The 274,788-nt window shown below is 46.0% G+C and overlaps 9 protein-coding genes across 14 annotated transcripts in view; 6 read left to right on the top strand and 3 right to left on the bottom strand.

Moving 5' to 3' along the window:
* Positions 1–27,959: 27,959 nt before the first annotated feature.
* On the top strand, positions 27,960–57,111 carry LOC136747521 (mucin-2). The gene is made up of 47 exons (XM_066700401.1): positions 27,960–28,096; positions 28,406–28,667; positions 28,966–29,080; positions 29,183–29,273; positions 29,625–29,734; positions 30,124–30,340; positions 30,668–30,793; positions 31,157–31,274; positions 31,752–31,890; positions 32,970–33,083; positions 35,962–36,031; positions 36,175–36,312; positions 36,722–36,886; positions 37,046–37,140; positions 37,233–37,359; positions 38,146–38,401; positions 38,619–38,671; positions 38,758–38,858; positions 39,554–39,705; positions 39,952–40,090; positions 40,491–40,601; positions 40,880–41,059; positions 41,394–41,633; positions 42,143–42,299; positions 42,897–43,025; positions 43,312–43,453; positions 46,533–46,576; positions 46,662–46,928; positions 47,275–47,307; positions 47,890–50,345; positions 50,775–50,949; positions 51,206–51,456; positions 51,980–52,163; positions 52,497–52,704; positions 52,846–53,024; positions 53,273–53,342; positions 53,613–53,719; positions 53,875–53,906; positions 54,037–54,214; positions 54,552–54,656; positions 54,829–54,869; positions 55,016–55,138; positions 55,223–55,321; positions 55,415–55,543; positions 55,990–56,029; positions 56,249–56,372; positions 56,692–57,111. The coding sequence occupies exons 1-47, from the start codon at positions 28,021–28,023 to the stop codon at positions 56,933–56,935; spliced, it is 8,712 nt and encodes a 2,903-aa protein (XP_066556498.1). The 5' UTR covers positions 27,960–28,020; the 3' UTR covers positions 56,936–57,111.
* Positions 57,112–74,625: 17,514 nt separating this feature from the next.
* LOC136747524 (mucin-2) lies at positions 74,626–102,949 on the top strand. The gene is made up of 47 exons (XM_066700405.1): positions 74,626–74,743; positions 75,181–75,442; positions 76,056–76,170; positions 76,289–76,379; positions 76,734–76,843; positions 77,228–77,444; positions 77,772–77,897; positions 78,261–78,378; positions 79,076–79,214; positions 79,343–79,456; positions 82,037–82,106; positions 82,250–82,387; positions 82,797–82,961; positions 83,120–83,214; positions 83,307–83,433; positions 84,270–84,525; positions 84,765–84,817; positions 84,904–85,004; positions 85,760–85,917; positions 86,151–86,289; positions 86,696–86,806; positions 87,082–87,261; positions 87,609–87,848; positions 88,383–88,539; positions 89,071–89,202; positions 89,489–89,630; positions 89,952–89,995; positions 90,081–90,392; positions 90,739–90,771; positions 91,354–95,183; positions 95,511–95,685; positions 95,924–96,174; positions 96,697–96,880; positions 97,578–97,785; positions 97,927–98,105; positions 98,354–98,423; positions 98,693–98,799; positions 98,955–98,986; positions 99,099–99,276; positions 99,615–99,719; positions 99,907–99,947; positions 100,084–100,206; positions 100,323–100,421; positions 100,515–100,643; positions 101,086–101,125; positions 101,340–101,463; positions 101,998–102,949. The coding sequence occupies exons 1-47, from the start codon at positions 74,668–74,670 to the stop codon at positions 102,239–102,241; spliced, it is 10,140 nt and encodes a 3,379-aa protein (XP_066556502.1). The 5' UTR covers positions 74,626–74,667; the 3' UTR covers positions 102,242–102,949.
* Positions 102,950–111,320: 8,371 nt separating this feature from the next.
* Positions 111,321–128,290, bottom strand: LOC136747523 (AP-2 complex subunit alpha-2). 2 transcript variants are annotated; one of them, XM_066700403.1, is made up of 23 exons: positions 128,139–128,290; positions 124,580–124,648; positions 122,486–122,628; positions 121,929–122,122; positions 121,671–121,800; positions 121,082–121,183; positions 120,782–120,890; positions 120,379–120,529; positions 120,023–120,191; positions 119,573–119,710; positions 119,187–119,369; positions 118,655–118,752; positions 118,111–118,342; positions 117,535–117,711; positions 116,314–116,477; positions 115,825–115,902; positions 115,285–115,367; positions 114,887–114,975; positions 114,616–114,740; positions 114,186–114,302; positions 113,928–113,997; positions 113,569–113,703; positions 111,321–113,250 (listed from the first exon to the last, which is right to left on the bottom strand). In XM_066700403.1, the coding sequence occupies exons 1-23, from the start codon at positions 128,203–128,205 to the stop codon at positions 113,173–113,175; spliced, it is 2,901 nt and encodes a 966-aa protein (XP_066556500.1). In that variant the 5' UTR covers positions 128,206–128,290; the 3' UTR covers positions 111,321–113,172. The 2 variants fall into 2 exon arrangements, with proteins under 2 accessions (XP_066556500.1, XP_066556501.1); XM_066700404.1 differs by lacking the exon at positions 115,825–115,902.
* Positions 128,291–150,782: 22,492 nt separating this feature from the next.
* Positions 150,783–156,771, top strand: LOC136748924 (mucin-2-like). Its single transcript, XM_066702934.1, has 16 exons — positions 150,783–150,846; positions 150,986–151,123; positions 151,420–151,584; positions 152,099–152,193; positions 152,295–152,421; positions 152,514–152,769; positions 153,033–153,085; positions 153,305–153,405; positions 154,200–154,351; positions 154,617–154,755; positions 155,099–155,209; positions 155,314–155,493; positions 155,732–155,971; positions 156,256–156,412; positions 156,534–156,662; positions 156,755–156,771. Exons 1-16 carry the CDS (start codon positions 150,783–150,785, stop codon positions 156,769–156,771), a joined length of 2,124 nt encoding a protein of 707 aa, XP_066559031.1.
* Positions 156,772–159,185: 2,414 nt separating this feature from the next.
* Positions 159,186–179,606, top strand: LOC136747520 (mucin-2-like). The gene is made up of 19 exons (XM_066700400.1): positions 159,186–161,465; positions 161,718–161,968; positions 162,207–162,381; positions 162,866–163,104; positions 163,543–163,726; positions 164,000–170,720; positions 171,225–171,403; positions 171,592–171,661; positions 173,343–173,458; positions 173,671–173,702; positions 173,932–174,109; positions 174,530–174,634; positions 174,959–174,999; positions 175,110–175,232; positions 175,587–176,810; positions 177,039–177,167; positions 177,561–177,600; positions 178,724–178,847; positions 178,957–179,606. The coding sequence occupies exons 1-19, from the start codon at positions 159,368–159,370 to the stop codon at positions 179,168–179,170; spliced, it is 12,243 nt and encodes a 4,080-aa protein (XP_066556497.1). The 5' UTR covers positions 159,186–159,367; the 3' UTR covers positions 179,171–179,606.
* Positions 179,607–212,388: 32,782 nt separating this feature from the next.
* Positions 212,389–221,653, bottom strand: LOC136748923 (uncharacterized). Its single transcript, XM_066702933.1, has 6 exons — positions 221,616–221,653; positions 216,298–216,368; positions 214,776–214,936; positions 214,318–214,409; positions 213,622–213,718; positions 212,389–212,577 (listed from the first exon to the last, which is right to left on the bottom strand). Exons 1-6 carry the CDS (start codon positions 221,651–221,653, stop codon positions 212,389–212,391), a joined length of 648 nt encoding a protein of 215 aa, XP_066559030.1.
* A 3,029-nt stretch (positions 221,654–224,682) lies between these two features.
* Positions 224,683–240,928, top strand: LOC136747522 (mucin-5AC-like). The gene is made up of 27 exons (XM_066700402.1): positions 224,683–224,911; positions 229,509–229,623; positions 229,922–230,012; positions 230,125–230,234; positions 230,529–230,745; positions 230,900–231,025; positions 231,177–231,294; positions 231,404–231,542; positions 231,746–231,856; positions 232,203–232,272; positions 232,688–232,825; positions 233,117–233,281; positions 233,604–233,698; positions 233,800–233,926; positions 234,019–234,274; positions 234,411–234,463; positions 234,709–234,809; positions 235,008–235,159; positions 235,425–235,563; positions 235,908–236,018; positions 236,125–236,304; positions 236,969–237,208; positions 237,490–237,646; positions 239,629–239,757; positions 239,897–240,047; positions 240,224–240,267; positions 240,561–240,928. Exons 1-27 carry the CDS (start codon positions 224,688–224,690, stop codon positions 240,800–240,802), a joined length of 3,801 nt encoding a protein of 1,266 aa, XP_066556499.1. The 5' UTR covers positions 224,683–224,687; the 3' UTR covers positions 240,803–240,928.
* A 94-nt stretch (positions 240,929–241,022) lies between these two features.
* LOC136748922 (mucin-2-like) lies at positions 241,023–264,118 on the top strand. The gene is made up of 22 exons (XM_066702932.1): positions 241,023–241,047; positions 241,200–242,974; positions 245,318–246,037; positions 246,437–251,996; positions 252,330–252,577; positions 253,015–253,189; positions 253,554–253,792; positions 253,999–254,182; positions 254,593–254,881; positions 255,091–255,269; positions 255,372–255,441; positions 255,707–255,825; positions 256,250–256,281; positions 256,733–256,910; positions 257,331–257,435; positions 257,755–257,795; positions 257,912–258,034; positions 258,412–258,753; positions 258,891–259,019; positions 259,370–259,409; positions 260,147–260,270; positions 263,273–264,118. The coding sequence occupies exons 1-22, from the start codon at positions 241,023–241,025 to the stop codon at positions 263,538–263,540; spliced, it is 10,965 nt and encodes a 3,654-aa protein (XP_066559029.1). The 3' UTR covers positions 263,541–264,118.
* A 9,149-nt stretch (positions 264,119–273,267) lies between these two features.
* The window catches only part of LOC136747517 (V-set domain-containing T-cell activation inhibitor 1), a 38,985-nt gene continuing 37,464 nt past the window's right edge, over positions 273,268–274,788 (bottom strand). For all 5 annotated transcript variants that reach the window (XM_066700384.1, XM_066700386.1, XM_066700387.1 and 2 more), the window contains one exon: positions 273,268–274,728. In XM_066700384.1, the coding sequence (XP_066556481.1) occupies positions 274,644–274,728 (85 nt within the window). In that variant the 3' untranslated portion in view covers positions 273,268–274,643. The remainder of the gene's footprint in view (positions 274,729–274,788) is intronic.

Raw genomic sequence — 274,788 nt, 5'->3', positions numbered from 1 at the left:
AAGTTAATAAAGCTCGGCCAACCGAATGCCAACATGCATCTCAACAATGGTAAATTGCAGTCCTGTGGTTGGGGAGAATGACCCTGCACTAACCAATAGCCTTGTTTCAGCTGCCAGGTTACAACACCCCTTCCAACTTGCCGCTCGGTCATGACCCTCGTTTCTCCTTGAACACAAACCATTTATTACGCAACAGTAAATGTTATGCTCTTCACTCCAGATAAACGACAACGCTGAATCTCTTCCCTTACAACATACCTTGGGGAACTAAACTCCTGGTCTCCGAGCAATCTAACACCCCATTCACACAAGAACTGCAAGATAATAAAAAAAAATGAAAATATTAGAGTTTCAGTAGTGAAATGTGACTTCATAAAATAAATATAATCACACTTATAAAAATAGTAAATAAATAAATTGCAGGATCACAGCGCTGGTCACATACTGAACTATGAAAGGTATTTGTCCAGCAGTTTTACCTGGGGAAAAGCACCAACAGATGTTTGCCCTTTCAACATGGTATTCCTGTGGTGTTACCAAAGTTGTAAACTGAGTTCCCATGGCGTTCAACCGGATTTCACTTTGCTTCTTCACACTGGACCCTGGGCAACTGAAGACATGCTAAACCCAAAGGACAGCACTGTAACCGTAAGAGGGCACTGTAACACTGTAACCCATAGGAGGGCATTCTAACACTAAAAACACACAACCACCAGTGCACCACTTTCACAGTAAACTGGCTGAGCAGCCTCTGCAGCTTTAGGCTGAGGTATCCAGCTGCCAGACAGACCCTGCTGCTGTCCACTCACCAATTGGCCCCATCGAGGAACATCCTGGTGCCCGCAGGGATGAGCTGGCTGCCATCCAAGCAGGGGCAGTTGGCCTCGGGCACACAGTGGCCATGCTCGTCCAGGTACAGCTGGGCTGGGCAGGTGCAGCCCTCCAGGGGCAGGGGGCTGGGTGAGCAGCTGTCCTCCAGACTCAGGTACAGGCAGGTGCGGCCGCATAGGGAGGCATCATACACAAACCTCTGGCCAGGCGCACAGCTGAGCTCTGGAGGGAAATGAGGCACAGTCAGGGAACTGAGAACTCAATGAGGTCAATCACAGCAGGAGGCAGATTGACCCTTGAGACCAGGAACTGTCCACCACTAACACTGTCCACTCTCTTTCTTGTTTCTCCAACCCATAGCTCTACACACACACTTTCACATACACTGCCTAACTCACCCATTGTCACACTGTCACACACTCTGACACATACACTGCCACACACACGTCTCCCCACACTCCCTCACTCACTGCCTGTGTGACTCACCACAGTGCTGGGTGCTGTTCCACCAGCCGTCCACCTCGATGCCCTTGCGGGAGCAAGCCCTGGCATAGGCCCTGAGCACGGCGCACAGATAGCTCACAGTGTGCGGGTAATTGCAGATCTCAAACATGCACCTCTGTAAAACAGTAGAGCAAAGCAGGAGGTGGGAGAATCCAGCACATTTTCTTTCTTGATTTAAATTTCTAGGTTTCTTTATTTTGTAGATTTGTATGTTTTTTTATTTTTATTACAGCTCAGATACAGACAGAGTTATTATATATATTTTCCCCTCACCTTGAAATACTCATGGGGGTCCACCTCAGCGTGGCACTTGCCAAACACTCCATCTCTGTCCAGCAGAACCCTGCAGTGTTCCTTCGCATATTCAGCTGTGGTGAGAGAATCAAAAACCCAGCCCAGCCCAAACACAGCAGCTCAGTCAGTGTTGGGTCACAGGCCGTCTCCACTCAAAACCATGGCAACCATCAGGTGTTTTATTTCTTCACTTCCTGCCATTTCTTATGGAAACGCTCACCTGCAGTTGTACAGCTTGCGTTTGTCTTGGTATTAATTGTGTGACCTCAGTTTAATTCGTTCTGGAAGTTATTATTATGTCTTTGATACATCAGGCACAGAGGTCCAATAACACTGCCCGTGGCCCCTTGAGGCCAAAGCAACATGCTTGTGCCTGAATTGTTTAAACTCTTTATCCTGTGAAATGTGCATGAAATGTGAATTGGAATTTGTAATATGTTATGCCTTGTACTGCACTGTATTTTTGCACTTTGTATTGCGCTTAGATTTTGTAAGTCGCCCTGGATAAGAGCATCTGCCAATAAATAAATAATAATAATAATGAATGCCATTCCAACAGCCATATAAAAGATCAGCAAAATACAATATGCTATAATAGTCAGTGTACAGACTCTGCTCTGCTCTCCACAGAGCCAGCAGATGTCGCAGGGCCTTACGGACCCAGGGGGACCTGGAGGAGACACTTACCGCTCAGGATGTTGGCACTGCACGGGTCCAGGTCTGCGTTGCTGGCGGGGGGGCAGTCCATGTCAAGGCTCCAGGAGTCGACGAAGCGTGAGGCTGTGCCCTCCCGGATGCCCATGCTGTTCTTGAAGTCATCTCTGGAGTTGTCGTTGAAGTTACCACAGAGCCCTGGGGGAAGACACAGAACAGGGCAGTTGTTGTTATGCAAGTTAACTATATATAGGGTGCCACCTAGTGGCACAACATGTTATGTTTGTTAGCTACAGATTTTAGTTAGCTACAGGAACTGTACGTTGACCCGGTCATTGTTCCGTTGTTGTTAGGAAGTGCAGCTCTAATAGAATTTTTTACTTTAACAGTAGCCATGTTCTTTGTCTGCATTGCATATATCTGAAACAGTTGTCCCTGAAGTTCCTCTGGCATGTTGAATAGCCTCCTTGACTCAGCGTCTAATGCCCTTGCCTCTCACTACACAGTGGGCCTTCAGGCAGCAGACCAGCTGCAGGCCTCTGTCACACCATTCCCTTTTCAGAACAGTCAGCTGACCACACTGGTGTTTAGAGCTTCACATTCTGCTGCCGGACAAACACCAAAGCTGCAGCTGAAACCCCTGTGGCCACATGGGCTGTCTCTGCCATTATATTACTATGAATGTTACATCCTGGGGTGCACAGCAGTGTGAGCGGGAGACTGCCTGACCTTTTGTGAGTCCGGCCAGCATCTCTTGGGCCCGCAGGTACACACTGAAGATGGGCTTGACCTGGACCTGTATGGTCAGCCAGGGCTTCATGTCTACCTGCAGGAAGCTGGACGACTGATTGAAGATGACAAAGTTTTCTGGGGGGGGAACAAAACAAAGATTAAATAAATAAATTTGCATTTCCTGCAGCAGTATTTGACATTAAACAGAGAGAGAGAGAGAGAGAGAGAGAGAATCACATTTTCCCAAATAGATATTTATTTGTGTGCACCATACATCCCCACTTCTGACTCTCCATATTACAATGAGGAATATCTCCCACACCTCCAGACAGAAATCTACCATTACCAGGCCCTGGGAAGTATAGTGTTTTGTGGGGACTTCAATGCCAGGACAGGGTCAGAGCCTGACTGCAACATTTCACAAGGCAACAGCCATATATTCAGCCAGGCCCCTCTGTGCCTCACACCCACATTCCTACACAGAAACAACTCTGACCGTGCAATTAACAACAATGGAAGAAAACTAGTGCATCTCTGTCGGGCCCTGGATACATACATCCTTAATGGCAGCATCAGAGGGGACTCTTTAGGTAGATTCACCTACTGCTCAGCTCTGGGATCCAGTGTAGTGGACTATGGCATCACAGACATGGATCCCTCCTTAATAAACGCATTCACTGTCAGACCACAAACCCCCCTGTCAGAGCGCAGCCAAATCACTGTGTTCATAAAGAGAACACAGCAGGGTAACACACAGAGTCACAGACACAGCCCTTTGAGCTGTACAACCTCACCCATTCCTACAGATGGGCTCCAAACAGCACAGAAGCATACAGAGAAGCAATTGGCACTAATGAAATACAATCACTGATCTACACATTTACACAAACACAATATCAGCACACAAAAACAACTCGGGCTGTAAATGATTTAAATCATATTTAAAAAGCAGCAGAAAAATCCAAAATTAAAAACAGTAAATCATAAAAATTATACAAATTATAAATTCAAAGAGAAATGGTTTGATGAAGAATATACATCCACAAAGAAAAAACCAAGACTGCTATCAAATCAAAAACGTAAATATTCAGACAGCCCCGATTTATGCCAGAAATACTGTGAAACACTCAGACAATACAAACACACTCTCAGACACAAGCACACATCAATAAACAACTCAGTGAAATTCAATAAATCAGAATTTTTGGGAAACCTGGAACAACCTAAATTTAACAAATAAAGAAGAATTGGCTATACAGAATGGAAACACCTGTAAAAATCATTTTGAAAACCTTACAAAGAAGTAGAAAACTAAAAAAACTCAGATTTCCATCTGTGAAAAATTAATACAATTAGAATCATGTATTAAAGACAATCAGAAACCCATAGACAACCCGATCACAGCAGAGGAGCTGAGTGACAAATGCAAGACAAAGCAAGCCAGTGGGCCAGACAGCATCAATGCAGAGAAGCTGCAGGAGGCGCTGCTTAAACTGTTCAATCTCGTACTGAGAGCCGGGTACCAAGACCGGGTACCAAGACCTGGAACCAAGGGATTATAACACCCATATATAAGAATGGAGACAAATTGGACCCCAACAACTAACTGTGAGCAGTAATCTGGGGACTGTTTTCTGCAGTATCCTCAATGCCCGGATACTGGCCTTCATTACCAAACACAGTGTCCTGAGTAAGAGTCAGAATGGCTTCCTCCCAAAACACTGCACCCTACATTTACACACTACACACTCTAATTTGTCCACCAAACAAATAAGGGAAAAATATTTGCATGCTTTATAGAATAAAAGGAATTTGATTCAATTTGACACAAATTACTATTTCTCAAACTTCTCCAAAGTGGTGCAGGGGGTAAAGTATATGACATCAAATCAATGTATACAGAAAATAAATTTGGAGTAAAGATTGGCAATAAAAGAACAAGATTTTTCCTACAAGGGCGGGGAATGAGGCAGGGCTGCAGTCTGAGCCCAACACTGTTCAGCATCTACATCAATGAGCTGCCACATTGTTGGAGCAGTCTGATGCCCCCGGCCCCACCCTACATGACACTGAAGTTATATTCCTGCTCAACGCAGGTGACCTGGTGCTGCTGTCGCCCACAGAGCAGGGGCTGCAGCAGAGCCTGTCAGTGCTAGAGCAGTACTGTCAGACCTGGGCCCTGGCAGTAAACATGAATAAACCCTGAGTCATGACATTTAAAAAGAAAGCCAGATCTCAGGGACACAGGTACCGCTTCACTCTGGGCAGCACCACCATAGAGCACAGCACCAGCGACACACCTGCGGCTGACCATCAGCGCCTCAGGGAGCTTTAAGCAGGCAGTGAATGCACTAAAGGAGAAGCATGCTGGTTTTTTTTAATGCCATTAAGAGGAGGCTCTATAATTTTCATCCTCCTTGGCTAAAAATCCTCCAAAGTCTAATTCAATGAATAGCCTTATACAGCAGTGAAGTGTGGGGACCAATCATCAACCAGGAGTTCACAACATGGGATAAACACCCCACAGAAACCCTGCATGCAGAGTTCTGTTAAAATATATTGAAAGTAAAGAAAAATACACCAAACAATGCATGCAGGGCTGAATTAGGCCTTTATCCACTGATTATTAATATTAAAAAAGAGAACTGAAATATTGGATTCACCTAAAACAGAGCAACTCTAATTCAATCCATTTCAAAGTCTTGCAATACCAGGAGCTCAGCCCAGAGAAGAGTCCCCTCAACCAGCCGGTCCTGAGGCTCTCTGAGTAGAGCAGATTAGACAGCTCTGCACAAACAATGCAAATTCATCTGAACCAAATTATACCTCAGACACTCTTATCGGGTCCATTGGGAAACCAACACAAACACAAAACAAACTCGAGTGCTATCGGACCCTCAATCAAAACTACAGCCTGGTAGAACACCTGGTGACTGTCAGAAACACAAAGCAAAGGCAGATCCTGACCAAATACCATCTCAGTGACCACATCCTGGCCAGAGAGAACAGGCTCTGTGGTCACTGTGAGACAGGAGAGGTCGAGACAGAGATGCACGTTCTCCTGACCTGTGAAAAATACTCGCAAACACGGGACAATTTTATTAATAAAATCACTCTCTCCATCCCACAATTCCCACAAATGACAAACACAGAAAAGCCATCAGGGAGAGGGACACACAGCTCCCCTGGCTGCCCAATATGTGTCCAGCTGTCACAGCCTGAGGGACAGTGTACAGTATATAGAGACCATGCCTGCTAATGGGAGGGAAGGAGGGAGGGAGGGGAACCTGTTCCATTTGTATTTGTGTTGTATGAGGGTGGGGGGTATATATATATATGTGTGTGTATTTTCTGTATTGTTTAAATATTGTTTGTTATATTATTTATAATGCTTTGGCAATACTAAGGTATAACTGTCATGCCAATAAAGCAAATTGAATTGAATTCCGAGAGAGAGAGAGACAGAGAGAGAGAGGAGGAGTGTGATGTCATGCCATTTGGAGAGCTACCTGTTCTGAAGGGCAGATGCTTGATCTTTTGATTGTCCACGAGAACCTCAACACTGTCGATTCTGAAGTTGGTCTGCAATGACACACGGGGTTGTGTTATGGCTTGATGAACAATGTGTGTTATATTTGTTGAACTGTTCATTTTCACATTACCCCAAAATGTAGTGCATGGAAGTCTACAAAGTAGAGGAATGTTCTACCAAAATACACAGCTACAGCATTATATACAGACGGGTGACAAATTAAAGAAAAAACAATATAAAGTGGGTAGGGGTCCAGCAGTCAGGCCTGTCCCATTCTGTTGGTGTCCCACACATGCACTCGCCCACTTGTCCAGAACACGAGCCAGTTGAGAGTCTGTGTGACTGAAGCTCCTGCCATTCGTGCCCCAATAATGACCCCTCTTTCAAAGTCACTTAGATCCTTTCCTCTTGCCATCTTGATCCAAAATCGAGGTCAGCTGGGCCTGCTCAGCATTTGTATACATGCCACAGAGAATGATAGGATGTTAATTGCTTAATTGTACACATGTTCCTCCACTCATTTATTCAGGATTTTCAATTTGTCACTCGTCTGTATATATACACAATACATTTTAAAAACTATTCCTATAAAAATATCCTTCAAAAACCAGTTAAAAGTGTAACAGACTTACTTTCCGAAGCCCACATTTTAATTCAGGGAATCTAATATTTAAAAACAGCACAGATCATTGCAGAGAACACAGCCTCCCCACTCTGCCCTGCAGAAATTAAGTGTGCCTTTCCCATTACATGTTCCCTCCAAGTATTATTATTAATAATAATATTCTCTTAGCAAACATCCGTACCCAGGGAGACAAGAAAACACTTCACAAAAGCATGACATGTTTATGGTACAATACCAAGTGAGCAGGGCTGTTGCAGGGGAGAGCTGTGTGATGCAGGTGTATGTGTGTGCGGTCGGGGGGGGGGGGTGCAGTACCTGTGTGGAGCTGAAGGAGATGGCTGTCAGACATGCCTGGCTCTCACTGACTCCACATTTGCCAAAGTGTCCGATGACCATCCCACTGCTGGGCATCAGGATGCTCTGGGAACAGTACACAGGACACAGCACATCCATTAGTACTGCCTGTTACTGCACACTCCTCTCCTGTAACTGAGCCACCTGGTCACTAACTATGCCCTGATGCCTGGGTCCCACCTTGCATTGTGATATTCAGACCTCTGTGAAAATTCCCAGCAGCTGACTTGACACAGCTCAGCACAACACACAACAAACAACACACAACGCAAGGTTAGCACAGGGTAGAGGAACTTACTGTGAGCAGCACGTAGGAGCAGAGCCCGCTGAAGCGATACTTGTGGGAGTCGAAGCTGGTGATGTGAGACCCTCCTTCCACCGCACACGTCTGCGGGCAGAACCGCTCCCTGCACTCCCAGCGGCTGTCCTTGCACAGGCTGCGCTCAGAGAGGGGAGGGGGGAGAGTCAGGCATGGCAGGCGCTTGCAGAGATGGGAGAGAGAGACTAAGAGCACAGAGGAGAGGAGGTCAGGGGCAGCTGATGGAAACACATCAAAGATCACTGACAGGGAAGGGACTGGGGGCGGGAGGTTGCAGACACATGAGGAAGGGATGCACTGAAGGACCCGGCTCCAGGCAGCATGTAGCAACTATGTCAAAGTCTTGCTGCGGGCAATCACCCACCATGTCTCACAGGGAGTCTCCCGTCTCTCCCCAGCCTGGTATATCTGCGTGTTATGGACACATGGGCACTGCGACAGGGCCACGCACAGCTGCTTCTGGGAGATGTTGTCCAGCACAGTTCCTGCCAGGATCAAACAAGCAGGGAAGGGACAGCATTGAGGCTTTGGCTCCCCGGGGGCACAACCTTGCCCCCCATTCACAGATCCTATAGAGACTATAACATTAAATCCCTCACACAATACTACACAAGGACTTCCTGACGTTCATGTGCTACTGTAACCTCAGAGATATACACTCCTATAACTCATCCTGCAGTAGTTTGCTTTTCTCTGCTCTGTGCCCAGTGGTTTATTCTGAAGTTTTTTTGGTATGAATAGCACAAGCTTGTGCTGTTTGTTTCAATCTTTGAAGTGCTCTGTGGTAGCTTTGCAAAGGGCACTATACCAGTTGATTGATTGGTTGATTGAGTCTGCAGCTGTGATCAGGTCACTGAGAGAGCACTATTGATGTAACAGCCTAGCACAAGTGAGGAGGAGTCCCCTGTCCACTGATCCTGTATTCAGCCCCTCCCCCACTGACCCCTGATGTCATCCCAGGCAGGCTGGTGAGGGAGGTACCATTCAGACAGAAGCACCCAGGGGTGAACGAGGCAGGGCATCTGAACTGCGGGTTGGTGCAGGTCTGTTGGCAGAGGGAGCCCGTCTCCATGTAGACCTGGTTCCCAGAGCAGCTCCCCAGGGCTGAGAGGGACCAACAAAAACAATGAGCCGTCTGTCAGGCCTAAGCCCCCAGCCCCAGAGCACCTGAGCCCCTAGACCCCAAGCCCTCAAGCCCCCCAAGCCCCAAGTCTCAGAGTCCCCAAGCATGAGTAAGTGAGTGAGTCTTTGTGTACATGTGCCAATGTGTACAGTTAGGTGCACAAATATTTGGACAGTGACACAATTGTCATCATTTTGGCCCTGTACACTACCACAATGGATCTGAAAGAAGCATCAGCAGGGAAGAAACCCAGAATCTGGTGATGTCTATGGGTTCCAGACTTCAGGCAGTCATTGACTGCAAAGGATTTGCAACCAAGTATTGAAACTGTTAGTTTGTCCAAATACTTTTGAGCCCCTAAAATTGGGGGGACCACATATAAAAATGGGTGTAATTCCTACAGCGTTCACCCAATTTGGATGCAACTACCCTCAAATTAAATATGAAAGTCTACACTTAAAGAACATCTTGACTGTTTCCTTTCAAATCCATTGTGGTGGCAATCAGAGCCAAAATGATGACAATTGTGTCACTGTCCAAATATTTATGGACCTAACTGTATGTGAGTGTATGAATGTGTCTGTGTGTGTGAGTGAGTGAGTGTGATCTAAATGTATGCGTGTCTGTGTGTGCGTGTGTGTGATGACTCACAGCACATGCTGCTGGTCCTCCAGCTGCTGACGGTGTGGGGCGCGCGGTGGGTGCACACCCTGGCATACTCGGTCAGGGTGCCACAGCTGGACTGGGCCTGGCCCTTCCGCACCCCCATGCACAGGTCCTGCTGGCAGCGGATCACGTAGCGCCACTTGTCCAGCGGGCACCGGGACGCCACTCTGTCCAGCAGCTGTTTGCACAAGTTGGCCTGGGAGAGCAGAGACCAGGGACAGGACCTTCCTGAGGCTGTACAGACTGCCATGGCAGCGGTGACTGTCTGTGCATTCTGACATAAATCTGTGAAAGCGCCCCGTGACAATTTGTTGTGAAGGCACTACACTGATGAAGACTGATTGATTAGATGGTTGATTGATTGACAGCTTTTTCTTTTCATGTGATGTCACTCATTACAGTACTGCCACCGGGGACTACTGGCACAGTTCTGGGCAGCCCAGGGTGGGACAGTTTCAGAGTCCATCCCGAACATGTTCAAAGTTAGTGCTGTACAATGAGTACAGGTATGTAACACTCAGAACATAAAATCAATAATAATAATAATGTGGTTAGTTTGTGTATCATCATTTTTTTTTTTTCCTCACAGGGGGGTGCGGTGGGGGGGCATAAATGCATTAGTTTTCGCGGAGCTGGAATAATGAGTTGCTGTGATCATGAAGGGGGAAATTAACAAGAAAATAAAAAAGTGCAGAATCTCCGCAGTAAACCATTTGTACAGGTGTCTGGCCTGGGATGTAAGGACACAGACTGTAGTAGCGCCCAGACAGTGTCATGACAAACGCCCTCGCTGAACCCACACACACCTGGATGAGGGAGTACTCACGTATTCCATACAGATGATTCCCGAGACACAGCTGGACTCTAATGGTGGACACTCTTCCTCAGGGTCGTCGTGCTGTTGCTTGTTGGCATACTGGAATGGTATCACTGGGACAGGAAAGGGAGGAACTTACACACTGGATGGTATCACTGGGACAGGAAGCAGAAGCACACACCAGAATGTTTAAATTAATCTTCCTCCATATTCACTTTTATCCTGTTTTAACCTGCCACTAATAGGAGAAGTGGTGAAATGAGGAAGTGCACTCACGGTTTCCACTGAACTCAGATGTCAGCGGATCGCCATTGAAGTCTCCACACAGGCCACACATTTTGTTGCGAAACTCAATGTCAACTTCCACCTGATAGATTTACAGAACAGTTAAATATTATCAGGGCCTGAGATAACATTTAGGTAAGTAGATAAATACAAAAAAAAAAATGAAATTACTAAATAAGTAATGGGACAATGTATGATCTCATGCCTGTTGAATAACATTAATCCAAACTACGTGAAAATGGAAAAACCTATACAAAACATTTCCCTGTGTAGTCAGCGAGTGGCAGGTTGGTCTAGATGTCATGTGATGTGGGCTGAGATGTGTTTCTCTGGAGATGTGGGGGTGGGAATCAGAAACGGAGACAGACTCCCACGAGCTGAGCTTGAGTCTCCTAATCAGTAACCGTGGCCGACTTCTCTGCAGACTCACCAACAGGTAGTCTCCATAGTTCCACATGACTGTCAGCTTCATCGGCATCACCTCCAGCCGCACCAGGTCCCCAAAGCTCTTGATCAGGATCCCTCCTGAGAAGTACGGCAGGTGAATATCTCTACAGGAGACCAATCAATCAGTCGTTTTTTTATTTAGCAAAGCTTTACAAAGCCTCTCATAGTAAAACAGACAGCACAATAATAATAATAATAATAATAATAATAATAATAATAATAATAATAATAAGCTGTGACCAGGGAGAGTGAAGAACTAAAAAACTAAGGAGAAGAGGAGTGATTGAGCAGTGTGTCAGGGGTGGGGAGCTCAGCCAGCAGAGCGAGGGGGTGGGGGGGAGAGCAGTCACACTCACCTCGAATTGAAGGTGACGGTTTTCCTCCAGACCTTGATGACGGAGGAGGCCAGCTGTATGACAACGCGCTCGATGGCCCCCTTGGCGTCCCGGCGCAGCTGGATGTGGAAGGAGGATTCATCAGAGAGGCAGTCGCTGGCGAAGACGTAGTTGCAGGAGCCGGCGAAGTCGTACATGAAGTTGTCGAAGGTGAGGAAGTGGCCATAACCCCAGGTGCTGCACACCGCAGCTGCACACAGCAACATGGTGAGGAGAAAAAACGCCATACACACACATGAAAACGCAAACACATACACAGGAACACAACAGCAGTGTGTGAGGTTCATCACGTTTCATTATGGAATGGGATAGCTCTCTCCTGCTGGCTGACAGAAAGCTTTTTACTGTCAGAAGTTGTTATATATCTTATGAATCTAGCTGGTAATTTCCTAGTTGTTCATACCTGCGGCAGTGAAGTCACCTGGTGCCCTGGCATCGAGGTTAATCTGGTAGTGGCTGATGGAGGAATTTCCTGTGGGAAATGAGTAACAAAGTAATGGACCCCGTTCACATTTATTAGGCCGGCCCCTCAAATTTAGTCCGTTTTTTCTCAGACACCCTGTTCACAATGGCGGGTTTAGGAGCCTCAGTGCGTTACATATGCGGGCGAAAAGGGGCCTAAACGAAATGCATGCCGGGAATAAACACATCTGCTCAAACAGACCAGTGACGCAGGACATTAGGTCTGATTACAGGTGTGTGCGATGTGTTTATAATCACAACTTATTAACATCGATTGGCTATTGTTCGGTTCTATATTTTATTTGAAAGTAATCTTAACCCTTTGCAGCCGAAGCTTTCTGAAATAATTAAAAATGCGCTGGTTCAATGAGAATCTAATTCATATATTTCCCTTTTCAAATGTCTATCTTCGGTTCTGCAAGTGTAAAAGTGCTGTTACAATTCACCCAAAGCGAAGCACCTTTATTAGCACATCTGCATTAAATCACAAGAACTCCTATGCATTAGTATGCAATCGTCTGCACGGAAAGCAGCCTCTGTGACGCGTCTGTAGTGATAATATCCTTCAGACAGCAGCGCTGCGCACTTTTCATCTTCATCCTCATTGTAACAGCGCTTTCATTTCTGCATCGTCCCAGTTGTCTCCTCTAACGCCGGCATTTGTGATTGTACTGCTCAGCTCAATATAACTGCATTTCGGATTGCATAGTAAATAACTGGTCTCGTATTAAAATGCACTGATTTTAAAGGAAACGTGCTTCGGTTAATTTTATATCGTTTTAATGCAACATTTGGATAATTAATACAGTTATGGTCCCGTTCACAATTTCACAAGGCAATTTCCACGTGTAAAATGCATACTGTTAAATTTCAGACTTCAATCATACTTAGTACAAGAACAAACAATAGCAAGTTTACCAGCTATATATATATATATAAGATGTGAGCTAGCGAAATGTAACAGTACATTTAAGGCTATAGATCGATATGACATTCAAACAATACAGAGACAATACTGTGTCCTGCAGCGGTGCAGCTGTGTCGGTGCCTGTGTTTATTGTGTGTTTACTCTGTGTTTACTCTGTGTTTATTGTGTGTTTATTGTGTGTTTATTGTATGTTTACTCTGTGTTTACTCTGTTTATTGTGTTTTTAAAATGTGTTTATTGTGTTTTCTTTGTTTATTGTGTGTTTACTCTGTGTTTATTCTGTGTTTACTCTGTGTTTATTGTGTGTTTACGCTGTGTTTATTCTGTGTTTATTGTGTGTTTATTCTGTGTTTATTGTGTGTTTATTGTGTGTTTATTGTGTGTTTACGCTGTGTTTATTCTGTGTTTATTGTGTGTTTACTCTGTATTTACGCTGTGTTTATTCTGTGTTTATTGTGTGTTTACTCTGTGTTTACGCTGTGTTTATTCTGTGTTTATTGTGTGTTTACTCTGTGTTTACTCCGCGTCTCTCAGACACGCGTCTCTGGGGGCGGGGCTTGAGTTGCGTCACACGCTGACGCTTTCCACCGGCCCAGGCCCGGCGCGTCACAGTCACATTTAGGCCGCATTAGGGCCGGGTCGAAGGACTGTCACAGCCTCCAGCACCCATAGCTTAACTGCCAAACGACATGTTAATTTTAGAAGAAAATAAAAAGAAACAACAAAAACTGATAATGAGCAACCGAGATGCGTGCCTCAGCCCGGGACTCCACAGCTAAAATCTGAGTGCCTCAGTCATGACCTCATGAGCCTACAAAAATGAGCTGAGGAAGCCAAACACCGGGAGAAGTGTGTGGGGACTATTAACTTTTGTGGGACTCATAAGTCGCACTGTGGGGATAGCCAGGGCTTGTCTTGGAAGAAACTGATATTTGGTGGAGATTCGTACGCAGGTAGCTCATTGTGCTGCACACCACTCAATATGCCACATACTTTTTGAGAGTCAATTTTATTCACAATATTTTTTTATTATTATTTTCATTTGTATTACTAATATGATTATCATGCCATCCACTCCAGCAGCCATTTCACACACTGTGTTGGCCTTAAATACTTCTTGACGAATCAGAAGGCGAATTTCCTCGTCCTTTGACAAACTGACAGTGTTTGGATTTGGAGAACATCTGACATGTGGTAACAGGGTCACAAGCTCCCTGTGTGCTGAGAGCTGCTTCACCACCTTCTTGAAGGCCAGGCCCCACGCTTTGTGTGTTGTGTGTCTGTCTGTCTCTTTCTTTTTAAATCCCACTATTTATTTTAAGCTTTACTTACTTTTCAAGGGCAACTCAGCAGGGTAAGAAGAATCTTGCTCTGGGGTTGGGAGTTCCTTGGCTGGAGTAAGTAAGAGACACAGGGGAGTTATGAATCAGATAGTGAACACAGGCCAGGCCCTGGTTCTGTAGGCCTGCCCCGTCATATCACCAGAACCCAACTCAGCGGCTTCTTGCTTACCAGTTCTTTTAAGCTCCTGGTCTCACCACTAAAAACATTCTGATGATTAACTACGCTGATTGTCAAGCCATTTCATAAACTTGCTTGTTTTATTCATGGTTTAATTTATCCATTTTGATTTACTGTTGCATTGTTATTTATCACACATTAGATGATTTATCCATTTAATTTAAGGTTATGTGAATAGTGGGAGCTAGCTCATCTTCCCACCATATTGGCATTCTGTGTTGTTCTCTTCCTGTGTCTCAAAGCTCCTCCTACCTTGAGTGGGCACTGCAGGAGGAATCTCGTCATCTTGCTTTGGAGTTAGGGCCTCTGGAGCTAAAATATATTGACACGAAAGCATACAAATTCACAGCTCAGCTCTTAAAATTTAAAAGCCCAGGAATCATACAGTAATATTTTCTCCTGGTGGATGTTCACGTTATATATTACAGCTCCCTCACTATCCTTCTGCTTACTTCTTGGTATTCATTTGGAAGTCACAAGGCTCTGTTTTACAGTTTAAAGGAACTTTTTGTTTTGTTTTGTTACCTTGCATCAATAATCTAATCTGCTGATATATCTAAGGGTTTAAACAGCCCTGACTTCCAACCCCCACAGTCCCAGAGCTCACACACTACGAGCCCTGTTCCCTTCCCAGGCAGACGGAGGGCAATGGCAGCAGCACACGCCTGCAGTGATTCTTATCCTTGCGGTGCGTAGTCCCAGTGAGGCAAGGTGCGCTCACTCCCAGTCAAGATTGGATCAGTTTCTCTTCACACACAAATAAGTTGGGTATGTGAGTCAGTAAGTAAGGGAGTAACTACTGTGTGACACTCACAGGGGCTGGGCAGCAAACTCCTGACAGCTTCTGCATCTTCATTCAGCCCTTCTCTCAGCCACTGTGGGAACAGTGATGCCAGGACTGCTGGGGCAAAGAATCGAACCCACACCAGAGAGAATTAACACAGGAAAACAAAACACATTGACCAACACACACACACACGTATATTCCTTAACAAATTAATAGGTGTGTGCAACCCCCCCCCCCACACCCAACAATAAACCCTGAAGGCAGGTGCTGTGTCACTGCAGCCTGCTGTTGTGTGAAAATTATTACAATGATGGGAGTCACTCACACATTTTCACAGAGGCTGTAAATTTGACCATCGTAGCCCCAATCTGAATGCCACCCACTGGAATACACAACGACAACAACATCACACAATTAGTGCAGCTCAGGAGAAGGCAGGCTGTAGAAGAGACATCCCCAGCACTAGCTGCAGCCCTGACACTCATTCCTGTGTCACGTTCTCACACACTCACATTCACACACGCACACACACACACACACACACTCACACACACGCACATTCACTCACATTTTGTGTGAAGATCATCCAGCTTCAGAGTTTCATTATTGCCATCTGTCGCTGAAAAGGCGAAATGTCAACATTAGTGACAGTATCTCACAGACACAACTTCATAGAGAAAAGCCGACCAGAAACATGCATCCAATCTATCTGCTTTTTCAATTATAAAATCATCTGCAAACTGAGGTGCCAATTAATTCAGCTAATTTCTGATGCTGTTTTACCATTTTGAACATCCAATGAAGACCTTTTTAACAAAAACATGGTATTTTTTACTTTTATACTTTTTTATCATACATCATGTGATATTTAATCTTATTCTTACACACAAAGTGCAGAGTGCAGCTGCAGCACAGCAGCAGCAAAACCCCCATCATGCCTGCGGGTACCGTTGCCACATGAGCCTCAGAGTCGCTCTGGTCCGAAGTGGGCGCTGGTGGGATAGGGAGTCAGCCTGGCAGATGCACTGAAACCCTCTATATAGTTGGCGGCTCCCTCCCCTCCCTGAGTCTGCCTTTGGCTATGACCCATCAGCACTGACCCCGCAGCCTCCCCCGGCCCACTCGCCCTGGGAAAGAGCAGCGAAGAGACTCTGAACAAACTGAAACATACCTGAGGTTGAGAAGCGGAAAGAGAAAACAGGATCTGGGAGTCTGGAACAATGGGCTCCCTGCCTCCAGGAGCCCACGGTGTCTCCCACAGCCACATCAGTTCCGTGTTTAATTAGCAGGAGCCATGATTCGTGGGTGCGTCATTTCTAGGTATCAGGAGCAGGCTCCTAATGTCGGGTTGCCCTGGCCAGGCTGCCTTTCACACCGGCGCAGTTTACCCTACCAGATGGGTGAAGAGCTCATCCCATTTTACTGCAGCCATACCCCACCGCTCATCCCGTCTTACTGCAGCCCTTGCCTATGTCTGCTTCATAATACAACTGAACTCCAACCCTAGACACAGCTTGCTTTAGTAAGTATAACATGTTTAAAGGCACAGAGTAGAGTTAGGCTTTGTGTTGGGCTTCGGCCAGGGCACCATCACCTAGTAAACTGACACTTTAATAAGTTTAATGTGTGTGGTTTACAGTTTTTTACAATCACTTTGGCACTATTTTCAGAACCTTGATGACATTTTTCAAAACTCTAGACACAAAACTTACAACCAATGATCAAAATGAACATTTTTCACTGGCAGTTGGAAAGCCTTCTTCAACTTCACTTCACTCTGCATCTTTCAATTTTCTTACAGCAGAATGATATTGATTTTTATTAAGAATTATAATTATTATTACTAGCTATTTCTTGATCCGTAGTATTTGTTTATTGCAGTTTTATAGTCTTATATAGGCTTACCTCCTGCCTGACTCTTTGATCTTTGTCTTCAGATTCTATCTTTAAATTTCATTTGTCTTTTTATTCATTTTTTTCTTGTAAAATGTTCATTTGAAAATGTATCAACTTCAGACAGCAGCAGCAGCAGGGAGACCAAATACCCAGAGGAGCTGCTCTGCACAGGCAAAGAAACACCACAAAGACAAAGTGCTGCAGGAATCCCCCGAGACTCTGATTGCAGACTACTCCACAGTGGGCACCAGCAGGGTGAAGTGCACCTACTTTAACATCTGAAAGAGGGGCATCAGCAAAGGCCGACAGCTGAGCGTGTTTGAGGACAGTGATACAGACAGCACCATGCACACTGTCAATGTGTACAAGAATGGCACTATAATGGTGCAGGGCAGTGAGAGCAGCCTCAACCTGTTTGAGGAGAACTTCCCAGCACTGAGAGAGCAAGCAGACCGAGAGAAGACAGAAACAGAGCTGGAAAACATGCAGCCTCTCCACCCGGCACCCCTACCCCCAGCACAGCCCCGCAGCCTGCCCTCCAACCCCCAGTGCAGTCCTGGCACCAGCTCCCCAAAACAGAGCAGCAACATCAGAGCCCTGAAGGAGTGCCTGTCCATGCTGGAGCTACAGTTCACAGAGTTCATGGAGCGCACAGAGCACACACTGGCCACCCTGGACCAGCCCAGCCCAGCGGACCAGCTCAGGGACCAGGTGCACAGGCTGAAGAACGAGCACAGAGCCGAGGTCCAGTGCGGCCGTGAGAGAGCTGGAGGAGGAAAACCAGACCATGAAAACAGAGCTTCAGAGACTGAAAGAGGAGCTGAGCAAGACAGTGCAGCACAGCCATCTGAGGAGCCTACAGAGAGAGCTGCAGGACCTGAGAAGGCAGCCAGCCCTGCACCACTGCAGCGAGAGACCAACAGAGCACCCACTTGCCCTGCACTGCCACTAATGACAGCCCCCTGAACACACACAATGCCCAAAACACACAGCCAGACACGCACTCAGCCCCAGACACACAGCCAGACACACGCACAGCCTCAGACACACAGCCAGACACATGCACAGCCCCAGACACAAGCACAGCCCCAGACATACAGGCAGACACACACACAGCCCCAGACACACAGGAAAAAAAACAGGGTCATCCCGAATTGCTCATCCTGATAGACTCTAACGGGAGGTACCTAGATGAGAGGCGACGTGAAGATAAGATGCCTAACAACTTAGAGTGCCTACACACCCTGTACCAGAACAGACAGAGGAGCCCCAAGTGCATCCTGATTCACACTGGCACCAACAACCTGCGCTCAGACAGAGGGGATGTGGCAAAATCCCTTCAGCAGGTAGCAGAAACAGCAGCCAGAGAATTCCCCTGTGCCAAAATAATCATGTCCTCCCTGCTGCCCTGAACAGATGTGCCCTACCATACAGTGAGGGAAAAACGTATTTGATCCCCTGCTGATTTTGTACGTTTGCCCACTGACAAAGAAATGATCACTCTATAATTTTAATGGTAGGTGTATTTTAACAGTGAGAGACAGAATAACAACAAAAAAGTCCAGAAAAACTCATTTCAAAAAAGTTATAGATTGATTTGCATGTTAATGAGGGAAATAAGTATTTGATCCCCTATAAATCAGCAAAATTTCTGGCTCCCAGGTGTCTTCTATACAGGTAACGAGCTGAGATTAGGAGCACTCTCTTAAAGGGAGTGCTCCTAATCTCAGCTCGTTACCTGTATAAAAGACACCTGTCCACAGAAGAAATCAATCAATCAGATTACAAACTCTCCACCATGGCCAAGACCAAAGAGCTGTCCAAGGATGTCAGGGACAAGATTGTAGACCAAGCAGCTTGGTGATAAGTTGACAACAGCTGGTGCGATTATTCGCAAATGGAAGAAACACAAAATAACTGTCAGTCTCCCTCGGTCTGGGGCTCCATACATGATCATGAGAACGGTGAGGAGTCAGCCCAGAACTACACAGGAGGATCTTGTTAATGATCTCAAGGCAGCTGGGACCATAGTCAGGATTAATGTCAGGTATCTATATTTATATTCCTTTTCTATGCACCGCCAGTTGAGCTGAAGGTTCGAGTTGCCAAACGTCAGCCTTGAAATCTTAATGACTTGGAGAGGATCTGCAAAGAGGAGTGGGACAAAATCCCTCCTGAGATGTGCAAACCTGGTGGCCAACTACAAGAAACGTCTGACCTCTGTGATTGTCAACAAGGGTTTTGCCACCAAGTACTAAGTCGAAGGGGTCAAATACTTATTTCCCTCATTAACATGCAAATCAATCTACTAAACTTCTTTGAAATACGTTTTTCTGGATTGTTTTGTTGTTATTCTGTCTCTCACTGTTAAAATACACCTACCATTAAAATTATAGACTGATCATTTCTTTGTCAGTGGGCAAACGTACAAAATCAGCAGGGGATCAAATACTTTTTTCCCCTCACTGTAGCTGGGTTACAAGTGTGATCAGTTTGGAGTTCTGTACTAAGAGTTTTGAAAAATTACCACTTACTTGTGAAAATAGTACCGGAGACTGTGAATCGGATGTGTTTGAGAATGAAAAGCACTAGCAGCTGAGAGAATAAGCTTTCAATCAGTGTGCGCAATGTAGGAACACAGTGTCACTTCTATGCACAGGAGCTGCAGGTAACAAATAATGCCTACGAGGGTGTAGTAATACAGTATATAATGTACATTATTTTTCAGTTTTTTGGTAACCTAACTTTTTTTTTTTTTTTTTTTTTAAACCCTCTGGCAATTTACCACTTAACTTTGTACCATTTCAGGTTATTCACTGGACTTGAACTGCTTACATTTCAATGAAAACTGGAAACATTGGGGTGTTCTACAACTTTTGACCGGTTGTGTATGTGTGCGTGTATAACACTCTATTGTAATTGAAACACTGAAGTCCACTCTTTCATCATTATCTGTTCTCTCTGCTTCCTCGTTCGTCTTGCAGGCTGCCACCTAGTGGAGAGAACCTGAACATACGCAAAACACCAACATTAGACTTGGCTGCATCCCAAATCGCACACTTGTTCCCTACACCCTTTGATAAGTGTACACTTCGCATGACAAGCAGTTGTACAATATATAATAATACCGTTTGTTCGCTTATATCACCTAGTTTTATACTACTTGATAGGTGTCGAAACGTTTTTTCAATGTACTTTCTAATCATATATTTAAATCATAATTATAGAATAATTTGATATTATCTATGTATAATAATTTATTTCAATATCTACAACTTTCCAGGTATCTATATTTATATTCCTTTTCTATGCACCGCCAGTTGACGCGTCTCCGCCTTTAACGCAAAGAGTTCTGGGACTTCAGCGCTAAAACACTTCCGCATAGTGTGCTCTTCTGTACCGTGATGGCAGCTCCATTCTTATCAGTGACTCGATCCATGTGATCGATCAGTTCGGTGAATCGATGCATTTGAATCAGTTCAGTTCGGTGAATCGATGCATTTGATTCAGTTCAGTTCGGTGAATCGATGCATTTCGTTGATGTCGTTCACTGATTCAGTGACTGAACCCATGCAGCCCGAATCAGGACGGGTTAGACAGACTTGAACCGGCAAGAACCAGTCGTTCATCGCACACCACAAGAGCCAGGAAAAGTCTATATTTGACTGGTTCAATTCAGTACAGTTGTGACAAATATATATTTAAAGTCCTGTAGATAACAATTAGAAGCATCAACACGATTAATCTAATTAAATGTAATATATTGATTTAATAATACTGTAGCGATCATGGCAGGTGTCTGCAGGGCAGTCGGGCATGGGGGGTGCACAGCTGTGTATCGTGGGTGGGCGGGTCAGTGGGAGTCACCTGACGGGGGTCGTAGGAGGAACTGAGCCAGAGAAGCTGAGCTGAGATTGAGTGACTGCGTTGGAGGGAGAGTGGAGGTACCTCCCTGTGCGTTCAGTAAAGCTTGTTTTTGTTTGAAATCTTTTAGTTTATTTTCCCCTTTATTTCACTCCTGACCTCGAAACCTGAGGTCGCTACAATATCCTTAAATAAATGTCTTACACATAGGTGTATCTCAATTATTATTCATATTAATAATAGGTATTATTATTTTAGGCCATTTTGTTGATTTAAGATGAATTGCAAGTATTACTAATAATTTGTGCAAAATGTTTTTTGTGTATAAAACATTACAAAAACAGACCTCATAGTGATTTATTGTATTTTTTATTTGTTTGGCAGACGTACTCAATGAATACGGACTGTAATACACACACATTATGTACAGTATGTATGTATGTATGTATATGTATGTATGTGCAATGTAATATTGCATAAACGTCTAATCTCATTTTCTGACAGTAGTCTATACTCGGTCTGGATGATGTAACTGATGCCATTTTGGCTCATCCAGAGTTATTTCTTATGCACTAAGCAAGAGGGAATTTGGAACCAACATGGCGCACACGGTCTTCAGTCTCTAGCACTGAACGCGTTGTTAGAATCCGCCAGCCTGAGAGTCAGTGGGTCAGTGAGCTGTCCGGCACTGTCCACATGAATCAACAGAACCGAGTCAATGCGTCTCTGATCCGGGTCCCATCAGTCACCAAAATGATTTGTTCAAAAAGAACAACGAATAGTTCGCGAACTGCACATCACATGTACACTCTGCCGAAGAGAGCATTGAAGCACAAACAGCTCGATTAGGCTTCTTCGCTCGCTCCCTACGATTCCCAAACTGGGGTAAAGATTTATTTATTTTTTTATTGCAGTTTTTAATACGTTTTTACCGTCAGCAACCCCCCCGTCCCCCCGCCCCCGCTCCACCACCATCCTTTGGTGGGTGGGGGTCCTCAACCAAAATCTGTGCTGCAAAGGGGTCCCTGTTTCAAAAAAGTTTGGGAATTGGGACGCAGCCTTGATCTCCACCGTGAAAATAAATGCATTCACACATTGTTTATTCTCCCCTCCAGACCTCTCCGCCCACCATAATGCATCACTGTTTTTTTTTTATACAAACTGCATTGAAGACATTTCAGTAAAGAAAAACATGCTGTAGTAGAATGTAGGAGCTATTCTGTATCGACATCTCCTGTGTTCTGAATGATGGGATAATGTTAAACAGCTGTGCATATAATGCGCTGATGTGACACAGCCTTCCAGGAGCTTGTGAGGTAAGTAATGGAGGCAGTTTATCCCAGGAGCTCAAGTAAGGGTCTGTGCTGCTGCTGCCCACAGTCCCGCCACCTGGAGTGCTGGACCTCTCTTTACAGGAACACAAACCCTGCTAATCCCCCAACTGATAGCAAATTGGAAAAGCGTTAAAAAGATAATCACCCCCCAGAGGAAGACTGCATCTCTAGAGCAGATCAATGCTGTATTCTGTGGGTTTTCTTCACCTTTCAAATGATTTCTGTCGTGAGAGGAAGACAAGAGTAGCGGTTACAGGTGACCATCCACACACACTGTGAGAGGCTTGTTTGCATGTGATGGATGTTTGTTAACTAACATGTATTATTCAGGTACAGTGGGCATGCTGTACGCCAACAATAAAATGTGTGCTTTCCTATTTTTATAAATGCTATAAGTGATATTTATTATACTCCAGTTTCCTCTTTCGGGGAATACAAATCCTGTTTCTTGCTCTGGCAATCATATTCATTGTTTATGTTTGGATTATAGGCCTTGATGCAACTGTGTGATAAAGCAACTCATCCTATCTGATCATTGGCAGGTTGCGTTGGCAGCCCAGCCCAGCAATTCACCTGTGACGCAAAAACCTCCTTTTGCCAACAAAGCAACAGTTGTGAAGTGGGCCGGGGAGTGAGGTGTCTCCCTGTCCCCTGGTACTGCTGGGACCCAGCTGCCTCGGGGGCGGACAAAAACATAAAAATACAAAGAGACAGCTGGGGCCGCAGATGGAGGGCAGAGGTTACCTGAGTTCAGGTGCGGCCAGGGTAGGTGCCCAGCTTGTGTACCAGAACAGGGAGTGAGAGGTCTCAAGTGGGGGAGGGGATGGCTGGGGGACAGAAAGCTCTTCAGTCAGCTCTGACCCAGGCAGAAGACCAGGGTGCAGGCTCCTGGCCCCAGGGGAACATCCTCCCTCTCTACAGGGCTAATTTCCCTCTGACAGGGTTCCCCCTCGGACCCCTCCGACCCTAGACGAGCTGGCACCGGCCTGTTTCTGGAGAGGGTCACACTACCACAGGTTTTAAAGCTCTCCCTGAATCCATTTTGACACATTTTTGCCCAATACTTGATTTGGTTAAATCACTGATCAGTTTGGATTAATCACAAACCCAGCCAATGCTGTGGCTCTGTGGAGTCTATAAACTGGGCTATGAGTGCTGTTGCTTTTCCTCCTCAGCCAAGAGGGTCTCGCACTGCTGTGACAAAGGGACCCCTTTTAAAAACCATGAGAAGGAAGCAGAAGGCTGTGGACATGGCGAACACGGGCAAGAACAGGACACCTGACTTCCAGGAGCAGGAAACTCCTCGACCTGGGAACGAATTCCTGCTGGCTGACAGCCTGTTGATACAGGACAGACAGTCTTATCACAAACCATCTTTTCTATACAAACACAAAGACCAATGCAGCAGGTACTGAGTGAGCATTAGAGGGTGTGTGAAAGTAATCCGATGCATCTGGACATGCACAAACGCAGGACAGTTCTGGACGCACACGCACGGAGGACGGTTCTGGACACTCACACACTCACTCACGTAGTGGCGTGCAGATCTGCAGATATGCCTTTTGGTTTCAAACAGATTCACTTCTGAATCGTACTGCATGGCTGTCTATCTAATCCATTTGAACTGTATAACAGAGCTCTCAGCTCTCAGTCAGGAGGCTGCTTCAGTACCACTTTCCACCTTAACCACATGGGCCTTCAGGCACATGGGTCATGAGACACATGAACCCTCAGACACATGGGTCCTCAGGCACACTGAGTGCAACAGGCCACTGAACTCTCCTGTTGACAGAATCTGCATCCCCCCCCGACACACCACAACCCGACACAAACCAGCTCCTCTTTCCAGTCCATAGCACCCCACCTTCGGGAGTGGGTCTGGGTTAACTGGATCCCATAACACTGCTGAGTGGAGGGTAGGACTGTGTGCTGGAAAGCTAGCAAGCATTTCCAACAATATTCCCTTAAGCAATGTTGCAAAGAATAAATAGCGATAAAAAAAGAAAACACATCAGTAATTATGACATTATAAAATAAATCATACATGGATGGCTCACCACAGTGTACACAGCAAGGCAAGACTTCAGGATGTGAATTACCCAGCTGGGTTAATGATAAATGTAGGAACAGCAGCAGGCAGATTAGCCTGGGAGGATCAGTGTCTTAGGCGATGTTTATATTTTTATTATGAGAATCATTTAAACTAGGGACCAGGGGGGCAGGGAGCTCTGACAATTTGAGATGTACCACGAAGGAAAGCAAACCAAGGGAAACTGCTAGTAGGAAAGTCCTGAAATGTTTGTACCTCAATGCCAGGAGTATAAGGAACAAGATGTTAGACCTAGAACCCACAGTGCTGGCGTGTGACTATGATGTTGTAGGAGTGACAGAAACATGGCTTACAGAAAACGATGGGGATGAATACAAGTTGAAAGGATACACACAGTTTAGGAGACACAGGCAAAATCATAGAGGTGGTGGGGTAGCATTACATGTCAGAAAGGACATTGAGGCAGAAGAACTCAAATTAGATCCCAGTAACAGAACAGAATCTTTGTGGGTCAAACTTTTGAATAAAAGATGCAGAGGATTAGTGGTAGGAGTGTGTTACAGGCCACCAAACTCAGATATTCAGCAACATGTTGCATTGTACAGTGTAATCAGGACTGCATGTAGCAAGGAAGTGGCTGTTATAATGGGGGACTTAAATTTCCCAAACATAGACTGGGAAAGACCAGTGGGGACTACAGAAGCAGAAATAGAAATGGTTGAGATGGTAAATGACTGCTTTCTAACTCAATTTGTCAGGGAACCAACCAGAGAGAGCGCATGTATAGACTTGATCTTTTCAAATGACCAAGATGGAGTCAGGGGGACAGTAGTTAGAGAACCAATGGCAAACTGTGATCACAATATGGTTAGCTTTGAGGCATTCTTTCAAAAAACAAGGTCCAAGTCTAAAACAATGGTCTACAATTTCAGAAAAGCAAATCTTGAAGGTATGAGGCGGCACTTAGAAGAGGTAGACTGGAGCACACTGGATACAGAGTCAGTTGAAAATGGATGGGTATATTTTAAGAATATACTACTTGAGGCTCAGGAGAAATTTGTACCAAAACTTAGCAAATTAAGAACCAAAAAACACTGGGCAGAATGGTTTAATAGAAGTATGCAAAAAAATATCAAGAGAAAGAAAATGTTGTATAGCGCATACAAAAGGGATGGTGACGAAACAAAATACATTGAATATGTTGAGCTGCAAAGAGATCTTAAGAAAGGGATCAGGAAAGCAAAGAGGGAAATAGAAAGAAACATAGCTCTTGGAGCTAAAACTAATGCAAAGAGCTTTTTTCAATATTACAACAGCAAGCGGTCAATAAAGGAGGAAGTGAAACAGATAAAGGGCAAAAATTGAGGTATCTTGGAAAACGAACAAGATGTGGCAAATGTTCTAAATGAGTATTTCACAGAGGTTTTTACAAAAGAAAAAACAGATGACATGCCACAGGTTAACAATCAGTCCAGTCAAACCCTAAGAGAGATCAGGATAAATGAGGAGGAGGTACTAAAAGGACTAGCAGAATTAAAAACAAACAAATCACCTGGGCCAGATGGGATATTTCCAACAGTACTTAAAGAAATGAGGGAAATTATTTATAGGCCGCTAAATCAATTATTCCAAATGACACTTAGAACAGGGGATGTGCCAACTGACTGGAAGATGGCAAATGTCATACCAATCCACAAGAAAGGGGACAAAACTGAGCCAGGAAATTACAGACCAATCAGTCTCACCTGCATCACTTGTAAAATGTTGGAAAAAATGATTAGACAGAGAATAGAGGAGCATCTTAATGAAAACCATATTCTTGGAGATAGTCAACATGGGTTTAGACGAGGCAGATCATGTCTTACTAATTTATTGGAGTTTTTTGAACATGCAACTGCAGCTGTAAATCAGGTGAAAGCATATGATATGATATACTTAGATTTCCAAAAAGCTTTTAATAAGGTTCCACACCAAAGACTGATCCTCGAATTGTAAGCTGTAGGCATTTAGGCTAATGTAAGTAGATGGATTATGAACTGATTGATGTGTAGGAAACAGAGGGTGTCGATTAGAGGAGTTGCTTCTAGCTGGAGTGAGGTTGTTAGTGGAGTTCCACAGGGATCAGTACTAGGGCCTGTGCTTTTTCTAATCTATATTAATCATCTGGACTCTGGGATAGTTAGCAAACTTGTCACATTTGCAGATGATACTAAAATAGGTGGCTCAGCAGATACAATCTTGGCAGCACAGGCTATTCAGAGGGACTTAGATAATATTCAGTTGTGGGCCGACACCTGGCAAATGAAATTCAATGTGGACAAGTGCAAGTTAATACATGCAGGTAACAAAAATGTCCACTATAATTACACTATGGGAGGTACAGATCTAGATGAAGTAACGCATGAGAAAGACCTAGGAGTCTATGTGGACTCCTCACTTTCTCCATCCAAGCAATGTGGGGAAGCAATAAAAAAGGCAAACAGGATGTTAGGGTATATTGTCAAAAGTGTCGAATTGAGAACAAGGGCAGTGATGTTCAGACTGTACAATGCACTAGTTAGAGCTCATCTGGATACTGTGGACAGTTCTGGACTCCACACTTCAAGAAGGATATCGCTGCTCTAGAGGCAGTTCAGAGGAGAGCAACCAGACTTATTCCAGGTCTGAAGGGAATGTCCTACTGAGAGACTGAGGAACTGAACCTTTTCACCCTGGAACAGAGGAGACTACGTGGGGACTTGATTCAAGTCTTCAAAATCATGAAAGACATCGACCACATCAAACCAGAGGAGCTTTTCCAGATCAGCTGGGACACACGCACCCAGGGACACAAATGGAAATTGGGCTTCAAGGCATTCAAGACAGAAAACAGGAGACACTTCTTCACACAGAGAGGCGTCACAATCTGGAACAAACTCCCCAGTGATGTGGTTTAAGCTGAAAATTTGGGAACATTTAAAAATAGACTGGATATTATCCTTGGATCACTCCAAATTAACATGATGGGGAGAATGTCCTCCTCTCATTTGTAAACTTTCTTATGTTCTTATGTTCTAAATCATGAGGCATTCCGGATCACATAGTCAAGGGGATAAGACCAAATGAGAGGCTGACACTAGTGAATAAAATGTTTGGAATGTTTTGCATTTCTTTATCAATATTAATATTTGTTTAATGTTAGTTGATCTGTTCAGTTATATACTATAGCACATACTATAGAATCACATTTAACCCCAATTACCAAAAAAGGAGTTTCATCACACTTCTACAAACTGAATTGGGCTGGAGATGAAACAACGTGTAATCGTAACACATGAAACCAGTCACAGCACGAACCCGGGTCACTTTCACATTTCCACGAGTTGCATTGCACTGGAGCTATGCCAAATCTGATATGAAATCTGATCAAAAGATAGCGGGATGTTTGCTGTTACTCAATAAAGGGGCTACCTTGAAGTGTGTGTGCTGGAGGACCCACCCAACTATTAAGCTGTTAAACAGGACTGGGCTAGCCTATATAAAGAGGTTGAGTACGCAGGCTGGCCACGATCGCTGGAAGAGACCCAACAGTGACCTGTGCAGCTCCCTCACCTGAGTAAGATGGGGAGGAACGCAGTGCAGATCTTCATTTTGTGTGTTGCTATCACCTGCACTCTGGGAACCCAATTGAAAAAAGGTGAAATATTTATTTAGTTGTTACTATCTCAGTATTTCAGAATCTATCTCCAAACTCTTGAGGAACTCTTGCACCTCTCCATGAGTTTTGGTTACTTGCAAGAAGCTCAGTAAAGCTTTGTCTTCAGATTAAAAAAACTCCAGTTGAAAAGCCACTGTAAATAGAGATGCGTTTGGTTGGTTTTGACAGTAATAAACGTTATCACTCGACAATCTTGGTGCTGGTTGAGATTGTCCTTACATTTCCATCTCCTCTTTACCTTTGCGACTTCCAATAATAGTTCTTAATTATCTTCTGCGCTACTGACAGGGCGCCCTGTCAACCACGTCCAGAAAATATGCAGCACCTGGGGTAACAAGCACTTCAAGACTTTCGATGGCGACGTGTTCCAGTTCCCGGGAATGTGTGACTACAACCTGGCCTCTGACTGCCACGAGTCCTACCTGGAGTTCTCGGTGCACTTACGTCGTGTGGAGATTGGTGGCCACCCCACCATCAACGAAGTGGTGATCAGAATCAAGGACGTGGACATCATGCTCAGCAAAACCCATGTGACGGTGAACGATGTTGCGTGAGTAGTAATCCATCAGTATGAATGGTTGAAACTTGGCCAGAGTTTTCCCCTTTACAGTAGCAATCCAATGTATCTTTGACTGGTGCTTGCGAAATCTAATATGCTAGAATATGTATTTGTGTGTGTTGGGGGGGAGTGGATTTCCACTTTAATTTGTTCTATGGAGCCACCTGAACCACACCCAGATCGCCAAGCCTGCTGAATGTAAACGGGTCTCTAGTTCTACACAGCACTGTCTCTTGTCCAGTCTACACACGGACAGGGGAAACTAACTGGGTGTGATTCTAACTCTCAGTGTCCAGGCGCCTTACTATGGATCGGGGGTGCAGCTGGAGAGGAATGTGGACTACACCAAGCTCTATGCTAAACTGGGGCTAGCGCTCACATGGAACGGAGACGATGCCATCATGGTAAGGAAACCATTCTCTGAAGTGATGGAATTAATATCAATTACTGTTGACCATCAGGATGTGAAGCCTGCTGAACTCTAACTGGGCCCATCTCTCTCCCAGCTGGAACTGGACTCCAAATACATGAACCGCACTTGTGGTCTGTGTGGAGATTACAATGGCATCCCAGTCTACAATGAGTTCATTTCTGATGGTGAGTTTGTCTGCTTTTAGTTTAACAGTATTGCCTTTTTAGATGCATTTAAAGAAATAACCTTAGAAAAACAAATCAGTCTTGCCTTACAGCTGATAAATGAGTCGCATGCTGTTACTGTGAGACCTGGTGTAAAATGTAGAACTGTTCATCAATACTAGACTAACAAAGGGTGAAGTGGGATTTGACATTCATTCATTTTCCTACTACAATTAATTCAGAATACCTAGATTTGATGCAGGAGCTTCTCCCCTTGTGATTGTCAAATTACTTAAACATGCAAACCCCTCCTACAGTGTAATCCTAATCAACATGCACCAACCCTCCTCCCTCTGCCCCTTTCCTTATCAGGTGACACCCTAAACCCCATTCAGTTTGGCAACCTGCAGAAGATCCAACTGCCCAATGACATCTGTGAGGACCCCTATGAGCAGGAGCCCAGCGCTGACTGTGCCCAGCATGTGAGTGCTCTGTGCAAAGCTCTGCTGGCTCCTCTGCAGCAGCGTTTCACAGCCCTGTAAAATCAAGGGGCCCACAAACCACTCCTGCCCACCCACCTGCACACCCACCTCTCCCCATCTATAAACTTGCACATCAAACTCCACTTTCAGTGGGAAATCTCAGCTTGCCTTTATGCGCACACTCAGTGGATTCTGGTAGAAACATTATTGATAAAATAAAGGAATAAACATAGAATGTTGCTTTTCTTGTGGGTGACTCTCTCATGTCCGAGAAGTGTGGCCACCTGAACCTGCCTGATGGCCCAACAACGTGCCCGCCAATGGTACATGCCGTTGTACAGAGCACGTCTCTGTCTGTAGCCTCTCACTCTGTGTGTCTCTCCCCTCAGCAAGAGGCCTGTGAGCAGCTGCTGATGGCTCCTGCCTGGAGTGAGTGCACTGCCCTGTTGGACCCCCAGCCCTATGTGCAGGCCTGCATGCAGGACATGTGCAGCTGTGGAAAGACTCTGGATGACTTCTGTGTGTGCAGCACGCTGTCTGAGTTCTCCCGCCAGTGCTCCCATGCCGGCGGCACGCCGCCCAACTGGCGAAGCAGCACCTTCTGCGGTGAGACAAGCCTCCTGTCTGGGGTGGGGGGGTTGAGTCCTGTTAGGGAGGGTCTGGAAGTGTCTGTTCCCAACTGCCTGCTGATATACTTTCATATTTCACTTTAATCTTTGTTTTTCCTGAATCTCTCCCTCTTGCTCAGTCTATAGCTAGTGTCTATTCAAACAGATGTTAAACAGATCTACGACACAATTATGTCCATAATTGAAAGCCACAGTTTGCTGAAATCTCACTGCTATCACAGGCCTTTAGTCTGTCCTTTCTATTTGTTGATGAGCTGACCTGCACTGTGTTGTATGGATCCATGACTGTCTGTTTAATCTGCAGCCAAGCACTGCCCCTTCAACATGGAGTACAAGGAGAGCGGCTCGCCCTGCATGGACACCTGCTCCAACATGGTCACCAGCACACTCTGCGAGGACCACCACATGGACGGCTGCTTCTGCCCCCAAGGTCGGTGCTCCCATCCCTGTCTGCGGCAGACCCTGATTTTGTAATGTGTAATACAATCTTTATTTCATAAGCATGTCAGGATGTGCATGTGCATCCCAAAGCACTTCACAATTCAAACAGACCGCTGCACGTCCGTATTAAAGACCCTGCGGTGGGATCTGTTCCACACCACTGTAAACCGTGAGCAGAAGGCTCATCGGTCGGTCAGATTGTGTCTCTGGTGAACGGAAACCTGCAGTCTGAATATTCAATGTAATTTGACGTGTAGCATCATATTCGTAGCCCTGTCACAGGGTGTGGTCTCACTGAGGAGGGCTGCAGGCGAGACTGTGGCTCAGGTTGCTTGTGCTGGCTGTGTTGCAGGGACGGTGTTTGATGACATCGGGCAGACGGGCTGTATTCCAGTGCAGCAGTGCCAGTGCACCAGACACGGCAAACACTACAGCCCGGGGGAGGCAGTGTCACAGGACTGTGAGGAATGGTAAAGTACCCTCTTTTGACTGCGCATTGCCCGCTATTGCTGTGTAATGGCTCTGGTCAATTGAAGTTTAATGTTATATAGCACCTTTCATGTCAAGATATCCCAAAAGCACTTTCTAGCTTTTTAAAGGTAATCAGCATTAAAATGCATTCCATATGAATCTCAAACCATATAATAGCAGAGAGGGAGCAGTCTATAGGAGGGAGCTGGACACGTGCAGAAAGGGAACAGATCAGTAGGTGCAGGACTTCAGACTGCAGGAGATGGATCTTGCTGTAAAAGAGCAAATACCCCATTGGAAAAACTAGTATATGTGTGTGTGTGTGTGTGTGTGTGTGTGTGTGTGTCCTTGTGTGATCCTGAGCGCTGCTGTGCTGTTGCAGTGTGTGTGTCCCTGTGTGTTTGCGTGTGTGTGTGTGTCCCTGTGTGTGTGTGTGTGTGTACTGTGTGATGCTGAGTGCTGCTGTGCTGTTGCAGTGTGTGCCACTCAGGGAAATGGACCTGCACGAGCCTGCCTTGCCCTGGGAGCTGCTCTGTGGAGGGGGGGTCTCTCGTCTCCACCTACGATGGCAAAGACTTCACCTTCCATGGAGACTGTTACTACATCATCTCCAAGGTAGCCAGCAGTCATTGGCCCGTTAAACCAGATTTAGAATTTAGAATATCAATCCATTTCAATCAATATTTATTTATATAGCACCCTTCGCAGGTAGGCACAGAGCGCTTTACAGACTGGGAAACATACAACAAAGTACAGCAAAATAAACTTCATGAATACAATAAAGTAAAATAAATAAATATAGACCTATAAACAGTTTACATTATCTAAAATAAACTAAGTGAACATTTAAATAAATAAAACATTTAGGCACGGAGGAGAGATTAGTCCTAATGGTTGCCTCCCCTCCAGGCAGTGTATTTTAGGGACCACTAAGTAACCGGCTTCCTGGGATCTCAATGGCTCAATTTAGTGCTTTAAATGTTAGTAAGAGCACTTTAAAGTCTATCCTGTAATGCACGGGCAGCCAGTGAAGAGAAGCCAATACTGGAGTGATGTGTTCATGTTTTTTTGTTTTTGTAAGAATTCTTGCAGCAGCATTTTGGACTGAAGTGCAGAAATAGCTCTGTTTGTGATGCCTGACAGAATGGCATTACAGTAATCCAATCTAGATGTCACAAATGCGTGTATCAGTTTCTCAGTGTCTTGTAACGAGAGGAATTGTCTCAGTCTAGCAATGTTTCTAAGCTGGAGGAATGAAGATCTCGACACATTCTGGATATGTAGTTCAAAGGATAGATTTAGATCACAGATGACACCCAGGTTTGGTGCCATCTCCTTAGGGGAGAAATTAAAGTTGTCATTATTCAGATTCCTCAGTGCATGATGAACAGTTAGATTTCTTGTCATCCATATTTTAATCTCGGACAGACTTAACTTTTATTAGATTGTTAAAGCGAGGGCCCCGAGAGGAAGCAATATATCCAAGCCTATGAAAAATTACTGTTTTAATAGGATAATTATTAATTTTGTTAGTATAAGATTTAATTTCAGGACTATGTACTTTATTGGATGTCCCCAGGCAGGGATAGAATATAAGTTTTATGATACATTTGTTTTAATCCTAAACTGCATTTCTTTGACTGTCCTTCTGAATGTGCTACAGAAGGCAATTCACTTTCTTCTTGTGTCCTCAGGACTGTGTGGGAAACAAGTTCTCTGTTTATGGTGAGCTGGTTCCCTGTGGCTCCCAGGAATACGACACCTGTCTGAAGAGTGTGGTTGTGCAGCTGAACAATGACCACAACAATGTGAGTACAGTGCTGTGGAGTTTGTGTGTGTGTGTATGTGCACACTGATTGCCGAGTGTCACTCTTCTACATTACTGTAAATGTTGGTACTTTGGACTTGGTCTGTGAGTGGATAATGAGATTCAGATTCATGAAGGCACAGCTGCAATTCTGAGTATCGTCCACAATATGTCACCCCCTCAGTGATGCTATTGCTTCTACAGTAGAGAGATTCTTGAGTCCTGTCCCATCACTTGACAGACATTACAGTTTCAATCCCATCCCATCTTCTCCTGTCAGAATTTTTTGCATCCTGTCCCGTGCCAAATATATATATATATATATAAATATTATTCCCGTCCCATCGTGTCCTATATAAACAAAATGTTATGGTTCTAAAAACCTATATAGTGGATTTCAATACCAGCTGTACATATTAATTCCATTACAGAAAATTAAAAGCTACGTTTAGCTATATGTAATCAATCACTTACTCATGTTACAATACACAAAGAAATGACATGTTGTAGCTCCTCATTGATGGAGCTCTTGACATCTTTATACTCTTGATCTGCATGTCCAGAGACTGTCCTGGAGCCACTATACATCACTGATGGGAATATTATTTGTCTGATTATAGCTGGACGAGGTAGTAGAGCATTTATGCCTCTTCAATCAATCAAACAATAACTTTTTATTTGTATAGCACCCTTTGCAGGGAAGCCACGGAACGCTTTACAGGTAAACATACAACAAATGTACAGCAAAAGAAAATCATAAATAAATAAATAAATAAATACAATAAAAATGGACCTTTAACAGTTAAAATTAACTAAAATAAAGTAAACCAATATGAAATAAATCATACAGCATGGAGGGGACAAAATCAAAAACTCCTGTGGATGGCATGTATGAGAAAATAAATCCCTGGGGGTCCACGGCTTAAGGCCCAGGCCTAATGGTTGCCTCCCCTCCAGGTAATATAGTTGTTACAGCAGCAAGGAGATCAGAAAGCTCACGGTGCTGCTGACTGTGGTCTTCCCTCTGGAGGAGGACTCTCGCCAGCCCTTGGGGGTCAGGGGCATCAACAGTCCTTGGGTGGCGATGTCTCGTCAGACCTTGGGGTGTGGGTGCCCTGCTAGCCCTCCATGGCGGGGTGCCTCTGGGGTGGGTTGTGCCTCATCGGACCCCCAGAGGGGGCTATTGCTGGAAGACAAAAATAAATTGTGCTCAGATACTGGTCATGCAATGCAGAACATCTCCAAAAACAATTGTGCATTGCATGTCCATGGCACACCGGCGCCACTATGGGATAGAAAAACAGAGACTCAAAAGATGAGTCTTCGGCCATGATTTAAAGGCTCAGACAGAGGGGGCATCTTTTACATTGGCTGGAAGATTGTTCCACAGTTTCGGGGCCCTATAACTGAATGCTCTACCACCTGCGGATTTCTTGTGTATTTATGGACCACTAAGTAACCGGCTTCCTGGGATCTCAATGGCCGACCTGGAGTGTATTCGACAAGGACATATTTTAAGTCGGGAGGTGCCAGTCCCTAGTGCTTTAATTGCTAATAAGAGAACTTTGAATTTTATGCTGTAGTGCACTGGGAGCCAGTGAAGAGAAGCCAATACTGGAGTGATGTGTTCATGTTTTTTTGTTTTAGTTAGGATTCTTGCAGCAGCATTTTGGACTGAAGTGCAGAAATAGCTCTGTTTGTGCTGCCTGACAGAATGGCATTGCAGTAATCCAATCTAGATGTAACAAATGCGTGTATCAATTTCTCAGTGTCATGTAATGAGAGGAATTGTCTTAGTGAAGTAATGTGTCTGAACTGGAGGAAGGAAGATCTCAACACATCCTGAATGTGTGATTCACAGATGACACCCAGGTTTGGTGAATGATATCACCTAAAGGGAGCATGTACAATGAAAAAAGTATAGATCCGAGGACTGAGCCCTGTGGGACTCCGTACTTAACATCAGTTAAATTGGAGTGGTTTTCATTAATCTGTAATCTGTTTGACAGATATGATTTAAACCAGGATAGAACATTGTGAGACAGGCCAACAAGGTTTTCTAAATGGTGGTCAATTGTGTCAAAAGCCGCACGTAAGTCTAGTAAAATAATAACAGTGTTGTGCCTACGTTGGAGGACAGAAACACGTCATTTAATACTTTTAACAGGGCCATTTCTGTACTGTTAAAGCCATCCATCCCTTTATCAGTTTTACATTTTAAAAGCACAGTTTTGCAAATCTTGCATCCAATGTACTCTGACTGCTTTGCATCCACAAATATCCACATAAATGACTCAAACACTATTTCCCCTGTATTGCTTTATATATCACCTGGTCACTTTTAAGAAATGCAAGCTTTTATAACACATCTATTACCTACACCATTCTTTTCTTTATCTAACTGTTAATTGGTTTAAAACTATGAGATCAAATATTGATTGTCTAGAAGACAAACAGTGTGACCTACAGTATCAGTGTTCAGTCTGTGGGGTTTAATAACTTTTAAGAGCAAAAAAACAAAAAAAACAATCATACTTCCTGTCTGCTGGGAATAGTTCTGTTCCTGTCCATTACCGGAAGCTTATATCCCATTCTTGCTCATCCCAACAGCTTAATTATTTTAATTTTCCAGTCCCACCTGGTCCCGTGAGCTTCACTCCTGTATCATCCCAAACCGCAAAATGTACCAATTTTTCCCATACCATGGGAATCCCATCTTCATGTCACTCTCTATTCTACAGCACATGATAAGGGACCAAAATCCTCTACACTGCAAGAGGCTACAGCACCATCTGCCTTTCTTACCATCAAGTTGATCGATTCTTGTCTTTGACTTGCAGCAAGACCAGAATTTAACGGACGTCTTGTTTTCCCTCTAGGCTTGGGTATTCAAAGCTGATGGGAAAGTTTACCACAACCAGGTCCCAGTCAGCCTTCCATACAGCGCAGGTAGGACAGCTGGTGTTTGCTATAGTGTTTCACAGGACCAGAGCGTCCCTGTGTGCGGTGCTGAGTGCAGGCCTAACTGCATCTCCTTGTTGGGAGACAAGCTGGCTGGGATTTACGTGCTGCTGTTTCTTCTCGCCCTTCAGGGACCCTGCACATCTTCAGGCCGTCCTCCTTCCATGTCATCCTGCAGACCAGCGTGGGGCTGCAGCTGCAGGTCCAGGTGGTCCCCATCATGCAGCTCTACGTGTCCCTGGAGCAGTCCTACAAGAGCAGCACCTGCGGTACGTCAGGCCTGCATGGCCTTTCCCATGGGAGGCTGTGATTAAGGAATGGCAGCTGTGCTAGTGCAGTGACCAGTCTTACCATGGTGACATTAGTCTTATTGGTGTTACTATGCAAGTGATATTTACTGGTATAATTCCTTATGCCTTTAAATGTGTCTAAGCTTCACCTTGCTGTAATATAACCTCACAATCCCATGACAGATTTAGCAGCAGGTGCCACGTGAGGTTTGAACACAGTTGTAACTCAGGTGCTGCAGTTCTGACCAGGACTTCATTGGCCTCGCAGGGTGGGACCCTGTCCAGTTAACAAGCACCCAGTCTTCTGGGCCGCTTTCGTATTTCCGTTGCTACCCATGACTTGGTAGACGTCTCAGACCCCCCCTGTAATGTCTTGTTCTCATCGCAGGTCTGTGTGGTGACTTCAATGACAACCAGAGTGATGACTTCAAGACCCTGCACGGGGTGGTGGAGGGCACTGCTGCCCCTTTCGCCAACTCCTGGAAGGCCCAGTCCAGCTGTGCAGACACTGCTGACCGGCTGAATGACCCCTGTGCCCTCAGTGTGGAGAGAGGTGAGCGACTGGGCAGGGCACTGTGGCATGATGTACAGAGGGGGAGGGGCAGGGTGTGGCTTTACTGCAGTACTGCCTGTATCTACAGTGATTATAATTAATGTGGGGAAAACCTCTTGGCAGAGCAGTAGGTGAATTATTTTTTTTTGGTCCTCACAGAGAAATTTGCTGACTACTGGTGTGCCAAGCTGACTAGCAAGGACAGCGAGTTTGCCAAATGTCATCAAGTGGTCGACCCCAATGACTACTTCAAGGTAAGGGTCGGGTCTGGGAAAACTCCCAGTCTTCCTGTGCACAAGAGCGCTGCTGTGCCAGTTTATCTCACTGCCTCTACTTGCAATTGCAGAAATGCAAATACTCTGGCTGCAACAGCGAGAGGAGCGAGGACTCCCTGTGCGCTGCATTCTCCGCCTACGTGCGCGCTTGCTCCATCAAGGGTGTGACTCTGCAGAAGTGGTGGAGCCCTGTGTGTGGTGAGTGGACAGGCTGGGGTGGGTAGGTGCTGAACATGGGGATAAGCACATGCATAACCAAGGTCTGAGGCAATGGTGGCTGGTGACATGAAAAACACACAGATGGCATAGCTTTATAACAAATTATTTTGAAATAAAACCTTTATTAAAGACATTAAAAAGTAATATTGAGGGCAAGGCCAGTTCGTCTAGAGAGTAGCAGTGTGCAGGATTGGCTCATACATGCCTTTGCAACTGTTGCATCCAATGTACTCTGACTGCTTTGCATCCACAAATATCCACGTAAATGACTCAAACACTGTTTCCCCTGTATTGCAAGCTTTTATAACACATCTATTACCTCCACCATTCTTTTCTATATCTGTACATCCTTGTTCATTCTGGATATTTTGATTCGATGGAGAATGTGTCAGTTCATTCTGTGACAGATCTGATAGGTCAACGTGTGATTTGTATTATGGAAATACAGCTCAGAGGAGGAATGGATATGCTCACCCTGTGGTTCTCTGGTTCTACTCTAAAGGACACCATTGAGGGAACTGTAGATCTATTAGACGTTTTGGAGCATTCTTAACAGACCAGTTCGAAGCCTTTTACATGGGGAGACCTGTAACTAAAGCCTAAAAACAGATGCTCCATTGACTAGAGTTACATCCCTGAAACTAGAACAGGACTGGGTTATGGGGTTTGTTATTGGTGCACAGAACGGTTTCCAGAAAAGTTGATGTAACATTTGAATCTGCCCGAGTGGCTGCACTGATGACCGATCTGTTCCCTGTCTGCCAGATAAGTACACACTGAGCTGCCCTGTGTCCCAGATCTTCACCTATGGGCGCCACAGCTGCCAGCAGAGCTGTCGCTCCCTTGGCTCGAAGCCCCAGAGCTGCTCTCTCGACTTGCTGCCTGTGGACGGCTGCTCCTGCCCCGAAGGCCTGTACCAGGACGACAGTGGCACCTGCCTGCCCATGGCCAGGTGCCCGTGCTACCATGACGGAGACCCAGTCAAGCCTGGGAAACACATCAGTATCCAGGATGAGCACTGGTAGGTCCACCAGCTGTCCTTACTGCACAGGGCAGGAGTATAGCAGCTGGACTTATTATGTGTTGCTGGAAGAAGGCCTAAAACTTCAGATTCACTTCAGCAATTTCACATTGTATACAACATATACAATGTTAATATCTATTTATTACTGCTTACTGGTTTGGCATCTTCCAATTCAAAAGTCACACAACCCATTCAGTTTTTCTGCTTCCTGCAGCGTTTGTACCAATGGAACATTCCACTGCCGGTCCAAAACAGCGACATCCGCATGTGAGTTTATTGCTATCACCACATATCAATTCCTTTGTCTTTCCTTCCCTTGCCTGGCCCTGACCTCACTGTGCTTTGTATTGTAGCCTGCCAGTCTCCCAAAACCTTCTTCAGCTGTGCCACAGCCGAGCCTGGCAGCAAGGGCATGGAGTGTGAGAAGACCTGCCGAAACCTGGCTGGCAGCTGTGTAAGTGCCTCAAATTGCAGAGGTCGGCCACCTGGGTCTGGAGTGCCACAGGCTGTTCTGGATTTTATCCCCAAGTCCTTTAATAAATTGACTGAGTCAGTGATTACATTTAATTGGACCCAAATCACAATTTGTACCATGCATATTAAAAAAACATTGAAATGACTACCAAACCTCCAGTACTGTGGATCTCCAGGACCAAGGTTGCCTAGACCCAACTGTCAACAAATTCAGGATCAAAGATATTTTCAGTGATTACCTAGTAAATGCTTTGCTGATGCACCCAGTTTGGTAGGTTAGATTGGTCCAGTTAATGCAGGTGCTTAATATTTCCAGTTTTCTTCATTTGTATGTCTAGCTGATTTGCTCATGAGTCGTCTCCAGAACTAACTAAACCACCAGTGTTTAGTAAGTAAAGAGGGTTAGTTTGTTTTACATGTTTGACACAAAGATAAGATTTCAGAGCTCATGGTGGTCTGAGCCCTGTTTTTTCATTCAGACATGGGCCTGTTTTAACAATGCTTGTTTAAACTACTTGGCTTTGAAGGAATTCATTTGAAGGAAAGCAAGCGCCTCTGCACATTTTGTTTGTGCAAAGACCATTTACATCCAAGGCCTGTAGAGGGCGCTCTACCCTGGGAGCACTGTGAAGAATCCTTGTCCTTCATCCTGCGCTTTGTGCTCTTGCCCTGCAGTACTCTGTCGGGTGTGTGTCAGGGTGCAAGTGTCCCAATGGGCTGGTCGAAGATGGGAGAGGGCACTGTGTCCACGAAGACCACTGTCCCTGTGTTCACAATGGAGTCTACTTTGCAGCAGGGTCTCGCATAAAGGACAAGTGCAACCTGTGGTAGGTCCTGGAGTTCAAAGCATTTCAAAGGAGTTGTGACCATTTTCACTGTCAGACCTCCTTTTGTTCCTTCTGTCAAAGATTTAGATATGTGTGTATAATTCTCTATATATTAATGGTTTTTAAAGGTTATTGTTACTTTACCGTCCGTTCATTTAACAATGGAAATGCACATTAATATACATAGAGAAAGGTTAAAAGTGTCAGTCTTTGCTCTTTCACTTGTTTGTCATCATGCTTCTCTAGCACCTGCAAGAGGGGCTCATGGGAGTGCACAAAAAAGCAGTGCCCAGGAACCTGTACCATCTATGGTAGTGGCAACTACATCACCTTCGATGAGCGCAGGTTCAGCTTTGATGGGAATTGTGGATATGTGGTAACACAGGTACGTGGATTAGTCACATGCTGACTGCATCTTCAGCATAATCAAACTGGAGTGTGAAATGTCCAGTTGTGCCGGCTGATCATGGCACATGGCTGTCGAAGTAGTCTGGGGACTCTTCCCTGTTTGCGGTTTGGTGGGAGCTTCTTTTAAGTAGTCACATTTAAATGATGTCTCTTCAAATGCTGTCTGAACAAATTGTAAGTAGACCTGTTGTACTGAAATGATCTGCTGATGGGAAGCTGAATTAGATTTTCCTTTATTCTACCTAGCACCCAGATTTCAGCAAATCTGTGAGAAGACCAGTAGATGCTTAAACCACAAGAGCAACCATTAAGAAACTGAATCCCTAGACATGATCATTTGAGAGGAGAGTAACTGCAGTGCATGCTTGTTTTTAAAGGACTTCTGTGGAAACAACACTGGCAGCGGCACCTTCAGCGTGGTCACGGAGAACATTCCCTGCGGGACATTGGGCACGACCTGTTCCAAATCTGTCCGCGTGTACATGGGGGTAAGAAGTAGAGGTTGCCAAAGCCACACTAATTGCAATCAGTTTAACCAACATGGCTTTCACCAGAGCAATTGGATATGTGTTGCTAGTGTCGCAAGCGATGGCATCAGAGCTAGGAGATAGTAGGCCATAGTTAAGCTTTTCATTTAACAAGTGCAGGTCTAAGCGATTTTTGTTAATATTGAGAAGTATTTTCTCAAAGTATAAACCTTACAACCCCCACCTCTCCATACAATGTGAATGTGGGGGGGCACTAACTGTGGTGTGTCCTTTTCCAGAGGATTGAGCTGAAGCTGTCCGATGGCAAGCATGAGGTGGTACAGCATCCTGCTGGGGCGCAGGTGAAATACACAGTCCGGACTGTCGGCATGTACCTGGTCGTGGAGTCCAGCATTGGACTGGTGGTGCTCTGGGACAAGAAGACCACCATCTACATAATTCTCAATCCAGCCTACGAGGTGCGTCCATTCCGTGTCAAAGCACACTGGTCTCTAACTCTGGCTGCTCAGTGTTTGAACTGCAGTGCCCCACTCTAGCTCTACAGACTGCCATGACATCCAGGCAAGCGGTCCAATGTTCGGACTGAGGGTGTGGATATGGGATGCCATGGGGTATCTTCCACTGCAATGAAATCTCAAGACTGTAATTCTTTCCCATGTTTTTTAAAGTAAGCATTCAATTATATTTCTTACAATGCTCCCCTAACCAGACCAGGCTTGGCTGTTCCAGCAGGGTGCGCTCCGGGCTCTCCCTGGCTCTCATGCTGTGAGTCTGTGTGTCCATCTCCTGTAGGGAAGGGTGTGCGGCCTGTGTGGGAATTACGACCACAACGCAAAGAACGACTTCACCACCCAGGGCCAGATCCAGGTGGCCAACCCACTGGAGTTTGGGAACAGCTGGAAGGTGTCGAGCTCCTGTCCCAATCAGATCATCGACCCCAATCCCTGCTTCCTGAGGCCTTTCCGCCATGCCTGGGCCAAGCTGAAGTGCAGTATCATCAAGGGTGACACCTTCAAGCACTGCCACCATGTGGTACGTCTGAGTGGTATACCTCTACTGTAGTCTGCTCTTACACTGACTTCGAGAGGACTGGGACCATTAACCCATAGTGTCTCTCCTTAGTGTCACTTAGTGATATTTGAATTATTATTAATTCTTAGCAAATACTCAGGGGGACAATTGTTATATATCACATTATTTTTAACATATGATGACCCATTTATACAGCTGTTTTTTACTGGAGCAATCTCGGTACAGTACCTTTTTGAAGGGTACAAGAGCATTGTCCTTTATCTGGGATTGAACTCGGGAGTGGAGAACCCTAACCACTACTCCACATTTACCCTTCAAGGGGTAATGGATTAGCTCTTATACGGTGTCAATAGAGAGGTAAACTGAATCAATAAACCTTTTCCTTGTTGCTTATAATTGTTTTTGGAAGTGGGGTCTCAACCTTCTTATTTGGATGCTCTGTAGTCGCCCTGTATCTGAATGGTCAGTCTGAGGCCATTTTTGTTCCCTCCCTGCCTTTGTGTGTGCAGGTGGACCACAATCCGTACTACGACGCCTGTGTGCACGACTCATGCGCATGTGACAGCGGGGGAGACTGCGAGTGTTTCTGTACGGCCGTGGCCTCCTACGCAGCCGCCTGTAATGCACATAGCGTCTGTGTGGCCTGGAGGACGCCCGAGATCTGCCGTGAGTCGAGCTACGCAGAGTTTTGAAGATGCGGAAGTCTAATGGAGTTCTCTGTACTTGTGTCAGTGGTCCAGATGGGTTTTAATAACCTGTAGTATCCCAAAATGGGTTTGGAACTTGGGGCTGGTATAGGTTTTTACTGGGGATAGCTGGTCAAAGGTTCCTCTAGAGGCTGAGGCTTTCACAGCCCACTGTTTAAAGGCATGCAGATTCATTATACAAGGTTAAATACTGTTTATTTAAATTAATCATGAGCCTGATGTACAGGGTCTCCAGCCCTGGGGTGGTACAGCCCAGCTGCTCTCAATTACACTAGTCCTACTCTGAATGTGACCTTTAGCCCCCATGTGGGGTTTCCTGTAAAACCTGATGAATGGGAGGGCGTCTCCAGGACCAGTGCTGGGCACACTACACTACAGCCACTCATTCCATTTCACAGCATTGGCTTTAAAAGGGCGAAGTGTAAAAACTGGCAGCTTTTCTTTTTTTCAGGTCCTCAATTACGTAGGAAATTATAACAAATATTTTTTTGGGTTGAACTTTGCAGTTTCTTGTAACTTTTATTGCCCTTCATCTGGGCTGGGTTCTCTCCTGCAGCCATGTTCTGTGACTTCTACAACCCCCCTGAGGAATGCGAGTGGCACTACAGCCCCTGCCAGCACCCCTGCTACAAGACCTGTGAGAACCCAGAGGGCATCTGCAACAGCACACTGCCAGACCTGGAAGGTGAGAGGGGACACGACTGAGATCCTGCCAAAGGGCACTATGCAGACGGGAATTCATAAATCCCCCAAAACCTACTTTTCTCCCTGCACAAATGAACTAAAGGAAAACACTTGTGTGTATATCCTTCCTTGTCACAGTTTGTACATCATTGTTGGTAAAGTATCCTGACACATGCACAGGATCAGTGAATTCATACTTCAGATCATACCCTTCATTCAATGGTAAAAGTTGATAACAAATCACTGAGTTTTAGATACTGTAAAATTATATATGTTTTGACTTGCAGGCTGCTACCCCAAATGTCCTCCAAACAAACCCATATTCAATGAGCACGACAACACCTGTGTGGCAGAATGTCCATGTGTCATGAACGGGACTGTCTATCCACCTGGAGGGAATGTGTCCACAGACCAGCCCTGCACCACATGGTAAGCCATTCTCAAAGTGTAACGAGCCTTGGGGGAATCCTTCTCAAAGCTTCCCCTCTGAGTGGACAAGTAGATTAGAGATACACAGAGAGAGAAATCAGCCTCCTTAGTGGTTAACGTAATGCTGGAAACAGATTTTAGAAAACCCTTTCAGATTATAAAAACTGTGTGTGTGTGTATATGTGCGTGTGTGTGTATGTACAGTGAGGGAAAAAAGTATTTGATCCCCTGCTGATTTTTTACGTTTGCCCACTGATAAAGAAATGATCAGTCTATAATTTTAATGGTAGGTGTATTTTAACAGTGAGAGACAGAATAAGAACAAAAAAATCCAGAAAAACTCATTTCAAAAAAGTTATAAATTGATTTGCATGTTAATGAGGGAAATAAGTATTTGACCCCTTCGACTTAGTACTTGGTGGCAAAACCCTTGTTGGCAATCACAGAGGTCAGACATTTCTTGTAGTTGGCCACCAGGTTTGCATACATCTCAGGAGGGATTTTGTCCCACTCCTATTTGCAGATCCTCTCCAAGTCATTAAGGTCTCGAGGCTGACGTTGGGCAACTCGAACCTTCAGCTCCCTCCACAGATTTTCTATGGGATTAAGGTCTGGAGACTGGCTAGGCCACTCCAGGACCTTAATTTGCTTCTTCTTGAGCCACTCCTTTGTTGCCTTGGCTGTGTGTTTTGGGTCATTGACATGCTGGAATACCCATCCACGACCCATTTTCAATGCCCTGGCTGAGGGAAGGAGGTTCTCACTCAAGATTTGACGGTACATGGCCCCGTCCATCGTACCTTTGATGCGGTGCAGTTGTCCTGTCCCCTTAGCAGAAAAACACCCCCAAAGCATAATGTTTCCACCTCCATGTTTGACGGTGGGGATGGTATTCTTGGGGTCATTCCTCCTCCTCCAAACACGGCGAGTTGAGTTGATGCCAAAGAGCTCGATTTTGGTCTCATCTGATCACAACACTTTCACCCAGTTCTCCTCTGAATCATTCAGATGTTCATTGGCAAACTTCAGACGGGCCTGTACATGTGCTTTCTTGAGCAGGGGGACCTTGCGGGTGCTGCAGGATTTCATTCCTTCACGGCGTAGTGTGTTACCAATTGTTTTCTTGGTGACTATGGTCCCAGCTGCCTTGAGATCATTAATAAGATCCTCCTGTGTAGTTCTGGGCTGATTCCTCACCGTTCTCATGATCATTGAAACTCCACGAGGTGAGATCTTGCATGGAGCCCCAGACCGAGGGAGACAGTTATTTTGTGTTTCTTCCATTTGCGAATAATTGCACCAACTGTTGTCACCTTCTCACCAAGCTGCTTGCCGATGGTCTTGTAGCCCATTCCAGCCTTGTGTAGGTCTACAATCTTGTCCCTGACATCCTTCGACAGCTCTTTGGTCTTGGCCATGGTGGAGAGTTTGGAATCTGATTGATTGATTGCTTCTGTGGACAGGTGTCTTTTATACAGGTAACGAGCTGAGATTAGGAGCACTCCCTTTAAGAGAGTGCTCCTAATCTCAGCTCGTTACCTGTATAAAAGACACCTGGGAGCCAGAAATCTTGCTGATTGATAGGGGATCAAATACTTATTTCCCTCATTAACATGCAAATCAGTTTATAACTTTTTTGAAATACGTTTTTCTGGATTGTTTTGTTGTTATTCTGTCTCTGTCTTGTTAAAATACACCTACCATTAAAATTATAGACTGATCATTTCTTTGTCAGTGGGCAAACGTACAAAATCAGCAGGGAATCAAACACTTTTTTCCCTCACTGTATGTGTATATATACACTCACCTAAAGGATTATTAGGAACACCTGTTCAATTTCTCATTAATGCAATTATCTAACCAACCAATCACATGGCAGTTGCTTCAATGCATTTAGGGGTGTGGTCCTGGTAAAGACAATCTCCTGAACTCCAAACTGAATGTCTGAATGGGAAAGAAAGGTGATTTAAGCAATTCTGAGCGTGGCATGGTTGTTGGTGCCAGACGGGCCGGTCTGAGTATTTCACAATCTGCTCAGTTACTGGGATTTTCACGCACAACCATTTCTAGGGTTTACAAAGAATGGTGTGAAAAGGGAAAAACATCCAGTATGCGGCAGTCCTGTGGGCGAAAATGCCTTGTTGATGCTAGAGGTCAGAGGAGAATGGGCCGACTGATTCAAGCTGATAGAAGAGCAACTTTGACTGAAATAACCACTCGTTACAACAGAGGTATGCAGCAAAGCATTTGTGAAGCCACAACACGTACAACCTTGAGATGGATGGGCTACAACAGGAGAAGACCCCACCGGGTACCACTCATCTCCACTACAAATAGGAAAAAGAGGCTACAATTTGCACAAGCTCACCAAAATTGGACAGTTGAAGACTGGAAAAATGTTGCCTGGTCTGATGAGTCTCGATTTCTGTTGAGACATTCAGATAGTAGAGTCAGAATTTGGCGTAAACAGAATGAGAACATGGATCCATCATGCCTTGTTACCACTGTGCAGGATGGTGGTGGTGGTGTAATGGTGTGGGGGATGTTTTCTTGGCACACTTTAGGCCCCTTAGTGCCAATTGGGCATCGTTTAAATGCCACAGCCTACCTGAGCATTGTTTCTGACCATGTCCATCCCTTTATGACCACCATGTACCCATCCTCTGATGGCTACTTCCAGCAGGATAATGCACCATGTCACAAAGGTCGAATCATTTCAAATTGGTTTCTTGAACATGACAATGAGTTCACTGTACTAAACTGGCCCCCACAGTCACCAGATCTCAACCCAATAGAGCATCTTTGGGATGTGGTGGAACGGGAGCTTCGTGCCCTGGATGTGCATCCCACAAATCTCCATCAACTGCAAGATGCTATCCTATCAATATGGGCCAACATTTCTAAAGAATGCTTTCAGCACCTTGTTGAATCAATGCCACGTAGAATTAAGGCAGTTCTGAAGGCGAAAGGGGGTCAAACACAGTATTAGTATGGTGTTCCTAATAATCCTTTAGGTGAGTGTATATATATATATATATATATATATATATATATAATTGTAAACTTTTTCTCCCTCCAGTATCTGCGTTTCACCTGGAACTGTGGAATGTAAACCAAAACCTGGTGAGTATCTTTTCATTTTAAATACCAATATCTCCATAAATGAATATAACCCACATCTGTGAACATGGGGACTTGTTTCTTGCAGGCTGTTCCTGTGTCTACGAAGGAATGGAATATGATGAGAATGAAACGGTGTACAATAGCACTGAGGACTGTTACTATGGCATCTGTAGAAATGGGACTGTGATCCATTACAGTTACACCTGTATAAACACACCCACAACCACAGCCACTACCACCACCTTTACCACCACAACAACCACCCCGACAACAACCACCCCCACAACCACCACCCCAACAACTACCCCGACAACCACCACCCCGACAACCACAGCCTCTACCACCACAACAGGTATTTATTTGTAAACAGATTTTTGTATAGGACGAATGCCTCAATCAAAGGTAGAAGGAAAATTGGATACAAGTACTGCAGTGCTGTCTTTCCATACAACCATTTCATTCTATTTTTTTAACCTCATTGCAAACCAGGAAGTATTGGCACTACTTTTCAGTGCTGTAAACTGAAATTGTTGTTTTATTCCTATTCCTATCAAAATGCATAGCCCTGGTAAGCAGTGAGGGTAATTTTTGTAAGTGGGGAATTCTCTGCAGGAGGGAACTACAGAACCAGGACAGATAAAATGTTGATCTGTGTGTTTAGAGACATCTCTGTAACTTATTTTTCTCCTACCCCCCAGTTACACCAACAACAACTACAGTGTCCTCTACAAGTAAGCATATTTCAGCTCTCCAATCCTAAACTCTTGCATGAATGTCATTCCATGTAGAATGTGGGAAGCAACTCTTTGGAGCATTTTGTACTATACAGTTCTTATGCTGTGCTTGAAGTTATTGATTTTTTAAACCTCAGAAAATTGAATTCAACTATGCTTATCATACTTTAGCATATTACAAACAATATGACCCCTCTACCACCATCTCCAACCCGGCCTGCGAAGGGGATGACTATCGGGTCACAAGCTGCTGAACCCAATCGCTAATAAAACTGCACAGGCAGGTACTGGGGTGGTGCTGCCTTGAGGAAAATGTAGCGTGATTGACAAAACACCACAATCACTACTGAATATCATTGGATGCGTTTGTTTAGTACTCGAGTTTAAGGCTCATTCTGTTTGCTGTGTGAATAAAAGGCTCAATCCCTGGGAGGAGTGCTGCTGGGTTCCCTCCCCAGAGGATTGAAGCCCCAGTTTAATAACCACACGCAGGAGAGTAAATCTGAGGCTGCTGAGGAGGTGGTGCCTATTGCATCTCTATTACTGATTTGATGTTTTTACTTTTGACTTCTCTTCCAGCTTGTGCCCCGATCTGCACCTGGACAGACTGGATTGATGTTTCCTATCCACAGTTTGGTCCTAACGGTGGTGACTGGGAAACCTATGAGAATATTACAGCAGCTGGAATTAACATCTGCAAACAGCCAGAGGACATCGAATGCAGGGCTGAAAAATACCCCAACCATAATCTGGGCCAGTTGGGTCAGACGGTGGTGTGTGATGTGTCCACTGGGCTGATCTGCAAGAACAAAGACAATATGAATGCTGTTCCACCCAAATGCTATAACTATCAGATCAAAGTCCTGTGCTGCAACTGCCTCGACACCCCGACAACCACCCCAATAACAACCACCCCCACAACAACCACCCCGACAACCACCACCCCGACAACCACCACCCCAACAACAACCACAACCCCGACAACCACCCCCACAACCACCACCCCAACAACTACCCCGACAACCACCACCCCCACAACCACCACCCCCACAACAACCACAACCCCGACAACCACCCCCACAACCACCACCCCAACAACTACCCCGACAACCACCACCCCGACAACCACTACCCCCACGACAACAACACCGACAACCACCACCCCAACAACTACCCCGACAACCACTACCCCCGCAACCACTACCCCGACAAGAACCTCCCCCACAACCACCACCCCGACAACCACCACCCCGACAACCACAACCCCGACAACAACCACCCCGACAACCACCACTCCCACAACCACAACCCCCACAACAACCACAACCCCGACAACCACCCCCACAACCACCACCCCAACAACTACCCCGACAACCACCACCCCGTCAACCACTACCCCCACAACCACAACACCGACAACCACCACCCCAACAACTACCCCGACAACCACTACCCCCGCAACCACTACCCCGACAACAACCTCCCCCACAACCACTACCCCCACAACAACCACCCCGACAACAACCACCCCTACAACCACCACCCCGACAACCACCACCCCCACAACAACCACCCCCACAACCACTACCCCCACAACAACCACCACCCCCACAACAACCACCCCCACAACCACCACCACCCCCACAACAACCACTCCCACAACCACCACCCCCACAACAACCACCCCCACAACAACCACCACCCCGACAACCACCACCCCCACAACAACCACCCCCACAACCACCACCACCCCCACAACAACCACTCCCACAACAACCACCCCCACAACAACCACCACCCCGACAACCACCACCCCCACAACAACCACCCCCACAACAACCACCACCCCGACAACCACCACCCCCACAACCACCACCCCAACAACCACTACCCCCACAACAACCACCCCCACAACCACTACCCCCACAACAACCACCACCCCGACAACCACCACCCCCACAACCACCACCCCCACAACAACCACCCCCACAACAACCACCCCCACAACCACCACCCCCAAAACAACCACTCCCACAACCACCACCCCCACAACAACCACCCCCACAACCACTACCCCCACAACAACCACCCCCACAACCACCACCACCCCCACAACAACCACTCCCACAACCACCACCTCCACAACAACCACCCCCACAACCACCACCCCCACAACAACCACCCCCACAACAACCACCACCCCGACAACCACCACCCCCACAACCACTACCCCAACAACCACTACCCCCACAACAACCACCCCCACAACCACTACCCCCACAACAACCACCACCCCGACAACCACCACCCCCACAACAACCACCCCCACAACAACCACCCCCACAACCACCACCACCCCGACAACCACCACCCCCAAAACAACCACTCCCACAACCACCACCCCCACAACAACCACCCCCACAACCACTACCCCCACAACAACCACCACCCCAACAACCACCACCCCCACAACCACCACCCCCACAACCACCACCCCCACAACCACTACCCCCACAACAACTACCCTGACAACCACCACCCCCACAACCACTACCCCCACAACAACCATCACCCCGACAACAACCACCACCCCGACAACCACCACTCCCACAACCACCACCCCGACAACAACCACCCCCACAACAACTACCCCAACAACCACCATCCCGACAACCACTGCCCCCACGACAACCACCACCCCGACAACAACCACCACCCCGACAACAACCACCCCCACAACCACCACCCCGACAACCACTACCCCCACAACAACCACCCCGACAACAACCACCCTCACAACAACCACCCCTACAACTACCACCCCCACAACAACCACCCCGACAACCACCACCCCAACAACCACTACCCCCACAACAACCACCCCCACAACCACCACCCCGACAACCACTACCCCCACAACCACCACCCCCACAACCACTACCCCGACAACAACTACCCCGACAACCACTACCCCAACTACAACCACCACCACAACCACCACTCCAACACCTGGCTGCCCAGAATGGGACGTAGGGGTGAGTTTGTTTTGCAATTTGGAATGAGAGCTGTATGATTATCACATTTATAAAAAATATATATTTATTGTTAATTATTGAAAATGGTAGGTCCCTCCCCCCCACTCCAAACTCTGATATTTTCCACTTGTTGGGAGTGACTTGTCCAAAGCAGACTCTCTGGATGAGATGATCGCCTGCCTGTTTCTTTCTGTCACTAATCACTTAAGTTAAGTTTAGTTTCCACATTAAAGAGCACAATCTAGGGAGGGCGATGAACTTTGTGATTGAATGTCATGTTTTGGGAAAGGGAGCAGAGTGTTCAAGCCCTGTGTAGACTTCTGAGGCCACATAGCACATCTGGGCTCTGGAAAGGCCATTTAATGGCAAAGTAGGCTAACCAGCTTAGTCTTCAAGCCTTGTGATTTTTTTTTCTACCTTTTCATCTAGCAAAACGAAACTTTCTTCATTTGTAACTGCACGATGGCTAGATGTATCAATGACACTGTGATCGAAATAATCCCTTACGAATGCCCACCTCTGAAGAATATCACCTGTGCCAGTGGAAGACCTCCAGTTCTGGTGCTCGATGAGAACATGTGTTGCTACCATTACGAGTGTGACTGTGAGTATCCCGCCGCACCTGTATGAGAAGAACTGGCCACTTCTCAAGCTTGTATTTCTACAGTGACGTTGTCCACTGAGGGTTGAGTGCTCTCAAACTGCTGCAAATGTAACTTCAGCTGATGGTAAAGTGTCAGGTTTATCCAGGATTTGTTACAGATTTTAGTGTGATTGTAAGGTGGACAAACTGATTAAATGCTGGAACTGCAGCCATGCTGGAACTGCACTGGTAAATCTAATTGGTTTTCTGTTTACAGGCTACTGCAATGGCTGGGGAGACCCCCACTATGTCACATTCGATGGACTCTATTACAGCTTTCAGGGGAACTGCACCTATACTTTGGTCAAGGAGATCATACCCAAATATGACAACTTTGGGGTTTATATTGACAATGTCCATTGTGACCCCAGAGACCAAGTGTCCTGCCCACGCTCTCTCATGGTCTCTTTTGAGACTCTATTCATCAACCTGAGGAATAAAGATGTCACTGGCGCTGTAGACATGGAGGTCAGTCCTTGTGGTGTGACAACAAAACACGTCCAGCCCTTGTTCTTCCTTCAGCAGCACGGCTAGGCCCACAGGAGCCCCTAGTGAAGGACTTTGTCATTCCAGTTGAAATTTGCAAAGCTTTTCCAGTGCGTCCTCCTCCTCTTCCATTTAAACCACTTCTGTACACAGTAAAATGAATTGGGAGTATTATAGTACAATACAAAACAGTAGGCATTGACGGATTAACTTTAAACTCCTGAAGGGCACTGAGTCAACCATGTGGATTAGAAATTAGATGTCTAATAGGCATCTAAACCATAATCTATGTTTCACATACAAACTTTTCATGTTGTCATGGGAATCAAGTGATTTAGTTTAGTGCCAGACACAACCTGCTGGGATTGACAACTGGAAAGATAACTTAATTCTTCTGAATAAAACTATTCTTCTGGGATCCATGAGCCTACTTGATGAAGTGTAAGCATGTGCGTCTCCCTGGCACAGCCTGCTCAATAGTATTGCTGTGTATTTTGTTTTGAAGGTGCTGGTGAACAGGCAGGTGGTGTCGCTGCCCTTCTCCAGGTATGGAGTGAAGGTCTACAATTCTGGCATTAACCTGGTGCTGGAGATCCCCGATATCGATGTTGTGGTGACATTCAGCGGAATCGCATTTGGTATTAAATTGCCTCACAAGATCTTTGGCAACAACACAGAGGGACAGTGTGGTAAGTCAATGGGATTGCCACCTACTGTGTAACTGGGGGGTATTCCAATTCCATAAAATCCTGTGATCCCTCTATAGAACATGTTCTATGAGTTTGGTTTTTGAAAGCATTACAATAAATTCTTAAATAAGTGTAAACATGTAATATGTGGCAGTTGACCATAGCTGCTATTATTATGCCTTTTAAGAACTTGGCCAGATGTGGGCCTCCTATGAGCCTTTTGTATAACCTGCAGGCAGTAGTATTCCACCAGCCTCAAACTGGTCTCCCCAGTGAAAGACTAGCTTGTGTACTGCAAGGGAAGAAGTAAAGGGTGACGTGGTCTTCCCACAGGAACATGCAACAACAACCAGGCAGACGACTGTATGCTGCCCGGAGGCCAGCTGGTCAACGACTGTGCTGCCATGGGTGAGCACTGGCAGGTCAAGGACCCAACCAAGCCTCACTGCTCTGTCCCACCCACCGTGCCAACCAGCAGCCCACCCAACCCTACACCCAAACCCTGCCACTCAGACTCGGTGTGTGAAATCATCAAGAGCAAGTAAGCGGCTTCCTGACAGTCCTCATTTGAGACCTTTTCTCCTTTCTCTTCAGATTGCATGTTGAACGGTCAGGGGTTTTAAAGCCCCATCATTGTAGAGACTGTGCTTGATGCTAACTGATGGCCTTTCTGAATCCACAGCGTGTTTGCACCCTGCCACAAGTATATCCCTCCAGAGCCCTTCTATCAGGGCTGTGTGTTTGACAGCTGCCATGTGGAAAACCCGGGCATCGAGTGCAGCAGCTTGCAGAACTATGCCGAGATGTGTGCACAGGAGAAGATCTGCCTGAACTGGAGGCCGTCAACAGCTGGAAAATGCCGTAAGTGTTTCCTGGGAAATTCACTTTCAAGCCTTTAATTTTGCTTCTTTGCTCAGTAATGAGACATTCCAAGTTTTTAACAAAGCAAGATTCAGTTTTTGTAACTTGTACACAATCATAACCTCCCTCAAATCGAGCAATGCACATTCATTGGTTCATTGAAATGGTTCATTGGAATGTACACTAGCCACAGTATTTTGTCCAGAGCCACATTTCTTGGCTGATTGGTATTCAACTTTCTTTTCCAGCTGTTAACTGTCCCAGTGACAAAGTCTACAATGCATGTAGTCCTGCAGAACAGCCTACTTGTGAAGACAAGTAAGTTTTCAATGTGCCACACAAGGAAATGAGGTTTCTGCCCATGCAGTCCTAATCTGCTGATTAGTAAACTATTATACATTTTACAAATGAGTATGAATATTAAGAGCTTAACTGAGCAAATTCTTCATTCAGTAAAATTGGTAAACTGCCTTAATTAAAACTTTTTTTAAACATACTTCTAAGCACTAATGCATCTTAATCATTCTGTAGTTTGAGGAAGGTGGTGACTTGTGGTAAAACAGTGGAATTAATACATCTTGTGCTCAGTCCATCAGATGCCAATCATACCAAACCGGTCCTGACAGAAGGCTGCTTTTGTCCTGAAGGGACCATCCTGTTCAACAAGAAATCTGGAATCTGCGTGGAAATGTGTGGTAAGTGTTTTAATTCTGCTCACTGTGGAGAACAAGAGGCTCTGTGGCCCACATGGAAATTGTTGTACAATGTAAACTGGCATAGTAGAGACTGTGATGTGTTGTACTGGAAGCTCCCCTGTCCTGCTGACTTGACCTGTCCTTTGTTTGCACAGGATGCCTGGACCCAGAGGGCACTCCTCGAGAGGTGAGTTGCCCTTTAACTACAGGGCTGTTGATGCTGCTGCGAACCAAGCATCTGCTGGTCCCATCGCTGGCTTTCCCTACAGGCCCTGTGAGTCTCTCTAATCCTCCTCTGCCTTGTTTTGTCGCCATAGTTTGGGGAGACTTTCGAGTACAAATGCCAGAACTGCATCTGTGACATTAACACCAAAGGCGTGAGATGCGAGCCGAAGGGTTGCCCGCCGGCCAATACCCTGAACTGCACAGGCCCAGGCTTCATCATCACCAACGAGACCAGCTCTGCTGACCCCTGCTGCACCCAGCTCGTCTGCAGTGAGTGCCTTCCTTTACTCCTCTGGGCCACACCGCAATACTGCTGCATCAGGGTAGCCCACTGGAATCCTTAGGAGCCTTGTTTCCACGACTGTACAGGAGTTAGCAATGTACTAGTCTCCCACTTTATTTTTAATAGTGCATTTATTTAAATCTCAAGATGGGAAATCTCCAGAGATTAAGTACATTTCTGGGCCAGGGGTTAATGGTAAACAGACCACCCTACCTATCCAGGTCCCTCTTGAAGAGTATATTTTACTTATTTGAACACAACTGGATCTAAAAAAAACAGATGTATATATCCTCAACACTCACCCCTTATTGTCTTTCTCTCCAGGATGCAATACCAGCATGTGTCCTGTAGTCGACACTGTCTGTCCCGCGGGATTCAAGCCGATGTTTGAAGTCCCGGATGGAATGTGCTGCCCTGAATACAAATGCGGTAAAGCTTTCTGCAGGAGCTCTCTGCAGTACATCAATATTAGTAGACTTTTCATCCTTGGAAGCCTGGTTGTAATTTTACAAATGAGCAATGGGGATTTCATACAAATACTGGAACTGCATGATGTGCAGTTTGTTCTCACTTGTAATTTAATGTTTCTCTTCCTTTCCAGTGCCAAAGGGAGTTTGTGTGTACAACAATACAGAATACCAGGTAACTTATAAGGCGGGAATTCCTCTTCCAATTAATGTCTTTTTAATCTAGTGAATTGAGAGTATATTTATATGACAAAAGCTTTTTTTTTTTCTTTTCCTCAATGAGATTCTCATTCATGTTTTCTGATCTGTGCTCTTGTCCAGCCGGGGACCAGCCTTCCAGTGATCAACTGCCAGCGCTGCTTATGTACGAAGGACATGGATCCCACACAGGGTCTTAATGTGATCGAATGCGTCCCACTGACCTGCAACAAGACCTGTGAACAGGTGAGGCTCATGTCAAGCCTTAAACATGTAAACCCAGATGACAAGGTAGCACTGCTAACTGGCACGGCTGTGTTCTCTCTTCAGGGATTCAAGTACAAGGAGCCGAGCTCGGGCGAGTGCTGTGGGAAGTGTGTCCAGACACACTGTGTCATTCAAGTCCAAGGCATCATTCACCTGCTGAAGGTTTGTTGATGTCTAAACTCACCAACACTTTGGCGACCGCTGTGAGGCTCTTCTGATTCTGATAGCTGGCGTGTTTTTGCCTTTCTTTCCCAGCCTGGCGATAAATGGTCTCCCCCTGATGACAAATGCATCATACACAGCTGTGTCAAGATCAGTGGCACCTTCATCTCCACCCAAGCCAAAATCCAGTGTCCTCCTTTCCATGAGAGCAACTGTCAACCGGTGAGTGAGCAGAGAGCTCGGGCAGAAACTCTTTAAAAACCTGAGGCCAAATTCATTGCACTTGCAGGGACTCATTATCTTTTGTGACCACAAGTGGGGATGCATTTATTTTATAAAATAAACTAATACACATCGGGGGGGCTGTTTTTCCTCTATTAAAAAGCAGTGGTAAATGTTCTAGCAGTTCTAGGAGTACGTTCCAGGGTCTCAAGTCTGCTAAAGTCATAAGTTGCAGATTGGTTTTCTCAGTAGACAGTTTTTATTTAACTTTCTATTCTCTTGCCAGTTTATGTTTATGCACACAATGGATTTGCCTAATTGAACTTCTCTTCTGGAAATCGCATCACCCTGTAAGAGATAAAGCTGATGAACCAACTGGGTGGAACAGGGCTGTTTGAAGCTTGAAAGCTAGTCCTGCACGTATTAAATGTCTTTCTCTGTTACAGGGGACGATTGTGACGGCGCCAGATGGTTGCTGTAAGACATGTGAGTGTCCTGAAGCCTCCTACATTCAGTTCAAACTGTTAGTTGAGTTTCAAATAGTGGAGCTCACGGCCAGTGCCAGTGTTTGTGCTTTCTGCCTCACTTTACAACGGCCTATATAAAAAGTAATCTGCAAAACTACCCACCAATGAGTGTTACTACTTGGTGCTACTCACCTACTTTGTACTCCACACCATTGTAAACTGCTCTTTCTCCTTCCAGGTGTAGAGAAGGAGAAGGCCTGCAAGCTGTCCACCCTGAAGAGCCACATCACACACATGGGCTGCCAGTCTGAGGATGAGATAGAGCTGAATCAATGTGAGGGAGCCTGCAACACCAAGTCCATGTGAGTTCCTCAGTACTTTTCCATTGATTTTAATCTTACTCATTTCAATCTGTGCCCGTTCAATAAAAACAATTTTTCAATCAATCCAAACCTGCTATCTGTAATGCCCCAGTATGCATGTCTTTGCAGGATGCGTTCTTGGTACCACTACCAGTCCATCACGTAAATGAGCTGTATGTCATTCTTTCAGTTTATTCTTTCAGGAACAGGAGTGGAGGGAGGACATGGGAGCAATGTTATCCTGTGTAATCTCAATTATACAAGCACAGTGTAGGAAGGGAGGAAAGAGCTTGTGTGACTCTCTCTCCTTTCTCGACAGATACTCTGCGGAAGCTGCCAGCATGCAGCACAAGTGCACATGCTGTCAGGAAGCCAAAACCATTGAGAAGACCATCACCCTGGTTTGCCCTGATGGCTCCACCAAACCGTACAGCTACATCCATGTGGAGGAGTGTGACTGCCGCACCACCAACTGCGAGGAGCCTGTCGCCGCTGTGCTGCCCCTTTCAAAACGTAACCGACGGTCCGGGCCGAATGCTGGACTGCACATCTCCAGGCGCTGAACTGCCACCCCTCCTCTTGCACCACACTGCTGCGCTTTAACATAATTGCCTTTTTACTCAGATTTTTCTATAGGGATGGGGAGTTTTTACTGTAGCTTTAAGATGAATAACATTTCATGGAGAAGAATAGATAAAATACTGCTTTGCTCAAGCAAATAAAAAATGAAAAATAAAAACTTGTCTTGCAATTTATTTCAAAGATGTAACTGAGTGTAAGAGGTATGGAAAAACTTAATGGAAGGGTCAGCTATACAAACACCATCAACAACGTTTACAAGAACTACATCATTGAGACTGAGGGAACTGAGCCTTTTCACCCTGCAACAGAGGAGACTGTGGGGACTTGATTCAAATCTTCAAAATCATGAAAGGCATCGACCACATCAAACCAGAGGAGTTTTTCCAGATCAGCAGGGACACACGCACCCGGGGACACAAATGGAAATTGGGCTTCAAGGCATTCAAGACGGAAAACAGGAGACACTTCTTCACACAGAGAGGCGTCACAATCTGAACAAAGCTCATCATAGCCTACTCGCACAAATGTATTATTATCCGTGAAGAAATCAGACAATTTAACTCACTTTGCTTTTGTTACGAGCCCAGGTTGCAGTCTGCCATCAGACACACGGGCACTCAGACACACTGAGATCAACAGGCCACTAAGATTCCTGTTGCCAGAATCTGACCTCCCCCCCCCCAAACAAACACCTCTTCCACATAATATAGCAACCAGCTCCTCTTTCTGGTTGATAGCACCCCACCTTCAGGCGTGGGTCTGGGTTAACTGGTTCATATAAAGCTGCTGAGTGGAGGGCAGGACTGTGTGCTAGAACGCTAGCAAGCATTTCCAACAATATTCCCTTAAGCAATGTTGCAAAGAATAAATAGCGATAAAAAAAGAAAACACATCAGTAATTATGACATTATAAAATAAATCATACATGGATGGCTCACCACAGTGTACACAGCAAGGCAAGACTTCAGGATGTGAATTGCCCAGCTGGGTTAATGATAAACCTGTAGGAACAGCAGCTGGCAGACTGGCCTGGTAGGCGTTTTTTTGGATTAGTAGGTGATGTTTTCATGTGGCTCTCTGGTGGAGAGCCTGTTCTGACCAACTCAAACAACCCCACGCAAGACCCCCCAAGCCTTTCTCCATTCCTGCACTGGTCTTGAACATCGCTGTGGTTGCGGCTAAGCGTCAGCAGACATCGCACTCCTGTCTGGGTCTGGGGAGGCGATCTTGGGCCCTGTGAACTGAAGCTCTCCCGTGTGTTCCTTTGGACCGGGGGGCCCTGTCCTTCTGTTCCAATAGCTCACTGACACCTTACGTATCATTATTACTATTATTATTATAAGCTTCCAGACACACGCCCAGTCAATTCAGTTCAGCTGCTGAGTTGGTGAAAGTAAACAGGTTGTAGAAGGGTGATTTTGTCTAGGACTAGCAGGAATTCTGTTGCAGGAGGAGCCAGGTGGGGCCAGTTAGGTGTGAATTGGGGGTAGGTAGACAAAAGCTACTTAAAGCAGCTGTTGAGAAAGAGCTGCACTGTTTCTCGGTGACAAAAGTTAGGCAGTTGACTAGGCAACAGGAACCAAGAGATGTTAAAAAAAAAAAAAACAACAACTAACATTTAGAAGCATGTGGCCACTACAGTGTCAGGTTTGCAGAATGATTGCCTTCCTGGATGAACTCATCCAAGAAGGCTTCATTTGTGAACGTTGTCGGCACGTTGAAATCCTAGAGATCAAGGTTCTTAATCTTGAGGCTCAGCTTGTCGATCTGCGCTGTATTACGGATATAGAAGAATTGGTCAATCAGCCCATGAGAGATATGGTGTGCAGCCAAAAACTATGAGAGTTGAGACCTTAGAGCAGGACAGTGTAGAGAACTGCTGGGTTACAGTAGGTTGTAACCGCAGAAAAGGGTGTGCACAACCCCTAGAGACACCCAAGAGATAGAATTGCCCAACAGGTTCCAACTGCTGGACAACGAGTTGGACAGTGACAGCTCTGAGGGTGATGGGAGGGCAGTTGAGCACCAGAGCACCATGGTGCCCACTCCCCCCCAGAAGAGGGAGGTAGTTATAGTAGGAGACTCAATTCTTGAGGCGTAGATCACACAGTGTGTTCTAGTGACAAGAAGACCCGCATGGTATCTTGCCTGCCTGTTGCTCCAGTTGCAGATCTCCCTAAACTAATAGACGGGCTACTGGCCAAAGCCGGGGGGAATCCACTGGTAATGGTCTAATTGGAACCAATGACATAGGAAAAGGTAGGACAGAGGTTCTGCAAGACAAATTTAAAGAGTTAGGAACAAAACTAAAGAGCAGAACCTCCACGGCAGTTTTCTCTAAAATACTTCCGGTACCACGTGCCAGGCCAGGGAGACAGGCTGAGATTATAAAGTTTAACACGTGGTTGAAAGCTTGTTGTAGGGAAGAGGGGTTTAGGTTTATGGAGCATTGGTCTTTCTTCTGGGATAGATGGGACCTGTACAAACTGGATGGTCTACATCTAAACAGAAGGGGGGCTAATGCATTGGGAGAGCGTATGTGCACTGAAATTGAGAATAATTTAAACTAGGAACCAGGGGGGCAGGGAGCTCTGACAATGGGAGATGTTCCTCTAAGGAAAGAAAACAAAAGGAAACTGCTAGTAGTAAAGTCCTGAAATGTTTGTACCTCAATGCCAGGAATATAAGGAACAAGATGTTAGACTTGGAAGCCACAGTGCTGGCGTGTGACTATGATGTTGTAGGAGTGACAGAAATATGGCTTACAGAAAATGATGGGGATGAATACAAGTTGGAAGGATACGCACAGTTTAGGAGAGACAGGCAAAATCGAAGAGGGGGTGGGGTAGCAATATATGTGAAAAATGACATTGAGGCAGAAGAACTCGTATTAGATCCCAGTAACAGAACAGAATCATTGTGGGTGAAACTTTTGAACAAGAGATCCGGAGGATTAGTGGTAGGAGTGTGTTACAGACCACCCAACTCAGATATTCAGAAAGATGCTGCATTGTACTGTGTAATCAGGACTGCATGTAGCCAAACATAGGACCAAACATAGACTGGGAAAGCCCAGTTGGGACGACAGAAGAAGAAATAGAAATGGTTGAGATGGTAAATGACTGCTTTCTAACTCAATTTGTCAGGGAACCAACCAGGGAGAGTGCATGCATTGACTTGATATTTTCAAATGACCAAGATAGAGTCAGGGGGACAGTAGTTACAGAGCCAATGGCAAACTGTGATCACAATATGGTTAGCTTTGAGGCATTCTCTCAAAAAACAAGGCCCAAGTCTAAAACAATGGTCTACAATTTTAGAAAAGCAAACCTTGAAGGAATGAGGTGGCACTTAGAAGAGTTAGACTGGAGCACATTGGATACAGAGTCAGTTGAAAATGGATGGGTATATTTTAAGAATATACTACTTAAGGCTCAGGAGAAATGTGTACCAAAACTTAGCAAATTGAGGACCAAAAAACATTGGCCAAAATGGTTTAATAGAGGTATGCAAAAAAATATTGAGAGAAAGAAAGCCGCTTCCTGTCGTTGCCAGAGAGTTTGAGTCATCAGTCTGATGCATTTCGCTCTGGGTTCTGCTTGCTTGCAGGCGTGGAAGTGTGAGGTCTTGGGAGTTGCCCTGTTCTTTTATTCTTTATCTGTGATGTATTTCTAGTTGATGATTTTATGGCTTTACTCAGGAATATCTGGCCTGTCAACTTCAAAATGTATTTGTCATACAAACTTGTTTAATTTCACAAGGTTAAAACTCACAAAGTCTTCCCTGAACATTTGTGAACCCTTCCCCTTTGTGAGAGCCTTGCTGGGGGTAAGGGATTGTGTGTCGAAGGGGGTTGTACTCCAGTCCTGGGGTGGGGGGGTGCTGCATTATAACTTGTGGGATTTGTTCCAACAGGATATGTCAGTGACTCAGTTAATTAATGATGTTTTCCCAGACAGATTTTCACATATATATATGATGGATTAAGATATGTTGATATACTCTAGACATTGTACCCACAACACAACTCATTCTGGAGTCTAGAGAGAAAGTGTTTAATTTATCCCTTAAGAAAAAACAGATGACATGCCACAGGTTGACAATCAGTCCAGTCAAACCCTAAGAGAGATCAGGATAAATGAGGAGGAAATACTAAAGGGACTAGTAGAATTAAAAACCAACAAATCACCAGGGCCAGATGGGATATTTCCAACAGTACTTAAAGAAATGAGGGAAATTATTTATAGGCCGCTAACTCAATTATTCCAAATGACACTTAGAACAGGGGATGTGCCAACTGACTGGAAGACAGCAAGTGTCATCCCAATCCACAAGAAAGGGGACAAAACTGAGCCAGGAAATTACAGACCAATCAGTCTCACCTGCATCACCTGTAAATGTTGGAAAAAATGATTAGACAGAAAATAGAGGAGCATCTTAATGAAAACCATAGTCTTGGAGATATTCATATCATGTTTTACTAATTTATTGGAGTTTTTTGAACATGCAACTGCAGCTGTAAATCATGTGAAAGCATATGATGTGATATATTTAGATTTTCAAAAAGCTTTTGATAAGGTTACACACCAAAGACTGATCCTCAAATTGGAAGCTGTAGGCATTCAGGGTAATGTAAGTAGATGGATTATGAACTGGCTGATGTATAGGAAACAGAGGGTGTCAATTAGAGGAGTCGCTTCTAACTGGAGTGAGGTTGTTAGTGGAGTTCCACAGGAATCAGTACTAGGGCCTGTGCTTTTTCAAATCTATATTAATGATCTGGACTCTGGGATAGTTAGCAAACTTGTCACATTTGCAGATGATACTAAAATAGATGGCTCAGCAGATACAATCTCGGCAGCACAGGCTATTCAAAGGGACTTAGATAATATTCAGTTGAGGGCTGACACCTGGCAAATGAAATTCATGTGGACAAGTGCAAGGTATTACATGCAGGTAACAAAAATGTCCACTATAATTACACTATGGGAGGTACAGAACCAGACGAAGTAACGCATGAGAAAGACCTAGGAGTCTATGTGGACTCCTCACTTTCTCCATCCAAACAATGTGGGGAAGCAATAAAAAGGCAAACAGAATGCTAGGGTATATTGTCAAAAGTGTAGAATTGAGAACAAGGGCAGTGATGTTCAGACTGTACAATGCACTAGTTAGAGCTCATCTGGATACTGTGGACAGTTCTGGACTCCACACTTCAAGAAAGATATCGCTGCTCTAGAGGCAGTTCAGAGGAGAGCAACCAGACTTATTCCAGGTCTGAAGGGAATGTCCTACTGAGAGACTGAGGAACTGAACCTTTTCACCCTGAAACAGAGGAGACTACGTGGGGACTTGATTCAAGTCTTCAAAATCATGAAAGACATCGACCACATCAAACCAGAGGAACTTTTCCAGATCAGCAGGGACTCACGCACCTGGGGACACAAATGGAAATTGGGCTTCAAGGCATTCAAGACAGAAAACAGGAGACACTTCTTCACACAGAGCGTCATCACAATCTGGAACAAACTCCCCAGCGATGTGGTTGAAGCTGAAAATTTGGGAACATTTAAAGTCAGACTGGATATGATCCTTGGATCACTCTGTTATTAATGGACACCAAACGAGCACAATGGGTCGAATGGCCCAATTAATTGTGTAATTATACCAATTAATCTGAACAGCAATGACAATACTCGTTTCTGTCTCAGAGGGTTGTCACTAACAGCTTGATGCATATTGCCTACAGTTATTATCTTAGCACTAGAATATTTGCTAATATTTTATATTTTAAATACCCAGACTCTGTTTTAAAGGCAGGATCGCAAAAATAATTATAATCCAATTAACCTCTAACTGCCATCACATTGAGCTCATAGGAAACAGAAATATTTCATAAAGTACAGTGTTTATTTATTCTTATGCATCAGTCAAGACATTGCCACCGACACATTGACCTAATCTAATCAATTTGCAGTCCTACAATTAATAATGTATTTTAGATTAGGAAATATCCCATGAAATATTAGTTTTGCAGTATATGGAACAGACGTTTGTTTCTTTATCATATATTTCAACCATCAATGCTTTTATTTTTTACAATAGCTTATTGCTCACACAGACATTGTGATTTTATTATTTTCAAGAAATGCACAGGCAATAATAACTAGGAAACATATAACCTACTGCAATAAGCCAAAGAATATATCTAGAAACCTTCTGTACAGAAGATAAGTGCAAGCTGCATATACTGTATGTGGTTCTGTGATTTATACAGGTGTATAAAGCATTTATTTAGTCTGGTATTGAAATCCACCAGACTTTTTTTTACAGAAGAAAACATTTAAAGTATGACCAAATGAGTTAGCTGTGCCCAAATCGTAACTGCATGCAGGCATGGGAACACTTTGGCTTCCCTAACATAACAACCTGTTGTGCGCTTGTGATTGTAAAGCCCATTAAATAGGATTCTGATGTATTTATTATATGATTTATTATATGATTTATAAAAAACTTAACAAAATTGTGTTTTGGAAGCTGACAAAACACTATTTTGTTTCAAAACTTTATTGTAAATGATCTTATGAAGATTTATTGATCATTCATAAACTGAATTTTGAATGGTTAATGTTTTATGAACTGTTTTGTATACTATTTACAATTTCTACACATCATATATTCATATATAATCATTATTTAGATTCTAGAATCGCACCTGATATAGCTCTCATCTGCCTATCCTCTGATGGACTCAGCAAGTTTCTAATTTCCTTTGGAATTCAATATTGATCACGTTCCAAACCCAGGTCTCTGGTTCAATGCTTTGGTTGCATTGTTACCTATTTGATCATGAATGCTAATTATTTTGTATTAGGTGTAGGGCTGGTGACAGGTTGGCTGGTGATAACCTTGCATGGTGTGGAAAGGCAGTCTGTGGCAAATGTGCTGTAGTGTTTAAAAGCGTGTACTCTTCAAATGATTGTAGACAGCTGTAATATACAGACAGAAAAAGCACTTGCACATTGTATAAGACGTTACATTTTTGTTTTATGCATTTTTTATGACTGGTTACTTATATTTTATAACTGTCTGCTAAGATATCAAATGTACATAATGATTCCTACACTTGTGTACACAGTTTATTGCATTGATAATTTTTTTTTTCACATTTATGTATTTCTGCTCATTTTGAAAAAATAAGAAAAATACTTAAATTTCCTATGTAAATGCAGTGTTTCTGTCATGAAAATGTAATGTGTGATGTTGAAAAGTAAGGGAAATGAGGTTTTATACAACTGTTTGTTTTTCATTTTCATAACACAGCTGCTTTATAGAGGAGCCTTACAATTCACAGGTGAGATGGTTGTATGTAGTCTGAAAACTCTACAGTTCTAGTGTTAAAGACATTGTGATATAAAGGTTACTGATTAATTATTTTAATGAATGTGATGTTTAAAAAATAGAACAAATAATTACCTTCAATTACAAGGAAATCTGTGTGTTCTTCCTGAGAACCGCATCCTTGTAGCTTCCGACTGAGAGTTTAATTGCACCACTGATTCAGATCTACAGATGTATTGTTTAGGTATGGACTGAAAAACCAGCAGTAAAAGCATGTAATACCAGCAGTAAAAGACACACATTAAATATTTAGATTTCTTTTTGCTGATGTCGTCGAGTGTGTGTAGATCATAATCTGCCATGCCAATTATTAGCTGCTATTCAACATCTTATAATGCTATTTAATTATACTATAAGAAGACTGCATTATATGTTATAGCTCTACCTATAAGGTAACCTTATAAGTACCATTTATAAATCAATTTTACTGATGTATCTCTGAATTGTGATATGTTTTGGCTCTAAGTCTATTCTGTGACATATTATATCATTGTGTTCTATTCGTATGTTTCTCATTATATTGTCAGGTATTCTGAAGCATTGCTCAATTCTCCTCTTTTGTAGCCATCTAATTAATTTTAAGGTCATGTTGGTGGTTACTTTATTTTCAATATTTTGTATATAGTATATCATTGTGATATACTGTTATGTCAATTGCCTGAAAAACTGAAAAGACGTGCTGAGCAGAGTGTTTTAGTCAGATGTGTGACAAGATTTAGAGTACTTCCAACTGGACAAGTCCATTTAAATTTCATACTGGTATTCTGACTGAAAAGGCAATTTCAATTTTAAACACACACACACACACACTTATATATATATATATATATACACTCACCTAAAGGATTATTAGGAACACCTGTTCAATTTCTCATTTATGCAATTATCTAACCAACCAATCACATGGCAGTTGCTTCAATGCATTTAGGGGTGTGGTCCTGGTCAAGACAATCTCCTGAACTCCAAACTGAATGTCTCAATGGGAAAGAAAGGTGATTTAAGCAATTTTGAGCATGGCATGGTTGTTGGTGCCACACGGGCCGGTCTGAGTATTTCACAATCTGCTCAGTTACTGGGATTTTCACGCACAACCATTTCTAGGGTTTACAAAGAATGGTGTGAAAAGGGAAAAACATCCAGTATGCGGCAGTCCTGTGGGCGAAAATGCCTTGTTGATGCTCGAGGTCAGAGGAGAACGGGCCGACTGATTCAAGCTGATAGAAGAGCAACTTTGACTGAAATAACCACTCGTTACAACCGAGGTATGCAGCAAAGCATTTGTGAAGCCACAACACGTACAACCTTGAGGCGGATGGGCTACAACAGCAGAAGACCCCACCGGGTACCACTCATCTCCACTACAAATAGGAAAAAGAGGCTACAATTTGCACAAGCTCACCAAAAGTGGACAGTTGAAGACTGGAAAAATGTTGCCTGGTCTGATGAGTCTCGATTTCTGTTGAGACATTCAGATGGTAGAGTCAGAATTTGGCGTAAACAGAATGAGAACATGGATCCATCATGCCTTGTTACCACTGTGCAGGCTGGTGGTGGTGGTGCAATGGTGTGGGGGATGTTTTCTTGGCACACTTTAGGCCCCTTAGTGCCAGTTGGGCATCGTTGAAATGCCACGGCCTACCTGAGCATTGTTTCTGACCATGTCCATCCCTTTATGACCACCATGTACCCATCCTCTGATGGCTACTTCCAGCAGGATAATGCACCATGTCACAAAGGTGGAATCATTTCAAATTGGTTTCTTGAACATGACAATGAGTTCACTGTACTAAACTGGCCCCCACAGTCACCAGATCTCAACCCAATAGAGCATCTTTGGGATGTGGTGGAACGGGAGCTTCGTGCCCTGGATGTGCATCCCACAAATCTCCATCAACTGCAAGATGCTATCCTATCAATATGGGCCAACATTTCTAAAGAATGCTTTCAGCACCTTGTTGAATCAATGCCACGTAGAATTAAGGCAGTTCTGAAGGCGAAAGGGGGTCAAACACAGTATTAGTATGGCGTTCCTAATAATCCTTTAGGTGAGTGTATATATACACTCACCTAAAGGATTATTAGGAACACCTGTTCAATTTCTCATTAATGCAATTATCTAACCAACCAATCACATGGCAGTTGCTTCAATGCATTTAGGGGTGTGGTCCTGGTCAAGACAATCTCCTGAACTCCAAACTGAATGTCTGAATGGGAAAGAAAGGTGATTTAAGCAATTTTGAGCGTGGCATGGTTGTTGGTGCCAGACGAGCCGGTCTGAGTATTTCACAATCTGCTCAGTTACTGGGATTTTCACGCACAACCATTTCTAGGGTTTACAAAGAATGGTGTGAAAAGGGAAAAACATCCAGTATGCGGCAGTCCTGTGGGCGAAAATGCCTTGTTGATGCTCGAGGTCAGAGGAGAATGGGCCGACTGATTCAAGCTGATAGAAGAGCAACTTTGACTGAAATAACCACTCGTTACAACCGAGGTATGCAGCAAAGCATTTGTGAAGCCACAACACGTACAACCTTGAGGCGGATGGGCTACAACAGCAGAAGACCCCACCGGGTACCACTCATCTCCACTAAAAATAGGAATAAGAGGCTACAATTTGCACAAGCTCACCAAAATTGGACAGTTGAAGACTGGAAAAATGTTGCCTGGTCTGATGAGTCTCGATTTCTGTTGAGACATTCAGATGGTAGAGTCAGAATTTGGCGTAAACAGAATGAGAACATGGATCCATCATGCCTTGTTACCACTGTGCAGGCTGGTGGTGGAGGTGTAATGGTGTGGGGGATGTTTTCTTGGCACACTTTAGGCCCCTTAGTGCCAATTGGGCATCGTTTAAATGCCACGGCCTACCTGAGCATTGTTTCTGACCATGTCCATCCCTTTATGACCACCATGTACCCATCCTCTGATGGCTACTTCCAGCAGGATAATGCACCATGTCACAAAGGTCGAATCATTTCAAATTGGTTTCTTGAACATGACAATGAGTTCACTGTACTAAACTGGCCCCCACAGTCACCAGATCTCAACCCAATAGAGCATCTTTGGGATGTGGTGGAACGGGAGCTTCGTGCCCTGGATGTGCTTCCCACAAATCTCCATCAACTGCAAGATGCTATCCTATCAATATGGGCCAACATTTCTAAAGAATGCTTTCAGCACCTTGTTGAATCAATGCCACGTAGAATTAAGGCACTTCTGAAGGCGAAAGGGGGTCAAACACAGTATTAGTATGGTGTTCCTAATAATCCTTTAGGTGAGTGTATATATATATATATATGTGTGTGTGTGTGTGTGTGTGTGTGTGTGTGTGTCTTCCCTCTGAATCTGTATAATATTTAGCATATTTAGCAAACAATTGCCTTTAAAACAGGTTTTCACAAACACCCCCATAAGAAATTAAAGAGTTGGACCTCGGAGATTACTAAGAAAGGCAAAGGACTGTAGCTGGTGTGATTACAAGCTGAGAAATGTAAGTGGAGCATTTAATTTTAACTGATAATGTTCAACAGAATTGTGATTTTAATATGCATATACTTATAATACATGTAACATGAATTTAAAAGTTTGTGGGTAAATGACTGCTATTTAATATTCCCCTAATTGTTTTGCTTCTTGTGTTAGTTTTGTTGTGTTAGCTTACATAGATTAAAACAGGTGATGGCAAGTGTACATCTTGCTATTCATTTTGATAGTTTGTATTTAATAGTTCAAATTAATTGTGCAGAGGAAATTGATTTTGCTATGAGTTCCCAGAATAAGCACAAATACATAGAAATTATATATATATTTAATGTTAAACACATTAGCTGGTTGTGTAATTTCTACAGAGATGCACTTCTGTGAACATATTGCAGCTGTGGTGTCAGTGCGCATGTGCGGTGGCGCTGTCGCTTTAAGAGGAGAGTTCAGGGAATTTCCCTACGTTACGCGGCATTGGAAATGTAGATCAATGACGTTCGTCATATTTGATGGATAAACATATTCTAATACACGAGATACTGAGCGCAGTCATAGCCTTCAGCTGTTTGGTGATTTCATGGCGACGTGCATTCACATTCAGAGCCAACGCTCCCTGCCTAGAGTAACTTTCAACTGGGTAGCCTCCACTGCTCTCACACTGTATACAGTCAATTCCCAGTCTTTGGACCCCACCCCTGGCCACGTGGAGGATGCTCTTAGTCTTAGACAGCAATGAGGAGACTGTGAATCACTCGTGCCGTCGCACTGCCGCTTGGGACAGCAGCACCTGCTGAGGGGAATCTCATTCTTTGATTTATTTTTTCAATAGCTGTGTTGAAATGGTGGACGTGTTAAAGGCCAGCAATGTCCTGGTAAAAAGGTAGAAGAGCACTGAGCCTTACCACAATCCCCCAAAGAAGCAACTCCTGCACAGAGGGTTCCTCTGAGACTCCAGAAGGGCCGCAGTGCTGGACCTGCTCAGGGTTTGTAAGCTAGTCTGGAAGTCGGGACAAATTATTGAAAATGCAAAAAACATGCCTCTGTCATGAAAGTCTTGAGAATTTAACTAGTAGTACGGGAAAATTAAAAAAATAAGTTTATATTTTTTTAATTTTAATTTACTTTTTAATCAAAAATAATCTCAAAAGTGGGTCAGCTCAAGCAGCAACTGTAACCTTCATACTGAATGCGGAGCGCAGGCTACTCCCTACAGAAAAGTAGAATTGGTGGTGCATTTTGGGCATGGTAGTTTTCTGTATGAAGTCTGCTTAGAAGTTATAGGCATGTAGCCGGAGTTATCGATAAAAAGAGGTCAGATTAAAGAGTTGAAAAGACTACGACTGCTGTGGGTCACTGTAGGATTTAATAAAAGGCTGTTTTGGAATTGTTGTAGGACATTAAGAAGTAGTCCATCTAAATCAAATAAGATAGTAAGTGACTGGGTTTTATTTATTGATTCGAATATGTACTGTATCTGTTATTTATGATTTATTTATAGCTCTATTGTGGTTTTATTTATGTAATTTGTAAGTGAATGTGTAGTGTATCTGCTTTTTATTATAGCGCTATTTGTTTTTAGCACAGCTTCTGATATATTGTAGGCCTTAATTAATGACTATAAGACAAGTAGTGATTTCTAACAAAACTTGTTGATCAGAATTTATTGTTGGTGAATTTTTGTCTGTGATGAATTGTGGGTGATGCATTGTCGTTGTTGATGAGAAGCACAAGATGAAAAGTGTGTGATAAATTAATGTGATACAGAAGAGCACTGTTACGTTACAGCTGTAGGAAACATGAACTTGATATTATTATTTTTTTTTGTCATTTAGCTGACGCTCTTATCCAGGGCAACTTACATTTGTACCCATTTATACAGCTGGGCATTTTACTGGAGCCATCTAAGTGAAGTACCTTGCTCAAGGGTACAACAGCACTGCCCCACCCAGGACTTGCAACCTTCCAGTCATGAGTCCAGAGCCCTAACCACTACTCTACAGTGCTACAAAACATAAGCCAAGTAATCAGGATCGAAACATCCTGATTCAAAATTATAATAATACAATTGTAACCCCCGCATCACAGATACCTCACACCTGATGTAATTAAAAGGGTGAAATCTGCATCAAAGCTGTTTATAGACGATTTGACTGACAGTTCAAACCTTAAAGAAGTCTCTGAAGAGAACATTGGGTTTGTTGCAGACCAATTGCTCAAGGACTTAAGTTCAAGAAGAACATTCCCCCCCAAAAAAGTGTCTTTACAGTGTCGGCAAAGTGCTGGGCAGCAGCTGCTTGAGTCAAATTATTTTGTAAATAGTGTAAATTATTATTTTATGTTTTTGACCCAATTATTTATTCACCAATTTTTCCTGTTTTCTCCTCAATTTGTAAATAAATGTTTCATCAAACTTTTTGGTTAGTATTTTATTTTCTATTACTATTATTATTGAAGACATTTAGAAGACAACATTATCGGAGGTGATCCACAAGGTATACCAAAACATAAAATACAATGTACTATAAAAACAACACTACAGTGTAACAACCTCATCAGTCACATGCAACAGTGTACTTTAAAAAACAGCTGTGCTAAATTATTAAACAAATATATTAATATATACAGTACCGTTCAAAAGATTTAGAACACCCCCATTTTTCCAGTTTTTATAGAAATGTAAGCAGTTCAAGTCCAGTGAATAACCTGAAATGGTACAAAGGTATTGGTAAACTGCCAGTGGTTAAACAAATAAGTTTAGGTTACCAAACACTAAAAAAAAATGTAGTAATTGTTAGAAAGCTCAGAGACCAAGCTTAAACTTTTATATTAAGATATTAAGTGTCTATAATCTGCTTTCATTGTGTATTATTAAATTACATAGTTATGTCTACAGTGATATATTGGGGGGCTTTGGGGGCCAATTAATATTGATGGTGGGCCAGATTTGGCTCGCCGGCCTCCAGTTGGGGAACCCTGTTTTAAGGGTACCAGGGGGGTTAGTCAGCTTAAGGGGTTAAAATTTTGTTAAACAAAATTATTTCAATTGTTTATTTGTCCTATGCTTTCATTTCAGAGTACATTGAGACATTAAACTGCGTACATTTCAATAAAAACTGGAAAAATTAAGGTGTTCTAAAACTTTTGACAGGTAGTGTGTGTGTGTACATACACTCACCTAAAGGATTATTAGGAACACCATACTAATACTGTGTTTGACCCCCTTTCGCCTTCAGAACTGCCTTAATTCTATGTGGCATTGATTCAACAAGGTGCTGAAAGCATTCTTTAGAAATGTTGGCCCATATTGATAGGATAGCATCTTGCAGTTGATGGAGATTTGTGGGATGCACATCCAGGGCACGAAGCTCCCGTTCCACCACATCCCAAAGATGCTCTATTGGGTTGAGATCTGGTGACTGTGGGGGCCAGTTTAGTACAGTGAACTCATTGTCATGTTCAAGAAACCAATTTGAAATGATTCGACCTTTGTGACATGGTGCATTATCCTGCTGGAAGTAGCCATCAGAGGATGCGTACATGGTGGTCATAAAGGGATGGACATGGTCAGAAACAATGCTCAGGTAGGCCGTGGCATTTAAACGATGCCCAATTGGCACTAAGGGGCCTAAAGTGTGCCAAGAAAACATCCCCCACACCATTACACCACCACCACCAGCCTGCACAGTGGTAACAAGGCATGATGGATCCATGTTCTCATTCTGTTTACGCCGAATTCTGACTCTACCATCTGAATGTCTCAACAGAAATCGAGACTCATCAGACCAGGCAACATTTTTCCAGTCTTCAACTGTCCACTTTTGGTGAGCTTGTGCAAATTGTAGCCTCTTTTTCCTATTTGTAGTGGAGATGAGTGGTACCTGGTGGGGTCTTCTGCTGTTGTAGCCCATCCGCCTCAAGGTTGTACGTGTTGTGGCTTCACAAATGCTTTGCTGCATACCTCGGTTGTAACGAGTGGTTATTTCAGTCAAAGTTGCTCTTCTATCAGCTTGAATCAGTCGGCCCGTTCTCCTCTGACCTCTAGCATCAACAAGGCATTTTCGCCCACAGGACTGCCGCATACTGGATGTTTTTCCCTTTTCACACCATTCTTTGTAAACCCTAGAAATGGTTGTGCGTGAAAATCCCAGTAACTGAGCAGATTGTGAAATACTCAGACCGGCCCGTCTGGCACCAACAACCATGCCACGTTCAAATTTGCTTAAATCACCTTTCTTTCCCATTCAGACATTCAGTTTGGAGTTCAGGAGATTGTCTTGACCAGGACCACACCCCTAAATGCATTGAAGCAACTGCCATGTGATTGGTTGGTTAGATAATTAGCATTAATGAGAAATTGAACAGGTGTTCCTAATAATACTTTAGGTGAGTGTATATATATATATATATATATATATATATATATATATATATATATATATATATATATATATATATTAATGATCTGGACACTGGAATAGTATGAACACTTTTAAAATGTACAGATGATACTAAAATAGGTGGCTCAGCAGATACAATCTCAGCTACACAAGTTATTCAAAGGGACTTAGATAATATTCAGTTGTGGGCCGACACCTGGCAAATGAAATTCAATGTGGACAAGTGCAAGGTATTACATGCAGGTAACAAAAATGTCCACTATAATTACACTATGGAAGGAATATAACTGGATAAAGTAACACATGAGAAAGACCTAGGAGTCTACATGGACTCCTCACTTTCTCTATCCAAACAATGTGGGGAAGCCATAAAAAAGTCAAACACAATGCTAGGGCATATTTTCAAAAGTGTAGAATTTAAAACAAGGGCAGTGATGTTCAGACTGTACAATGCACTTGTTAGAGCTCATCTGGACACTGTGGACAGTTCTGGGCTCCACACTTCAAGAAAGATATCGCTGCTCTAGAGGCAGTTCAGAGGAGAGCAACCAGACTTATTCCAGGTCTGAAGGGAATGTCCTACTGAGAGACTGAGGAACTGAACCTTTTCACCCTGGAACAGAGGAGACTACGTGGGGACTTGATTCAAGTCTTCAAAATCATGAAAGGCATCGACCAAATCAAACCAGAGGAGCTTTTCCACATCAGCAGGGACACACGCACCCGGGGACACAAATGGAAATTGGGCTTCAAGGCATTCAAGATGGAAAACAGGAGACATTTCTTCACACAGAGAGTTTTCATAATCTGGAACAAACTCCCCAGCGATTGAAGGTTGAAGCGGAACATTTGGGAACATTCAAAAACAGACTGGATAGGATCCTTGGATCACTTCATTTTTAATGGACACCAAACGAGCATAATGGGTTGAATGGCCTCCTCTTGTTTGTAAAATTTCTTATGTTCTGATGTTCAATGAGTTTTGAAGCATTTGGTTGAATCTGAGAAGATAATAAAGCCCTAAACCCTTCAGAATTCATCCTGCTGCTTTTGTCAGCAGTCACATCATCAATAAATACAAGGGAACCAGTTCCCTTGGCAGCCATACATGCCCATGCCATAACATGCTTCACAGATGAGGTGGTCTGCTTCGGATCATGAGCAGTTCCTTCCCTTTTCCACAGATCAACTTGTACCAGAATGATGGGGTTTCGTCTGTCCGTAGGATGTTGTTCCAGAACTGAACAGGGTTCTTTAGATGTTTTTTGGCAAACTCTAATCTGGTATTCCTGTTTCCTGTTCCTGATCTGGCCAACTGTTGAGAGGGGGGTTTTCTTCACCAGGGAATCAATTAACCAGTCATGCACCACAGTTGTTTTCCGTTGTTTTCCGGGCCTTTTGGTGTTCCTGAGCTCACCAGTGCTTTCTTTATTTTTAAGAATGTACCAAATAGTTGATTTGGCAATACCTAATGTTTTTGCTATCTCTCTGATTGGTTTGTTTTGATTTCCAAGTCAAAACTGAAGGCAAAACGCCCCAAGAACAAGCAGGAACTAAAGACAGCTGCAGTGCAGGCCTGGCAGAGCATCACCAGGGAAGAAACCCAGCATTTGGTGATGTCTATAGGTTCCAGACTTCAGGCAGTCATTGACTACAAAGGATTTGCAACCAAGTATTGAAACTCACAATTTAATTCATGATTATGTTAGTTTGTCCAAATACTTTTGAGCCCCTAAAATTGGGGGACCACATTTACAAATGGATGAAATTCCTACACCGTTCACCCAATTTGGATGTAACTGCCCTCAAATTAAAGATGAAAGTCTACACTTAAAGCACATTGTTTCCTTTCAAATCCATTGTGGTGGCATACAGAGCTAAAATGATGACAATTGTGTCACTGTCCAAATATTTATGGACATAACTGTATGTGTACATATGTACTGTACAGAGTACTCAGCATACATAGGCGTGTTCATGTACGTACAGTACATATGGTTTCCAATTAATTGCTACCATTTACATCCTTAGTGTTTTCCTGAAATGACACATTTTAATGACCAGTTAAGACAGTAAAATGACTATAGCTCTGGAAAAGGCAGCGTAGGTTGTGTGCTCTGGGGTGTTAATCATATCAGAGCTGCAGCCTGGAGTCACTAATTTACAGTCTGCTCTGGTCACAGCACAAACTCGGGACACTGCGACAATTTCGTGAGTTGTGTTGCACTGGATCTGCTCCAAATCTCATAGATATTGAGTTGTTTGCTTTTACTCAATAAAGGGGCTGCCTGGTGTGTGTGCTGGAGGACCCACCCAGCTATTAAGCTGTGAAATGGGATTGGGCTAGCCTATATAAAGAGGTTGAGTATGCAGGCTGACCACAATCGGTGGAAGAGACAGAACAGTGACCTGTGTAGCTCCCTCACCTGAGTAAGATGGGGAGGAACGCAGTGCATATCTTCATTTTGTGTGTTGCCATCACATGCACTCTGGGAATGCAATTGAAAAAAGGTGAAATATTTATTTAGTTGTTACTATCTCAATATTTCAGAATCTATCTCCAACCTCTCAAGGGACCACTGCACTGGAGTACAGGTTACACAGTAAACACAGTAAAGATTTGAATTCAGATTTCAAACATGCCAGTTGCAAAGCCACAGTAAATAGAGAAGCGTTTTTATTTTTTCATATGAATTTCATTTTGTTTTTTTCCATTTCAGTTTTAGACGCTTTGTTGTTGCTGTTCTTGTCTGTTTTTTCCAAATTATCCTCTGCCTTATGTCTCCCCAGTCATGCTTGAGTATAGTCTACTAAAATCGACAGCAGCGGTTATAAATGCTATCATTCAGTCATCTTGGTGCTTCTTGAGATCGCCCTTCCATTTCCATGTCCTCTTTACCTTTGCAACCTCAATACTAATCCCTAATTACCTTCTGTGCTGCTGACAGGTCGCCCTGTCAACCACGTCCAGAACATATGCAGCACCTGGGGTAACAATCACTTCAAAACATTCGATGGCAACGTGTTCCAGTTCCCGGGAATGTGTGACTACAACCTGGCCTCCGACTGCCACGAGTCCTACCTGGAGTTCTCCGTGCATTTCCGGCGTGTAGAGATTGGTGGCCACCCCACCATCAACGAAATGGTGATCAGAATCAAGGACGTGGACATCATGCTCAGCAAAACCCATGTGACAGTGAACGATGTCGTGTGAGTAGTAATCCATCAATGTGTATGGTTGATGCCTTTGGCTGGCTCAGTAATAGTGATTTTTCATTACACCAGCAATCTGAGTAAAGTACTACAGAGTTCTAATTGCGACCTCACAGAGCTGCGTTCCTTGTGTGTAAAAGCAGCCTTGTGTATATGACCAATACTCTGTAGTCCTATTAGTTTGTAAAGGAATGTTTGTCAGTTTCATTGTCTATGTCTAGAGTCCTGTGCCGGGGAATGTGTGGATTTCCAGCAGGAAAGTGAGGAATGCACAAGGCTGCAGCAACCAGGCTGTGGTCAAGGTGCCAGGAGAAAGAGCTAACAGACCACAAAATTACCAAAATAACAAAACATCTGTGACAAGAGCTTGTGCTGTCTAGCTGATACCACTTACTGTCTGTTAGGAGCTTCTAAAATACTAGAATTTGTATTTGTGTGTGTGGGGGGGGAGTGGATTTCCACTTTAGTTTGTTCTATGGAGCCACCTGAACCACACCCAGATTGCAGAACCTGCTGAAAGTAAATGGGTCTCTAGTTCTACACAGCACTGTCTCTTGTCCAGTCTACACACGGACAGGGGAAACTAACTGCGTGTGATTCTAACTATCAGTGTCCAGACGCCTTACTATGGCTCAGGGGTGCAGCTGGAGAGGAATGTGGACTACACCAAGCTCTACGCTAAACTGGGGCTCGCGCTCGCATGGAATGGAGACGATTCAATCATGGTAAGGAAGCCATTCCCTGTACTGCTCTACTTAATATCAATTACTTCTGACCATCAGGATATGAAGGCTGCCGAGCTCTAAATAATTGGGCTAATCTAATCTCTAATCTATCTCCCAGCTGGAACTAGACCCAAAATACATGAACCGCACTTGTGGTCTGTGTGGAGATTATAATGGCATCCCAGTCTACGATGAGTTCCTTTCTGATGGTGAGTTTGTCTGCTTTTAGTTTAACAGTATTACCTTTTTAGATGCATTTAAATAAATAACCTTAGAAAAACAAATCAGTCATGCATGTCTTGTTTTACATCTGATAAATGAGTCGCATGCTGTTACTGTGAGACCTAGTGTAAAATGTAGAACTGTTCATCAATACTTGACTAACAAAGGGTGATGTGTGATTTGATATTCATTCATTTTCCCTCTACAATTTATTCAGAATTCCTAGATTTGATGCAGGAGCTTCTCCCCTTGTGATTGTCAAATTACATGCAAACCCCTCCTAGAGTATAATCCTAATCAGCATGCACCAACCCTCCTCCCTCTGCCCCTTTCCTTGTCAGGTGACACCCTGAACCCCATTCAGTTTGGCAACCTGCAGAAGATCCACCTGCCCAATGACATCTGTGAGGACCCCTATGAGCAGGAGCCCAGCGCTGACTGTGCCCAGCATGTGAGTGCTCTGTGCAAAGCTCTGCTGGCTCCTCTGCAGCAGCGTTTCACAGCCCTGTAAAATCAAGGGGCCCACAAACCACTCCTGCCCACCCACCTGCACACCCACCTCTCCCCATCTATAAACTTGCACATCAAACTCCACTTTCAGTGGGAAATCTCAGCTTGCCTTTATGCGCACACTCAGTGGATTCTGGTAGAAACATTATTGATAAAATAAAGGAATAAACATAGAATATTACTTTTCTTGTGTGTGATTCTCGTGTCCGAGAAGTGTGGCCATCTGAGCCTGCCTGGCCCAGTAACGTGCCCGCCAATGGTACATGCCGTTGTACAGAGCACGTCTGTGTCTGTAGCCTCTCACTCTGTGTGTCTCTCCCCTCAGCAAGAGGCCTGTGAGCAGCTGCTGATGGCTCCTGCCTGGAGTGAGTGCACTGCCCTGTTGGACCCCCAGCCCTATGTGCAGGCCTGCATGCAGGACGTGTGCAGCTGTGGAAAGACTCTGGATGACTTCTGTGTGTGCAGCACGCTGTCTGAGTTCTCCCGCCAGTGCTCCCATGCCGGCGGCAAGCCGCCCAACTGGCGAACCAGCACCTTCTGCGGTGAGAGGAGCCTCATGTCTGGGGTGGGGGGGTTGAGTCCTGTTAGGGAGGGTCTGGAAGTGTCTGTTCCCAACTGCCTGCTGATATACTTTCATATTTCACTTTAATCTTTGTTTTTCCTGAATCTCTCCCTCTTGCTCAGTCTATAGCTAGTGTCTATTCAAACAGATGTTAAACAGATCTACGACACAATTATGTCCATAATTGAAAGCCACAGCTTGCTGAAATCTCACTGCTATCACAGGCCTTTAGTCTGTCCTTTCTATTTGTTGATGAGCTGACCTGCACTGTGTTGTATGGATCCATGACTGTCTGTTTAATCTGCAGCCAAGCACTGCCCCTTCAACATGGAGTACAAGGAGAGCGGCTCGCCCTGCATGGACACCTGCTCCAACATGGTCACCAGCACACTCTGCGAGGACCACCACACGGACGGCTGCTTCTGCCCCCAAGGTCGGTGCTCCCATCCCTGTCTGCGGCAGACCCTGATTTTGTAATGTGTAATACAATCTTTATTTCATAAGCATGTCAGGATGTGCATGTGCATCCCAAAGCACTTCACAATTCAAACAGACCGCTGCACGTCCGTATTAAAGACCCTGCGGTGGGATCTGTTCCACACCACTGTAAACCGTGAGCAGAAGGCTCATCGGTCGGTCAGATTGTGTCTCTGGTGAACGGAAACCTGCAGTCTGAATATTCAATGTAATTTGACGTGTAGCATCATATTCGTAGCCCTGTCACAGGGTGTGGTCTCACTGAGGAGGGCTGCAGGCGAGACTGTGGCTCAGGTTGCTTGTGCTGGCTGTGTTGCAGGGACGGTGTTTGATGACATCGGGCAGACGGGCTGTATTCCAGTGCAGCAGTGCCAGTGCACCAGACACGGCAAACACTACAGCCCGGGGGAGGCAGTGTCACAGGACTGTGAGGAATGGTACAGTACCCTCTTTTGTACCTGCATTGCCCGCTATTGCTGTGCAATGGCTCTGGTCAATTGAAGTTTAATGTTATATAACGTCAAGACATCCCAAAAGCACCTTAAAAAAAAAAAGAGACTAATCAACATTAAAAACCTAAAGTAATAGACAGGGAGCAGTGATAGGAGGGAGCTGAGTGTGTGAAGCTGCACAGTGTACAGAGAGAGCAGTGCAGTGGGTGCAGGACTGCATATTGCAGGAGATGGATCTTGCTGTAGAAGAGCATGTGTGTGCGTCTGTGCATGTATGTGTGTGTCCCTGTGTGTGTGTGTGTGTGTGTGTGTGTGTGTGTGTGTGTGTGTGTCCTTGTGTGATGCTGAGCACTGCTGTGCTGTTGCAGTGTGTGTGTCCTTATGTGTGTGTGTGTACTTGTGTGATGCTGAGTGCTGTTGTGCTGTTGTAGTGTAGTGTGTGTGTGTGTGTGTGTGTGTGTGTGTGTGTGTGTGTTTGTGTCCCTGTGTGTATGTGTGTGTGTATGTCCTGTGTGATGCTGAGTGCTGCTGTGCTGTTGCAGTGTTGTGTGTGTGTGTGTGTGTGTGTGTGTATTTCCTTGTGTAACGCTGAGCACTGCTGTGCTGTTGCACTGTGTGTGTCCCTGTGTGTTTGCGTGTGTGTATGTCCTGTGTGATGCTGAGCGCTGCTGTTCTGTTGCAGTGTGTGCCACTCAGGGAAATGGACCTGCACGAGCCTGCCTTGCCCTGGGAGCTGCTCTGTGGAGGGGGGGTCTCTCGTCTCCACCTACGATGGCAAAGACTTCACCTTCCATGGAGACTGCTACTACATCATCTCCAAGGTAGCCAGCTATAAACCAGATTTAGAAAAAGCTTTATGATACATTTGTTTTAATCCAAAACTGTATTTCTTTGACTGTCCTTCTGAATATGCTACAGAAGGCAATTCACTTTCTTCTTGTGTCCTCAGGACTGTGTGGGAAACAAGTTCTCTGTTTATGGTGAGCTGGTTCCCTGTGGCTCCCAGGAATACGACACCTGTCTGAAGAGTGTGGTTGTGCAGCTGAACAATGACCACAACAATGTGAGTACAGTGCTGTGGAGTTTGTGTGGTGTGTGCACTGTACTTTTTCTGCACTGTAATTTGTCTTCAATACCTTTCTGTCTTACCAAGTGCCACTCTACATTACTGTAAATGTTGGTACTTTGGCCTTGGTTTGTGAGAGTGTATAATAAGATTCAAATTCATGAAGGCACAGCTGCACTTCTGAGTATCGTCCACAAGATGTCACCCCCTCAATGATGCTATTGCTTCTACAGTCGAGAGATTCTTGAGTCCTGTCCCATCACATGACAGACATTACAGTTTCAATCCCATCATGTCCTGTCAGAATTGTTCCCATCCCATATTTAGGATATACATTTATTTAAATCCTGTCCCATCCTGTCCTGTAAAAATACAATCCTGTACCATTACAGTTCTAAAACAAATAAAAAACTAAATATCTATATATGAATATGTGAGTTTCAAAAATTGCTGTTGCTATAATATTGTTAATAAACCTTAAATACGGGGTTCCTTATCCCAGGGAGTTTACATTAAACAGATAATCCAGTCAGGGAAGGATAGACACCAGCTCCTGTCTAAAAACAGTCCACATTCACCAATGTCACAAAAAAATATGTATTGGAGAAAAAGTGAGCATCATGATCAAAAGGATGGGCGAATCTCTTAAATACATCTGATATAAATTAATTATTAGCAACATCCTTCTATATTCAATTAACAACTATGCTTCTTCACAATTGTTTCAACAAAGTGTGAATATTCCATTATTAGTAAGACAACATTTACATATAATTAATTATCAATCCATTATTCAATTACAATAATTTAAAAGATTAAATCGTTACTCTTTCAATCAATTGTTAGACAACTGACAATTAATTCAAACATTAGTAAACACACATTTTTAAATTAAAGGACAAAAACTAAGATCCTTATTAAGTCCCAGTGGTTCTAATGTCTGTAATGCCAATATCCAGTATGCCTCTCTCCTCAGTAACAAATTGACCAGATTCCCTCCTCTTTCAGGTATATTAATCATCTCCAAACCCACAAAACAAAGGGAGTGTGGTGAAGATCCATGCCCAGCCTTCATATAATGTTTGGCTATAGAGTACTCTACATGTTTATTTCTAATCGCTGCTTTGTTTTCAACGATCTGAATCTTAAGTGGTCTTTAAGTCTGTCCCACATAGACTAATCCACAGGGACATGTCAACATATAGATAACTCCAGCAGTATTGCAATTAATAAAACCATTTATCTTAATTTTTCTACCAGAGCGAGGATGAGAGATATATTTCATATTTTGGGTATTGGAGCAATGTATACAATGACCACATTTAAAGTTACCACTTGGGGGTTTTGGCAACCAGGTACTTCCCAAGTCTGGTTTTGGACTTAGTGAATATATCAATTTGTCCTTGATGTTTTTTTAATGTTTAAAAGTGATACATGGCACATCCTCTACTATTTCATTCAATGAGGAATCACTTTTCAAAATATGCCAAAGTTTATAAAGTATTCTTCTGATATCGTTAGACAAATATTTCAATTCAGTTGAAAAATATATTTTGTTTTCATTCTTGTTCTTACCCGTTTTCTTTTTGAGGAGCAAGTCGCATTCTGTATTTATGGCTTTTTCTCTTGCATTTGTTAATATTTCATTATTATATCCCCTATTTCTAAATTTACAATACATTTCCTTGGATTTCTTTTCAAAATTATCCATCTATCTATCTTCACTATATATAGTGAATTTCAAGACCAGCTGTACATATTAATTCTTCTCTTAGCATTAACCTCTTACTCCATTACGGAAAATTAAAAGCTACGTTTAGCTATATTTCCAAAATGTAATCGAGCACTTGTCCATGCTACAAAACAAATTACATTGTGTATCTCCTCATTGATGGAGCTCTTGACATCTTTATACTCTTGATTAGTTCCCTGTATCAGTTTTACATTTAAGCACAGTTTTGCAACTGTTGCATCCAACGTACTCTGACTGCTTTGCATCCACAAATATCCACTTAAATGATTGTAAAGCAATACATTTCCCCTGTATTGTATGTGACCCGATCACTTTTTTTCTAGAGTAGTACACTAACTGTCACTGTGACAGTTATATTTGTATTTATTTTTCATTGGTTAAGTGAATTGGTTTAAAACTATGAGATCAGATATTGATTGGCTGGAAAGACAACAGTGTGACTTACATTGTCAGTGTTCAGTATGTAGTGATTAATAACTTAAAATATAAAAAATCACTAGTCCTGTCTGCTGGGAACAGTCCTGTTCCTGCCCAATAACTGAAGCATAAATCCCCTTTCTTGCACGTCCGCTTCATTTTTTACATTTCCCAGTCCTGCCTGTGAGCTTCAATCTTGTACCATCCTATCCCGCAAACTTTAAACTTTTTCTCGCATCCCACAGAAATCCCATGTCACTCTGTATTCTACAGCACATGATAAAGGACCAAGATCTTCTACAATGCGAGAGGCTGCAGCACCATCTGCCTTTCTTACCATCGAATCGATCGATTCTTGTCTTTGACTGTGAGACCAATATTTAACTGACATCTTGTTCTCCCTCTAGGCTTGGGTGTTCAAAGCTGATGGGAAAGTTTACCACAACCAGGTCCCAGTCAGCCTTCCATACAGCGCAGGTAGGACAGCTGGTGTTTGCTATAGTGTTTCACAGGACCAGAGCGTCCCTGTGTGCGGTGCTGAGTGCAGGCCTAACTGCATCTCCTTGTTGGGAGACAAGCTGGCTGGGATTTACGTGCTGCTGTTTCTTCTCGCCCTTCAGGGACCCTGCACATCTTCAGGCCGTCCTCCTTCCATGTCATCCTGCAGACCAGCGTGGGGCTGCAGCTGCAGGTCCAGGTGGTCCCCATCATGCAGCTCTACATATCCCTGGAGCAGTCCTACAAGAGCAGCACCTGCGGTACGTCAGGCCTGCGTGGCCTTTCCCATGGGAGGCTGTGATTAAGGAATGGCAGCTGTGCTAGTGCAGTGACCAGTCTTACCATGGTGACATTAGTCTTATTGGTGTCACTATGCAAGTGATATTTACTGGTATAATTCCTTATGCCTTTAAATGTATCTAAGCTTCACCTTGCTGTAATATAACCTCACAATCCCATGACAGATTTAGCAGCAGGTGCCACGTGAGGTTTGAACACAGTTGTAACTCAGGTGCTGCAGTTCTGACCAGGACTTCATTGGCCTCGCAGGGTGGGGCCCTGTCCAGTTAACAAGCACCCAGTCTTCTGGGCCGCTTTCGTATTTCCGTTGCTACCCATGACTTGGTAGACGTCTCAGACCCCCCCTGTAACGTCTTGTTCTCATCGCAGGTCTGTGTGGTGACTTCAATGACAACCAGAGTGATGACTTCAAGACCCTGCACGGGGTGGTGGAGGGCACTGCTGCCCCCTTCGCCAACTCCTGGAAGGCCCAGTCCAGCTGTGCAGACACTGCTGACCGGCTGGATGACCCCTGTGCCCTCAGTGTGGAGAGAGGTGAGGGACTGGGCAGGGCGCTGTGGCATGATGTGCAGAGGGGGAAGGGCAGGGTGTGGCTTCACTGCAGTACTGCCTGTATCTACAGTGATTATAATTAATATGGGGGAAACCTCTTGGCAGAGCAGAAGGTGAATTCTTTTTTTTGGTCCTCACAGAGAAATTTGCTGACTACTGGTGTGCCAAGCTGACTAGCAAGGACAGCGAGTTTGCCAAATGTCACCAAGTGGTTGACCCCAATGACTACTTCAAGGTAAGGGTCGGGTCTGGGAAAACTCCCAGTCTTCCTGCGCACAAGAGCACTGCTGTGCCAGTTTATCTCACTGCCTCTACTTGCAATTGCAGAAATGCAAATACTCTGGCTGCAACAGCGAGAGGAGTGAGGACTCCCTGTGTGCTGCATTCTCTGCATACGTGCGCGCTTGCTCCATCAAGGGTGTGACTCTGCAGAAGTGGTGGAGCCCTGTGTGTGGTGAGTGGACAGGCTGGGGTGGGGGGGTGTCTGAGTGCTGAACATGGGGGGATAAGCACATGCATAACCAAGGTCTGAGGCAATGGTGGCTGGTGACATGAAAAAACATAAATATGGCATAACTTGTTTGAAAAGACAAATTATTTTGAAATAAAACCTTTATTAAAGACATTAATAAGTAATATTGAGGGCAAGGCCAGTTAGTCTAGAGAGTAGCAATGTGCAGGATTGGCTCATACATGCCTTTGCAACTGTTGCATCCAATGTACTCTGACTGCTTTGCATCCACAAATATCCACGTAAATGACTCAAACACTATTTCCCCTGTATTGCTTTATATATCACCCGATCACTTTTAAGAAACGCAAGCTTTTATAACACATCTATTACCTCCACCATTCTTTTCTTTATCTGTACATCCTTGTTCATTCTGGATATTTTGATTCGATGGAGAATGTGTCAGTTCATTCTGTGACAGATCTGATAGGTCAACGTGTGATTTGTATTATGGAAATACAGCTCAGAGGAGGAATGGATATTCTCACCCTGTGGTTCTCTGGTTCTATTCTAAAGGACACCGTTGAGGGAACTGTAGATCTATTAGAAGTTTTGGAGCATTTTTAACAGACCAGTTCGAGGCCTTTTACATGGGGAGACCTGTGACTAAAGCCTAAAAACAGACACTCCATTGACTGGAGTTACGTCCCTGAAACTAGAACAGGACTGGATTATGTGGTTTGTTATTGGTGCATAGAACGGTTTCCACAAAAGTTGATGCAACATTTGAATCCGCCTGATTGGCTGCACTGACGACCGATCTGTTCCCTGTCTGCCAGATAAGTACACACTGAGCTGCCCTGTGTCCCAGATCTTCACCTATGGGCGCCACAGCTGCCAGCAGAGCTGTCGCTCCCTTGGCTCGAAGCCCCAGAGCTGCTCTCTCGACTTGCTGCCTGTGGACGGCTGCTCCTGCCCCGAAGGCCTGTACCAGGACGACAGTGGCACCTGCCTGCCCATGGCCAGGTGCCCGTGCTACCATGACGGAGACCCAGTCAAGCCTGGGAACCACATCAGTATCCGGGATGAGCACTGGTAGGTCCACCAGCTGTCCTTACTGCACAGGGAAGGAGTCGGACTGCACTATAGCAGCTGGCCTTATTATGTGTTGCTGGAAGAAGGCCTAAAACTTCAGATTCACTTCAGCGATGTGTAGTGTCACATTGTATACAAAGTATAAACAATTTTAATGTCTATTAACTACTTCTTACTGGTTTGGCATCTTCCAATTCAAAAGCCACACAACCCAGTAAGTCTGTTTTTGCTTCCCACAGCATTTGCACCAATGGAACGTTCCACTGCCGGTCCAAAACAGCGAAATCCGCAAGTGAGTTTATTGCACTCACTGCTTATCAGTTCCTGTGTCTTTCCTTCCCTTGCCTGGCACTGACCTCACTGTGCTTTGTATTGTAGCCTGTCAGTCTCCCAAGACCTTCTTCAGCTGTGCCACAGCTGAGCCTGGCAGCAAGGGCATGGAGTGTGCGAAGACCTGCCGAAACCTGGCTGGCAGCTGTGTAAGTCAGGCTTCAATGCAGAGCTGCAGAGAGAGGGCCCTCTGTGCCTCTTGTAAAGGTCGGCCACCTGGGTCTGGAGTGCCACAGACTTCTGGATTTTGTTTTCCCCAAGTCCTTTAATAAATTGACTGAGTCAGTGATTACATTTAATTGAACACAAATGACAATTTGTACCATGTATATAACAATTGATTTAAATGACTACCAAACCTCCAGCACTGTGGATCTTCAGGACCAGGGTGGCCTAGACCCAACTGTCAACAAAACCAGGATCAAAATGGTGTCAGATTTCTTCAGTGATTACCTGGTAAATGCTTTGCTGATGCACCCAGTTTGGTAGGTTTAATTGGTGCAGTTAATGCAGGTGCTTAATCTTCCCAGTTTTCTTAATTTGTATATCTAGCTGACTTGCTCATGAGTCATCTCCAGAACTAACTAAACCACCAGTGTTTAGTAACTGCAGTCTTTCAATAGAGAGTAAAGAGGGTTAGTTTGTTTTACATGTCTGACACAAAGATAACGTTTCAGAGCTCATGGTGGTCTGAGCCCTGGTTTTTAATTCAGACATAGGCCTGTTTAAAAACTGCCTGTTTAAACCACTTGCCTTTCAAATAATTAATTGAAAGCTTTTGCCCCTGCATATCTTGTTTGTGTAAAGACCATTTACATCCAAGGCCTGTAGAGGGCGCTCTGCCCTGGGAGCACTGTAAAGAATCCTTATCCTTCATCCTGCGCTTTGTGCTCTTGCTCTGCAGTTGTTGAAAGCTAACGGGTGTGTGTCAGGGTGCAAGTGTCCCGACGGGCTGGTCGAAGATGGGAGAGGGCACTGTGTTCACGAAGACCACTGTCCCTGTGTTCACAATGGAGTCTACTTTGCAGCAGGGTCTCGCATAAAGGACAAGTGCAACCTGTGGTAGGTCCTGGAGTTCAAAGCATTTCAAAGCAGTTGTGACCATTTTCACTTTCAGACCTGCTTTTGTTCCTTCTGTATGTGTGTTTAATTATATATATTTCAATGCTTTTAAAATGTTATTGCTACTTTACTGTCCCTTCATTTAACAATGGAAATGCACATTAATAGACATAGAGAAATGTTAAAAGTGTCAGTCTTTGCTCTTTCACTTGTTTGTCGTCATGCTTCTCTAGCACCTGCAAGAGGGGCTCATGGGAGTGCACAAAAAAGCAGTGCCCAGGAACCTGTACCATCTATGGTAGTGGCAACTACATCACCTTCGACGAGCGCAGGTTCAGCTTTGATGGGAATTGTGGATATGTGGTAACACAGGTACGTGGATTACAGTCACATGCTGACTGCATCTTCAGCCTAATCATACTGGAGTGTGAAATGTCCAGTTGTGCCGGCTGATCTTGGCACATGGCTGTTGATGTAGTCTGGGGACTCTTCCCTGTTTGTGGTTTGGTGGGAGCTTCTTTTAAGTAGTCAGGGCACTTTTAAATGATGTCTCTTCAAATGCTGTCTGAACAAACTGTAAGTAGACCTGTTGTACTGAAATGATCTGCTGATGGGAAGCTGAATTAGATTATCCTTTATTCTACCTAGCACCCAGGTATAGCAAATCTGTGAGAAGACCAGTAGATGCTTAAACCACAAGAGCAACCATTAAGAAACTGAATCCCTAGACATGATAATTTGAGAGGAGAGTAACTGCAGTGCATGCTTGTTTTTAAAGGACTTCTGTGGAAACAACACTGGCAGTGGCACCTTCAGCGTGGTCACGGAGAACATTCCCTGCGGGACATTGGGCACGACCTGTTCTAAATCTGTCCGTGTGTACATGGGGGTAAGAAGTACAGGTCGCCAAAGCCACACTAATTGCAATCCGTTTGACCGACATGGCTTTCACCAGAGCAATTGGATACATGTTGCTAGTGTCGCAAACGATGGCATCAGAGCTAGGCGATAGTAGGCCATAGTTAAGCTTTTCATTTAACAAGTGCAGATCCAAGTGATTTTTTTTTTGTTTAAGTACTTTCCCAACATGTTAACCTTTCAACCCCCACCTCTCCATACAATGTGAATGTGGGGGGGCACTAACTGTGGTGTGTCCTTTTCCAGAGGACTGAGCTGAAGCTGTCCGATGGCAAGTATGAGGTGGTACAGCGTCCCGCCGGGGCGCAGGTGAAATACACAGTCCGGACTGTCGGCATGTACCTGGTCGTGGAGTCCAGCATTGGGCTCGTGGTGCTCTGGGACAAGAAGACCACCATCTACATAATTCTCAATCCAGCCTACGAGGTGCGTCCATTCCGTGTCAAAGCACACTGGTCATAGAACTCTGGCTGCTCAGTGTTGAACTGCAGTGCCCCACTCTAGCTCTACAGGCTGCCATGACATCCAGGCAAGCGGGCCAATGTTCGGACTGAGGGTGTGGATATGAGATGCCATGGGGTATCTTCCACTGCAATGAAATCTCAAGTCTGTAATTCTTTCCCATGTTTTTTAAAGTAAACGTTCAATTATATTTCTTACAATGGTCCCCTAACCAGACCAGGCTTGGCTGTTCCAGCAGCCCAGTCCAGCGGGGTGCGCTCCGGGCTCTCCCTGGCTCTCATGCTGTGAGTCTGTGTGTCCATCTCCTGTAGGGAAGGGTGTGCGGCCTGTGTGGGAATTACGACCACAACGCAAAGAACGACTTCACCACCCAGGGCCAGATCCAGGTGGCCAACCCACTGGAGTTTGGGAACAGCTGGAAGGTGTCGAGCTCCTGTCCCGACCAGACCACTGACCCCAACCCCTGCTTCCTGAGGCCTTTCCGCCATGCCTGGGCCAAGCTGAAGTGCAGCATCATCAAGGGTGACACCTTCAAGCACTGCCACCATGTGGTGCGTCTGAGTGGTAAACCTCTACTGTAGTGTGGAGGACAAACTCATCTGCTCTTACACTGACTTCAGGAGGACTGGGACCATTAACCCATAGTATCTCATCTTAATATCACTTTAGCATAATTTACTATTATTTTAATTATTATTAATTCTTAGCAAATACTCAGGGGGACAATTGTTATATATCACATTATTTTTAACATACAATGACCCATTTATACAGCTGTTTTTTTTACTGGAGTACCAGTACAGTACCTTGCCAAAGGCTACAGCAGTGTTGTTTTCATCTGGGATTGAACTCAGGAGTGGAGAACCCTAACCACTACTCCATATATACCCTTCAAGGGGTAATGGATTAGCTGTTATACGGTGTCAATAGAGGGGTAACCTGAATCAATATAATTTTCCTTTTTGCTTATAATTGTTTTTGGAGGCGGGGCCTCAACCTTCTTATTTGGATGCTCCGTAGTCGCCCTGTATCTGAATGGTCAGTCTGAGGCCGGTTTATTTCCTTTCCTGCCTTTGTGTGTGCAGGTGGACCACAATCCGTACTACGACGCCTGTGTGCATGACTCATGCGCCTGTGACAGCGGGGGAGACTGCGAGTGTTTCTGTACGGCCGTGGCCTCCTACGCAGCCGCCTGTAATGCACGCGGTGTCTGTGTCGCCTGGAGGACGCCCGAGATCTGCCGTGAGTTGAGCTACGCAGAGTTTTGAAGAGGCGGAAGTCTAATGGAGTTCTCTGTACTTGCGTCAGTGGCCCAGATGGGTTTTAATAACCTGTAGTATCCCAAAATGGGTTTGGAACTTGGGGCTGGTATAGGTTTTTACTGGGGATAGCTGGTCAAAGGTTCCTCTAGAGGCTGAGGCTTTCACAGCCCACTGTTTAAAGGCATGCAGATTCATTATACAAGGCTAAATACTGTTTATTTAAATTAATCATGAGCCTGATGTACAGGGTCTCCAACCCTGGGGGGGGTACAGCCCAGCTGCCCTCTATTACACTATTCCTACTCTGAATGTGACTTTTAGCCCCCATTTGGGGACTCCTATAAAACCTGCTGAATGGGAGGGCGTCTCAAGGACCAGTGCGGGGTACACTACACTACAGCCACTCATTCCATTTCACAGCATTGGCTTCAAAAGGGCGAAGTGTAAAAAGTGCAGTTTCTTGTAACTTGTATTGTATTGCCCTTCATCTGGGCTGGGTTCTCTCCTGCAGCCATGTTCTGTGACTTCTACAACACTCACAAAATCAATTGCACGTGGCACTACAGCCCCTGCCAGCACCCCTGCTACAAGACCTGCGAGAACCCAGAGGGCATCTGCAACAGCACACTGCCAGACCTGGAAGGTGAGAGGGGACACGACTGAGATCCTGCCAAAGGGCACTATGCAGACGGGAATTCATAAATCCCCCAAAACCTACTTTTCTCCCTGCACAAATGAACTAAAGGAAAACACTTGTGTGTATATCCTTCCTTGTCACAGTTTGTACATCATTGTTGGTAAAGTATCCTGACACATGCACAGGATCAGTGAATTCATACTTCAGATCATACCCTTCATTCAATGGTAAAAGTTGATAACAAATCACTGAGTTTTAGATACTGTAAAATTATATATGTTTTGACTTGCAGGCTGCTACCCCAAATGTCCTCCAAACAAACCCATATTCAATGAGCACGACAACACCTGTGTGGCAGAATGTCCATGTGTCATGAACGGGACTGTCTATCCACCTGGAGGGAATGTGTCCACAGACCAGCCCTGCACCACATGGTAAGCCATTCTCAAAGTGTAACGAGCCTTGGGGGAATCCTTCTCAAAGCTTCCCCTCTGAGTGGACAAGTAGATTAGAGATACACGGAGGGAGAAATCAGCCTCCTTAGTGGTTAACGTAATGCTGGAAACTTCCTGATTTTAGAAAACCCTTTCAGATTATGAAAACTGTGTGTGTGACAAGGCAACCCAGATTGGAAACAGCGCAACTAGACAATTATTCTTTAGCGCCTGTATATACTCTTTCTATATATATATATATATATATATATATATATATATATATATATATATATAATTGTAAACTTATTCTGCCTCCAGTATCTGCGTGTCACCTGGAACTGTGGAATGTAAACCAAAACCTGGTGAGTATCTTTTCATTTTAAATACCAGTATCTCCATAAATGAATATAACCCACATCTGTGAACATGGGGACTTGTTTCTTGCAGGCTGTTCCTGTGTCTACGAAGGAATGGAATATGATGAGAATGAAACGGTGTACAATAGCACTGAGGACTGTTACTATGGCATCTGTAGAAATGGGACTGTGATCCATTACAGTTACACCTGTATAAACACACCCACAACCACAACCACTACCACCACCAGTACCACCACAACAACCACCCCGACAACAACCACCCCCACAACCACCACCTCCACAACCACCACCCCAACAACTACCCCGACAACCACTACCCCCACAACCACCACCCCGACAACCACCACCCCGACAACCACAGCCTCTACCACCACAACAGGTATTTATTTGTAAACAGATTTTTGTATAGGACGAATGCCTCAATCAAAGGTAGAAGGAAAATTGGATACAAGTACTGCAGTGCTGTCTTTCCATACAACCATTTCATTCTATTTTTTTAACCTCATTGCAAACCAGGAAGTATTGGCACTACTTTTCAGTGCTGTAAACTGAAATTGTTGTTTTATTCCTATTCCTATCAAAATGCATAGCCCTGGTAAGCAGTGAGGGTAATTTTTGTAAGTGGGGAATTCTCTGCAGGAGGGAACTACAGAACCAGGACAGATAAAATGTTGATCTGTGTGTTTAGAGACATCTCTGTAACTTATTTTTCTCCTACCCCCCAGTTACACCAACAACAACTACAGTGTCCTCTACAAGTAAGCATATTTCAGCTCTCCAATCCTAAACTCTTGCATGAATGTCATTCCATGTAGAATGTGGGAAGCAACTCTTTGGAGCATTTTGTACTATACAGTTCTTATGCTGTGCTTGAAGTTATTGATTTTTTAAACCTCAGAAAATTGAATTCAACTATGCTTATCATACTTTAGCATATTACAAACAATATGACCCCTCTACCACCATCTCCAACCCGGCCTGCGAAGGGGATGACTATCGGGTCACAAGCTGCTGAACCCAATCGCTAATAAAACTGCACAGGCAGGTACTGGGGTGGTGCTGCCTTGAGGAAAATGTAGCGTGATTGACAAAACACCACAATCACTACTGAATATCATTGGATGCGTTTGTTTAGTACTCGAGTTTAAGGCTCATTCTGTTTGCTGTGTGAATAAAAGGCTCAATCCCTGGGAGGAGTGCTGCTGGGTTCCCTCCCCAGAGGATTGAAGCCCCAGTTTAATAACCACACGCAGGAGAGTAAATCTGAGGCTGCTGAGGAGGTGGTGCCTATTGCATCTCTATTACTGATTTGATGTTTTTACTTTTGACTTCTCTTCCAGCTTGTGCCCCGATCTGCACCTGGACAGACTGGATTGATGTTTCCTATCCACAGTTTGGTCCTAACGGTGGTGACTGGGAAACCTATGAGAATATTACAGCAGCTGGAATTAACATCTGCAAACAGCCAGAGGACATCGAATGCAGGGCTGAAAAATACCCCAACCATAATCTGGGCCAGTTGGGTCAGACGGTGGTGTGTGATGTGTCCACTGGGCTGATCTGCAAGAACAAAGACAATATGAATGCTGTTCCACCCAAATGCTATAACTATCAGATCAAAGTCCTGTGCTGCAACTGCCTCGACACCCCGACAACCACCCCAATAACAACCACCCCCACAACAACCACCCCGACAACCACCACCCCAACAACCACCACCCCAACAACAACCACAACCCCGACAACCACCCCGACAACCACCACCCCAACAACCACCCCCACAACCACCACCCCAACAACTACCCCGACAACCACCACCCCCACAACAACCACAACCCCGACAACCACCACGCCGACAACCACAACCCCGACAACAACCACCCCGACAACCACCACCCCGACAACCACCCCAACAACTACCCCGACAACCACCACCCCCATAACAACCACAACCACAGCCACCACCTCCCCAACTCCAGGGCCTTCTACAACCACTATCACCACAACACCAGAGCCTACAACAACCACCACCAATAAAACTCCAGAGCCTACTACAACCACTACCCCCCCAACTCCAGGGCCTACTACAACCACTATCACCACAACTCCAGAGCCTACTACAAACAACACAACCCCTACTACAACCACTAATCCTCCAACTCCAGAAATAGAAACGACTACTACAACCACAACCACTGCTATGACAACCACAACCCACCAAGGGTCTTCTCCAGGGTCATCTCCAACCACTACCCCCACAACACCAGAGCCTACTACAACAACTAATCCTCCAACTCCAGAGATAGAAACGACTTCTACAACCACAACCCCTCCTACTACAACCACACACACCCCTAAAACAACCAGTCTCCCTCCACCTACAACCTCTACCCCCTTCAGTGTTATAACAGGTTCCACAAAACCACCTACATCTGGATTTCCTTCGACACCACTTGTGTTGAATACAACAACACCCACACCCATTACGACACCAACAACAACAACCACCACACCAACCACCACCACAACTCCAGAGCCTATTATGACCACTACCCCCCATACTACAACTACCACAACTCCAGAGCCTGCTACAACCACCACAACTCCAGAGCCTGCTACAACCACCACAACTCCAGAGCCTACTACAACCACCACCACCACAACTCCAGAGCCTACTACAACCACCACCACCACAACTCCAGAGCCTACTACAACCACCACCACCCCTACTACAACCACCACCACCACAACTCCGGAGCCTACCACTACCCCCCCTTCTACAACTACCACAACTCCAGAGCCTGCTACAACCACCACAACTCCAGAGCCTGCTACAACCACCACAACTCCAGAGCCTACTACAACCACCACCACCACAACTCCAGAGCCTACTACAACCACCACCACCACAACTCCAGAGCCTACTACAACCACCACAACTCCAGAGCCTACTACAACCACCACCACCACAACTCCAGAGCCTACTACAACCACCACTACCACAACTCCGGAGCCTACCACTACCCCCCCTACTACAACTACCATAACTCCAGAGCCTGCTACATCCACCACAACTCCAGAGCCTACTACAACCACCACCACCACAACTCCAGAGCCTACTACAATCACTACCCCCCATACTACAACTACCACAACTCCAGAGCCTGCTACAACCACCACAACTCCAGAGCCTGCTACAACCACCACAACTCCAGAGCCTACTACAACCACCACCACCACAACTCCAGAGCCTACTACAACCACCACCACCACAACTCCAGAGCCTACTACAACCACCACAACTCCAGAGCCTACTACAACCACCACCACCACAACTCCAGAGCCTACTACAACCACCACTACCACAACTCCGGAGCCTACCACTACCCCCCCTACTACAACTACCATAACTCCAGAGCCTGCTACATCCACCACAACTCCAGAGCCTACTACAACCACCACCACCACAACTCCAGAGCCTACTACAATCACTACCCCCCATACTACAACTACCACAACTCCAGAGCCTGCTACAACCACCACAACTCCAGAGCCTACTACAATCACTACCCCCCATACTACAACTACCACAACTCCAGAGCCAGCTACAACCGCCACAACTCCAGAGCCTATTACGACCACTACCCCCCCTACTACAACCACCACCACCACAACTCCAGAGCCTACTACAACCACTACCCCCCTTCCTACAACCACCACAACTGCAGAGCCTACTACGACCACTACCCCCCCTACTACAACCACCACCACAACTCCAGAGCCTACTACAACCACTACCCCCCCTACTACAACCACCACCACAACTCCAGAGCCTACTACAACCACTACCCCCCTTCCTACAACCACCACAACTACAGAGCCTACTACGACCACCACCCCCCCTACTACAACCACCACCACAACTCCAGAGCCTACTACAACCACTACCCCTCATACTACAACTACCACCACCACCACAACTCCAGAGCCTACTACAACCACTACCTTCCTTCCTACAACCACCACAACACCCGAGCCTACTACAACCACTATCACCACAACTCCAGAGCCTACTACAATCACCACCACCACAACTCCAGAGCCTACTACAACCACTACCCCCCTTCCTACAACCACCACAACTCCAGAGCCTACTACGACCACTACCCCTCATACTACAACTACCACCACCACCACAACTCCAGAGCCTACTACAACCACTACCTTCCTTCCTACAACCACCACAACACCCGAGCCTACTACAACCACTATCACCACAACTCCAGAGCCTACTACAATCACCACCACCACAACTCCAGAGCCTACTACAACCACTACCCCCCTTCCTACAACCACCACAACTCCAGAGCCTACTACGACCACTACCCCCGCTACTACAACCACCACCACAACTCCAGAGCCTACTACGACCACTACCCCCCCTACTACCACCACCACCACAACTCCAGGGCCTACTACAACCACTACCTTCCTTCCTACAACCACCACAACACCCGAGCCTACTACAACCACTATCACCACAACTCCAGAGTCTACTACAACCACCACCAATAAAACTCCAGAGCCTACTACGACCACTACCCCCCCTACTACAACCACCACCACAACTCCAGAGCCTACTACAACCACTACCCCTCATACTACAACTACCACCACCACCACAACTCCAGAGCCTACTACAACCACTACCTTCCTTCCTACAACCACCACAACACCCGAGCCTACTACAACCACTATCACCACAACTCCAGAGCCTACTACAATCACCACCACCACAACTCCAGAGCCTACTAAAACCACTACCCCCCTTCCTACAACCACCACAACTCCAGAGCCTACTACGACCACTACCCCCCCTACTACAACCACCACCACAACTCCAGAGCCTACTACAACCACTACCCCTCATACTACAACTACCACCACCACCACAACTCCAGAGCCTACTACAACCACTACCTTCCTTCCTACAACCACCACAACACCCGAGCCTACTACAACCACTATCACCACAACTCCAGAGTCTACTACAACCACCACCAATAAAACTCCAGAGCCTACTACAACCACTACCCCCCCTACTACAACCAGTACTCCTCTTCCACCCTCTACTCCTCCAAAACCTGGCTGCCCAGAATGGGATAAAAAAGTGAGTAATCTTTTTAAATAAAGCTGTGGTTGGGATTTGGGAGTGACTTCCAGAGCTTGTCCAAAGCAGACTCTCTGGGTGAGATGATTGCTTGCCTGTTTCTTACTCTGTCACTGATCACGTTTAATTTCCACATGGCAGAGTCTAATCTAGGGAAGCCAATGCACCTTGTGACCAAATGTCATGTTTTGGGAAAGGGAGCAATGTGTTTAATCCCTCTGAGGCCACATGGCACATCTGGGATCTTTAAAGGCCTCTTAATGGCAGAATAGACTAACCAGCTTAGTCTTCAAGCCTTGTGATTTTTTTTTCTACCTCTTCATCTAGCAAAACGAAACTTTCTTCATTTGTAACTGCACAATGGCTAGATGTATCAATGACACTGTGATTGAAATAATCCCCTACGAATGCCCACCTCTGAAGAATATCACCTGCGCCAGTGGAAGACCTCCAGTTCTGGTGTATGATGAGAAAATGTGTTGCAAGCATTACGAGTGTGACTGTGAGTATCCCGCCACACCTGTATGAGAAGAACTGTCCGCTTCTCAAGCTGGTATTTCTACAGTGACGTTGCCCACTGAGGGTTGAGTGCTTTCAATCTGCTGCAAATGTAACTTCAGCTGATGGTAAAGTCTCAGGTTTATCCAGGATTTGTAACAGATTTTAGTGTGATTGTAATGTGACAAACTGATGAAATGCTGGAACTGCACTGCCAAATCTAATAGGTTTTCTGTTTACAGGCTACTGCAATGGCTGGGGAGACCCCCACTACGTCACATTCGATGGACTCTATTACAGCTTTCAGGGGAATTGCACCTATACTTTGGTCAAGGAGATCGTACCCAAATATGAAAACTTTGGGGTTTATATTGACAATGTCCATTGTGATCCCAGAGACCAAGTGTCCTGCCCACGCTCTCTCATGGTCTCCTTTGAGACTCTATTCATCAACCTGAGGAATAAAGACGTCTCTGGCGCTGTGGACATGGAGGTCAGTCCTTGTGGTGTGACAATGAAACATGTCCAGACCTTGTTCTTCCTTCAGCAGCACGGCTAGGCCCACAGGAACCCCTAGTGAAGGGCTTTTCAGTCCAGTTGAAATTTGCAAAGCTTTTCCAGTGCATCAGCCTCCTCTTCCATTTAAACCACTTCTGTACACAGTAAAATGAATAGGGAGTATTATAGTACAATACAAAAGAGTAGGCATTGACGGATTAACTTTAAACTCCTGAAGGGCACTGAGTCAACCATGTGGATTAGAAAATAGATGTCTAATAGGCATCTAAACCATAATCTATGTTTCACATTGTAACTTTTGTTGTTGTCATGGGAATCAAGTGATTTAGTTTAGTGCCAGACACAACCTGCTGGGATTGACAACTGGAAAGATAACTTGATTCTTCTGAATAAAACTATTCTTCTGGGATCCATGAGCCTACTTGATGAAGTGTAAGCATGTGTGTCTCCCTGGCACAGCCTGCTCAATAGTATTGCTGTGTATTTTGTTTTGAAGGTGCTGGTGAACAGGCATGTGGTGTCGCTGCCCTTCTCCAGGTATGGAGTGAAGGTCTACAACTCTGGCATTAACCTGGTGCTGGAGATCCCCGATATCGATGTTGTGGTGACATTCAGCGGAATCGCCTTTGGTATTAAATTGCCTCACAAGATCTTTGGCAACAACACAGAGGGACAGTGTGGTAAGTCAATGGGATTGCCACCTACTGTGTAACTGGGGGGTATTCCAATTCCATAAAATCCTGTGACCCCTCTATAGAACATGTTCTATGAGTTTGGTTTTTAAAAGCATTACAAACAATTCTTCAAGATTTAATCACAATCAGAAGTGTAAAGATGACATATGTGGCCATAGCTGCCCTCTAAAGGTGGGGGTATCATCATTTTCAGAATTCACTTTTAAAGAACTGCTGGTAGGTCAAAATGGTGTAGTGTTCTGTAGTGTTATCCTGCTATCCTGTATCTGATGTCAGGGACTGTGGCGTGAATTGTCCTCCACTTCAACACTGTTTCACAAAACATCCGACCCAGTAACATCGCTTTCATCTGACATTGAACGCCACTGTTTTTTTTTTATCAGTGAATATCCTGGTGTGACGTCACGCACTCTCACTCTTCAGGGTATAGGAATTTTTTTAAGTTTTTTTTTTAATGGTCTAACAAAACAATTTTTTTTTTTTTTTACATCTTATAAGCAACAGACATAAAAAATAAATGATACCACACGTTTAAGAACATGGCCAGATGTGGGCCTCCTATGAGCCTTATGTATAACCAGCAGGCAGTAGTATTCCACCAGCCTCAAACTAGTCTACCCAGTGAAAGACTAGCTTGTGTACTGCAAGGGAAGAAGTAAAGGGTGACGTGGTCTTCCCACAGGAACGTGCAACAACAACCAGGCAGACGACTGTATGCTGCCCGGAGGCCAGCTGGTCAATGACTGTGCTGCCATGGGTGAGCACTGGCAGGTCAAGGACCCAACCAAGCCTCACTGCTCTGTCCCACCCACCGTGCCAACCAGCAGCCCACCCAACCCTACGCCCAAACCCTGCCACTCAGACTCTGTGTGCGAAATCATCAAGAGCGAGTAAGCAGCTTCCTGACAGTCCTCATTGGAGACCTTTTCTCCTTTCTCTTCAGATTGCAGGTTGAATGGTCAGGGGTTTTAAAGCCCCATCATTGTAGAGACTGTGCTTGATGCTAACTGATTATCTTTCTGAATCCACAGCGTGTTTGCACCCTGCCACAAGTATATCCCTCCAGAGCCCTTCTACCAGGGCTGTGTGTTTGACAGCTGCCATTTGGAAAACCCGGACATCGAGTGCAGCAGCTTGCAGAACTATGCCGAGATGTGTGCACAGGAGAAGATCTGCCTGAACTGGAGGCCGTCAACAGCTGGAAAATGCCGTAAGTGTTTCCTGGGAAATTCACTTTCAAGCCTTTAATTTTGCTTCTTTGCTCAGTAATGAGACATTCCAGGTTTTTAACAAAGCAAGATTCAGTTTTTGTAACTTGTATACAATCATAACCTCCCTCAAATCGAGCAATGCACATTCATTGGTTCATTGAAATGGTTCATTGGAATGTACACTAGCCACAGTATTTTGTCCAGAGCCACATTTCTTGGCTGATTGGTATTCAACTTTCTTTTCCAGCTGCTAACTGTCCCAGTGACAAAGTCTACAATGCATGTAGTCCTGCAGAACAGCCTACTTGTGAAGACAAGTAAGTTTTCAATGTGCCGCACAAGGAAATGAGGTTTCTGCCCATGCAGTCATAATCTGCTGATTAGTAAACTATTATACATTTTACAAATGAGTATGAATATTAAGAGCTTAACTAAGCAAATTCTTCATTCAGTAAAATTGGTAAACTGCCTTAACTAAAACTTTTTTAAATGTACTTCTAAGCACTAATGCATCTTAATCATTCTGCAGTTTGAAGAAGGTGGTGACTTGTGGTAAAACAGTGGAATTAATACATTTTGTGCTCAGTCCTTCAGATGCCAATCATACCAAACCGGTCCTGACAGAAGGCTGCTTTTGTCCTGAAGGGACCATCCTGTTCAACAAGAAATCTGGAATCTGCGTGGAAATGTGTGGTAAGTGTTTTAATTCTGCTCACTGTGGAGAACAAGAGGCTCTGTGGCCCACATGGAAATTGTTGTACAATGTAAACTGCCACAGTAGAGACTGTGATGTGTTGTACTGGAAGCTCCCCTGTCCTGCTGACTTGACCTGTCCTTTGTTTGCACAGGATGCCTGGACCCAGAGGGCACTCCTCGAGAGGTGAGTTGCCCTTTAACTACAGGGCTATTGATGCTGCTGCGAACCAAGCCTCTGCTGGTCCCATCGCTGGCTCTCTAATCCTCCTCTGCCTTGTGTTTTGTGTTTGCCCTAGTTTGGAGAGACTTTCGAGTACAAATGCCAGAACTGCATCTGTGACATTAACACCAAAGGCGTGAGATGCGAGCCGAAGGGTTGCCCGCCGGCCAATACCCTGAACTGCACAGGCCCGGGCTTCATCATCACCAACGAGACCAGCTCTGCTGACCACTGCTGCACCCAGCTCGTCTGCAGTGAGTGCCTTCCTTTACTTCTGTGGGCCACACTGCAATATTGCTGCATCAGGGTAGCCCACTGGAATCCTTAGGAGCCTTGTTTCCATGACTGTACAGGAGTTAGCAATGTACTAGTCTCCCACTTTATTTTTAATAGTGCATTTATTTAAATCTCAAGATACGAAATCTCCAGAGATTAAGTACATTTCTGGGCCAGGGGTTAATGGTAAACAGACCACCCTACCTATCCAGGTCCCTCTTGAAGAGAATATTTTACTTATTTGAACACAACTGGATCTAAAGGGAAGCAGATGTATATATCCTCAATACTCACCCCTTATTGTCTTGCTCTCCAGGATGCAATACCAGCATGTGTCCTGTAGTCGACACTGTCTGCCCCGCGGGATTCAAGCCGATGTTTGAAGTCCCGGATGGAAAGTGCTGCCCTGAATACAAATGCGGTAAAGCTTTCTGCAGGAGCTCTCTGCAGTACATCAATATTGGTAGACTTCCCTGTGCTTCCAATTTCATCCTTGGAAGCCTGGTTGTAATTTTACAAATGAGCAATGGGGATTTCATACAAATACTGGAACTGCATGATGTGCAGTTTGTTCTCGCTTGCAATTTAATTTTTCTCTTCCTTTCCAGTGCCAAAGGGAGTTTGTGTGTACAACAATACAGAATACCAGGTAACTTATGAGGCGGGAATTCCTTTGCCAATTAATTGCTTTATAATCTGTGATTAAATATTTAAACAACAAAAGCTTAATTTTTTTCCCTCAATGAGATTCTCATTCATGTGTTCTGATCTGTGCTCTTGTCCAGCCGGGGACCAGCCTTCCAGTGATCAACTGCCAGCGCTGTTTATGTACCAAGGACATGGATCCCGCAAAGGGCCTCAATGTGATCAAATGCGTCCCGCTGACCTGCAACAAGACCTGTGAACAGGTGAGACTTTCTACAGTTTAATTCCTGAAGGGGTGCAACTCGTGTGAAGCCTTGAGCGTGTAAACCCAGATGACAAGGTAGCACTGCTAACTGGCACGGCTGTGTTCTCTCTTCAGGGATTCAAGTACAAGGAGCCGAGCTCAGGCGAGTGCTGTGGGAAGTGTGTACAGACCCACTGTGTCATTCAAGTCCAAGGCATCATTCACCTGCTGAAGGTTTGTTGATGTCTAAACCCGCCGGCACTTTGATGGCCACTGTGAGGCACTTCTGATTCTGATAGCCGGCGTGTTTTTGCCTTTCTTTCCCAGCCTGATGATAAATGGTCTCCCCCTGATGACAAATGCATCATACACAGCTGTGTCAAGATCAGCGGCACCTTCATCTCCACCCAAGCCAAAATCCAGTGTCCTCCTTTCCATGAGAGCAACTGTCAACCAGTGAGTGAGCAGAGAGCTCGGGCAGAAACTCTTTAAAAACCTGAGGCCAAATTCATTGCACTTGCAGGGACTCATTATGTTTTGTGACCACAAGTGGGGATGCATTTATTTTATAAAATAAACTAATACAAATCGGGGGGGCTGTTTTTCCTCTATTAAAAAGTAGTGGTAAATGTTCTAGCAGTTCTAGGAGTACGTTCCAGGGTCTCAAGTCTGCTAAAGTCATAAGTTGCAGATTGGTTTTCTCAGTAGACAGTTTTTATTTAACTTTCTATTCTCTTGCCAGTTTATGTTTATGCACACAATGGATTTGCCTAATTGAACTTCTCTTCTGGAAATCGCATCACCCTGTAAGAGATAAAATGAACCAACTGGGTGGAACAGGGCTGTTTGAAGCTTGAAAGCTGGTCCTGCACGTATTAAATGTCTTTCTCTGTTACAGGGGACGATTGTGACGGCGCCAGATGGTTGCTGTAAGACATGTGAGTGTCCTGAAGCCTCCTACATTCAGTTCAAACTGTTAGTTGAGTTTCAAATAGTGGAGCTCATGTCTGCTGTATGGCCAGTGCCAGTGTTTATGCTTTCTGCCTCACTTTACAATGGCCTATATAAAAAGTAATCTGCAAAACTACCCACCAATGAGGGTTACTACTTACGTACTCTGTGCTCCACACCATTGTAAACTGCTCTTTCCAGGTGTAGAGAAGGAGAAGGCCTGCAAGCTGTCCACCCTGAAGAGCCACATCACACACATGGGCTGCATTTCTGAGGATGAGATAGAGCTGAATCAATGTGATGGAGCCTGCAACACCAAATCCATGTGAGTTCCTCAGTACTTTTCCATTGATTTTAATCTCACACACTTCAATCTATGCCCGTTCAATAAACTAATTTTTCAACCAACCCAAACCTGTGATCTGTAATGCCCAACTTGGGTCAGTATCCATGTCTTTGCAGGATGCATTCTTGGTACCACACGCAGTCCATCACATAAATTATTAATAGCAGAAACCCTTATCCAGGGTGACTTACAATTGTTACAAGATTACATTATCTTTCTTACATTTACCCATATATATAGCTGGGCATTTACTGGAGCACCCTAGGTAAAGTACCTTGCTCAAGGGTACAACAACAGTACCCCCAACCCTCTGCTCCAGAGTCTAGAGCCCTAACCATTACTCCACATTACTGCCCTAAATAAGCTGTACGTCATTCTTTCAGTTTATTCTTTCAGGAACAGGAGTGGAGGGAGGACATGGTACCAAATGTTATCCTGTGTAATGCCAATTATACAAGCACAGTGTAGGAAGGGAGGAAAGAGCTTGTGTGACTCTCTCTCCTTTCTCGACAGATACTCTGCGGAAGCTGCCAGCATGCAGCACAAGTGCACATGCTGTCAGGAAGCCAAAACCATTGAGAAGACCATCACCCTGGTTTGCCCTGATGGCTCCACCAAACCGTATAGCTACATCCATGTGGAGGAGTGCGACTGCCGCACCACCAACTGCGAGGAGCCCGTCGCCGCTGTGCTGCCCCTTTCAATACGTAACCGACGGTCCGGGCCGAATGCTGGAGTGCACATCTCCAGGCACTGAACTGCCACCCCTCCTCTTGCACCACACTGCTGCGCTTTACCATAATTGCCTTTTTACTCTGATTTTTCTTTAAGGATGGGGAGTTTTTACTGTAGATTTAAGATGAATAACAATGAATTATTGTGTGGAGAGGAATGGAAAAAATACTGCTTTGCTCAAGCAAATAGAAAATGAAAAATAAAATCTTGTCTTGTTTTATTTCAAAGGAGTGACTGAGTGTAAGAGGTTTGGAAAGACTTACTGGAAGGGTCAGCTACACAAACACTGTTGAAGCTGTCTCGGAAATAACTGGAAAAGTTGTTGATATAAAGCAAATAGAACTTTAATATAAAACTAGCTTGGAAGCAGCACGTCAGGGAATTCCTTTAGCGAGAACTCAGTTTTTACAAAACCGAGTGCAGCTTTATAGGAAGATGACGTAGAATGTTGTGGCCGTTCATCCAATCAGAAGGTACAAGTCTGAGTCCGTTTACGATCTGTCTTCCCGTGGAGAGGTGATGGATCCAAAAAGCAGATGTCTGGAGATTAAATCCCACGGTCTTCATTTAACAACTGTCAATCAATCATTAACAAAAACAGTTCCTGCCTATCTGGAGAAACGATTAAGTCCAAAAACAGATTTTCAACAAACAGCTGTGGGCTATTTCGGCACTGTGTGATCTTTTATTACTAACAGGAATTTCTAATAAATTAACCTTGTTGACCTTTTGCTTAGCCTGATCAATCTAATCTGCTCAGTCTGTATACACACTATTTCTAATGCTAGAATTAATATAAAACATTATATAATTATCACAAAACACTTTCTTCAACTTTCCCATACAGGGTCTTCAAACACCATCAACTACACTTACAGCAATTACAAAAACGCCATTAACTGCATTATCAAGAATGCAACAACCTACATTAACTACTCAAACACCAACTACTACTACAATTATTAAAATAGTAATTAATTAAGAGCCTACTAATCACAGCATCACAATCATAGCATACTAAAAGAAAAACAGGCACAGGAGCTATCCTCACTATAGCCTGACCAAAATATTAGGCTTGGTTTGGGGGAACTGTACGGAAGAGCCCTGGGGCCAGGTGAAAGAAAAAAAACTAGAATTTAGATTTTTGATGAGTGTCATCATGGCTGCAGTGTATTCTCTCTTCAGGTGTCATGCATCATTGCTGTTCTCCTATAGTTTCCACGGGTGTAGCTGCAGCCTCCGCCATCTTTCAAGGTGTTTTTTTATTTTTTGTTACTGCACCCCAGGTAGAACCAACTAATCAACAATGAATTACATTTTAAGATTTTAGTAGATTTTAATAATAACGTTATCAATTAGTTGTTGCAGCCCTACTGTCACTGAGTACTAATGTATCTGTAAGTGTGTTTTAATGATGAGATGGCTAACGCCAGCTTAGCCAGCTAGTAGGTGATTGAATATCATGCCAAATTAATCGCTGTAACACTGGGTCATAAATGTAATTCACGGGACTTCTCGTTGCCTTCTTGGTTAATTGGGAGAATCCACAACCGAACTACAGTACTGTGCAAAAGTTTTAGGCAGGTGTGAAAAAATGCTGTAAAGTAAGAATGCTTTCAACAATAGACATGTTAATAGATTATATTTATCAATTAACAAAATGCAAAGTGAGTGAACAGAAGAAAAATCTTGTGTGACCACCCTTTGCCTTCAAAACAGCAAAACACCCCAAGAACAAGCAGGAACTAAAGACAGCTGCAGTGCAGGCCTGGCAGAGCATCACCAGGGAAGAAACCCAGCATCTGCTGATGTCTATGGGTTCCAGACTTCAGGCAGTCATTGACTGCAAAGGATTTGCATCCAAGTATTGAAACTCACAATTTAATTCATGATTATGTTAGTTTGTCCAATACTTATCCAGGGCAACTTACAACATAAGTGCAAACAGAGAAGTACAAGGCATCAATTACAAATTCAATTTGGCTAAAATAGCAATTCAAAATACATTTTACAAATTCCAATTTACAATTTACACAACTACGGTAAGTGACTTCCTACATCCTGGACAGTGAAAGCTGTCAAGATGTAGGGTCACAGACAAGGGCTACGGGAAAGGGAGCAAGGAGGAAAACAATCAAGAACGCGAGAAGTATAATAAAACTGTGAAGTGCTATCTAGCAGGGATAGAGGACTAATATTACAAGTACTGTCGGAAAAGATGTGTCTTGAGTAAGGGCCAGAATGAGGTCAAGGACTCTGCTGTTTTGACTTCGGTGGGCAGGTCGTTCCACCATTTACGGGCCAGGGATGAGAAGGAGCGGCTCTGGAGGAAGGAGAGTGGAGAGGAGGCAGAGTTAGTCATCTGACACTGGAGGAGCGCAATGGTCTGGAGGGGATGTATGGAGAGATGAGTGTCTGAAGGTAGCTTGGTGCAGTGTGGTCGAGACAGCGCTAGGTGAGGGTCAAAGTCTTGAACTGAATGCGTGCCGCTATCGGGAGCCAGTGGAGGGAGCGGAGCAGTGGAGTAGCGTGTGCGAATTGTGGCAGAGAGAATACCAGACGAGCCGCAGAGTTCTGGATGAGTTGGAGCGAGTGGGTAGTAGATGCAGGCAGGCTGGCCAGGAGGGAGTTGCAGTAGTCCAGGCGGGAGAGGACCAGTGACTGGATGAGCAGCTGCATCGAATAGTCGGTGAGGAAGGGACGGATCCGGCATATGTTGCTCAGGAAGAATCTGCAGGTGCGCGTCAGCGTGGTGATGTGCTGGGAGTAGGAGAGCGCAGGATCGAGGGTGACTCCTAGATTTTTAGCGGAAGAAGAAGGAGAGAGTGTGGTGGATTCCAAGAAGATCGAGATGGGGAGGTCAGCAGAAGGTGAGGAAGAGTGGGGGAAAAAGAGGAGATCTGATTTGGAGAGGTTGAGCTTGAGGTGGTGTGAGTGCATCCAGGTGGAAATAGCAGACAAGCAGGAAGAGATGCGTGAGGGGATGAGAGGGTCAGAAGAGGGAAAAGACGGGAAGATCTGGGCATCATCAGCGTAGAAGTGGTAGGAGAAGCCATGGGAAGCGATGAGGGGGCCCAGGGAGCGAGTGTAGAGAGAGAACAGGAGTGGGCCCAGGACGGAGCCTTGGGGAACACCTGTGAGGAGAGGTTGGGGGGTGGATGAGGAGCCTCGCCATGTCAATTGGTAGGAGGAGAACCAGGTGAGAGCAGTCCCAGAGATCCCAAGGCAGGAGAGGAGGATGGAGTGATCGACAAGTGTCAAATGTTGCAGAGAGGTCAAGGAGGATGACGACTGAGGAGAGGGAGGCCGCCCAAGCACGGCTGAGGGAGTCAGAGACAGCCAGGAGAGCCGTCTCAGTGGAGTGAGCTGTGCGGAAGCCGGATTGCTGAGGATCAAGGAGTGAGTGTTGGGACAGAAAGTCCAAGAGCTGACGGTGGACCGCCCGTTCGAGAGTCTTGGAGAGGAAGGGAAGTAGGGAGACAGGGCGGTAGTTCTGTGGAGAGGTGGCATCGAGGGTTGGTTTCTTGAGCAGTGGGATGACAGCAGCTTGTTTAAATGCAGAGGGGAAACAGCCAGAGAGGAGTGAGGAGTTGAGGAGGGAGGAGATGAAGGGGAGAAGATCAGGAGCGGTCGCTTGGAAGAGGCGAGAAGGGAGAGGGTCCAGGTCACACGTTGTGGGTTTGTGATGTAGAAAAGGAAGCTTGGTCGGTGGGAGGTTTCGGTGTGATGGGAGATGAGGGTGGAGTATTGAAGAGCCTGCGGATGTCTGCAATCTTGGAGGAGAAGAAGGAGGCGAAATCATCAGCAGTGAGAGATGGGGGAGGAGGAGGGGGAGGGGGGGCAAGGAGGGAGGAGAAGGTGGAGAAGGGTTTGCGGGGGTTGTTGATAGAGGATTCAAAGAGAGATTGGAAGTAAGACTTCTTGGCTGAGGTGAGAGAGGATGAGAATGTGGACAGTAGAGAGCGGTAGAGTTCGAGGGCAGCTGGGAGTTTGGTCCTTTTCCACTTCTGTTCGGCGGCATGCAGACTAGTTCGGGTTGCGCGGAGAACAGCAGAGAGCCAAGGCTGAGGAGGGGACAGACGGGCAGGACGAGACGTTAGAGGACAGAGAGAGTCTAGGGAGGAGGTGAGGGAGGAGAACAAAGAGGAGGTAGCACAGTTGACAGATAGATGGGAAAAATATTCAATGGAAGGCAAGAGAGTGAAGTGGAGTGGAGTGGAGGCAAGGGTGGAGGGGGAGACAGAGCGGAGATTACGGCGGAAGGTGACCGAGGGAGTGGGTGGAGAGGGGAGGAAGGGGAGGGAAAGGGAGAAGGAAATGAAGTGGTGGTCCGAGATATCCATGAGTGTCACGTAGAGTATTGAAGGGGAGCAGCCTCTCGAGAAGATGAGGTTTAGCTGGCAGCCAGCCCTGTGAGTGGGGGGAGACGGGGAGAGAGAGAAGTTAAAGGAGTGAAGGAGAGGAAGAAAGCCAGCACAGTGGGAAGGGTTGGAGAGGTGGATGTTGAAGTCTCCCAGGAGGATGGTAGGTGAGGACAGCAAGGGGAGAGAGGAGAGAAGAAAGTCGAGTTCATCCAGGAAGGAGGTGAGTGGACCAGGTGGACGGTAGAGAACTAGAAGGAAGAGGTGAAAGGGAGAGGTAATTTCCACTGCATGGAATTCAAAGCTGTGGGTTGAGATAGAGGAGAGAGAGGGCGGGACAGAGAAGAGGAGAGAAGGGGAGAGCAGGAGCCCTGTTCATCCTCCACGCCCGGTAAGTTGAGGGGAGTGGGACAGGACAAAGAGAGAGGATAAGGAAGTAGGGGTGGTTGCGTTGTCTGGGGAACTCCAAGTCTCAGTGAGAGCGAGGAAATCCAGAGACTGGTGGGAGCCGAAGGCAGAGCTGAAGTCAGCCTTGTTGGAAGCTAAGTGGCAGTTCCACAGGCCTCCAGAGAGTGGAGTAGAGGAGAGGGAGGAGGAGGGGGGGAGAGGCAGAGAGATGAGGTTGGAGGGATTAGGGAAACAATGGCGCGCAGGTGCACGTCGAGAGGAAGGTTAGAGCAGGACAGGAATTGGAGAGATCGTCATTTAGTGTTAATTTTAAACAATATTTTATTTATAATAAAATATTGCGAAGGCTGTGTGTCCGCCCCATCTCTTAGACAAACTCTGCAGCAGTGCATGCCGGAACTTGAGCTGGTCATGTTACCGATGCATTTGATCCGAATCTGTACCATCTTGCTGAGAGTGTTTACAATGTAAATGTAAATTACATTACATTGTTTGTCCAGGGCGACTTACATTTGAACCCATTTATACAGCTGGACATTTTACTGGAGCAATCTAAGTGAAGTACCTTGCTCAAGGGTACAACAGCACTGCCCCACCTGGGATTTGAATCCACAACAGCATGCGTAAAGGCACCTAAAGTCCAGTAGCCTCTCAAGGACATGAGCTGCCCCACCCTGCTGTAGAGCAATCACAAGGCTAAGCACAGACAGGTAGCATCAGATCCAGTCAGCTTTAATCCTGAAAATACAGAGCAGCCAAAACAGGGGCAGACAGGTGGACATGTTTCTCAGTCTTTTATTAATCAGCTGCTGAAATGATAAGGGTGAGCTATTGATTTTCTTATCTTTGTCAGAAATGAGTCTACTGTCACATGCTTTGAATGCCTTGTAGCTGCTGAAACATGAACTTGAAAAATGAGCTTGGAACAGAAGTATTTACAAGTTGCCACAGACAGACACAGGACGGTACAGGTGAGAGGCAGCCATCTTGTTGTGTTCCTAGTTAAAGACAGTCTTAGCCAGTGGTCTCAAACTCAATTCCTGGAGGGCCGTGTGAATGCCGGTTTTCCATCCAACTGAGTCTTCAATTACTTAATTTGTTCATTTTGCAATGTAACATATTTAAAAAATATATTGTGAGGTATTTTACAGTTGATAGTCTAAAAGTGCATTTGTTTCAAGGTACAGTTGCTTATAAAATATCCCAGGGCCTGGATAGGTGTTTAAATGCATCTAGCTAATTGAACAATTAGACCAATTAAGTCTGTCTGAAAAACAGTATATACATGGCCCTCCAGGGATTGAGTTTGAGACCACTGGACTTAGCATTCCTCATTTTGTTTTAAGTTTGCCTAAATTGAAGTCAATTCAGTTCTGCTGAGTTGGTGAAAGTAAACCGGTTGTAGAAGGGAGATTTTGTCTAGGACTTGCAGGAATTCTGTTGCAGGAGGAGCCAGGTGGGGGCAATTAGGTGTGAATTGGGGGCAGGTAGACAAAAGCTACTTAAAGCAGCTGTTGAGAAAGAGCTGCACTGTTTCTCTGTGACAAAAAGCCAGAGTTGACTAGGGAACAGAAACCAAGAGAATGAAAAACTAACATTTAGAAGCATGTGGCCACTACAATGGCAGGTTTGCAAAATGACTGCTATTTAATCTGTAAACGATGTCAGCATGATGGACACCCGAGTTGGACAGTGACAGCTCAGAGGGTGATGGGAGGGCACTTGAGCACCAGAGCACCATGTCAGGGCTCGCAAAATCGCTAGCCTGACGTCCTGGGGCCATAGTGTTTTCTAGTTGGGCTACCAAAATGCATCACCGGCCTGCCCGACAGGCTGTCTGAAATAGTGTAATCAAATTCCTCCCATGATTCATGTTATTCACCCTCTTGACTTGTTATTTTAAGGAAAAATACGATTGCAGAAGTTTTTGATCATGCAGATTTGTCCGCAGTGAAGTTTAGCTTCAAACCGTGTATCGAATACGCAGTGCAATTTCTCATGAATCTCCATGCTGGAGCTATTGTTTTAAGAGAAATACATTTTCATGTGAATGCTTCACTTTGCGTGTCTGAATGTTTGAATCCATGTGCTAACACAGACACTATCATATATGAACAGCATAAAATAATTAGAGCACCATTTACTTGCCTCACAAAACTCTGGTATTATTATTATTATTATATTGAATTTATTGCCACATTTTAATATGTGAATTATTTAATCAGAAAATGAACACATTTAGCGTTATCAGCCTTTTATTTGTTCTTAATGGATAAAACAACAGAGCTGCGCGCTCAGGTTTATGTCGCAACTCTGAGCGTGGAACGTTCGATCTCAATGGGAGACCAAAACCGAGTGCAGTGTTTAATATCACGGTCTCTTACGATTATAACTCGATATTGAATCAGACGTATATGACCAAACATCAATATACCCAATGTATGTAAAAATACTACTATTTAACAGCTCATGTCAAACATTATCTTGTTCTCCTTTGTTCTTATGACCCTTCTACCAGTAACTTAAACACACCCGTGCTGATGGTCGTGTCTGGCGTTGCGCTACAGGAGCCATTTGTTCCGCCAGGCTCCCCTTCTTTAAGGAAAAGTCTCCATGAAGCACTGTGATTGGACCCATACACTGTCATTCAATTTCAAGTAGAGGGTTTCACCAAAATGGGTGTGTTGGTGCTAGAATAACGGTTCAGTAGAAATGCAAATAAATCACATTCATTCCCTTTACCTCATGTTTTCAAAAGGTAAATCACTCAGCACCAAGCAGACACTTACATGATAGATTACCAGAGATTTTGATTTTGAAATTTTATGAGCCCTGCATGGAGTCCACTCCCCTCTCAGAACAGGGAGGTAGTTACAGTAGGAGACTCAATCCTTAGAGGTGTAGATCACACAGTGTGTTCTAGTGATAAGGACCTGCATGGTATCTTGCCTGCCTGGTGCTCAGGTTGCAGATCTCCCTAAACTAGTAGACGAGCTATTGGCCAAAGCCGGGGGGAATCCACTGGTCATGGTCCACATTGGAACCAATGACATAGGAAAAGGTAGGACAGAGGTTCTGCAAGACAAATTTAACTAGTCTAAAACAATGATCTACAATTTTACAAAAGAAAACCTTGAAGGTATGAGGCAGCACTTAGAAGAGGTAGACCGGAGCACACTGGATACAGAGTCAGTTGAAAATGGATGGTTATATTTTAAAAATATACTACTTGAGGCTCAGGAGAAATTTGAACCAAAACTTAGCAAATTGAGGACCAACAAACATTGGCCAAAATGGTTTAATAGAAGTTTGCAAAAAAATAAAGAGAAAAAAAATGTTGTATAGCACATACAAAAGGGATAGAGAAAAAACAAGGCTGGCCTAATAAGTGTGAATGGGGTCTATGTGGACTCATTCCTCACTCTCCCCATCCAAACAATGTGGGGAAGCAATTAAAAAGGCAAACACAATGCTAGGGTATATTGTCAAAAGTGTAGAATTGAAAACAAGGGCAGTGATGTTCAGACTAGTGCATTGTACAGTTAGAGCTCATCTGGATACTGTGGACAGTTCTGGGCTCCACACTTCAAGAAAGATATCGCTGCTCTAGAGGCAGTTCAGAGGAGAGCAAACAGACTTATTCCAGGTCTGAAGGGAATGTCCTACTGAGAGACTGAGGAACTGAACCTTTTCACCCTGGAACAGAGGAGACTATGTGGGGACTTGATTCAAGTCTTCAAAATCATGAAAGGCATCGACCACATCAAACCAGAGGAGCTTTTCCAGATCAGCAGGGACACACGCACCCGGGTACACAAATGGAAATTGGGCTTCAAGGCACTCAAAATGGAAAACAGATGCTTCTTCACACAGAGAGTAGTCACAATCTGAACAAACCCCCCAGCGATGTGGTTGATGCTGAAAATTTAAGAACATTTAAAAACAGATAGGATCCTTGTATCACTGAGTTATTAATGGACACCAAGAGCACGATGGGGTGAATGGCCTCCTCTCAATTGTACTTTCTGTTCTGTTAAAAACACAATTTGCTCATACATCATCTTTCTGATGTTTACTTTGTTTTAATGCTCACAAAGATGACCACAGTGTACACCCTCAAACTGTGGCAACACAAAGCTCAATGTCTGGTCTGCTGCCTCGTCCCTGTAGAGAACTAGCCGTACTAAAGCTGGCCAGGCACTTGGGGTTACTCCGTTGATAAGGCCGCAGGTTTCATTCCTCCCAGTAACTCACACCGCCTGCAGTATCTACCAGTTTCTCACTGAGAAACAAACCCAAGATCAGCTTTGAAAATGAGACCAGGACACTGAATAGAAGTGATACACGAGTTTAATCGCCAGCACCTGGAGTACGATACAAAGCAGAAAAAATGCATTGAACTTTAATATCAAAAAGAAGAAATATTTATTAATCTGAGCAAAAGGCACCCTTGGGCAAGGCAGTGAGATGGCGGTGGACAACAGTGACACAAGGACTGGGCCGGATCAGCTGGCAGATGCCAACCCCCGTGACGCCCGGCCCTCCATACAGACCCCTCCGGCTTAATTTCATTGGTTCTCTCCTCTCTTTAAATCTTTTGAAGAAAGGACAGAAAAATCACAAAGCTGTGGCTTTATATACAGCCGTTACGAACAAGGAAGGGAGTTTCTCTGTTACTGAGACTAAGCGCTTCCAGTTCGCTTCGGTCACTGCTATTCCGGCTCTGGTTAGAAGTCAAACAGACCCAGTCATCGGTCGGAACCTCGAGGACAAACTGAGGCCTCCTCAGCGCCGCCCTGCCGTGGGCCCTGGGGCTGAAACATTACAATCAGGAAACACTAGGCAATTTATTTCATTTTTTTTTTTTAAACTGCAGTTTGAAGGTCTTTCTGGATCACATTAAACGGGTTGAGGATGAAGACAATCCGCTCGGCTCGGGTAACCGTCTCCTCTGCTTTCTGGGCACTGGCGGCAGTTGCTGTTTCTTCCTCCCTGCGGTCTAAAACTGACCCAAAACAACGGCACAGAGCCTGAATCTCGTACGGCCCCTAGTGGAACAGATTGCTGTGGTAAGACACGAGCGAACAAACGCCTCGGCGGGGCTCCAGGAGCTCTGCAGCACGTCTCGGCACAGTTCACCGAAGAACCCAAACCAGTAACTTCCTCCTGGACTCTTTCCTTCCCTTTCTTCAGCGGCTTGTTTGTTAATCAGTCAAGCACTACGTGACCCAAACAAAAACACATTTTCCCTTCAGTAAGTCGGTATCCGTGTGCGCCCACACACATTCACAACACACACAAGTCACCCACCCGCCTTCACACACCTGACACCACAGACCCACACACACAGACACACGCACACCCTTGCTCCAACCTCGCCTGCTCCACTCCCCTCCCCTGCCCTCCACTGACCGGAGGCTTCGCTCGTCCTAAACGCCAACAGATAGCTAGAGAACAAACTCCTCAGTCCCGAATCTTTCCATTTAACCTATTAAAGTATATATCATAAAAAAACGACGATAAGAAAGTGTAAACGCTCTGTGGGTGCAGTGGTTCGACAGCACAGTGCTCCCGGGCGGGTGGCTGTGTTTCTGGGACCACACCGTCCACACACAGCCAGCCAGCCAAGGCTGGGAACACCACTGCAGACCATGCACACGCAGGTCAAAGGTCAGTGTGTGGAGAAAGCAGTGGGGCAGCTGCTGTGCCACTCGGGGGGGGGGGCAAGCCAGCCTGCTTTAAAGGCACATCAGGTAACTCGTGGTGAGACGAGGGCCCCAAACCCCTCCCCCCACACATACGCACATGCCTATGACACGGGCCGCCCACGCAACACACAAGAAATACGACAAACAACTTGTCTCTAAGTGAAGCGAGCCCCCCCGCTCTGTTAGCGCACTGAACACAGGCCGCGGCACTGCTGAGCGGAGTGTCCACCGCTACCACGCGCACACCGAGCGAACAGCGACGTGTTAGTAAAGCTAAGTGCCAAAGGATGAATTTGTGTGTGTAAAAAAAACAATTTACACTGTACATTGAAGCATTTCAACAGAGAGGAGAGAGCAGGGAAGTGCGCAGACAGGGATCGTAAAGGTTTCAATCACAGGATGACGTTTATTGGCGGGGCGTCGGGGGTCACTGAGGGCCGCGGCGCCGCTCCTGGTCTCCTTGGGTCGGCAGGGAGTTAAAACTGGTCGCACAGCAGCTCACAGAGCCTCTGCGACACGGTGTCCCTGCTGGTTCGTAGTGTGAGACGATACATCTGCAGGAAGGAACCCACACAGCGGTCAGTCGGGGGCCTGGAAGCGGACCCTGCTGCTTCTTATGGTGTGTGATGTGTTGCGTGTGGGGGGGGGGTGGATAGTGTGATGTGTCACGTGTGTGGGTGATGGATAGTGTGTGATCTGTCGTGTGGTGGGGGGTGGATAGTGTGATACATCTGTGTGTTGGGGGGGCGTGTATAGTGTAATGTGTCGTGTGGGGGGGTGTATAGTGTGATGCGTCTGTGTGTCTAGTGAGGTACAGCGTCCGGCCTCTAGGCGCCACAGTGCAGACCGTGTCCTCGGGACGGGCCACTCACCTGGGCCTGGGTGTTGGGCTCCAGCCGCAGCAGGCAGCCCACCTGGGTGCTCTTGGTGTGGAGCACGCCAGCGCCCACGAAGTTGGAGGGGTTGGGATCCACGCGGTCCAACAGTGCCACGCCAAACCCGATTATCTGTCCCGGGAGAAAATACATGAACCAATCGGACGCTCCACCGCAGAGCCATGATACCCAGCAGGGGGGAATTTTTAACATGTGATGTCCAAATCCAGGACAAGGCGATGCACAGTTAGGTCGTCTGGCAATTTGCGACTGACCCCTCCCTATGTCTGTCTATCTTTTTCTGTCTGTCCCTCCCCCCGTCCTTCCCTCAGTCTCTCCCATGAGTGCACTCTTACCTTGGCCTTCGTGACCTCTGTGTCCATGGAATGCTTTGCTTTAAAAATCTTCTGCACCTCCTGCTGTGGCCTGTAAGTGAGGGGGGTGAAATTATCACACTCTTCAGTGAGGCAAACATACAGGCCTTCCTTCTGACCACAGTCACATGTCCTGCTGGACAGGACTCACACTACAGAACAGCCATAACCCTCACACAACAGAGGCAGGCCCACCAGCTGTGAGTGGGGGAGACCCAGCAAGGAGAGGCCATCTCTTACGCGCTGAGCTGCTTCCAGCGCTGGAAGAAGTCCTGTGCGCTCATCTCCGTGGGCTGGAAGAACTTGTTGAGGGTGATGGGCAGCTTGACTGCGATGTTCTGCAGGGTCCCTCCGTACCTGGCAGGAATGACAACCAACAAACTGCGATGAGGAGGGGAGCAACGCGCACAGCCTTCAGCACCGCAGGAGTCACACAGCTCCCGTAAACTTGGTTGTCTGCGCGGGGAAGGCTGGTAAACCCAGAAGACAAAGCTCGTGTCCTGTGTGAGGATGAGGTGCACACTCTCCTCTCACATGACATGAGCAGGAGCTAGCAAGTGATGAAGATCCCAATTACTTAATTGAAGTAACAATCTGCTTAGATCTTTAATAAGCTCTTTAAACAGTCCTATACTGAACTTCACAGCTCTACGGTTCACAATAACCTCACCTGAACTGGATGCTGAGTACTGGGGCCTCCATGAAGTCGGACACGCACTCGATATTGAGGATCTGCTGCACCTGGGCCCCCCCGTCCACAGTGGGGTCCACGGGCTTCGTGTGCACGTTCAGCTGTGAGGGGGGTGGTCAAGGACAATAGACAACGCAACCGAGGAAAACTAATACCTTAAGTTGGACGGGGGGTAAAAAGTCAATCAGAGGCTGGGGGGACATTTGCATGATGGATGAAGGTTCTGAGGGGAGCACCGGGAAAGGATATGAGATGTCAGAGAGTCCGGACACATCACTGAGGAGGAGAAGCTCAGGAACTGCGTGGAGGTTTTGTTTCCATAGAAAATGTACATCCGTCCTGTGGGGTGGGGGGGGGAAGAGAGAGAGAGAGAGAGGGAGAGAGATCAGCAGGACTTCCTCAGTGCAGGTTACTGTCAGACAGTCCAGACAGAGAAGATGAAGAATCAACAGCACTGCAAAAACCTTGTATGCATGGTACAGACAAAAATCATGACTTTTTTTTTTAATCTCCCAAATAACCATATAAAATTATAATCTCCTCCAATACAACATCAGGTCATCATGATCTTCTTTAACAAATGGTTTCCCCGCTAGGACTCTGTGTGCGGCCCGTGCCCCATGACATAGCCTGGCCTGGCCGACTCACCCAGATTCTGCCTGAACTCTGACTTCAGCCCGATCTGCAGCAGCTGGTTCTCAAACAGCACGCCGTTATTTTTGCACACAAACCTGCCGCACAAACACACACACATTAAAACAGATTCACACTTGGACCGACGGAGTCTCAAGTGTGCGGTTCTAGCAGCTCCCTGGCAGTGCGTCCCTCTGCACCCATGTCGGTGTGCCGTGCCCTGACCGTGTCACCCCTCTGTGGCTCCACGCGTGACCTCAGTGTGCGCCTTACACTCCCAACACAGGCTGCACAACCCCAAAGGCTGGCGCTGCTCAGTGGTATACTTTTAGGACTATTCCACCCTCAGGAATCTGAAGACAGCCGTCTAATAAGCATGTCACCCTCGGGGTTGTGAGGTGAGGCGATTGTGGGCTGGAGATGCAGACTACACACCCACAATGCAATGCACCGAAACCCCTGCCGTGCCACTAGATTTCACTACATCATCATCATCACTATCATCCCCGCAGTCCTGTGCATCAACAGCAGGGGGCGTCTCTGGCATTCTCTTACTTGTCCGCCGGCTTGTCAGCTCTGTGCGCAGTGTCGGCCGGGCTGGGGGTCTCGAGAGCAGAGGCGCTCAGGGGGGAGCTGCAGCAATGCACAGTGGTGGGGGGTGGGCGAGGCAGTGGGTGAATGCACAACACTCAGGGACACACAGTCGGAGAGCACAGTATCATTGCAGAGACGGTCATTGCAGCCATAACCTTCAAACTTAAAGCACACTGAGCTGTCCATCCGTCTCTGCCTCTCTGTCCATCAGTCCATCCATCGGTCTCTCTCTCTCTCTCTCTCCCCGCCCATCTTGTCCCTCCCTCCCTCTGTCCATCAGTCCATCCATCTGTGTCCCTTCCTCCCACTCTCCATCCATCCATCGGTCTCTCCCTCTCTCTCCATCATTCTCTCACTGCCTCAATCTCACACTCCCTGCACTGCTCTTACTGTCCACCCCTCTCCCTCTCTCTCCATCAGTCTGACAATCCACCCCCCCCGCCCCCTCACCTAGAGAAGTTCTCGTCGGCGGGAGCCAATGCCGTGGGGCTGCCCGAGTTCTCAGAGAAGACGTCCACCAGCAGGCTGGCCCCTGAGGCAGGGGGGGGTGCAGAGTTCAGCGAGGGGGCACTTCCCAGCCCCAGCAGGTCGGCAGAGGGCGAGGGGGTGGTTGTCTGGGGTGCGGGAGGTGAGGACAGAGTGTCAGTTAGCAGCGAAGTGTGATGCAGTCCAGACATTCTGGCATTCAGGTGAGCGCCGCCAGTCACAGACCTGGACAAGAGCTCATAGGGAGAGCATCAGGGTTTTACCACACAAGCGTGTACACACACACAGAGAGCATCAGGGGTTTTAACATGCACGTGCACACGCAGTCAAACTAAGTTGTGCAGAAGTGTGTACCCACGAGGGCGGTGAAGACTGATTTAAGAAGATTTAAAACAAAAGAAAACCAGAATCTGACACTGTCTGCCTCCAGCCCTACTGATCACCACAACACCATGCAGGTGCAGGCCAGGGAAAAACAGCACAGAAGACAAGCCAATCGGTGAGTCAAGCAATCAGTCAAGGGGGGCCACAGCAGAGACACCGCAAACAGAGAACCTGGAGAGGGGCGACCCCAGGGCCCAGGGGGGGTGGGGGGCTGAGAGGAGGCTGCAGTAGGGAGGAGGCGGGGCGAGGGCGGGGGGGTAGCGTCTGAGCCAGGAGGACCCCGGAGAAGCAGGGCGGGGAGCTCTGAGAGCCAGGCCGAGAGAGAGAGAAGGGCAGGCAGGGAGTGAGGGATGAAGAAAGAGAGCAGTGAGACAGTGTTCCTGAGGGCGCTGGGTGCAGCAGGGGAGGAACCCCAGCGCAGCACCACTCCACTGTGCAGAGTCCCAGCAGGCTGACCCACGAGTGAGACTTCACTACAGAGAGGCTTCTACACGGCAGTGACCGGTCTCACAGGCGTGTACGAATGCTCACAGCAATGCATGTACAAATAACACATTGTTACTGTGTTACCAACACTGGTGCAGCCGAGTGACCGTTCCACCCTGACCCGACCTGAAGCAGGACAGTCTAAACAGATGACAGGATCATGAGACCTGCGTCATCCTTGCAGAGCAGAGCCTTATACTGAACCTCAGTGGGAGCCTCGGACACTGGGATTGCCTGCGTTTCAGTGGGAGCCTAAGGCGGTACTGGTTCTGTGAGAACCCAACCTCAGCGCTGCAATAATGGGCCGGGCGGTACCTTGGCGTTGTTGCTGACGCTGACAGGCTCCATGCCGCCATTGACGTCGGTGCTCCTCTCCTTGCGGCCCTCCTCCATGTCTGGCACCAGCCCCCCCGGCCCCTTCTTCCGCTTCAGCTTGGCCAGGATGGACGACTCCCTCTCTGGGAACGGGGGCATCTCCTCCAGCACTGTGGCCTGGGGCCGGTGGAGGGAGAGATTAACTTTCAGTGAATAAACCTGAATTTGTTTGGGTTTTTTTTGCATTTTTTCCTCACTTTTTAAGGCTCTTCCTCAATCAGAGAACTGGTGGATGGTATGCGTTAGTTCGGGACGCGATGTCACAGCTGAGGATTAAGACTGATGATTCAGCTGTCAGGCTAATTACCATATCTGGCTTCACTGAAGATTTGGATATTTAAGGAAAGCTTTACAGCCCAGAGTAAAGATCCTGAACATTATTAAAGGCCACATTCATATTAACAAGTTGGATGTTCAAGATAAAAAAAAAAAAAAAGAAAGATCAGAAAAAAAATCAGACCCTCCCCTCTGGTCTCCTTCCCTACCCCTCTCCCCCTCGCTCCGCCCCCCGTGTACCAGGATGTCGGTGCTGGCGATGCAGCTCAGGCGCAGGTACTCCACGGCGCGCTGCTGCAGCTCCACGTCGGCGTTCTTCAGCTGGCTGTCGGAGCGGAGCACGCCCTGCACCGTGCCCTTGATCTCGGGGAACAGGTTGATGAACTTGATATAGGTGGAGAGCAGCAGGGCGCGTGTGGGCACCGAGCACAGGTGGAACTTGGAGTGCAGCAGGTCAAACTGCACCAGGGGGCTGGATAGGGAGAGAGAGAGAGAGAGAGAGAGACAGCAGTGTCAGTGTACCAGAGAATGGCACGGGCAAGGAGGAGTACCAGGAGAGAGAAGAGCAAGTGGCCCCACAGCCCTGTCACTGTTCACTGCAGCAGAGCGGGGGTGGGGCTGGAGGAGCGAGAAGCTGTGCGTGTGCATGTGTGTGCGTGCATGTGCAGGACCAGTGATAAGAGCACAATGAAGGCCAGGCAAGCAAACGGGACGATGGGGCGCAGCAGTGAGGTCTCCAAGAACCATGCGGCCAGGCAGCGAGGGGTTGGGCTCTGGCCCGTACCTGGAACGCGGGTCTCCCGCTATCAGGTTCCCAAACTCTCCCAGGATGTACCCCCCCACCTTCACCAGGTTCTCGTGGCAGGCCGGGGCTTGCAGAGCCTGCAGGAGCACAGAGAAGATAAAAACCATCAACAAAAGATGCCGAGATCACCAGGGTGTGCAGACACTGGACTGGTACATACAAACACACACACACACACAGTGTGGGGGCTGGGATCTGATATGGTTCTCTGTGCTGCTCATTGCAGTAGTTAACAAGTCAACAGAAACAGCCAGATCAAAACAAAACAAAAATATATGTAGCAATAACAAAGGGGCGTGGCTACTGCAACTGGATTCTCAAAGCTTCCCGTCAACATTGAACCACCAGAGCAGCTGCTGCGCCGTGTGTTTACAGCACTACCAGCACAGCAGGACTGGTCTGACAGCAGCCAGAGAGTCAGACCTGGCATCCCCACGCCCCCCACAGTCAGACCCAATATCATCTCATGGCCGTCCGCTGGTCAAACCCCTGCTGACCCGTGACCTCTCACCTCGAACACGGTCTTGGCCGCGTAGCCCTGCACGTCATCACGGTTGATGACGATCTGTATGACGCGGTACCACACTTCCTCGCTCACGTAGTCCCCGGCAATGCGGATCAGGTTCAGGATGGTGTCCACGTACCAGGTGTAGTCCACCGCATACTTCTCCGCCAGGATCGCCACCTTCAGCACCTGAGCTCCACGGCCAGGCGGAGACAGACACACATAAAGCACCTGATCTTAGTTCATGTTCAATTAGCACGCTATTACACACTGCATTGTTCTGTTCTTTAATGATCACTTCTATTTTGAGTCAACTCTCAGTCTGGGTGAAGGAGCATCCCTGAGGAAAAGTATCTCCACAGCGGTAGTTGAAGTAGCTGCCATTTACTCACAATCTCCTCTCGGATGGAGTAATCTGCTGTCTCCAGGTAGTTGAGCATCTCGGCTACAATCTGCTGTGCATTGCTGCGGTCACACATGGCATAGAGCAGGTCCACGGCCCTCTGCCTCACACTCACATCCCTCTCCGTCTGTGCTCACACACACACACACACACACATTAGGGCACACTACTATACAAGTGGATTTCTATACACTACAACTACAGTGTTATGATGCAGGGTGTTAGAATACAGTACCACAGGGCTGTGAATTACAGTGCAGAGTGTTACAGCTACAGTGTACTTTGTTTTACACTTATGTCGCCCTGGAAAAGGGCGTCTGCCAAGAAATAAAAATATAAATAATAATACAGTAGAGTAACACAGGGCTGTGAATTACAGTGCAGAGTGTACAGTAGAGTGTAGTCCAGTTCAGTGCGCTTCAGGGCATATTCCCAGTACCTTCAGTGCATTGATGACGGTCTCAATGTGCGTCTTCACGGCCTCGTGGGAGAACTCGGAGCTGGCCAGCGTGCACATGCTCTCCAGCGCCAGGTAGCGCAGGTTGGTCTCACGGTGCTGCAGGAACTGGCCCAGCTGGTTGCAGGCGCGCACCAGCAGGTTGGGCTCACTATCGGAACAAACAGCAGGTCAGGCCAGCTGGGCACTCAGCGGACTGACTGTCCTCAAGCCTTGAGCATCTTGCTGGGGGATTACTTAAACTAACTGGACTGAGGTCTCTGTACTGGACTGGAGACACCTGACCCAAGATCCCTCCCTCTCCCTCCCTCCCTCCCTCAGGAAGTGGCAGCGCTGACCTGTCGTGGTGGATGATGAGGCTGATGGCCTCGAACAGCACGGCATTCTTGGCGTTGGAGTGCTGCACCTTCTTGCTCTTGGGCGGCTCCTGGGCCTTGTTCAGGATCGTCTCCAGACACTCCGTTAGCCGGCCGCGAATCGCAGCGTCCTCTGGAGGAGGGGGAGAGAGAGAGACAGATAGATAGGGAGAGGAGAAAGTAAGCTCATCTCCTTCCTTCAGATTCTAAGAAGCCCCCAGATGTCAGGGACAGTGAGAAACATACATCAAAAGAGGGGGACATGAAAGGTAGAAACTAGGAATGAAAGCTCCAGGAGACAAAGACAACCTAAAACACAGCAAACCTAGGCCTGACGTTGAGGCAGACAGAGCATAGTCACTGCAGTGGCTTGGGGGGCTCTTACCTGGGGGAGGGTAGCACTGCAGCAGCCGTAGCAGTTTGACGGACAGCCAGGGGGCGGGGACGAAGTAGTAAGTGTAGTCCTGTAGGTCAGTGGAGGCCGAGGTGACAATCTGAGGAGACAAACACGGTTACAGCTCTGCGAGACACAGCCACAGCAGGGGCCACGCTGCCTGGGCTCCTGCACAAACCTCTCGCGCTCCCGCACCCCCACTCCTCTCAAAATCCCACCGCACCAGCACAGCTCAACAGTCACTGCACCTGCCCTACCCCTCTCCCACCCCTGGTGCCGTCGGGTCCGTACCCTGCTCAGCCGGGCCACAGCCAGGGACACTGAGGTCTTGAACTCCTCCGGGTTCTTTTGGGCCAGCGTGGTGATCAGGCTGGTGGCAGCCGTCACTACACCCTGCACAGACAGACAGAGAAATGCACAGAACAACAGAACACAGAACAGGGAAACAAGAGAGACAGGCATGAGGGAAATGGACACCTCCCTCCATAACTCCTCTACGGGCTCTGCAGGGGCCATCCCACTGCCTGGACACTGGACCCTAGCTATGGGGAACCGAGGCATTCAGGGTAATGTAAGTAGATTGATTGGTTGATGTATAGGAAACAGAGGGTGTTGATTAGAGGAGTTGCTTCTAACTGGAGTGAGGTTGTTAGTGGAGTTCCACAGGGATCAGTACTAGGGCCTTTGCTTTTTCTAATCTATATTAATGATCTGGACTCTGGGATAGTTAGCAAACTTGTCCAATTTGCAGATGATACTAAAATAGGTGGCTCATCAGATACAATCTGGTCAGCACAGGCTATTCAAAAGGACTTGGATAATATTCAGGTGTTGTCCGACACCTGGCAGATGAAATTCAATGTGGACAAATGCAAGGTACCAGGTGCTGGTCGTTGAGCAGGTGAACCACGCGGGAGGTCCACTCGCCCATGGGCACCAGGTCCGGAGACGTCCTGTTGAGCCTCAACAGACACAGCGCCGCACTCTGCTTCACACTGTCCATCGTGTCCCTGCAAGACAAGCACAGTCTCACACTGTCCCACGCACACTGTCCTTCGTGTGTCCCCGAGACAAGCACACCGTCCATCATGTCTCTCACTATAAATTGTCACTCCCCACCGCCCTCTCTCTCTCTCACCCAGCCACCAGGATGCGGGGGATGTCGGCGGCGAAGGCCTCTGCCATCTCACGGCTGCCCACATTGGCGATGCAGTGCAGAGACAGGTTCATGAAGGTGGGGTTCCGGCTGGACAGGTCGTTCTTGATGGCATTGTTGATGAGACGGATCAGCTCACTGTTGGAGTTCACTAGCACTGAGATGAACAGGTAACCCTAAGGTAGAGAGAGGGGGTGAAAGAGAGAGAGAGACAGAGGGAGAGGAAAGGAAAGAGCAGTAGAAAGAAGAGTCAATATTCCGTGGTAAATTAGGCAGCTGACTTCACAGGTGTGTGTTCACCAGCACTACAATAAACAGGCACCCCTGAGAGAGGCAGGACAAGAGAGGAGGATAAGCAGTCAGGGAGAGAGCAGCAAGCGATTGTTTACGGAGCGTATTGCATTCGTTTCCACTTTCCACTTTGGACAGGACTGACGCACGCAGAAAGAAACGCACGCCAGGGGGAGACCTTGCCGATTGGGGTTATACAGGGACACAGCGAGGCAGACAGGGACACAGACACACAGGCGGGCCCTTACGATCTGCTTCTCTGTGTACTTGTTGGAGCTCAGCAGGTTGACAGCCTCCATGTGGCCAAAGTCGATGTCGTGGCCCAGCAGGAAGATGAACAGCAGCTTGCACACGTACTTCTTTTTACTGTAGCCATCCAAGCCCTTGTCTCCTGCAAAACACACACACACAGACACATTCACGCGATTTAAAATAATCCAGCTGTCACACAGACGAGACAAAACGGAGCTGACTGCCTCCTGTGATGCAACCTAGACCACTCAAGTTTTAATTATTGCATTATTATAATTCATATTTATATCAAATGCCCTTATCCAGGGGCACTTGCTTTCAATAACCGCCCTGCATTATGGAGCTGGCTGTGATGTGCAGCAGGCAGCTGGGTGAACTGGGCTCCAGGTTGCATAATTTAATCTCTGTCCTCCTGAATTGTCTGTCCCAAACACTCTCTGTGTTTTGCTCTGCCAGGTATAACTTGATTCTCCCTCTCCATTTCCCCGTTTGCCCCAGCCTGCAGTGGATTCGATTACCACAGACTGGCACAGGCGAGGCTCCCGCCATCTCCTCTCATGTTCGGGCTCACGTCTAACTGTGCTCTGGGGAGGCAGGCTCTCTCACTCTCCTCTTTCTGGCTGACAACGTACACACCCGAGCACTCGTTTGTGTTTATAGATTTATTTTTCCAGCACACTTCCCCTCTGGGCTGAGGGCAGGTGAAGTGAGGGGGGGAGAGAGAGAGAGAGGGGGAGACGGAGACATAATGCCAGCACAGTTCTTGAGGCCTTCAGACCTAATGGGTATCCCCAGACCTGCACAGAAGTGTGCGATGCTCTATACACATACACTCACACACTCACAAGCACACCATCAGGGATCCACACTCCAGTCAACAGCGCCCCACACAGCCACCCCTCCCAGTCCTGCCAAGACAAGCCCATCCAGACAACCAACAACAGGCCTGCGCTCTCTCAACCAGCTCACCCAGGGAAACCGCCCACCCTCAGAAAACAAAATGAATAAAGCTCCTTGTACTGGGCCGGGTCAACAGTGCTGGGACGATAAACTGCAGAGCTCAGAGAAGCATGTCCCCATCTCTAGACCTCTGTACCCGAGCTGCCCACTGCTTCACACACTGCCCAGTGACAGCCCAGTCTCAATGCTACTAACAGACCAGGAGAGGAGGACTGGCTGCGTGTCACTGATGCAGTATGGCAATATAGTGTCTGTGTAGATCCCCACCACCCTGACGCACAGGGACAAACAGCCTGGTGGCCTGGGGCTGCGCGACTCACCAGGCTTGTGCTGCAGCTGAAAAGCGAACTAGGCCGACCTGTCCCGAGACTGAAAAACAAACTCACTCACTCACTCTTGCATGCACACACACTCCTGTGGAGTGGGGTCTCAAGAGAGAGAGGGATTTTGGGGCTTGCAGGAATGTGGATTAGAGAAGAGATTTAAAAAGAGAGCTGGGGGCTGGCACCACTTTCTGACTGGGTGGTTCTAGAAATCAGACAGAGGAAATGGGGGCTGTGGGACACTCTGACATCTTTCTCCACATGTGTGGCCCTGTATGGTTTGTACAGTTGTAATGTATCAATGTCTTCAAGGCTGACACAATGGGCTTGAAGGTGTGCGATACCCTGCGCTGGCCTGTGCCCAATGTTGTTTACTCAGTTGCAGCCACCTGTCTTCTCACAGAAGTACTGAGAACTCTGGAGATGAAGTGAAGACCGAGAGCGTACACCAAAGGCAGAGAGAGAGTCTCTTTGCTCAAGCAAGCGGTGTTTGTTTCTGTACTCGGGGCTCAAGCAAGAGAGAGACGTGTCTCTGTCCGTCTCTGCACTCGGGGCTCCACAGGAAGTTCCTGGCAGCACACAGAGAGGGAGGGAGGAGAATTCCCTTCTGCTGACAGGCTGTATTCCGCTGCAGCCATTTCCTGACAGAACTGTTGACTTAACATCTTCACTCTTCCCTTTGCATCCTGCCCTGCACAAGGCTGTTTTTGCTCTCACTCTCTGCAACACAGGGCTACAGATTTCCCAAGTCTGACCCACACTGCATATTACAAGCATGCATAATAAAATACCCCCCCGCTGCCTTACCTTTGAATTTGGACCGGATGTTTGCCAGCTCCTTGTTAATCCTCTTGATCTCGGCCTCTTTGCTTTTACCTGAAACAGAGGGATGACAGCGGTGAGCAGAAGGGCGGAGCTGTGGTGTGCTGTCTACACACCTCTAGCCCCAGAGCATGGGGGCAGCCTGTCTCCTTCACCATTCAGGGGCTTCATTCATTTACTTGTCAACATATTTAGTTGTTCCTTTAAAATGCTTAGATTTTTTTAATTTTTAATTGAGCAACAGATTGATAATGTCAAAGGACCTCACATGGACTGTAGTAAAGCAAAGCATGTAAATGAACAGGCAAAATGCAAATTACCAGATCAGTTTCAGTGAAAACAACAACACACAGAGAAGGTAGCGATTTAAACAGCCCCGCAAGAGCAGTAGACCCCTCTCGGGCTGCAGTTGGGCCAGGCCCAACTCTTTCTACAGCACAAGGAGGAGCTGTGTAGCTGTGCTCCACATCCTGGCATCCTGCTCCATATATACATACATCCCTGCCGCTTACAGAAAAAGAGGAAGCCCCCATCTTCCTGCAGCCTAACCTGCCCTGCAGTGCTCCCTATACACTGCACCCCCCCCCCACGGCCATATACTCAAGAGATAGGGAAATACGGTCTATAAACAAACTCATTTGCACTCATTACAGCACTACTGCAGGGTAAAGGTCCCTGCCACACACACAGCCTGCTGTCAATCATTACTGGAGCCTCCGGCACACTGCTGTCACTGACCCAACTCCTGGAAACACAGCATAATTATAATAACGATAATGACACACAAACTCAGACTCAGGTCTGTGACTCGGAGACCAAAAAGTCCTCCTGAGCAGCGCTGCAGCTTCAAACTACACAGGAGAGGGCACGACTCCAGTGCTCGGGCTGCAGCCCAGGATGGGGGGGGGGGGGGTTGGTGACTACACGAGCCACCAGCCTTGGGATGCTTAGGCAAGGACACTGTCACAAATTTGTTCTCAGTGGACGTCTCTGGTTCAGTAAAAGTTAAATTGAAAGAACAATGAAGTAACCCCCCCTGCCCTTCTCCCTGTGGGCGGCTCCTCCTCACACAGCACACTGACACAGGGCTGTCGGTTTTCATCCCCCCGCCTGCACTGCTCACTGATAACGGCACAGTCCACACCCTGCAATCTCCCCCTGCACAGCTGCTCAACCCCCACCCCCACACAGGCCCGAGCTGCAGGGGCAAGGGCAGATGTGAGCAGGCCGAGGAGCGGGGGGAGCGCTGCTCACTTCACAGGGGCTTGGGAACACATGTTCATATGGAAAGATTGAGAGAGAGAGAGAGAGAGAGAGAGACTTTTCTATCCTATTGACTTTATTGATTAAAACAAGCTACAAAACATCAAGGACTCTGAAAGACCAACACACTCATCTCTACACTCTCAGGTGTGGGATTAACACAGCCGAGAGAGAAAGACAGATAGAGATACAGAGACAGAGGCTGCAGCAGAGCTGACCGAGCATATACAGCCTGAAGACGCAAGACAGGAGGACAGACCTGTCCACACAGCTCTGGGCTTCATTGCAGCCCTAATAACAGACGCTGGAGCTTAATATCCAGAGGTATTACAGGTTGCCATAACTGCAGCTGACACACAGGGACCAGAGCCGAGAACGGCTGTGTGTGAAAGCTAAGAGGATGCGGCCAGGACAGCTCTCACTGCACACACACAAACACACGCAGGCAGCCTGAGACCAGATAAACTCTCTCTCAAACAGGGTGAATGGTTTGTATTTGTATTAGTCTCCGTCCCTCTTTGGAGTCTACAGGTGAAATAATCAAGTGCCAGAGCACCTGTGATGCAGTGAGCACCCTGTGCATGACAGCCACGCAGTTCTCTGCACTGCTGATCCCACTCTCTCAGCCAGGGAATGAAGGACAACCCCTTAACGAGCCCCACAGTGGGATTCAGCAGTAATGTGGAGCGGGACACTGTGCAGGTAAAGATTACGACTGGATCCCTCCTACAGATCAGGAAAGTGACCCTGTGTGAAGTCACGTAACCTACACTGAATGAAAACAGGCCGTGAACTCTCAGGATCTCGGGATGTGCACACACACACAAAATGCCTGCTTCACCTAAGCTGGGATCAAAGTGGGCTGACTGGGCTGCTGAAGAAAATGTGAACATGGACTATAACATAAGCCAGATCTGTCCATTTGTTTTGATCGTTTTTTTTTTTTTACAATGCATATTATTTTCTGGACCACCCCAGAGCTCTCTGCAACCCTCTGTCTTCAGGTGTTAACAATGTTACCACCCACAGAGAGAAGGAGTGTGGGTGACGGGATATTACACGCCAGCACTGAGCTGGCTCCAGACAACTGCAGGAGTGTGAATTCTAATGCACCCCTCTCGTTGGTTTAAAAGAAACAAGATAATGATGGTATAACTGACCAATATCTATGTGTTACGTGTGTAACAAGAGGAAACGCAGTGAAACTGAATCTAAAAGGAGATGTTGCAACTATTAAACTACACTGTACTGAATCGCTGATCATAGTGATCTGTGCTAAAGTGCCTCCTACCTAAGCATGTGCTTCAGTGTCACTGGCTGGGGAGGGAGAGACTGACATAAAAATACACAGAAGAGGATTGAGACACTGATGGAAAACAAAGACCATCCTCCTTACATAGCTACATGCAAGTTTATAACTGAAGGACCTGCCACCCGTACATGAACAGATCCACTCTCGTGTCTATATACTAACTCAGACTGACCCAAACTGCCGTGTAGAGACACAGAAGCACCGCGCCTGCACTGCGCTGTAAGCAGGCCCAGCACAAAAACAGAAGTTCAAAGACAGCTCGACCTGCGGGTTCAGCAACACCGGTGCGTGTGTCCGGTATGCGACCGTTAAGATAACGTTTCTGACACGGCTGCCGAGGTCTGTGATGTTCGGGCGACCGAGACTAAACAAGAAGCAGCCCCGACACATCGCTGCTGACGCCCGCGGATGAGCTCTGTGGCTCGGTTATAGTTCAGGCCATCTCGCCCACCTGTAACCCCAACCCGACGGGGAGCGGCGCTTTTGAATGGCCGCTCGGTTGGTCTCTCGGGCGGGTCCAGGTGTCGGTGCCGACTCGGTGCCCCCACAGCTCGCCCTGGAGAGCCCGCACCAACATCTCAACGTCATCACTTTTGAGTCCGAGCGAAACAGTGGCCAACACGACAGTAAATACTGACAGCGGCGCTTCTGCTCGGCTTCAGTGTGGCGAGAGCCGTCCCTCCCCCACCCCCCGCCCAGGACAGCACCGCGACACCCCGCTGCGGACCCCGGGAGACGCGCGCACTCGGGTCAACTTGAAAGACAACAACTTCCCTCTCAGTCGCACTTTCCAGCCGAGGGGTTTGCAGTGCGGGCTGTCGGCGGGGCTTGGGCATGGGGAGGAGTCCTAACTCGAGCTCGGTGCTGCGTGGAGGCCTGTGCCGAGTTCAGCGCTCTGCTCTAACTCCGGCTCCTCTGCTCCGACAAGTGCTCCCCTCTCCATATTCTTCGGTAAAGAGCTGTACTTACAGTTCCGTATGTCGGAGATGAAGACCGCTAGGCCCCGCATCCCGTCGCCTTTCGACACCGCCGGCATCTCGCAGTCTCCGGTCCGCTCGGTCCGCTGGCTGTGCTCGCCGCTCTGACAGGGGCGGGGTGCGCGCTGCGGAGGCGCGGGGGCGCGCGCGGGGAGAGCCGGTGGGGGGGGCACTGTGTGGTTGGTGGGGGGGGCACTGTGTGCATTTAATACAAATGCTGAGTTTCCACAAAGGCGGGAGCGCGCCTGGGCTGTAACGGAAGTGACGCATGTCGGGAGGCGAAGGCGGAAACGAGGCACAAGCGCTACGTGACCCGCACGCCTGCGCTCCACAGCGCCTCTCTGGCTCCAGCACGACGGGCGCCTCGGATAGAGGCTTTGTGTGTGATCTAGCCGTGCTTCTAAATCCAGGCGCCTGTCCTGTGTGTGCTCGAAGCCTGGTTTCTCACATGACGTTTCCAGCTGGGAGGAACTCACCAGTGTCTGTTTACGGGGAATCTCTGGTGCTGCAGAGCCACAGTCCCTCTAACTCTGCAAGTCCCTGAGCCACGACCTCAACCAGCCAGCCTTTCTGGGAACAAGACTTTACTATTAGTCTGTGTGTCAAAACATGCAATCATAATAATGTTAAATAAAATTAATATATATGGGTCTTTTGTAACTTTTATTATTAATATTATCATATATACTAATATACATACTGGCATGAACATAACTGCTACAGCTACTACCCTACTGACACACTATTACTGACGCACACAACTCATAACCTAAATTATACTAATACTGCTTCAGTTTCAATCACTCAAAAGGGAGCAAGGGGGAAAACAATCAATAACATAAGTATTAATAACGCATGATAAAATGCTGTGAAGTGCTATATTTAGCTTCATATTACCATACAAATAATACATATAGTGAGGGAAAAAAGTATTTGATCCCCTGCTGAGTTTTTACGTTTGCCCACTGACAAAGAAATGATCAGTCTATAATTTTAATGGTAGGTGTATTTTAACAGTGAGAGACAGAATAACAACAAAAAAATCCAGAAAAACGCATTTCAAAAAAGTTATAAATTGATTTGCATGTTAATGAGGGAAATAAGTATTTGACCCCTTCGACTTAGTACTTGGTGGCAAAACCCTTGTTGGCAATCACAGAGGTCAGACATTTCTTGTAGTTGGCCACCAGGTTTGCACACATCTCAGGAGGCATTTTGTCCCACTCCTCTTTGCAGATCCTCTCCAAGTCCAAGGTTTCGAGGCTGATGTTTGGCAACTCGAACCTTCAGCTCCCTCCACAGATTTGCTATGGGATTAAGGTCTGGAGACTGGCTAGGCCACTCCAGGACCTTAATGTGCTTCTTCTTGAGCCACTCCTTTGTTGCCTTGACTGTGTGTTTTGGGTCATTGTCATGCTGGAATACCCATCCACGACCCATTTTCAATGCCCTGGCTGAGGGAAGGCTGAGGTTCTCACCCAAGATTTGACGATACATGGCCCCGTCCATCATCCCTTTGATGCGGTGCAGTTGTCCTGTCCCCTTAGCAGAAAAACACCCCCAAAGCATAATGTTTCCACCTCCATGTTTGTCGGTGGGGATGGTGTTCTTGGGGTCATTCCTCCTCCTCCAAACATGGCGAGTTGAGTTGATGCCAAAGAGCTCGATTTTGGTCTCCTCTGACCACAACACCTTCACCCAGTTCTCCTCTGAATCATTCAGATGTTCATTGGCAAACTTCAGACAGGCCTGTACATGTGCTTTCTTGAGCAGGGGGACCTTGCGGGCGCTGCAGGATTTCAGTCCTTCACGGCGTAGTGTGTTACCAATTGTTTTCTTGGTGACTATGGTCCCAGCTGCCTTGAGATCATTAACAAGATCCTCCCATGTAGTTCTGGGCTGATTCCTCACCGTTCTCATGATCATTGAAACTCCACGAGGTGAGATCTTGCATGGAGCCCCAGACCGAGGGAGACAGTTATTTTGTGTTTCTTCCATTTGTGAATAATTGCACCAACTGTTGTCACCTTCTCACCAAGCTGCTTGGCGATGGTCTTGTAGCCCATTCCAGCCTTGTGTAGGTCTACAATCTTGTCCCTGACATTCTTGGACAGCTCTTTGGTCTTGGCCATTGTGGAGAGTTTGGAATCTGATTGATTGATTGCTTCTGTGGACAGGCGTCTTTTATACAGGTAACGAGCTGAGATTAGGAGCACTCCCTTTAAGAGACACCTGGGAGCCAGAAATCTTGCTGATTGACAGGGGATCAAATACTTATTTCCCTCATTAACATGCAAATCAATTTATAACTTTTTTGAAATGCGTTTTTCTGGATTTTTTTGTTGTTATTCTGTCGCTCACTGTTAAAATACACCTACCATTAAAATTATAGACTGATCATTTCTTTGTCAGTGGGCAAACGTACAACATCAGCAGGGGATCAAATACTTTTTTCCCTCACTGTATCCAGTAATATATCATGCAGAAAGGTTTTACAAAGTACTGTCATATGCAGAAGTGTCTTAAGATACTTTTAATTTTAGTTTATTATACACCGATCAGCCATACCATTTGACCACTGACAGGTGAAGTGAATAACACTGATAATCTCGTTATCATGGCACCTGTCAGTGGGTGGGATATATTAGGCAGCAAGTGAACATTTTGTCCTTAAAGTTGATGTATAGAAGCAGGAAAAATGGGCAAGCGTAAGGATCTGAGTGACTTTGACAAGGGCCAAATTGTGATGGCTAGATGACTGGGTCAGAGCATCTCCAAAACTGCAGCTCTTGTGGGGTGGTCCCGGTCTGCAGTGGTCAGTACCTATCAAAATTGGTCCAAGGAGGGAAAAGCGGTGAACCCGCGACAGGGTCATGGGCGGCCAAGGCTCACTGATGCACGTGGGGAGCGAAGGCTGGCCCGTGTGGTCCGATCCAACAGACGAGCTACTGTAGCTCAAACTGCTGAAAAAGTGAATGCTGGTTCTGATAGAAAGGTGTCAGAACACACAGTGCATCACAGTTTGTTGCGTATGGGGCTGCGTAGCCGCAGACCAGTCAGGGTGCCCATGCTGACCCCTGTCCACTGCCGAAAGCGCCTACAATGGGCACATGAGCATCAGAACTGGACCATGGAGCAATGGAAGAAGGTAGCCTGGTCTGATGAATCACGAGTTCAAAGTGTTGACTTGGCCTCCAAATTCCCCAGATCTCAATCCTATCGAGCATCTGTGGGATGTGCAGGACAAATACAGTAAGTCCAATCCATGGAGGCCCCACCTCGCAATTTACGGGACTTAAAGGATCTGCTGCTAACGTCTTGGTGCCAGATACCACAGCACACCTTCAGAGGTCTAGTGGAGTCCATGTCTCAACGGGTCAGGGCTGTTTTGGGACCTACACAATATTAGGCAGGTGGTCATTATGTTATGGCTGATCGGTGTATATTCATATAATATATTTCTGTAGTATGGTATCTGCTGAGGTTTTATTTCCCCACAAAAAATGAATTTTATTGCTTAACTGATCGAGGTGTTGAATGGAATGAGTGAGCTGTGAAACCCGGCCTGGTCGGCACATCACGGACACTGAGGTGAAGCACAGTGGAGCACCTTCTTCACCTCTCTCCATCCCTTTCTCCCCCTTTCTCTCATCTGAAATCAGCATTAATCCACAAGTCTTCTGAGTTACCCCGCCCCCCATCTCTCGCTCTCTCCTGCCTGTGTTAATCCTAAAAGAGAGAGTATAGAGATCAATGTGTTTGTCTTTCAGGGTTATTGTTGTTTCTTATCTTTTATAATCAATAAAGTCAATAGAATTGAAAAATTAAAACTAGAATTAACCAAACTAGAATAATTATATGATAACATCCATGTTGGTCACTGCATGTAAAACCGCACCGTCTCAAGCGTCCACACTTGGATAGAACAAACACATTACTGATTTAGTTTGTTTTCACTTCATTGTTATAAGAAATTCTTCACCTCTTAGATGAGGGGCAAGTTGATCTCAATTCCTTGAGGGGGAAAGTGATGTCTTGCTGATAAAAGTGAGTGTGAGAGGGTGAGAGGGTGTGAGAGTCTGTGCTCTGCGCAGCACATGGCTGACTGGTGTGTTTCTGTCCACCCTGAGGGGATCCCTGGCTGAAATGTATTAGTGCACTTTTGTAATGCTTGTGTAAACTGTACATAAATAATAACAACAACTTCAAAATAAATAAAGTCTCAGTCAGAATTTCTCCACTGTACATACCTTGGGCTGCCCTGTCTCGTGGGAATCTTTCTTCAATCCGTTCCTCCACTGTGCTCTGTTGTGCTGCAGATCAGTGATCGGCACTGTGGTACCATCTCTGCTCTCTGGGCAGCTGTGGGAAATCAAACCTTTACCACAGCCCCCTGTAGTAACAGAGCTGTTATACTGTACCGTTACCACAGTCCCCTATAGTAACTGTACAACTGTACTATACTGAGATTGCAGCCCCCTGTTGTTACCGGGCTGTGCCACCAGGCTGTGCCACCACACTGTGGTCTCTGATGTGTTACATGGTAGCAGCTCCCCTGTGAGAAGGCCTACACAATTAGAACTGATAGCGAGTGATTTTCCACTGGCCGCAGTAAGACATTAAAACCCAAAGTATCCAGAGGAGACAGACGCAGTGCAGTGGCACACATTGATGGATGAGGCCAGGGTTGGAAATTAACGAATTACAACTACTCTCATTCCTGTAATTGAGTAGCATTTATGTGTACTTGTACTTTTTATTTCTCACATTTGGTAATTTTACTTTTACTTAAGTATGTTTTGAGTTAAGTATTGTACTTCACTACTTTTAAAAAGGCATTTGTTACAGAGTACAAATTGTATAGGCTGTCAGGAAAAAAATGTGGATGACAGACAAATAAATGAAGGAGCAATACATTGAAATGTCCAGCATCCTGCCCACAACATTCAACAGGCCAATCACACTGTGATTGTCAGTCAATTAAACATTTGAAGTCAGTCTTCCAGTCCAGCAGCAGCATCTGCCTGCCCTGTGATCGGCTCAGCAAGTTTCTATCTTTCCTTTAGAATTCAATCTCGATCACATTGCAAACCAAGGTCTCTGGATCGATGCTTTGATCAGTCACCTATTCGATGCTAATTATGTTATATTATAGGGCACTGTAGTGTTGAAAAGCGCGTTTACTGCATTGATGTACAGCTGTAATAGAGACGGTGCCATTTCAAATCGCTTTCACGTTGCATAATACTATAGGCCTGTGAGATTCTCAGCAATGAGAGCATGAAGCCAGCGCATCTGAGGCGGCACTTCACCATGGAACCTTGAAGGATAAGCCTGTTGATTTTTATCAAAGGAAATTCAAAAGATCTGAATCAGCGCAAGTCCACAATAAGGAACAGTGCTACTCCAGTTCGAAAGCCCAAGAAGCATCTTACCATGCTAGTTTGTGGATTGCTAAAGCAGGTAAGCCCCACTCAATTGGTGAAGAACTTTGTTTACCATTGGCAAAAGAGCTGAAGTGCATATGTGTGGAGAAAAAGCTGCTAAACAGCTTGACCTGGTGCCTCTTTCAAATGACACAGTCACTCGCAGAATTATTGATATGGCAGATGATATCAGAAGGACGCTGATAGAGCGCAATAAGATGAGAGGATGAGTTTCACTACATGTTTATATTAGATATGAGTTTGAGGGCATGTCCCATGAGGACTTTCTGTTCTGTAAGCCACTACCAACAAGAACTACAGGGGAGTATATTTTTCTGCATCTGAATGAATTTATTGAAGAGAATGGCATTGACTGGAATAAATGTGTCAGAGTTTGTGCAGACGGTGCCAGAGCAATGACAGGCCTACACAGCACTGTAGTTGCACGGATTAGAGAGGTCGCGCTGGATATGAAGTGGACCCACTGCAGCATCCACCGCAGGGCACAGGCAGTCAAGAAAATGCCTGAGGATTTAAAATCTGCACTAGGCTGTGCTGTCAAAGTAGTGAATTTTATCAAAGCCTGACCAATTAATTCTTGTCTGTTCAGTGTGCTTTGTAATGAAATGGGCAGTGAACATGTGCAGCTTTTGCTACATACTGAAGTGAGATGGTTATTGAAGAACCCAGTCTTGATGCACAGATGATAACATGTTTTTATTTTACATGCCAGGCCGGGAAGGCCCTGACATGGAAGCCTCTCTACCTCAGCAGAGACTCTTTGTACAACAGAAGTGAACAGCTTTTATACATTGCATGACATGTGGGTCTGTGGGCAGGGTCAGGGTCAGTCACAGGTTTCCCAGAGTGTTGTCTTAATGTCAGGTTTCTGACCCTTGTAATGTTTGTGGTGGTCTTCCTGAGGAGGGGGGTCATCATGGAAGCAGATGTCTTGTTCTGTTACAGCATACAAACTGCCTGATCTTACAGTTTTCTTTAACAATGGACAATGAGGTAATCAATCACTATAATGTAACATCTTCAGCCTTAAGAGAAGAACAGGAAATCTACAAACGGATACTAAGCAAAATGGCAGAAATCTGTGGGTTGTTCTCTTATCATAGATAAACAGAAGTAGAAGCAGTGAGAGGAGTTAAGAAAGGGTGTATCCTTAACAACTGCTTCGTTGGCCTTTTACTAATAAATCCAATTTGCCAAGTCTACACACGTCATTATTTCTAATATAAAATATTATACAGCTTAGATTAAACATTAATATTGGCTCTTCAGTTACAATACATCCGGAAAGTATTCACAGCGCTTCACTTTTTCCACATTTTGTTATGTTACAGCCTTATTCCAAAATGGATTAAATTCATTATTTTCCTCAAAATTCTACAAACAATACCCCATAATGACAACGTGAAAGAAGTTTGTTTGAAATCTTTGCAAATTTATTAAAAATCCGAAAAAAGCACATGTACATAAGTTTTCACAGCCTTTGCTCAATACTTTGTTGAAGCACCTTTGGCAGCAATTACAGTCTCAAGTCTTTTTGAGTATGATGCTACAAGCTTGGCACACCTATTTTTGGGCAGTTTCTCCCATTCTTCTTTGCAGGACCTCTCAAGCTCCATCAGGTTGGATGGGGAGCGTCGGTGCACAGCCATTTTCAGATCTATCCAGAGATGTTCAATCGGGTTCAAGTATGGGCCACTCAAGGACATTCACAGAGTTGTCCTGTAGCCACCCCTTTGTTATCTTGGCTGTGTGCTTAGGGTCGTTAGACTGGGGCGAAGGTTCATCTTCCAACAGGACGAGGTCCAGAGCGCTCTGGAGCAGGTTTTCATCAAGGATGTCTCTGTACATTGCTGAATTCATCTTTCCCTCGATCCTGACTAGTCTCCCAGTTCCTGCTGCTGAAAAACATCCCCACAGCATGATGCTGCCACCACCACTACTGTAGGGATGGTATTGGCCAGGTGATGAGCGGTGCCTGGTTTCCTCCAGACATGAGTTCAATCTTTGTTTCATCAGACCAAACTCTCATGGGCTGAGAGTCCTTCAGGTGCCTTTTGGCAAACTCCAGACGGGCTGTCATGTGCCTTTTACTGAGGAGTGGCTTCCGTCTGGCCATACCATACAGGCCTGATTGGTGGAGTGCTGCAGAGATGGTTGTTCTTCTGGAAGGTTCTCCTCTCTCCACAGAGACTCTGTCAGAGTGACCATCGGGTTCTTGGTCACCTCCCTGACTAAGGCCCCTTCTCCCCCGATAGCTCAGTTTGGCCGGGCAGCCAGCTCTAGGAAGAGTCCTGGTGGTTCCAAACTTTTTCCATTTATGGATGATGGAGGCCACTGCGCTCATTGGAACCTTCAATGCTGCAGAATTTTTTTGTACCCTTCCCCAGATCTGTGCCTCGATACAATCCTGTCTCGGAGGTCTACAGACAATTCCTTGGACTTCTTGGCTTGGTTTGTGCGCTGACATGCACTGCCAACTGTGGGACCTTATACACTCACCTAAAGGATTATTAGGAACACCATACTAATACTGTGTTTGACCCCCTTTCGCCTTAATTCTACGTGGCATTGATTCAACAAGGTGCTGAAAGCATTCTTTAGAAATGTTGGCCCATATTGATAGGATAGCATCTTGCAGTTGATGGAGATTTGTGGGATGCACATCCAGGGCACGAAGCTCCCGTTCCACCACATCCCAAAGATGCTCTATTGGGTTGAGATCAGGTGACTGTGGGGGCCAGTTTAGTACAGTGAACTCATTGTCATGTTCAAGAAACCAATTTGAAATGATTCGACCTTTGTGACATGGTGCATTATCCTGCTGGAAGTAGCCATCAGAGGATGGGTACATGGTGGTCATAAAGGGATGGACATGGTCAGAAACAATGCTCAGGTAGGCCATGGCATTTAAACGATGCCCAATTGGCACTAAGGGGCATAAAGTGTGCCAAGAAAACATCCCCCACACCATTACACCACCACCACCAGCCTGCACAGTGGTAACAAGGCATGATGGATCCATGTTCTCATTCTGTTTACGCCAAATTCTGAGTCTACCATCTGAATGTCTCAACAGAAATCGAGACTCATCAGACCAGGCAACATTTTTCCAGTCTTCAACTGTCCAATTGTGGTGAGCTTGTGCAAATTGTAGCCTCTTTTTCCTATTTGTAGTGGAGATGAGTGGTACCCGGTGGGGTCTTCTGCTGTTGTAGCCCATCCGCCTCAAGGTTGTACATGTTGTGGCTTCACAAATGCTTTGCTGCATACCTCAGTTGTAATGAGTGGTTATTTCAGTCAAAGTTGCTCTTCTATCAGCTTGAATCAGTCGGCCCATTCTCCTCTGACCTCTAGCATCAACAAGGCATTTTCACCAACACAGGACTGCCGCATACTGGATGTTTTTCCCTTTTCACACCATTCTTTGTAAACCCTAGAAATGGTTGTGCGTGAAAATCCCAGTAACTGAGCAGATTGTGAAATACTCAGACCGGCCCGTCTGGCACCAACAACCATGCCACGCTCAAAATTGCTTAAATCACCTTTCTTTCCCATTCAGACATTCAGTTTGGAGTTCAGGAGATTGTCTTGACCAGGACCACACCCCTAAATGCATTGAAGCAACTGCCATGTGATTGGTTGGTTAGATAATTGCATTAATGAGAAATTGAACAGGTGTTCTTAATAATCCTTTAGGTGAGTGTATAGAGAGGTGTGTGCCTTTCCAAGTCATGTCCAATCAACTGAATTTACCACAGGTGGACTCCAATCCAGTTGTAGAAACATCTCAAGGATGATCAGTGGAAACAGGATGCACCTGAGCTCAATTTTGAGTGTCATGGCAAAGGCTGTGAATACTAATGTACATGTGCTTTTTTTGTTTTTGTTTTTTTAATAAATTTGCAAAGATTTCAAACAAACTTCTTTCACGTTGCCATTATGGGGCATTGTTTGTAGAAATTTGAGGAAAATAATGAATTTAATCCATTTTGGAATAAGGCTGTAACATAACAAAATGTGGAAAAAGTGAAGCGCTGTGAATACTTTCCGGATGCACTGTATCCTCACAACTCGCACCTAACTATCACTGTGGACAAAACACCGTCAGCATCCCCCCCCCCCCCGCTAGCACAACGGACAAAAAACTGTCAGCACCCCTCCCCCACCAGCACCGCGGATAATAAAACATCAGCACCCATCCCCCCAACACCCTTAGCACCGCAGACAAGACACCTGGCCCCCCCAGCTGAAATGGTCTAGAACCACCACTGTGGTTATCAAGGGGCTCTTTGAACTGCACTCCGAGGTACAGATGTTTCTGCATTACCAGAAATCTCCTTTGGTAAGTCTTTGATGATTCAGTATCGCTCTTAAACTTAGCCTATCTGGCTGATATATTCTCACATTTTAATGAGCTGAATATGGGACTGCAGGGGCTCTATTAAACATTTTTTGATGCTGCAGTTCGTGATGTGATTGTTGTGCACCTCTTGTCATTGGAAGAACAGTTATCAGAGTATTTTCCAGTAGAGGCCACACCAAAGTGGATCAGGAACCCCTTTACTGTTGATATCACGGGAATACCCAAGGATCTGTCCTGTACTGAACAGGAGAGTTGCTCGAGTTAACATCTGATGAGACTTTGATGTCAGAATTGAAACAACTGTCACTGTTGAACTTCTGGATCCAAAGACAGAGTGACTACCCAGCCCTCTCATTAGGGTGTAGGGTTTTTGATGTCTTTTGCTACTACCTATATTTACCAGAAAGGTTTCTCTGCTCTCACTGCAATCAAGACAAAGTATCGCAACAAAATGGATGCTGAGCCATTTGAAGCTCACTGCCCTCATCCCTGACATTGCAAGGCTTTCTCTCCTCGGCTAAACAGGCTCACCCCTCTCACTAAAATGGTAAGTGCTCAGTGCTAATTTTGTTATTAGTGCATGTGCATGCGTGGACTCATGTTGGACATTGTGATTTTCTGTGGTTCCTATGAGAAGGTGACTTGTGGGTGATACTTGGATGCTTTGGTTTGATCAGGGGTGGTACTTGGTTCAAAAACTTTGAGAACCACTGCTATAGGCTATGTAATATTTAATTAGAACATGGCAGGCTATTGGACCCATCATGCTCATTTGGTGTCCATTAATAACTAAGTGATCCAAGGATACTATCCATCAAATTTTTGAATGTTCCCAAATTTTCAGCTTCAACCACATCCCTGGTGATTTTGTTCCAAATTGTAACAACTCTGTGTGAAGAAGTGTCTCCTGTTTTCCATCTTGAATGCTTTGAAGTGTGGAGCCCAGAACTGTCCACAGTATCCAGATGAGCTCTAACTAGTGCATTGTACAGTCTGAACATCACTGCCCTTGTTCTCAATTCTACACTTTTGACAATATACCCTAACATCCTGTTTTCCTTTTTTATTGCTTCCCCACATTGTTTGGATGGGGAAAGTCAGGAGTCCACGTATACTCCTAGGTCTTTCTCATGCGTTACTTCTTCTAGTTCTATTCCTCCCATAGTGTAATTATAGTGGACATTTTTGTTACCTGCATGTATTATCTTGCACTTCTCCACATTGAAGTTCATCTGCCAGGTGTCGGCCCACAACTGAATATTATCTAAGTCCCTTTGAATAGCCTGTGCTGCCGAGATTGTATCTGCTGAGCCACCTATTTTAGTATCATCTGCAAATTTGATAGGTTGCTAACTATTCCAGAGTCCAGATCATTAATATAGATTAGAAAAAGCACAGACCCTAGTACTGATCCCTGTGGAACTCCACTAACAACCTCACTCCAGTAAGAAGCGACTCCTCTAATCGATACCCTCTGTTTCCTATACATCAACCAGTTCATAATCCATCTACTTACATTACCCTGAATGCCTACAGCTTCCAATTTGAGGATCAGTCTTTGGTGTGGAACCTTATCAAAAGCTTTTTGAAAATCTAAGTATATCATATCATATGCTTTCACATGATCTACAGCTGCAGTTGCATGTTCAAAAAATTCTAATAAATTAGTAAGACATGATCTGCCTCATCTAAACCCATGTTGACTATCTCCAAGAATATGGTTTTCATTAAGATGCTCCTCTATTTTCTGTCTAATAATTTTTCCAACATTTTACAGGTCCTGGCTCAGTTTTGTCCCCTTTCTTGTGGATTGGTATGACATTTGTTGTCTTCCAGTCAGTTGGCACATCCCCTGTTCTAAGTGTCATTTGGAAAAATTGAATTAGCAGCCTATAAATAATTTCCCTAATTTCTTTAAGTATTGTTGGAAATATCCCATCTGGCCCAGGTGATTTGTTTGTTTTTAATTCTGCTAGTCCCTTTAGTACCTCCTCCTCATTTATCCTGATCTCTCTTAGGGTTTGACTGGACTGATTGTTAACCTGTGGCATGTTATCTGTTTTTTATTTTGTAAAAATCTCTGTGAAAATACTCATTTAGAACATTTGCCACAAATATGGAATATGAAAGTATGCCTCAAAGCTAACCATTTTGTGATCACAGTTTGCCATTGGTTATCTAACTCGTGTCCCTCTGACAATATCTTGGTCATTTGAAAAGATCAAGTCAATGCATGCACTCTCCCTGGTTGGTTCCCTGACAAACTGAGTTAGAAAGCAGTCATTTACCAATCTCAACCATTTATATTTCTGCTTATGTACAGTGAGGGAAAAAAGTATTTGATCCCCTGCTGATTTTGTACGTTTGCCCACTGACAAAGAAATGATCAGTCTATAATTTTAATGGTAGGTGTATTTTAACATTGAGAGACAGAATAACAACAACAAAATCCAGAAAAACGCATTTCAAAAAGTTATACATTGATTTGCATGTTAATGAGTGAAATAAGTATTTGACCCCTTCGACTTAGTACTTGGTGGCAAAACCCTTGTTGGCAATCACAGAGGTCAGACGTTTCTTGTAGTTGGCCACCAGGTTTGCACACATCTCAGGAGGGATTTTGTCCCACTCCTCTTTGAAGATCCTCTCCAAGTCATTAAGGTTTCGAGGCTGGCGTTTGGCAACTCGAACCTTCAGCTCCCTCCACAGATTTGCTATGGGATTAAGGACTGGAGACTGGCTAGGCCACTCCAGGACCATAATGTGCTTCTTCTTGAGCCACTCCTTGTTGCCTTGGCTGTGTGTTTTGGGTCATTGTCATGCTGGAATACCCACCCACGACCCATTTTCAATGCCCTGGCTGAGGGAAGGCTGAGGTTCTCACCCAAGATTTGATGGTACATGGCCGCGTCCATCGTCCCTTTGATGTGGTGCAGTTGTCCTGTCCCCTTAGCAGAAAAACACCCCCAAAGCATAATGTTTCCACCTCCATGTTTGATGGTGGGGATGGTGTTCTTGGGGTCATAGGCAGCATTCCTCCTCCTCCAAACATGGCGAGTTGAGTTGATGCCAAAGAGCTCGATTTTGGTCTCATCTGACCACAACACCTTCACCCAGTTCTCCTCTGAATCATTCAGATGTTCATCGGCAAACTTCAGACGGACCTGTACATGTGCTTTCTTGAGCAGGGGGACCTTGCGGGCGCTGCAGGATTTCAGTCCTTCACGGCGTAGTGTGTTACCAATTGTTTTCTTGGTGACTATGGTCCCAGCTGCCTTGAGATCATTAACAAGATCCTCCCATGTAGTTCTGTGTTGATTCCTCACCGTTCTCATGATCATTGAAACTCCACGAGGTGAGATCTTGCATGGAGCCCCAGACCGAGGGAGACAGTTATTTTGTGTTTCTTCCATTTGCGAATAATCACACCAACTGTTGTCACCTTCTCACCAAGCTGCTTGGCGATGGTCTTGTAGCCCATTCCAGCCTTGTGTAGGTCGACAGTCTTGTCCCTGACATCCTTGGACAGCTCTTTGGTCTCGCCATGGTGGAGAGTTTGGAATCTGATTGATTGATTGCTTCTGTGGACCTGTATAAAAGACACCTGGGTGCCAGAAATCTTGCTGTTTGATAGGAGATCAAATACTTATTTCCCTCATTAACATGCAAATCAATTTATAACTTTTTTGAAATGTGTTTTTCTGGATTTTGTTGTTGTTATTCTGTCTCTCAATGTTAAAATACACCTACCATTAAAATTATAGACTGATCATTTCTTTGTCAGTGGGCAAACGTACAAAATCAGCAGGGGATCAAATACTTTTTCCCTCACTGTAGTCCCAGCTGGGCTTTCCCAGTCTATGTTTGGGAAATTGAAATCCCCCATTATAACAGCACATCCTTGCTACATGCAGTCCTGATTACACTGTACAATGCAACATCTTTCTGAATATCGAGTTGGGTGGTCTGTAACACACTCCTACCACTAATCCTCTGGATCTCTTTTTCAAAAGTTTAACCCACAAAGATTCTCTTTCATTAGAATAATCTAATTTGAGTTCTTCTGCCTCAATGTCATTTTTGACATATAATGCTACCCCACCACCTCTTCGATTTTTGCCTGTCTCTCCTAAACTGTGTGTATCCTTTCAGCTTGTATACATCCCCATCATTTTCTGTAATCCATGTTTCTGTCACTCCTACAACATCATAGTCACATGCCAGCACTGTGGCTTCCAAGTCTAACATCTTGTTCCTTATACTCCTGGCGTTGAGGTACAAACATTTCAGGACTTTCCTACTAGCAGGTTCCCTTGGTTTTCTTTCCTTTGAGGAACATCTGCCATTGTCAGAGCTCCCATTGTATATGTCTGCCCCTTTGTATATGTCTGCTAAGATATGTGCATACCAATTCATAAAATGCATTGTGTAAGGTTGTTTTATTGTTATTTTTCTTGTTTATGTATAAGTGCACGTTTTGATCATGTCTGCCTGTCTTCTGATCGGCTCAGCAAGTCTTTCTAACATTCCTTTGAATTCAATCATGACGGCTCCAGAAAAATTGTTCATGCAAATCTAGAACTACTTAAAGTCCATCCGTGTGAAGAAAATAACAAGTAAAATCGAAAATTGAACCACATTGAAAATTTGTGAAATTGTTAGACTCCTGAGCAAATATTTGAAGAGCTTTGTGGCAAAACATGATGAAAGCCAATTCCACACATAATTCAAGTTATTGCAATGGATATACTCCTAGAGAGTACACTTTTCATGAAGTATACACAGTTTAATCTAAAATGAGTTATATGTCTTGTAATCCCAATGTTAAAAACTGTTTTTTTTTTTTTCCAAAAGGCAACACTTGACATGATTTATATCAAAACATATATATCACTTTTAGCCAATCAGCATAGCACTGATCTCTGAAATGGTGAACATTCACACGATCACAATGAATACAGCAATGTTGACGAAATATCAGATAATATCACAAATTACAAACCCGTACTTAATAGTAATTTGCTCTTTGGAAAGAGATGTTTCTGCAAAATACATGGGACAGACTAAAACGAATGACAAAGCGGAATGCCCATTGACTACAGTGGGGAAAACAGAAGGGCGGTCAATATCTACAAATCCCACACAGGAATCCTAAAATCCTGAATATGCTTTCTTTACAATTATATGAAAGATAAAAGTGGAATGACATGGAATGACAGCTGCTTTCCATGGAATGACAGGCCTGGAATACCAAACATGCATTGAAAGCATAATAGGATTGTTTTCACAAAACAGAAATATTTTGATTTATAAGCAGGTCTCACAAATGAAATACTTTGGTGTTTGTTGAAAGGCAAGCTCCATGATACCACTTTCTGCATTGACAACAAAGAGCCATGCCCTTTCTCATTTGATTGGTTAATTTACTTTCAAAACTAAACAAACCTTATCTACAGCAAAAAAATGCACAATACTACTTTAATATTGAAATGGAATAAAATAGAAATTACTTCATGATTGCCAATTACTGTGAAGAAATTGATTAACAATATAATTGCAAAGCAAATAGAGTTAATCAGTTAATTGTTAATAATGCTCTCCATGTCTTTATTGCTGTTAATTTATTTTTAATATTCTTTATAATATTTCTATGCACTTAGATTTAGACACTTTATTAAGGGTGATTTATAAACTTTTAAATCAGTAGAACCATTAATTTATTGTTACATAGCTCCAAGTACTTTTTAAATGAGCTACTTTTTACTTTTACTTGAGTAGTTTTTTATACCAGTTCTTTTACTTCTACTTGAGTAACATTTCATCAAAGTAACAGTACTTCTACTTGAGTAGGATTTTTAAGTAGTCTTTCCAAGTCTGGATGAGGCCCCTGTGAACATGTGAGAACCAGTTCTCATATTCCTTTATTGTGCTCTTCTGATAAAAAAAATAAATTAACAGAAAAACACATTTTAAAAGTCAATGTGAAATCCCTAAGACTGGGTGCAAACATCCCTGTTTATCAGGCTCTGTCCGCATGCCCTGCCTCCAAGTAATCCTCTTACAGCGCACCTCCAGGAGGAGCAGAGAGATCCTGTATCCCGTGGAGTCACTCAGGAGGGAGTTCAGAGCTGAGCTGTTAAGCCAACAGGCACTGGGCTGGGCTGGGCTGGGGGTCCTCACCTGTCCTGATGCATGTAGCCCCCACAAGCACACTGAGCTCCAGGGAACAGCGATGCTGATCTATCCAGAAGGTCACACAGTGAGGGGCAATCCAGGGGTTTCACATTCAAACTCTATATAGCAGAAACTGCACTCATTTTTCATATGTTCCCACCTGGCTTTCTTCCCTACATAATACATTTCTGTCTGGTGCATTTGTGGCACCCGGTGCCTGGCCCACGATAGGTCAACCCCAGGAGCCACTTTATCGGCCTTGACATGCAGGTGTAGTTGCTCCTAACTGCGGCGTCAGCTGTCATAGAATGTTGCATGGATGACGACAGCTTGTATGGTCTTCTTTGGCTTATCCTACTTAATCAAGGTGCACAATTCAATATGTCCAGAAATGCTAAACGCAAATATCACGTCACCCTAATTGCTGGGTTAAGTCATTTTAGAACAAAAGGAAGGAGGGGGTGAAGACCAAAAAAGAAAGATTAATTTCCGTATTCAAACATGGCTCAGTGAAATCCAGTTTCTGCACAAACGTTGTAATTCTGTTTACCGAGAGGAAGGTAAGCCCTAAAGCCACAGCCCCATTTTCCCACCCCACCTCGCCTCCCCGGGTATAAGAGCCTGAGCCCGAGCCCAGGTGACAGTACCTTGCTGAACGGACCTGTGAGAAACACAGGCAACCATGGGCACGCCTAGAAGGATTCCCACGTGGCTGCTGGTCTGGACTGCGCTCTCAGCTGCCTGCAGCTCTGCACAAGACAGTAAGTGCTCCATGGTCCATATGCAGCCTCACTCTCTCTTCGTTAGTCCCTGATCTCAGGAAACCTTTATGTAAAGATAGTCATATATGAAGGAACTGACCCTGGTGCAGTATATTTGCACTGTGTGCTGTGGGTACCAGTTTGTGTAATCATTACCACATTGGTCCTCTCTTGCTTTCTGTGCTTTCTTACACATCCCCATGGCTTCACTGCAGTACACTTTACTAAGAGGACTGAGTAAACCGGTGAAAGACAAACTGTAATGCAGTCATGACACTTTCCCACCTCCTGTCGTGAGTTTGCCCTGTGGAGGTGAAGGGCTGATTGATTGAACATGAGCTTTGATCCCTGTCTGTGTCTAGGTCTGCCAACCATCCCCTCCATTGTCACTGTGAACCAGGCCTCCCTGCTCCCTCAGCGTACCACCGTCCAGACTGTGTCCTGTGAGTACACTGGGCTCTTACTCTTTCAAATTGTTTCACTTTGTCAGCAGCAAACTGCCAGACAGCGCTACCCGCACAGCCCCAGGCTGGTCGCTCCTGTGCTGCACAGCTCTTCCCACACAGCTGCAGTCAGGTCACTCAGGCCCACAGACAGGGCAGACTGAGTTGCGCTGTCAGGCATTACGCCAAAGACCAAAAGATTAAGGGAGAACACAGCAAGTCAGAGTGACTGAGCCGTGGAGAGTATTTCATGATTTACTCACAGATTTGCATTGTGACAAACCAGAAAATAGGGTAGTGGAAATTGCCAATGTCTAGAGTAAGAATGTGAAATACCAGCCTGCAGGACTGTGGCTCCCCTGGAGCAGAGTATGCTTGCTGTGTGTGGTGTGTGTGTGTGTGTACCAGTCCAGTGTGTCAGTGCAGACCCAGCCCAGGTGTGTGACCTGTGTGTGTGTGTGTGCAGCTCATCCGCGGCGCGTGTGCAGTACCTGGGGGGCGCAGCACTACCGCATGTTTGACGGGGAGCTGTTCCAGTTCCCGGGCTCCTGTAACTACGTGCTGGCCTCTCACTGCCGCGCTGCCTATGAGGACTTCAACATCCAGCTGCGCCGCAGCGCCGCCGCCATCCGCCTCGTCACCGCCAAGCTGGACGGCACCGTGCTGGAGCTGCGCCAGGACGGCGTCCTGGTCAACGGGCAGCTGTGAGTCTCCCAGCACCTCAACACTAGTTGGAGGATGTTTGTGATAGTGCCAGTTAGGAGCACCAGGCTTTTGATGTTTTAGTTTATTAGAATGTCATTGCTGATTTTCAAACCATTTAAACCATTCACATCACATTTTCTCCCTCACTTTCAGCTTTAAATGAAGTTTAACTTCAGCTGTTTGTGGCACTGACTGTACAAGAGGGAAAAGCATGCTGTACATGTACACAATACTGTCTTCCTTAATATCTGTCCCTGCATCTGTCAGTATGACTCTGTACGGTCTGTCTCAAAGTGGTTCTGACCTGTACCCCTGTGTGTGTCAGTGTGGTCCTGACCTGTATCTCTGTGTGTGTCTGTGTGGTTCTGACCTGTATCTCTGTGTGTGTCAGGGTGCTGCTGCCGTTTATCCAGGCTGGGATTCTAGTTGAGAAGAGTGGAGACACCCTGAAGGTCACCGCCAGGTTGGGGCTGGAGCTGCAGTGGAAGGATGACAACTCTCTCTCGGTACGCAGAGTCACATCAGGGTCTTGTCAGAGTCTCGTCTGACCCACACTGCACTGCCAGAGTCCCGTCAGGCCCACACTGCACTGTCAGAGTCCCGTCAGGCACAAACCCAGCTCTCTGCCTCCCCTCTCCTTTACCAGCTCTAACTCCAGCTGCTTTAATCTCAGCCTCTGATTAACGTGAACTTTGTGTTTTAAAATGCAAGTTTGACATTAAGTCACTAGTGAAGGATATGCTAAGGTTTTACCACAAATGCTTTTCCTCAAAAATGTCTTGTTTTTCCCATTCTGAACTGCAGGTGGAGATTGATGACAAGTACATGAACCAGACCTGCGGGCTGTGTGGAGACTTCAACGGAATCCAGGACAACGACAGAGTCACCGACACCGGTGGGTGGACAGAAGCCAAACACAGGCCCATGTGAAGACATACGCTCTGTCTCTCTCTCCGTCTTTCTTCCTTTCTCTCTTTCTGTGTCTCTCTCCCTCACTTCCTCGCCCTCTTTCTCTCTCCGTCTCTCTCTGGTTACCTGCTGTTTCAGTGCAGTGACCTCAGCTCTGTGTGTCCAGGTGTGACAGTCAGCCCCCTGCAGTTCGGTAACCTGCAGAAACTGGACGGGCCAACAGAGCTCTGTGAAGACCCGGCTCCTGTCACCAAGAAGGACGACTGTGCTGAGGCGGTGAGCTGGTCCCTGTGTGTGTGTGTGTGAGTGTGAGTGTGTGAGTGCGTGAGTGTGAGTGTGTGTGTGTATGTGTTAGTCGTTTGGAGACGAGGCTGTGAATATCCTGGATATGGCATTGGATCAGAGCTCCCAGCTCCCCAGCCCAGGCCCGACCCACAGCCTTATTCTTCACAACCTCTTTCATTGCTTTCATCACTAAAATATGCTGTGAATGTTTAAGAGCTAAATAAACAAGACAGACAGATGGTTTAGACACAGCAAATAAACTCCAGAGCTCAAATCAACAACCTCCGGCAAGGAGGGCCTGTCTCAGAGGCTGCCAGGGTAGCAGAGTAGATACTGTGATAAGGGCGTCTGCCAAGAAATAAAAATAATAAAAAATAATAAAAATAATACTGTGGATTGCAGGAGAGCCTGCTGCAATACCCGCCAGTTACACTGTGTCTGTGTGTGTCTCTTGTGTTATTGCAGAGAGCCGTCTGTGAGCAGGTGCTGTCCAGCCCAGCCTTCGTCTCCTGCGCAGGACTGGTGTCTGTGGCTGCGTTAGCGCAGGCCTGCGAGCAGGATGTGTGTGAGTGTGTGCAGGAAAGCCGCGCCCAGTGCCTGTGCAGCACCGTGGCCGAGTACTCCCGGCAGTGCACTCGCGCTGGGGGACGGCCCCAGAACTGGAGGACCCCCGACTTCTGCCGTAAGTCTGCAACATGTCTTCCTGTCCCACTGTCACGCGGCCTCACTGTCTCACATCACACAGAGAAATGACAGCATAACAGCCCCTGGGCTCACCGTCACTCTCTGCACTGGCCTACTGAGCGATGGGGGGGTTGACAGATAGAGCTGACCCTCTCAGTAACTGATGATGGATGGCCACACAACTTCAGGCTGACGCTGCACACAGTCGGAGGGTCGGTCCGGCAGAGGGATGGAGAGCAGAGACCCAGAGGGGTCCTGAGCAGTGCGGTTTAGTGTGTGTCAGTGTTGTTATGTATTTGTTCCTGGTTTGCAGAGAAGACATGCCCGCGCAGCCTGGTGTACAGTGAGTGTGGCAGCCCCTGCATCAACACTTGCTCCAACCCAGTCAGCTCACAGCTGTGCAAAGCTCGCTGCACCGACGGCTGCTTCTGCCCCCCAGGTAGGAGGCTCTTGTGTTCGTTACCACCACAAAACGGCACACCCGCACGGGCCCCACAGGCCCCACGCCTCACTAACCCCCACTGCTCGTCTCCTCTCTGACAGGCACTGTGCTGGACGACATCACGGATAAGGGCTGTGTGCCGCTGCTGAAGTGCCCCTGCTCCCACAACGGCACAGCCTTCTCCCCAGGCCAGTCCCACTCTGGCGAATGCCGCATCTGGTACGGCGCGACACACACACCTCCTCCCTGAGGCACAGCTCACACAGCGCCATGTCTGACCACTGCCCGGGCCCTGACTGTCTGTTCGTCTGTCCGTCTGTCTGTGCAGCACCTGCGCTGGAGGCCAGTGGAGCTGCCAAGAGCTGGACTGCCCGGGGACCTGCTCTGTAGAGGGAGGCTCCCACATCACCTCCTACGATGGGAAACGCTTCCCCTTCCATGGAGACTGCTCATACGTCCTCTCCAAGGTGAGTAGGGGATGTCCTTGCTGCTTTCAAATGCTCACACATGATTAGGGGTGTAAAAATTTCAATTCTAGTTCAAAAATTATTAGGTTTGATTTTGAACTGCGAAATTTTAAAGTAGTTCGCGATTCTGTGATTAAATGACCTCATGTCATTGATTTGTGGCCAGCTGTTACCATATCCACCATATCCATGCAACTGATCGTGTACGGTTCATGTAAAGGAGTTGGCATTACACAAAACTGTTAAAAGCAACTATACCGCTCTATACCTGCAGGCCTTTTATATATTTAACTCTGGAAGAGTCGTTACTTAGTAAGCTACTTTTTGTATGCAGTCATTGACAAAATAGATCCGTGCTAATTTGCTACTCCCCCCGCACCCTCCATGTCTTTGCCTAGTGACTAAATAAGGCACAGGCGCAGTGGGCGCACACATTCACTTTTCTAGAAAATACGATGGCTGCTTCGGGAGCAGGAGGTGAAACTATTGAGCTTAAGATGCCCCCTGCTTCTTTTAAATTAGCAGTATGGCAACATTTTGCATTCCCGATGAGTTATGAGAACAATGTTCGAGACATTGATAAGAACACTACAGTTTGCCGTGTTTGCTACATGCGGGTGTCGTACTCTGCCTCCGGTAACACATCAAACATGGCACGTCATATGCGGAGGCATCACAAAGAAATTGATATAAGTGGAAAGAAAACACTCACTCAACCTACTATCCCAGCTACAAACTACCAATAAACTGTACTCGTGCCAAAGAAATATCAAATGCAATAGCAAAGTTAATGGCAATGGATCTGCAACCTTTTTCGGTGGTGGAAAACACAGGATTTCAGCAATTAATGAGCGTTCTAGAATCTCGCTATCAAGTCCCAAGCAGACCGTATTTTAGTACAAACATGTTGTCCGAGCTGTATGATACTACAAAAGCACACATTGAGATGGACCTGAGCAATGCTGAATTAATTGCCTTGACAACAGCTGGGGACATTGTGACTGCTCAAAGGTCAGCCCTCTCTCCAGAGAATGTGGACATTCACATTTTTTAAAGAAGAATTTGAAAGAGTAGGGTATAGTGCATTTCCAAATATATGCCAAGGTGTAAATAGTTATATTAAAATAGGCAACAAGTGCTGGACATAGTTGCCACCAATTCAAAAAATGTTGCATTGTTATTGTTGTAAGTGTTCTATTTTTGATAGTTGTTAATGTTTTAGTGTTAATTTAAATGTTCTATATTTCTATTTTTATATTTTATTCAAATAAAAGTTGTTTTAATAAAAAGCAAGTGTTTTTTTATTTATAAAACAGGGCCATAGTCTTAACAGCGTTGTAGTCAGCACTGAAAATAAAAATGTAGATAATCGAAAATTATCGAATTGTGACCTATCAAATCGAATCGAGGATTTGGAGAATCGTTACACCCCTACACATGATACATGATACACTTTTTCTGTCTCCAACAAACTGCAGACAGTCTTCCAAAATGTCTGTATCCGTGCCGTCCCATCTGCTCAGTGCCAGTGTAACCTGCTGTCTGCGATTTGCAGGATTGCTATGGCAACCAGTTCACCGTCGCAGCCGAGATCATGAGATGTGGGCTGACAGAGACAGAGACTTGCCTGAAATCCATCACCCTGTCCATCGCCCAGAAAAACACGGTGAGGCCCGAGAGTCAGGCCACCTTCTGTGCGGGGACAGAGACATTACATATCTCACTTATCTCATTATTACAATTGTTAATTGAGGGACTCCATGCTGTGGCGGGTCTGGAGTGTGTGACCCTTGTGTCTGTGCCCCTGCAGGTCATTGCCCTCAGTGCCAGTGGTTCAGTGCAAGTCAATGGCATCGCAGCTCAGCTCCCTCTGAGCACCAGTGAGTTTCACTTCCTCCTTCCCTTGTAAACTTCACGATCACTGTGCTATTACACTTCAGAAGTAAATCTAACGATATGAAGGAGGCCACTCTGCCCCCGTCTGGCCTCCAGTCTCCATTCCCATGGGCCAGTGGGGCCAGTGGGTCAGTGAGCTGTGCAGAGGGGGATCCACAGTGCTGCGCTGCCTGCAGGTTCCCCTTCAGAACAGCGATCTCAGGCCTCCCTCGGTCTGTGTCTGTCAGTGTGCTGATCTGTCTGTCTGTCTGTGCTCCCGTCAGATAACTTCACCATCTTCAGCCCATCCTCCTTCTACACGGTGGTCCACACCTCGTTCGGGCTGCAGCTGCAGGTCCAGCTGTCTCCACTCATGCAGCTGTACGTGACGGCTGACCCCATGTACAAGGGCCACACCTGCGGTGAGTAGCTCCTCTCCTCTGAGACAGGCTGGACAGACACCCCGAGTTCAGGCCTCCGTTGAACACACTGTCCCTTCCTCCTTCTCTTCATCCCATTTCTCCCTTCCTCTTTCTCTCCATTCCCACTTCCTCCTTCTCTTAAATTTCTCCTTCTTTTCTGTTACTTATCCCCATCATGTCCATATCACCACTCCCTCCCCTCCATCCCACCACTGTCCGTCTCTGCCTCTCCCTCCCTCTCCCTCTCTCTTCTCCCCCCTCAGCCCCTAACAGTGTCTCTGTGCCGTGTGTCCCAGGTCTCTGTGGGGATTTCAATGACGTCCAGATTGACGATTTCAAGGCCCAGGGGGGGGTAGTGGAGGGAACAGCCGCAGCCTTCGCCAACACCTGGAAGAGCAGAGCCAGCTGCCCGGATGTGATGGACAGCCTGCAGAACCCCTGCAGCCTCAGTGCGGAGAATGGTGAGAGATCCATCTGCACAACTGGCTCAGTGTTGGGCCAATGTTGGTGTACAGCTGACTGGTACAGCCTGGTTTGTTGATTTTGCAGCTAATATGCCATCTCCCTGAGATCCCACCCAGACAGCTGGGTGTGTGAGGGCAGAGCAGCATGTTTGACAGCGTGGGATGAGTCCCTGTGCAGCCCCAGCCTCACCTCAGCAAGAGGACTAGTCCCAATTAACAATTAACATCAACAGGTCAAAGGTCAAGTCCTCCAGTAGGCGGGTGTGCTGCAATCAGTCACTATTATTACCTGCAGGCTCTGCCTATCAATGCCATGAAACTGGCGATACTGCAAAGATATCTGTGACTGCGTCTTACTGAGCACATGGAGTGTGCAGAGTGGGCCGGGGTCTGTCAGCAGGCCCCGTACTCTGTCTCTCTCTGGCTCAGCAGGGCGTCTGTCAGCCGGCCCGGTGCTCTGTCTGTCTGTGTGCCGATGGCTCTCACTCAGCTTCAATCTCTCCTGTCACAGAGCAATTCGCCAAGCACTGGTGCTCCCTGCTGTCCAGCCCCACAGGGCCCTTCGCTGGCTGCCACGCCACCATCCCGCCTCCGGCCTACGAAGTGGTACTGGAGCGTCTGCCTGTGTCAGCACTTACATTCACTTGTTATTCACTGAGAGACACACATCCCCACTGGCCGCTCACGCCTCTCTGTGCTCTCCCCAGAACTGCCTGTACGACAGCTGCAACTGTGAGAAGAGCGAGGACTGCATGTGCGCTGCCGTCTCCTCCTATGTCCATGCCTGCGCTGCGAAGGGTGTCACACTGGACGGCTGGAGATCCAGTATCTGCAGTAGGTGTCTTCAGGCGTCAGAAGTCTGTGGGGTTTCAGGGACAGTGGACTGAAGGTGTCTGTGCTGAAACCCTGCTTCTCCCACCCATCAGCCAAATACTCCAGCAGCTGCCCAAAGACCCTGGTCTATGGGTACAGCATGACCAGCTGCCAGCGCACCTGCCGCTCCCTCAGCGAGGCGGACCACACCTGCCAGGTCCAGTTCGTGCCTGTGGATGGCTGTGGCTGTGCCGAGGGGACCTACATGGATGAGGAGGGCAAGTGCGTCCTGCCTAGCCAGTGCTCGTGCTACAGTGAGGGGGCGGCGGTGCCAGCCGGGGAGACAGTCACCAGGAACGGGGTGCTGTGGTAGGTCCAGTCCAGGCCCATCTCTCTTACAGCTTAATATTGATACACTATAGATGTGCTGCACAGGGTGGTTGCACAGTCCGTTTTCAGGTCCCTCTGGTCACTGTTGGATGTATGTTTCCTGCTCACATGGAGAGAACAGGGCATGGCTCATTTTCATGGTGACAATGGTCACATCCATGTTTCTGTGCTTACTATGTAAAAAGCTGTTTCTTTTCAGTGTCTGAGTAATACCTGCTCGCTCCATTTGTGTTATTTTTCAGCAAATGCAACAAAGGAAGATTGGCTTGTCTGGGGACCATTTCACAGAAACCAGGTGATACTACAATGTTGTTGTTGTTATTGTTATTATTATTATTATAAAACAAGCTGTTTTACATTTTTAATATACGTGGGTTATAAAGAGGTCTGAAGGTCCAGGGCTGCAACTGACCCAGACTGTAACCCATCTTGGTGCCTCAGCTCCCACTGGAGCTGCTGAGACTAAGGCAAGTACAGTGTGTCACAGCCTCTCACCCTGCGCTCTGTCCTGCAGTGTGTAAGAAGCCCATGTCCTTCCTGGACTGCTCCAAGGTGCAGCCAGGCTCCCCTGGGTCTGAGTGCCAGAAGAGCTGCCAGACTCTAGACACCGACTGTGTGAGTTCACCCTGCCACCCTGTACACACACTGTCCTGCCACCCTGTACACACACTGTCCTGCCACCACGTACACACACTGCACTGTCACCCTGTACACACACTGCACTGCCTGTACACCCACTGTCCTGCCACCACGTACACCCACTGTCCTGCCACCATGTACACACACTGTCCTGCCACCCTGTACACACACTGCACTGCCTGTACATACACTGCCCTGCCACCCTGTATACACACTGCACTGCCTGTACACACACTGTCCTGTCAACCTGTACACCCACTGTCCTGCCACCATGTACACACACTGTCCTGCCACCCTGTACACACACTGCACTGCCTGTACATACACTGCCCTGCCACCCTGTACACACACTGCCCTGCCACCCTGTACACACACTGCACTGCCACCCTGTACACACAGTGTCCTGCCACCATGTACACACACTGCACTGCCTGTACACACACTGCCCTGTCAACCTGTACACACACTGCACTGTCACCCTGTACACACACTGCACTGCCTGTACACACACTGCCCTGTCACCCTGTACACACACTGCACTGTCACCCTGTACACACACTGCACTGCCTGTACATACACTGCCCTGCCACCCTGTACACACACTGCCCTGTCACCCTGTACACACACTGCCCTGTCACCCTGTACACACACTGCCCTGTCACCCTGTACACACACTGCCCTGCCTGTACACGCCTCTCCTCGTGTCTCTGTGTGGTGCCACACCTCCAGCCAGCCAGCCAGTGGGCTAACCCTTTCCTGTGCCCCTACAGTTCAGCAGCCAGTGTGTCTCGGGCTGTGTGTGTCCAGAGGGCCTGGTGTCCAATGGGCGCGGACGCTGTGTCTCCGCCTCCCTGTGTCCCTGCGTCCACAACGGGATGGACTACAAGCCCGGGGATAAGATCCAGGTCGGCTGCAACACCTGGTAGGTTCTTAACCATAAACCTGTGCTGTTGGACAGCTGTGAAGCTGCCTTGTGCTCATGGAGCTGAGCTGTGAGCTGCCAACTGTCCTCTGAGGCCTTTGCAAATGGGGATCAAACAACAAGTCTTCATGGGTATCCAGCCCCTTCTGCCACAAAATGTCTGTGTGACCTAAAACCAGAGCAAGATGCTGCTCTCAAAGCATCTCCAGTCTCCATTGCCATGGCTCTGATCATGGCCAGTTGTGACTCTGCTCTCTCCTTCCAGCACCTGCAGTGACAGGAAGTGGCAGTGCACAGAGACGCAGTGCCAGGGCTCCTGTGCCATCTATGGAGACGGGCACTTCATCAGCTTTGATGGGAAGAGATTCAGCTTCGACGGGGACTGTGAATACACCCTCAGTCAGGTACCCAGCGGACGGGGCGAGGAGATGTGCTCAGCTGCTGCTGACTGGGCCTGTATCTTTGTGAATTAAAACTTCCTTCAATTCCACAGCCGGGTCTCTGAAAGACAGGAATATAATCATATTATATCATTATAATCATTAAATAACTTAACAGATGTCTTTATCCAAGATTACCTGCACGGTACAAACACTAACTTACAAAGGTCTACTTGTAAAAGCCCAGTGGCACAAACACCTTCATATCTGAAGCCTGTTAATGTGTGCAGCTGCCCAGACACTGCCCAGCGAGAGCAGCTGTGTTTCTCACCTCCTCTCCTCTCCTCCCCTGCCTCCCTGTGTGCAGGACTACTGCAGCAGCGACCCGGACAGTGGCTCCTTCAGAGTGATCACTGAGAATATCCCCTGTGGCACCACAGGCACCACCTGCTCCAAGGCCATCAAACTCTTCCTAGGGGTGAGGGAGCCGCATTTGTCAGTTATTGTCACTCTCACAGACTCCCGGGTGTGTGGTCTGCAGGTGCGTTGAGTGACGCTTTGCTTCTCATTCTCTCCCTGCAGCAAACCGAGCTGCGCCTGTCGGAGGGGCGCTACGAGGCGGTGCGCAGGGAGGCGGGTGTGGACGTGCCCTACAGCATCAGACACATGGGCATCTACCTGGTGGTGGAGGCCAGCAATGGCCTGATCCTCATGTGGGACAAGAAGACCAGCCTGTCCATCAAGCTCAGACCCTCCTTCAGGGTAAACAGCCCTGCTGGAGCCCCACACAGGGGGGAATGTCACTGTGGATAGTACAGGGGCAGAGAACTGTCTCTATACCTCAGTACAGCAGTGTGAATAACTGTAAAGATCAGCACAGCAGTGTAAATAACTGTAAAGATCAGTACAGCTACAGGTCTGAGATTAACATCAAGTACTAAGTGAAAGGAAACACTAAGGTAATGTATCTCCCCTTATCTCTCTCCTTTTCTCTCTCCAGGGTAAGGTCTGTGGTCTGTGTGGCAACTACGATGGCAAGGGTAACAATGAGTTCAGCACGCGGAGCCGGGAGGTGGTGGTCAGCACGCAGGAGTTCGGAAACAGCTGGAAAGTGTCCCCCAGTTGCCCGGATGACACGCTGGGGAAAGACCCCTGCAGCTCCAACCCCTACAGGCAGTCCTGGGCCGAGAAGCAGTGCAGCATCATCAAGAGCCCAGTGTTCTCAGCCTGCCACTCCCAGGTACCCAGAGCACAGGCCCTCCAGGTCCCTCGGCCCTCCAGGGCTGAGCAATGGGCTCTGCTGGTCAGCTGACCTGTCTGAACAGTGGATCCAGCTTAGCCAAGATAAGGGTGACAGTAATACACCTGCAGACTGCAGTGCTTGCATGTCTTTTTCTGCAGGTGTGAGGGGTAATGAGGGGGCTCATTAAGACCTGGGCACAGGAGGAGAAGGGAGGCTTGCTGTTGATTGTAGGTGAGCACTGGGGATTTGCTGAGCTGTTCCCTTTTCATCCCTGTGTGCAGGTGGACCCCACTCCATACTACGACGCCTGTGTGCACGACTCATGTGCCTGTGACAGCGGGGGAGACTGCGAGTGTTTCTGTACGGCCGTGGCTGCCTACGCTGCCGCCTGCAACGCAGCGGCCGTCTGTGTGGCCTGGAGAACACCCGAGATCTGCCGTGAGTTCAGAGGCCGGGGAGGGTCTTATCTAAGAATATACATGAACTAAACTATGCAAAGGGATTTGTTTAATACAAAGGTCACATGCTGTAACCCCCCCACCTCCTCCTCCTCCTGCAGCGCTGTTCTGTGATTTCTACAACCCTCCTGGTGAGTGTGAGTGGCACTACCAGCCCTGTGGATCTCCCTGCATGAAGACCTGCCGGAACCCCGCGGGGAAATGCTCCAATCAGATCCCAGGACTGGAAGGTAGGAGTTCGGTTTCAGAACCTCTGTGGGGTGAACATCAAAGGAAGCATCAGCCATTACAGAGCAAGAGCTTAGACCCAATACCCCGTCAGCCTATCACACCCTCTGAGAGCCTCCCCCTTCTCTCTGTGCCTGACAGGCTGCTACCCCAAGTGTCCTCCCAAGAAGCCCTTCTTCGACGAGGACGCCATGCGCTGTGTGGCCAGGAGGCAGTGCGGTTGTTTCGATGCCAACGGGAAACGCTATGGCAATGGAGAGAAGGTGCCATCCACCAAGAACTGCGAGTCCTGGTGAGAGCGGTCACTGCCATAAATTATTTCAACTGGGTATTGTTTTGTTTAGCTCTGTCTGTTACTAAAAGGTGTATAATTCAGATTCAGCTGTTTTCATACATGACATGAAGCGCTGCTTAAAGTTTGATGGAGTAATCAATTGGAGGGATTGAAATTAAGTTTCTCTAATCTCTCCCCTTGCAGCTATTGCTCTATGAAGGGAATAAACTGCACAGCTGATGACAAAGGTAAGACAGCCTCATTACTAGGGATGGCTCGATACCACTTTTTCTTTTCCGATCCGATACCGATACCTCAACCTTTAATATCTGCCGATACCGATACCAATCCAATATTTTTGTTTACTACTAAGCTGTTAATATGCCATATGTATGGATGATGTGAAACAAATTCTCTATTTCCTTAAAGGAAAAAATACAAAGCCCATAACAAGACTTATGCAATAATGCTGCTTCCTTTTATTTAGTGAAACTCTTTTAAATGAAAATATATATATATATATATTTAAGCATTCAAAATTAATACTGAAATATCACTGAAAGTACAACTGTGCAACATTCAAATCACAAGATTTAGTTAACGAAATATATATATTTGTATATAATTCTAGTGTCATACACTGGATTAAAATATGACAATATATATAACTCAAACAAATATATATCCATATATATTTGTTTGTTTGGTCGCGATTGTGCTTGTATGGAATTTGTCGATGCAACTATTATAATCCTAGAACACTTTGATCCGGGTCATTAAAAAGTCAGTAATTAAGACTATGAAAAGTCATTAAAAGTAATTATTTTTCCACATCCTTAACCTGCAGGACCCATGCTCTAATGTGACTGTTATGACCTCTATGTGACTGAGGTTTCTGAGGTCGCTATTATTGAACATGATTATTTTACTCCCGCACCACCGTGCGGCTCCAGCGCAGTGCAGCTCTGTGGAGAACGCGCCTGCGCAGTTCGCACTGCGTTGTAGCCGCACTGCGGTGCTGGAATAAAAGAATCATGTTCAATAATAGCGACAGTTCTGGGTGGTCAAATACACTTTTTATGACTACAAACCGATGGTTCTTTCGGAAAAATGGGATGATGGGTCCAATCGAACGTGCATAAAATGTTATTTTTTAATGATTTTCGTGACTTTTCTGATTTCCCCCATTGACTCTCAGGAAAGCAGCTCAATAGTTAGGACCCCAGTGATGTCACTGTTTATTTCTCAATCTCTGATTTCTGCTACATAGAATGAGCTGGACATGAAAAACTCACTCCACATAATATGTTTCTACTTATAGAATAACCTGACAAAATATGGATTTTCGGTGGAGTTCCCCTTTAAGGCGAAGTTTCAGGCTAGATTTGTCGGTGGACCATATCGGATTACAACATCTATTATTTCCGATATCCGATCCAGTGTTTTTGGTCTGTATCAGACCGATATCGATACGGATTATCGGATTGCCGCATCTCTCATTACCTCCAATAGCTTCTGTACTATATACGTGGACATATATTCATGCACTCATATTTTAAGTATAAGACAGAAAATGTTGCTACATTCTCCTGTCTACTGTGAAGCCACTGTATGCAGCTCCTTCTCATAACATGAAGGCCACCCACAGCTTTGGTTAGAATCTGTAGCTCCTGAGTGTCCTGATTGTCTGTCCGCAGAGTGCTGGTGTGTGTACCAGGGCCAGGAGTACCCAATGAATGCTGTGATCTACAGCACCACAGATGGCATCGGGGGCTGCATCAGTGCCATCTGTGGTGCCAATGGGACCATCCATCGTGAGATCAGCCCCTGCGCCAGCACCACTGCTGCCCCCACCACCACCTTCATATTCAGCACTACAGCCAAGCCCTCCTCTACAACCACCCCCCAAGGTATACTGCCACCCCATAACCAACACCAACATGTAACATGTTCTTTGGCAAGGTCACGTCATTGTCAGCAGGCTGCTCATTACATTACATTACATTACTTGTCATTTAGCAGACGCACCCATTTATACAGCTGGGCATTTTACTAGAGAAATCGAAGTGAAGTACCTTGCTCAAGGATACAACAGCACTGCCCCACCTGGGATTTGAAGCCATAACCTTCCAGTTATGAGTCCAGAGCCCTAGGAATGAAGGAACATGGCAGAAATGTGGATAAAGATAATAAAACTATGATAATTTCTATTTATTTATTTCTCTCTCTTTTCCAAAAATGTCAGCTTTTTCAACTACTTTCGGTCCACCTTCAACACACTGTGAGGTGGAGACTTGTGAGTGGTCAGTCTGGTACGACAGCCATTACCCTGACCTAGGACCTAACCACGGAGACTTTGAGACTTTTGAAGGGCTCAGGAAGGAGGGCTTCCCAGTGTGCAAGGATCCCACAGACCTACAGTGTGAGGCAGCCATGTACCCCGACACACCCCTGGCTGAGTTGGGACAGGTGGTGCAGTGCGACAAGGCCTTTGGGCTCATGTGCCAGAACGAAGATCAGAACCCACCCATCTGCTACAATTATAGAATCAGAGTGCTATGCTGCAGCTCCAAACCCTGTGCAGCAACATCCCCTGGACAAACCACACCCAGTCAGACCACATCCAAGAAGAGCACACCTGAGAATACCTCAGCTGGTAAGACCACGCCTGGACACACCACAACTGGGCAGACATCTCAGGGCCAGACCACACCTGGTAGGACCACACCTGGACAGACTACACCTGGACAAACTACACCTGGACAGACCACATCTGGGAAGACCACACCTGGACAGACCACCCCTGAGCTTACCACATCTGGACGGACATCACCTAGGCAAACCACATCTGGTCAGTCCACATCTGGACAGACCACACCTGGGAAGACCACACCTAGACAGACCACACCTGGTCAGTCCACACCTGTACAGACCACGAAGACTCTGTTCACATCCAGCAGTGTCCCCACCTCCCTGTCCACCAGCTCCCCTACTACCTGCAGGCGCCAGTGCCAGTGGTCCGAGTGGTTCAACACCCACCTGCCCACCTTTGGCTCAGAGGAGGGGGACTTTGAGAGCTTCGGAGACATCAGGCAGAACGGAAGCAAGATCTGCACTGAGCCATCCAAGGTGGAGTGCACGGCGGTCAAGTTCCCCAATAGGACAATAGAGGAGGTGGGACAGGTCGTGAAGTGCAGCGTCACCAGCGGCTTGCTCTGCAGGAACAAGGACCAAACCGGAGCTCTGCAGCTGTGCTACGACTACAAGATCCGGGTGCAGTGCTGCAGCTTGTATGAGTGTGAGACCACAATCTCTCAGCCCTCCTTGAGCACGCCAGTGCATACAACCTCAGCCACAGGGAAAACGACCACTGCAGGTGCAACATCTGGACAATCTACCTCTCCGGGGAAAATTGCCACAGGGAGCACAGAGCAAAGTACTCAGGAACACACCACCCCAAGGGGATCCACAGCGTTTACTGTGACCTCCAGTACAGGAAATACATCCAAGCCAGCACAAACAACATCAGCTACTCTTACGTCTGCTCATGTTTCAGCCCCAGGGACAACAACTTCCCATCCTTTGAGCACGAATGCAGGCCCAACAGAAGCCACGTCTGCCACAACATCCCTGGTCCCCATCACATCCACCCCAGCTGTCAGAACAGGATCCACGATCGCCCCCTCCACCGAGAGGCTTGTATCCACTGAGAAAACCGCAGCACCTACAACACAGGCTAAGTCCACTGAGGAAACCTACACTACAGTGAAGATCACCATACTACAGACTACCTCCAGCTACATTAAGGACCTGACAGAAACGCTGCCAAACCTGACACTGCCCCCAGATTTCACACTGCCAGATGGGGAAACAACTCCAATGAAAACAACACCTAGAGGCACCACACCTGGAGAGACCACACTTAGACACAGCACACCTGGAGAGACCACAACTAGACGTACTACACCTGGAGACACCACACATGGAGAGACCACACTTAGACACAGCACACCTGGAGAGACCACACTTAGACACAGCACACCTGGAGAGACCACAACAAGACATACTACACCTGGAGACACCACACATGGAGAGACCACACTTAGACATACCACACCTGGAGAGACCACACCAGTAGAGACCACACCTAAACGCACCACACCTGGAGAGACCACAGCTAGACACACCACAGCTGGAGAGACCACACCTAGACGTACTACACCTGGAGACACCACAAATGGAGAGACCACACTTAGACACACGACAGCTAGAGAAACCACACCTGCAGAAACCACACCTAAACACACGACACCTGGAGAGACCACAGTTGGACCACTCCCTACAAATGGGTCTTACATGAGCAGCACACAGCTGCCTACCATGGCACACACCACTTCTCCATTTGTCTCTTCAACCACCAGCACGAGACCCACCACAGGGAGACCTACCAGCCCTGGGCAGTCCACAGAGCCAGCCAGCTCTCCCAACACACCATGCATTTGCAATGCCAATGGGCAGAATTTTCCCCCTGGTAAGTCCTCTTCTTCCAATTGATTATTAATGCACAGAGGAAAAAGTCTCAATGCATCACAATGCACCACATAGTATAGCTCCACTGGTGGTAGTCACAGGAGACAGACATCCAGTTCTAAGTCAGTACATCATAAATCTGAAACCAGTCCTCTGGACGTATGAGGAAAGTATCCAATCACAGAGTGGTGGCAACTTTCACATGGCAGAATGCTTGTGAAGCTCATGTCCCTCTCTCTGTATCTTCGTGCAGGTGCTTTGATATACAACACCACAGACAGTGCAGGCTGGTGTTACACTGCTCTCTGCAATGCAACCTGTGGGATTGAGAAGAAGGCATCCGAATGCCACTCCACCCCTACTCCCTCCACCACCACTGCCCCAAGCACCGCTGCAAAAACAACCGCCCCTGGGACAACAGATGCCCCCACAACTACAGTAGCCCCAGAGACCACCAGCCCTGCTCCTGAGAAGGAGTGTGCTGCCCTGACGCCCCCCAGAAAGGTAACACTCCATTGGGAAAGCATAAACCAGCATTTGGATGACACACACACTTGAAAAGCAGCATATTAAATATTGTCTTCTATACAGGTAAAGTGTTCTACTTCCAGCCTGTGCTATAAAGATCATTGACGTGAAGAACAATGTCTCTGCATAGCAATCAGCTATTACAGAACTTTGGTTTCTACCAAATGTGTGCATTTCATGGCCTGGCAAATGAAAGGACCTTTGCCTTTAACAGCTCAATGAGACCTGGAAGCTGGATAGATGCACTGAGGCCACCTGCAAAGGGAACAACCAGATTGAGGTCAATCCCATCCTCTGCAAACCAGCTGAGAAGGTCACCTGTGCCAATGGACGCCCCGCCCGCAAAATATACGATGATAGCGGCTGCTGTTACACCTACACCTGTGAATGTGAGTTAGCAACTGACCTGCACAGCGCCAGTCGAGCTCTGGGGGTACAGCAACAGGTCCTTACAGACTGGGCAGTAGATCTCAGTACTCAGTCCGTAGCACAGCATGCTTCACCAGGAAGGCCATTCCTGTGTTACACATCTGTTACATATCTGTCTGTAAAGGAACAAACTTTACACTCCTATAGCATTTTCCATAAATCATAGTACTCTATAGTACTCTACTCTATATTCCAAAGTACAAAACTTTGGCAATATTGCTGATAGGAGAAGTGCCTATAAAACATTTAAAATGTATATTAAATTGAGTACAACAATAACCAAATTTTATAAGTCAGAGCTTGGCTGAAAAAAATCCCCCCACCAAAACCCACTCTTACTGGAGCTAAAACAGTGCCATGGCCTCTGTAGCGGAATAGGCAACACTGCCCAGATGCTGAGTCTCTAGCTGTGCAGACTGAGCGCTCCTGTCACTTGTGTCATAGGTGTCTGTGCCAGCTGGGGTTACCATCACCACATGACATTCGACGGGACGTACTACCCCTACAGCGGCCAGTGCAACCACGTGCTGGTGCAACAGATCAGCCCCAAGTACGACAACTTCCGCATCTATGTGGACGACAACGACTGCTACGGCCAGCAGAGCGGGCTCTGCTCCCGCACCCTGCGCATCTTCTACAGGGGCAGCGAACTCCGGCTCACCCAGAGGAACAGGAAGAACATGGTGAACAACAATATTAATACAGATATTCATACACCTTTATATAATATAGCGCCCTTTGCAGGGTACCCACAGAGGGCTTTACAAATTGAAAATAAACAATAAACAGACAAAACAAACAAATAAAACAAATCAATCGTTAGGCACGGAGGAGAGAAAAACAAACACTCCTATAGGATAGCATATTGTTATAGGAGAAAATAACTAGACTAGAAATACAAAGATTCAGCCATGAATTAAAGACACAGTATGTCAACTGTTGATGAACATACACACTGCAGTATACTCTCAGGATCTCCTAGCACTGACTAACTGACAGGGATGATGTCTGTGTGCTTTTTTAAACAGTTTTATAGTGCATTTGTATATTGTCAATAAGGTACAACTTGCAAAGTACTTACTCCATCCCACTGCTTCTGCTTCTCACCTGGGTCCCTGCAGGTGTTTTTCGATGGTAGACGAGTCTTCCCCAACCTTTACAAGAGTGGATTCAAGATCTTCTCCACAGGCATCAGCATGCATGTCCAGATCATGGAAATCAAGGTGCACGTGGCATATGCAGGCATGATCTCTGTTGTCACTGTGCCATACAAACTGTTCTCCCACAACACAGAGGGACTCTGCGGTAAGAGCCTCCTCCCAGTTACCTTTGCAACAAGTTCAGTTTAATCATTTAATCATTTAATCTTATATCCCTTTTTATTGTTGTAGCTTTGAAATGTTTAACTCAGTATTCTATGGTATTCATGTCCCTATAAAACTATACATATAGGTAATATCAGAGCAGAAATCTATAGGCATCTTCAAACCTGAGCTACTTATTTTGGTGCACTTCATTGTTACCCTGCAAGTGGGATGTCACGACACTGCTGTGAAATGTTCAATCCTACCTTGGCAGGTACCTGCAGCAACACAAGGGTGGAGGACTGCAGACTGCCTAGCGGAGATACAGCTGCCACCTGCACCAAGATGGCTCCAGACTGGAAGGCTCCTGGGCAGGATAGCCCTGCCTGTATGAGCACAACTCCACTGCCTCCCACCAGTCCTGCGACAAGTACCAAGCACGCTCACCCCACTACATCTGGGCCATCCACCACCCTCTTGTTACCTACCACTCACAAGACGACACTGGTGACATCTTTATCATCCACAACCAGCAAACCCACAGTAACCAAGCCTACCGTTTCTCTAACTATCCCAACACTTCCAACACGTTCAACTGGAAACACAACACCTGTACAAACTACAACACTAGGAAAGACAACATCAGTAATTACAGAGACCATGTCTACAAAAACTACACCTGGACAAACCACAACTGGGGAAATGACAACAGGAAATACATCACCTGGACAGACCACATCGACACCTAAAACAACATCTGTACATACCTCAACTGAAGGGACCACATCTAGCAGGACCACACCTGGGGAAATGACAACAGGAAAAACATCACCTGGACAGACCACATCATCAGATAAAACAACATCTGTACTGACCTCACCTGAAGGGACCACATCCAGAAGGACCACACCTGGGGAAATGACGACAAGAAAGACCTCGTCCGGTCAAACTACACCAGCAGGCCACACAACATCTGTACAGACCTCACCTGAAGGGACCACATCAAGAAAGACCACACCTGGGGAAATGACGACAGGAAAGACATCACCTGGACAGACCACATCAGCAGGCCACACAACATCTGTACAGACCTCACCTGAAGGGACCACATCAAGAAGGACCACACCTGGGGAAATTACAACAGGAAAAACTTCACCTGGTCACACCACATCGACAGCTAAAACAACATCTGTACTGACCTCACCTGAAGGGACCACATCTAGACGCACCACACCTGGGGAAATGACAACAGGAAAGACATCACCTGGAAAGACCACATCATCAGATAAAACTACATCTGTACAGACCTCACCTGAAGGGACAACATCAAGAAAGACCACACCTGGGGAAATGACAACGGGAAAGACCTCGTCTGGTCAAACTACATCATCAGGTCACACAACATCTGTACAGACCTCACCTGAAGGGACCACATCAAGAAAGACCACACCTAGGGAAATGACGACAGGAAAGACATCACCTGGACAGACCACATCAGCAGGCCACCCAACATCTGTACAGACCTCACCTGAAGGGACCACATCAAGAAGGACCACACCTGGGGAAATTACAACAGGAAAAACATCACCTGGACAGACCACATCGACAGCTAAAACAACATCTGTAAAGACCTCACCTGAAGGGACCACATCAAGAAGGACCACACCTGGGGAAAACACAACAGGAAAGACAACACCTGGACAGACCACATCATCAGATAAAACAACATCTGTACAGACCTCACCTGAAGGGACCACATCTAGACGCACCACACCTGGGGAAATGACAACAGGAAAGACATCACCTGGACAGACCACATCACCAGGCCACACAACATCTGTACAGACCTCACCTGAAGGGACCACCTCAAGAAAGACCACAACTGGGGAAATGACAACAGGAAAGACCTCGTCTGGTCAGACCACATCACCAAGCCACACAACATCTGTAAAGACCTCCCCCGAAGGGACCACATCAAGAAAGACCACACCTGGGGAAATGACAACAGGAAAGACATCACCTGGACAGACCACATCATCAGATAAAACTACATCTGTACAGACCTCACCTGAAGGGACAACATCAAGAAAGACCACACCTGGGGAAATGACAACAGGAAAGACCTCGTCTGGTCAAACTACATCAGCAGGTCACACAACATCTGTACAGACCTCACCTGAAGGGACCACATCAAGAAAGACCACACCTAGGGAAATGACAACAGGAAAGACATCACCTGGACAGACCACATCATCGGGTAAAACAACATCTGTACAGACTTCATCTGAAGGGACCACATCGAGAAGGACCACACCTGGGGAAATGACAACAGGAAAAACATCACCTGGACACACCACATCGACAGCTAAAACAACATCTGTACTGACCTCACCTGAAGGGACCACATCTAGACGCACCACACCTGGGGAAAACACAACAGGAAAGACAACACCTGGACAGACCACATCATCAGATAAAACAACACCTGTACAGACCTCACCTGAAGGGACCACATCAAGAAAGACCACACTTGGGGAAATGACAACAGGAAAGACCTCGTCTGGTCAAACTACATCAGCAGGTCACACAACATCTGTACAGACCTCACCTGAAGGGACCACATCAAGAAAGACCACACCTAGGGAAATGACAACAGGAAAGACATCACCTGGACAGACCACATCATCGGGTAAAACAACATCTGTACAGACCTCACCTGAAGGGACCACATCAAGAAAGACCACACCTAGGGAAATGACGACAGGAAAGACATCACCTGGACAGACCACATCAGCAGGCCACCCAACATCTGTACAGACCTCACCTGAAGGGACCACATCAAGAAGGACCACACCTGGGGAAATTACAACAGGAAAAACATCACCTGGACAGACCACATCGACAGCTAAAACAACATCTGTAAAGACCTCACCTGAAGGGACCACATCAAGAAGGACCACACCTGGGGAAAACACAACAGGAAAGACAACACCTGGACAGACCACATCATCAGATAAAACAACATCTGTACAGACCTCACCTGAAGGGACCACATCTAGACGCACCACACCTGGGGAAATGACAACAGGAAAGACATCACCTGGACAGACCACATCACCAGGCCACACAACATCTGTACAGACCTCACCTGAAGGGACCACCTCAAGAAAGACCACAACTGGGGAAATGACAACAGGAAAGACCTCGTATGGTCAGACCACATCACCAAGCCACACAACATCTGTAAAGACCTCCCCCGAAGGGACCACATCAAGAAAGACCACACCTGGGGAAATGACAACAGGAAAGACCTCGTCTGGTCAGACCACATCACCAAGCCACACAACATCTGTAAAGACCTCACCCGACGGGACCACATCAAGAAAGACCACACCTAGGGAAATGACGACAGGAAAGACATCACCTGGACAGACCACATCAGCAGGCCACCCAACATCTGTACAGACCTCACCTGAAGGGACCACATCAAGAAGGACCACACCTGGGGAAATTACAACAGGAAAAACATCACCTGGACAGACCACATCGACAGCTAAAACAACATCTGTAAAGACCTCACCTGAAGGGACCACATCAAGAAGGACCACACCTGGGGAAAACACAACAGGAAAGACAACACCTGGACAGACCACATCATCAGATAAAACAACATCTGTACAGACCTCACCTGAAGGGACCACATCTAGACGCACCACACCTGGGGAAATGACAACAGGAAAGACATCACCTGGACAGACCACATCACCAGGCCACACAACATCTGTACAGACCTCACCTGAAGGGACCACCTCAAGAAAGACCACAACTGGGGAAATGACAACAGGAAAGACCTCGTATGGTCAGACCACATCACCAAGCCACACAACATCTGTAAAGACCTCCCCCGAAGGGACAACATCAAGAAAGACCACTCCTGGGGAAATGACAACAGGAAAGACCTCGTCTGGTCAGACCACATCACCAAGCCACACAACATCTGTAAAGACCTCACCCGACGGGACCACATCAAGAAAGACCACACCTAGGGAAATGACAACAGGAAAGACATCACCTGGACAGACCACATCATCGGGTAAAACAACATCTGTACAGACCTCACCTGAAGGGACCACATCAAGAAAGACCACACCTAGGGAAATGACGACAGGAAAGACATCACCTGGACAGACCACATCAGCAGGCCACCCAACATCTGTACAGACCTCACCTGAAGGGACCACATCAAGAAGGACCACACCTGGGGAAATTACAACAGGAAAGACAACACCTGGACAGACCACATCGACAGCTAAAACAACATCTGTAAAGACCTCACCTGAAGGGACCACATCAAGAAGGACCACACCTGGGGAAAACACAACAGGAAAGACAACACCTGGACAGACCACATCATCAGATAAAACAACATCTGTACAGACCTCACCTGAAGGGACCACATCTAGACGCACCACACCTGGGGAAATGACAACAGGAAAGACATCACCTGGACAGACCACATCACCAGGCCACACAACATCTGTACAGACCTCACCTGAAGGGACCACCTCAAGAAAGACCACAACTGGGGAAATGACAACAGGAAAGACCTCGTATGGTCAGACCACATCACCAAGCCACACAACATCTGTAAAGACCTCCCCCGAAGGGACAACATCAAGAAAGACCACTCCTGGGGAAATGACAACAGGAAAGACCTCGTCTGGTCAGACCACATCACCAAGCCACACAACATCTGTAAAGACCTCACCCGACGGGACCACATCAAGAAAGACCACACCTGGGGAAATGACAACAGGAAAGACATCACCTGGACAGACCACATCATCGGGTAAAACAACATCTGTACAGACTTCATCTGAAGGGACCACATCGAGAAGGACCACACCTGGGGAAATGACAACAGGAAAAACATCACCTGGACACACCACATCGACAGCTAAAACAACATCTGTACTGACCTCACCTGAAGGGACCACATCTAGACGCACCACACCTGGGGAAAACACAACAGGAAAGACCTCGTCTGGTCAAACTACATCAGCAGGTCACACAACATCTGTACAGACCTCACCTGAAGGGATCACATCAAGAAAGACCACACCTAGGGAAATGACAACAGGAAAGACATCACCTGGACAGACCACATCATCAGATAAAACAACATCTGTACATACATCAACTGAAGGGACCACATCGAGAAGGACCACACTTGGGGAAATGACGACAGGAAAGACATCACCTGGACAGACCACATCATCAGATAAAACAACATCTGTACATACCTCAACTGAAGGGACCACATCGAGAAGGACCACACCTGGGGAAATGACGACAGGAAAGACATCACCTGGTCAGACCACATCACCAGGCCACACAACATCTGTACAGACCTCACCTGAAGGGACCACATCAAGAAAGACCACACCTGGGGAAATGACAACAGGAAAGACCTCATCTGGTCAAACTACATCAGCAGGTCACACAACATCTGTACATACCTCAATTGAAGGGACCACATCGAGAAGGACCACACCTGGGGAAATGACAACAGGAAAGACCTCGTATGGTCAGACCACATCACCAAGCCACACAACATCTGTAAAGACCTCCCCCGAAGGGACAACATCAAGAAAGACCACTCCTGGGGAAATGACAACAGGAAAGACCTCGTCTGGTCAGACCACATCACCAAGTCACACAACATCTGTAAAGACCTCACCCGACGGGACCACATCAAGAAAGACCACACCTAGGGAAATGACAACAGGAAAGACATCACCTGGACAGACCACATCTTCAGATAAAACAACATCTGTACATACATCAACTGAAGGGACCACATCGAGAAGGACCACACCTGGGGAAATGACGACAGGAAAGACATCACCTGGTCAGACCACATCACCAGGCCACAAAACATCTGTACAGACCTCACCTGAAGGGACCACATCAAGAAAGACCACACCTGGGGAAATGACAACAGGAAAGACCTCATCTGGTCAAACTACATCAGCAGGTCACACAACATCTGTACATACCTCAATTGAAGGGACCACATCGAGAAGGACCACACCTGGGGAAATGACAACAGGAAAAACATCACCTGGACACACCACATCGACAGCTAAAACAACATCTGTACTGACCTCACCTGAAGGGACCACATCTAGACGCACCACACCTGGGGAAAACACAACAGGAAAGACAACACCTGGACAGACCACATCATCAGATAAAACTACATCTGTACAGACCTCACCTGAAGGGACAACATCAAGAAAGACCACACCTGGGGAAATGACAACAGGAAAGACCTCGTCTGGTCAGACCACATCACCAAGCCACACAACATCTGTACAGACCTCACCTGAAGGGACCACATCAAGAAAGACCACACCTGGGGAAATGACAACAGGAAAGACGTCACCTGGCCGCACAACATCTGTACAGACCTCACCTGAAGGGACCACATCAAGAAAGACTACACCTGGGGAAATGACAACAGGAAAGACATCACCTGGACAGACCACATCAGCAGGTCACGCAACATCTGTACAGACCTCACCTGAAGGGACCACATCAAGAAAGACCACACCTGGGGAAATGACAACAGGAAATACGTCACCTGGCCACACAACATCTTTACAGACCTCACCTGAAGGGACCACATCTAGACAGACCACAGCTGGACAAACCACACCTGGGGAAATAACAACAGGAAAACCATCCACACCTAATGTCACACACACCACCGCCACGCCCACAACAGCCACACCTCCCATCCCCTTGTCTTCTACTGTTACACACACCACAATCCGAGGGACCAGCACCCTTCTTCCAACAACATCAGCTCCCACAATGTCTACAGCTGAACCTCCTGGGTCAACAACCTCGCTGTCTGTTCCACCCACCTCCGTCAAGCCAACCGACACCCCACCCTGCAAGGCCCCTCTGTGTGATCTCATCAACAGCGAGTAAGTCCTGCCTACCTCTTTGTTTTCTGCATCCTCTGATGGGAGGAAAGTATTCTGCATTGGTCCATGGGTGCTCAATATTGTTCAGTTTGCCTTGTCCAGGTGCTCTTTGTCATCTCACAGCTGGCTGCAAGTTTTCAGCTGACATGTGACAACTAATTTATAATGGAGACATGGTGTTGTGATGATTCATTTCTGTTGCACTGGTAGTGATCCTGCCGGGCTGCTCTGTGTAAGGGAGAGCCCAGTACCACTGCATGCATTCTCACTGACCCCTATGGGTAAGGCCCAACCTGGCACTGTATCAGCTACACATAGATAAATGATAAAATAAAACAAAGGTGCTTGCATGAACATACTCTTATAACGTCGTCATAAGAGAAGGTCTATAATCACAATCATAAAAATATGTTTTTCTTTCAAATCAGCCAGCCACATCACCTCCTTTGGGCTTTGCTAGTTTCCATTAATAGAACACTAACAGGCCAATCTCCTGTCTGTTAGACTATTCCAGGCCTGCCACTCACTGGTCCCTCCGGAGCCCTTCTACACATCCTGTGTGCAGGACGCCTGTGAGCTGAGTGAGGTGGACGCCGAGTGCAGTGATCTGCAGAGCTACGCCGGCCTGTGCGCTGAGCAAGGAGTCTGTGTGGACTGGAGGAACCGCACACAGGGGAAATGCTGTGAGTTACATGCTAAACACGTTGGGAAGGAGCAGGCCTGAGTGCATTCCCGCCCATGCTATGGTTATCTTCTCTGCTGTATTTTCTGTCATAAGCACATGAGAACCTGAGGAAGTTATACTTCTCCTTCAGCTGCTGCAATCGACATACAAAACACATATTTACTTTCTCCCCCTGTCTCCCTGCAGTGTTCCCCTGTCCTGGCACTAAGGAGTACAGACCCTGTGGGCCCGAGGTGGAGCTCACCTGCAACCACAGGTACCACCTCTCTCGCTCTGTCCCTGTCTCTGACCCCGTTCACACTTATTAGGCTGGCCCTGGGCCGCCTCAAATTTAGGCTGGCTTTTTTCAGACACCCCGTTCACACTTGCAGTTTTAGGAGGCCTAAGTGCGTCACATATGCGGTTGAAAAGGCTGCCTAAACTAAATGCATGCCGGGAATAAACAAATCAGCTCAAACAAACCAGTGACGCAGGACATTAGGTTTGCTTACAGGTGTATGCGCTGTATTTATAATCACAACTTATTAACATCGATTGGCTATTGTTCGGTTCTATATTTTATTTGAAAGTAATCTTAACCCTTTGCAGCCGAAGCTTTCTAAAATAATTAAAAATGTGCTGATTCAATGGGGAATCTAATTCTTATATTTCCCTTTTCAAATGTCTATCTTCGGTTCTGCAAGTCTAAAAGTGCTGTTACAATTCACCCGAAAGCGAAGCACCTTTATTAGCACATCTGCATTAAATCACAAGAAATCATATGCATTAGTATGCAATCATATGCATCGAAAACAGCCTCTGTGACGCGTCTATAGTTATATCAGACAGCAGCGCTGTGCACTTCCTGCAGTTTGTTTTTTAACTTTTTATCTTCCATCCACATTGTAAACAGCGCTTTCATTTCTGCATTGTCCCAGTTTTTACCTCTAACGCTGGCATTGTGATTGTACTGCTCAGCTCAATATAATCGCATTTCGGATTGGATAGTAAATAGCTGGTCTCGTATTAAAATGCACCGATTTGAATGGAAACCTGCTTGGGTTAAATATAAATAGTTTTACAGCAATATCCTGATAATTAATAAAGTTATGGTCCCATTCACAATTTCACAAGGCAATTTCCATGTGTAAAATGCATACTGTTAAATTTCAGACTTCAATCATACTTCGTACAAGAACAAACAATAACAAGTTATAAATACCAGCTACACACTTTTATTTTAATTGACCGAGTAGTTTGAACTGTTTACATTATAACTCATTACTTAGCCTAGACTTTTATAATATATATAAAGATGTGAGCTAGCAAAATGTAACAGTACATTTAAGGCTATAGATCGATATGACATTCAGACAATACAGAGACAATACTGTGTGTCCTGCAGCGGTGCAGCTGTGTCGGTGCCTGTGTTTATTGTGTGTTTACTCTGTGTTTATTGTGTGTTTTATTCTGTGTTAATTCTGTGTTTATTCCGCGTCTCTCAGACACGCGTCTCTGGGGGCGGGGCTTGAGTTGCGTCACAGGCCTACACTTTCCACCCGGCCCAGGGCCCGTCGCGTTCACATTTACATTTAGGCCGGGTCGAAAAGCAGGACTAGTTTTGACTTGGGCCGGCCTAAATCTGAAGTGTGAACGGGGTCTCTGTTTCTATCTCTTTCTGGCCCATCCGTTCTCTCCCAGAGTTTCAGTCTGTGACAATTCCCTATCATTTTATTCATTTTGGAATTGTCAACACAACACCTCTCCCAATATATGTATTACTTTGATTTACATAATTGATCACGTGTCAGTGAAATACATACCTCCTACAGACAGGAGTACTGGCCACATCTGTCTACCTCTGCTCTCCCTCCCTGTCGATGTTTCTTTTCCGAGTATGACATCAGCAGATCTGACAGCTGTATTTCTCTTCTCCCACCTGTGTTTCCACTGATCAGATATAATGAGGTGTTCAGCAAAGAGAAGGACAGAGGGAATCTGCGGGAGGGCTGCTTCTGTCCCAACGACACCACCCTCTTCAACACCATCTCCGACGTCTGTGTCTCCTCCTGTGGTGAGGGTTCAGCCAGACCCAGCAGACTAGAACACAGGGCTTACTGCTTAACTAGATTACAGAACCACGCTGACTGTATTTCAAGTGTCAGTTTGGGAATGTATTGATCTTAATATTTCTAAGTATGGTTACTCCAGAGGGGTTGATTGTGACTTGCAGTAAGAGATGCAATAGGCTGTGATCATTGTGTTAACACTTGTTTTTGGTTTCAGATTGTACTGGCCCAGATGGCATGCCCAAACAGGTATGTCAAAACCCTCATTCATTTTTAATACCATTCCCCTTAACACACAAAGGTTTTAATTTAGAAAACTAAAACAATAATTATTTCAGATAAAGCCTCCTTGTCTGTTTATTCAGTTTTACATTGACAGAACAGATATAGTCTGATATTTAGAGAAGACCAGACTGCTCTTTTGTGTCTCAGTAATTAGTCTCATTCCCATCTATACCTCCTCCCTCCCCTCACCCAGCTGGGAGAGACCTGGCAGAGTAACTGCCACGACTGTGTGTGTGACAACGCCACCATGAGCGTGCAGTGCCGCCCCCATGCCTGCCCCCTCCCACCCATGCTGCCCTGCAACAAGGAGGGCCAGGTCCTGGTCACCCTGCCCATGGATGGCAACACCTGCTGCAACATCACCAAGTGCGGTGAGAGACCAGACAGGCAGGGGATGCAGTGAGAGTCACAGAGAGAGACAGAGACAGGGGGTGCAGTGAGACAGGCAGGGCAAAATAAGAACAAACACAGAGGAGATGTGCTCCAGTCAGTCCTCCAGATCTGTACAGATTAATTCCTCTAATAAACCTTCATCCAGCATGACCAACTGTGACATGGGTTCAGGGACACAAGGCTGCAGAAATGAGACATTAAACCACAAGAAAGTGCTGCAAACACACAGTGCAAGAGAGCAGCAAATAAGCAAAACTCCACACAGGAATGCTCCTGCTGGCTCTGCCACTACACTTGAATATCTGTTGTTCTCCTCCTGTGGTCGCTTCAGTCAGTGTAACCTTTCAGCAGGGCGGCAGTAAGTTGTTTCAGACACTGAGCTGTGTGTGTCTCTGCAGAGTGTGACCGGAGCCGCTGCACCAGGCCAGAGGAAAGCTGTGAGGCCGGGTTCCAGCCAGTGGCCACGAGCTCAGAGAACAGCTGCTGCCCCATCTACCAGTGTGGTGAGACCTGCCCCCCTGGCCCCAACCTTCTGTCTGTCAGACCTCTGGTTACAACAGTTGAGGTCTGGGGAGGGATGTCCAGTAAATGTTGATAGGCTGACACAGTGAGGAACAGGATCTTAGCATCCAAACACCAGGATGTGCTGCTGGTACCTGCTACAGACAGGGTCTCCTTTGCATCCTGCCAGTACACGTCCACATCCCCACACAGATGCATTCAGCACATTCATAAAATAAACAAACATATAGTTCAACTCAGCATATTCTTACAAGAAGGGTGTTTGTCTCTCAGAGTTTGCTAAAGGTGTCTGTTTCCATCTGCAGTGCCCAAGAAGGTGTGTGTCCTGAACGGCACCGAGTACCAGGTAATGAGCCGATTCTGAGAGGGGGGACTCTGGGGATCCGGGGAACAGCGTTTTTAAACACTGCACAGTGACTTCCATGGAGAAGCTCATCTTTCTCCCTCCTCCTCCAGCCCGGAGTGATCGTGCCCGTGTCCCTGTGTGACGAGTGTAAATGCGGTTTTGAGATGGACCCCAAGATGCAGCTGCACAGGATGGAGTGCAAGACACAGACATGTGACGAGCACTGTCCTGCGGTATGCTTCCCCAGCCTCCCGCACGCTGCTCTGTTTCCCACTGTGCTATATGGTGGAATAGGTTCCTGGTTAATGGACAAGCTGTGTCAACTAGCAACACTTTTGTAAACTTTACTACACATTAGCCAAAGTGAGGTCAGTGAGCCGATGAAGCCATTCATTCATTGTTCTTCCAACCGGAGGGCAGACAGAATCCAGAAAGAGCTTATTTTGGGTGTCAAGGTAAAGCGGGTCTTCAGCACTCAGAACACCCATTCTTCTGTCTGTGCCCAGACCAGTCTCATGGTCACAGATGGAGGCTTTCTTCTGTCACTAACAAATGGAAATCATGTGCTTATTTCTTTTAAAACACAGGGATTCAGATATCGGGAGGTCCCTGGCCAGTGCTGTGGAAAGTGTGCCCAGGTGGCCTGTGTCTTCCCCATGCCAAACACCAAGGACCCCACTGGCAATCCCACTAGCAACAATGGCAACACCACTCCCAGTGGTAACAATGGCAACACCACTCCCAATGGCAACAATAATAACAATGGCAACACCACTCCCACTGGTAACAATGGTAATAATGGTAACAATGGCAACACCACTCCCACTGGCAACAATGGTAACAATGGCAACAATGGTAACAATGGCAACACCACTCCCACTGGCAACAATGGTCACAATGGCAACAATGGTAACAATGGCAACAATGGTAACAATGGCAACACCACTCCCACTGGCAACAATGGTCACAATGGCAACACCACTCCCAATGGCAACAATGGTAATAATGGCAACAATGGTAACAATGGCAACACCACTCCCACTGGCAACAATGGCAACAATGACAACAATGGTAACAATGGCAACACCACTCCCACTGGCAACAATGGTAACAATGGCAACACCACTCCCACTGGCAACAATGGTAACAATGGCAACACCACTCCCACTGGCAACAATGGTAACAATGGCAACACCACTCCCACTGGCAACAATGGTAACAATGGCAACACCACTCCCTCTGGCAACAATGATAACAATGGCAACACCACTCCCAATGGCAACAATGGTAACAATGGCAACACCACTCCCACTGGCAACAATGGTAACAATGGCAACACCACTCCCACTGGCAACAATGGTAACAATGGGAACACCACTCCCACTGGCAACAATGGTCACAATGGCAACACCACTCCCAATGGCAACAATGGTAATAATGGCAACAATGGTAACAATGGCAACACCACTCCCACTGGCAACAATGGCAACAATGACAACAATGGTAACAATGGCAACACCACTCCCACTGGCAACAATGGTAACAATGGCAACACCACTCCCACTGGCAACAATGGTAACAATGGCAACACCACTCCCACTGGCAACAATGGTAACAATGGCAACACCACTCCCACTGGCAACAATGGTAACAATGGCAACACCACTCCCACTGGCAACAATGGTAACAATGGCAACACCACTCCCTCTGGCAACAATGATAACAATGGCAACACCACTCCCAATGGCAACAATGGTAACAATGGCAACACCACTCCCACAGAGAAGGAGACCCCTCTGTATGAGTTGATGGTGAGTGACAGTACTGTGTGTGATGGCTGTGGTCTTGGTGTGTGTGCAGAGTGTATCTGTTGTATCTGCTGTTTTACATCAACTACATTTTGATTAGAGATCCATATACATATTATTATTATTATTATTATTATTATTATTATTATTATTATTATTATTATTATTATTATTAATAATAATAATAATAATAATAATAATAATAATAACTCCCTCCTCTCCCCCCCCCAGCCTGGAGAGAACATCACCTTCCCTGGAGACAACTGCATGCACTACCAGTGCTTCATGATTGACGGGCAGTATGTACCAATCAGCACCAAGAAGGACTGCCTGGAGTTCCGCCCCGAGGCCTGTGTCCCTGTGAGTGTGTGGGCAGGGCGTGGATCACTAGTTTGGTACGATGTGTCACTGACTGGCATCTCTGTGTTTGATCTTGTTAAAATGTAATGATGTCAGAGGGCGGCCATGTATAAAGACAGAGACTCTGTATGACACTGGAGAGCACAGACTCCTAAAGGTCAATAAACACACCAGTAGCTCAATATCCTCACATCATAGCCAGGCAGATGTCCAGTGGGATAAAACAGTTTCAACTCAGGTCCTTTCAGTTTTCCTCTGTAGTGAACCTTGAGTCCAAGACTGTTACACAAGGTGCATTTACACAGGAAAGTCTATATACTCATTACTACAGCATTAGTTCCAAGACTCTGCATGGACCCATTCATGGCTCTGACCTCTGACCTTCTCTTTCAGGGCACCATTCGCTACTCCGACGACGGCTGTTGTCAGATCTGTAAGTACCACAGTGTTCAGAGCGGGTCGTGAACAGGGCACAGTACACATAAGAAACAGTGTACAATCAAGATGAGGCGATTCGACCCATCGTTCTCATTTGGTGTACATTAATAACTAAGTGACCCAAGGATCCTATCCAGTCCAGGGTGAAAAGGTTCAGTTCCCTCAGTCTCTCAGTAGGACATTCCCCTCAGACCTGGAATAAGTCTGGTTGCTCTCCTCTGAACTGCCTCTAGAGCAGCAATATCTTTCTTGTAGTGTGGAGCCCAGAACTGTCCATAGTATCCAGATGAGCTCTAACTAGTGCATTGTACAGTCTGAACATCACTGCCCTTGTTCTCAATTCTACACTTTTGACAATATACCCTAACATTGTGTTTGCCTTCTTTATTGCTTCCCCACATTGTTTGGATGGAGAAAGTGAGAGTAATTCTGGGGTAATTATCTTCTTTGTCACCCCAGTACAAGCTTGTGAATTATTATATACATTTTAAATCAGTGAAGATACACCAATCAGCCATAACATTATGGCCACTGACAGGTGAAGTGAATAACACTGATAATCACATTATCATGGCACCTGTCAGTGGGTGGGATATATTAGGCAGCAAGCGAACATTTTGAGTGAGCAATGGATGAAGGTGGCCTGGTCTGATGAATCACGAGTTCAAATTCCCCAGATCTCAATCAAATCGAGCATCTGTGGGATGTGCTGGACAAACAAGTCCGATCCATGGAGGCCCCACCTCGCAACTTACAGGACTTAAAGGATCTGCTGCTAACGTCTTGGTGCCAGATAGCACAGCACACCTTCAGAGGTCTAGTGGAGTCCATGTAGACTCCTCTGTCTTTTTCAATTGTTACTTCATCTAGTTCTATTCCCAAGATTGCTCCTGGAGGCAAGCTGCTGAACACCAGTTCATTAAACCTGGGAAGTGAACAAAATGGTCTGATTACACTATTTAAAAATAAATAATGATTTTGCAAGCTGGAGCAAAGATGAGTTGCAGGCCTGCGCTTCATGGCTGTGCTCAGACTGACCCACAAGAGCAGCACACAGGTAATATTGTGTCTCCCTGTGCCCAGTGATACAGCTGTGTGTCTCTTGTCTGTCTCCGCAGGCGATGAGAAGCCCAAGGGTTGCCGGGTGCAGAAGAAGCCCACCACCATCAGCCATGAGGGTTGTGTGTCCCTGAGCCCTGTGGAGGTGTCCTCCTGCCAGGGGGCCTGTAGCACCTACACCCTGTGAGCAAAGCCTTGCGAAACTGACACGCACACACACACACACACACAGTCTCACACAGAGACACACACAAACACAGCCCTGACCCTTGACCCATTTGCTGCCCCTCAGGTATTCCTCCGAGGCCAGCTCCATGGAGCACAAGTGCAGCTGCTGCCAGGAGACCCGGACCAGCCAGAGGAACGTCACCCTGCACTGCGCCGACGGCTCCTCCACCCCGTACACCTACACCTACATCGAGGAGTGCGCATGCAAGGACACCCACTGCCAGGGCCAGTACAATGGCCTGCTCCTCAGCCCAGGCCAGAAGGACAAGAAGAAATAGAGAGGGTGGGGCGGAGAGAAAGAGAGAGAGAGAGAGAGAGAAAGAAAGGATAATATGAAGTATGATGGAAAAGGAAGTCTTAGTCTGTCACATATTTAGTAGTGTAATAGAAAAATGGAATACAAAAATGTATATAAATATATATCATGATTTGAAAAACAATCAGAAAAATTGTTCCTAGCTATCTTTTAACTGTCCACAGGAAACAGGCAGCAACTGTATTTTACAAACTGACCACCTACATTAGCTTAAATGACCTGTTATTTATTTAACTTACACCAGTACTGTGAATTTGCTGTGGGAAGTAAAATAAAATAAATGAAATAAGCAAGTCATCTTGTTGCGAAAATTTGAAATGTTCATTACTTGATTCAGTGTGAATATAATTTGATCGCTGCAATCTCTCCAATAAAACTTCAGTAGTTTGCAATTCAAATGTTTTGTCTGTGGACTTTGTTTGTGCTCTCAGCGCTCCGGTGCGAATCCCTGGCCAGCATCCTCTGCAGTAGCACACAAACACAAACTGTGTTACCTAATCACTCTGCGCAGTTACACATGACAATCCTGTGTTTCCGTGTTTCCCTGTGACTAGTGGTGTACGCCATCATGCCCAATCTCCAGCCACACTGCACACCTGTGGGGCCCACGGTACCCAGCACAGTCTCTGCTGATGTCTGGCACTCTGTGTTGGGTAACTGGTTTGCCCTTCTTAAACAAGATAGGTCACATGAGGGATTTCAGTTCCATCATCTGTCACCTGCAGTTTTTGTACAGGAAAATTACAGGAAAAAAACTGAAAATATAGGACAAACATCCCTCCTGCTGTATGTCTTCAGGGCAGGCATGTAAGTTTGCTTATGTAAAAACCATATTTTTCCAGCATTGGGGGTGGGGGGTTGTCCTGTCTTTCTGAAAGCCAAGCTCTGATATTCACTCCAGCCGAGTCCTTATTAGGCACATCACCTCATTCATTTAGTACAACACGGTTCCCTGCTGTATAAAGCAGGCCATCACCTGAAACCAGCACAGCCTGCAGGAGTGTGGCCCCATAGGTGGATTACGGCATCACTGGGTGCTTATACACCGATCAGCCATAACATTATGACCACTGACAGGTGAAGTGAATAACACTGATAATCTCCTTATCATGGCACCTGTCAGTGGGTGGGATATATTAGGCAGCAAGTGAACATTTTGTCCTCAAAGTTGATGTGTTACAAGCAGGAGAAATAGGCAAGCGTAAGGATCTGAGCGACTTTGACAAGGGCCAAATTGTGATGGCTAGACGACTGGGTCAGAGCATCTCCAAAACTACAGCTCTTGTAGGGTGTTTCTGGTCTGCAGTGGTCAGTACCTATCAAAAGTGGTCCAAGGAAGGAAAAGCGGTGAACCGGCAACAGGGTCATGGGCGGCCAAGGCCTACTGATGCACGTGGGGAGCGAAGGCTGGCCTGTGTGGTCCGATCCAACAGACGATCTGCTGCAGCTCAAATTGCTGAAAAAGTGAATGCTGGTTCTGATAGAAAGGTGTCAGAACACACAGTGCATCACAGTTTGTCGTGTATGGGGCTGCGTAGCTGCAGACCAGTCAGGGTGCCCATGCTCACCCCTGTCCACTGCTGAAAGCACCTACAATGGGCACGTGAGCATCAGAACTGGACCACGGAGCAATGGAAGAAGGTGGCCTGGTCTGTTGAGTCACGAGTTCAAGGTGTTGACTTGGCCTCCAAATTCCCCAGATCTCAATCCAATCGAGCATCTGTGGGATGTGCTGGACAAACAAGTCTGATCCATGGAGGCCCCACCTCGCAACTTACAGGACTTAAAGGATCTGCTGCTAACGTCTTGGTGCCAGATACCACAGCACACCTTCAGAGGTCTAGTGGAGTTCATGCCTCGACGGGTCAGGGCTGTTTTGGCAGCAAAAGGGGGACCTACACAATATTAGGCAGGTGGTCATAATGTTATGGCTGATCGGTGTATACAGCGCATGTTGACTTCTCCCTGCAGCAGTAGCACAGTGGCCACTGGGGGGCAGTGTTCTGCAGGGACACACAGTTCTCCACAGTAGAAAGTGACAGGACTGATTCTTGAGTCCTGGCCAGTGGCAGCAGGTGGGTTTATGAACTGGTGGGGTACGAAAAGACCTTTGAACATGTTTAACAATGTATATTTGCATCCCAGGCAATAACTTTCCCGTAAAAAAAGTTAAACAATTTTAAAAGGTAACAGTGAATATCACATTGCTGTACAGTCAATGATACAATTCAGTTTTGGAGTTACTCCCATTTGTGAGCACCAATAATTGTGAGAAAGCATATTGTAGCATTTTTAGGCAGCAGGATTAAGTCAGGTGTATGACAAGAGGGGTTTATTGATTCGGCACTTTCTCCAGGACAGCTCCCCTCCAATCTGGCAAACCCTGCTAAACCCACACTATATATCCCAGACTAAGAGTGACAACAGTGCAGGTCCAACTCCCCCCCCCCCACCCCCCCGGTAGCACACCTATCTCCACCCGTTCACCTTACGTGATCAAGCCCAATTAACCAATTACACAACAATACAAAAGCATGATATTGACTCAATTTAGCAGGGACCCTCCCACAATCACATACACAGTGCCCTAGCACTCCTGTTGTATACGGCATATTCCTACACCAATATGCAAGAGAAACTAGTTCCCAACAGGACTAATCCCTATAACACCACATGTAGTATCAGACGAGGGTGTAACCCCCTGACATGATACAACATTAAAACAATAATATTGAAAAAATAGATAACATGCCACAGGTTAACAATCAGTCCAGTCAAACCCTAAGAGAGATCAGGATAAATGAGGAGGAGGTACTAAAGGGACTAGCAGAATTAAAAACAAACAAATCACCTGGGCCAGATGGTATATTTCCAACAGTACTTAAAGAAATGAGGGAAATGATTTATAGGCCGCTAACTCAAATATTCCAAATGACACTTAGAACAGGGGATGTGCCAACTGACTGGAAGACAGCAAATGTCATCCCAATCCACAAGAAAGGGGACAAAACTGAGCCAGGAAATTACAGACCAATCAGTCTCACCTGCATCACCTGTAAAATGTTGGAAAAAATTATTAGACAGAAAATAGAGGAGCATCTTAATGAAAACCATATTCTTGGAGATAGTCAACATGGGTTTAGACGAGGCAGATCATGTCTTACTAATTTATTGGAGTTTTTTGAACATGCAACTGCAGCTGTAGATCATGTGAATGCATGATATGATATACTTAGATTTCCAAAAATCTTTTGATAAGCAAAGACTGATCCTCAAATTGGAAGCTATTGGCATTCAGGGTAATGTAAGTAGATGGATTATGAACTGGTTGATGTATAGGAAACAGAGGGTGTCGATTAGAGGAGTCGCTTCTAACTGGAGTGAGGTTGTTAGTGGAGTTCCACAGGGATCAGTACTAGGGCCTGTGCTTTTTCTGTCCTTGTAGACAGAGTTTGTGCACAGGGTCTCTCCCCCCCAGAAAAGACAAGGAAAACTAAAAAGAGATTTTCCAATAATCCTTATGGTAATTAAGCCACATTTTCTTTTTGAACCATTCCGTATTAAAATACATTTTTCTATTTTCCCTTTGGGTGATTACAAGATCTGTCCCTTGATAGCGACCTAAACATTGGAGTTCAATATTTTCTTCAAATGACAATGAAGATTTTTTACAGGACTCAAAACTCACAGACAAGCAGGAAATGACAAGATCATGAGCAGTAAGGCAACGGGCCAAAGCTGAAGTGCCCCTTCTGAACTTATTAAAACACATAAAGCGCATGTGCGACCGGACATATTTGCTGTTTTTCTGTACAGTGCACCAGCTAAACTCACGATTGCTCACCTGCATTCAGTGCCTTATGACCTTGATGGCTTGCCATACACGTGACCTTACTTTTTGTTTACTTCCTGTTATTAGCATTCACCTTAGTGAACAATGCGTGAATTGTTATCCACAAAACCTACAATATTATATGGTTTATAAAGTTTGCAATGTACATGCCTGGGGCGTCGTTAGACCCTATTTAGTGGTGTTATTATCGGAGTTGGCGTTGATGTTAGTTAATGGATAGTGAGTAGTTTTTAAGTCGCAATTGTTCATAAAGTAGCATGCTATTTATAGAATCACACAGAATTAGGATGATTTTGAATGTTATGCTTAATTCATTATCATTTTAAAAAGTGAACTGTAGGCAAGGCAAGTTTGAATCTACAAACAAACGGGGGGAAGCAGGACAGGAAAGGTTTCTGCACAGCATACAAATGTGCTTCATTTATCCATCTATTATGATGGCCCTAAAGGGCAAAGTGAAATAAAAAAAAGAGGTGGTGAAAATAAAAAGAGTGCAAAATTTAAAAAGAGGTGGCACAATTTAAAAAAGGTGGCGCAAAATTAGAAGAGGTGTGCATGTTACAAAACATCTGCCAGAAGTAAAAATGTATAACAGAAGTGACGTACAGGACACCATAGATATTATATAACTAGGGGCACTACCTCAAGTTTTGAGTGAGAATTTGTGTGGCCATCTTGGAAATCAATCCAGATAACTGTACAGAGATGTATAAGAACAGCGAAGACACTGATGAGTTTTAGAAATATATTAGTAAATTAATATTTCATGTCTAACCAGCTTCAAAATATGTGGAATTAAATGATGTGGTGGTAAACAAATTGATTCAGTCAGAGTAGAACGAACAATTATAGGGCATACATTTAATATAAGGCTTACATTTGCTACACGTTCCCTGTTATTGAAATGCAATTTAATTATTTTTTTTAAAAGCTGTGAAAAATGGTTTGTTCTACCACTATGCCAGTGGAGATCGCTCTTCTGCAATATATTTCTACAAGATCAAGAATGGGCTACAGGATGAGGACAGCGAAGCAACAAGCAACACTGGATACAGGATAAGAGCAAAGGATAATTTGGGGGATTTGCACACCAAAACACGGATGGACCAACGTTGGACCGATGTCGGGCCATCGTCGTTTTCCTCATCGGGCCAACGTGTGCAAAACGACGTCTTCCAACGTCGGGCCGACCAAAAGCACCACTCCAGCAACAGATTCTACGTGCTCAAAAGAGGGGCACAGCAAGAAAGTAGATGGGTGATAGCCGACAGAAAGCATCACCTCAGTGGCAGATAGGGGTCTCCTGCATGGGGGGTCCATCCTGGCGCAATGCAAGAGGCATCTGAGGATGCAATCCAGCGCGGCGGCGGCATCGGAAGCAGGGGGGTGCAGATGTGCCGACCCAAAGATCCGAGAGAAGTGGGAGCCAGACGCTGCAGAGTGGTGTGCGTGAGCAGGCCCGTGTGTGGAGGGAGAATCGTCCAGCCAAGGTCCACAGGTGGGCTTGAAGGGGCCCACCGGATCTGGAGGTACTACAGGGGCACCCCACCAGCTAGAGGCAGGCCGAAAGAAAGCTTCTAACAGCATCGGAGCCGGGTTTGCTAGCCTCAGCCTGGACATTTGGGCAGGGATTACTGCCCATGGAAGCCTGGATCCTGGGGGGGGGGGCACCGGAGAGGGACATTGACTGGGCCCAGAAGCGGGAGGTAAGTACAGCCACCTTCAGCGGACGCGTCGCTGGACTTTGCCCCGATGTTTGCTGTCCGCTTCTCCGGGCCCCCTGTGCAGTCCCCAGATGGAGAGTCACCAGATCAAGACTTTGATGCGCCTTTCCTCGGGGGGCGAGGAACTGAGGGGGTGGCAGTGTAGCAATCTGGGACTGGCAGGGGGGGGTGCATGTGCATGTATATATGTGTGTTTGGGCATCTGTCTGTGTGTTGTGGGGCGGTTAATACTGTACGTGCATGCTTGGATGTTCGGTGTGTGGTGCGTGTGCATGTCGGTTAGTGTAGCGGGGTTAGTTCCGGGGTTAAGAATTGGCCCCACGCGGGAACATGGGAGGTGCCGTGATTGGAGGAGCCAGTCACGGGGCCAGAGGGCATAAATGGGGGTGCCCGGATCCCGTGCAGAAGAGTTGTTGTAGGAGTCGTGTAGAGTTCAGTGGTAGAGAGTGTTAGAGTGGAGAGGGTAGTGTGTTTGAGGGGTGTTGCTCCAGCCTGAGATTGACTGTGCACAATAAAGTTCCTGTTGTTCGTGTTTAATCCTGCGTCCTCTCCATTATTCCTGCCGTTAGTGGCAAACTCCAACAAGGAAGGCAAAGAAAAAGGACATATCATTACAATATTTTTGTTAAACATTAATGTACACTTCACCAAATGTCTGAATACACTTGACCATCCAGTGTTTAAATCTTTTAGTGAAGAGTAAAATGTTTCTGCTACATATACAAGTAGTAATATGTAGCTGTGATATCATCTTAAAGAGATACCAGACCTTAAAATCAGACATTGGCGAGATTTTTAACTCCAACTTTTGCCAACAAATATGTAGATCATTTCTAATATGACTATTGTCCGCAATTCCGAGTGAAATATAGGCTAAATATTAGGGGTGTATTTTTTTTTTCCAAAATCGAAGATCAGTCAAAACAAGCGTTCGATTTCAAGCCTCAAATTTAAAGACGGGATCACAATTTAGGTCTTCCCAAACCAAAATTCAAATATCAAAACAAAAATTACAGCAGACTGTAAATATCTTGGCGCCTGAGAATTTATCCCGCTTATCTGTTCCGTTACTAAATATTTTAATTAAATATATGGCATTTCAACTCAAAATTCAACAAAATGTGTTATAAATACTGCCGGACCGCAGTCTATACTGAATATATAATGTGACACAGGAAAAGGTGCCCCACAAGACTGTATAATCCAAATGAATGTCACTTCTAGTAACAAAAATGAAGTCTGCTAATCTACACCACCTAGTGTTTGCAGGGCACTAATTATGGGCTCAAATTAGAGCCATAAGTAACCAATTCAAAATAAAAAAAAATATTGTAAACAAAAATAATTCTATCAAAAGCAGTTTGGAGCAGTCGTGTTGTCAGGCCATAAACCACACACGAGTTCCAGACATCTTTGAAAGTTATACAAAGGTTTATTACCCAAGTTAAAATAATGCCATTTGTCAGCTGCACCACTTGGCTAGGAGCTAAAGTATGAAAAGAACTCCCCACCCCAAAAACCCAGACTCCACTATAGCTAGGAGGCAAATTAGCAAATAAAACGCAATAGAATTTATGTAATCCCCACCCCCCCCAATTAAAGTGCTGAAATACAAACAATAGTTAAGCAATTAGGGAGTTCAGCGTCCACCTGTGGCAGGAAACGTCCCACACAATAATCCCACTAAAAACAGAAAAAACAAACTGATTAAATAATTCAAACAAAGCTGCTACTTAAGCCTCTTTATCAAGCCAAGTCTCCTTGCACATGTATATTACTAATAAATATGGGACAATGACAAAGAGAGGAACAATTGCCACCATCATGTGACCACGCCACCCCTATTTTATTCCAGTGAGGAAGGGGTCTCACTATTCCCCCCTCTCCCCACACAGGCTTTAGCAAGATCCCAATGCACACACCACTGAGTCAAGATTCAGAGTTTCACACAAGTTTATTCCAATGGTTGCCAGACGGGGCACGAAGTCCACCGGGCTAGAGGCCCTATTACCAACAATGAAAATAATTAAAACCGCCTTTAATAATAGGCGATTGTGCTCACAATCTTTACAAAGAAAACACAATGTTTAAAAGACAGACACTAAAACTAATCCTAAAAAAACTAAAAAAAACAAAAAACAAATCCCCAATAAAACTATTCTAAAAGCCAAGCCTGTCTTGCTCTGCAGTGCCACCAATCCTGGGAAGGGAGAGAGAGAAACAAGGAAAATAAATTCAGGAGGGACGCATCGTCGAGGCCGGGTAAGTGAAACCACACACATTACAGATGACCCATTCACATACTCTGCTATCCTTTTCCCCAGCGTGTCTCTCTCTCCTCAGGTGCACTACTTTCCACCTCGGGCCCAGCTGACCACCGGGGGAACACACCGTCTCTACCAGCCCTGCGAGATAAGTAGAAATAGTACAGACTCAGTCCAGTATCTATACTCAGATTAACCATTTCTTTTTCTCCTCAGGATGCCACACTTGTGTTAAGAGACAGCCAGGAGCCAGGAAAGGTGCACAGCAATCATCAGTCAAAACTCTCATTCAAGACCAAGGAGAGTTTCCCCATAGGACATCAGAGTACTTATCCTGCCGTGAACAATTCCCCTGTTCTAATCAGCGGCTTCCTCTGTCCCTCAAGGCTGCCGTGCTGCCGTGCTGCCGTGCTGCCGTGCTGCCGTGCTGCCGTGCTGCCGTGCTGCCGTGCAGTCCCAGACGTGCCTCCTTGCTGCTCTCTGCACTCCTCTTTTAAAGCAGGTTTTCCTCATCATGGGTCAGGAGATAGATGAAACAGGTGTGCTAGTTAGAGGAGTGGGGGACACAAAACAATCATACAAATATTAAAAGGTTTAAAAATATAAAAATCAAACAAAGAAAACCTACCCCAGTCATAAGCAGCCTCGACTCTCTACACACAACTTGTGCTCGTTGCAGTCGTTACCTATTCTCTGTGCTCCCTGGGTCTAGAAGAGCTCTCTTCACCCTTCTAAATTAAAATGAACTCATCAGTCCACACCATTTAAAAAGACATAAACAAGACAGCTTTAAAAGTAAAAGAAACCCATAGTTTACTCACCCCAGCTCGCAACTTTGTCTCCAAACTAACACACCACAGGTTTGTCTGCGTGGGGTTCCTTGCCCTTTTATTCAGGGGCTTCCACATCATTAACCCTTTCCCTACTTCACTGCTACACTCATGCCCTCCATTTTTTTAATCATCGCCCCGATGAGTCCCAAATAAAACTCTATACTGAGCACTGTTCCAGGGCTGTTAGGACTTCTGCTAATACGCTTCCTAATTTAAGGAAAACCTGAGCGACATTTGCAGCCTGCAGTTCCAAACTAGAGGTATCAGATTGAGCTGCATTCCCGACCTCCCCCCTGTTTTGTTGGTCAATGGAAAGTTGTACCATTGACTTTGGCATGTTAAAAGGATTTGAATGCTTTCCTGCATTGCTTCTCTGTGAACGTCTCTGCTCCCAAGCTGGACCTTCAGTTCCAAGCAACTCCAACTCCTCTTCCTCAGTACAAGTATCTTCAGGATCCCCATCTACTCCTCCTACAAAGTCCCATTCATAAAGGCAGTCCTCATTAAGTTGGCCTTCAGGTGAAGTCTCATCTGGATGACTTTGGATGGTAGGCCGTCCCGAAACTTGATAAAAATCACCATCATCATCATCACTATCCTCTGCAGAACTCAGGGATGGCATTGACCCTTCTAAACTTGGTAGTTCAGTTTCTCTCCCTTCCCAATTTTGAGCAGTCAGGCCAGCCAAGCGAAGTTCATTTCGTTGTACATTTCTAGGTGGTCTTGAGCCATCAACTAGGGCAATAGTATACACAGGCTTGCCAGGGTCTATGCGCCCAAGGACCCTATAAGGCATTCCTTCCCACACATCGTGAATTTTGTTCCGCCCTCTCAACTTTCGGTTACGCACATACACCAACTGCCTGTCCAATAGTACGCTGTCCTTAGATGCCTCTGGCTGGCGTTTTCTCCTCTGAGCTGTAACATATTCCAGCTGTTGTCTTGCCACCTCATAAGCTGTACGCAGTGTATTTTGAGGTTTCTCCACCCAGTCATTAAGGGGATCCTCTGAACACTGCATTTCCGACCCTCCTAATAAGAGATCTATGGGGAGGGTAGGTGCTCACCCAAACATTAAAAAATAAGGTGCATAACCTGTAGTTGCATTTTCCGTGGTGTTATATGCAAACAGTACCTCTGGCAGACACTCAGTCCATCGTCTTTTTCTCTCTGGTAACAATACGCATGTACAAACCATGTAACGTGCGATTAAATCTTTCACACTGCCCATTCCCTTGAGGGTGGTATGGGGTAGTCCTGCTCTTTTGGATACCATAGAGTTTACACAGAGCCCGGATTAGTTCAGCCTCAAAGCACCAACCTTGATCAGAATTAATACGTCCCGGAACTCCATACTTGAAAATCCATTCCTTGACCAACACCTGGGCCACCGTCACTGCCTTCTGATCTTTGGTTGGGGTAGCCACTGTAAATTTAGAAAACGCGTCAGTCATGACGAGCACATTTTCCTTCCCATCTCTTGCTGGCTCAAGAACAGTGAAGTCCATAGCTACAACCTCCAAGGGCCTAGTTGCCTGTATACTGCCCATTAAGGTTCTAACCTTTGGTTGAACAACCTTTGCTACAGTACAGCGTTCACAGGATTTACACCAATTCTCCACATCCTGGTATATTCCTGGCCAATAACAACGTCGCCTAACAAGTTTAAAGGTCTGCTCAACACCCTGGTGATCATGCCCATCATGCAGTTGTGTCAAAACTTCCCTTTTTAAAACTTCAGGTAAAAGGAGTTGTCTAGTCCAGCCCTCCTGAGCATCAGCTGCTCCTCAACTTTATCCCATTGCCTCAGCAGCTCCACTGTTCCCTTCGATTCAGATCCTCTCTCTTTAGAATCTGGCCCCTTTCCCCTTTTCCAGTAGAAAAGGAACCATCCAAGGGTGGCATCAGTTTCCTGCAACCGTTTCAGATGTTCCATAGAATATTCAGGAAACAAGGAGACACTTTCTGCAGTCACCTCTACAAGTGGAATCTCCTGTTGCAATGTGCTACGGGCAGCTCTGGTCAGAGCCAGAGGTAAGCAAGTGCCATCAACATGGCTCTCCAGGGCTGCCTGGACATTATGCTCACCATCCAATTGTCCTGTTCTGGGTTCCATATTAATATACTGTCTGGACAAAGCATCCGCATTTCCATTCTTTTAAATGAGGCCAACTGTGCTGCCCAATGCTGTTCTATGGCTCCAAGCTTGGCTGTGCGCAGATGACTCAATGGATTATTGTCAGTGACAACAGTAAATTTCCTTCCTAGCAAATAATCACAACACTTTTCAGTCACTGCCCATTTAAGACCCCAAAACTCGAGTTTCATTGCACTATAGTTCTCCATATTCTTCTCTGTGGCTCTTAAACCGTGGCTGGCATAAGCAATGGGTTTTCTTTGACTGCCATGGTCCTGAGAGAGGACAGCTACCAAGCCACAGTGACTAGCATCCATCTCTAGGAAAAAAGGCTTGGTAAAATCAGCATAAGCTAATACAGGGGCAGAAATCAGCTTATTCTTTAACTGTTCAAAAGCACCCTCACACTCCACAGTCCACTGTTGGAGAAAAGGCACCATTACTTTAGGAGACTTTCACTTCTTACCACTCTTTGTTGGCCCTTGGGCCGCTAGATTATGAAGAGGGGCTGCAATTTTTGAAAAACACTCTACAAATCGACGATAATAGCTCGCAAATCCAAGGAATTAGTTGGTCTCCTCCAAGCAGATACTGCTTAGATTTTTTCTGGGTCTGTAGCTACTCCTTGGCTGGAAATCACATGCCCCAAATATTTGATGAAGACTCTATAGGAAGTTGAAGAAAGTGTTTTGTGATAATTATATAATGTTTTATATTAATGCTAGCATTAGAAGTAGTTTGTATACAGACTGAGCAGATTAGATTTAGCAGGACAAGTAAAGGGTCAACAAAGTTGATTTGTTAGAAACTCCTGTCAGTAATGAAAGATTACACAGTGCCAAAATAGCCTACAGATGTCTGCTGTGAATTTGTTTATGACTTAATCGTTTCTCTAGATAGGCAGGAATTGTTTAAGTTAATGAGCGATTGACACTAGGTAAATGACGACCGTGGGATCGCATCTTCCTAGTGCACATCAAAGACAGTCATCTGCTTTGGATCCATCACCTCTTCACGGGAGGACAGATCATAAAACGGACTGGATGAACGGCCATAAGATGTTACGTCACTTTCCTATAAAGCTGCACTCATGTTTGTAAACATTAAGTCCTCACTGAAGGAATTATTCCTGACGTGGCGCTATCGAGCCGGCTTGATTAAAGTTCTATTTGCTTTATCTCCGTGACTTCTCCACTTATTTCCGAGACGGTTCTACATTTGACCTCCTGCTGAAAGAAGCAACATTTGCTCAGTTTAACTTTCAGACCATTGGCCTCCAAGTGAGTTAAAACCAAATCCAGTCTCTGTAATTGCTGATCTATAGTGGATGAAAACACAACTACATCATTGTTAAGGTACAATGCTTCAGTTGAAGCAACCCTTCAGGTCCCAGTGAATCAGGCACCCCAGTTTGCGCTTCCAGTAAGAGATGAGGCTTTTCAACAGGAGACAGGCCCAGGAAGTAAAGTCACTGACACAATGTCTGTTCGTTTATCTTCATTTATTGAACATTTCACACAGCCTTTTATACATCTAAAAGCAATATTTCAAAGGAGGTTCGGGGCCATCCCGAACCTGGATGATATTTTCTTGGCATATGTCCCGGGGCAGTTCCGAGACACGGGAAGCAATAATTCATTAGGTATTCTTTATAATTAGGAAAACACTATTTCATCTAGACACAGCACACACTATACTGATAAGAACATGATATATATATATTTTCAGTTCGTTACATAAGGAATGTCCACGGCAGTAGAAATTATCTCTATCTGTCACACAGATAAGTCTGAGCAGAGAAATCCAAATAAGAACAAGGAAACCCTTATAAGAGCAAGTTTTAACTAGTATCTTACTGGAAAGCAATTTTACACCAACAATCATCTAGGTAAAGTAACAGAGACTGGAAACTCTGATCCGCAAAGATTCTCTCCATTAACCTTTGAAATGTCCCAGGTGCATTGCACAAGCCAAAGGGCATGCGATTAAATTCAAATAACCCAAAGGGTGTACAAAATGCTGTCTTTGACTGGTCTCTATCAGCAACAGCCACTTGGTTATAGCCACTGGCCAAATCCAAAGTAGAAAACCAACAGTCCCTTGCTCACCTTCCTGTGACTCGGTAAAAACAACCTGGGGTGGACCCGTTCTAGAAATCACTTCGGCAGTATGTATTGTGGCCAAACAAACTCGGGGTTTGAGCCAATCATCACTAGTGCCTATATTTATAACAGGAATCAACAACTGTCCCTTCTGCTCCCACACTTAGACACTAGCCACCAAAATATCGCCCGGAAGCTTCCCCTCATCACTTTCTAATGGTTCTATTAGTACTGCATTTACCAAGTTATAGCCCCTACAGAAACCTGTAGCTGGAACCATCTGTATAGTACCCGCTAGAACTTTTACCGGGGCAGATGCCAACACTTTAGCAAACTGAACAGTTCTACCCTCCTGTTCCCTCCCACTGAGCCGATACAGCTCCAAGGCCTGCCTCCAAGTGGTCTCACACTGTTGCACCTCAGATACCTCCAAGTATCTAGGACCATGCTGCTGTATTAACAAGTCATGACATCCCCCAATGATATTCATCCCAACCAGTCCAGGGACAACCCTCTTTCTCTCCCTCATCTTTGGGTCAGCAGAATCTTTAACTACAAGGATTCCTCTCCTCTATAAGGTCTTCCCCATGGTGACTACATCCAATTCTAAATAGCCTACATAAGGGATATCCAACCCATTGGCAGCCTTAAGTACAAGCCAACCACAGTCCCTCAGTAAGCCAACCCCCATTGGTTCAAATTTCTCTTTAAAGAAACTATCAGTAATCATGGTCACCATTGACCCAGTCACTTCCACTCCCCCCATTACAAGACTGATTACAGGACATTGTCCTACAAGCCTCTCATACAAGGCAACAGAGCATTTAAGAGAAGAGCCGGACTTGTCCCCATCTGTTGCTTGGCTCCTCGCAACAGAGGGTTCTAGTTTCCCTGTTCCTCAATCACTTGTGAGCTATTAGACACTTTTGGGGGCAAAGATGGTTGCAAGCCACTGGGCTTGTTGGAAGTCTTAAAAACATTACGACAATAGCGAGCAATATGTCCCGCCTGTTGACACCTAAAACATATGGGCCAACCGTCTACATCATAAGCAGAGAGAGAGGGTAGTCTCTTTACAGAGCTTAATTTCTCATCCTGTAGTAACTGTAACCCAGAAACTATCTGAACCAGATCATTCAGTTGTGTCTGCTGAGCTTTAATTGTCTGAAGCAATTCTAACAACACAGGATCACTTTTATGTCTGGCAGATAGTGCCTCACAGTCTACTTCCTCTTGCACATCCCCATAAGAGCTTGCCCTGGTCCTTAACTAAGCTCCACTCCTACCCCCCTCCTCAGCCCACTGAAAGGCCTCTTCACACAGCTAAAACAAAAATCTATACTGGGGTTCTGCATGATCATTTTCTTTAGTTCCCGACGCAACACACCATCCATCACATTTCCAGCAAACTGACAATGTCAATGTCAATGTCATTGTCTAAGGACAATGTCCATTTCTGAAACCCCTTTAGGCTTACATCGCACCACCTCTTCCAAAAGGGACTTTCACCTTCCCGCTGTCTACGATCGAAAAAATGCTTTTGCAGCTTAGCAAAGGGTTGTTTACCACCAAAAACCTCCTGTAAAATTTCCAATATGCGCTTGGGTTTTTTTCTTTCTGCTATAGGACGATACTGAATTTCCTCCTTTGCCTCCCCTTCCAAATGATCATTAATAAAATCTGCCTCCTCCAGAGGACAGGTGTCGGGACCCCACCACACATTCCACATGATCAACCCACTCAAATACAGAGAGATTACCCCCAGGTTGCCCACTAAATGTTTTACATTTCTTTTCCCTAGGGACATAAATTAGTCTTTCCCCATAACCTCAGTGGCCTGATTGACTAGGTAGTTGAGATGAGGCCAATCCCAACAGCCTATCATTCTCATTCTTCAGGGCATCACAGTCAGCCTTTTCCTTAACAAGCCTCTCTTTTAAAGCTTTTAATTCAAGCTGAAGGTCCTCAACCGACATTCTAAAATCCTTACTAAAACAAAACAAATAAAATCACTCTCCAAGCCTTCAATGACGTCTTGTCTGTGGTCCAGTAGACCGAGTGATCCAACTTCCAATCCTTGTCACGGTTTTAATTTACGGGCCTAAGCACCTAATTCTACAGCTGCACCCAAACAAATAACTACTTCTGGTGTTCCAAATACTAAGATCCTGCTCACTGCGCCACATTATGTTTCACAGGTACAGTAACAGTCCTAATTAAAGAAGACACCAGAGTAGTACACTTTGTTCTCTTATTTAAATCACATAAAAGCAGCAATTTGGAGACAGTTAAGTTCTTTCTTTTCTTGCTTTCAGATCAAGCTGTAAAAGGTTGCTTGGATGCAGCTGTTGCCATTTATCAAAACATTATAAAAAAAGTGAATAAAAATATAAAACAAATACAAAGTGTAAATAGTGAAAATAAAACTAAACTGAACAATCAACCAAAACACAAGTCAGTAAATTAAAACCGTGACACTTAATTCTAAAAGAGAACAAAAAGACAGCATTAACCCAAACCATGAAACAACCAAATCTAAATTCAACAGAAAAAAAAAACTGCTCCACATTTTAAAATACATTCTTAAAACAATCATACAAATATTAAAAGGTTTAAAAATATAAAAATCAAACAAAGAAAGTCATAAGCAACATTACCTCGACTCTCCACACGCAACTTGTGCTCGTTGCAGTCGTTACCTATTCTCTGTGCTCCCTGGGTCTAGAAGAGCTCTCTTCACCCTTCTAAATTAAAATGAACTCATCAGTCCACACCATTTAAAAAGACATAAACAAGACAGCTTTAAAAGTAAAAGAAGCCCGTAGTTTACTCACCCCCAGCTCGCTACTTTGTCTCCAAACTAACACACCACAGGTTTGTCTGCATGGGGTTCCTTGCCCTTTTATTCAGGGGCTTCCACATCATTAACCCTTTCCCATTTACACATGGAAAGGCGTTTTTACACACACTCTCTCTCCCTCTCAGAACAAAGGAGGGCCAGCCCCACATCTGGCGTCAGTGTAGGCTTTCATTTGGTTTTGTCGCCGTGTCCGAAGCTGGGTTTGCAGCAAGAGGGAGCATATTGAGTTTAGTGCGCATTTGACGTCCATGTAGCAACTGGAAGCGGTGTAGCGCGGTAGTTTTGCAGGAATTTGGTGAGAGCAGATTTCCAGGGCAGGGAGTTACACAGAGACAATTGAACATTTTGTTTCAGCACTTCAGTGCTTGATTGCGCCTTTTGCGGCTGGGTGGTAGACTGAGACTCGGTTATGTTTAATGTTTCGTTCGGCTAAGAAAACAGCGGAAGTAAATTCAGGTCCGTTGTCCGTGACCAGTGCCTCAGGGTTCCCCAGTCTACTGAAGACAGTCTAAAGGAACGAAGTGACATCTGTAGTCATAACGTTAGCGGAGAAAGCAACTTCTGACCATTTGCTGTAATAATCGATGAGGGTGATCGTGTAGCGGCAGTCCCATTTGTCTGATTCAAAGGGTCCAACTATGTCCATGTCAAGCTTTTGCCAAGGTCTGTCAGACAGCGGAACAGGCTGAAGCGGAGCAGGATGCGGCACTGTGGTTTTGTCATTGGACTGACAGGGCAGACAGGACTGTATGGCCGCAGTTACCAGCGCATCCATTTTTGGCCATCAGTAAAACTCTCTCAAGTGCTGTTTTGTACGCACGATCCCTTGGTGTGTTTCGTGGGCCAGAGCAACCAGCTTAGAGCGCAGAGAGATGGGCACAATTAGACTTGTGCCTCTGAATACAAAGGAGTCTTTGACTTAAAGTTTGTTTCGCAGGCGATAGTAGGGAGCAAGATCAGAACTCACCGTTTTGACAGTGCCGGGCCAGCCCCGAGTGATCTGATCATGGAGAGAAGACACCTCTTTGCAGGAGGATGAAGTGGTCTCAAAGTCAGCGCTGGACAGTGCAGGGAGAGCTGCCGTGATGTGTGCTACAAGTTCAGGCTCAACATCGAGTGCATGGTCCTCGGGAACAGGCAGAGGAGGATGGGAGAGGCTGTCGGTGGGGTAGTTTTCAGAACATGGGTGATAGACCACATCATCAAAGCATAGGAGTCTGGCAGACCAGCGTGCTATATGCATCCCAGCACTGCCTAAGCCTTTTGTGGTTAGCAGCGTTGTGAGAGCCTGGTGATCCATAGGCAAGGTGAAACGACGGCCCAACAGGTATGTACGTGACCTTTCTACTGCCCATACACAGCCTAGTGCCTCTTTTCCCATTGTAGCGTATTTGCGCTCCACAGCAGTGAGCATTCTGGATGCAAATGCCACTGTGTGTTCTGTGCCAACCTGGTGAAGCTGGGTAAGCACAGCACCTAATCCATGATCAGAAGTGTCTGTAGACACAAGTGTAGGTAGGGCTGGGTCAAAAGGAGTAAGGGCAGCACTACTGACAAGTAGTGCTTTGACTTTCTCAAAGCTTTGCTGTTCCTCAAATGCATGTCTAATGCATGTTCACATTGGCTCTGAATTTCGAGTACCAGGAGAGTAAGCCCAAAAACGAATGCAGGGCAGCAGCATCTGTAGGCGCTGGGGCATTGAGCACAGCGTTAATGTGCTCTTTATCAGGCAGGATGCAATTTGAAGAAACAACATGTCCAAGAAAGCGGAGACTTGAACGACTGAAGCAGCTCTTGTCCTCATTCAGGAGTAGACCTGCCTCTTTTAGGCGGTGGAGGACTGATTTTAAATTGCGGTCATGTTCAGTAACATCAGCACCATAAATGATAATGTCATCCAGGTAATTTTGCACACCTCGTAGTCCGTGTAGGATTGTTGCCATCATGTTCTGAAATGCGGAGGGTGCTTAGGCCAAGCCATGCGGAACACAGCGGTAAGGAAAAAGTCCGTCATGCGTAATAAATGCGGTCAGGTCCCGGCTGTCCTCATGTAAAGGCACTTGATGATGGGCGCTTGCCAGGTCAATGGTGGAGAACAGTTGTGCCCCCTTAAGTGTAGATAGCAGCTCATCCATGTGCGGGAGCAGGTAGCAGTCCATGATGACAGCTTTATTTGGCTCCCCGAGACTACGATCGGAGAGACCCAGACTGAGGTGTCAATGCTCTCGATCACACCAGCGGCCAGTAAGCACCAGTTACTGCACCTGTCACGGACCGTGGCCATCGGCGTAGCTTTTGACGAACAGGGACAACAGTGTCGGTGATTTTAACCCGATGCACAAAGTTTTTAGCGCAGCTGATGAGAGGAGACGAAGCAGACAATTGCATTAGTGGTAACGGGAGTACTTTTGGACATAGGAGGCAGTACAGCATTTCCCGCAACGTGCAGACTTAAATCAGTTACCAGGTCCATATGCAGTAATGGAGGTCCAGTTTCAACAATAAAGAACATTGCAGGAGCAGTGGCAGCACCTCTGGACACATCAGCCGTCAAGCATCCCAACACAGGTATGTGTGACTTGGAGTAGACAGGCAGTGGGTTGTGTTAAGTTAATTTCACAGCAAATTTGGTAGTGTTAAATCAACTCGGAGACTGTTAAATGTAACACTTTTCCGGACTCTATAGGAGTCCACACCGATCAGAGTGAAATTAACACTTTTAATTGTGTTAAGATTTGGACACTTTTCAGTGTAAAAGTTTAACACTTCAAGTGTTAATATTAAACACTGCAAGTGTTAATTTTACAAGGACACCGAGTTTATTAGACACTACTAAATTCAAACAATCTGTGTTCTCAAGTAACACTAATAGTTGTTATATTTCTGTTGCAAAGTTAAGAAATAACACAAAATTGCACCATAATTGTTAATATTTAACACCAAGAGCATTTCTCTTTAAAGTTAGTTTAGCACTTCTTGGGTGTTCAAATTACACCATGAGAGTTTACATATAACACCAAGTTATATTTATGTTGTAGAGTGACCAGGGGCGGTTCTAGAGGCGCGGCCACGGGGGCCCTGGCCCCTGCTGAAATCTGATTGGCCCCTGATTGGCCCCCGTTCCATCAATCGTCGACGAGAAGAGCAACCGGAGAATTCTTCACAACGATCACAGATGCAATTCCACCCCCAAACAATTGGCGGCACTGCGGCAGTAATGTGTCGATGTAACTTGGGAGAAGAAGCAGTGCTTGAAATTAATGCGCGAAATCGATGGGAATCGCCACAAAAAGGAAGAAGAAGAAGTGCTTTGGCTTGAGCGATACCAGAACATTCTTCTCTGACGTTATGCCAGTACGCGGGAGAACAGTTATCCAACTTGAAAACAATTCTTGGTGAGTCACAAATCCTCGTGTTGGTTGCCATTAAAATATGAAAGGATATTTAGCTGCTGCTCTTACTTATTTTAGGTTTGTTAACTAAATTGTGGAAGAAGCACTGTCGAAGTAAACCAATAAAGTTGTAAGCCACTAAACTTGTTAGCAATGTTAACATGTTTTTGCTAAGATCGCGCTAGCAAAGATTCTATAGTTAACTTTATCAAACGTCTGTGGCGCCAACCTTATGGTTTTTGCATGCACTAACCGCCTTGTATGTAATTATACCTTTGTGATAATGTTAATTATCATGTTTGGCAGATATAGTGAGCATGAAAAAAAAGGGACAGACACAGGGAGCCATTCAGAGGTTTTTTACAAAATTAACCAATGATACCACTCAAAGTGAGGGTTTAAGCAAGGAGAGGTCAGAGGACAGAATCAACCAGAAGGCAGCTGAGGACCAGGGTAGCCCAAACCCCTCTTCACCAGGTCAGAGAAAACATGATGTAGGCAAAGCCAGATGATAGACACAATGCAATGTATTAAATGGTATTCATTGAAATTGCAACGAGGAGAAATGTACTGCTTGCTGAGGGTCTGAAAATAATGACGCCAAAATGGATGTTTCTGCTAGCAGCTACTCAGCTAGTACCAGAAAAGTTAGCAATAACTGCTCATATTAACCTAATTTTCAGAAGAATGCATGCTGATGTCTCGCTGATGTCAAGTAACGTATACAGTTCAACTTTAGCTGTCATTGTTACCCTTTCTAGGTTAACATGATTAATGTTGTATGGATTGCATTTTATTATTTTATTTCTTAAACAGAACTAAATTTATAGTTGTCAGATGGAATGTTGAATAGAAGCATGGATTATTTTTGTGACACATATTTCTGTTTTAGCTCTATGTGAAGGCACAGGCTCAGATGATCACAGCCAGAATGAGAGCAAACCTGATGACTTTAACCCACAATCTCCAGATCCACCCAGACCAGAGTCCCCAGATAGTGCTGCTTCCAACGGTAAGCTAATATCTTCTTACTGTGTGCATATTTTAAATAAGATGAGAGAAACATTACAGGCAATGTATGTGGTACTGACTCTGTGGTTATGTTTAATTGTTTTTCATTTGCTTCTTTTAGACATTTCCCGGTGCCTAGCAGAGGGCTCGGTGCAGAGAAGTTGTGCTGCTCCACCTGGACCTGATGGTGTGCCTATATTTTCATCCTGTTGAAGTTCTCAATGGACATTTAACAAACTATGCATTGATTAACAATAATTTACTGTTTATAAGCTACAACATGATTATGAACTTAAAAGGTGGAATTCAGAAAGAAGTTATAAAAAAATATATTTTTTTTTGCTTCTCTCCAGACATTTCCCAGTCCAGAGCAGATGGTCCAGTGCAACCTGTCCTCAAGGTTTTCCCCAAGACACAGCACGGGAACAGGAAGAGAGCATTCATTGAGACCTGGTACAAAGACTTTACGTGGCTGGAGTATTCTGTCTCTAGAGACTGTTTTTTGCTACCCTTGTCGCCACTTTTCGCTCCCAAATGCCCCAATGTCTATATTCAGGTCAGAATCAGGGTTCTCTAATTGGAAAAAAGCACTGTGCAGAAATGGTGGCTTTAGAGATCATTGCAAATCACAACATCACAGAAGTGCTGTGTTTGCTTGGACACAGCACAAATTAGTCATTGAAAAAAAAAAACTCCGTGATCGAATCAATAAACAAAGAAAGGGAAAAAAGAGTTAGAGAGAACCAGATATATATCAAAACCATTGCTCAGGTGCTGCTCTTAACAGCTGTTCAAAACATCTCTCAGCATGGACACAGGGAATCTGAAGGCTCGGATAACCCCGGCAATTTCTTAGCCATCTTGGATGCAATTGCACAGCATGATTGATTAATTCAGAAACGCATGAATGCACATGGGAATGCAAAATACACCAGTAAGAACATTCAAAATGAAATTTTAGAAACGCTTGCAGAGATGTTCAACTTGACATAATCAAGGAAGTTAAACAAAGCGAGGTCTTCAGCATAATCGCAGACGAAACAAAAGACCTGCAAAAGAAAGAGCAGATGTCTTTTGTTGTGAGGTATTATTATAATGGTACCATCAATGAGAGCTTTCTTGACTTTGTGAATGCCGATCAGCTTGATGCAGCAGGTCTAAGTAGACTGATTATAAAATGCTTGGAAAAACATGGGCTGGAGTATCGTAGCAACCTCGTTGGACAGGGCTACGATGGAGCTGCCGTCATGAGTGGCAAGCACTCTGGTGTTTGCAGAAGAATTCAGGAGGTAGCAAAATATGCCTTTTATGTGCATTGTAAGGATCACTGCTTAAATCTTGTGATTGTGGATAGTGTTAAATCGGTGACTGAGGCAGGTTGCTTTTTTTCACTCATGCAGAAATTACATAATTTCCTATCAGGATCTTACGTGCACACAAAATGGCATGACATACAGAAAGAGATGTATGGTGGTCAACCCCGTGAAATGCCTTCATTAAGTGACACCAGGTGGGCTTGCAGATTTTCAGCCTGTCGCAATATGCTTGATAGACTTCCAGCAGTGTACCGTGTTCTTCAGCAAATTGGGCAGGAAAAGGACGGTGATCGGGCAACAGATGCTCGTGGTTTATTAGCTCAACTTGATGTTAGTTTCATTGGTGTTCTAGTGACATTCAACAAAGTCCTGGGACAGTCCAAATTTTTGTCGGACATGTTACAGTCCCCCTCACTGGATCTAGCAGCAGCAGTCACTCTTGTAGAATCATTGCTGGACACATTAGAGCAATACAGGAGTGAGGCCTATTTTGAGGCTATGTGGAAAGAGGTTGAGGAAATGGCTGTAAAATGTGACCTCGGCTTGGAAAAGACTGAGAAGAGGCAGCCAAAGATGAACACACGATTGTGTGATTACATAATAACTGCACCATCTGGTGAGCATAGAGTCAATAAAGATGATGGGGAAAGCTTTAAGAGACATGTGTACTACACGGTGTTTGATTCAATGGCTGGTGAGTTCTCTAGACAGAACTAGACAGTTCTCTAAACCCAACTGCAAAATTATGAAGGGAATTCCAGCACTTCACCCACAAAGTGTTACCTTTTTACAGGAAGAGGCTCTTTTTTCCTTTGCAAAGATTGTTGACTCAAATGTAGTGGACTTGTCAAATGAGATGTATCAGATCAAGAGAGTGCTGGATAGGAAAGAGAAAAGTGGAATGCAGAGATTGACCACGCTCCTTGATTTTGTTGCTTTTCTGGAGCCTTTCAAAGAGGTGTTCCATGAGCTTTTCAGGCTTTGCAAGATTGCTGTAGTAATACCGGTAAGTAGTGCTTCTTGTGAGAGAAGCTTTTCAGCTCTAGCACTTATTAAAAACCACTTGAGGACAACCATGGGTGATGCCCGTTTGAGTCACTTGGGTGTCCTAAGCGTTGAATCCCGACGGGCCAGGTCATTAGATTTGGATGAATTTGTCAGGCGTTTCAGCTCCAAGCATAGCAATCGGAGAATTATTCTTTTTTGAGGTGTGTGTATTTGTGAATGAGCAAGTGAAAAAAATTGAGTGAGAGAAAGATAAAGAGAGAGAGATGTTTAAGCTGGGAGGTGCAAGTTGTTGCTCCTACTACAGTATGTTAATGCTGCTTTGCATGTTCAAAATTGTTTATCTCATCAAAAAAGGGCTTAAATTGCAATTTGTTTTTCTGACAATGTGAAAAAGATGAGAAATAAGAAACAAATGTTTAGGTAAATATTTCCACACTGTGAATTGTATTTGGAAACCGTGTTATGGTAACATACGTACATGTTAAAATACCTCTTTTTCTGTTCTGAATTTGCTGTGCTCTGCTGCACTTTACCTTATTGTGTGATTTATGCATTGTGTCCTTTATGCACAGTATAAATAAATGAAAAAAAATCATTAAGAACTTTACTGGCACATATTTTTTTATTAGAGCATTTGAAAAAGGAATGACTGCCGAAGTGTATTTGCACCATACTGAATAAATTATTTTGTGTGCTTGAATGTCCCCTTTACTTGGCCCCTGAATGTAACATGTGGCCCCTTAATGGCCCCTGTTACAGCAAAATCCTAGAACCGCCACTGAGAGTGACTGACTTTCAATGGTATTACCCCTACTCTAGAGGGTTACATGATTAACACTACTAGAGTTAGAATTCACCTAACATAAAACTACAGCAAATGTTAATAAGAATGTTTACAAAAGAGAGGAGGCCATTCGACCCATCAAGCTCGTTGTGTAAATCATTCAGTCAAGAAATGCAGTACAAAAGTTTGTATTTACATTTCTTCGTTTTCTTTTACAATATTGTAATAAACCATTAACCATGGACATGTGCTTCAAAGTTTCCATAATACTTACTTTAGTGTCTACATTTCACAAAGAAGGCTTGAAAACCCACATGCCCTTGTAATCACATTACATGTAAATCACAGGATGTATTGTATTCAGTAGCAGTGTAATTACATAGTATTATCAATGTGAATGTTTAGATTAAACAGAATGTCATTGTAGGCATGACATGGAACTGATACTAATTTAACAACATATGAGTAATACATTCTTCTGTCTAGAGCTCAGTTAACAATTCATTTTACAGAACAACAAAAAAGTGCTGAACTGAAATAAAATTGAACATCTCGCTGGATTTGTGACTCTTGAAGACTGAAGCTGGTCACTCACCAGCTTTCTAAACAGAAATGTTACAATAAACAAATAAACTTGTAATAATCAGATATTATCATTCTCAATAAATGAAGAGTACATCAGGTATGTCATGGAAACCAAAATCTGATTATTTTATTTATGTCAATTTCAAAACATTGGAGGATGGAAGGGGTTAATACAATGCATCATTTTATCAAGGTCGAGAGAGGTTTAGCTCAGGTTTCAAAATACTGAAGTGCAGTAAAAAAAAAAAAGTAAAGGCTGTCATTAGTACTAAGAACATTTATCAGTGAGGGTTAGCATGGTATCTTAAAAAATCCTGATCACATTGGGAATTCCTATAACAATCAAACTAGCAAAAAGTAAGGCTTTCAACAGCAGCATAAGCACTTTGAAGATCAAAAGGTTTGTAATATCAGAAACTGCCAGCTTTCACAACTTTCTCTCCTCTGCCACCTGAATGTACCTTAAATGCATGATGGTGCTCATAGAAATGTTCTGTTAAAAGCTTGTCCACAAGAAAGTAAACCACATTGTCAACTAAAAGTATTTTAGTGATTTGGCAAAACACCGGCATCTCAAGTTCCATCTCATTGCAAATTACCAAACCTGGTCTGTACGCTGTTCCATCTATCTTTACCCAGTTGGTCACATATATAAGTGTTTGCATGGTAACCTGTAAGGTCCCTGCCAACTCCTCACCATTACATAATTCTTCCAGACATACTCTTTTCAGTGGTCCATACTCTGTGTGTTTCAACGGTGAGGTTTCCCCAAAGAAAACCTATGGACATCTGATGACTCTTTGCAAGGGACTTAGTAATGTTTTTAAAGTTCTTTAGTGTATTCTTAAAGACTGTGTTTCGCCTCAAACCTCATGCTCCACATATGTAGTAAGGGACCTATTTTTTCGTATGCATGCTGGGTAATGGACCATAAAGTGATGTTTTGGTATGAGGTTCTTATGTGGGTACAATTGTTTGAACAATTCATGATGTTCAATTATCAAATACTTCAGATGAACTGTCATGCCTTCAATAAGAAGACGACAAAAACACTAGGTTGATTATATGCAGCAAGAGTAGGAGCAAATTCCAGTTCCCATTTCCCTCAGGCACCAAATAGCAAAGGAAGATTTCGCACGACACAGATAGTCTGAATTTAAATGGCGCCCTAAGCTATTGCCACTGTGTTCCAAATTCACCTTTGTTGGACGATTTTTGCATTCTAAATACCCATAGTCATATGAATAGGTTCTAAAGAGCAGGTCACACTTTGAAATACGGGTATTCAAACAGTAGTTTCATTTCGTACTGAGCAACTCCCTCTAGAATATCATGCATCACATCAAATAAATAATTATTGCATACATGGAAAAACTGCAGACTATTTAGGGATGACTTTCTTTTAACACCATACACAGTGGAGAGCTGTGGGTCTGATTTCAACTCACTACAATGCATTTCGTACACGCCTTGATATAATTCTGGGTTCATCCTCACTGTAAATGTACTGAACATCAGCCTTTTCAATTAAACATAAACAGAAGTAATGACCACTAAAAGACTCTGCGAAACCAAGGATAGAGTGTATTCCCAAGTTGTCACCTGATACTTGACAAATAGTGCCGTAAACTCTGACAGTAGACATAGGCAGTTCAATACCAGCACTCTCAAGCGTCTTGATATCATTTATCAGAGGCTCTAGGATGGGTTCAAAGCCATATTTCTTCAAATCTTAAGTGTGAAATAGTGACACCAAATGGATGTTCATTAAAGTCGAATTGAATTTTGGCGGCAGGTTTCGGAGCACAAAATAAATTGCACCCAACCACCCATTCAGTGGGTTTGCATTTTCAAAATCATCATAAAACAACTGTATCTGTAAAGAGTTTGGTTGTTTCGAAAACAATGCATGACTCTTAAAATAACTCCCATCACAAAAGTCCTCATAGCCATCTGTTCTCTGTCTATTGATAGATTCTCCAAGCAGTGTACACACATCAGAATTACGGCACATAAACTTGAGTGTTTCCAATATAGGGACATACACAAAAGTGTCCTTCACTGGGACTTGTTCGTAGGTGCCCGATTGTTTGTTTCGCCTAATATCATATCTAACCCCAAGTATCATTTCAATTGGATCAACAACACCCCATCTTTCTTTGAAATAATTGGTTCTCTAGTTTCTTTGTTGAAACTCATGAAGGGTTTTTCAAAATTGTCAAAACTTTCTTCAACTGCAGATCTTGCTGGATTATCTTCAGGAATAAAAGAAAATACATTGTTTAGCTTTAAAGTGCACTTCTGAGGTAAGTTCCTCTAAATCTGAAACAATCATTGACACAATATTATTTGCTACACTGCTGCACTGTAATTTTGCCACAACAGAGACACAAATATCCTTGGAATCTTTTCAGAAAGAATGGAATCATTTATTTCAACACAAGCAAGAGTGTCTAGAGGATCAATTCTGGAAGTGCTTGGCTGATCTGCAAAATCAGTTTCAAATTACTGCTGCTCTACGTTTGAATCACCAGCTTCACCCATAACCTCTTCATGACCATTAGTCAAATGTTTCCTAAAACCGGAATAGGTACAAAACTGACACCTACAACCATCCTGTGCACAAACCAACCTGAACTTTTTAGAAGGATAGAAACAATGGTTAATCCTCAAATGAGTTATTAATGATTGGCAGCTTACATGCAAGCTCTGAAAATGTAAACAGCGAAACATATTAGTTTAGCACTTTAGCACGCAGTTCCCTTACTCTTGGTAACTCACTTGTTTGACCAACATCAATGTTGTAGATCATTGTCTGCAAGAAGGTGTAGACATTGACTAGAGCATCATCATAAGACAGGTTGAAAACATAGTGAGCCTTAAAAATACTGTTTTATTGTTTGTAGTATTTTACATTTTTCAAATAAAAACAATTCAAATTTTTAATACTTATGATTAAAAACTTTTTAAAATCAATTCTTAAAATCACTTAAAATTTTTAAAATCTTTGTGATTTAGCAAGAACAAAAAAAACTTAACTTTAAATAAACAAGTGCACAAAACAACAAAACAAATGTGATTAAAGCAAAACTGCTAACCAACATAAAAGTCAAATACATTGAAAATAACTGAAAATGCATTGGACAAAATAAAAAAACAATTAAAAAGGTAAAAATAAAAAACAAACAAAAAAGGTCCAATGCATTTAAAATTAAATCCAAAACGGACAATGTATTTGACAAAAAATAGAACAAAACTAAACCAAAAAAAACCTAAACAATTTGTGTTTTAAAAACAACTAAATCTTTAAAAACAGTTAAAATTCATTTTTAAAAGTCATTTTAAAAACAATCATTCATAAAATGGTTAAAAGATCTTGGACTCGGGCTCCAGCAGGGGGAACTGACCGTCCCCGGAGGTGGGTCCCATCATGGGATCCTGAGCTCCCCCAGATCTTGTATATGCCAGTTCTTATAGGCTTCCTCCTTGCCCCTCTGATGGACCTCCAGATTGACGTAGTCCCTCACGAGCACCATGCCCCTCCGCGCAATGACAATCGGGTCCAGCTCCTGCTTATTGAATAGACAGATATTCCGTCCCTCCCACAGGGCCTGCTTCACTGCGCAGACGACACGCCACCAGCACCTCAGGGTGGAAGATGTTAATCCCCTGGCAGGACCGTATAAGATCTGCTGGGCGGTCGCCCGCGCAGGAACGGCAAACCTGTGGAGGAACGGAGAAAACAGGAGCCAGACCCTGTAGGCGGAGGGGCAATCCCTAAAGATGTGAGCCTCCGTCTCCTTCCCCAGGCAACCCTTATAGGGGCAGGTGTCATAAGGAGCTATGCCCCTTCTGTGCATGAACACTCGGGTGGGGAGACACCGACTCACAGCCATCCAGGAGACATCTTTCTGCGTATTCGTGAGGCAAACGTGCGTAGCGTTAGCCCAGATAAACCGGCAGGTTTCGGGAGGGAAATCTTCTATCCGGCTGGTCTCCTGGGTAGATCTCATCTGGCTACAGATGGTCTTATAATCCCAGGAGGCCAGCACAACTTTATGGAGGCCTACTTCGAGCGCAAAGGCTCGGAGCGCCCTGTAGAACGGCGGGGGATCCCACGAGTGCGGCCTGGTGTTATCCATGGCGCAGAGGCCGAATGGTCTCAGGTTGCTGGCAAAATAAAAGCGGTTCATGAAACTCACTTTCTTGCCAGCAGCCTGGATGTTCTTGACCACATAGGCCAGCCCCTGCGCCTTTATCAGCCGCACAACGTCCGGGACCCCCCTGCCTCCATCCAGGGTACCCTTCACCATCTGCACTCTTTTCAGCCTCTCCATTTTGCTCCCCCAGACAAACCGAAATATAATTCGGGTCACTAGTTTTGCGATGACCTTGTCTGGGGGGAAGATCATTCCTACGTAGAGGAGTATTGGGAAGAGGATGGCCTGTACGACCAGCACCTTACCAGCCTTCGTCAAGGTCCTTGTGCTCCAGCCGTGGATCTTCTTTTGGACCTTAGATATGGCCTCCTCCCAGCTCCGGGTGCCCGTGTTGGTCCTGTCGATCGTGATCCCCAGAACCTTGATAAACTTCACAGGGAACACGGTCGGCGGGCCCCGGCTGACAGGCCATGCCCTGGAGAGGTAGACCTCGCTCTTGGCCTTGTTGACAGCGGCCCCCGTCGCCCTGCAGAAGCCGTCCAGCAGTTCCTCGACCCTGGCCACGGACGGAGCGTCCGTGCAAACCACGGCCACGTCGTCCATGTAGGCCAGGGCCTTCATTTGCTCTCCACCGGAACCCGGGAGATGGAAACCTGTCACCCGGACGTCCCGGCGGATCGCCTGCATGAACGGCTCCAGACAGAGGACATACAGCAGGGCCGACAGGGGACAACCCTGCCAGACCCCCGACCTGACCGGAAATGGTTCAGTCAGGTGGCGGTTCACAAGGACCCTGCTGCTTAGACCGCTGTAAATGATCTTAACCCATTTCCTCAGGCCAAGAGCGAGACCTATCCTCTCCATGACGAGCTGCAGGTATTCGTGGCCCACTCTGTCGAAGGCTTTCTCCTGGTCCAAGCTGATTAGGATCAGGGGAAGCCCTCTCTCGTTCGAGTAGGCCACGACATCCCTGAGCAGCATGGCGTTGTCGGCCGCCGATCTCCCCCGGGCACCACAGACCTGGTCGGGACCCACGACTTGAGGGAGTGGCCGCTGCAGCCGGAGCATCAGTGCTTTGGCCAGTATCTTGTAGTCGGTGCACAGGAGGCTGACCGGCCGCCAGTTCCTCAGATCTTTTTGGTCTCCCTTCTTGTGAAGAAGGGAGAGGATACTCTTCTTCATAGAAGGGGCCAATCTGCCCTCTCTGTACATCGACCCTTAAAAAGCTCATCAAAAGAGCTCAAGGAGCTCATTCCCTGGCAGGGATGAGGTGCTTATCAACAACGATGTAGAAAGTGTCCATCTTCTTCCAAGATCTTCCCACACAGAGGCTGGCGACCCTCTCTCCCACTGAGATGATCTTCAATGCTTGAACAAGACTAAAACATAAAAAATACAATATTATCATCATTATAACATTGGTTTTGACCAAATATACAGCAAAATGCAAATTTGCCAATATTGTCATATTACCTTATGGAAAGACACAAGCTTGTCTACTGCATCATTCGGATATATTTTAACTTTCTTCCTCCCGGGTGAAGATGGGAGAAGATATGGCAGGAGCAGGAGTGAAGCCATATCACTATCCCAGTCTAAGCCCGTGTGCAGTGGCGGTTCTAGGATTTTTCTGTAACAGGGGCCATTAAGGGGCCACATGTTACATTCAGGGGCCAAGTACAGGGTACATTCAAGCACACAAAATAATTTATTCAGTATGGTGCAAATACACTTCGGCAGTCATTCCTTTTTCAAATGCTCTAATAAAAAAATATGTGCCAGTAAAGTTCTTAATGATTTTTTTTCATTTATTTATACTGTGCATAAAGGACACAATGCATAAATCACACAATAAGGTAAAGTGCAGAAAAAGAGGTATTTTAACATGTATGTATGTTACCATAACACGGTTTCCAAATACAATTCACAGTGTGGAAATATTTACCTAAACATTTGTTTCTTATTTCTCATCTTTTTCACATTGTCAGAAAAACAAATTGCAATTTAAGCCCTTTTTTGATGAGATAAACAATTTTGAACATGCAAAGCAGCATTAACATACTGTAGTAGGAGCAACAACTTGCACCTCCCAGCTTAAACATCTCTCTCTCTTTATCTTTCTCTCACTCAATTTTTTTCACTTGCTCATTCACAAATACACACACCTCAAAAAAGAATAATTCTCCGATTGCTATGCTTGGAGCTGAAACGCCTGACAAATTCATCCAAATCTAATGACCTGGCCCGTCGGGATTCAACGCTTAGGACACCCAAGTGACTCAAACGGGCATCACCCATGGTTGTCCTCAAGTGGTTTTTAATAAGTGCTAGAGCTGAAAAGCTTCTCTCACAAGAAGCACTACTTACCGGTATTACTACAGCAATCTTGCAAAGCCTGAAAAGCTCATGGAACACCTCTTTGAAAGGCTCCAGAAAAGCAACAAAATTCATTTTGAATGTTCTTACTGGTGTATTTTGCATTCCCATGTGCATTCATGTGTTTCTCAATTAATGAATCGTGCTGTGCAATTGCATCCAAGATGGCTAAGAAATTGCCGGGGTTATCCGAGCCTTCAGATTCCCTGTGTCCATGCTGAGAGATGTTTTGAACAGCTGTTAAGAGCAGCACCTGAGCAATGGTTTTGATATATATCTGGTTCTCTCTAACTCTTTTTTCCCTTTCTTTGTTTATTGATTCGATCATGGAGTTTTTTTTTTCAATGACTAATTTGTGCTGTGTCCAAGCAAACACAGCACTTCTGTGATGTTGTGATTTGCAATGATCTCTAAAGCCACCATTTCTGCACAGTGCTTTTTTCCAATTAGAGAACCCTGATTCTGACCTGAATATAGACATTGGGGCATTTGGGAGCGAAAAGTGGCGACAAGGGTAGCAAAAAACAGAGTCTCTAGAGACAGAATACTCCAGCCACGTAAAGTCTTTGTACCAGGTCTCAATGAATGCTCTCTTCCTGTTCCCGTGCTGTGTCTTGGGGAAAACCCTGAGGACAGGTTGCACTGGACCATCTGCTCTGGACTGGGAAATGTCTGGAGAGAAGCAAAAAAATATATATTTTTTTATAACTTCTTTCTGAATTCCACCTTTTAAGTTTCATAATCATGTTGTAGCTTATAAACAGTAAATTATTGTTAATCAATGCATAGTTTGTTAAATGTCCATTGAGAACTTCAACAGGATGAAAATATAGGCACACCATCAGGTCCAGGTGGAGCAGCACAACTTCTCTGCACCGAGCCCTCTGCTAGGCACCGGGAAATGTCTACAAGAAGCAAATGAAAAACAATTAAACATAACCACAGAGTCAGTACCACATACATTGCCTGTAATGTTTCTCTCATCTTATTTAAAATATGCACACAGTAAGAAGATATTAGCTCACCGTTGGAAGCAGCACTATCTGGGGACTCTGGTCTGGGTGGATCTGGAGATTGTGGGTTAAAGTCATCAGGTTTGCTCTCATTCTGGCTGTGATCATCTGAGCCTGTGCCTTCACATAGAGCTAAAACAGAAATATGTGTCACAAAAATAATCCATGCTTCTATTCAACATTCCATCTGACAACTATAAATTTAGTTCTGTTTAAGAAATAAAATAATAAAATGCAATCCATACAACATTAATCATGTTAACCTAGAAAGGGTAACAATGACAGCTAAAGTTGAACTGTATACGTTAATTGACATCAGCGAGACATCAGCATGCATTCTTCTGAAAATTAGGTTAATATGAGCAGTTATTGCTAACTTTTCTGGTACTAGCTGAGTAGCTGCTAGCAGAAACATCCATTTTGGCGTCATTATTTTCAGACCCTCAGCAAGCAGTACATTTCTCCTCGTTGCAATTTCAATGAATACCATTTAATACATTGCATTGTGTCTATCATCTGGCTTTGCCTACATCATGTTTTCTCTGACCTGGTGAAGAGGGGTTTGGGCTACCCTGGTCCTCAGCTGCCTTCTGGTTGATTCTGTCCTCTGACCTCTCCTTGCTTAAACCCTCACTTTGAGTGGTATCATTGGTTAATTTTGTAAAAAACCTCTGAATGGCTCCCTGTGTCTGTCCCTTTTTTTTCATGCTCACTATATCTGCCAAACATGATAATTAACATTATCACAAAGGTATAATTACATACAAGGCGGTTAGTGCATGCAAAAACCATAAGGTTGGCGCCACAGACGTTTGATAAAGTTAACTATAGAATCTTTGCTAGCGCGATCTTAGCAAAAACATGTTAACATTGCTAACAAGTTTAGTGGCTTACAACTTTATTGGTTTACTTCGACAGTGCTTCTTCCACAATTTAGTTAACAAACCTAAAATAAGTAAGAGCAGCAGCTAAATATCCTTTCATATTTTAATGGCAACCAACACGAGGATTTGTGACTCACCAAGAATTGTTTTCAAGTTGGATAACTGTTCTCCCGCGTACTGGCATAACGTCAGAGAAGAATGTTCTGGTATCGCTCAAGCCAAAGCACTTCTTCTTCTTCCTTTTTGTGGCGATTCCCATCGATTTCGCGCATTAATTTCAAGCACTGCTTCTTCTCCCAAGTTACATCGACACATTACTGCTGCAGTGCCGCCAACTGTTTGGGGGTGGAATTGCATCTGTGATCGTTGTGAAGAATTCTCCGGTTGCTCTTCTCATCAATGATTGATGGAACGGGGGCCAATCAGGGGCCAATCACATTTCAGCAGGGGCCAGGGCAGCGCTCGGCGCTCAGCATGAAAAAGACGCTCAGCGCCACGTCACGCTGCCGGTGTTTTAAAATGGCAGCGCTGCCATTGCAAACAATTGAGAAAACACGTCAACCTCAGGAAAAAATGCTTTGGTGGACACACGGCCTTAGGATGAAAAAAAAAAAAAGTCAAATCAATGGCATGATCACATTCAAATCAGGTTTTATGTAAGGCATAGTTTGGACCTAGACCCATTTCATAACTTGCTTTGATATCGATTTAATCTTGGTAGACATTCCAAACTAATATTTATTTCTGAGACACTAATTTAGCAGCCTAGCATTCGAGTCTAGAGCTCTTGCAGGCCATTATTCTACTCCACATTATTCTACTCCACAAATATAAAATAAAAAACACTGCAAATACTGTAACTGCACGTTTTAACATTTCTAATATTGCTTACTGTTTTCGTCGTCATTCTCTTGCTGCTCAACTGACTTGAGGAGGCACTGCAGTTCAGCTGATGATGTCAGAGACTTTGCTTCTTTGATAATTTTGGCCTTGAATACTGTGTCCCACTTCTCAAGTAGCTTTGAGGAAGCTTCGGCATTGAACAGCAACAGGAAGTCTTGATAAACCTATTGAAAAATCAAAAGATCAAAAATATTAAAAGACAAAATTAAGAACCAATTATTTAAAACCTTCAAATTACATTAAAAACAAGTAATCTAGTTACTGTCATGGTTCTCTAGCCCTGACCCTCTATCCCCACTAGAGGCCACCATTGTTCCCCTGCCTTGTCACTCTTCCAATTAACATTCCAACACACCCTTGTGCACTCTTGTTTCTTTCCTCTGCTCCCATTGGCCCTGCACCTTCCATTCTGGTTCCCTTCTTAAACCCCTCACTGCCCTCACTCGGGGCGAAGTGTTGTCAGTTCCACCTGCTTCACCTAGCCGTGCTCCTTGTGCTCCTTGCTTTCTCTCTCGCTCCCAGTCCTGTCTCTCGCTCAGCCTTCTTTTTCCTGACCATCGCCCGTGACCTCGACTACGTCTTTGTCTAGCCCTTTTGTCCTGTCAGCCGCCTGTACGAGCACTGCACCTGGGTCCTTAGCTCCCAAGCCCTGCGGTCCTCCTTGAGAGACCGTGACAGTTACCAATCCTTTCACATCCAAAAACCTTGGAAAGGTTTTGGGGATGTCTTCTGATCTCCCTGGGTTGTGTACCAGTTCCTGTCGATGTCTCCATCTTCTGATGCACTTGTGCCTCATCAGAAGTGTGGACCAGAAATGAAATTGCACCCCTGCATGCATCTCCATCAAGCTGCTGGACATGGTCAGTCTTCCTCCAACGGGTTGGTCCGCCACACTCAGGTGATTTGGCTGCCGAAGTGAGACCCTCACTTTGGCTGGGTCTTTTAGGGTTCTTCCTTGACAAAGTTTTCAGGCACCAAGAGATGTATCCCGTCCCCTTGTCCGGATCATAGAAACGCTCCTGTGAAATACATTGAGGGATGTCAATATACAAGTGATATTGAAGGCTGTCAACTTTGTCTACTATCACAGTGATCAGAGTTAACCACATATCTATACCTTTTCATACGTAACCCAGCTTTAATGCATTAACATTGACAGACATAGATTAATTGTTAGACGTCAACTCAAATAGATGAAGCACACTTACATAGACCTTTGTGGAATATGGATGATCTCTCAGACCAGGGAAAAGTATGACAATCCCTAATGCATACCTCTCTCTCTGTGTACGGGTGGGAATCCTCCTGTAACATACGAATATTACTGTAAAAGCACACACATGAATGCTTGGCACTGACCTGTTACAAGACCCGACTAAATTAAATAGATTTAAAAAAGTAACCAAAAAACTAACAAGAGATTACTCTGCAAGCTGCTCTGCTGCTATGAGGTGGTGCTTTATAAGAATTGAATTAATAAATGGTGCCTCGCACTTACATAGTTTGAAGGTTTTAGGTTGGTTTGGTAGGTGCATAAAACCAATAGGGCTAGTACTGAAAAAAGTGTTTTGCACAACAAAAAGAGAATAACTACACTTTGCTGTGCAATTTGTAGATTTAAGAAAAAAAACTGTAGGGATAGAATTCAGACGTTGCCCTTATAATACCTCACTGCAGTTCCTTGAAATTGCATAAGTTAGTTATTCTCTTTTTTCATGTGCAAAACACTCTTTTTTTCCACCACTTTTACTATTAAATTAATAATAAAATGTTAACATTTCTAAAATCTAAATTTACACACACACTTGACAATCCAAACATTTAAGAGCAAGTCCTGAACAAAAATTAAACTGAACAAGTCATTCCTTAATTGACACAAAACCAGCCAAGTTATCTAAACCTACCCATGGATCTCGGTCATATGGTTAACAAGGATATTCTCCTCGTACTGTGCTTCCTCACCACCTGGTTTCCTCTCCAAAGCTTCTCGAACCATCTATAGCAACAAGAACAAAACACACAATCGCATCAATTTGTTTCCAACTTCTTAAAATTGGTTAGAAATGCAAACAGAACAAATTTGAGGTTTTCATATTAATAAATTAAGGGGCTTGTAGCTTTGACTTTGAGGTGACAGTATCAGTTGCTGAGACGGCCTCAATAGGTGGAGGGGAAGCTGTTTGAAGACCAACTCTTCATTACTTAACTTTAATTATCTTTAATTTTGAGGAGAGCCCGCTTTAACAAAAAGCCTACACCTAGTCAACTGCCGGCAAGATTTAAAATGCAGATGGCTGTAATCAAGACTAAGAGGGCACTGAGACTGTACATTGGCAGTTATTTTATCTGTTTTGTTCTGTACCTGTTTTGCATTTTCTGCCTCAGAAGTGCTAGCTCTGGTCATGGCATTAGGGCTGGTGTTCTCTCCCGGAAATGAATGAACCAGTTCTGTTCTTTCTGTCACTTCTAAGTCAGTTGAGGACAGGGACACGGTTTCTGTGGATGAACCTGGGGTTGAGGTACCTGCAGGCACCAAATGTCAAGAAATACACACAAAATATAACACATCTTCAATAAATTCATAAGACAACATTTTAAAAAGTGGTGTGAAATGATATCTAATGAAAATAGGCCTTCTTCTGGACATTGTAGTGCCAAGCACATGTCTGGGTTGCCTTCAATCAACTCCTGCAATATGTCCTCTTCAACAGTAGTATCAGTCTCATCAAAGATTTGAAGTCTGACACTAGACGAAATTCCACATTTATTTTGGACTAGAGAAAAAAAGGTTATTGATAGTTAATTATACTATACATATCATTGTAAAGCTGATTCTTATCAAACTAACATAAATGTAATTAATGTACGACTACTGTTGCGTTTACTGTTTAATTATATATTGTTCTGCTACACTATTCATTACGTTCTCCTGCTGAGTTCTACATTCCACCCAATAGGTGGCAGTATACTTTATACAATTTACATAATCACATACTGTACTCTCTTGTGGAACAGATACAGGAGAGATAACGAAGAAAAGAAAGTGCAGCCATATTGATTTGGTTCTGAGATTAAAGAAAGTGAATTGCAATCTGCTCGCTCTCGTATTTTATTTACACCATCGGTCACTACAACTACATTTACATTTTTTTACTATACATTTCTAATATACATATACCTAAATAGAAGCATCATAGTTCTGTGCAACAAGCTTACCTTCATTCAAAAAGTCTGCAAATGAGAAGCCTGTAGCTTTATGTACTTCTTAACTCCACGGTATTTCACTTTAACAAGCATGTTGATCTCGCCTGTCTTGTAAGGCAACCCATTAACACATTAAGCTCAGTCTGTAATATTACTATATTTTACATCTATAACTCGCTATTAAATGTAATCACATATGAAAGGCTCGGACCACGGTGTTAATCTGCATAATTCATAGATGGCGTCACTTTAAATATATAGTGTACACATTATAAGGTAATCCACAAAATAAAATAAGTTATCTAGAACAGTAATCATGTTTTTATGTATTGTTACAAGCACATGGTTTATGTAGAGGTATTGATTGCACTTGCATGAAACATGTCAACCTTCCAGTAAAAGTCCCTGACTCATAATAAACTGTATGTGCGGTGACGTTTGCATGTTAACTTTAGTTTGTATTGAATTAAATACAATGTCAGAAATAAATCGTAGTAAACCCATTGATGAATACCACAGTGTTCAGAAATATTAAAAAAAAAGACAACTATACTAAAAGTTATAAATACTAAAGACACAGGGACAACATAACCTTAACATTTGGGTTAACTATAATGTGTCCCTTCTACAGTTCAGAGTTTGCTCTTTCAGAAGAACGATAAATAAACGAGCAGTCTAACTGTCACGGTCTCTCAGGGAGGACCGCAGGGCACAGGAGCTAAGGACCCAGGTGCAGCACTCGTAGAGGCGGCTGACAGGACAAAAGGGCTAGACAAGGACGTGGTCGAGGTCACGGGTGATGGTCAAGAACAAGAAGGCTGAGTGGAGCACAAGGAGCACAAGGAGCACAAGGAGCACAAGGAGCACAAGGAGCACAAGGAGCACAAGGAGCACAAGGAGCACAAGGAGCACAAGGAGCACAAGGAGCACAAGGCTTGGCATTGCAGGCTAGGCTTACAACACTTCACCCCAAATGAGGGCAGTGAGGGGTTTAAGAAGGGGAGCAGAGACTGGGAAGGCAGGTACAGGGCCAATGGGAGCAGAGGAAAGGAACAAGAGTGCACAAGGGTGTGGTGGAATGTTAATTGGAAGAGTGACAGATGAAAGCAGTGAAGGGAGAAAGAAAAGGCAAGGGAACAGTAGCGGCCTCTAGTGGGGAAAGAGGGTCAGGGCTAGGGAACCTGATCGTATATTTTTAAAATACATTGTTTAAATTGAATGCGGTACAATGTCTGCAGACCCGACGGTTACAATTGATGGGCTTTTTATGACGGTTTTGAACTAATATTTAAAAACAGACTGGATAGGATGCTTGGATCACTTAGTTATTAATGGACACCAGATGGGCACGGTGGGGCGAATGGCCTCCTCTCGATTGGCCACTGTCTTATGTTCTTATGTAACTAACAGAGTTAAAACCAGTATCCATTGTTATCCTCAGCCTGGCAGTGGCTGCTGAAGACAAAATTAGCTTTTTCATTATTTTTACAATGATAAAAAAATACACCTTGCCATAAGAAAAAAGCAGAATGCGATGTTCAACATTAAACTGTTGATTTGAAAGTGCAAATCTTTGTAATTCATGTAAGTCACATTTTTGTTGTTTTTCTGTGCTTTCTCACTTTCTAAGAGAATTCCAGCTGCATCAGTGTCCTGCTCCTCCGTGATAGCTTGTCATGTATTTCTAGTTATTCTCGTTGTTGTATTCTTCTTTATTCTTCATGGTTAGAAATCAGATGATAAGCTTTCCCATCAATCCACATGTAGTCCTACTGTTTTCCATTGGTCGATGTCATTTTTAACGCGTGTGCAGCTCTGTCCAGCGATGGCGGCTCGGTGTGCACGGTGGGATGGCATGCACACTACTTCACAAGCTTTCTCTTTTCACGACGGTAGACATTGGATGCATCATCGGACCCAGTGTTCAAAGCGCTAATGCAGCCCCGGCCTGGCCGTTGAGCGCCCCGTGGGACAGCACTATTGGAGGAGGAGGAAATAAGTTTCTCCTCAGAAACTGCAACGCACCATTAAGAAACAGTTCAGCCATTGGCCATGGTCAGAGGTTAAACAAAGCAATCATGTCTTTGACTCTGAAACTTAAGCTCGTTTATATCTGTATCTGCATAGACAAAATATAGACATCATTGTAATGTGCACAGATCTAACTCCCCAAAACATTCAACACACAGCAAGAAAGCAAAAGTATATTCTTACCACTAATGAAAGATGGCCTGCCTGGCGTTTCTCCTGCACAGTCGCATACAGACTGTTCAATCCAGATGCTTCTACAATCTTTCCAAACGGCAGCATTATTTTCTCCCGGCTTTTTCTTTAAAATAACTCTAGCCTGTCAGAGGCTCTCTGCGCTATCACTCCGCTTAGTCCCACCTTCGAGCGGAAGTAAATGCACCAATCGAGGCGAGGCTTTTGAAACCAACTCTGATAGGACAGAACTGCTCCGGGGGCAGAGCAGATGCATGATGTTTCTGATTGGTTACTTGCCTTTAGGACATACATGACACACTTATTTTTGACAGGTTTGTAACCTTGTCGTCCTGCGCGGCTGCGCACACCTGCGCACTGCGAGAATGTCTGAGTGCGTGCGTGTCTCCAACATTGATGGGACAGATGAGCTGCTTGTGTTTGTCAATGTCAATGTCCGGTGTGCAGGATGAGAGGGCCACTCGCATATCAGGCACAGAGTTCAGTCGATTTCTGACCTTTGTCTTTATTTTGTGAAAACTAAAAATCCCATATCGCATGTATAAGTCATTTGTGAAAGGCAAAAGCATCCACATGCCAGATTTATTTATCATATGTATATACGTTTATAAATGGAATAGCTATCAATAAACAAGTGATGGAAAATAACGAAGTGATATAGGCCTAGTTCAGTGCCACCTAATTTAATTTCTTGTACCAGTCTGTGGGATCCTCTTAATTGCTCTCTTTTAAGGTGGATTTCACACATATGTTTTTTTTTCTTTTTTTTTTTCATTTTGTTTTGCGGCATTGTCTCCGATTTAGGAGCAAAGCTGCCTCATCCCAGCTAACACACAATGTTGCCACATTATACAACACAGTGTGTTAGCTGGGATGTCTGCCCTAATCAGTTGTGTGTCTAGACTCGGTGACACTGGTGATCGGGACAGCTTGCTGTCGCTGAGTTCAGTTGGGCGCTCACTAAATAGCCATGATTACAGAGTGCTCTGCGGTAAATTGCCTCATGTGGCTACTAGGCTACTACCAGATATTATTATTATATTTTCACAGAAAACTAGAGAGAAAAATTATATTCTACGTTTTGTTTGGCGACCCATTTTTAACCTCCGGCAACGCACCCGTGGGTCTCGACCCAGACTTTGAAAAACACTGCTAAGATGTCTGCATACCAATGTATACACAAGTTTACACAGTTTATTTCGTAAAGATTATAATCGTTTTTTTCATGTTTATGTATATAAGCATGTTTTGATAAATAATTGATAAATCACAGGCGATATAGCTCGTCTGCCTGTCCTCTGATCGTCTCAGAAAGTTTCTAACATTCCTTGGAAAACTCCTGAAAAAAACTGTTCATGCAAATCTAGAACGACTTAAAGTCCATTTGTAACATTCACCCTGCACGACTGTTAAGTAGCCGCACTGTCCTCCAAACGGAGCTATTACTGGCCTATTTTATAAACATCAGCAATGGTGACAAACAGCAAACACAGGGACATCAATTGTGTCAATTCTTAACCATTGCAGTTTATTGTGGGGATTCAGAATGACAAACAGAAATAGGATAGATAGGAAAGAAACCATGAAATAAGTGAAGTATGGAAGATAGGACAAGAAAAACAACAAACACACAATGTAGAAAACAATTAGATGGATGGATTAGAATGGAGATAAATGGGATTGAAATGGATGCAGTCCAAACAGTAACAAATTAAAGGTGAAATGAACTGTGCTGCAAAGTAACAAAATAAATTAGCAATGTCCAAGTGATGATGAAAATGATCCTGGAAAAATGAACCAATGTGAACAGAATGGAGTGAGCTCACCCAGCAGAAGTCCAGAGAAAACAGCAATGAAGGTTGAGGAGATTGGAAAACTTGAGAGCGTTGCAATGGTCTTGGTGAATAATCCAGGAATGATGAGTGAAGATGAATGCAGCAGTAGTGATTGAAGTTCAAAACAAACAGTGTAACACAACACTCAACAGGATCCCACTAGACACAACAATAAACACCTACATAAACAACAGTGCTAATAGAAACAAAAAAACAAAGTGTATAGATATCTGAATGCACTGTTAGGTTTGATGAAAGTAAACACAATAGAAATAGGAAATCTATAGAACGGATTGAAAACAAACAACAATGGAGTCACCCCAGCTATGACTGCCCTTCACCTGGGCCAGATAGTATATTTCCCACAGTACTTAAAGAAATGAGGGAAATTAACTCAAATATTCCAAATGACACTTATAATGTGCCAATTGACTGGAAGATGGCAAATGTCATACCAATCCACAAAAAAGGGGACAAAACTGGTTTAGCCTTTTGCCGGTACTGCAGAGGAGTTCATGAGGAAACCCGCTCCCCTGCTTCGTGTTTCCCAGCCTCTTCCCTCTAGTGCAGCCCCGTGCTGGTCAAGCCGCTCCTGCTGCCCCACTGTCTCGCTCTCTTAGCCCTTTACCCCGGTAGTCCAACGCCAATCCCGAACATACAGCTGTAACAAGGACTTGCAGATAGAGGTGCAATGGTTCATGGACTGGGGCAGGGGAATCATGTCAGTGCTTGTCTCAAAACACATAAAAAAAAAAAAAAAGTGCAAACCATACCAAATGTCAATTGTATCAATTGTATCATGTCGAGAGCACTGTCCGACTTCACCACCCTGATGATTTTCGGGGTCAGGGTCCCCTTACTGGAACACCTTCCCCAGGATCTTTTTACCAGTTAACTAGGCACGGAAATGTATTGTTTTATTTGAAAATAAACACTTAAACAATGTATTTGAAAGAGGCAGATGTTTCCAGTAACAATGATCACAGTCATGTAGATATTATCAATAGAATGAATGCAGTGAAGAGCCCAACAATTACAAGTCTTATACTCAGTCACAGACAAGTGGAGTGCAGGAGAAATCAGGAAAATATATTACTAGCACACTCTAAACTAAAAGTCTCCTTTTGTCTGTTTCTTAAAAATAAATAATAATTTCACTACCACACTACCAGTCAAATATATTCTTTTTCTGTTTAAATATATCCTTAGTTACAGCAGACTGGAGAGGGGAGTTCACCTAGTGAAATGACATTAAGCACAAAAGAAACCATGCAATAAACTAAAGTGAATAAATATAAAACAAATAAAAACATTTTTTATTAAAACAAACAAATAAATGTGTAAACCATACCAATAAAACCCATCACATATGTAAAGAAAGGAAAATGGAAAATACTTTTCAAAGAACACAAATAATAAATTGTAGTAATAAGTGATTAAGGAGCCTAATCCCTCACGTGACACCAACTGCAGATTGCGGAAACGAGACAAGATTCTCCTGGATGGTTCTGCTCAAGTGTCAAGTCATGGAGCCTGAGGACCTGAGGCTCTTCAGCTGTGGGCTGCAGCCCCGAGGCTCCCTGTGCGCATTCACAGACACGGTCATCCTGCAGACAGAATCAGTGCCAGTAATACTGTCAGTCACCACAGACACCAGTGTTCTGGACATGGGTAGCACAGGGGAGTACAAGTACAGGTGACTACAGGTGAGCACAGGGAGCACAGGTGAGTACAGTGGAACACAGGTGAGTACAATGGCACACAGGGGGGCACAGGGGAGTACAGGTGAGTACAGGGGAGTGCAGTTTCCTTCCCCAGTAGTGGAGACTTTTCAGTGCAAGACAGTCCCATTATCCCCTTATCCTATTATCTTCTTTTCCCATTATCCCTTCCAGTCTGTAATTCCTCACCACCAGGCTTGAGCACAATGAACCTCTTACCTGCCAGAGGGACTGTGCTGCAGGATGTGCCGGATCATCTTCCCTGGGAACAGAGGGCAGGCTGGTGTTTGTACAGGCGCTTATCCACGCGTGTCATAGAGAGGAGCAGCTATTTTGTGGACAGTGTGTGTGCTGCCCTGCGCTGCCCTGCCAGCACAGAGCCCATGCAGGAGGAGGAGTTACAGAGATCAGCACTCTGTTGTCTCTTCTTCTGTTACGTCTAGAAAACATCCAAGGTTTCTGCTGCTATAATCCGAGCTCATGCCTCTATTTTTATTTTTCTTCAGTGAAGTGTATCAAGGCATTACCGATTACTCTGCAGACTCAGGGCCGGATGGGCGAACCCCAGCACTGCGAGGTTCAGCATCTGTGCAGACTCTGGAGGCCCGACTCAGAGAGCTCAGAGTCCTGCCGTCCCCGAGGGAGGAGGGAGTCTCTCTGTGTGGTCTGGGGGGTCAACAGTACAGTGCAGTGCCTGTGGTTTGACATCCTGATAAATAGGTGGGGCGGCTCTGTGGAGAAGCACAGACTGGGGAGCAGCTTAGAAACTCACTCAATAAGCTTTTAATGTCATTGGCCAGAAATTAACATTAATCTCAGCCTTTGTTCTCTGAGCAGTTAAGCATATTTATATATTATATGTAAGCACAGACGTCACAACGACATACAGCTGTGGTTGAATATTGTTCATTAAACTGTGGGTCCTACTTCTTAATCAATGATGTGTCTTCATTGAGCAAAGGAGCTGCAGTCTCTGACCCAGTTCAGTCCATGGGCCCTGATCAGGCTGAAATGCTTCTAACACTGATTCCCATGTGTCATGGTGATGGCAGCTGTGCAGGAGGCCCCTCAATATTAAACTCATCAGTGTCATTGCAGGAGCACCCTGATCCACACCAACACCCACACAACCAGGCCGTGATGCCCGTTTCACCGACTCAGAAACAAGAAAAAGAGAAGGATAGGATGAGGAGTGAATCCCGGCTCTGCTGTACAAACAGTGCGTGAGTCTCTGTCCTTGAGTCTGTTTGTCCAGTGAGTCTCTGTCTTTAAGCCTGTTTGTCTAGGAGGCATAATGCTCCTGTTTGTCTTTTCATTGCAAAGCAGAGATGTCCAGCCCCCCACCGCGCCCGCCCGGCCCTCCTCACGGCCCCACCTGCCTGCCTGGCGCTATAAAGAGGCAACCTGGCGCTCAGGTTGGAGAACGATAGTGTCGGAGCAATGGACACCCCGAGGATGGCCGGGATGTGGTGTCTGCTATGGACGCTGTGCGCTGGACTGGCGTCTGCACAGGAAGGTAAGACTGAGAGTTGCCCAGGGCCAGGCCTCCTGCTTCACGCTCTGTGCTGCCCACAGTCCTCTGTGGTGGGATCAGAGTCATTCCTTTCAATGAGGGTCTTTCAGTGAGGGTCTCCTTATTTCTGAACTGTCCTTTCGCCAAGGCTGGTTTTTGTTAGTGTTTTGAGTCACATGACTGAACAGATTAAAGCTTGATCACAGTATACGCAACAATGAGGCGACTTCAGACAAACAGAGCGCATCCTGTGAGACAGTGGCCTCTTCCTTGCCTGCGTCTGTCCTCTGGGTTCAGCTGGACTTCAGGTAGGGAGTCGGTGGCCACGCTGTGTTACAGGTGGAGTTACAGCTGTATCTGCACAGGAACTGACAGCAGAGTCAGGACATGTCAATTGCTTTGATGTCTTTATTATTAATATTATGTATTTCTTGGCAGACGCCCTTACCCAGGGAAACTTACAGAATAAAAGAGCAATATGAAAGTACAATAATACAGTATAGAATTACAGATCAAAACATAATACAATTACATATTCAAAAAAGTGCATAGGAAAAATATGCAGTTAATATAAAAGTCCTGCATCCTAGATTGTTATTGCAATCTTTAGCTTTTCTTTAAGTGGGACATTTTTATTTTATTAATTTCCTTATATTAGTATTTATTTTTTTATATCGTTACTGTTTTTATCTTTTTGTTTATAATGTAATCACTAGTGTGTATTTACTACTTTATATTAGTGGGATATTTATTACCTTTTACCTTTATAATAAAGTTTGTTGGGGATTTATGTATGTAGCTCTTCTCTTTGGGCTTCTTAGACTCAGCACAAGCAGTATGAAGGCTGTGTGTTTATGAAGGGTTTGTAATTCAGGTATTTGGTGAGAACATCTGTTGCCTGGAGTTAAACTTTCCATCCTTAAAGGTGGCCGCCTAGCAGATTCAAACCACAAGCACACTAAAGCCATGAAAACTCAGGCATCTGTTACTGTATTTTCAAATATTATGCACATGGAAAATCTGTTTGTATGATTGGATTTCACCCTTTGTCCATCTCTAAACCTGCCTTTTACTTTTCTAAAATGAACTGGTCACATTTTGACCCATGTCTGCTGAGAACCTCTGAACATTTTACAATTTGTCAGTGTCCCATTCTCCACACCAGTCTGCTGACTCACAGTGTGTCTCTGTGTGTTACAGAGCCAGTCTTGATGGGCAGGAATGTTGCCGTGATCCCCACTGTGGAGGTCCTGCCCACTGTCCTGGGTGAGTGGCAGCTGCAGCCCCTTCCCTGAGGGGTGGGTTGGGATGAGATGCTGGCGTTGCAGAGATGATGTGGTGGATAGTGATGGCTCTGAGGAGCTCAGCTGAGTGTGCTTACAGTGCCCTACAGATGATATGAGCACTGTCCAAGGGAAGCTGTGAAGGGCCTGGGCTGTGGTTTGCGTGGAGGCCGGGGGTCCTCTTGGGATGTTACCCAGGGCAGTGTGGATGACTGAGGGTGTGTCCAGGCCTCTGAGGAGTTGGTATGAAGTCTTGAATGAACTCGATTGGTTTGGACACATTGTTCCACCCCTGAGAAAACCACAGCCTGAGTTCATGTTCAGTCCTCTACAGTTATGCATGGCAAAGTGCAGTCACGTGGTTCTCTGAGTGAGTGAGTGACTCCACTCCACCCCAGGTGTGTGTGTGTGTGTACCAGTCCAGTGTGTCAGTGCAGACCCAGCCCAGGTGTGTGACCTGTGTGTGTGTGTGTTTGTGCAGCTCGTCCGCAGCGCATGTGCAGTACCTGGGGGGCGCAGCACTACCGCATGTTTGACGGGGAGCTGTTCCAGTTACCAGGCTCCTGTAACTACGTGCTGGCCTCCCACTGCCGCGCCGCCTATGAGGACTTCAACATCCAGCTGCGCCGCAGCGCCGCCGTCATCCACCTCGTCACCGCCAAGCTGGACGGCACCGTGCTGAGGCTGCGCCAGGACGGCGTCCTGGTCAACGGGCAGGCGTGAGTCTCCCACACAAACACCGCGCTGCTCTGCACACACTCTGTTACACTCTGTTACACACTTTATTATTATATACTCAGCATAAAAAGAAACATCCCCTGACTTTCAACTGCTTTTATTTTCAGCAAACTTAACATGTGTAAATGTTTGCATGAACATAAAAAGATTAAACAACTAAGACATGAACTGAACAAGTGGTTATGGTCCACATTGGAACCAATTACATAGGAAAAGGTAGGACAGATTTAAAGAGTTAGGAAAGAAACTAAAGAGCAGAACGTCCACGGTAGTTTTCTCTGAAATACTTCCGGTACCACGTGCCAGGCCAGGGAGACAGGCTGAGATTAGAAAGTGTAACGTGGTTGAAATCCTGGTGTAGGGAAGAGGGTTTTAGGTTTATGGAGCATTGCTCTTTCTTCTGGGATAGATGGGACCTGTACAAACATGCATTGGGAGAGCGTATGTGCAGTGAAATTGAGAATCTTTTAAACTAGGGACCAGGGGAGCAGGGAGCTCTGACAATGGGAGATGTTCCTCTAAGGAAAGAAAACCAAGGGAAACTGCTAGTAGGAAAGTCCTGAAATGTTTGTACCTCAATGCCAGGAGTATCAGGAACAAGATGTTAGACCTAGAAGCCACAGTGCTGGTGGGTGACTATGATGTTGTAGGCGTGATGGAAACATGGCTTACAGAAAATGATGGGGATGAATACAAGTTGAAAGGGTACACACAGTTTAGGAGAGACAGGCAAAATCGAAGAGGGGGTGGGGTAGCATTATATGTCAGAAATGACATTGAGGCAGAAGAACTCAAATTAGATCCCAGTAACAGAACAGAATCTTTGTGGGTTCAACTTTTGAACAAGAGATCCGGCGGATTAGTGGTAGGAGTGTGTTACAGACCACCCAACTCAGATACTCAGCAAGATGTTGCATTGTACAGTGTAATCAGGACACTTGCATGTAGCAAGGATGTGGCTATTATAATGGGGGACTTAAATTTCCCAAACATAGACTGGGAAAGCCCAGTGGGGACTACAGAAGCAGAAATAGAAATGGTTGAGATGGTAAATGACTGATTTCTAACTCAATTTGTCAGGGAACCAACCAGGGAGAGTGCATGTATTGACTTGATCTTTTCAAATGACCAAGATAGAGTCAGAGGGACAGTAGTTAGAGAACCAATGGCAAATTGTGATCACAATATGGTTAGCTTTGAGGCATTCTTTCAAAAAACAAGGACCAAGTAAAACAATGCTCTACAATTTTAGAAAAGCAAACCTTGAAGGTATGAAGAGGCACTTAGAAGAGGTAGACTGGAGCACATTGGATACAGAGTCAGTTGAAAATGGATGGGTATATTTTAAGAATATACTACTTGAGGCTCAGGACAAATTTGTACCAAAACTTAGCAAATTGAGGACCAAAAACACTGGCCAAAATGGTTGAATAGAGGTATGCAAAAAAATATCAAGAGAAATAAAATGTTGTATAGCGCATACAAAAGGGATGGAGACTAAACAAAATACATAGAATATGTTGAGCTGCAAGGAGACCTTAAGAAAGGTATCAGTAAAGCAAAGAGGGAAAAAGAAAGAAATGTAGCTCTTGGAGCTAAAACTAATGCAAAGAGCTTTTTTCAGTATTACAACAGCAAGAGGTCAATAAAGGAGGAAGTGAAACAGATAAAGGGCAAAAATGGAAGTATCTTGGAAAACGAACAAAATGTGGCAAATGTTCTAAATGAGTATTTCACAGAGGTTATTACAAAAGAAAAAACTGATGACATCCCACAGGTTAACAATCAGTCCAGTCAAACCCTAAGAGAGATCAGGATAAATGAGGAGGTACTAAAAGGACTAGCAGCATTAAAAACAAACAAATCACCTGGGCTAGATGGGATATTTCCAACAGTACTTATACTTATTATTTATAGGCCGCTAACTCAAGTATTCCAAATGACACGTAGAACAGGGGATGTGCCAAATGACTGGAAGACAGCAAATGTCAAACCAATCCACAAGAAAGGGGACAAAACTGAGCCAGGAAATTACAGACCAATCAGTCTCACCTGCATCACCTGTAAAATGTTGGAAAAAATTATTAGACAGAAAGTAGAGGAGCATCTCAATGAAAACCATATTCTTGGAGATAGTCAACATGGGTTTAGACGAGGCAGATCACGTCTTACTGATTTATTGGAGTTTTTCGAACATGCAACTGCAGCTGTAGATGTGAAAGCATATGATATGATATACTTAGATTTTCAAAAAGCTTTTGATAAGGTTCCACACCAAAGACTGATCCTCAAATTGGGAGCTGTAGGCATTCAGGGTAATGTAAGTAGATGGATTATTAACTGGTTGATGTATAGGAAACAGATGGTGTCGATTAGAGGAGTCGCTTCTAACTGGAGGGAGGTTGTTAGTGGAGTTCCACAGGGATCAGTACTAGGGCCTTTGCTTTTTCTAATCTATATTAGTGATCTGGACTCTGGGATAGTTAGAAAACTTGTCAAATTTGCAGATGATACTAAAATAGGTGGCTCAGCAGATACAATCTCAGCAGCACAGGCTATTCAAAGGGACTTAGATAATATTCAGTTGTGGGCGACACCTGGCAAATGAAATTCAATTTGGACAAGTGCAAGGTATTACATGCAGGTAACAAAAATGTCCACTATAATTACACTATGGGAGGAATAGAACTAGATGAAGTATTGCATGAGAAAGACCTAGGAGTCTATGTGGACTCCTCACTTTCTCCATCCAAACAATGTGGGGAAGCAATAAAAAAGGCACACCGAATGTTATGGTATATTGTCAAAAGTGTAGAATTGAGAACAAGGGCAGTGATGTTCAGACTGTACAATGCACTAGTTAGAGCTCATCTGGATACTGTGGACAGTTCTGGGATCCACACTTCAAGAAAGATATCGCTGCTCTAGAGGCAGTTCAGAGGAGAGCAAGCTGGCTTATTCCAGGTCTGAAGGGAATGTCCTACTGAGAGACTGAGGAACTGAACCTTTTCACCCTGGAACAGAGGAGACTACGTGGGGACTTGATCCAAGTCTTCAAAATCATGAAAGGCATCGACCACATCAAACCAGAGGAGCTTTTCCAGATCAGCAGGGACACACGCACCCGGGACACAAATGGAAATTGGGCTTCAAGGCATTCAAAACAGAAAACAGGAGACACTTCTTCACACAGAGAGGCGTCACAATCTGGAACAAACTCCCCAGCGATGTGGCTGAAGCTGAAAATTTGCGAACATATCAAAATAGACTGGATAGGATCCTAGGATCACTCTGATTATAATGGACACCAAATAAGAATGATGGGTTGAATGGCCTCCTCTTGTTTGTAAACTTTCTTATGTTTTTATGTTCTTATGTTTCACAGACATGTGACTAACAGATATTGAATAATGTGTCCCTGAACAAAGGGGGTCAAAATCAAAAGTAAGTCAGTATCTGGTGTGGCCACCATCTGCATTAAGTACTGCAGCATCTCCTGCTCATGGACTGCACCAGATTTGCCAGTTCTTGTTGTGAGATGTTACCCCACTTTTCCACCAATGCACTTGCAAGTTCCCGGACATTTCTGGGGGGAATGGCCCTAGCCCTCACCCTCCAATCCAACAGGTCCCAGACGTGCTCAATGAGATTGAGATCCGGGCTCTTCGCTGGCCATGGCATAACACTGACATTCCTGTCCTACACGAAGGTGGGTTTGTGCCCATAGGCGACGTTGTTGCCGGTGATGTCTGGTAAGGACCTGCCTTACAACAGGACTACAACCCCTCAGTTCAGCCAGTTGTTGTTGCATCCTGTACCTGTCCCACAGGTGTGATATTCGGATGTACCGATCCTGTGCAGATGTTATTACACGTGGTCTGCCACTGCGAGGACGATCAGCTGTCCTTCCTGTCTCCCTGTAGCGCTGTCTTTGGCGTCTCACAGTACGGACATTGCAATTTATTGCCCTGGCCACATCTGCAGTGCTCATGTCTTCTTGCAGCATGCCTAAGGCACATTCACGCAGATGAGCAGGGACCCTGGGCATCTTTCTTTTGGTGTTTTTCTAGAGTCAGTAGAAAGGTCTCTTTAGTGTCCTAAGTTTTTATAACTGTGACCTTAATTGCTTACCGTCTGTCTTAACGACCGTTCCACAGGTGCATGTTCATTAATTGTTTATGGTTAATAGAACAAGCATGGAAAACATTGTTTAAACCCTTTACAATAAAGATCTGTAAAGTTATTTGGATTTTTACAAAATTATCTTTAAAATACAATATCCTGAAAAAGGGACATTTCTTTTTTGGCTGAGTATATAATACTTTATATTATTTTGAAACACACACACAGATGTATCGTGGAAGACATCAGGGATTTTCCCCATTGTTACAAAATACAGATGCAGATTCTTGTATTGGTGAATATATTAATTAAACAAATATATTTCTTCATGTATATTCCTTATTCAAATGTATGTTTGATCACAATACCTCATGATACAGTGTGTGTCTGTGTGGTTCTGACCTGTACCCCTGTGTGTGTCTGTGTGGTTCTGACCTGTATCTCTGTGTGTGTCAGGGTGCTGCTGCCGTTTATCCAGGCTGGGATTCTAGTTGAGAAGAGTGGAGATACCCTGAAGGTCACCGCCAGGTTGGGGCTGGAGCTGCAGTGGAAGGATGACAACTCTCTCTCGGTACGCAGAGTCACATCAGGGTCTTGTCAGAGTCTCGTCTGACCCACACTGCACTGTCAGAATCCTGTCTGTCCCACGCTGCACTGTCAGAGTCCCGTCAGGCACAAACCCAGCTCTCTGCTTCCCCTCTCCTTTACCAGCTCTGACTCCAGCTGCTTTAATCTCAGCCTCTGATTAACGTGAACTTTGTGTTTTAAAATGCAAGTTTGACATTAAGTCAATAGTGAAGGATATGCTAAGGTTTTACCACAAATGCTTTTTCTCAAAAATGTCTTGTTTTTCCCATTCTGAACTGCAGGTGGAGATTGATGACAAGTACATGAACCAGACCTGCGGGCTGTGTGGAGACTTCAATGGCATCCAGGACAACGACAGAGTCACCGACACCGGTGGGTGGACAGAAGCCAAACACAGGCCCATGTGAAGACACACGCTCTGTCTCTCTGTCTCTCTCTGGTTACCTGCTGTTTCAGCACAGTGACCTCAGCTCTGTGTGTCCAGGTGTGACGGTCAGCCCCCTGCAGTTCGGTAACCTGCAGAAACTGGACGGGCCAACAGAGCTCTGTGAAGACCCGGCTCCTGTCCCCAAGAAGGACGACTGTGCTGAGGCGGTGAGCTGGTCCCTGTGTGTGTGTGTGTGTGTGTGTGTGTTGTTAGGAGATTAGAGGAAGTCAGTCCTGGTGTTTCCGCTACATTGCATGACTTCAATCCTCTCCTGTGGTTCCTGTGTCATTGGAGTGTGTTTGATTCTGGTGGTGGAGAGCCCGAGTCCCTGTAGGGCTGACTGACTGCCCTGCCTCAGACACTGCAGTGTGGCTGCAGGGGAGCCAGCTGACCTACTGAGCTGCCTACCTGTGACAGTGTTTCTGTGTGTGTGCGTCTGTGTGTCTCTTGTGTGTTTGCAGAGAGTTGTCTGTGAGCAGGTGCTGTCCAGCCCAGCCTTCGTCTCCTGCGCAGGACTGGTGTCTGTGGCTGCGTTTGCGCAGGCCTGCGAGCAGGACATGTGTGAGTGTGCGCAGGAGAGCCACGTCCAGTGCCTGTGCAGCACCATGGCCGAGTACTCCCGGCAGTGCGCCCACGCTGGGGGACAGCCCGAGAACTGGAGAACTCCCGACTTCTGCCGTGAGTCTGTCTTCTATTCCAGAGCAAAACACATCTACTGTAACTGTAAAGCCGTTACACAGTCAGTGACAGACCAGCCTCATTCAGTGCCAGATGTCAGCTGTATCTGCAAGCCTGTCCACTCAGCCCCCCCTCGGCTCGACTGTCTCCACAGAGAGGAAGTGTCCTCAGAACCAGCTGTACAAAGAGTGTGGCAGCTCCTGCCCGGCCACCTGCTCCAACCCCAGCGCCGCACACATCTGCACCAAGGAGTGCCGCAGTGGCTGCTTCTGCCCCCCAGGTACACAAACAATCTGTCTCTCACACACATACACTCTCTCTCTCATGCACAACATATTGATACTTAGCGGTGGATCACTTTAAACCTCATCTGCAGCAGATATTATTAGTGCTCAACAGGGACTCACTGCTGCCCGTCTCCTCTCTGACAGGCACTGTGCTGGACGACATCACCGATAAGGGCTGCGTGCCGCTGCTGCAGTGCCCCTGCTCCCACAATGGCATGGCTTTCTCCCCGGGCCAGTCCCACTCCAGCGCCTGCCGCATCTGGTACGGCCCGACACACACCGCGCCTCCCTGCTGCACAGCTCACACAGAGCCATGTCTGACCGCTGCCCAGGACCTGACTGTCTGTCCATCTGTCCGTCTGTCTGTGCAGCACCTGCGCTGGAGGCCAGTGGAGCTGCCAAGAGCTGGACTGCCCGGGGACCTGCTCTGTAGAGGGAGGCTCCCACATCACCTCCTATGATGGGAAACGCTTCCCCTTCCATGGAGACTGCTCCTACGTCCTCTCCAAGGTGATCAGGGACTGTGATGGATCCCTGAGCTTGGTCTCAGATGAAATGCAGTTAGAGTCAAGCTGTTACACAACACTCAGTGTAATGGAGCCTTAAATTGTGACTCCCTCCCTCTCCATCCCTCTCCATCTTTCTCCTTCTCTCTCCCTCCCTCCACTCATTCTGTCTCCATAATTAAACCGTTTCTCTGGGCTGTTTTCCAGGACTGCCATAGCAGCCAGTTCACTGTGGCGGTGGAGATTCTGCGCTGTGGGCTGACGGAGACAGAGACCTGCCTGAAGTCGGTCACCCTGTCCATCAAGGGCAGGAGGACGGTAGGTTGTGTCCATCCTCCTGTGGCCACGGTCAGTAATGCGGAGCGGCCAGTTCATCATACCTAAAAACTAATTGAAAACATATGATTTGCTCATTTTACTGGCAGCAGCGCTGGGGCTCCAGGTTCTCGCAGTGGGGGGCGTGTTCTGGCACAGAGGTCACTGACCTCCTGCAGCGATACTCTGCTCCCTGTTCAGCTCCTGGACAGTGAACTTGCAATGCGATCCATATAATAATGACACTGGCTGCTGCTGCCAAAGACCCAAGTGTGGCCTCCAGGGGCCCAACAAGGAGCGGGCTGGGGGGCCATGGGCTCACGCTCAATTTATTGTCTCCTCTCTGCAGGTGCTGCTGGTGAACTCCTATGGGAATGTGTTCATCAACGGGCTCCTCTCCCAGCTCCCCCTCACTACCGGTAAGAGTCCAACATATAAAACCGTCCTTTAAAAAACTAAAACAAGAGAAAACACCAGATTACTCAAAATAAATAAATATATTGCAAGTCATTCCAGGAGAGACATGAAAGCTTTGTGTAGAAAAGTGTTCTTCACTTTCCAGCTCCAAATGATCTGCTGCTTGGTTTCCACGACTGTTTTAAATGAGAGGGAAGCAGCAAGCAATGAATTAATGCTTTACACACCTGCTTCCATTTACATAGATTTGCATCCTTAGATGTGTACAAAAGCAGTGGAGCCACAGCAGCCACTGGAATGCACTGTACTGTGAAGATGGCTGTGGCTCATTAGCACTGATGTTCCTACTCAGGACATGTGTGAACCTCTCCAGTCTGTCAGTGTGCTGATCTTTCTGTCTGTCTGTGCTCCCCTCAGATAACTTCACCATCTTCAGCCCATCCTCCTTCTACACGGTGGTCCACACCTCGTTCGGGCTGCAGCTGCAGGTCCAGCTGTCTCCACTCATGCAGCTGTACGTGACGGCAGACCCAGTGTACAAGGGCCACACCTGCGGTGAGCAGCTCCTCTCCTCTGATGCAGGCTGAACAGACACCCCGAGTTCAGGCACCCTTTGCCTACTGTTGACAACACTGTCCCTTCCTCCTTCTTTTCATCCCATTTCTCTCTTCTTCTTTCTCTCCATTCCCACTTCCTCCTTCTCTTTAATTTCTCCCTCTTTTCTGTTACTTATCCCCATATCACCACTCCCTCCCCTCCATCCCACAACTGTCCCTCTCTGTCTCTCCCTCCCTCTCTCTTCTCCCCCCTCAGCCCCTGACAGTGTCTCTGTGCCGTGTGTCCCAGGTCTCTGTGGGGATTTCAATGACGTCCAGACTGACGATTTCAAGGCCCAGGGGGGGGTAGTGGAGGGAACGGCTGCAGCCTTCGCCAACACCTGGAAGAGCAGAGCCAGCTGCCCAGATGTGACAGACAGCCTGCAGAACCCCTGCAGTCTCAGTGCGGAGAATGGTGAGAGATCCCTCTGCAGCTCTGCACTGGGGCTCGAACCTCCTGCCTTGTGCCCTTCTGTATGGCAGCCAAGGGCAGCCAAGATTCAACTGCCCTGCTGACGGAGCCATCCGCTGCCAGTGCTGCATCACAAACACTGGCCTCAGTGGTCAGACAGGATAATAAATGAGTCCCTATTGTCTCAGTGGTTAAAATCTACACCAGAGGTTCCTCCAGCACCAAAGCTTTGCTGTGGCTCAGCAGGGCATCTGTCAGCAGGCCCGGTGATCTTTCTCTCCGTGTGCCGATGTCTCTCACTCAGCTTCTCTCTCTCCTGTCACAGAGCAATTTGCCAAGCACTGGTGCTCCCTGCTGTCCAGCCCCACCGGGCCCTTCGCTGGCTGCCACGCCACCATCCCGCCTCCGGCCTACGAAGCGGTATTGGAGCGTCTGCCTGTGGCAGCACATACATTCACTTGTTATTCACTGAGAGACACAAATCCACCCTGGCCGCTCACGCCTCTCTGTGCTCTCCCCAGAACTGCCTGTATGACAGCTGCAACTGTGAAAAGAGCGAGGACTGCATGTGCGCTGTCGTCTCCTCCTATGTCCACGCCTGCGCTGCGAAGGGCATCACACTGGACGGCTGGAGATCCAGTATCTGCAGTAGGTGTCTTCAGCTGTCAGAAGCTTGTGGGGTTTCAGGGACAGTGAACTGAAGGTGTTCGTGCTGAAACCCTGCTTCTCCCACCCCTCAGCCAAATACTCCAGCAGTTGCCCCAAGACCCTGGTCTATGGGTACAGCATGACCACCTGCCAGCGCACCTGCCGATCCCTCAGCGAGCCGGACCACACCTGCCAGGTCCAGTTTGTGCCTGTGGATGGCTGTGGCTGTGCCAAGGGGACATACATGGACGAGGAGGCCAAGTGCGTCCCGCTCAGCCAGTGCCCGTGCTACAGTGAGGGGGTGGTGGTGCCAGCCGGGGAGACGATCACCAGGAACGGCACGCCCTGGTAAGTGTCTGACAGTCATGCTGAGGCAAAGTGTCAGCGACTCTCTGTCCCGTAGGTTTTAATGGATACTACAGATCCTTCATGGACAAAGAGTTGGAAACACTAGAGTTTAATCTATATTTACTACTTGTTTCAGCATGTGCAAAAGAGGAAGTCTGCAGTGTGTTGGGAACGTACCTAGAGAACCAGGTCAGTGTTATGGTTTGTTTCTGTTTTTCACAAACTGACAAGTATCAACTGTATCATGGTCATGTAAAGACTGTTTAGCAAGTAGCACATTTACGTGATAGAATCCCATGAAGGGAGCCTATAAACTTAATAGCACTTAATGTAAACACAGCTCTAAGGTTTTATTCTGGGCGACAGAAAGGTAAACCAGCTGGTAGAAGTGGATAGAAAATGAGGAGCCTCTGACCCTGCCCTCTGTCCTGCAGTGTGTAAGAAGCCCATGTCCTTCCTGGACTGCTCCAAGGTGCAGCCAGGCTCCCCTGGGTCCGAGTGCCAGAAGAGCTGCCAGACTCTAGACACCGACTGTGTGAGTTCACACTGTCACCCTGTACACACACTGCTCTGTCACCATGTACACATACTTCACTGTCACCCTATACACATACTTCACTGTCACCCTGTACACACACTGCCCTGCCTGTACACGCCTCTCCTCGTGTCTCTGTGTGGTGCCACACCTCCAGCCAGCCAGCCAGTGGGCTAACCCTGTCCTGTGCCCCTACAGTTCAGCAGCCAGTGTGTCTCGGGCTGTGTGTGTCCAGAGGGCCTGGTGTCCAATGGGCGCGGACGCTGTGTCTCCGCCTCCCTGTGTCCCTGCGTCCACAACAGGATGGACTACAAGCCCGGGGACAAGATCCAGGTCGGCTGCAACACCTGGTAGGTTCTTAACCATAAACCTGTGCTGTTGGACAGCTGTGAAGCGGCCTTTTCCCCATGCTGCTGAGCTGTGAGCTGCCAACTGTCCTCTGAGGCCTTTGCAAATGGGGATCAAACAACAAGTCTTCATGGGTATCCAGCCCCTTCTGCCACAAAATGTCTGTGTGACCTAAAACCAGAGCAAGGTGCTGTTCTCAGAGCATCTCCAGTCTCCATTGCCATGGCTCTGATCATGGCCAGTTGTGACTCCACTCTCTCCTTCCAGCACCTGCAGTGACAGGAAGTGGCAGTGCACAGAGACGCAGTGCCAGGGCTCCTGTGCCATCTACGGAGACGGGCACTTCATCAGCTTTGATGGGAAGAGGTTCAGCTTCGATGGGGACTGTGAATACACCCTCAGTCAGGTACCCAGCGGATGGGGCGAGGAGATGAGCTCAGCTGCTGCTGACTGGGCCTGTATCTTTGTAAATTAAAACTTCCTTCAATTCCACAGCCGGGTCTCTGAAAGACAGGAATATAATCATATTATATTTTTATAATCATTAAATAACTTAACAGGTGTCTTTATCCAAGATGACCTGCACGGTACAAACACTAACTTACAAAGGTCTTCTTGTAAAAGCCCAGTGGCACAAAAATCTTCATATCTGAAGCCTGCAAGTGTGTGCAGCTGCCCAGACACTGCCCAGCAAGAGGCGGCTGTGTTTCTCACCTCCTCTCCTCTCCTCCCCTGCCTCCCTGTGTGCAGGACTACTGCAGCAGCGACCCGGACAGTGGCTCCTTCAGAGTGATCACTGAGAATATCCCCTGTGGCACCACAGGCACCACCTGCTCCAAGGCCATCAAGCTCTTCCTGGGGGTGAGGAAGCCGTGTTTCTGTCAGTTATTGTCACTCTCACAGACTCCCGGGTGTGTGGTCTGCAGGTGCATTGAGTGACGCTTTGCTTCACATTCTCTCCCTGCAGCAAACTGAGCTGCGCCTGTCGGAGGGGCGCTACGAGGCGGTGCGCAGGGAGGCAGGCGTGGATGTGCCCTACAGCATCAGACACATGGGCATCTACCTGGTGGTGGAGGCCAGCAATGGCCTGATCCTCATGTGGGACAAGAAGACCAGCCTGTCCATCAAGCTCAACCCCTCCTTCAGGGTAAACAGCCCCGCTGGAGCCCCAACACAGGGGGGGGACTGTCACTGTGGATAGTACAGGGGGAGAGAACTGTCTCTATACCTGAGTACAGCAGTGTGAATAACTGTAAAGATCAGCACAGCAGTGTAAATAACTGTAAAAATCAGTACAGCCGTATAAATAACTATAAAGATCTGTACAGCATTATAAATTGTAAAGATGAGTACAGTAGTGTAAATAAGTGTCTGTAAAGTTCAGTACAGCAGTGTAAATAAGTTTCTGTAAAGATCAGTACAGCAGTGTAAAGAACTGTAACGATCAATACAGCAGTGTAAATAACTGTAAAGGTCAGTACAGCAGTGTAAAGAACTGTAAAGATCAGCACAGCAGTGTAAATTGTAAAGATGAGTACGGTAGTGTAAATAAGTGTCTGTAAATATCAGTACAGCAGTGTATATAACTGTAAAGATCAGTACAGCAGTGTAAATAACTCTGTAAAGATCAGTACAGCAGTGTGAAGGACTGGTTCTACAGCTCAGGAAAAGGAGAGAAGACCTCATAATTAATTTAGATATAATTGCTGTTGCTGTTGTATTTAAACATGCAGCTCCAGGTCTGAGATTAACATCAAGTACAGAGTGACAGAAAACAGTAAGGTAATGTATCTCCCCTTTTCTCTCTCCAGGGTAAGGTCTGCGGTCTGTGTGGCAACTACGATGGCAAGGGTAACAATGAGTTCAGCACGCGGAGCCAGAAGGTGGTGGTCAGCGCGCAGGAGTTCGGGAACAGCTGGAAAGTGTCCACCAGCTGCCCAGACGACACGCTGGGGAAAGACCCCTGCAGCTCCAACCCCTACAGGCAGTCTTGGGCCGAGAAGCAGTGCAGCATCATCAAGAGCCCAGTGTTCTCAGCCTGCCACTCCCAGGTACATTGTGCAGCCACAGCCGACCCAAGGCAGGCCTGGAGGGGAGGCAGCCACTAGGCCCTGAAACCTCACAGATTTCTTTCCTGCATAAGCAGTCATTGTCATCCTCTCCTCCTCTGTGTCTGATGGGTCAAACAATTAAATTAAGATTGACTGATTGGGAAACACACAGAGGCCAGGCTGTGGAGATCTGGGGATTTGATCACGGGCTGCCAGAGAGAGGGCATGGCGGCAGGAGGTGCAGGGGAGAGTTAAGTGAGTCTTCTTGCTGTCATGTGCAGGTGGACCCCACTCCATATTATGACGCCTGTGTGCACGACTCATGTGCCTGTGACAGCGGGGGAGACTGCGAGTGTTTCTGTACGGCCGTGGCTGCCTACGCTGCCGCCTGCAACGCAGCGGCCGTCTGTGTGGCCTGGAGAACACCTGAGATCTGCCGTGAGTTCAGAGGCCGAGGAGGGTCTTATCTAAGAATATACATAAACTAAACTATGCAAAGGGATGTAGCGTAAGGTACACTTATAAATTTCAGTTAAAGTAGTGAATTTATAGTATCACCTTATGACGAATCCTGGAATCTTGTAGAGCTCAATTTCTGTAATAATTGGACGCAGACACCAACTCCAAAGATATAAATTGTCAAATGTATTCAAAAACAAAGACTAAATGTAGCACTACACTAATTATACAAAAGGGAAAAACTAATTAAAATTCAACTCTAGATCAACAAATCAAAGACAAATCACTTCCATGACCAAATCAAAGACCATGGGATTGCATATGATATCACACAAATCGTTAAACAAAAAAAGGTTATAAACACATTGACTACAATACTGCTTAGTAAGACGAAGGTGAGTCTCTCATTAGTATTTAGTCGGACATCAAATAACTACGCAGGTTAGTATTTATGTCAGGTAACTTCTCGTTATATATATATCAGTCTCATTTACGTTTAGGTGCCGAGAAAGATCCTATTATTACTTGTTACCACAATTTCCTTTAACTGATTATTATTCAATGATTAAGGATAGGCAGGGCCACCAATAATCTAATGTCTATTAACGTGTGTCAATTTCAGACTAAACAGTTGAACAGGAATGAGAAGATATTTCTCGGCGTTGACAGATTTTATTTCTAAAATTATCAACAAAACAGTTTAATGCAACACACATTTATATTTAAGAAAACTTAATGATATTACACATTCTAGAGTTATGAATCACAGATTAACATTTCTAATTGATTTCTCAAATGTCATGAATGATGAACTCCAAACTGTTAAACTTATCTGAACTTCGTCGCAGAGAGGCCTCTCTGGCTTCAGGCTCAGATAACAGCACACGGCACGAGGTCCGTGTGGTTTGGAACAAAGGCAGTCCGGTTCGGCTTTGTCCAAGATGCACCTGGAAGTTGGGGTTTCGTGAAACAGAGTCTTTTCCAAACAGATTTTCCACTGGTTTGAAGGCTCCAAGGTTGTGCACAAAATCTTCTTTGTAAGCAGGGTTCCACCGTAGTTACTTGAAGACAAAGTCTTTGAGGAAAGCAGGGCCCTGTTCGTTCCAAGGGTCAAGTTTCTTAAGACTCAATAGCTATTTAAATGACTGAACACTTTCGTATACAGTCGTCAATTGTCCAGCTGTAAAAGTCCACTGATCAGGTGGGCACAGGCGGGCAGCGCAGTCTGTAAAGTTCTTTATTTAATAAAGTCCTTTAAAAGAATTCTTCATACGGCTCAATCTCCTTCTCCCAGTTTAACTCTTCTGTTGCCGACAAAGACTTAGTTGGTTTCTGGTTCCAGTTCTGGCAACAGAGCTACAGGTTGAGCTGTGGCAGTGAGTTGCTGGTTCAGGTGAGAGAGAGAGAGAGAGAGAGAGAGAGAGAGAGAGAGAGAGAGAGAGAGAGAGAGAGAGAGAGAGAGAGAGGCCGTGCGCTACCATTTATACGCCTGTCAGATCAATAGGTGATTGGTTCTTGAGTTTGTGAGATTGGATTTCGGTTTCAGCCCCCAGTGTCCTATTGGAGGTGGGGTTGATTTATGACTGATGTCAATCCATGCCATCTTTTGGAAATGCCGGTTGGCCCGGGTTCGTAGCTCTGTGTCGGGATTTCGGCTCTCGTCCATTTCAAAGAGTTTTTATTACCTACAGGCCCCCTTCCCCAGACATCTCACAGCAGGATTCCAAACTATTTGGCCTATTCTCGGTGCCATCCTCCCACGACTGTCACTTTGATGTAAACCAGTCCCACACTTTAAGGAAATCTGATAACTTTGGGGGGGAGAGGTCTTCCTTAGATCAGTGCTTCAGCTCAGAGCTAAAATGCTCTTATCAAAATACACCCAACATAACGCTACAGGGATTTGTTTAATGCAAAGGTCACATGCTGTAACCCCCCCCCACCTCCTCCTCCTCCTGCAGCGCTGTTCTGTGATTTCTACAACCCTCCTGGTGAGTGTGAGTGGCACTACCAGCCCTGCGGATCTCCCTGCATGAAGACCTGCCGGAACCCCGCAGGGAAATGCTCCAATCAGATCCCAGGACTGGAAGGTAGGAGTTCGGTTTCAGAACCTCTGTGGGGTGAACATCAAAGGAAGCATCAGCCATTACAGAGCAAGAGCTTAGACCCAATACCCCGTCAGCCTATCACACCCTCTGAGAGCCTCCCCCTTCTCTCTGTGCCTGACAGGCTGCTACCCCAAGTGTCCTCCCAAGAAGCCCTTCTTCGACGAGGACGCCATGCGCTGTGTGGCCAGGAGGCAGTGCGGCTGCTTCGATGCCAATGGGAAACGCTATGGCAATGGAGAGAAGGTGCCGTCCACCAAGAACTGCGAGTCCTGGTGAGAGCGACAGAGTGTTCAACACTGTGATAAAGCACTGACAAGTGTACGAGCCGAGAAACTCAGGACAGAAAGCGACTGCTGTTAAAAATCAAATCCACTGCTCTTGTCAATAGTAAGTGATTTATTGTAATGTACCAGAAAATTAAATATTTATTGTCTCTGATCCTTCCCAGCCTTTGCTCAATGAAGGGGATTGCCTGTGTCCATGAAGCCAATGGTAAGCTGGTAATTCACATCTTTTATAGACAAATTTGCTCTCACTGTGCAGTTCTTAGGCTGGTCAGACTGTTTTCAATGCAAAACATAATATATTAAAACAATTCTCTGTATGTTATCAAATGCTCTAACATGCAAACATCAAAATGGCTTTAAAGGCCTTTGAAATGGAGCTGGTTGTGTGAAGCCGGTCTAATAAAAGGTGAAAGGTCAGTGGCAGGCGGCACAGGGGGAGTGAGCTGCTGCTCTGGTCCTGCCTGACCTATGCACTGTGCTGTCTCCCGCTACCTGCAGAGTGCCAGTGTGTGTACCAGGGCCAGGAGTACCCAGTGAGTGCCGTGATCTACAGCACCACGGACGGCATCGGGGGCTGCATGTCGGCCATCTGTGGCGCCAATGGCACAATCAACAGAGAGGTGCGCCCCTGTGTCACCACCACCACCGCAGAGCCAACTACCACCTTCCAGTTCAGCACCACCCCTACCCCACCCCCAAGCACCACGGCCAGAACAGGTGAGGCTGACGATTACAAATAATTTGTTCAGGTTAATTTGTCATCCTTTCATGAGTGTCCTCTCACTTTGCTGGTGAAAAAGCCTTCTGTCCGGGCTTCGATTCCAGGGTATGTGTGGCTGGATCACACAGCGTAGAGCAGCTGTTGAAGTTTGTGGCTTTGGTAGGGTTCAGAGCTGCTGCGAGTCACCTGCACTCCCACTTAAATAATAGAATAAATAATAGAAATAGCATCTTGGGGACATGTTACATTTAAGTGTTGGTATCTGTAAGAATCCAGCACCACAGAGGTCCTGCTGAGGCAGCACTCAGACTTATACAGGATCCCGAAAGATCCAGACCTGCAGGTTCCCAGACTAGAACACAAGCTCTTGAAAACAGTGTATAATGCAGCTGATTAATGCTTTCTAATTAAAACAGCAGAGTCCACCACCAGTGCTGCCCAGTCCACCACCCCGTGTGTCGAGGAAACCTGTGAGTGGTCGGTGTGGTATGATGTCTACCAGCCAGACATCGTGCCAGAGGATGGAGACTTTGAGACTTTTGAAGCCATCCGGGCGAAAGGCTTCTCTGTCTGCCAGGCGCCCAGCCAGATCGAATGCCGGGCCAGCCAGTATCCCGACACGCCCCTCGTTGACCTGGCCCAGGTGGTGCAGTGTGACCCCTCAGTGGGGTTGCTGTGCCACAACTCGGAGCAGTTCCCCCCCTTCTGCTATGACTACAAGGTGCGAGTCCTGTGCTGCAGCCATGAACCCTGCCGCCGCACCACCACCTCCGCCCTGGAGATGGGCACCTCCCCACCCTCCACCGTGTCATCCACCACATGGCGCACCACAAAGCCCACCAAGACAACAACAACGACTGGCATCCAGACCACTCCCGCCAGCTCTTCCAAGCACACCACCACCACTACTGGGCATACCAGCCGCAAAACCACACCCAAACAGACCAGCACCGAGACGGCCCCCATTGAGACCACCACTCCTCATGGGACATTGCCCACCAGGACAACCAAGGTTGCCTTCACGTCCAGCAGCGTCCCCACCTCCCTGTCCACCAGCTCTCCCACTACCTGCAGGCGCCAGTGCCAGTGGTCCGAGTGGTTCAACACCCACCTGCCCACCTTCGGCTCAGAGGAGGGGGATTTTGACAGCTTCGGAGACATCAGACAGAGCGGAGGCGAGATCTGCACTGAGCCGTCCAAGGTGGAGTGCACGGCGGTCAAGTTCCCCAATAGGACGATAGAGGAGGTGGGACAGGTCGTGGAGTGCAGCGTCACCAGCGGCTTGCTCTGCAGGAACAAGGACCAAACCAGAGCTCTGCAGCTGTGCTACGACTACAAGATCCGGGTGCAGTGCTGCAGCTTGTATGAGTGTGAGACCACAATCTCTCAGCCCTCCTCGAGCACACCAGTGCCTACAACCTCGGTAACAGGGGGTATAACATCTGGAATAACATCTGGACAATCTACCTCTCCAGGGAAAACTACCACAGGGAGCACAGAGCACACAACTGAGCAAAGTACTCAGGACCACACCACCCCAAGGGGATCCACAACATCAACTGTGACCTCCGGAATGGGAAAGACATCCAAGACAGCAACAACACATGGAACAACAACTCCAACAACAAGAAAGACATCACCCAGACAGACCACATCTCCAGGTCAAACATCTGGCCAGACCACACCTGTGCAGACCAGCACAGCAAAAACTATAACAGGAAAGACATCACTTGGAAAGACCACATCTCCAGACCAATCAACATCTTCCCGTCCTCTGAGCACAATTACAGGGGCAACAGAAGCCACGTCTGCCACAACGTCCCTGGTCCCCACCACATCCACCCCAGCTGTCAGAACAGGATCCACAACCGCCCCCTCCACCGAGAGGCTTGTGTCCACTGAGAACACCGCAGCACCCACAACACCTGCTCAGTCCTCGGACACAACGACACGACCCATCGACAGCACCACCCCCAAGACCACAAGCCCACACGTAACTACCACCCCACAAACATCTACCACCCCACACGTAACTACCACCCCACAGGTAACTACCACCCCACATGAATCGACCACCCCATACACATCAACCACCCCACACACATCAACCACCCCACATGAATCTACCACCCGATACATATCTACCACCCCACACACATCTACCACCCCACACACATCTACCACCCCACACGTAACAACCACCCCACACGTAACAACCAGCCCACATGTATCTACCACCCCACACACATCAACCACCCCACATGAATCTACCACCCCATACATATCTACCACCCCACACACATCTACCACCACACACGTAACAACCAACCCACACGTATCTACCACCCCACATGTATCTACCACCCCACACACATCAACCACCCCACATGAATCTACCACCCCACACACATTTAATACCACACACACATCTGCCACCCCACACACATCTACCACCCCACATGTAACTACAACCCCATACATATCTACTACCCCACACACGTCTACCACCCCACACGTATCTACCACCCCACACATATCTACCACCCAACATGAATCTACCACCCCACACACATCTACCACCACACACGTAACAACCACCCAACATGAATCTACCACCCCACACACATCTACCACCCCACACACAATTACCACCCCTCACACATCTACCACCCCACACACATTTAATACCACACACACATCTACCACCCCACACACATCTACCACCCCACATGTAACTACAACCCCATACATATCAACTACCCCACACACGTCTAACACCCCACACGTATCTACCACCCCACACATATCTACCACCCAACATGAATCTACCACCCCACACACATCTACTACCCCACATGAATCTACCACCCCATACATATCTACCACCCCACACGAATCTACCACCACAGACACATCTACCACCCCACACACATCAACCACCCCACATGAATCTACCACCCCATACACATCTACCATCCCACATGAATCTACCATCCTACATATATCTACCACCCCACACACATCTACTACCCCACATGAATCTACCACCCCACACACATCTACCACCCCACACACATCTTCCACCCCAGACACATCTACCACCCCACACACATCTACCACCTCACAAACATCTTCCACCCCAGACACATCTACCACCCCACACACATCTACCACCCCACACATATCTTCCACCCCAGACACATCTACCACCCCACACACATCTACCACCTCACACACATCTTCCACCCCAGACAAATCTACCACCCCACACACATCTACCACCCCACATGTAACTACAACCCCATACATATCTACTGCCCCACACGTATCTACCACCCCACACGTAACTACAACCCCATACATATCTACTACCCCACACACGTCTACCATCCCACATGAATCTACCACCCGACACACATCTACTACCCCACAAACATCTACCACCCCACACGTAACAACCACCCCACACGTAACAACCACCCCACACGTAACTACCACCCCACACACATCTACCACCCCACACACATCTACCACCCCACATGAATCAACCACCCCACACATATCTAGCACCCCATACATATCTAGCACCCGACACGTATCTACCACCCAACATGAATCTACCACCCCATACATATCTACCACCCCACACACATCTACCACCACACACGTAACAACCACCCAACATGAATCTACCACCCCACACACATCTACCACCCCACACACAACTACCACCCCTCACACATCTACCACCCCACACACATTTAATACCACACACACATCTACCACCCCACACACATCTACCACCCCACATGTAACTACAACCCCATACATATCTACTACCCCACACACGTCTAACACCCCACACGTATCTACCACCCCACACATATCTACCACCCAACATGAATCTACCACCCCACACACATCTACTACCCCACATGAATCTACCACCCCATACATATCTACCACCCCACACACATCTACCACCCCACACGAATCTACCACCACAGACACATCTACCACCCCACACACATCAACCACCCCACATGAATCTACCACCCCATACACATCTACCATCCCACATGTAACTACAACCCCATACATATCTACTGCACCAAACGTATCTACCACCACACACGTAACTACAACCCCATACATATCTACTACCCCACACACGTCTACCACCCCACATGAATCTACCACCCGACACACATCTACTACCCCACAAACATCTACCACCCCACACGTAACAACCACCCCACACGTAACAACCACCCCACACGTAACTACCACCCCACACACATCTACCACCCCACACACATCTACCACCCCACATGAATCAACCACCCCACACATATCTAGCACCCCATACATATCTAGCACCCCACACGTATCTACCACCCAACATGAATCTGCCACCCCACATGAATCTACCACCCCATACGTATCTACCACCCCACACACATCTACCACCCAACACACATCTACTACCCCCCACACATTTAATACCACACACACATCTACCACCCCACACACATCTACCACCCCACATGAATCTACCACCCCATACGTATCTACCACCCCACAAGTAACTACCACCCAACATGAATCTACCACCCCACACACATCTACCACCCCACACACATCTACCACCCAACACACATCTACTACCCCCCACACATTTAATACCACACACACATCTACCACCCCACACACATCTACCACCCCACATGTAACTACAACCCCATACATATCTACTACCCCACACACGTCTACCACCCCACACTTATCTACCACCCCACACATCTCTACCACCCAACATGAATCTACCACCCCACACACATCTACCACCCCACACACATCTACAACCCCACACAAACCTACCACTTCTCATGAATCTACCACCCCTCACACATCTACCACCTCTCATGAATCTACCACCCCACACACATCATCTACTACCCCCCACACATTTAATACAACACACACATCTACCACCCCACACATATCTACTGCCCCACACGTATCTACCACCCCACACGTAACTACAACCCCATACATATCTACTACCCCACACATGTCTACCACCCCACATAAATCTACCACCCGACACACATCTACTACCCCACAAACATCTACCACCCCACACGTAACAACCACCCCACACGTAACTACCACCCCACACACATCTACCTCCCCACACACATCTACCACCCCACATGAATCTACCACCCCACACATATTAAGCACCCCACACGTATCTAGCACCCAACATGAATCTACCACCCCATACACATCTACCACCCCACATGAATCTACCACCCCATTCTTATCTACCACCCCTCAAGTAACTACCACCCAACATGAATCTACCACCCCACACACATCTACCACCCCACACACATCTACTACCCCACACACATCTACCACCCCAAACGTATCTACCATCCCACATGAATCTACCATCCTACACACATCTACCACCCCTCACACATCTACCACCTCTCATAAATCTACCACCCCACACACATCTACTACCCCCCACACATTTAATACCACACACACATCTACCACCCCACACGTAACAACCACCCCACACGTAACTACCACCCCACACGTAACTACCACCCCACACACATCTACCACCCCACACACATCTACCACCCCACATGAATCTACCACCCCACACATATCTAGCACCCCATACATATCTAGCACCCCACACGTATCTACCACCCCACACATATCTACCACCAAACATGAATCTACCACCCCATACACAACTACCACCCCACAAACATCTACCACCCCACACGTAACTACCACCCCACAGGTAACTACCACCCCACATGAATCGACCACCCCATACACATCAACCACCCCACACACATCAACCACCCCACATGAATCTACCACTCCATACATATCTACCACCCCACACACATCTACCTCCCCACACACATCTACCACCCCACACGTAACAAACACCCCACACATAACAACCACCCCACACACATCTACCAGCCCACATGTATCTACCACCCCACACACGTCTACCAACCCACACGTATCTACCACCCCATACACATCAACCACCCCACATGAATCTACCACCCCATACATATCTACCACCCCACACACATCTACCACCCCACACACATCTACCACCCCACACGTAACAAACACCCCACACGTAACAACCACCCCACACACATCTACCAGCCCACATGTATCTACCACCCCACACACGTCTACCAACCCACACGTATCTACCACCCCACATGTATCTACCACCCCACACACATCAACCACCCCACATGAATCTACCACTCCATACATATCTACCACCCCACACACATCTACCACCCCACACACATCTACCACCCCACACGTAACAAACACCCCACACATAACAACCACCCCACACACATCTACCAGCCCACATGTATCTACCACCCCACACACATCTACCAACCCACACGTATCTACCACCCCACATGTATCTACCACCCCACAAGTAACAACCACCCAACATGAATCTACCACCCCATACACATCTACCACCCCACATGAATCTACCACCTCATACGTATCTACCACCCCACAAGTAACTACCACCCAACATGAATCTACCACCCCACACACATCTACCACCCCACACACATCTACCACCCCTCACACATCTACCACCCCACACACATCTACTACCCCCCACACATTTAATACCACACACACCTCTACCACCCCACACACATCTACCACCCCACATGTAACTACAACCCCAAACATATCTACTAACCCACACACGTCTACCACCCCACACGTATCTACCACCCCACAAATATCTAGCACCCAACATGAATCTACCACCCCACACACATCTACTACCCCACATGAATCTACCACCCCATACATATCTACCACCCCACACGAATCTACCACCACAGACACTTCTACCACCCGACACACATCTACTACCCCACAAACATCTACCACCCCACACGTAACAACCACCCCACACGTAACTACCACCCCACACGTAACTACAACCCCACACACATCTACCACCCCACATGAATCTACCACCCCACACATATCTAGCACCCCATACATATCTAGCACCCCACACGTATCTACCACCCCACACATATCTACCACCAAACATGAATCTACCACCCCATACACAACTACCACCCCACAAACATCTACCACCCCACACGTAACTACCACCCCACAGGTAACTACCACCCCACATGAATCGACCACCCCATACACATCAACCACCCCACACACATCAACCACCCCACATGAATCTACCACCCCATACATATCTACCACCCCACACACATCTACCACCCCACACACATCTACTACCCCACACGTAACAAACACCCCACACGTAACAACCACCCCACACACATCTACCAGCCCACATGTATCTACCACCCCACACACGTCTACCAACCCACACGTATCTACCACCCCACATGTATCTACCACCCCACACACATCAACCACCCCACATGAATCTACCACTCCATACATATCTACCACCCCACACACATCTACCACCCCACACACATCTACCACCCCACACGTAACAAACACCCCACACATAACAACCACCCCACACACATCTACCAGCCCACATGTATCTACCACCCCACACACATTTACCAACCCACACGTATCTACCACCCCACATGTATCTACCACCCCACAAGTAACTACCACCCAACATGAATCTACCACCCCACACACATCTACCACCCCACACACATCTACAACCCCACACAAACCTACCACTTCTCATGAATCTACCACCCCTCACACATCTACCACCTCTCATGAATCTTCCACCCCACACACATCTACTACCCCCCACGCATTTAATACCACACACACATCTACCACCCCACATGTAACTACAACCCCATACATATCTACTACCCTACACACGTCTACCACCCCACACGTATCTACCACCCCACACATATCTACCACCCAACATGAATCTACCACCCCACACACATCTACTACCTTACATGAATCTACCACCCCATACATATCTACCACCCCACACACATCTACCACCCCACATGTATCTACCACCCCACAAGTAACTACCACCCAACATGAATCTACCACCCCACACACATCTACCACCCCACACACATCTACAACCCCACACAAACCTACCACTTCTCATGAATCTACCACCCCACACACATCTACTACCCCCCACACATTTAATACAACACACACATCTACCACCCCACACATATCAACTGCCCCACACGTATCTACCACCCCACACGTAACTACAACCCCATACAAATCTACTACCCCACATGAATCTACCACCCGACACACATCTACTACCCCACAAACATCTACCACCCCACACGTAACAACCACCCCACACGTAACTACCACCCCACACACATCTACCACCCCACACACATCTACCACCCCACATGAATCTACCACCCCACACATATCTAGCACCCCATACATATCTAGCACCCCACACGTATCTAGCACCCAACATGAATCTACCACCCCATTCGTATCTACCACCCCTCAAGTAACTACCACCCAACATGAATCTACCACCCCACACACATCTACTACCCCCCACACATTTAATACCACACACACATCTACCACCCCACACGTAACAACCACCCCACACGTAACTACCACCCCACACACATCTACCACCTCACACACATCTACCACCCCACATGAATCTACCACCCCACACATATCCAGCACCCCATACATATCTAGCACCCCACACGTATCTACCACCCAACATGAATCTACCACCCCATACACATCTACCACCCCACATGAATCTACCACCCCATTCTTATCTACCACCCCTCAAGTAACTACCACCCAGCATGAATCTTCCACACCACACACGTCTACCACCCCACACACATCTACCACCCCACACACATCTACCACCCCATACGTATCTACCATCCCACATGAATCTACCATCCTACACATATCTACCACCCCTCACACATCTACTACCCCACATGAATCTACCACCCCATACATATCTACCAACCCACACACATCTACCACCCCACACGAATCTACCACCCCAGACACATCTACCACCCCCCACACATCTACCACCCCACATGAATCTACCACCCCACACATATCTAGCACCCCACAAGTAACTACCACCCAAAATGAATCTACCACCCCATACACATCTACCACCCCACATGAATCTACCACCCCACAAGTAACTACCACCTCTCATGAATCTACCACCCCACACACATCTACCACCCCCCACACATCTACCACCCGACACGAACCTACCACCCCAGACACATCTACCACCCCACACACATCTACTACCCCCCACACATCTACTACCCCACATGAATCTACCACTTCTCATGAATCTACCACCCCCCACACATCTACTACCCCACATGAATCTACCACTTCTCATGTATCTACCACCCTACACACATCTACCACCCCTCACACATATACCACCCTACACACATCTACCACCTCTCATGAATCTACCACCCCACACACATCTACTACCCCCCACACATCTAATACCCCACACACATCTACCACCCCACATGGATCTACCACCTCTCATGAATCTACCACCCCACACATATCTACCACCCCTCACAAATCTACCACCCTACACACATCTACCACCCTACACACATCTACCACCTCTCATGAATCTACCACCCCACACATATCTACCACCCCTCAAACATCTACCACCCCTCACACATCTACTACCCCACACACATCTACCACCCCACACGGATCTACCACCTCATACATATCTACGACCCCACACACATCTACCACCCCACATGAATCTACCACCCCATATGTATCTACTACCCCACACACATCTACCACCCCACACACATTTACCACCCCACACACATCTACTACCATACATGAATCTACCACCCCACACATATCTACCACCCCACATGAATCTACCACCCCACACACATCTACCATCCCACACACATCTACCACCCCACATGATTCTACATCCCCATACATATCTACCACCCCACATGAATCTACCACCCCATACGTATCTACCACCCCACAAGTAACTACCACCTCTCATGAATCTACCACCCCATACACATCTACCACCCCACACACATCTACCACCCGACACGAACCTACCACCCCAGACACATCTACCACCCCACACACATCTACTACCCCACATGAATCTACCACTTCTCATGAATCTACCACCCCACACACATCTACCACCCCTCACACATATACCACCCTACACACATCTACCACCTCTCATGAATCTACCACCCCACACACATTTACTACCCCCCACACATCTAATACCACACACACATCTACCACCCCACACACATCTACCACCCCACACACATCTACCACCCCACATGGATCTACCACCACATACATATCTAGCACCCAACACACATCTACCACCTCTCATGAATCTACCACCCCTCACACATCTACCATCCCACACACATCTACCACCCCTCACACATATACCACCCCACAAGCATCTACCACCCCACATGAATCTACCACCCCTCACACATCTACTACCCCACACACATCTACTACCCCACACACATCTACCACCCCACACGGATCTACCACCTCATACATATCTACGACCCCACACACATCTACCACCCCACACACGTCTACCACCCCACATGAATCTACCACCTCTCATGAATCTACCACCCCACACACATCTACTACCCCACACACATCTACCACCCCACACACATCTACTACCCCACATGAATCTACCACCCCACACATATCTACCACCCCACATGAATCTACCACCCCACACACATCTACCATCCCACACACATCTACCACCCCACATGATTCTACATCTCCATACATATCTACCACCCCATATGTATCTACTACCCCACACACATCTACCACCCCACACACATCAACCACCCCACACCAGACCACATCTCCAGGCCAATCAATATCTGGACGAACCACACCTGCAAGGACTACGACAGGAGAGACTTCACCTGGACAGCCATCGACAGAAGCTCCTGTCACTACAGGGAACACCACTCCTATGGTAACCAGCCCCAGGGAGAGCTCTCCCAGCACACCATGTGTCTGCATCTTTCAAGGGAAGAAGATCAGCCCTGGTAAGGTCATCATCTAGGTAATCTTTTTTTCCACATTTAGTTGTCCATAACTTCCATTCAGATGTGTGACTGTCCGGTATCACAGCCATGTGGTAAAAAACATTCTTATTGTTCTCAACAGCCACCCCTGTAATCACTGTCTAGCTTCAGCAGATCAGTTATAGTTCTGGGTGGTGGTCTTAATCCCACTTTCTTCATGCATATAGGGATATAAGGGACATCCCTTATTAAACACATACAAATAGTAATTTCCTCTGCCAAGATTCTAATCCATTCCTATAGAACATTTCCAGTACATTTTCATGATGAGATCAATCTATTATTATCCCTCAGGCAGCTTCATATACAACACAACGGACAGTGCAGGGTGGTGTTACACTGCCTTCTGTAATGCCACCTGTGGGGTTGATAGACATGTGACAGAATGCCACTCCACCACCACTGCCCCGACAACCCCTGCAAAAACAACCACACCTGGAACGACAGCTGCCCCCTCGACTAGAGGAACCCCAGAGACCACCAGCCCTGGAGTGCCCACCAACCCTGCTCCTGAGTGTGCTGCCCTGACACCTCCCCGAAAGGTAAGGCCTGAACCGGCAGACTGGTGAGGGTCTGGCAACACCGCAAAAATTCACCCAGCCTTTCCAGTAAGGTGCTTGCTGACCTACACAGAGCTCATCATTCTTGATCAGCGGCTCTCCAACCTGGTCTCAGGGGACCTCTGTATCTGCTGGTTTTCATTTCAACCCAGTTTTCAGCCACTTAAGTGAACAGTGAGTGAATTATTTTTACTTGTTAAAAAGCTGAAAACAATTGAAAAAGTGGTCATAAGACAATTAAGGATTCAAGATTGAGCTCAGGTTGGAACGAAGACCAGCAGACACAGGCCCCCCTGGATGGAGAACTTCTGGTCCAGATTAATAGACCCTTCTGTTCATCTTCCCCTTCTGTGTAATCTTGTTTTTTAACGGCAAGATCACTTGACCAATAAACCCAACCCCACTGTGCCCCCCCCCAGCTGAACGAGACGTGGCAGATCGACAGGTGCACCCATGCCACCTGCCAAGGCAACAACCAGATCTCGCTGAAGCCCGTTCAATGCAGCCCAGTGAGAAAACTGACCTGCGCCAGCGGCCGGCCTGCTCTCAAGGTGTACGACCAGGACGGCTGCTGCTTCCAGTATGAGTGCGAGTGTGAGTCTTAGAGGGATAATGAACCATTAAACCCACTAAGAGATACATAAAATGCTGCAGGCAGTTGAGTATGTGGATCTGGATCACCTGTTTTTGGTTTTGTGTTTTCACTCGGTTCAGCAACAATAAGCTCATCTTTCATTAATTCATGACTTATTAATTAAAAACCTGACAGCAAATTATTCATCCAGCTCTTGTCTAAAATCTTTGGGGTCCAAATCCAAAAGTGACAAAGGCTCGATCTTATATTTTAGGAATGTACCTCCAGAGTCCTGGTTTGAAAGCTGCATTAAAACTCTGAGTTTTCTCCAGACGCTGAGTCTTTAGCTGTGTAGACTGAGTGCTCCTGTCCCTTGTGTCGTAGGTGTCTGTGCCAGCTGGGGTTACCAGCACCACATGACGTTCGACGGGACATACTACCCCTACAGCAGCCAGTGCAGTCACGTGCTGGTGCAACAGATCAGCCCCAAGTACGACAACTTCCACATCTACGTGGACGACAATGACTGCTACGGCCAGCAGAGCGGGCTCTGCTCCCGCACCCTGCGCATCTTCTACAGGGGCAGCGAAGTCCGGCTCACCCAGATGAACAGGAAGAATATGGTGACCACCCAATGTTGAAATCTCCCCAAACTTTTCTGGTGTTGCAGATGGTCACAAAAGCTAGAGATACTATGGTGGCTTTCTATAATGTTACCACTTGCTGGAGGTGGCTTCTGAGCCTCCTGTGACTTCCTGTATTTTGTGTGTGCATTTCCTGTCTGTTTCCAGCCCTAACACCTCTTGCTGTGCTCTGTGGGTCCCTGCAGGTGATCTTCAACGGTAAACAAGTCTTCCCCAACCTATACAAAAACGGCTTCAAGATCTTCTCCACAGGCATCAGCATCCAAGTGCAGATCATGGATTTCAATGTGCTAGTGGTGTACGCAGGCATGGTCTCCACAGTCACTGTGTCATCCAGACTGTTCTCCCACAACACGGAGGGACTCTGTGGTAAGAGCCTGCTCTTGCCTTGGGAGCTGATGTCATGTAGAAAGCGTTCTTCCTCTCAGCACCAGAGTCAGAAAACGATACAGCAAAACAAAAAATTGAACTGGCATTCCTTCGCTTTCTAATGCAGCCTCAATGGCACGCATTATTACTTGACTAGTAGTATTTCAGTGGGGTTTGATAATACAGTGAGATCACAGACACAGCTTGAGTCAGGAAAAGTGAGTGACGTTAACAGTTCACACAGAATGGCTTCCCATGGGTTGTGATAAACAAATCCACACAGCTGTGGGGAAAGATGGGGTAGCAGTAAGTGGTAGGCAATACTCTAACTCTGTGTTACACAAGTCCTGTACATATGACCTCACCTTCACTTCCTTCTGAACACCAGTGTGCATTGACTTCCCTGACAGGCACCTGCACTAACAACAGGCAGGAGGACTGCCGGCAGCCCAGTGGCGTCACGGCCGCTTCCTGCCCCGAGATGGTGAAGGAGTGGCTGGTGCCTGGACAGAACAGATCGGCCTGTGACAACACTGCTCCCACCACCAGGGCACCAACAACCACCATGCCAGCTCCCTCACCCATGACTGGCACTCCCAGCACTGCACAGTCCACAGCAACACCAACAACTCCAACGACCGCTGTGTCCAACCCCCGGCCCTCATGCGAGGCCCCCCTGTGCGAGCTCCTCAAGAGCAAGTAAGGGTCTCGTTTTCACCCTCCTGGGACATCCTTTATTCCGCTGAGGTGGAGGGAGCGGGTTCTATCCAGGATCAACAAGAGCACGTCCACTGATCGACCTCAGCTCCTGTTTCTATGTTGTGCCTGTCTTATTCATGAGAGATGGGTGGGAAATAACCTATCTATTTTCTTTAAGTTCACTAACAGGCTGCTCTCCTGTCTGTCAGACTATTCCAGGCCTGCCACTCGCTGGTCCCTCCAGAGCCCTTCTACACGTCCTGTGTGCTGGACACCTGTGAGCTGAGCGAGGTGGATGCCGTGTGCAGTGATCTGCAGAGTTACGCCGGCCTGTGTGCTGCGCAGGGAGTCTGTGTGGACTGGAGGAACAGCACACAGGGGAAATGCTGTGAGTTACACACACTGGGAAGTCAGTGCTGCATCCCTGTATCTCTCTCTGATCCTGCTGCCCCGTCTCCCTCTCTGATCCTGCTGACCTGTCTCCCTGCAGTGTTCCCTTGTCCAGCCTCTAAGGAGTACAGAGCCTGTGCGCCCGAGGTGGAGCTCACCTGCAATCACAGGTACAGAATATCTGCATGACTCCGCCTCTCAGTGTCTCTGGCTGTCTGTCTCTGAGTCCCTATCACTCAAACTCTCTGTCTCCGAGTCCCTGTCACTCAAGCTCTGTTGCTCTGATTCAGATACTTGTGTTTCTCTGGGTTTTCACTCTGTACTGAAGACTGCATACAGATGGGTTCTTCCTCTCTAGGAATATTATAGAAGCAAAATGGCCAATATAAGATGTGATTATCGTTGTTGTTCTCATTATTACTTGTTGTTGTAAAGGCATAATGAGGAATTCAGCGCTGATGATGAGGCCGAGTCCCAGCTGACGGAGGGCTGCTTCTGTCCCAACGGGACCACGCTATTCAACCCCAATATGGACGTCTGTGTTGCCTCCTGTGGTGAGGCTGCCGCCTGCTCACTTTCTTGCACTGCTCTTCTCTCGCTTCATCGGCATGACTTCCTCAACAAATTTCCAAGTTTTTTTAAACTCACGGATACAGAAAAGCTCAGCTTTTCTGAATGACTTTCTCTCAATTATTACATCTCCTTATGCTCCCAGTTCAGTTTCTTACAAAGTATTTGCCAGCTGTACTGATTGTTGTGTTTCTGTGAGCTGTCCCTCAAGTTTATCTATGATGATTAATTGTCTTATGGTTTTCTTCTGCTCTGGGCATTGGCAGGATTGCTTGCAAGTTGTTGTCTCTTCCCATGTCAGTGCAAGCTGGTATCTTATGGTCAACGTTAAGAACCAGTCACCGTCAATAAGGACATGTTCTCAGCTGCATGTCAGGTTCAGTAACGGTCTTGATTGTTTGCTTTCAGCCTGCACCGGCCCAGACGGCATTCCCAAGGAGGTAAAGCAGCTCTTTTCACTAATCGTGTGTCAGGGAATGGAGGGGAATGCATGAGGGTGAAAGGAGGCTCAGACTCATCCCTAAAGGATAACTCCTTTAGTTTGAAATACACTGTTTCAACCAAAACAATTGTCCACTCCACACAAGACTGTTTAATTAGTGCTCACAGCAGTTACATTTCTGTGGCACTGCAGCTCGCAGTGTAAGCAGAGGCATGTGTTTCTGTGCATCCTGACAGATGTGCTGCAGCTGAGACTCCAGGGCAGTTAAACCTGGGTCCTGCATTGGCTTCAGCACTGGCTGATGGATCTACACAGACCTAGGCAAGGAGAGGAACAAGAAAACACTGCAGATGTGCCCCCATGTCCTCCATGTTGTTGTTCTCCATGTTCTCTTGTTGATGTTGAATGATGTGTAAAGCTGTTCTATCTCTGCCCCTCCCCTCACCCAGCTGGGACAGACCTGGCAGAGTAACTGCCACGACTGTGTGTGTGACAACGTCACCATGAGCGTGCAGTGCCGCCCCCATGCCTGCCCCCTCCCACCCATGCTGCCCTGCAACAAGGAGGGCCAGGTCCTGGTCACCATGCCCATGGATGGCAACACCTGCTGCAACATCACCAAGTGCGGTGAGAGACCAGACAGGCAGGGGATGCAGTGAGAGTCACAGAGAGAGACAGAGACAGGGGGTGCAGTGAGACAGGCAGGGCAAAATAAGAACAAACACAGAGGAGATGTGCTCCAGTCAGTCCTCCAGATCTGTACAGATTAATTCCTCTAATAAACCTTCATCCAGCATGACCAACTGTGACATGGGTTCAGGGACACAAGGCTGCAGAAATGAGACATTAAACCACAAGAAAATGCTGCAAACACACAGTGCAAGAGAGCAGCAAAAAAGCAAAACTCCACACAGGAATGCTCCTGCTGGCTCTGCCACTATACTTGAATATCTGTTGTTCTCCTCCTGTGGTCGCTTCAGTCAGTGTAACCTTTCAGCAGGGCGGCAGTAAGTTGTTTCAGACTCTGAGCTGTGTGTGTCTCTGCAGAGTGTGACCGGAGCCGCTGCACCAGGCCAGAGGAAAGCTGTGAGGCCGGGTTCCAACCAGTAGCCATGAGCTCAGAGAACAGCTGCTGCCCCATCTACCAGTGTGGTGAGCCCCGCCCCCCTGGCCCCACCCTTCTGTCTGTCAGACCTCTGGTAACAACAGTTGAGGTCTGGGGAGGGATGTCCAGTAAATGTTGATAGGCTGACACAGTGAGGAACAGGATCTTAGCATCCAAACACCAGGATGTGCTGCTGGTACCTGCTACAGACAGGGTCTCCTTTGCATCCTGCCAGTACACGTCCACATCCCCACACAGATGCATTCAGCACATTCATAAAATAAACATATAGTCCGACTCAGCATATTCTTACAAGAAGGGCGTTTGTCTCTCAGAGTTGTTAAAGGTGTCTGTTTCCATCCGCAGTGCCCAAGAAGGTGTGTGTCCTGAACGGCACCGAGTACCAGGTAATGAGCTGATTCTGAGAGGGGGGACTCTGGGGATCCGGGGGGACTGCATTCTTAAACACTGCACAGTGACTTTCATGCAGAAGCTCATCTCTCTCCCTTTCTCTGCCACCCAGCCCGGAGTGATCGTGCCCGTGTCCCTGTGTGACGAGTGTAAATGCGGCTTTGAGATGGACTCCAAGATACAGCTGCACAGGATGGAGTGCAAGACACAGACGTGTGACGAGCACTGTCCTGCGGTATGCTTCCCCAGCTTCCCGCACGCTGCTCTGTTTCCCACCGTGCTATATGGTAGAATAGGTTCCTGGTTAATGGACAAGCTGTGTCATCTAGCAACACATTTTAAGCTTTACTACAGAGTAACCAAAGTGAAGTCAGTAACCATAAACTGTTCATTGTCACTGAGCCGGTGAAGCCGTTCATTCATTGTTCTTCTAACCGGGGAGCAGACAGAATCCAGAAAGAGCTTATTTTTGGTGTCAAGGTAATGCATGTCTTCAGCACTCAGAACACCCATTCTTCTGTCTGTGCCCAGTCCAGGCTCATGGTCACAGGCAGAGGCTTTCTTCTCTCACTAACACCCAGAAATCATGTGTTTATTTCTTTTAAAACACAGGGATTCAGATACCGGGAGGTCCCTGGCCAATGCTGTGGAAAGTGTGCTCAGGTGGCCTGTGTCTTCCCCATGCCAAACACCAAGGACCCCACTGGCAATCCCACTAGCAACAATGGCAACACCACTCCCAATGGCAACAATGGAAACACCACTCCCAATGGCAATAATGGCAACACCACTCCCAATGGAAACAATGGAAACAATAGTAACAATGGCAACACCACTTCCAATGGCAACAATGGAAACAATGGTAACAATGGCAACACCATTCCCAATGGCAACAGTGGTAACAATGTCAACATCACTCCCACAGAAAAGGAGACCCCTCTGTATGAGCTGATGGTGAGTGACAGTACTGTGTGTGACGGCTGTGGTCTCGGTGTGTTTGCATAGTGTATCTTACTGGATGTTTTACATCAACTACATTTTGATCAGAGATCCACACATAATAATAATAAACTCCCTCCTCTCCCCCCAAGTCTGGAGAGAATGTCACCTTCCCCGGAGACAACTGCATGCACTACCAGTGCTTCATGATTGACGGGCAGTATGTGCCAATCAGCACCAAGAAGGCCTGCCTGGAGTTCCGCCCCGAGGCCTGTGTCCCTGTGAGTGTGTGGGCAGAGCGTGGGTCACTAGTTTGGGATGATGTGTCTTTGACTCACTTCTCTGCGTTTGATGTTGTTGAATTGGAATGATGTTGGAGGGTGGCCATGTATAAAGACAGGGACTCTGTATGACACTGGAGAGCACAGACTCCTAATGGTCAGTAAACACACCAGTAACTCAATATCCTCACACCATGGCCAGGCAGATGTAGTGAACCTTGAGTCCAAGACTGGTACACAAGGTGCATTTACACAGGGAAGTCTATATGCTAATTTCTACAGCATTAGTTGCAGGGGGAAGACTCCGCATGGCCCCATTCTCAGCTCTGACCTCTGACCTTCTCTTTCAGGGCACTATCCGCTACTCCGATGATGGCTGCTGTCAGACCTGTAAGTACCACAGTGTGAACAGGGCACACTACACAGAGAGCTCAAGAGTTCTCCTGGAGGCCATCTGCTGAACCATCATCTCTTTCACACCTGGGAAGCAAAACAAAATGGGTCTGATTATGTAATTTCATAAATAATCATGATTTTTCAAGCTGGAGCAAATATGGGCTGCGGGCCTGAGCTTCACAGCTGTGCTCAGACTGACCCGCAGCAGCAGCACAAGACACACAGGAAATAGAATAGAATAGAATAATACTTTTTTGTAAAATGGTCTAAATGACACAGTTAATATCTTGATATGCGGGATACACAGTTGTTCACGTAAGGACATTTCTCTCACACCACCCCTCGAACCACGACTCTTCCTCTTAGTCCTACATCTTACTTTGGATCGGGTGGTCTTTTTACTTATTTTCAGGCAGGCCTCAGGCAGATTAGTATCCAAAATGTCAGCAGTGTAGATCCAGAGGGACAGCAGGTGCTCTCGTGTATAGGTGAGAGTAGCTTGTTCATCACTCCATCCAAAACATTCCTGGAGCAAAGCCATTACCATGCAAAAAGACATCCATAACTTAATGATCCTTAAATGGAAATTAAGAAGGAGTTACATGCAAATGAACAAACAAACACACGTTCGAGTGAGACACAGGGTCAGCAGCAGTGCCGCACCCCCTCCCAAATACAGTGTCTCCCTGTTTCCAGTGATACAGCTGTGTGTCTCCTGTCCGTTTCCGCAGGTGATGAGAAGCCCGAGAGCTGCCGGGTGCAGAAGAAGCCCACCACCATCAGCCATGAGGGTTGTGTGTCCCTGAGCCCTGTGGAGGTGTCCTCCTGCCTGGGGGCCTGCAGCACCTACACCCTGTGAGCAAAGCCCTGCAACACTGACAAACACATTGTAACAGTTTTCTAGAACACAAAGGCAATCCTTTTTCATGTATATATATAAAATAGTAATAAGGATTATTAAGCCTAGAAAAACAGGGTTAATCAAGATAACTGCCAGATGTAGGGTTACCAAAATCATTTATTATGATTTAACTTTCACAGGGGAATTTAAGTCTGCAATATAATGTATCTAACAGAAAGAGGAACAATGACTATTGTGTATAAATATATCAGGTAAGACAAAACATAAGCAATGTGATAAGTGATAAAGATAATAAAGACAGACACAAAAATAGAGTATGAAATAAACTTTAAAGGAATAAATTATCCTGAAGAAAACAAAAAAGGTCTTCACAAAATAGGATCGGCAGGGGAATCCACACCCCGTGGCAGCGCGAATGCTATTATAGTTGCAAATGCACTCCTATCCCCGCATAATCCAATGGCATGTAATCAAAAATAGTCCACGCAATGTCCCGAATAATCCAATAACGTGTATATGTCAAGCAAGAGAAAAAGGAAGGATCTCACCGGCTTGATGCGCGCTGCGATGAGAGATGTCCTGTGTGGTGAATCCAGGCTTTGAACTATGGAATGCCATTTGAGTCAATATGAAATAAATAAATAAATAAATAAATAAATATGGCTATGAAATAAATAAATAAATAAATAAATAAATGAGGCAATAAATATATAAATATAAAAATAAATATATAAATGAGTCAATATATAAATAAATAGTATTTTTTTAATTATGTTTTTCATAATGCCACATTTCATAATTTCATGGCACTATTTCATAATGACACATTTCAGTATTTCATGGTAGTATTTCATAATGGCACATTCCCATTTGGTATATTCAATATGGATCATCTTAATTGTACAGCAGCAAAACAACAATGTTACATTAGTTTATTGCAGGCACATTATACATTTCCAAAGATTACTTTTAAGAATATACCTTTGAATACTGAAAAAATAAAGTCGGCCTGCACACATCCAAATTTAAACATCAGACACGAGTTTCAAATATCATTAACTTAAAGGCTTTTTAAGTAAAAAATCTTTCTGCCCATTTCCCTGCAGATGATATGTTTTGTATGAAACTGTTATTCACATAAATGTATACTAAATGTATACTAAATGTATACTAAATGTAGCAGTATACGCATGGCTAACACATTGGAAATATGTACCGATGGCTTAGACAAATTGTTTTTAAAATGCATTGACACAACAGATATGGTTTGTAAAAATCGGTATCTCTTTCCATAAAAACTGACATATCTACACATTTGGAGGACATCGCCCTAGTTAACGCTCTCACCAGTATGTAGCCCCGCAACCTCAGCTGGGCGGGAGCTGCGCTGTGAGAGAGAGCAGCCAGTCATTTTATAGTTTATTTTGGTACTTTTATCAATTAAATACATTTACATTTTCAAATGATTTGAAATACAAAAAACAAAAAAGTACATAACTGTGTGAGAGAAAATTCTAAAGCCACTTTCATGTAGCTTATGAACTGAAACACGTTAAGCAATTTTACTCGTAGCCCTTTCATCAATGTTTGACCAGATTTTGATATTGCAGATGTCAGAAAAAAACACCACAGGTGATGTGAATGGTATTGCGAAGTTATATCAAATATAAAGCTTGGGTATGAACTGCTGATATGTTTGAAAATTAAACCAGATTTTGCGAGGTGCTGTGAGGTCCTGCGCACATCGTACTGCGTATTTGACGTGCATTTGATATTGATTATGTTCAGTTAAGTGCCTGCTCTTTTGTACAGGACTGGTAGGTGTGGGTCTTGTCATAAGAAAAGTTAGGATCCAATGGTTAGTAGAGTAAACCACATTAAGCTATTCCCACATTCACCGCATTTAACATTACGCACAATTCACCTTGGTTACAATAGGGATTAATTGTCGAGCCTCCGCTGTCCTCCGTATTGTCCACACAGCAGCGATACAGACTCGATGTGCTGCTGCTTTGGTCTGAATCTGAGAGAAACCACGCCCATTCATTTGAATATACCAAATGGAAATGTGCCATTTTGAAATACTGCCATGAAATACTGAAATGTGTCATTATGAAATAGTGCCATGAAATTCTGAAATGTGCCATTATGAAAAACATAATTAAAAAAATACTATTTATTTATATATTGACTCATTTTTATATTTATTTTTATATTTATTGACTCATTTTTATATTTATTTTTATATTTATTGCCTCATTTATTTATTTATTTATTTATTTATTTCATAGCCTTATTTATTTATTTATTTATTTAATTAATATTGACTCAAACGGCATTCCATATTGAACTGCAATGCGATTCCTTCCTTTAACCGGTTAGAAAGAAACGTAGGAAAATGGTAAAAAAATGATCAATGCAAAAGTCAAATAGCCCTGGATTATAGAGCAAAAATACACTCAAGACTCAGAGAGTAATCATATACCTCTGAGGAACGAATACTACAGAGACATGACAGTGCGACGACGTTAGGTCTGTGAACATAAAACCCAACTCCCATTAATGCTGTCCTGAGCACCCGGAAGAAGGAAGTTAAATACACCCAATTAACATCACTATGGCAACCCAGCCGGGCTTCCTGGTGTAACCTACTCTTAAAGTGCCCACGTCCCAATGCTGCAGTCATGAGGTGTGACAGCTAAGAGCAGTTAGAGTGTGGGTGTAAACGTGCCCTATTAGTGCATTAAACAAAACCTTCCTGTAAGTTATGAACATTTTAACCTGGCCAGGCTACTGCAGCCTTGATGGGTCTGCAGATGAAGAGTTTATTTCTCCACTTTATGTGGGGTGGCCACAACACACACACACACACAGAGACACACACACACATAGACACCTGACTCACACACACACACACACACACACTCACACGCAGTCTCACACAGAGACACACACAAACACAGCCCTGACCCTTGACCCATTTGCTGCCCCTCAGGTACTCCTCTGAGGCCAGCTCCATGGAGCACAAGTGCAGCTGCTGCCAGGAGACCCGGACCAGCCAAAGGAACGTCACCCTGCAGTGCGCCAACGGCTCTTCCGCCCCGTACACCTACATCTACATCGAGGAGTGCGCCTGCAAGGACACCCACTGCCAGGGCCAGTACGATGGCCTGCTCCTTAGCCCAGACCAGGGGGGGCAAAAAAAGGGACCAAGAGCAACAGAGACGACAAGGAAGACTGGAGACCAAGGGAAAGAAGAATAACCGGGGCAATAAGAGTAACAAGGACCAATAAGACAAATACGAATAAAATGAGACAAAGACATGAGAAATAAGTAGCAATATGTAGAAAAAGAATAGAAGGGTAATTAAGACAAGGACAGAGAGACCAGCAGAGACAGAGAGACAAGAACAGAGAGACCAGCAGAGACAGAGAAACAACACTGACCAACACAGAGACAGAGAGACAAAGAAAAGACAGGAAACAATGACAGAAACAGCCTGGAAAGCAATGACAAAAGAGACAGGACAGCTAGGACAGGAGAGGAGAGACATAGGAAGGGACAATAAGAAAGAGACAGAGAGATTGATGAGAACAAGAAGGAAGTGGGAAAAACTAATAATAGAAAGTAGAGATTTAGACAGAAGAAAAATTATATCTAATAGATTTAGCCAACGGTCAGCTTTAATAAAAATGCATTTTGTCAGCACAATGGTGTTGCTGTTATTGAGACTGTACAGCATATTGACAGGTGGATCTGTGAATGTTTCCTGCACATTGAACAGCTATGTTCACACCTGACCTCTGCTAAACTGATAAATAAACTGTAAACCATTGCAAACCACAGGTCCTGTTTTCATTGAGCCAGAGAGTTGTGTTTTGATGTTGTTGTTTGAAGTTAAGATAGTAAAGTTACACCTTCACTGATGTTTTATCCATCTGTTTTTTAAACTGCTGACCCTGCAGGCATAGGGAGCAAGGCAGGAATACACCCAGGACAGGACACAAGGCCATCACTGCACAACACAGAGACATACAGGGCAATTTATCATGGCCAATTCACCTAACCTGCATGTCTTTGGAAGGAAACCAGAGTGCCTGGAGAAAACCCATGCGGACACAGGGAGAACATGCAAACTCCACACAGACAGACACCCCGAGCCAGGACTTGAACCCAGGACCAATGGAGCTGTGAGGCAGCAGCACTAACTACCACACCACCATGCTGTCCCCCGATGTTTCATATTTGGCCCAATAGATTGACGAAGCTGTTCAATTAACAGGTCTGCATTCACCTTTGTTGAGGGAGGGAGAGATGAGGTCACACTTAGTCTGAATTCAGACAAACTAACCATAAAATACATATTAGGATGAAATGCTACTTTGATTTGTATAATTATCCCACAGTCACACATATACTTTGATGTGTATCAGTCTCTGTATGCGTTTATAGATCCACTTATTGCTAGTTTCATTTTAAACTAGTTCAATCTATCAACTGGGTATCTTGAGCCAGCTGAAATGTTATTGTTTGTTTTCATCATCATATGATTGGGTGGGGGTGTGATTCTCAATGGGACTTCTCTATCTCACATTAAAACATGGTTCTTCTGCTGAGGATGATGTAATAATCCTGGGAAGACCCATCCTTATGTGGTTGCTGTGTTGTGGGATTAAGTGTTTTTATGAACTTTTACCAGGCACTATTTTACAGTCTTAAAGGGACGGGTTGTTTTTTGTATTCATATTCTGTGAACCTATATAGTGCCTATAGAAAGTCTACACCCCCTTCACCTTTTATTGCCTTATAGCCTGGAATTAAAATACACATTCCACCCCACAACTTCCAAGTGAACACAATATTGTAGATAATTAATTAAAAATAAAAACTGAAATTGCTTGGTTGGATACATGTCCACTCTCCTTGTAATAGTAAATCCTAAAAAATCTTCAAAATCACATATCAAGTTTAGTAGCCTGCACCTGTGTTAAATTGTAGTGATTCACAAGATTTCAGGATCAATTCAGCAGTTCCTGTAGGTTCCTTGTCACACATTTTAATTCAGTTCATTCCATTTCAAAGCACCAAGGAGCTTTCAAAAGAGCACTTGTCAGGATATAAGGGTAATTCATGGAGCAAAGTACAGAAAAGTCCTTGAGGAAAAATTGCATCCCTCTGCAAAAAAGCTGAAACTGTGACCAACCAAGTTCACTAAGGACCAAAGCACACAGCCAGAACTACACTGGAGCAGATAAGGAAGACAGAGGTAAAGGTCCTCAAGTGGCCCAGTCAGAACCTAGACCTAAATCCAACTGAACATCTGTGTCATGACTTGAAGATTGCTGTCTATCAATGCTCCCTAAGGAACTGAACAGAGCTTGAACAACTTTGTAAAGGATCGTCAAATATTGACACATCTAGGTTGTTTTGTCAATATCATGATGATATCTAGGAATCTAGGAACTATTACAAAATAGAAGTATTTACAAGTTGCCACAGACAGACACAGGAGAGTACAGGTGAGAGGCAGCCATCTTGTTGTTTGACTAGTTTCAGACCAGTCTTAGCATTGCTCATTTTGTTTTAAGTTTGCCTTAATTGAAGTTAGCATTGTCTGTAGTTTGCCTAAATTGAAGTCAATTCAGTTCAGCTGCTGAGTTGGTGAAAGTAAACAGGTTGTAGAAGGGAGATTTTGTCTAGGACTAGCAGGAATTCTGTTGCAGGAGGAGCCAGCTGGGGCCAGTTAGGTGTGAATTGGGGGCAGGTAGACAAAAGGTACTTAAAGCAGCTGTTGAGAAAGAGCTGCGCTGTTTCTCTGTGACAAAAAGTTAAGTAGTTGACTAGGACTTTAAGAGACTTGGGAAAAAAAAAACGAAAAAAAAAAAAAAAACTAACATTTAGAAGCATGTGGCCACTACAGTGTCAGGTTTGCAGAATGATTGTCTTCCTGGATGAACTCATCCAAGAAGGTTTCATTTGTGAACGTTGTCGACAGGTTGAAATCCTGAGATCAAGGTTCGTGATCATGAGGGTCAGCTTGTTGATCTGCGCTGTATTAGTGATATAGAAGAATTGGTCAATCAGCCCATGAGAGAGATAGTGTGCACGCCAAAACCTAGGAGAGTTGAGACCGTAGAGCAGGAAAGTGTACAGAACTGCTGGGTTACAGTAGGTTGTAATCACAGAAAAGGGTGCGCACAACCCCTAGATGCCCCAAGAGCTGGAAATGCCCAACAGGTTCCAACTGCTGGACACCGAGTTGGACAGTGATGGCTCAGAGGGTGATGGGGGGGCAGTTGAGCACCAGAGCACCATGGTGCCCACTCCCCCCCAGAACAGGGAGGTAGTTATAGTAGGAGATTACACAGTGTGTTCTAGTGATAAGGAGACACTCATGGTATCTTGGCTGTCTGGTGCTCAGGTTGCAGATCTCCCTAAACTAGTAGACGGGCTACTGGCCAAAGCCGGGGGGAATCCACTGGTCATGGTCCACATTGGACTAATGCATTGGGAGAGCGTATGTGCAGAGTAATTGAGAATCTTTTAAACTAGGGAACAGGGGGGCAGGTCACTGGGAGATGTTCCACTAAGGAAAGAAAACAAAGGGAAACTGCTAGTAGGAAAGTCCTGAAATGTTTGTACCTCAATGCCAGGAGTATAAGGACAGACACTGCAGATCCCTGCACTCAACATGGACGACTTTGAGATCAATCGACACATCGATATCGACCTCGACGTCCATTGACGTCGACACATTGATATCGACATCCGTCAACAGAGAGAGTGTCTCACTGAGACTCGATCTTCGGATCACGCCTCCTTTATCCTATATCAAATTCGACACTGGGAGAGGAGAGTGTCTTGCCTGAGACTTGATCCATGGATCTCACCTACTCCCCATCAAGCTATTCAGGGAGGGAGAGTGTCTCTCAGGAGACTCGATCTACGGATTGTGCTTCCCTCCCTACCTCACGTCGAAAGCTCCATTCTCGACATCGACACATCAATATCACCCCGGAGGTGGATATGAACCTGCACACAGACCCATGATCTGTTGTGAGGAGCTGGGAGAAGAGGATTTTAGCTCCTTTTTGGGCTGTCATCGTCCCAGCTAGAGAGCAATTGGCTTCACCCCCCCCGCTATGCAGGCACTCCCCGGAGAGACTCTCCCCAAGATGGTGATCGCCAGCGAGCAGGCACTCACATTCTCTAATTCTCCCCCAGACACACTCCGCCATGGCAAATACACTGGTCTCCCCCTAGGAGGAGACAGGGGTTTGCGCCCCCTCGGGCGAGGGAGGAGGAGAATGAGTTCAAACACTGCTGCTTCAAACGTCAAGTGGGAGAGTTTGGACAGTAGCTATGGCCACCCAGCACCAAATGTGATCTGAACGAGAGGAAATTGGTACAGGACTGATGGAAGGCCTCCATCACCTGCCCTTACAGGAGGAGATATCCATCCTCCTCAATGTATCAATTACACCTTGTCAAACTTTCGGGCAAAGGGCAAAGGAAACAGCCAAGAAGACAGCCCTGGTCGCGCCACTGGCCCTACCCTCAGGGCATACAGTGGTTAAAAAAAAAAAAAAAGTTACCAGCATACCAGAGGCCAGACACAGGCCAAGGGTAAAAATAGACTTTTCAGCTTGAAACCTAATGGTAGAGGCTAGCCCTGCAACCCCCCTGGCTAAACTGCAGGGAGAATGTCCCCAGAGACAGAAGACAATGAGCCATGGATACGACCTCCGTTTCCACTCTGGCCCTTCTCAGAGGAGTGCTGACCACTACTGTCGGATGCCCAGAAGGGCAAGAACTCTGGCTCAGGAGATTGCAGTAATGCAAGAGAAATAAGCTGTACAACACAACAGGTGGACTGATGCCCCGTTTCCACTGGCGGACGCCCCCGGGCGGTTTAACGGGTGTTTCCACTGGCTAAGCGTCGGGATGCGTCCAGACACGTCCGTGTTTTGTGGACGGTTAACTTGCTGGTGCTAGACGTGTCCGTAAGCATCCGTCCCGCCCTCTGAGGATATGATTCGCTTTCAGAATTGGAGGTGTGTGCTTGACTTGCAGACACAGGGAAGAGATCAGATACATGATGACTGCACAGTGTATCCTCCAGTCAGTCTGACTGGGCAACTGGTTCATGTCAGGGACACCTACTTCCATGTCCCCATCCTTCCAATGCACAGAATATATCTACGCTTCGCTTTTCAGGACCAAGTGTACAAATTCTGCGTGCTGCAGTTCAGCCTCTCACTGGTGCCCTGCATGGACGCTTGGATTCAGTCCTGGCCCCCTCAGGTCATAGGGGATCAGAACAACCTGGATGACTGGCCAATTGCACAGACTCCAGGATACAGGCGGAGGAACACATGACAGAGGTCATGGTTTTCAGTTCACACGGAGCAGAGCTCTCTCAAATCCACGCATTCGGTGGTGTTCTCGGGAATGCTGTTTGACTCCGTAGCAATACTTGTCCTCCTGTTAGTCACTGAAGTCTTGCCTCATGCAATACAGAAGAGGCTAGACACTCTAGGCTAGACTAATTACTTTCAAAAGTAATGTTGCGACTGTTGGCAGCCGCCTTAAAAATCCTTTCCCTCGGACTCAGGACAATGCGTCCTCTACATCGCTGGGTAAACGCCCACAAGCTACACCCAGCGAGACACAAACACCACCCACTGACAGTGACCTCAGCGTGCTGGCAGGCACTGTCCTGGTGGAGATATCGGAACAATCTGCACCTCTGCTCCCCCCTCGGATGCCCGCACAGACAGGAAGTCATCACCACAGACACCTCCGGAACAGGCTGGGGTGCTATCTGGAAAGGGATGGGAGTCCAAGGAATGTGGAGCGGCCCCTGGTCAGCCGCACACATCAACGTACAGGAGCTGCAAGCGGTGCGACAGGCACTGCACCACTTTCACCATGGTCTGGCAGACAGACACGTCCTGGTTCGGACAGATGTTGCACACCTTAACAATAATGGCGACTTTCAGGCATGCTTGGGTTTTAAAGGGGTTTATTTTCCTTTGCATATAAACACTCTGTCACTCATCTGAAATCACAAACACAGGAGTACATGTAAATCATGTGTCAACTTTTATGCTCTACATTCTACCGGAGTCCCACACAGACAACACATCAGTGGTGGCCTACATCAACCACCCAGGGAGGCCTACACTTCTCCAGACTACATCGTGTGGCGTGCAGACTTCTCCTGTGGGTGCAAGACAATCTCCGCTCCATACGGGCAATACACCTGCCGGGTGTGTCCAATACAGAGGTGGACATTCTCTCCAGGGGAGGTCCGGACAGCTCGGAGTGGAGATTGAATCCTCAGGTGGTGTAACAGATCTGGCAGAGGCTGGGACGAGCTCGGGTCAACCTCTTCGCTACACAGGTGATGACCCACTCTCCTCTGTGGTTCTCCCTTGAGATGGGAGGCGGCCCCCTGGGGGTGGATTCCATTGCTCTTCCATGGCCGCAGGAACTGCTATATGCCTTCCCCCCATTGCCACTTCTTCCACTGACACTGGAGAGGATTCGCCAGGAAGGAGCTCAAGTTCTCTTGATCGCCCCACAGTGGCCGAGACAATTGTGGTTTGCGACGCCGGTGCAGATAATCAGCGCGGACCCATGGCAGCTTACGCTTCGACAGGCTTTGCTGATTCAAGCAGAGGGTCTGCTATGGCACCCCAACCCAGCACAGCTGCAGTTGTGGGTTTGGCCCTGAGAGGCACCGCCTGATGTCTCTGGGGCTGCCTGTTAATATTGTGGAAACGCTGCAGTCGACCAGGGCCCCCTCCACCAGGGCCCAATATACTTACAAGTGGTCAGTCTTCCAGGACTGGTGTATAGAGAAACGTGTGGATCTGGTGTCATGCCCCAGATCGACAATCCTGTGCTTCCTGCAACAGTTGCTTGAAGATGGGAAATCTGCCTCCACGCTGAAAGTTTATCTGGCTGCTATCTCAGCTTGCCATGATAAAATTGACAATGTCTCTCCAGGAGCCCATTTCCTGGCAATCCAGTTTCTGAAGGGTGCGAGACGCCTGAGACCACCAATAAAGGACACAATTCCAGTCTGGGACTTGGAATTACTGCTGAAAGGACTGAGCGGTGCATCTCCATCTTCACAATGGAGCTCCTCTTCCTCTCGCTCAAGGTAGCTTTCCTTGTAGCGATAATGTCAGCAAGGAGAATTAGTGAAATTCACGCCTTGTCTGTGGATAAAGCCTGTCTGATCTTCTCGGGAAGCAACAACAGAGTCACTCTCAGGACAAACCCGGGCTTCCTGCCCAAGGTCGTGTCGGCGTTCCATATAAACCAACCTGTTGTCCTGGAGTCTTTCCATCTCCCTCCACATACATCGGACAAGGACTGCAGACTGTACACACTTTGCCCTGTCCAGGCTTTGAGGTGCTATATGCAGAGGACTGTGCAGAGCCGCAAATCTGACCAGCTGTTTGTCTGCTACGGTTCCACCACCAGAGGGTGGTAAATTACTGCTTTCTAACTCAATTTGTCAGGGAACCAACCAGGGAGAGTGCATGTATTGACTTGATATTTTCAAATGACCAAGATAGAGTCAGAGGGACACTAGTTAGAGAACCAATGGCAAACTGTGATTACAATATGGTTAGCTTTGAGGCATTCTTTCAAAAAACAAGGACCAAGTAAAACAATGGTCTACAATTTTAGAAAAGCAAACCTTGAAGGAATGAGGGGGCACTTAGAAGAGTTAGACTGGAGCACACTAGATACAGAGTCAGTTGAAAATGGATGGTTATATTTTAAGAATATACTACTTGAGGCTCAGGAGCAATTTGTACCAAAACTTAGCAAATTGAGGACCGAAAAACATTGGCCAAAATGGTTTAATAGAGGTATGCAAAAAAAAATCAAGACAAAGAAAATGTTGTATAGCGCATACAAAAGGGATAGAGACAAAACAAGATACATAGAATATGTTGAGCTGCAAAGAGATCTTAAGAAAGGGATCAGGGAAATAGAAAGAAACATAGCTCTTGGAGCTAAAACTAATGCAGCTTTTTTCAATATTACAACAGCAAGAGGTCAATAAAGGAGGAAGTGAAACAGATAAAGGACAAAAATGGAAGTATCTTGGAAAATGAACAAGATGTGGCAAATGTTCTAAATGAGTATTTCACAGAGGTTTTCACAAAAGAAAAGACAGATGACATGCCACAGGTTAACAATCAGTCCAGTCAAACCCTAAGAGAGATCAGGATAAATGAGGAGGAGGTACTAAAGGGACTAGCAGAATTAAAAAACAAACAAATCACCTGGGCCAGATGGGATATTTCCAACAGTACTTAAAGAAATGAGGGAAATTATTTATAGGCCGCTAACTCAAATATTCCAAATGACACTTAGAACAGGGGATGTGCCAACTGACTGGAAGACAGCAAATGTCATACCAATCCACAAGAAAGGGGACAAAACTGAGCCAGGAAATTACAGACCAATCAGTCTCACCTGCATCACCTATAAAATGTTGGAAAAAATGATTAGACAGAAAATAGAGGAGCATCTTAATGAAAACCATATTCTTGGAGATAGTCAACATGGGTTTAGATGAGGCAGATCATGTCTTACTAATCTATTAGAATTTTTTGAACATGCAACTGCAGCTGTAGATCATGTGAAAACATATGATATGATAAACTTAGATTTCCAAAAAGCTTTTGATAAGGTTCCACACCAAAGACTGATCCTCAAATTGGAAGCTGTAGGCATTCAGAGTAATGTAAGTAGATGGATTATGAACTGGTTGATGTACAGGAAACAGAGGGTGTCGATTGACAAAAACATTTCTTATGCTTAATTCTGACAAAACAGAAGTCATAATTTTAGGAGACAAAAATCGAACTGTTCATCATGCACTAACAGAACTGAGTAATGATTGGTCTGTAATTTCCTGGCTCAGTTTTGTCCCCTTTCTTGTGGATTGGTATGACATTTGCTGTCTTCCAGTCAGTTGGCACATCCCCCATCCCTTTTGTATGCGCTATACAACATTTTCTTTCTCTTGATATTTTTTTGCATATTTCTATTAAACCATTTTGGCCAATGTTTTATGGTCCTCAATTTGCTAAGTTTTGATACAAATTGCTCCTGAGCCTCAAGTAGAATATTCCTAAAATAAAACCATCCATTTTCTCAGAATCTGTATCCAATGTGCTCCAGTCTACCTCTTCTAAGTGCCGCCTCATACCTTCAAGGTTTGCTTTTCTAAAATTGTACACCATTGTTTTAGACTTGGTCCTTGTTTTTTTAAAGAATGCCTCGAAGCTAACCATATTGTGATCACAGTTTGCCATCGGTTCTCTAACTGCAATGCAATGCAGTTATGAAACAGGGACCTCAATGGTTCCATTACGGGTCTCAGAGGGAGACTCCGCAGGGCAGAAAATAAAGTAGTGGTAATCTGTATATCTGTAACAGAGGGAACACAGAGCAATGGTGACTGTGCCTTATAACACTCACTCTGGAACTGTTATTTATCCATCATCTGCTCTTCACAGCTTAAGCATTGTCTCTATGTATACTGGCATGCAGTAGCTCACACATGACCAGTGTTTCATATTCCTGACACTTTTATAACAGAATGACACACAATGCACCCATTTGCACATAGAAACAACAAACACAATAACACATCAGTTTACACGTAATTATCCAATTGAAGCATTCACTCATTATAGCATTGTGTTTCAGTATTGTGTTAGATATACATTAACAAGATATTTTGTTCACATACTGACGGAACGCTGTCCAATCAGTTTTAAGCAAGACTCTTTACACATCACATTGCGGTATTATAAGCTGCGGTTCGTAGTGACTTTAGCACTATTTCCAATATACAATATATGCTGTGAGAGATTGGGTGGCCTGTCACAAAAAAAGCGCTTGTTTGTAGGCGGGGTCTGGTCTTGAAACACACAGTAGGGAGGCAGACAGAGGGTACAAAACAGGCTTGCTGATAGTTTATTGACGCCCTCAATGGCAGGTGCAGTGTGAAAACATACAAAACAGAAACCTAGCTGTGTCTGAGCACTAACTAAATATAAACAGTCCCTAACTGAAAAACAAACACTAATAATAATAATAACAACTGTAATCACCCGGGTCAGCAGAGCCAAACACCGGGCAGACAGAAGTAAAAAAGAGATAAGGCAAGTTCATAATCAATATCCGTAATGCTCACGCACACACTCACGCTCACATTCTTGGCTTGCTACCCCAGCCAAGCATGCACACACTGGTCTGTTTCCTGTTTCCTTTCATAGAGGAAGTGGTGGGCGGGGCTATGGCCATCAGGAGCCCTGCTGGCTTCCGGGGTTTGGAGTCTTGGAGGAGAGGTTTTGTGGTCTCCTCCACTAAAAGATCCGCCCTGACCCCGGCCGTGCCCCTCACACCGTCACAATACTTAAACCAGGGCACAATATTAAACTATACTAACAGTTTATGTAATCCTAATCCTAGATGGTCATAGGATCAGATAAAGCCAACACTGAACAGTTCATTCTCCGCTGAATTTAAGAAGCCGTGTTTTCGTCCCTGTTATGTTCAGTAATTAAGCATATTATTATTAAGTGTCCCGTGTTCTGTTCTCAGTCTTCCTGTGTGAATGAGTGTCGTGCTTGGGTTGCTAGGATACGATGCTGGGGGCGTGTGTGTGTACGCATGCAACGGAAAAGGGACGCCATGTTCTGGCAATGGTAACAGGGACAAATAAAACTTCCTATACAGTTCAACCTATACAGTTGGTGTCCAGTCGTTCTTTATAATATAACAGTCCCTGCTGTTAATGCTGTCCTGCCTCCTGGTTGCTGCCCCTGGCATTTCCCCACAGCATTGATACTCAATGTTTGCTATAAACCTACTAGTCAAATAGCGGATAGGAAGACATTATGCATTTGTCTGTAACACGCTTGAACTTGTGCATGTCACAGCTCTATCCAGAGTATGGTTTACAAGCTTGTGTGCAGATTAAAAAACAAAAAAACATGACATAGCCTATACTTTTTTACAATGCATACAAGTCTATTAAACACTCCCAGCAGAATGTCTTTCAGAGGTTCCTTCCTACATTTTATCCTTTTAACATGTCACTAGGGCTCACACCCTGAATGTATGGGAAGAGATCCCCATCACTGTGGGCAACTATTTCAATACCAGAGGCCAGTGAATATCTAATGGTCTTGTGCTGCTTTGTAAGAGAAGGACACTGTTGAACACAGAGCTGGAGCAGCCTCCTCAATCCCAACGGCAAACCAGTTCCTCTACAGATGGGGGTGTTTGACAAGAGTCCAACTGACCCTCCAGCTCCCTGTCAGCGAGTCATGTGATCGGTGTCCGGTCGCTCCCTCTCATCGAGTTGATTTAATTGCATTGATTCAATAGGTGATGTTCTCTGTCTGCAGTACAACACACAAAAGCATGATTTACACAACAGACATTGCCAAATACAGAGGTGG

Source organism: Amia ocellicauda, chromosome 4, assembly GCF_036373705.1.
Source record: "Amia ocellicauda isolate fAmiCal2 chromosome 4, fAmiCal2.hap1, whole genome shotgun sequence".
Classification (NCBI taxonomy): domain Eukaryota; kingdom Metazoa; phylum Chordata; class Actinopteri; order Amiiformes; family Amiidae; genus Amia; species Amia ocellicauda.
This window is presented reverse-complemented; position numbering and strand designations above follow the sequence as displayed.

Excerpts from the sequence above, each read along its gene's own strand:
- LOC136748924 (XM_066702934.1), top strand. The coding sequence starts at position 150,783 with ATGAAGGAGGCCACTCTGCCCCCGTCTGGCCTCCAGTCTCCATTCCCA. Across the intron at positions 154,756-155,098 it reads GTGAATACACCCTCAGTCAG|GACTACTGCAGCAGCGACCC; the intron begins GTACCCAGCGGA and ends CCCTGTGTGCAG. Across the intron at positions 155,210-155,313 it reads CCATCAAACTCTTCCTAGGG|CAAACCGAGCTGCGCCTGTC; the intron begins GTGAGGGAGCCG and ends CTCTCCCTGCAG.
- LOC136747524 (XM_066700405.1), top strand. The coding sequence starts at position 74,668 with ATGGGGAGGAACGCAGTGCATATCTTCATTTTGTGTGTTGCCATCACA. Across the intron at positions 76,171-76,288 it reads ATGGAGACGATTCAATCATG|CTGGAACTAGACCCAAAATA; the intron begins GTAAGGAAGCCA and ends TCTATCTCCCAG. Across the intron at positions 89,203-89,488 it reads CACACTGCCAGACCTGGAAG|GCTGCTACCCCAAATGTCCT; the intron begins GTGAGAGGGGAC and ends TTTGACTTGCAG.
- LOC136747521 (XM_066700401.1), top strand. The coding sequence starts at position 28,021 with ATGGGGAGGAACGCAGTGCAGATCTTCATTTTGTGTGTTGCTATCACC. Across the intron at positions 36,313-36,721 it reads CTACAAGAGCAGCACCTGCG|GTCTGTGTGGTGACTTCAAT; the intron begins GTACGTCAGGCC and ends TTCTCATCGCAG. Across the intron at positions 54,215-54,551 it reads CTGCACCCAGCTCGTCTGCA|GATGCAATACCAGCATGTGT; the intron begins GTGAGTGCCTTC and ends CTTTCTCTCCAG.
- LOC136747522 (XM_066700402.1), top strand. The coding sequence starts at position 224,688 with ATGTGCAGTACCTGGGGGGCGCAGCACTACCGCATGTTTGACGGGGAG. Across the intron at positions 231,543-231,745 it reads GCTCCTACGTCCTCTCCAAG|GACTGCCATAGCAGCCAGTT; the intron begins GTGATCAGGGAC and ends GCTGTTTTCCAG. Across the intron at positions 240,268-240,560 it reads CTGTGTCCATGAAGCCAATG|AGTGCCAGTGTGTGTACCAG; the intron begins GTAAGCTGGTAA and ends CGCTACCTGCAG.
- LOC136748923 (XM_066702933.1), bottom strand. The coding sequence starts at position 221,653 with ATGATCCGGCACATCCTGCAGCACAGTCCCTCTGGCAG. Across the intron at positions 214,937-216,297 it reads CTCCCTGAGAGACCGTGACA|GTACCTCAACCCCAGGTTCA; the intron begins GTTAGACTGCTC and ends TGGTGCCTGCAG. Across the intron at positions 213,719-214,317 it reads CATATGACCGAGATCCATGG|GAGGATTCCCACCCGTACAC; the intron begins GTAGGTTTAGAT and ends CGTATGTTACAG.
- LOC136747520 (XM_066700400.1), top strand. The coding sequence starts at position 159,368 with ATGTACCCCGACACACCCCTGGCTGAGTTGGGACAGGTGGTGCAGTGC. Across the intron at positions 163,727-163,999 it reads CAACACAGAGGGACTCTGCG|GTACCTGCAGCAACACAAGG; the intron begins GTAAGAGCCTCC and ends CTACCTTGGCAG. Across the intron at positions 176,811-177,038 it reads CCCCTCTGTATGAGTTGATG|CCTGGAGAGAACATCACCTT; the intron begins GTGAGTGACAGT and ends TCCCCCCCCCAG.
- LOC136747523 (XM_066700403.1), bottom strand. The coding sequence starts at position 128,205 with ATGCCGGCGGTGTCGAAAGGCGACGGGATGCGGGGCCTAGCGGTCTTC. Across the intron at positions 124,649-128,138 it reads CATCTCCGACATACGGAACT|GTAAAAGCAAAGAGGCCGAG; the intron begins GTAAGTACAGCT and ends CCTCTGTTTCAG. Across the intron at positions 119,370-119,572 it reads ACTCCATCCGAGAGGAGATT|GTGCTGAAGGTGGCGATCCT; the intron begins GTGAGTAAATGG and ends CGTGGAGCTCAG.
- LOC136748922 (XM_066702932.1), top strand. The coding sequence starts at position 241,023 with ATGTTACATTTAAGTGTTGGTATCT. Across the intron at positions 251,997-252,329 it reads AGGGAAGAAGATCAGCCCTG|GCAGCTTCATATACAACACA; the intron begins GTAAGGTCATCA and ends ATTATCCCTCAG. Across the intron at positions 252,578-253,014 it reads CCCTGACACCTCCCCGAAAG|CTGAACGAGACGTGGCAGAT; the intron begins GTAAGGCCTGAA and ends GCCCCCCCCCAG.